The 272,502-nt window shown below is 53.0% G+C and overlaps 69 protein-coding genes across 69 annotated transcripts; 35 read left to right on the forward strand and 34 right to left on the reverse strand.

Moving 5' to 3' along the window:
* Positions 1-3,753: 3,753 nt before the first annotated feature.
* On the forward strand, positions 3,754-7,123 carry frc-0 (Formyl-CoA:oxalate CoA-transferase; the record flags this gene model as incomplete). The annotated part of the gene is made up of 2 exons (XM_036632669.1): positions 3,754-4,274; positions 4,327-7,123. The coding sequence occupies 2 exons, from the start codon at positions 3,754-3,756 to the stop codon at positions 7,121-7,123; spliced, it is 3,318 nt and encodes a 1,105-aa protein (XP_036502516.1).
* Positions 7,124-10,985: 3,862 nt separating this feature from the next.
* Positions 10,986-11,372, forward strand: CGCS363_v000821 (uncharacterized protein; the record flags this gene model as incomplete). The annotated part of the gene is made up of 1 exon (XM_036632670.1): positions 10,986-11,372. The coding sequence occupies one exon, from the start codon at positions 10,986-10,988 to the stop codon at positions 11,370-11,372; it is 387 nt and encodes a 128-aa protein (XP_036502517.1).
* A 1,687-nt stretch (positions 11,373-13,059) lies between these two features.
* CGCS363_v000822 (uncharacterized protein) lies at positions 13,060-13,934 on the reverse strand (the record flags this gene model as incomplete). Its single annotated transcript, XM_036632671.1, has 3 exons — positions 13,060-13,063; positions 13,205-13,624; positions 13,690-13,934. 3 exons carry the CDS (start codon positions 13,932-13,934, stop codon positions 13,060-13,062), a joined length of 669 nt encoding a protein of 222 aa, XP_036502518.1.
* Positions 13,935-15,864: 1,930 nt separating this feature from the next.
* CGCS363_v000823 (uncharacterized protein) lies at positions 15,865-16,303 on the forward strand (the record flags this gene model as incomplete). Its single annotated transcript, XM_036632672.1, has 2 exons — positions 15,865-16,044; positions 16,100-16,303. The coding sequence occupies 2 exons, from the start codon at positions 15,865-15,867 to the stop codon at positions 16,301-16,303; spliced, it is 384 nt and encodes a 127-aa protein (XP_036502519.1).
* Positions 16,304-16,485: 182 nt separating this feature from the next.
* Positions 16,486-17,061, reverse strand: CGCS363_v000824 (uncharacterized protein; the record flags this gene model as incomplete). The annotated part of the gene is made up of 1 exon (XM_036632673.1): positions 16,486-17,061. The coding sequence occupies one exon, from the start codon at positions 17,059-17,061 to the stop codon at positions 16,486-16,488; it is 576 nt and encodes a 191-aa protein (XP_036502512.1).
* Positions 17,062-18,068: 1,007 nt separating this feature from the next.
* CGCS363_v000825 (Zinc finger CCCH domain-containing protein) lies at positions 18,069-19,691 on the forward strand (the record flags this gene model as incomplete). Its single annotated transcript, XM_036632674.1, has 6 exons — positions 18,069-18,120; positions 18,184-18,258; positions 18,310-18,771; positions 18,823-18,934; positions 18,988-19,040; positions 19,159-19,691. 6 exons carry the CDS (start codon positions 18,069-18,071, stop codon positions 19,689-19,691), a joined length of 1,287 nt encoding a protein of 428 aa, XP_036502513.1.
* A 1,134-nt stretch (positions 19,692-20,825) lies between these two features.
* Positions 20,826-23,121, forward strand: DSF2-0 (Protein DSF2; the record flags this gene model as incomplete). The annotated part of the gene is made up of 6 exons (XM_036632675.1): positions 20,826-21,499; positions 21,698-21,911; positions 22,011-22,044; positions 22,134-22,192; positions 22,508-22,572; positions 23,073-23,121. The coding sequence occupies 6 exons, from the start codon at positions 20,826-20,828 to the stop codon at positions 23,119-23,121; spliced, it is 1,095 nt and encodes a 364-aa protein (XP_036502514.1).
* A 5,238-nt stretch (positions 23,122-28,359) lies between these two features.
* On the reverse strand, positions 28,360-30,270 carry CGCS363_v000827 (uncharacterized protein; the record flags this gene model as incomplete). Its single annotated transcript, XM_036632676.1, has 2 exons — positions 28,360-29,431; positions 29,483-30,270. 2 exons carry the CDS (start codon positions 30,268-30,270, stop codon positions 28,360-28,362), a joined length of 1,860 nt encoding a protein of 619 aa, XP_036502515.1.
* A 12,324-nt stretch (positions 30,271-42,594) lies between these two features.
* CGCS363_v000828 (uncharacterized protein) lies at positions 42,595-43,224 on the forward strand (the record flags this gene model as incomplete). Its single annotated transcript, XM_036632677.1, has 3 exons — positions 42,595-42,636; positions 42,706-43,033; positions 43,085-43,224. 3 exons carry the CDS (start codon positions 42,595-42,597, stop codon positions 43,222-43,224), a joined length of 510 nt encoding a protein of 169 aa, XP_036502520.1.
* A 3,986-nt stretch (positions 43,225-47,210) lies between these two features.
* On the forward strand, positions 47,211-48,471 carry Leo1 (RNA polymerase-associated protein LEO1; the record flags this gene model as incomplete). The annotated part of the gene is made up of 2 exons (XM_036632678.1): positions 47,211-47,462; positions 47,515-48,471. 2 exons carry the CDS (start codon positions 47,211-47,213, stop codon positions 48,469-48,471), a joined length of 1,209 nt encoding a protein of 402 aa, XP_036502521.1.
* A 1,728-nt stretch (positions 48,472-50,199) lies between these two features.
* Positions 50,200-52,217, forward strand: CGCS363_v000830 (putative triacylglycerol lipase; the record flags this gene model as incomplete). Its single annotated transcript, XM_036632679.1, has 4 exons — positions 50,200-50,259; positions 50,402-50,532; positions 50,600-51,416; positions 51,468-52,217. The coding sequence occupies 4 exons, from the start codon at positions 50,200-50,202 to the stop codon at positions 52,215-52,217; spliced, it is 1,758 nt and encodes a 585-aa protein (XP_036501489.1).
* A 4,867-nt stretch (positions 52,218-57,084) lies between these two features.
* CGCS363_v000831 (uncharacterized protein) lies at positions 57,085-57,702 on the forward strand (the record flags this gene model as incomplete). The annotated part of the gene is made up of 1 exon (XM_036632680.1): positions 57,085-57,702. One exon carries the CDS (start codon positions 57,085-57,087, stop codon positions 57,700-57,702), a length of 618 nt encoding a protein of 205 aa, XP_036501488.1.
* A 761-nt stretch (positions 57,703-58,463) lies between these two features.
* CGCS363_v000832 (uncharacterized protein) lies at positions 58,464-59,827 on the forward strand (the record flags this gene model as incomplete). Its single annotated transcript, XM_036632681.1, has 2 exons — positions 58,464-58,628; positions 58,676-59,827. 2 exons carry the CDS (start codon positions 58,464-58,466, stop codon positions 59,825-59,827), a joined length of 1,317 nt encoding a protein of 438 aa, XP_036501487.1.
* Positions 59,828-62,661: 2,834 nt separating this feature from the next.
* erb1 (Ribosome biogenesis protein erb1) lies at positions 62,662-65,005 on the reverse strand (the record flags this gene model as incomplete). The annotated part of the gene is made up of 2 exons (XM_036632682.1): positions 62,662-64,287; positions 64,340-65,005. The coding sequence occupies 2 exons, from the start codon at positions 65,003-65,005 to the stop codon at positions 62,662-62,664; spliced, it is 2,292 nt and encodes a 763-aa protein (XP_036501486.1).
* Positions 65,006-67,165: 2,160 nt separating this feature from the next.
* On the forward strand, positions 67,166-68,640 carry CGCS363_v000834 (uncharacterized protein; the record flags this gene model as incomplete). The annotated part of the gene is made up of 2 exons (XM_036632683.1): positions 67,166-67,220; positions 67,295-68,640. 2 exons carry the CDS (start codon positions 67,166-67,168, stop codon positions 68,638-68,640), a joined length of 1,401 nt encoding a protein of 466 aa, XP_036501485.1.
* A 2,439-nt stretch (positions 68,641-71,079) lies between these two features.
* Positions 71,080-72,295, forward strand: STIMATE (Store-operated calcium entry regulator STIMATE; the record flags this gene model as incomplete). Its single annotated transcript, XM_036632684.1, has 2 exons — positions 71,080-71,613; positions 71,669-72,295. 2 exons carry the CDS (start codon positions 71,080-71,082, stop codon positions 72,293-72,295), a joined length of 1,161 nt encoding a protein of 386 aa, XP_036501484.1.
* Positions 72,296-74,720: 2,425 nt separating this feature from the next.
* CGCS363_v000836 (uncharacterized protein) lies at positions 74,721-76,401 on the reverse strand (the record flags this gene model as incomplete). Its single annotated transcript, XM_036632685.1, has 2 exons — positions 74,721-76,161; positions 76,211-76,401. 2 exons carry the CDS (start codon positions 76,399-76,401, stop codon positions 74,721-74,723), a joined length of 1,632 nt encoding a protein of 543 aa, XP_036501483.1.
* A 3,613-nt stretch (positions 76,402-80,014) lies between these two features.
* Positions 80,015-80,760, reverse strand: CGCS363_v000837 (uncharacterized protein; the record flags this gene model as incomplete). The annotated part of the gene is made up of 3 exons (XM_036632686.1): positions 80,015-80,354; positions 80,430-80,546; positions 80,690-80,760. 3 exons carry the CDS (start codon positions 80,758-80,760, stop codon positions 80,015-80,017), a joined length of 528 nt encoding a protein of 175 aa, XP_036501482.1.
* A 3,121-nt stretch (positions 80,761-83,881) lies between these two features.
* On the reverse strand, positions 83,882-84,689 carry CGCS363_v000838 (uncharacterized protein; the record flags this gene model as incomplete). Its single annotated transcript, XM_036632687.1, has 2 exons — positions 83,882-84,436; positions 84,633-84,689. The coding sequence occupies 2 exons, from the start codon at positions 84,687-84,689 to the stop codon at positions 83,882-83,884; spliced, it is 612 nt and encodes a 203-aa protein (XP_036501491.1).
* Positions 84,690-86,668: 1,979 nt separating this feature from the next.
* On the forward strand, positions 86,669-87,511 carry CGCS363_v000839 (putative hydrolase; the record flags this gene model as incomplete). Its single annotated transcript, XM_036632688.1, has 3 exons — positions 86,669-86,754; positions 86,817-87,028; positions 87,084-87,511. 3 exons carry the CDS (start codon positions 86,669-86,671, stop codon positions 87,509-87,511), a joined length of 726 nt encoding a protein of 241 aa, XP_036501490.1.
* A 223-nt stretch (positions 87,512-87,734) lies between these two features.
* On the reverse strand, positions 87,735-88,400 carry bna1 (3-hydroxyanthranilate 3,4-dioxygenase; the record flags this gene model as incomplete). The annotated part of the gene is made up of 3 exons (XM_036632689.1): positions 87,735-88,169; positions 88,232-88,307; positions 88,369-88,400. 3 exons carry the CDS (start codon positions 88,398-88,400, stop codon positions 87,735-87,737), a joined length of 543 nt encoding a protein of 180 aa, XP_036502750.1.
* A 1,827-nt stretch (positions 88,401-90,227) lies between these two features.
* CTR2 (Copper transport protein CTR2) lies at positions 90,228-91,387 on the forward strand (the record flags this gene model as incomplete). Its single annotated transcript, XM_036632690.1, has 4 exons — positions 90,228-90,341; positions 90,487-90,670; positions 91,001-91,088; positions 91,270-91,387. 4 exons carry the CDS (start codon positions 90,228-90,230, stop codon positions 91,385-91,387), a joined length of 504 nt encoding a protein of 167 aa, XP_036502751.1.
* A 419-nt stretch (positions 91,388-91,806) lies between these two features.
* Positions 91,807-93,722, reverse strand: CGCS363_v000842 (Peroxisomal coenzyme A diphosphatase 1; the record flags this gene model as incomplete). The annotated part of the gene is made up of 3 exons (XM_036632691.1): positions 91,807-92,537; positions 92,637-92,853; positions 93,303-93,722. 3 exons carry the CDS (start codon positions 93,720-93,722, stop codon positions 91,807-91,809), a joined length of 1,368 nt encoding a protein of 455 aa, XP_036502748.1.
* Positions 93,723-95,212: 1,490 nt separating this feature from the next.
* Positions 95,213-96,760, reverse strand: CGCS363_v000843 (uncharacterized protein; the record flags this gene model as incomplete). Its single annotated transcript, XM_036632692.1, has 1 exon — positions 95,213-96,760. One exon carries the CDS (start codon positions 96,758-96,760, stop codon positions 95,213-95,215), a length of 1,548 nt encoding a protein of 515 aa, XP_036502749.1.
* Positions 96,761-100,020: 3,260 nt separating this feature from the next.
* CGCS363_v000844 (O-glycoside alpha-1,2-mannosyltransferase-like protein 4) lies at positions 100,021-101,570 on the forward strand (the record flags this gene model as incomplete). The annotated part of the gene is made up of 3 exons (XM_036632693.1): positions 100,021-100,544; positions 100,610-101,048; positions 101,265-101,570. The coding sequence occupies 3 exons, from the start codon at positions 100,021-100,023 to the stop codon at positions 101,568-101,570; spliced, it is 1,269 nt and encodes a 422-aa protein (XP_036502754.1).
* Positions 101,571-101,885: 315 nt separating this feature from the next.
* Positions 101,886-103,162, reverse strand: CGCS363_v000845 (Protein ERD1-like protein 1; the record flags this gene model as incomplete). Its single annotated transcript, XM_036632694.1, has 2 exons — positions 101,886-103,015; positions 103,072-103,162. The coding sequence occupies 2 exons, from the start codon at positions 103,160-103,162 to the stop codon at positions 101,886-101,888; spliced, it is 1,221 nt and encodes a 406-aa protein (XP_036502755.1).
* Positions 103,163-103,970: 808 nt separating this feature from the next.
* Positions 103,971-105,622, forward strand: MST8 (Sugar transport protein MST8; the record flags this gene model as incomplete). The annotated part of the gene is made up of 3 exons (XM_036632695.1): positions 103,971-104,795; positions 104,843-105,217; positions 105,275-105,622. 3 exons carry the CDS (start codon positions 103,971-103,973, stop codon positions 105,620-105,622), a joined length of 1,548 nt encoding a protein of 515 aa, XP_036502752.1.
* A 3,741-nt stretch (positions 105,623-109,363) lies between these two features.
* Positions 109,364-111,039, reverse strand: CGCS363_v000847 (Secondary metabolism regulator LAE1; the record flags this gene model as incomplete). Its single annotated transcript, XM_036632696.1, has 9 exons — positions 109,364-109,469; positions 109,530-109,949; positions 110,080-110,196; positions 110,276-110,313; positions 110,374-110,528; positions 110,633-110,674; positions 110,742-110,832; positions 110,894-110,923; positions 110,995-111,039. 9 exons carry the CDS (start codon positions 111,037-111,039, stop codon positions 109,364-109,366), a joined length of 1,044 nt encoding a protein of 347 aa, XP_036502753.1.
* A 5,471-nt stretch (positions 111,040-116,510) lies between these two features.
* Positions 116,511-117,341, reverse strand: CGCS363_v000848 (uncharacterized protein; the record flags this gene model as incomplete). Its single annotated transcript, XM_036632697.1, has 1 exon — positions 116,511-117,341. One exon carries the CDS (start codon positions 117,339-117,341, stop codon positions 116,511-116,513), a length of 831 nt encoding a protein of 276 aa, XP_036502756.1.
* Positions 117,342-120,394: 3,053 nt separating this feature from the next.
* Positions 120,395-124,694, reverse strand: rrn3 (RNA polymerase I-specific transcription initiation factor rrn3; the record flags this gene model as incomplete). The annotated part of the gene is made up of 5 exons (XM_036632698.1): positions 120,395-122,312; positions 123,633-123,838; positions 123,920-124,047; positions 124,125-124,235; positions 124,535-124,694. The coding sequence occupies 5 exons, from the start codon at positions 124,692-124,694 to the stop codon at positions 120,395-120,397; spliced, it is 2,523 nt and encodes an 840-aa protein (XP_036502757.1).
* Positions 124,695-125,225: 531 nt separating this feature from the next.
* On the reverse strand, positions 125,226-125,942 carry CGCS363_v000850 (uncharacterized protein; the record flags this gene model as incomplete). Its single annotated transcript, XM_036632699.1, has 2 exons — positions 125,226-125,461; positions 125,693-125,942. The coding sequence occupies 2 exons, from the start codon at positions 125,940-125,942 to the stop codon at positions 125,226-125,228; spliced, it is 486 nt and encodes a 161-aa protein (XP_036501710.1).
* A 3,100-nt stretch (positions 125,943-129,042) lies between these two features.
* On the reverse strand, positions 129,043-129,902 carry CGCS363_v000851 (putative prefoldin subunit 2; the record flags this gene model as incomplete). The annotated part of the gene is made up of 4 exons (XM_036632700.1): positions 129,043-129,075; positions 129,177-129,369; positions 129,652-129,742; positions 129,866-129,902. The coding sequence occupies 4 exons, from the start codon at positions 129,900-129,902 to the stop codon at positions 129,043-129,045; spliced, it is 354 nt and encodes a 117-aa protein (XP_036501709.1).
* Positions 129,903-130,323: 421 nt separating this feature from the next.
* On the forward strand, positions 130,324-130,698 carry CMC2 (COX assembly mitochondrial protein 2; the record flags this gene model as incomplete). Its single annotated transcript, XM_036632701.1, has 2 exons — positions 130,324-130,357; positions 130,481-130,698. The coding sequence occupies 2 exons, from the start codon at positions 130,324-130,326 to the stop codon at positions 130,696-130,698; spliced, it is 252 nt and encodes an 83-aa protein (XP_036501712.1).
* A 337-nt stretch (positions 130,699-131,035) lies between these two features.
* On the reverse strand, positions 131,036-131,493 carry CGCS363_v000853 (Transmembrane protein 14-like protein; the record flags this gene model as incomplete). The annotated part of the gene is made up of 3 exons (XM_036632702.1): positions 131,036-131,229; positions 131,313-131,436; positions 131,482-131,493. 3 exons carry the CDS (start codon positions 131,491-131,493, stop codon positions 131,036-131,038), a joined length of 330 nt encoding a protein of 109 aa, XP_036501711.1.
* Positions 131,494-132,029: 536 nt separating this feature from the next.
* dad1 (Dolichyl-diphosphooligosaccharide--protein glycosyltransferase subunit dad1) lies at positions 132,030-132,769 on the forward strand (the record flags this gene model as incomplete). The annotated part of the gene is made up of 4 exons (XM_036632703.1): positions 132,030-132,338; positions 132,474-132,531; positions 132,588-132,651; positions 132,703-132,769. 4 exons carry the CDS (start codon positions 132,030-132,032, stop codon positions 132,767-132,769), a joined length of 498 nt encoding a protein of 165 aa, XP_036501706.1.
* A 333-nt stretch (positions 132,770-133,102) lies between these two features.
* CGCS363_v000855 (Uncharacterized protein) lies at positions 133,103-134,277 on the reverse strand (the record flags this gene model as incomplete). The annotated part of the gene is made up of 2 exons (XM_036632704.1): positions 133,103-134,020; positions 134,110-134,277. The coding sequence occupies 2 exons, from the start codon at positions 134,275-134,277 to the stop codon at positions 133,103-133,105; spliced, it is 1,086 nt and encodes a 361-aa protein (XP_036501705.1).
* Positions 134,278-134,695: 418 nt separating this feature from the next.
* tgs1 (Trimethylguanosine synthase) lies at positions 134,696-135,513 on the forward strand (the record flags this gene model as incomplete). Its single annotated transcript, XM_036632705.1, has 2 exons — positions 134,696-134,778; positions 134,832-135,513. The coding sequence occupies 2 exons, from the start codon at positions 134,696-134,698 to the stop codon at positions 135,511-135,513; spliced, it is 765 nt and encodes a 254-aa protein (XP_036501708.1).
* A 65-nt stretch (positions 135,514-135,578) lies between these two features.
* Positions 135,579-141,488, reverse strand: dop1 (Protein dopey; the record flags this gene model as incomplete). The annotated part of the gene is made up of 6 exons (XM_036632706.1): positions 135,579-136,898; positions 136,952-138,408; positions 138,455-138,699; positions 138,749-141,138; positions 141,193-141,320; positions 141,389-141,488. 6 exons carry the CDS (start codon positions 141,486-141,488, stop codon positions 135,579-135,581), a joined length of 5,640 nt encoding a protein of 1,879 aa, XP_036501707.1.
* A 1,298-nt stretch (positions 141,489-142,786) lies between these two features.
* MON1 (Vacuolar fusion protein MON1) lies at positions 142,787-144,598 on the forward strand (the record flags this gene model as incomplete). Its single annotated transcript, XM_036632707.1, has 1 exon — positions 142,787-144,598. One exon carries the CDS (start codon positions 142,787-142,789, stop codon positions 144,596-144,598), a length of 1,812 nt encoding a protein of 603 aa, XP_036501714.1.
* A 242-nt stretch (positions 144,599-144,840) lies between these two features.
* Positions 144,841-145,752, reverse strand: CGCS363_v000859 (uncharacterized protein; the record flags this gene model as incomplete). The annotated part of the gene is made up of 1 exon (XM_036632708.1): positions 144,841-145,752. The coding sequence occupies one exon, from the start codon at positions 145,750-145,752 to the stop codon at positions 144,841-144,843; it is 912 nt and encodes a 303-aa protein (XP_036501713.1).
* A 1,030-nt stretch (positions 145,753-146,782) lies between these two features.
* On the reverse strand, positions 146,783-148,924 carry CGCS363_v000860 (uncharacterized protein; the record flags this gene model as incomplete). Its single annotated transcript, XM_036632709.1, has 1 exon — positions 146,783-148,924. One exon carries the CDS (start codon positions 148,922-148,924, stop codon positions 146,783-146,785), a length of 2,142 nt encoding a protein of 713 aa, XP_036502690.1.
* A 4,484-nt stretch (positions 148,925-153,408) lies between these two features.
* PDI-1 (Protein disulfide-isomerase) lies at positions 153,409-154,995 on the forward strand (the record flags this gene model as incomplete). The annotated part of the gene is made up of 2 exons (XM_036632710.1): positions 153,409-153,538; positions 153,599-154,995. 2 exons carry the CDS (start codon positions 153,409-153,411, stop codon positions 154,993-154,995), a joined length of 1,527 nt encoding a protein of 508 aa, XP_036502691.1.
* Positions 154,996-156,123: 1,128 nt separating this feature from the next.
* Positions 156,124-158,146, forward strand: CGCS363_v000862 (putative transcriptional regulatory protein; the record flags this gene model as incomplete). The annotated part of the gene is made up of 5 exons (XM_036632711.1): positions 156,124-156,397; positions 156,464-156,756; positions 156,808-157,245; positions 157,300-157,550; positions 157,621-158,146. The coding sequence occupies 5 exons, from the start codon at positions 156,124-156,126 to the stop codon at positions 158,144-158,146; spliced, it is 1,782 nt and encodes a 593-aa protein (XP_036502692.1).
* A 549-nt stretch (positions 158,147-158,695) lies between these two features.
* Positions 158,696-160,513, reverse strand: sol5-6 (Bifunctional solanapyrone synthase; the record flags this gene model as incomplete). The annotated part of the gene is made up of 5 exons (XM_036632712.1): positions 158,696-158,967; positions 159,023-159,225; positions 159,285-159,804; positions 159,917-160,251; positions 160,329-160,513. 5 exons carry the CDS (start codon positions 160,511-160,513, stop codon positions 158,696-158,698), a joined length of 1,515 nt encoding a protein of 504 aa, XP_036502693.1.
* Positions 160,514-164,098: 3,585 nt separating this feature from the next.
* Positions 164,099-165,238, reverse strand: CGCS363_v000864 (uncharacterized protein; the record flags this gene model as incomplete). The annotated part of the gene is made up of 1 exon (XM_036632713.1): positions 164,099-165,238. One exon carries the CDS (start codon positions 165,236-165,238, stop codon positions 164,099-164,101), a length of 1,140 nt encoding a protein of 379 aa, XP_036502694.1.
* Positions 165,239-166,430: 1,192 nt separating this feature from the next.
* QNS1 (Glutamine-dependent NAD(+) synthetase) lies at positions 166,431-169,252 on the reverse strand (the record flags this gene model as incomplete). Its single annotated transcript, XM_036632714.1, has 10 exons — positions 166,431-166,570; positions 166,640-166,687; positions 166,748-166,991; positions 167,089-167,216; positions 167,333-167,346; positions 167,401-167,899; positions 167,947-168,019; positions 168,067-168,969; positions 169,066-169,143; positions 169,199-169,252. 10 exons carry the CDS (start codon positions 169,250-169,252, stop codon positions 166,431-166,433), a joined length of 2,181 nt encoding a protein of 726 aa, XP_036502695.1.
* A 932-nt stretch (positions 169,253-170,184) lies between these two features.
* Positions 170,185-171,333, forward strand: PEX10 (Peroxisome biogenesis factor 10; the record flags this gene model as incomplete). The annotated part of the gene is made up of 1 exon (XM_036632715.1): positions 170,185-171,333. The coding sequence occupies one exon, from the start codon at positions 170,185-170,187 to the stop codon at positions 171,331-171,333; it is 1,149 nt and encodes a 382-aa protein (XP_036502696.1).
* An 826-nt stretch (positions 171,334-172,159) lies between these two features.
* CGCS363_v000867 (uncharacterized protein) lies at positions 172,160-173,423 on the reverse strand (the record flags this gene model as incomplete). The annotated part of the gene is made up of 2 exons (XM_036632716.1): positions 172,160-173,302; positions 173,385-173,423. The coding sequence occupies 2 exons, from the start codon at positions 173,421-173,423 to the stop codon at positions 172,160-172,162; spliced, it is 1,182 nt and encodes a 393-aa protein (XP_036502697.1).
* Positions 173,424-179,293: 5,870 nt separating this feature from the next.
* bem46 lies at positions 179,294-180,738 on the forward strand (the record flags this gene model as incomplete). The annotated part of the gene is made up of 4 exons (XM_036632717.1): positions 179,294-179,404; positions 179,566-179,609; positions 179,727-180,365; positions 180,561-180,738. 4 exons carry the CDS (start codon positions 179,294-179,296, stop codon positions 180,736-180,738), a joined length of 972 nt encoding a protein of 323 aa, XP_036502689.1.
* A 1,239-nt stretch (positions 180,739-181,977) lies between these two features.
* Positions 181,978-185,473, reverse strand: CGCS363_v000869 (FKBP12-associated protein 1-like protein; the record flags this gene model as incomplete). The annotated part of the gene is made up of 4 exons (XM_036632718.1): positions 181,978-183,044; positions 183,093-183,235; positions 184,829-184,936; positions 184,989-185,473. 4 exons carry the CDS (start codon positions 185,471-185,473, stop codon positions 181,978-181,980), a joined length of 1,803 nt encoding a protein of 600 aa, XP_036501413.1.
* Positions 185,474-190,203: 4,730 nt separating this feature from the next.
* Positions 190,204-190,543, reverse strand: CGCS363_v000870 (uncharacterized protein; the record flags this gene model as incomplete). Its single annotated transcript, XM_036632719.1, has 2 exons — positions 190,204-190,289; positions 190,375-190,543. 2 exons carry the CDS (start codon positions 190,541-190,543, stop codon positions 190,204-190,206), a joined length of 255 nt encoding a protein of 84 aa, XP_036501645.1.
* A 3,808-nt stretch (positions 190,544-194,351) lies between these two features.
* CGCS363_v000871 (WSC domain-containing protein) lies at positions 194,352-198,242 on the forward strand (the record flags this gene model as incomplete). The annotated part of the gene is made up of 4 exons (XM_036632720.1): positions 194,352-194,494; positions 194,544-194,855; positions 194,907-195,037; positions 195,091-198,242. 4 exons carry the CDS (start codon positions 194,352-194,354, stop codon positions 198,240-198,242), a joined length of 3,738 nt encoding a protein of 1,245 aa, XP_036501644.1.
* A 1,501-nt stretch (positions 198,243-199,743) lies between these two features.
* Positions 199,744-200,876, forward strand: RSB1-7 (Sphingoid long-chain base transporter RSB1; the record flags this gene model as incomplete). The annotated part of the gene is made up of 2 exons (XM_036632721.1): positions 199,744-200,069; positions 200,132-200,876. The coding sequence occupies 2 exons, from the start codon at positions 199,744-199,746 to the stop codon at positions 200,874-200,876; spliced, it is 1,071 nt and encodes a 356-aa protein (XP_036501643.1).
* A 2,794-nt stretch (positions 200,877-203,670) lies between these two features.
* On the reverse strand, positions 203,671-205,547 carry BOT1-2 (Cytochrome P450 monooxygenase BOT1; the record flags this gene model as incomplete). Its single annotated transcript, XM_036632722.1, has 8 exons — positions 203,671-203,830; positions 203,882-204,042; positions 204,094-204,188; positions 204,251-204,581; positions 204,633-204,839; positions 204,892-205,156; positions 205,209-205,269; positions 205,328-205,547. The coding sequence occupies 8 exons, from the start codon at positions 205,545-205,547 to the stop codon at positions 203,671-203,673; spliced, it is 1,500 nt and encodes a 499-aa protein (XP_036501642.1).
* A 1,769-nt stretch (positions 205,548-207,316) lies between these two features.
* Positions 207,317-208,965, forward strand: BOT2-3 (Presilphiperfolan-8-beta-ol synthase; the record flags this gene model as incomplete). Its single annotated transcript, XM_036632723.1, has 10 exons — positions 207,317-207,573; positions 207,630-207,756; positions 207,817-207,835; positions 207,885-208,039; positions 208,101-208,113; positions 208,170-208,332; positions 208,387-208,476; positions 208,523-208,556; positions 208,617-208,834; positions 208,890-208,965. 10 exons carry the CDS (start codon positions 207,317-207,319, stop codon positions 208,963-208,965), a joined length of 1,152 nt encoding a protein of 383 aa, XP_036501649.1.
* Positions 208,966-210,725: 1,760 nt separating this feature from the next.
* Positions 210,726-212,220, reverse strand: APN1 (DNA-(apurinic or apyrimidinic site) lyase 1; the record flags this gene model as incomplete). The annotated part of the gene is made up of 3 exons (XM_036632724.1): positions 210,726-211,147; positions 211,200-211,811; positions 211,872-212,220. 3 exons carry the CDS (start codon positions 212,218-212,220, stop codon positions 210,726-210,728), a joined length of 1,383 nt encoding a protein of 460 aa, XP_036501648.1.
* Positions 212,221-212,800: 580 nt separating this feature from the next.
* Positions 212,801-214,400, reverse strand: DGAT2A (Diacylglycerol O-acyltransferase 2A; the record flags this gene model as incomplete). Its single annotated transcript, XM_036632725.1, has 2 exons — positions 212,801-214,105; positions 214,161-214,400. 2 exons carry the CDS (start codon positions 214,398-214,400, stop codon positions 212,801-212,803), a joined length of 1,545 nt encoding a protein of 514 aa, XP_036501647.1.
* A 1,683-nt stretch (positions 214,401-216,083) lies between these two features.
* KEL3 (Kelch repeat-containing protein 3) lies at positions 216,084-218,302 on the forward strand (the record flags this gene model as incomplete). The annotated part of the gene is made up of 4 exons (XM_036632726.1): positions 216,084-216,134; positions 216,198-217,688; positions 217,739-217,978; positions 218,033-218,302. 4 exons carry the CDS (start codon positions 216,084-216,086, stop codon positions 218,300-218,302), a joined length of 2,052 nt encoding a protein of 683 aa, XP_036501646.1.
* Positions 218,303-218,615: 313 nt separating this feature from the next.
* On the forward strand, positions 218,616-220,197 carry CGCS363_v000878 (DNA-dependent metalloprotease WSS1-like protein; the record flags this gene model as incomplete). The annotated part of the gene is made up of 3 exons (XM_036632727.1): positions 218,616-218,748; positions 218,799-218,970; positions 219,021-220,197. The coding sequence occupies 3 exons, from the start codon at positions 218,616-218,618 to the stop codon at positions 220,195-220,197; spliced, it is 1,482 nt and encodes a 493-aa protein (XP_036501641.1).
* Positions 220,198-223,242: 3,045 nt separating this feature from the next.
* Positions 223,243-223,857, forward strand: CGCS363_v000879 (uncharacterized protein; the record flags this gene model as incomplete). Its single annotated transcript, XM_036632728.1, has 2 exons — positions 223,243-223,433; positions 223,551-223,857. The coding sequence occupies 2 exons, from the start codon at positions 223,243-223,245 to the stop codon at positions 223,855-223,857; spliced, it is 498 nt and encodes a 165-aa protein (XP_036501640.1).
* A 449-nt stretch (positions 223,858-224,306) lies between these two features.
* CGCS363_v000880 (uncharacterized protein) lies at positions 224,307-225,244 on the reverse strand (the record flags this gene model as incomplete). The annotated part of the gene is made up of 2 exons (XM_036632729.1): positions 224,307-224,917; positions 224,977-225,244. The coding sequence occupies 2 exons, from the start codon at positions 225,242-225,244 to the stop codon at positions 224,307-224,309; spliced, it is 879 nt and encodes a 292-aa protein (XP_036502284.1).
* An 838-nt stretch (positions 225,245-226,082) lies between these two features.
* Positions 226,083-226,911, forward strand: CGCS363_v000881 (uncharacterized protein; the record flags this gene model as incomplete). The annotated part of the gene is made up of 3 exons (XM_036632730.1): positions 226,083-226,231; positions 226,413-226,518; positions 226,825-226,911. The coding sequence occupies 3 exons, from the start codon at positions 226,083-226,085 to the stop codon at positions 226,909-226,911; spliced, it is 342 nt and encodes a 113-aa protein (XP_036502285.1).
* Positions 226,912-236,901: 9,990 nt separating this feature from the next.
* bub1 (Checkpoint serine/threonine-protein kinase bub1) lies at positions 236,902-239,454 on the reverse strand (the record flags this gene model as incomplete). Its single annotated transcript, XM_036632731.1, has 2 exons — positions 236,902-239,015; positions 239,067-239,454. 2 exons carry the CDS (start codon positions 239,452-239,454, stop codon positions 236,902-236,904), a joined length of 2,502 nt encoding a protein of 833 aa, XP_036502282.1.
* An 11,085-nt stretch (positions 239,455-250,539) lies between these two features.
* On the forward strand, positions 250,540-252,423 carry CGCS363_v000883 (uncharacterized protein; the record flags this gene model as incomplete). Its single annotated transcript, XM_036632732.1, has 1 exon — positions 250,540-252,423. The coding sequence occupies one exon, from the start codon at positions 250,540-250,542 to the stop codon at positions 252,421-252,423; it is 1,884 nt and encodes a 627-aa protein (XP_036502283.1).
* Positions 252,424-256,336: 3,913 nt separating this feature from the next.
* Positions 256,337-257,755, reverse strand: cpaO-0 (Beta-cyclopiazonate dehydrogenase; the record flags this gene model as incomplete). The annotated part of the gene is made up of 1 exon (XM_036632733.1): positions 256,337-257,755. The coding sequence occupies one exon, from the start codon at positions 257,753-257,755 to the stop codon at positions 256,337-256,339; it is 1,419 nt and encodes a 472-aa protein (XP_036502280.1).
* Positions 257,756-258,516: 761 nt separating this feature from the next.
* CGCS363_v000885 (uncharacterized protein) lies at positions 258,517-260,901 on the reverse strand (the record flags this gene model as incomplete). Its single annotated transcript, XM_036632734.1, has 1 exon — positions 258,517-260,901. The coding sequence occupies one exon, from the start codon at positions 260,899-260,901 to the stop codon at positions 258,517-258,519; it is 2,385 nt and encodes a 794-aa protein (XP_036502281.1).
* A 528-nt stretch (positions 260,902-261,429) lies between these two features.
* CGCS363_v000886 (uncharacterized protein) lies at positions 261,430-262,557 on the forward strand (the record flags this gene model as incomplete). Its single annotated transcript, XM_036632735.1, has 1 exon — positions 261,430-262,557. One exon carries the CDS (start codon positions 261,430-261,432, stop codon positions 262,555-262,557), a length of 1,128 nt encoding a protein of 375 aa, XP_036502278.1.
* Positions 262,558-263,247: 690 nt separating this feature from the next.
* On the forward strand, positions 263,248-263,745 carry CGCS363_v000887 (uncharacterized protein; the record flags this gene model as incomplete). Its single annotated transcript, XM_036632736.1, has 2 exons — positions 263,248-263,296; positions 263,357-263,745. The coding sequence occupies 2 exons, from the start codon at positions 263,248-263,250 to the stop codon at positions 263,743-263,745; spliced, it is 438 nt and encodes a 145-aa protein (XP_036502279.1).
* Positions 263,746-264,499: 754 nt separating this feature from the next.
* On the forward strand, positions 264,500-267,704 carry aclL-4 (Cytochrome P450 monooxygenase aclL; the record flags this gene model as incomplete). Its single annotated transcript, XM_036632737.1, has 4 exons — positions 264,500-264,968; positions 265,057-265,265; positions 266,179-267,279; positions 267,345-267,704. The coding sequence occupies 4 exons, from the start codon at positions 264,500-264,502 to the stop codon at positions 267,702-267,704; spliced, it is 2,139 nt and encodes a 712-aa protein (XP_036502286.1).
* Between the last annotated feature and the right edge of the window lie 4,798 nt (positions 267,705-272,502).

Below are 272,502 nucleotides of genomic sequence, written 5' to 3' on the forward strand. Positions count from 1 at the left end.
CAAGCCCCCGTCTTCGGGACTCCGACAGGTAACTGGAGCTCAGATGGTGTTGTCAATCAGCGAACATGCCATTTCGAAAGTTTCTCGCAACGTTAGATTCGCGAAAAGATTGGTGTAATCTTATAAATGAACCCAATCTTCATCATGACAGTGCGCCATTCTCATGCGACTTTCACGGCGCCACCTGCCAAACATGCATACCACGAACAATCTGAATTGTTGTCATTCTCTTCTTGGTTGCAGCCAAACTCATAAGGATGGCCATACTATTGGAAGGGAAGCTCTCAGTTCAACAACGTGAAGCCGCCATTAGATGTGCGTCAAGATTCATGTCACTGGGCCGGACAAGTTTGACCAAACAACAAAACCGAGAGATAGTTGTTGTTGTTTTCGTAGTCTTAGTGATCCCTACGCTACCTATGTTGTGATCACGTTCAATTTTCCTCCGTTGGAACGACTCTCCTGACTGTCGCCCCGTTTTCCCGGTCTACCTCTCAAAGCACATATCTGTACATGGGATGATCGTCGCCCTTGTCCGCAACTTCAGCCGGAACATAGTCCAAGTCACTCTTCCCATACTTCTCGTCCCGCTTCTTGTTCTGGAACCTCAAGCATAGGCTAAGAACAGTAGCCAAAGCAGCAGCAGCAAATAGGATACCGGCGCAAGTCCACATACCCTTCGCGTACCACGGCTGGTCCGTCTTGGGAAATAAGCGAGCACCCAAGATCGGACCGCATTGACCTACCATACCGAAGATCGCCAGTCCAGCACCACGCTTGGATGCCGAGCCTTGATTGTCAGTCACCCAAGTGAAGGTAAGGGCAACAGCTGGGAAGACTCCCGCGCACACGAGGAAGGTCGCAAAATAGCGAACCCCGGTGGTGTGGATGGTGGCCAGTAAAACATATCCAACAGCGCCGGTGCAGCAGAAGAGAACAATGAATACCCCACGAGTTCTGAACCGATCAGAAATGAAACTCGCCGTGACGCAGACCACGTATGCGGCCAGATAAGGACAGGCAGAGAAGCCTTGTGCGTGGAGCGAAGTATATCCCATAGCCTGAAGGATTGTGGGAAGATATGCTGGTAGCGAGCCGAAAGCGGTATTGAGACAGAAAATGATCAGTGCCTGCAAGTAGTTCTTGTAGTCGTAAAAAGCAGCAAAAGCCTGCTTGAAGTTGAGCTTTCCCTCTCTCTTCTCACCCCTGCCCTTGAAAGCGCGATGACTGATGATTTCATTTTGTCGAGGGGTGAGAAACCGGCACTCTGAAGGCGAAGGTGGGAGATAGAAATAGGCTACTATGGCCAGGAGAATCGTTGGGGAACCCTCTACGAGAAGATCGGTCAGCTTCACAGGAAAAGAAAAACAGTTGCAACGGCCTTGGCTTACCAACAAGAAACAAGAGCTCCCAATTAGGTATAGACGACTTTGCACTGACAAGACCATACGCCAGTGCAGATGCGAAGCAGCTGGCTAGGGGAGAGAACGATATGAAGAGACCGTATCGAAGCCCCATCTCCCCTCGGTGGTAAAAGAAGGTCATATACAAAGCAACAGCCGGTACAAAACCAGCCTCGAAAGCTCCAACGAGGCTTTCATCAATCGTCAGCTATATTGCCCAACAAAATAAGTTGAGATAACTCACAAGCGCAGTGACATGATTCCCGCAAAGTTATGGGTAGCGGCCTGAAGCATACTCATGGAGCCCCATCCAATCGCCATGAGTGCTGTCCAGAGTGGCAGCGGGACGAAAGTCCACACCAGAATGAGCTTTGGAACGTCAGCGGCTTCAGTGACCATTCAGAATGAGTGCGGACTCACCCAGTGAAACAAGATGTAACCAATGTACAGGATTGTGACGATCCAAGAATAGTCTTCAGATGTAATTCCCCATTCCTCGCCCATGCCGGCCGTGTAGGCATTTCCAACATTACCTCGATCTATGTAAGAAACAAGGTACAGAGCGCCCAGTCTATGTTCAATCAGTAAGTGATATGAGCAGAACCTGTTGGTGACTTACAAGGGAATCAGATTCCAGTCCAACTTCCTGAGAGCTTGTCCCTCTTCTTCTTTCGACCACGTGGGAGTAGATTGTTCCTCGATCTTTATGGTCTCATTGTAATCATCACCCTCCACGTGAACAGCATGATCGCCGTGCTCATTCTCGACCACTTCTCGCTTGTGGTCCCCGTGTGGCTGTGATGCTGCCATTACTGCTGACAAGGCGTATTGTCTGAAACGTACTCTGGCTTAATGATATGTGAAGTTCAAGGAGAACACCTCGACATGGAAGCCGGTGGGATGAACATGAGTGAAGCATGAACTTATACTCAAATGGTATTCTGCCAAAGCGACCGGCCCAACGGATAGTTGAGGCCTGTGAGACGACAACGCAAGAGCCAAGGACACAGATCGCACTATGGAGACGACCCCACGGGGAAAGGTCCCGTTCCCTTGTGGAGGCGAACGCGTGGATACGAATGGGCAAGTCAAGTCAACCTGGTCAAGGAAAAGTCGGTATCAATGCCGACGCCTCAGCTGCAATGTTGTGATTCAGGGATACCACTGATTCATGTACATGATTGCAGCATAGTATTCATCAGTTGTCTTCGAAGAGAGCCGTAAAATTAGCAGACATCTTCGCAAAAATCCAGCTATCTAGGTAGATCACTACATCTATTATCCGTATCACCGTTACTATTTTAACTAGTTTCTTCTTTAGTAGCCATCTAGCCTATCCCTATAGTAGGTACAATACTGCCTGGATAGGGCACTCACTGAGGTGCTTTTTATTGCTGCTTCCCTTGCTATAAATCCTCCTACTAGGCGGGCTTAAAACTTCTTTTAAATACATCTAGTCTATAGTTCTTGCTTTCACAAACTTTCCCACCTAATTATTATCTTTACCGCTATTATCGCCTTTATGTTATTCATATCCCCTTTCTAAATGTTAGGCCTCCTTTAAATAAGACTAAAATACTTATTCGCGTATTCTTAAGTCTTACTGTTAGTTGAAATAACTTAAACTCTGGCCTCTCTCTAGCCACATAGCTATATCCTTTATGTTGTTGTTATTGTCTCTGCACATCGAACTATGATTTTCAATGCCTTCTAAGGCTTTATATGTATGGTTCCTCATCTAATTATTATCTAATGGCCCGGCTGAGTAGCTCTTGTACCTTATAACCAGCATATCAAACCATTAAATATAATTTGATTTATAATACTACGTAGTTCCACATCCTTCTTGCGGAGGGGCACATCCGAGCCCTATTGCATTTGACCGTCGAACTTTTATTGAGGGGAAGTATGATGCTAAGTCGCTACACTGAGAGATGCCGAAGTATGTGGCGTTGGGGACAATGCCGAACTTCATTGAAGATGCCGACGTGGACCCCGCATTTCGGAAAGTGATACCGAGACCACCACCCGCACAACCGCGGGTTCACAGAGGCCAAAACGAAAGATTGCACCGACGTCGGAAACAATTGAACGATATGGACAGTGGAGAGAGTGTTAATCTCTCAAATTCGTCGTATCGTTGCCGATTACCGAGGGAAATACCCATGTGACTTCTCGCGGAGACCCGGAGGCGTGTATACAGCATTTTCACTTACTACTGACGTCTCAACACTGGTTTTATCGACCATAGAAGAGGCACTGTTATCCTCACACAGAAGCTTTGCGTCTTTGAAAAGCTTCACACCATCAGGCATCGTATTGACGCGTTTCACCTGCCAGCACAGCGAACATGCCAGCGACTATCAACGGCTCAGACGGGCATCAGCTCATCGATGAGTTCACCATTCTCACGCCGAATGCCATGCTCGGCTATGGATATGACTCAGATCACTTCTGGTATGGTATCGAGAAGTACAAGCCTGCAGCAATCATTGTCGATAGCGGCTCTACAGATGGCGGTCCCTACAAGCTCGGCATGGGCAAGATGACCTGTGGACGAGGCTCGTATGTTCGAGATTTGGAGCCAATACTCGAAGCATGCTTCCACCACAAGATCAAGGTCCTCATTGGATCCGCTGGCGGTGATGGCAGCAACAAGCATGTTGCTGAGATGCTCGACTTGGTGACGGAAATCGCGGAACGGAAAGGTTACTCATTTAAGGTCGCCACGATACAGGCCGGCATGGACCGTGAGTGGATTAAGTCGAGGATATCACAGAATCGCGTTGGTCCTTGTGGCCCGGTCGAGCCCCTTCTTCCCGAGGTGGTGGACGGTGCTGTAGACGTTGTTGCTCAAATGGGTTCTGAACCGTAAGTAAAGGCTTCAATAGGCAAAGGGCTGTCACTGACAAAACGAGCGAAGTTATCTGGAGGCTTTGAAAGAGAACCCTGACATCATCATTGGAGGGCGGTCTTATGACCCAGCCCCGTTTGCTGGTTTCTCGATCGCCAGAGGAGTACTCCCAGATGTGGCTTGGCACATGGGCAAGATCATGGAGTGCGGCGGCATCTGCGCTGTCCCGAAAGGGCGGTCGATGATCGCAACGATGAGAAGGGACTCCTTCGACCTTACTCCGCTGTCTCCGGCAGAGAGATGCACTCCTCTCTCGGTCGCTGCGCACACCTTGTACGAAAAGACTCGGCCTGATCGTCTCCCAGGACCTGGAGGCGTTCTCAACTTGGACGGGGCGAAGTACGAACAAATTACCCCGAAGACTTGTCGAGTGTCCGGCGCCAAGTTCGAAACAACGCCTTATCAGGTCAAACTAGAGGGTGTCAGTCATCTGGGATACCGTACGATCTTCATTGGAGGCATTAGAGACGCCATTCTCATCGACCAGATCGACAACTTCCTCGAACGCGTCCGAGTGTACTCGCAGAAGCTATTCCCGGAGCTGGACAAGTCTGAGCAATGTCAACTTCTGTACCACGTATACGGCAAAGACGGAGTGATGGGACCCCTGGAGCCTGTTCAGGCACGCCCGCACGAGATCGCCGTCCTCGGCGAAGTGGTCGCTCCGACCTCAGAGCTGTCTCACACCATCGCCAACAACGTTCGCGCTTCCATCTTGCACTTTGCGTACCCCGATCAAGTTGCGACGACGGGAAACTTTGCTAGCCCCCTTTCCCCACACGAACAAGATGCTGGAGCTGTCTTCAAGTTCAGTCTCTATCACTTGGTGGACTTGGATGACGGTGAAGAGGCCTCCATCTTCCCCATTCGCACTCAGACGATTCGATCGTCGCAAGCATCTCCTGAGCCAGTCACTCACCTCTCTTCTGATGTTTTCAGCAAGATCGACAACGGAGAGCTCACCCCCTTGACCTCGAAGTCTGTTCCTCAAGAAGAGGCGCCCTTGAGTCAAGTTGCACGAATCATCCGATCAAAAAACTCCGGTCCATTCGAGATGACTTTCGATGTCATGTTTGACGACGAATCAGTTTACAGGCGTGTCAGGGAGGCTAACGTCTTCACCAACGAGACCATTAAGAAGCTCTACCGTGTCACGGACGACGATATTCTGACTAATATGTACTTCGACCCTGCACTCGCCTGGAAATGTACCATCAAACGGCCATGGGCTCAAGGCAGCGTCGGCGAGCGTGACACTCTTGGAACACAGCAACACGCACCACTGCTTGGAATTCGCATACCTGCGGCGAAGGCTACCGCCCAACCAAAGACAAATGGCGTTGTGACGGCTGCCCGCAAATTCATACCACGTGAAGACTTTTCAGCTCAGGATGTTGTTCAGGAGATATGGAAGGGGCTTGAGCTCCCTGCTGAAGCTCTCAGCGCGATCCATCTTGAAAATGATGGAGGACCAACTCTGCCCTCGTCCTTCAAAATTGGTGTCCTCGCTCAGAGTTCCATTGCCTCGTCTGCACTCGCAGCAGCTCAGATCCACGCCTTGCGTAACGAATCTTCTGTGCCTGCCGTTGATGTTCCCATCGAACACGCAACCGTTGAGTTCAAGTCCGAAAGGCTCTACATACTCGATGGGAAGCCAACCCCTTCCCCTTGGGGCCCCATTGGAGGTCTGCACAAGACATCTGACGGGCATGTTCGAGTACACGACTCGTTTCCGAACCACCGAGATGGCATCCTCGATCTTGTTGGCTTACCTCATAGCTCAACCAGAGAACAATTGTCGGAGAAGCTGTCGGAATGGGCCAGTATTGATGTTGAAACTGCTGCAACGGTCGATGGCAAGCTAGCGACATATGCCCTGAGATCGTATCGACAATGGGATGCCCATCCTCAATCTAGAGCCATCAGCAATTTCCCCATCGACGTCACTCAACTATCTCCCGAAGGGCCCGCCGGCTTACCTGCAAGAATGAGAAGCGGCAACACGAAGTGTCTCCAAGGCCTCCGGGTGGTAGAGATGAGTCGCGTCATAGCCGCTCCCCTATGCGGAAAGACGCTCGCGGCGCATGGCGCGGACGTAATCTGGGTCACCTCACCAAACTTGCCTGATCTTCCGACCATGGATCGGGACTTTGGCCGTGGAAAGCGGACAGCTCAGCTCGATATCCACAACTCCTCTGACAAGGAGAGATTGATCGAGCTGATCAGGACAGCGGACGTCTTCATTCAGGGGTTCCGTCCTGGGAGTCTTGCCAGCCATGGCTTGTCACCTGAGGAGATCGTTAAGATAAATCCCTCCATCATCATCGCCAACATGTCGGCATTTGGGCCACAAGGACCTTGGTCCGGTAGGAGGGGTTACGATTCGCTTGTGCAGACCTGCTCGGGGATGAACGTCTCCGAGGCAGAGCACGCTGGAAAAGGGGAGCCAGCCCGTCCGACGCCGTGCCAGGCACTTGATCACGCCGGCGGATACTGGCTGGCGACTGGTGTCATTGCTGCTCTATACAATCGAGCAACTCAGGGGGGCTCTTGGCGCGTAGACGTCTCTCTCGCAGGTGTAATGAAATACTTGCGGAGCTTGGGACAATATCCTGGCGCGACAGGCTTCGAGGTCAAGGACTACGAAAAGCCAGAGGATGTTCGGAATGAACTTTTCGAGACGAGAGACACGGGCTTCGGCTCCATGACGGCCATCAGGCACAGCGCACGTGTTGACGGGGTCGAAGTCGGCTGGGACGTGATGCCGAAGCCCTTGGGTTCCGATTCCCCTGAATGGATTCATTAATTTCACTTCGTCTGGAAAATGCGGCACATTTACCGAAATCTAGTTTAGAATAAGATATCACTTCCATAAAGAATCATTCGAGAAGCTGTGTTGTACAACAGAGTTAGAAGAAAGCGGGAGTGTGATCTTCGTGTGGTGAGTCAGAACATTGACCCAACACGACCAACAAAGGGGAGAGAGAACTTTGATATCAGTCGCGCGTCTCAAGTTAGCGGTATTGAAGCTTATGGCAGTTGAAACTGACTTGAAGCCGCGAGGACTGAAATCTCCTTGTATCAAGATTCTACTGGAACAACTGGACCATGCCCTTGTCGCCCCTAGCGGAATAGGGCCCTGGCTGAGAGGAGAGAGGACACAAAAAGTTGTATTTTGGAACCAGAACTTTCTGTTCAACGGCCGTTACTACTATTCCACGATAATTAGAAACCCAAATCCCTGCTCATCTCTCGGAAGAGTCTGCCAAAGAATCAGGAAATAAGCCAATGGGTATTGATCACAGTTAACCTGACACTTGATGATGCGCTCTTACACCCAATATTTTAGATTTAGCCTAAGTCTTATGAATTACATGTCACTTGCCACCTTCGGCGCCTATGTTCCTAATTCGAACATCAAGCTACCGGAATCTTCCCCGTATTCGGTCCCAAGCGTGCTTCCTTGGCCCCTTTCTCCAGTCCCCGCCAACCCATCTGCTTCGTTTTGACAACTAAGCTTCTCCGCGCCTTCGTTTTAGGACCCCAAGCTTAACCGGCAAAGCGGCAAACACATTCCTGTTCTGTTATTGTGGACCTTTCTCTCCGCAAAGATGTCACAGAGATCTGGGCGCGCGGAAATGCTTCCATGAGCAAGTTTACGTGGCCGCCGCAGCACCGGCCATCCGCGCGGAAACGCCCACGAATCAGCATCATCGCCGACGGAGCTGCGGGATGAGTCGTTGCGGCTACACTGTGTCAGCCACGAGTCGACACGAACCCGAGCCCTTGGATGCGGCGGCGGCGATACCGAGCGAGTGGTGACTGATTCGCGCGGGCCACGTACATCTCCCGCTGCGGGGTCCAGCACACATTCAATGCGTGGACGCTAAGCTTTTGCCAGTTGAGACTATTGACGCATGCCATTTGTCATAACGGCGTCTTCATTATTATAGATGGAGGTGACAAGATGCCGAGGACTTGGCCGAAGAGAGTGGGGATGAACGATCGCCGGCGTCTACACCGACAAGGAACTCAAGAGATCATACATCGTACGGCGATCCCCCGGAGACTATTCTTGTCGCATAAATGCCACCTGAAAAGTGATACCCGGAGTACCCTGAGATCAACATACCTATTGAGAGTTGGTGAGTTGAGGTTTTCCATGGTTTTCCGAACCATTTCTACTAACAGAGTTTGGTTGTCGGGTTTCTACTATTATTTTTGAGACTTGGTATTGCTCTTATTCACATAGGCCGATGCGATAGGGCGTTGCCAAAACTACCTCAACCCGTGTCAACGCCCGTCTGCCTACGGCCGTCCTCGTCCGATCCCTTCGGTTTTAGCGTTTAACTCAAGCTTTCCAGTTTCTGTCGCGCGGCGGGCCCAAGAAGATGGGGACTCACATGGCAGTCCCTGGTTTAAACGGCACGGCGAGGCGCTTGTCCCATTAGTTCGGATTCCTCGCAACCCAGTCCTCGCTATCGCATGTCCTATACGATTCTTACCAGCCAGAACTCAACCCGGGGCAGCCGTACTTGCCCGTGCCGCTCCGACGGAGCTCCGATATCTCCTTGAGATTTTGCCGGCGACGGCGGCTGTCCCACCCGTTTCGTCTGAAGATTCATGCCGTTCGTAGGCAATGGTGATCCTCTCGTCCTGGTCATCCTCCGGTAACCTCCGCACGCCTCAGAATAACAAAACCTAATAAATCTGCTCAACAGCCACATGGGCTCACTTGGTCAAGTGCTCACGTCTAATTACTCGTGGCAGTCACGATACTGGTGGCGCAGAAAGGTGTGGCATAGCATGAGCAGTCAGAGACACCGCTTTTTACTTTCTGACTACTTTGTCGCCTATTGACTTTGCTCTAGAGCGGAACGAGTATCCGTCTGATACTCGTAAGCTTCTGCAGGTCGAGAGCATCTGTCCAATGTGCCCCTCGTTTATACTAGAATTCTGATTTAAGCTTGTTCACACATCTTTAATCATGTTCGGAGATCAGATCAGGAACCGCAACTTTGCCCCGAATGAACATTCTTGCCAATGCGATTCGCACGACATCAATTCTATGTCGAGCAGGGAGACGACAATCGAAGTTGTTCTCACAGCGTCTGCACGTAACACCTGACCTGCCATCAGCATCGTGTGTCGATGAAGAAAGAAGCTTTTCCGAAACACGCACTGCCGCCGTCAGCCTGGTAGAATCACACAGACCGCACTGGACACTTGCGGGTATCTCAGGCCAGCTCCTGCGCCGGACATGAGCACATTCTTCCTACAAGTAAATCTTTCCAACGAACATGACCCAGTCTGCCGCGTGTAGCAAGCTTCCAGTGCGCCGACAATACCAGCAGAGTTCCCTGACTCCAGGGTCCATGCCGATAGACAACTTTAGTAGGGCGCACGGAGTAGTGGCGGCGACCGAGACCGAAGCGGCCGCTCATGTCACAGTCCCAGTCTTCGTTGACGGGGGACGCTGCCCACGAATCAGGCACGATGCCGACTGGACCAAGACATTGGGTCAAGTGCCAGGGATGGGGTCTCTTATGCCCTGGAGCTGTCATTGATGAACGACGTTCGACGTGGACAGAGCCACTTCGGACTGAAGAGGGGTAAAACGTACTCACTTACGCGGCTATCAAGGCGCATTTGGAACACCGTCGGCTTCCTAGATCGGCATGTAAGTCGCTCATCTTTAAGCCGATTTCCCGTATTGTCCGCGTACATCGAAACTGCAACCAAATGTGCTGATGATTCATCAAGAATTACTTGCTTGTAACCATCGGTGCGTTTAGAGGAGGCCATATTGTAAGCTGGCTCTGGTCCGGGAAAGTCATCGGGAGGCATAGTTGAACCAACGCAGAAATTGGCCTTCTGTGCATCATAGTATTAGTTACAACACATGAAGCTATGATACAGGAGTTAAGTATGCCTCACTCCGAAGTTGAGATGAGTGGCTAGCAAGCTAGACTGTTCACTGTGAGAGTATAGAGTGAGGCGTACTAGGCGCTAGAACGTCCTACCTTCCCCCACGTTGGTCCGAAATAAGCATATTACCAAACGCGCTACTATAACAAACAGAACAAGTTTACTCTGCTGCCGAGGGGACTTCGGCCGACACTGAAAGCTTATTCGGCAAAGTGGCCGACCCTTAGTCAGGGAGCTCCTGGTCCAACGTCCCATCTAGACCTTACTCGGACCCTGTCCCCTACGGATCGACGATGCATGAACGTTGCCCTGCTCTACCAGATCTGCGGTCGTCCAACTCGGACTCGGTGATGGCCTTCTGACTTTGACTTCGTTGGTATGGGGTTGGAAGAAACTGGCCGTCCCAAAGCATAGCGGGCGCCTTTCCTGTTCCTGTCGAAATGGAGAAAAATAGCCGGCTGCATGATGCAGCCAGAAAACTTGCGCAAGACATCGCGGGAAGCGGCATTAGACTGGTCGACTAAGGCACAACGGCACCTTCTTTCTTTGTATAAAGACGTCCGTTCTCTCGCCCTAACCGGTAGGAGCTTCTCTTGTTCATCAGCTTACTTCCTCTATCAATTAACATCATCAATCTTATTCACTATCTTGAGTAATAGCTTCTAGCTACCACACTACCACACTACTACAACCAACTCAATACTCTATTGTCTCTAACACAGACCACAACAACCGCCAACATGCGCTTCTTCACTACCGTCGTCCTTGCTACCATCGCTGCCAGCGTCAGCGCACTTCCCGTTGCCCACGAGGCAGACATCACCCCCGCTCTTCCCCAGGGCATCGAGGAGGCCGCAGTTGAGCCCATTGAGGCCAGAGCCAACGGCAAGCCGAACACCCCTGCGGATGTCAAGAAGCACGACGACAACCACGAGAGACAGCGTGAGGGCAAGTGCGGCACGGGCTGCAAGGATTCCCTCGCTTCGTACCACTCTCAGGCATCCAAGGACTCGAAGAACTCTAAGGCCTCCAAGGCCTCTCAAGCTTCAAAGAACTCCCAGAAGTCTAAGGGTGGCCGTGATCTCAGCGCCGTTGAGGCGACCGAGGCGGAGGAGATGGAGCAGTAAATATGATTCGAGGTTACAAGAATATCAGGAGTTACATGGAGTATTAGATCGGGGAATAGCGCCGGGATATATAAGTCTTCTGGGTAGTAGCTGTGCTATATAAGACAATGAACGAAACGTTTTCCAATTGAATGAAGGTTCTCTCTTTGAATAGCCTATACGAAGTTGACAGCAGGTCGTTTCGCTGGCTGATGTTATCTCCGAGGAAACGACAACCCTCCAGGCCAAGGATAGGAGACGAAAGTTCGATATAAGTATGTTCAACTTTCTGCAAATTATTGTGGCGATGACCATCATAGCCAGAGAGTATCCTGGCGCGGGCTCGCTCCTTGACCAACCTGGGGCCTCGGACAACGTATTCCAGTAAGCAACCTGCCTCCAACACCCTGGTCAGAAGTACTTCATAGCCTCAGTTCTAACACAACTACCCATTCAATCAGGCAGGATGCTGGCTGTAATAACCCTGATATCCTTGTCACTAAATACGACACAAAAGCAACGAAGGCGCAGACAGGGAAGTGGCTCGACACAGAGCACAACCCAGATGTAAGCATTTCAGCCATCCTCCCCTAACCGATCCAAGTCAAAACATAGTCGAACCTTCAGCTAACAGGCGGAAAACAGCTACAATTCACGCCTGATTCAGTGAAATTTCTCTCATCCGGTATTCTGCCGAATGGAAAGCAGTCTGTCTTCTCGCGGATAAATGCCGATGACATCAAAAAATATTGGAAAAGGAAGTTTCCTAAAGGCACTTTTCCGAAGGCGGGCAAAAGCCAGACTCTCTATACACCAGAGGACTACTTCCAAGATCAGTTCGGCTGTATCGGAAACCGAGCGCCAATGGTTCTCTGCGAGAAGAAACTGAACAACATGAAGGGCAAAATATTCGGGTTCGATGGCCCGGTTGCCCGCAATACAATGCGAGACTTGCGCAGTGGGGCTTTGACTGGTGATATTTCTGATCAGGATGAATTCTTTAGAGGGATCGCCAGAGTAAGCTTTTACCGCTATCCAGAATCCACACGCCAGCGAAAGCTTAATACTGATGCATTCACTGTAGGCAATTTCGGTGTTCGTCTACCTGAACCACCCTGATGTTTTACCAACGGTCCAAGGCAACCGGCAGAATCTGTTTAATGCAGCTCGTCTTCTTGCCATGTTGATCATTGAGTTTGCGAACCTGGAGTATCTTGTCAGGGAATTTGATGACGCTTGGTACGAAGAAGCAGCCAGGCGAACCCGTGCTTGGGCGGGAGAGATGCTGGACGATATACAAAACGCCCTCGCTCCGCTTGTACTCTACGGCCGGGCACCGCCAAACATGGCTGCCATTAACGCCGCGATAGCAGCCCTGAGAGGTCGACTGGGTGACATAAAGGCGCCGCCACGTAAGTAGCAGGCGACATTATTGAATAGACCCGCATTGTGGCTTGAACCAGCCCGGCCAACTTTCGGCCTCCAAGTTAAATCGCGAACGTCTCGCGATATTTGGTTGGTTGGTTGTATGCTATTCTGCGGCAAGGGTCGGGGACTAGCAGACAGGTCAGCAAAAGACAGCCAGCAGAAGGGCTAGTAGTTGATGAATAACACGCTGATGAACAAGTCCAAAAATCTTAATCCAGTTCCAATATCGCTTTTTGCCCACCAATCAATCAGTCCTGCCAAAATCTCATCAGAGACCTCTTCAACTAGGCATCGATCTGCCCCTGCGAGGATAGATCCCGGGTGGGCGAAAATAGGAATCTTCGTCATCCAAGCCGTTTATCCCATGAAGCTGTTCGTACAGGCCCGCCACGTAAAGAGCGCTGCAATACATCCACCCAACATACCTGCGATCGCTGCCGTCAATAAGGGGATAGCCGCGATCGTACTGGTCCTCTTCGTCGTCCTCCTCGTCTTCATCCTCATCCTCATCCTCACTCTCTTCCTCGTCATCCTGCTCGTTATCACCATGCTCTTTGTCATTCTCTTCCTTTTCTTTCAAAGCCTTACGAATGTCGAACTCGTCCTGGGTGCCATTTGGTGTCCAGGTTCGATCAACGATAGCAAAAACCATTGGCGGCAGTTCCGATAAGAACAACGCTGTGCCGTCGTTTGCTTCCTGGAACTGGATGATAGTGTTGAGGCACTGCTTGTCGATATAAAGACAGTATCGGAAACAGGGCATCTGGATGGGATATATGTTCAGGTAGGCCTTGGTTGGGAACATGGGGACGTTCTGCTCAGACACCCATTGATTAAAGTGTTTCCTAACTTCAACCCGGGACGCGTTGTTAAGGGTGGGCGGTCCTCGATAACGACCCAATCCAAGTACTGCTCAAGTAGCTCAGCGCGTTGGTACTCAACGAGTTGGTTATGGCAGAAGCTCTTAAGCTGCGCGAAGTAGCTGTTCCAGAGTTCGTCGTCATCGTATGTACAGCGGTAGATAACGAAGCCCCACTTGTGGATTCCGGTGCTGAGCATGCTGAGGCAGGTGCGTAGGTAAGCGTCTCGTCCGTAAGCGGAGAGGTGAGTAGGGACCTCGTCGAGCGTGCGAGCCTTAAAAGGGTCTGGTTCCATGTTGTGTAGGAGCTGGTGGAAGAAAGGTTTATAAGTAGGAGAGAGAAGGGATTTAGAAGTTAGGTGCGGAGGTTATATATATACCTTGGGGCGTTAGTCAGCCTATGTAAGATGGCCGCAAACAAGCCTCCCTACGCTTCTCTTGCTCAAAAGAAATATTCAAAAGAGTCGACTCGAGGCAAGTATCTAAGACTAAGAGAATATTATGACAACAGCAACAAATATTCAATGCTGCCCTAGGTGGTGTTTATGGTCAGATTATGTGCGATATTTCTTACTGACAGTTCATGCCGCCTGGCTAGCAGCAAGACATGGCATTCCGCAGTTAGCCAATTGTGATAATTACCAGGATGAACGCCGGCTAAGTCGTAAGCATTGGTTGGCAGGCTGAATGGACTGTGATGGCTGTATGTTCGAGCGTCGCCTAGCCCGGCGCGAGTTAAGCAGTCATTACTGCCACTTCCATCTAGAAATCGCGTCCAACTCGCGTTCATTCATCGTCATCATGCTGACCCGGCGGAAGGCCAGGAAAATCCTCGGCACAGGCGCGAGTGTTCTGTTTATAGCATGCAATATAGTCTTCGTGGTAGTACGTATCAATTCCACAAAGGCGCTTCTTGACAATAGGGCTGAAATTACATACTGGCGACAACGTACGGCTACCGTTGCTACCGCTATTGAATGCGGGGGGCATGGCGTTGTGATGGACGTACGTTCAGTCGATGGAACCAGCGTAGACTGACCCGCGCCGGATACCGCAACGATGCACTTACAATCGAATGGTTCAGATATCCACCAGCTAGGACCCATCTGGTGAGTGTCTTCAACTTCAATCATGACCCCGCTTATGCCTGTTTCCGAAGTCTGGGATGTTGCCTGGAACCGTGAGCGACATGAAATTCAAAGGCAAATCTTATAAAAACCTCCATCTTGTCTGCCGGTTCTCATCACAACAGCCGGCAAAAATATCAGTTACATACAACAACAGGCATTCGCCGGTCGTCACCGACCCGACTACTACTCTGTCCCTCATTGGCTTATCTATGGGAGAGCGGACGGGATCCCGAGTTTTCCAATGGGTATGGTCGTATGTGTTGTGAAGGTATCGTGAGGTTGCTTATGTGCCAAGCCAGTGCGGTGGTGAAGTCGATGTCTAGGCAGCTGAGCATTGCATATGACGTTGCGAGTATATTCTCTCATTTAATTCAGACTTTAATTTGTAATCGTATGATCTCATATATATTCTAGAACTTTGGGCTTGAGTCGAGATTCAGGAAAAAATTGTGTGTTGTTCTCATCTAATGGGCAAGAGGCATTGCGTTTGAGGCTTCAAGTGAGCCTTCATGTCAACCTAGGTCGCCAGAAATGCCGAGACACACCTTCCCGTCTTGAACTGGTCTTTCATTTTTGAAAACCAGTGCCTGAGTCGAACTCATATGTACCCATTTCTGTAGATTTAACAATTCCACTTAGTGTTCTGATATATTCCAGTGTTAGCCGTTGTGTGTTGATGAAGAAGAGTTGACGTGATAGGAGGGATGCGCGCTGAGGTAAGATCGCCAGGGGTGTACCCCGCCAAAGCACCCCCACCACAGCGCATCCCCTTGACCTTCCAAGGCACCAGCCTGCGCACCTTGACGTAGCCAGCCAAGCAGACTCGAACAGCCGGGATTCCGTGTAAACAACAAAAAAGCAGGAATCAATCAGCCAAGCAACGCGCGCAAGGCAGACAGGTAAGCCGTCCTCAATTCTGTACAAAAGTCTCAGCCTTTCGAAGAACCATTGCAACCATTCCCCATCTACCCTTTCCCACCTCAACTCCGGACATCACCTTACCCAGGAAACTCAACTGAACCAACTCCAAGGAAAAAACAAGGCACCCCACTACCCACTTACTCACTCTCCGACTACAACCACAACTCCCGGCACAATGGCTCCCCCTTCCCAGCTCACCGTCGCGACTCTCTCTGTCACCCGTCTCCTTAAGGAGGAGATCTCCTACGAGAAGGAGCTTATCCAGCAGAAAGCTAAGGTCGCGACGCTGGAGGCCGAGATCAAGGAGGGCAAGCCCGATGAGGACGGCAACCGGGAGTACATGCTCAAGCAGTTGGTTCGTCCGCCTACTGTCCCCCATGCCCCAAGTGCTCTTACTGACGTTCGCATAGAAGCTCGCTGTGGAGGAGACGGAGAAGGTCTTCCCTGCTCTGCGCACGCGCGTCGAGGACGCGACCGTCAAGTTGGAGGAGCAGATTGCCCTGGCTGAGAGCGGCGGCGCCACTGAGGACGAGCTGGCCACGGCCAAGCTGGCCCTGTCGAAGGGCAAGGAGGAGAAGACATACACTGTCGACGTTCCCACGACCTCGGCGTAAGGTAGTTGGCCTCATGACTTGTGTGTATTAATGAATCCGGCTGGGGACCGCGTTGTGATCAAGGGCAGGCAGGCGTCATGAAATCCGCAGCTCGCGTTAATGGGTATCTCAATTGAGAAGAATCATTCCTCAAAGCTAAACTATGCCGTGCCGTCTTTTTGTCTAATTGTCAACCTCCATGTCTAATTGTCAACTTCCATGCTGTCCGGTGCATCCACTGTGATCTGAGGTGTGTCGCCTCCAGAAGTGACTTGGGTGTCTTGCCGGTCGTCCATCTCAACATCCTCTCCCTCCTCAATCTCGTCATCATCAGGCTGGGGACGAGGCGTGCCGCCTTGGCTTGGTACGGCGCTTCCAGACCGCGAGAAGCTTCCCAAACCACCAGGTCGCGGCTTCAAACCCTCTGACTGATCCTCCGACTGGCCGTCTTGACCCGGTGTCGCTCTTGATATGGCGCCACTATCGGGGTGCGGCGTGACGTTTCCACTAGAGACGTGTCGCGGTGTCTGTCCTCCTCTGGAGGCCTCGCCATCCTCCTCGTCCTCGTTCATGCCCTCGCGTCTCTCGACTTCCTCCTTCTCGTCACGAATCTGCCGGCGCAGCAACATGCCCTCGTCCATGATCTTGCTGAACTGCTCCTTCCGCTCGCGCCACGTCACACCGTATGTCTCGCTCTCGCGCTCGAGGTCCTTGATTTCCTCCTCCAGCTTCTTCAGGTTGGCTTCCTGTTCGACGCGCGGTCGCAGTCCCTTGGCCATCAACGCGTTGGCCAGCTTGTCATACTCCTTACGTTGAGCAAGCGTGGCCTTCGCACCGTCCAGCTGCTCGCGCAGCTTCGTGTTGTTCTCGCGTACGCTCTGCGACTCTGCGAGGATGCGCTTCTGGTCGGCCTCATAGCGTGCGCGCTCGCGGACGTTGGCGTCGAGGAGGAACTGCAGGCGGGCGATGCTGCTTTCGAAGGCGGCGAAGTCGAGGGTCAGGTCTTCTTTGATCTGGTTGATCTCGCGGGTCTTGCTGGCGGCGGATTCCTCCTTCATTTCGGTGTCGGCGTCCTTCTCGCCATTTGTGCCCTCGGGAGGCGGAGTGGGCTGTTGTTTCGTCTGAGCATTTGCGATGGCGGAGATCGAGGCGAGTCTCTTCGTGATGCGTTTGAAGGGCTTCTCCTCGATATTAACTAGACGCGTCTTGTGGAGTTCCGCCTCCTCCTTGTCGTCCAAAAGATCCCAAGATGACATTTTCTTCGGGTTTGGCCTGATGTCGTGCGAAGTGGAATACTCGGCTCGGATCGCGAAAACTGGAAGTAGTGTTTTGAAGATGCTTGGCTTTGGATGAAAACAGTAGAAGCCTGCTGAGAATAATACAAGCAGTTTTCAACTTCCAGTATATGACGTGTCTTTAAGGTGTTCCTGAATCCAAGCAGAAAGATCCGTTTGAGGTATGGCTGCAAGCAGGCGAGCGACAGTTCACTAAATTCCAAAGGCAAAGGTGCAATTAGAGTGCAGCTCTTCACGTTCTTTCCTCAGCCTTGCAGTAGCTTCTTTCCACAGTTGGGATTGGCCATCGGGACGGAAAGACCCACTTAATGTGTTTCTCCACTAGCCCCCCCAGATCGAGGGCAAAGTCAAAGCGTCTCCTTCCCACCACAGTGATCTCATCCGAATCTACCAACAACATCGTTAGGTTTCTCGTCGCAACTACTTCAAGACTGTCGCATTTAACAGCGCTCTCGATACGAAGTTCCACGACAAATATACTAACCGAGAAAATGACTTCGTCAGAGGAGCAGCAGTTGCTGGCGCGCATCAGCCAGCTTGCCGGTACGAGAACTCTGCAAACAAAACTACCTTAGGAAAGCGCTTAATCTGATATGGTGGCAATAGGCAAGATCAACCTCCACAAAGCACAGCAAGCTGGCGTCCAGTCCATTCCCAGTTCCCAGGCATCATACCATCGACGTACGTCCCATCATGCGTCCAGCGGCATCGCGCGACACTCACACGACCCAGACAACCCCCATCGACAAGGCGGCCATCCCCACAGGCATTCCCCGTACCCCTCCTCTCGAGGACCTTCGGGTTTCCGCAACAGATCTCTTGTGGTCAACAACAGTGGAACGCAAACACCGCCTTCCGACTCGCCTACTCCCGAGGCATCTGGCTCGACCGCTTCTTCGGGCTCTTGGATTTCGAAGAACACCCCCGGCCAGATGTCGCTAATCAATTCAGCGGTCTACGATAAGACCAACGAAGCCACCGCCAAGGCCATCGAGGCCACTCGACAAAAGAAGCTGCTTCAACGGGAAGCGCGCGAAAGATCCCAGCTCGCCAACCATTTCCAGCGATACGGCGGACACGCGAGTGCTCCGACAACCCCTACTAACACGACAGCTGTAGGGAACCACGAGATCGAGATTCAGGGATTGCGGTATCGCGTCGCCAACAACGGTAGCAAGCTCGTGAAGGTGTCCGGTCAGTCGCCAACGCCATTTGCCCCTTGGGCACTCGTTGATTATTACACAGGAGACCTTCACCCCGCCAGTGCAACTCCTAAGGTCACATACGTTGGAGGCGTCAAATTCCACCGAAGCAAGAGAGGCAATCTATACCGCGCTGGCGTGCTCAGAGCGCATCGGTATGTCGTCCATCCCACTATTATGCAGACGCTAATCCCGCTTAACATCGCAGCCACCATGGCGTAAAGAAGGTCGACGTGCCTTGCAGCATGTTTTCGCTGACTGGTATTTCATTCACATTCTCACCCGACAACTAGTCATTCATCCGGACAAACTTGGGATCATGTCGCTCAAGTGGGTATGATAGGTATTGGACAACACTAACCCCGCAACTTCTATCTAGGTTCATGCGCGAAAGGCCCTGCTTGCCGATACCAACACGACGCGTCGAAAGTTGCCGTCTGCCGGGAGTTGCTTCACAAGGGAACCTGCGCTCATGAGGAGTCTTGTGATCTTTCCCATGACTTGACCCCTCAGCGCACCCCTACATGTGTTCACTTCATCAAGGGCAACTGTGCGAACCCCAACTGCCCGTATGCTCACTCTAGTGTATCTCCAGGTGCTCTGGTCTGCCGCTCATTCGGCATGTACGGCTACTGCGACAAGGGGGATAACTGCGAAGAGCGACACGTTTTCGAGTGCCCCGACTTTAGCAACACGGGCAAGTGTAAAACCAAGGGCTGTAAGCTACTTCACCGCGAGAGGGCAAGCGTCCTTCGGAAGCGCACAGACGACAACGAGATGGAGGATCTGTCGAGCGAAGAAGAATCGGCCGACAGCGACGACGTGGACTCGGACGAGGTCGAGGAGTTTATCAACGATCCTGTTGGTGACGACTCTGACTTTAGAGTTCAAAAGGACTTTATCGCTTTCTGATCGTGACCTCGTGCCACTTGGTGAGAGCGGCCGCAATCGGTCCGCCTTCTTTACTGACATGCTTGCTATCTACTCCTGAGGGAGTCTAATCTTGGGGGAAACGGGAAGTGTACCCTTTGAGGAAGCGTGCCTCCTTGATGGAGGCAACTGGGAAAAGAATAGCGAACAAACGATACCCAAGAAGAGCGAAAGAATTGATACCTGGCACACAAAGAACAACATACATAGAAAGGATAGAGATAATCCAAGAAAGAATTGTGGAACTTGATGAACTCGAATCTTGGCGTGACAGGCGATCAATGATCAACAATCCCTTAATCATGGATGAGAAGTCGGATGAAATGATAGGGCAAGAGACTCCATTGATTGAAATCAAAGGTTACAATGACATACCCAGTGCTGGAGGCTCAAAGCCAAGGATTGCAACCTCGCTTGGGCCTCGGACGGGCATCATTTCCGCGTGCGGGCCGTCCCCAGCTGGCTTCGGATGTCTCAATTAAATCAATTAAAATTTCCATTAAAATTTACCCCGCCATCCTTTCGTACCCTGTGGGCTCCTGAAAACAACGCCATTCGATGACATTTCGTGCGCTGACACACTGGAAACTCTCCAACAAGTGCCCCCTCGGTCATCTCCTCCACTCGCGGCCCCCATTCTGCCCAGCGGCGCTCCTCCGAGTCCAGCGCCACCCGCCGCGTTCAGTGGTTCCTGAGCCTTTGTTCCTTCCGAGACTGCTACGTTCTCTAGACGCTGACGAGGCGCTAATGGAAGGGGGCGATGGGGGGAGGAGGGCCCCGTCAGGCCGATGGCTTAGGTATATCGTAAGGTAGGCGGTTGTGTGGTCGCGCAGAAAGCGCCCTGTTCAGTTTGGTCGCCTTTGAGCTGCACCGCCTTGAAGCTCAGCCCCTCGTCGCTGCACCACCTCCGTCCTGCCTGAAGCTGAGAATAGCACCAAATGTGACGACATTGCGCTCCCACATAAGCAGCTGCTCGTGGCCTCTTGATCCTCCAGCCTTGAGCTCGGTATATCTGATTTCTGCATTCTGTGCCTTCTATTTTCTATTCTTTCCGTTCCGAGACGTGACCCGGACTGCATCCATAGCAGTATACTAATCTTAGGCACTATCATCATCATGGGTATACGCGACATCCTCAAGAAAAAGGACAACCTCGACAATGGCGAGCCAAGCAGCCAGGACGCCATGGACAGGCTAGCAGCCCCCGAGTTCAAGTTCATCCGGTCAGACACACACTCGCAAGAGGTCATCCACCCGCCAACCGTGTCTGTGGAAAACGACCAGTACCTGAATCCCAAAGACGGCGGCGGCGGCCAGAAGCCGCGACGCAGCCTCGACGTCTTGTTCGGCAACCGCTCCCGCAGCCCTTCCGTGTCCTCTCAGGCGAGCTCGAACGGCAACCCGAAAGGGTCCAGACGGCTGTCGGAACGACTGCACCTCAGCCGGTCGCCCGCCTCCTCCGATAACGTCCCGCAGAACCTGCCCGACATCGTAACCACGGCCGAGGGCGACGAGGCGGCCTGGGAGAAGCGCGCGACAATCCTGGCGTCGTCAAACAAGAGCAGACCGGCGACGCCGTCGCATGATAACGGGCAGGGGGTCGGCGGGGCGAAGGACAGCTCGAATGGCGCTGCCGTGTCGTCGCCGGCCATTGATGAGGATATCCAGGAGGCCATCAGGCTGCATGAGGCAGGGGATTACGAGAACTCGACGGCCATGTTTGCCCGCCTGGCTGACCCAAAAGGGGCTAACAACACCCTCAGTCAGTTCCTGTACGGGCTTGCTTTGAGGTAAGTCTAGACGTCCAGACTGGTCTCGACCCCGCGGCAGGCTTGCCGTCGCCTCCCCGCTCCCATGGGGCGGTCCCATGCCGGCTCGTCGGCCGATCACACTGCATCGGGGTGTTTAGAGGGGGGCGACGGGTGCCACGATGCTTGGGGTGGTGGACGGATCGAGTGACGCGCTTGCTGACTCGGGAATGTTGATAGGCACGGCTGGGGATGCGAGCCCAATCCAGAGGGGGCGATCAAGTATCTGTCAGCGGCAGCATCGAACGCGGCTGCCGTTGAGCAAATGGCGTTGAAGGCTGGGCTCAAGAAGGGTGGCGCTGCCAAGGGAGAGCTCGTTCTGGCCATCTTCGAACTGGCGAACTCGTTCAGACACGGTTGGGGCACGAAAACGGACCCAATCGCGGCCAAGCAGGTTGGTTTCCCCGTCCGAATAGGGGCTCGAGGCGGGAGGAAGAAAACCTGCAGAGTCGCCATCATGACCGAAGGGGCGAGGGCTGACATCCAATTGCAGTACTACGAGACCGCAGCGAACCTTGGAGATACTGGTGAGTATGCCCTCATGATGTATCGCTGGGCGTCAAGACAGCGCCCAATGCTTCGTTTCGGGTACGCTAACCAGCCTTGCTTGACTCAGACGCCATGAATGAAGTCGCCTGGTGCTATTTGGAGGGCTTCGGCTGCAAAAAGGACAAGGTGAGTTTTGTCACATATCAGTTCTCGCTTGGAGATATTACGCATCTCGGCGTCGGCAAAACAGGGACGGGAGACGGCATCTCTGGGGAAACTTTGAACGAGCCTCACTCGTCTCGTAAAGTGTGTGTGTGGCTTGCGCCATGAACCGCATATGTCATGAGATGAGCTCAACTCCAGGGACGCCCAATTCAAGGGGCCGTCAGCAAAGTTGTTTTGGTCAGGTTGGGCATCAAGCGACCGTCTTTCGCGGCCGCGAATGACACCCGCCCGATACGCATGCTCGATTTCATCACATGAGGCTGACGACATGTCCAGTTCGCAGCAGCCCGTTACTACCGGTTGGCCGAGAAGAACGGCAACAAAACACTAGGCAATTCATGGTAAGTCGAGCCAGTCTCCTTTTACTTTGCTCCCATTTGGTTTGCTCGGTTTTCCCCAAGGGTCGGATCCGGTAGACGCATCGAGTCGTTCTGGGGGAGGGGGGCAGCCTGCAGCGCGTCGCGGATGACTTGCGAGCTGCGGCATTGATAGGCTGCCGGCCCTTCCTGCACCCCAAGATGCAGCAGCGGTAGCAATAGTAGCGGCAGCTCGCCCTGCTTTGGCAGCTTTGGCAGTCAGCAAGTCTCCCCGGGCATGCACGCAATTCTTACTTGTTGCATGCTCTGGCGTGCTGCGCTGAGCTGCACCGCCTCCGACAGGATTGCTCTGAGCCTTGATACTGGGGTTACTGGGAGCGTTGCGGTCGCTGTGCCCCCATGCATCGCGATCTCTGTTCCTACCGGTTTTCTGTGTCTTTCGTTCCTGACGACATTGCATTTCTCTGACACCACTATGATCCAATACTCTGGTGACACTAATACTGACGGTCGCAACCCAACAGGATCTGGAAGGATAAGTACGATCCAGACGGCGGCAAGGGCAAGAAGTAGAGAGGGGCAATGCTCCGTATCAGCGAGGGGATGCGAACGTGTGAGACGGCCGAACCAGTCATCGGTGACACGGGCGTAGCATACTCGAAACGGCTGTATGGACGGCAGCGCGTGCATGCTTTCCCCCCTGTTTGTCCGCCGGCGATTCCCTTTCCTCCTGCCGCTGTGTCACCGAGACGCAAGATCGTTGCACGGAGCGGGTGTCCATTCGCTCGATTGTGTTCCCGTCGTGAACCGGAACGTCGCGATAGGGGAGAACAGATAGAAAGCTGGCAGGCCCCCCTTCCCTGTAACGAATGCCCCCCGTGATGGAACGGGAAGCACGAAAGAGAATCGTCCCAGGTGGCGCAAGCGTACTGCGGCAAATAGATTCTCCCATGCAGTCTATTCACAGTGCGGTGCGTTTCCGCTAGGTGTATGCTGTACGCCGTTGGACGACAGACATGCAGGTCTCGTGAGCATGGGGAACAGGCCAATGCTCTTGGGAGAGGGGCGTAGAGGCCTCGCGGAATGGAACGAGGACCTGGGACTCAGCCGAGCTGAGCTGAAGTAGCCTACGGTCAGTTTTGGATAGAGTGGCGGTGTCTACTTGGACAGTGGGAGGCATTTTTTTATCATTACTTCATTTTCTTAGTTGTATCATACCCCCTGGGCGAAGAAGAGCCTCATACCCGATATCAGTACTGCAGAATATTACAAAGGACAACTTTGTTTACACAGCGGGGGCTCCTCAACGGGGGTTGTCGGCCCCAGAACCGGCGGCCGATTCTCCATCCACCCTCCGGCGATCCCGTCGTCCTCGTCCGGGCCGAAGCAAAGTTCCTCCCGACGTCGTTCGAGGACCATCCCCTTCCCGTTCCCGGGAGGGGTAGGGTGCCACAAGCCCATCATCCGTCGTCTAAAGGGCGGATAAAGGATAGCACAGCCTGGAAACACTGTTTGGCCTACCTGGGTTTCTTTTGTGTTGGACGCATGAACCTGCGTTGCGCTGTGCGTCGGCGCGCTGAGAGACATAGATGATTGCCACTTCCCATGCGGTTTCCCGCTGTTTCAGGGGAACGCCTGTCAGGAGTGAGGAATGAGGAGTCACTTGCGATTCGATCGCTGTACGAAGAGATCGCGAGATGTTTCTTGATGTGGTTGCAGAGCCAGGGGGAATACACTCCACTCCGAGCTTGGGGCTTCATGACATACACTGGATTTACTTCTAAGCTTTCCTCGTGTGTGCGGGTCAGGGGCCAAGAAGGGGGGAACTATCTCGTGTTTCTAGGAATCCCGTCTTCCGGTTGAGCAGTCGTGACTATTACTGCCCCCTGATGCGAAACCTGCGCGACGTCTCTTGAAGGGTTGGGGAGGAGCTTCCAGCCAACGTGTGCCTGGTCCTTTGATACCAAGGAAAAAGCTTGCAACTCAGCTGGACAGGTCGTACATTAGCCTCGCGTCTTCGCTCTGGGGAAGGGGGAAGACACCGAACCCTCTCTCGCAAGCCCACAAGTTCGCATCTTCGGGGCCTATGCAGGACATTCAGACTAAGAAGAGGATACGCGCATCATGGAACGACAGGTGAGTGTTCATCTGGTGTTTTCTTCCCTTCCCTCCTGGCCGTTTGTATCATCGCGAGATCAGATTGCATAAGCTAAGAAGAACGACCCAATGAAGCAGTGCAACGTCAGCAAAACTTGCAAAGATGCCCTGGCTTGAAACTTCCTTGACGCTCTGCAGTAAGGTAGGTCCGCGTCGTGATGGTATCGGCGACGGAAAACGGATGAACCCATCCGAAGGTGCACGCTTGGGTATATTCCTGCTCACCTGCTCACCTACATATGGCTGGTCCGCACCTTTCGCCACTCGTGGATGATTGAAGGCCGCGCGCCGCTTCTTCACCTAAGGTCAGGCTAGGTCGGGTTAGCTAGCTTGCAGTTCACCTTCTTCACCGTGGTAGTTAGGTCCCTTAGCCACATGGTCCTATCATCCTAGCTTCTTTAGCCGTTGAAGATGGGGGGCTTCTTACCTCATGGGCCTCAAATGCACCGTTTTTTTCGCACCGCGCGGCCGGAAGATATTCATCTCTCCGCGGGTGGACGGCGCAGAATTACGGAAAGGAGCATGACGATGCTGATTGCGATTCCGATTCCTCGCCGCAGACCTGGGCCTACACCGCGGCCGCTCACCGTCACCGCGCCGTTTGGCCCCCAGTTCCCCAGCTCCCGTGAGCGAGCACCCAAGCATGCGACCTCGAGAATGTCTCAGACGCACATCGAGTACGACCGCGCATCATCCATCATGCCCCCCCTCCTGTTGCGTCTGCCTGCCGTCTTACACCAAAGGCTTGGGCTGATACTACGTACCACCTTATCAATCTCAGCATCTTATCCGCCGCCACATCCTTCCCGTCTCACCACATTCTCTCCCATTTTCGTACAGCTCTCTATCTATCTCAGGACTTTGGTGAGCCAGGCAGGAGGGCAATGCAGGGTAAATGGAATAGGTGTAGACTGTCTGTCGTGACCCAATGGCCTGGAAGCGTTGCCTCATCTTCTGGCTTGATAGATGCCGGTATTCCCAAGGGTGCATCTAATCTGGGCCCTCCAGCTCCCCATCTGACCTCATCGGAACCCGAGCCGACGACTCACGCGAAAGAGACACACAAGTACATCATCATGCTGAAGCTCGCAGCACCTTGCAAGCTTCGCCTTTTCCTTCCACGAAGGCCGCGAATGGCACTATGTCTTAGCACCGAGGAAAGAGATGCGGGATCTCGTCCATGAGGGGGGAGCTAAGAGGTCTTTACCAGCCTCCGCACTTTTTATCCCCCTTCCGACCTAAGACGTAAGACCTCAAGCTACCCTTTAGCGGGCTGTGGCTTCTATTGTTCAACCGCGCGAGACAATAAGGTAGGGTCGTGGAAATCTTTAGTGTATTTCCAGAGGGAAGAAACAATCCCATTCATTACATTCAGCCGCTACGCCCGTTTGCCGCTATTGTGATCCCCCAACACCACCAACTGCGATGCCATCCATCTACATGCAACATCACCAGAAACAGATCCCCCAGAAAAAAAAAGAATTTCCCGTGTTTCCCGCGCCGCACTACCACAGGCTCACCCGCATGCCCCTTCCAGCCCCAGGTCTGCGCTGCGCTGCGCCCACCATCTCACGCGCCGCGCCGTCGACCACAGTGAAAAAGACCTTTGCCTCGCTCGCCCTCCCCATGCAATCAGAAAACCTCAAAAAACAACGCTAATGCGGCATCAAAGCCGCCGCTGCTGCTGCCCCCCAACCAACCCATTGGTCTCCTCAAAACCAAGAACCAAGGAAAGACCGCCTACTCCCTACCCGGGTGCCATTCCCGAGACGGCGGACGTGATCTCCAACAGAAACCGCAGGTCACACACACACTTACACTTACACACACCTTACACATTGCGCATGCGTAGGTACCGTTCCGTACCGTTCATCGCCCAAGACTAAGGCATGAAGGAAGGAAGGAAGGAATAAACGGTGATGCGTTCCGTTTAACACTGCCCCCCCGGAACTGTGGTGTTCGCCAATAGTGCGAGGGGAACTGACGACGACAATGGCGAAAACGGGGTTTTTGGTTGTCGCCCCCTCCTCTCGATAACACTGCTTTGGGGGATAGGCGAGTGACCAGCGGGCGCAGATCATACCCTTATCACGGCCCTCGATATACCCCCTCGAGACCTATGAGTGTTTGCGCTCAGCGCGGATCGGATCAACGATCAACATGGAAGGCAAGGTCATCCCGTACCATTTACGACTTTTTAGACTTTTCATAGCCAAGTTTTTTATCTAATTGAAGAAAGTCATCTGCTCGAAGCATTCACAAATCACGCCGAGGCAATCAAGGAGGGAACATTTAGTGGTAGTAGTAAAAAAAGAAAACACAAATGAGTTTCCATGGTATCTTTCAAGTGCTTTGGTAAGAAAGCTTCGCAAGTAGCTACATGAATAGAAAAAATAAAGGCCCGAGCCAAAACCCAACCCTCCCAAGAAGCCGCCTATCTTTCAAGAACCGGCCTTTCTGGGTTTGATGTAGATGGCTCCTACCACTGAAGTAGAAAATAAACAATAAGAATCCTGAGGGGGAATCAACATTCATCCGCCGCTGCTAGTAAACTCTTCAATGCTTTCCATTTCCCCTCCCGCGCTGTGCCCGCTTTCCTTCTGCTCGCTGTGCTGGAAGTGATTTCTTTCGCTGAGAACTGTTGTTTTCGTCGTCGTAAACGTTGACGGTCGTAAAAATGTTTGGTGTGTGTGTGGTGAACAAAGTAAATGGACGAAAAGATAGTGTGTGTATGTGTCGAAGTGAATAAATGGACGGTTAAAAAAAGCGATGTTATTTGCGCGCGTTTCGTGAGAGCGTTGAATGTGTGTGTGTTTGTGTGCGTGTGTCTCATTGATCATCAGATTCGTTTCGACTTTGTCATTTTTCTTCTTCTTTGGACGTCGTGAGATGTCCCCTTCCTTCCTTCCTCCTCTTCGTTTCTTTCGTCGCAATCTGTTGCGCGCAATGTTGTCGCTTGCCATCTCTCTCGAGACAAGATGAAAAAAGAATAAGGAAATGGAAAACAAATGAGAAGCACAAAGCAAAATATCAAAGGAAAACAAAGACAAAAACACAAAGCAACCGCTATCCATCCCTTCTCTGCCCTCCTAAATGTGATGAGACCTGCTCTCCAGGTTTTGTCTCCCGTTGTGACCGCCATCCCATCCCATTCCCGCCCATTGTACATCCATCCCTAAGACCCAACCGCCCGCCTCCGCTGCTCGCCCCGCACTGGGAATAAGCAGTAGATGGAAAATACCAAAAGGAAAAGCAGATAACAACAAACTGATACCAGGACTGTGCGACAGATATAAATCCAGAATGCTCGCTCGCTTGCTTGCTAAGATACCGAGAAAACACACAAGGAGATGTGAACACAAAAATGTAAAAACATCAGATAAAGTGAGGCCCGAAGGAGCTTCGATCATGTTTTTGTTTTTGGGGCGAAAAAAGAGGATCGTTTGGTGCGTGAGCAACAATGTCTGGGGGGTCCCGCGGTGGAGCGGTAAAGAAGTGTATGATGAGAGGCGCTTCGGGAGAAATAGAAAAGGAAACAATGTTTTGGTGTGAAGATATGTTTGGTTTCGTCTTGATCATGAGATCGTTGAGGTTCTCTTTTTTCTCGTGCTGCTTCGTTTCTTTTTTTGGTTCATTCATACGCGAAGACATTCGTTATTCGTCAGTGCCAATCTTGTTGGACTCGGACACCATTTTGGCGAAATTCCTGACCACCTCGCTGGGGATCTGGTCCCACAGTAGCGATCTGGTGTAGACCTCGGCGGCGGACTGCTTGTTGGAGTTGCGCATGGCGGCGAGGGCGTCGGCGAGGTTCCTGCGACCCTGGCTGGTGGCGCGCTCGGCGGGCGTGGGCCCGTTGCTGAGGAAGTCCTGGGAGCTGACGCCGTTGTACTGGGCGGCGGACAGGCCGAAGAGCTGCTCGTTGGCCTGCTCCTCGGTGGGCTGGGTGAGGGAATCGCCGAGCTGACCGAGCATGGAGGGGGCGACGCCGGACATGGTGGCATCGCCGCCGAGGCTGACGGAGGCCTGGTCGACAACCCATGAGCCGGAGGGCTGGGGAGCGACGGCGTTGAGGGTGTTAGAGGCCTCGTTGACGCCGGCGTCCTTGAAGACGTTCTCGAGCAGGGTGGCGGCCTCGGCGCGGACGTCCTCGGAGACGCGGGGGATGGCCGGGGTGGAGCGGCTGGAGAGGACGAAAGCGCCGACAAGGAAGAGCATGAAGAGGATGCCGCCCTGGGAGGAGGAGGGCTTGTCGGCGTCGACAGGGAAGGGGACCTCGGCCTTCTTGGCGGGGACGACCTGGAGCTCCTGCTTGACCTCGGGCTGCTGCTGCTGCTGCTCCATGGGGTACTCGCCGAGGAAGTTGACGTTGTCCCAGGTGCCGGGCATGGTCATGCCGTCCATGTCGTCGTAGCCGGAGACGAAGGCGTTGCTGGGAGGGGCGGCCATGGCGGCGTTCTCGAGGCGCTGGACGTGGTCGGTGAGGACGCTGACCTTTTTGCGGAGCTCGCCAGTCTCGATGGTGTGGGTGCGGATCATCTCCTCCTTCTCCATGGTGAGAGACTCGATGTACTCCTGTTGGAATTGCTTCTCCCTCAGGAGCTGCTCCATCTTTTGCCTCATCTCGGCCATCTCCTCCTCCATGTCGGTGAGGACGGCGGTGAACTGCTTCTTCTCATCCTCGAGGCGCTCAGTGTGCTGCTTCTTCCTCTGGCGAGAGTCGAGACTGTGGTCGGATGTTAGTATGTGCAGGTCATAGAAGGGATGGTTCACTCACGCTGCTTGACGATTCCTCAAGAGACGTTTTTGTTGCTTGAGCTCCTTGATCTCCTGCTCGTCGGTGGACTGGGCGATGAGCTGATCGATGTTGCTGAGGTTGCGCTCGGCGGGGATGTCGAAGCGGGCGTTCTTCTTCCGGATGCCGTCACCTCTCCTCATGTCGTTGTGCGAGCGGATGGTGGGGCTCCCCGGGCGCATCTTCTTCGCCATGGACTCTGACTGACCGATCCAGCCCTTCTGCGGTGAGGTGGGGATAGACTGGTTGCCTGAGCCGATGGAGGCGAACATGTTGATCTGGCCGGTGGGGTTGGTGAAGGGCGTTTGGCCCTGGACGGTAGGTCTTTGGAACAGAGCGCTGTTGTCGTATTCCGCGGGCATGCCGTCGAACTGTTGCAGGGGAGTGCAAGAGCCGGAGGTGTTGCTCAAGGACCAGGCGTTGCCTTGGGGGCCAAAGGGCGAGGGCTGGGCGTGGTCGAGGCGCATGAAGGGGTTGTTGCTGTGCTGCTCCATGTGGAAGGGGTTGTTGGACGGCACCGACTGCATCTCGACTGACTGCCAGTCTTCCGTCTTGGGGGAGAAGAGCGAGCCGCCGACGGCGAAAGATTCCCTGCGGCTGTCGGCCATGGGGGGCGACATTTCCAGGCCCGAGTCGAGTGCGCTGTGATCCAAGATGTTCTCGTCCAGAATGCTGTGGTCCTCCTCCTCGTAGTACTTTTGCGCTTGACTTGTGTCGACGGTCAAGGGATTCGGTCTGAAGTAGGTCGGCATCTGGTAGGTTGAGACCATTTCTGGTGAATGTGATGGGGCAGTCTAAAGATGACTGCGAGGTGCTTCTATGCGAGCAAAATGATGCCTATTTAATTTTTTCTCTTTGGAAAAAATCTTGGAAATAATTGTGTTAGTCGTGGGTGGCAGGCGGCGGTGAGAATGATCATCCAGGGTTTATTTTTGGGTTGAGTGAGATGTGGGGACGGTGCTGCGGATTCTCAGAGGGACTCGCAGGTGAGGGGAATGCACTCAGGCTGTGTGCAGAAGGATGATGATGGGTGTAAAGAGGATGCATGCAAAATCGCTGGAGAAAAATAGCGAGACGCGGGCTTTTGTGAAGGTCGCTGGACCACAGAGCAGCGCAAATGAGGTGAGGCAGGGAAGAGGACCAGGAAAAAAGCAAAGAAGGTGGTGGGAGCGGACGAGCGGCCGGAGTGAGTGAGAGAGCAGTGATAAGAGAGGTTGGTGGGGATCAGGAAGTCGAGCGGGTGGGAGGGAGGCCGGAAAGTTTTAAGGCAGTGCGTTGCAGCAGAGCGCAACAAGAAGAACAAGGCAAAGTAGTCTGAGGGAACTGAGGAAACAGAAACACACTCACAGGCTTGGTATCGTTTCTTCGTTCGAGTCGTACGGTGCTGCGATGCACTCCAGATCTTGTGGCAAGTTGAAGAGCAGGTCAGTCAGACACAGGGCGGGGAAAGCCTCAGTATGTATCGTGTGTGAGTGAGTGCGTGCGTGTGTGTTGTGTGTGTGCGAGAGTTGGTAAGGCCGCCGATATATGAGGCAGGTCGAGAGAAGGATGGACGATGGAACAATAATAAACAATTGTGTGTTGCAACAACGGGGGAGGGAATCGTCGAAAGATGGGGTGTCGGGAATATGTATATGTATGTACGTATGTACGGTTGTGTGAGTGTGGTGTGGGATGGATCTCGTTCTCTTGGTGGACTTGGGTCTTGGTGGCAGACAAGGTAGAGCCTGAGGAGGACGGCGGATGGTTTTGTACTTTTGGATCCAAAGGCGGCACTTCTGCGGGAGAACGGGGACGAGGTACTTGGTCGGAAACGGTGGCCGGGTTGAGGTACTTTGCTTGGCTTCCAGAAGAATACGGTGGGCATGGATGGGGAGGGGAGGAGGGGACTGGGGAGGGAAGAGCGTATGGGAGCAGCAGAGTTGCGGATGGTGCAGGTGCAGGTCAGGCTTGGTCCGGGTCCCAATCCCAGTGTGCCAGGATGCAGAGACTCAAGAGACAGAGAGAAAGCAGTGGGGAAAGACAAGAGGGACGAACGCGCGACCTAGGCCGGGATGGGCAATCGACGAGATGGAGGAGAGCTCTTTACGGCGAGAGCAGAGCAGCAGAACGGAGAGCCATGGTAGTGTACGGCGGGTTGGATGGGATGGGATGGGATGGGTGGGTTGGTCTGGTCACTCACTTCGTTTGTGGAGGGTGGCCGACAAACGACGGGGGTGGGTGACTAGTGAGAACGTGCCGAGGAGGAGCCCAGTCAGCAAGACTCTGAGTCTTCTCTCTCTCTCAAGAGAAACCGTATCTGTAGTATGTAGGAACAGAGACTGCTGGTCAGACAAGAGAGATCATGATGCCAAGGAGCCGGAACTTCCTTCGTTTCCCTGCTTCCCTGGATGCCGGGTCCGTCATGATGCCTCTGCTACATGGAGAATGTCTTGTCCATGTCTGGCCTTCATCCCTCGTGAGACCGCGGGATGTCCCCGGGAATCTTGCCAGTATCTTGTCATGATGGTTTGATCCAAGCATGGCGAGAACGAGAGCTTGGGATTGCGGCAGGCTGGGCTGCCGCGCTGACTACTACACTACACTACCTACTGACAAGCACAGACGGACGGCCGACGCAATACGGTTGCAAAGTATTCCTTGGAACAAGACACGGACAAGACAAGGGGAGCATTTGAGCAGGGGTTGTGTTTGGCTTTAGACCGCCTCGAACTCTCCTCACGGACTCTATCAACTCGATAGACTGTTGCCGCCGTCTTCCCTTGTTTTCTTCTTGGTACCCAAGGGGAGAGAGAGTGTGTACGAGAGAGGCCATGGGGGTAGGCTAAGGTACCGCTCGGCGGGCTAAAGCTAGGGCAAGGTACATGAGGCCCGGAAAGAGGCTTGGGGACGAGCTCTTTGGGGGGGGGGGGGGGGGGGGGGGGGTTGTAATCCCATCATCATGGCCGTATGGGAATAGAAACGGCAGCCGGGGCCTGACAGGGCAGGGTAAGGCCAGGCGAGACGGCAAGAAAGATACTTGGGGGGACCATGGGACGGAGGGCGGGATGGCATACGACGGGATGGGATGGGATGGGATGGGACGGTGCTCTGTGTGTACTTGCTGCAGTACTTGGTACAGAGTAGTAGCAAGCAGTATGGGCACAGAGAAAGCCAAAGCGAAACCCAACCCCATGCCCAGCCGATGTGCTCCGACTGGATTCTCTGTGCGCTCTCTCGGTCTTGTGGCTCTCAGTTGGGGGGAGCCTTGGCCGGGTATGCGTGTGTCAGTCAAGGGCCGCTGGGGGACGACAGATTCCGGCCGACGAATGAGGTCAGCGAAGAGGAGGATGACAAGAGATTCTGGGTTCTGGGCCTTTGGGTCCTGGCCGCGATGCGCCGGGTCTAGCTGGACGGGGATCTTGCCGGAAGACAGTCTGAGCGACGGGCGGGTCAGGCAAGGGAGGTTGAAGGCCGTGAATGGAGATGGGGAAGACGGCTCGGCCGTCAACCGGGACGGCCAATAGCGGGAAATAAAAAATAGAATTTTTTTCTATGACTTGGTTCTTTGCGCGCAAAAGAAAAAAAAGAAAATGAAGGAGACGGAAGGGGGAAACACACCCAGCCAGCCAGCTCGGCGCAAATGGGAATGGCGGTCACCGGTCACAGACGGTAGGGGTTGGGCGCTGCTTGGGCCACCGTCTGTTCGGCAAATGCGTGCGCAGAGGTTGGATCAAGGAAAGACGGATGAGCAAATGGTGAGGGAATTGGCCACCGTTACTCTGTACCGCAAGTTCCCGTGAGAGCCCAGCACTGTGAGGTGCAGTGCAACACCGTCGAAACGTGTGGTGCTGCCTGAGGTGAGCGTAGACGGTCTGGATGTTTGAACGGTGGACCAAGAATGACGTACGGCGCTAGGAAGGCAAGTAAGTACGGAGTACGATGTAAGGTGAGGTACATTGGCAAGGTACCTAGGTAGCTGGGTAGGTACGGTAGGTGGTGCCTGCCCCTCGGTGGGAGGGCGAAGCCGTTGTGATGACCAAAAACGGAAGGAAAGATGCAAAAATAAGAGGTGAGCTCTGAGTGGTGAGCTTCGAGTCCCTGGTGACCGAATCCACTGGACGAGAGACAACGGGGATTCGGAGAACCAGGCAGCTCCAGCAGGTTGGGCAGCGACGGCCGCTCTCTTCCGCGATAGGCCCGCCCGCACCACCCCGTTGATACCTAATCTTCTCCAGACTGCTGCAGAGCTGCTCATGTCACAGCAGCCCTCCTGCAACCCTCTTTGCCAGGCCCTACCCAATGCAAGTACCTACCTTACCTACTTACCTACTAGTAAGCCACTGTTTCTCGTCCAGCAGCTCCTATTGCTCGGCGCTGAAATGGGGTGACCACCCCTCGCCAGGCTCTCGTTACAGGGCGGACGAGGCACTGGTTCAGAGGTAAAGGGCTTACTTCAGCTCGGATTGGTATTGGTAGTGGGATCGAACCTCCCTCACCAGGCACCTTATCTTGGTAAGTCAGGCAAGGTATGACCTGAGATGACATTGATGCTCTGCCATTCACCTGTCATGCTGAGCATCCCGGTGTGATTGCAACCAGACAAAGCAACAGGCCAGGGCAAACAAGCAGAATACAGACACTTGCGCTATCAAAACATCCAAGTGGAAGTCGCCCGTCTTCCCAATCACGGCAAGCCATGCCGTGTGTACCTCGGGCAAGGTGCTCACTTCGCGATGGCCGACGCAGAGAACCTTGAGGGTATCCGTCTCTACAGAGATAGAGCATGACGAGTCCCCATCCAGAGTGGTATCGTCACTTATTCCCTAGATCATCTGGCTAGCCCAACATGCGAAAATCCCACACGGCGACAATGCAACCGATCCGATCGATCACCTCAACAGACTTGGCTGGTGTCCGTAAATCTCTGCAGTCTCTGCAGTCTCTGCTGTCCCAAAGCCCCGTTTTCCTTCTCGAAAACCAAAAGAACAAAGCGCAATTGGCCAACCTCGTCCGTTGTAGGATGGGATGATGCCCGTACCCTCAGACGACTTCTCAGCCACATCCCTGGAGGGAAACAGCCACCCTTCGCCTAATTCTCGGGCGCCTTGACCCCAGCGGGCAAAGTCAATTCCAACATCGAGAAACATGCGCAGGAGAGGGGCTGCGCGCTGCGCATGAGGGTCCTCCATCACGCAGTGCGACGACTGCGACGACGACAACGACGAAGAGAAAAGTCGGTGGCTGGGAAACAACATCCGGAAACCTTTTCAGCGGCGCCGGTGATGCCCAAGCCGGAGTGTCAACACCAAACCAGCCACTCAGCCTGGAGAGACGCGTGAGCCCCAGCTCCACTGTGCTTCATGGCCGCATACTGCGCGGCCCATCGTCAGCTGTGAAGACCCTCCCTCTCCCTCTCTGCTTTGTCGGTGTGCCATGCGCCATGGTGCTTGTTTGGGCCTCTCTGCTCGTTTCTGTCCGTCTCCGTTGGTAGAGGCTGAGTGAGGGGCAACTGAGAAAGAGGCCTCGATGTACCTCGACACCCCAAGATCGCGGGCCGGGTACCTCGCCTGCCTGTGGTCTCCCCTCATGCTGCCCCTCGGGATCGAGTCTCGAGATGTCGTGGTCTGCTGCCGCAGGGCCCGTGGTCGATTCATGGCAACGCGTTTCGCGTCCTGGAGCGCGCCAGACGATCCGGCCAAGCCCGCGACCGCTGCAGGATTCGCGACGTCACGAATGTTCATCGGAGACGTGATTCATGCGCGACTCCACCGAGGGGCCCGACCAACGCTCTCTGCGCATTCTGTGAGGTCGAAGGAGAGAAGATGCCCTGGCGATGGCTGCAGCATCGCCCCCAAGGTGCCTTAGGGCCTGAGGTTAGCAGCTCTTTCCTGCGCAGTAGCTTTGCAGTGCAGTGCAGAGTAGCGTTTCTGGGCCCAACCCAGCACACCTCACCCAGCTAGTACGAATACACACTATCCATGGATGGAGGCAGGTGGACCTGGAGACCGCACTTGCCTCACCTTGCGGTCCGCCGTAGCCCACGGGCCCTGTCTCCTCACCTTCTGGAAAAACTCGGCCGCCGCGAAAGCCGGAAGGTGGAAGGAAGGATGGAAGGTGGAAGCCGCCCGTGCACGGTGCCGCCCATCAATGGCGCCGTTTGAAAAGCGGGGCGCCCATAAATCGACCCGTTAATGGGCCGCCGCCGTCCCCGTCATTAGCCAATCGTCCAAGTGAGGCGAGCGATTTCTGCTACCGCACCAGAGTCGCAACCTCTGACATTCATGGATTCTGCCCACGACCGTACCTGACAGTCGACTAGCATCGACCTTCGAACCGCCCTTAGCCGCATCAATCCAATCCTCCTCCACCCATCGCCGAACCTTCCAGTGAGAATCTCACGCACTCGCTCTCCTCCATGTCGCCCTTGTCGCCAAGGTACTTCATCACCTCAACACGACAACGAGCCATCCGAGGTACCTTACTCAACTTGTTGGCTGCCGCATGGCCGATGGCCGAGGCCTTCGTTCGTGACAATCGCGCCTAGAGAGCTGTGTACAGCTACAGCTGCCAGCCTACGGCGACGGCTTTCGCATCCAATACGTCGATTCTCGCCGTTGTCTCCTGCGCGTTCCTGGCGACAGAGCCCAACCTGTTGGCTAGACCAGACCACCGGCCCACGACCCCTAATCTGAATGATTTGATATCTGAGCTACAGCCTCAGACCGCCAGAAGTCGTCATTATCATTGGGAGACGCCGCGTGCGACACATCTCGACTGCGATATCTCCCCCAGTTGCGCCCAACGCCCGCATTCGGCCTGTCACGTTGGCTCGGATTATCCACACGGAATTCTCCCCGCCCTCTTCAACACTGATCTCGTTGCCTCATCGTGCTTTCTCCTGCGCCTTGCATGAACGAGGGGCATCATCATTGCGTTCCTGGGCCTCTAACACGGCCGCTCTGCCATTTTCTCTCGCCTTGCCTTGCTCCGCCTGCCAAGTCCACAGTCTCGAAAGGCACGGCTGACCTCAACCTCGTACCCAAACGTACGTTGTTGCCCAACGACACGGCTCGATCGAGATCGGTTGGTAATCAGCCTCGGATGACTCCTTCAACCTTCCAACTCTTTCGTTATTTCTTATTCCCATATACCCTAAGGTACTTCGGGAACGGAGAAATAATCCATCGACTGACTCAAAGCCACATTCATGCCCGTCGCTCCATCGGCAGTTGGAATAGGCTTGGTGTTGCCGCGCAAGTTCGGTTCCTAGGGTTAGGTCGCTCAGCCCTCGCGATGCCCAGGAGCTAGCTGGTTTGAAGCAAGAACAAAAGTTCGCACAGTCCGGCCGTTCAGCAACCACTTGCTTCTCTACTCGTTCTCCCGAGGAAACCATCCAATTTCCAACAAGGTCAATGGCTGATGACGAGAAGAAATATCTCGTTCAGCCACTATTGAGATGGTCTACCGACAGGGCTGACCCCAGCGGGGCATCTGAACTTGAGACCACCCCTGTTCCCTGGATATTCGGTTTAGATCCAAGACTGTCTCTTCCGAATTAGCATCCCGGTGAGGATCCCCGGTCTCACCTCATCTCACGAGTGAAGGGTTCCCAGCTCAGGTTTACGGCCGATGTTTGCGAAATACCAATATGTCGGAGAGCAAAACCTCCCTACGCGGCCTCGTTGATGATGGAGGAGGCTGGACCGATTGATCACCATGTCAAGTTTCTTTCTTGACTCGATAAGATGACGGTCGTTCCAACTTCCAGTCCGTTTTGTCGGTGAGCCCCCCACCGGCAGCTTAAGCTTCTCATCCCCGGGATCCACTCCGGAGCTGCTCTCAGACATTTTTTCCCAGGTTTGAAGTCGGAGATTGAACTTCAAGCGATGGATCTGGGACCCCCCGTCGCGCGCGTGCTCATGATGCGATTCCGCGATCCACCGCCTCCGTTTCACTCTTCCGACGTCATCCAGAGTCCTGGGTCCGTCTGGGTCTCTTCCCCCTCATTCATCCCTCATTCATCAGCCTCCCTGTCAAAGGAGAAGCGCAACCGATGCGCGCACGGCGTCGCCTTCTCCTTGGAGGCTCGCGAGAGCTGGACAGAGCTGTATCCCCGATAATTGACCTGCTGGAGCTTGGGTCAATTCGGATCCAGATTCCATTCATGCACACGCCCAGGGTTCCCGCTCTGTTGCAAACAAGGTGACTGAGACTGGGCTCTCGGAACCGCTCCCCGTCCACAAAATTCTACGCCTCCATGGCGGTGAACGGACGCCGTGCATCACCCCAATCCACCTACGGCTATCATCCCGCCCGAATAGAAGTCTCGAGAGAAGGAGGGAAGTAAAAAATACTTCACCAGTCCCCAGAGCAAATGACTCCTTCAACGTGAAAACTCTGCTGCCTTCTGGGCGTCGGTGCCAGTCAGTGTGCGCGTCCTATCAGTCAAGGAGGATATCACGAAGGGAGTGGGAAGCGTGGGTACCCGCAACAGGATCTTGTCAGCCCGTCACTCGTCACTTCTCAGCATGCCTCTCCACAACACGCGAGCGGAAACTTTACGGCGCATCGCAGAAAACCCGCCTGCCTACGCATGCGTTATCGACGGCCCCCAAATGGGCCCTCCTTTTGGAGATCAAGATCCTGTAGCACGACAATCCGACAACCGTTGACACCTCGGCTCATGTGCATTTGCCACGGCGCAGATGCAGGACGCGGTTGGGGCGCGTTGCAGAAGTCGGCCAACATCATCACCGCTCATCGCGCGTCGTCCCGTCGAACAATTCTTTGCGAGCATCGACAGATTTTCATCAGGTGCCCAAGGTGCTCTTCCAGCTTTCAATTGTCGTCGTATCCTTGCCATAGTACAGGGAGCTGGGTTCTGGATTAGGGCAAACCTACCAATGCCTCTCATCGCCCATCAATTCCAGCTAGCCCGGGCAAACAACCTTTCGACCAGCCACTTCCATCGTCTTCCTTTCCGTCGCCCTGAGGGACGACGACGGCTTCTCTGGATGTTGGAACGTTGACTCATCGTACCCTGCCCAAAGGGTTGGGCATGGTTGCTTCTGCGTCTCCACTCTTTTCCCATCTTGTCGTGCCTGGCAGACGCCTCACAGCTCGATCCCAGGTTGGCGGTGAAGGATACCTACGCAGGCTGGCTCAGGGATTCCCTCCTTTCCCCCTCCTCCTGTCCCGCGTTTCCGAATCCGGACCCCTTGCACTGCACTTTGCCCGCCAACCCAACCCGCCCTGGAAAGGGAACTTCGAACGTCGTTGGTGGCTTGAGTTAAAAACAGAATTCGGGGCCTGGGCTGCTGCCAGCTGCGGAACCACTCGTCTGTACGTTTGACGGATATTCTGAAACGGAGCTTGTGTCTTGTTGCATACGCAAGCACCACCACGGCCGCCGCAACGCACCGCCGCGGGCACTAAGGCTATCCGGAATACCCTGATGATCAATTTTTTCCTCATCGACGGGCCTGCAGAGCGAGATGCAACGGGATGCGCATCCCCACTAGTCATACGACTGAGACTTCTCGACGTCACGGGCGCCACGACGCGGGAGAGAGAGCGAAGGGCACAGTATCGCTCGGGTAAGGCGGTCGACGAATTCTAAAATAAATTAGGCAAAGGTTGCTATACGGAGGCTTTTCGATAGCTCTCTTTCCGGCTTCTTGGCTCCGAACGCCGCCGCGATCGTGTTTGTGGGTTTGGGGTTTTAGTCATGTTCCCTCCCCCTTCACCGTAACAACTGGCATCGCGGGGAATGATAGAAGGTGATGGTGATCTTTGGAAATTGCAGGATGAATGTACGTCCAGTTGTCACCAATTACTGCCTGCACACATGGTATCACATTCTGGGAGGGGAAAAGATACCGAATGTTGATTCCAAATGCGGGTTTGGGTTTGATGGCCGGACTAGCCGCGATATTCCCAACCCGCGGCCCAAGTCTCTCTCCATTATCTCTCTCAAACAATGGCGCCATGGCCGGCCCCCCATCATACAGGCTTCTCACGTTTTCCCTTTCTCAATCAGAGGAAGGATGAATGAGCAGGATGGGCACGTGTTGGGAGCAAAACCCCAGCAAGGGCCAACATCGGATCGGCGCGCGCGTGTATCCTCTGTGCGGGCTATGTTTCGTGATGATTGAACTGCCTTTCTGTGTGTCGAGTGAGGGTAGAGAAGGGCGGGCGAACTACTTCGGTCCGGTTCGTCGGCGGGCATTGCGTGCTTTCTGTCAGTGTATCATGACATTTTCCCACGGGGATGCTTGTCCGTTTTGTCTGCCCATTGCTCCCTGTCAGTAAACATCCGAGGGCTCTCTCTCTGGGTGACGGTGAAGGAGTGTCCGCTGTCTGACTGTGATTCCTTCTTGATTGCGGGGGTTCTGGATTTGCTATGATCAATGGCTCTCGGACTTGAGATATACGATATTTGATCCAGGAGAGATACATGTCTCCACGGTGAGATGTGGTTCTCTCTTTGTGGCTTTGACATCCATCCGCTATTTTGTCTCCTTCGGTCCCAGGAATGTAGTGAATCCCGCCGGGAGAGTTGCCAATCGGCTCGGCTTGCCGTAAACTATTCCATGACCAGAGATCCATGACTCCAGGAGGACATCGTTTTCGCCAAAGTTCGGATGCAGCGTTCCCCTCGCAGCTATCCTTTTTCAGGCCAAAGTTTTGGCAAGGTTTTCGGATGTCAAATGGACATGGAATTTTCGTAGTATGGGATAATCGAGATTGATGCTGTTCTCTTTGTGTATGGTTTCTGTGAAGAGGCTTGGTTGAGGTTGCTCAGGTGTGTATTGAGACTCGAGAAAGGGGAAGTGCGTAACTCCCCGTGGGATCATGGTTCATAGAGGCAGGCTTTGCGTGTATAGACGTGATAAATCTACGCATGTTCTTCTTCATGGAAGGTTATCAAACGTTATTGAAAATTTGTGTTCTGGGTTCTCTGTTTCCCATATTGGTGGTTGGTGTCGTTGCTGACGTTGTTGCGGTGTGGGTGTCGGATGAGTCATATCTCGATGAACTTGGCTGAGACGGGAACTCATCGCCACGAGGAAGTCAGGACAGCTGAAATGAGGTAGACTGATTTTCAAAAGCGCTTTTATGAGAAACAAATGTTTCAAAAGTTCAGAAGATGAGTTGTGGGATGTAGCCTAGTTCACTCACGTCAAGGGGAGGCTCTGCTACGTCTGCTGTAATAAACGTGACCGCAACTGGACCTTTGCGCCCTCATATTTCCACCGTTACAACTCTCCTTGGCCAAAAGGAACCGCTGACTGCACACTTTAACTGTAAAGAATCACTGAAAGGTTCATAAAAAGTTGTTCGCAGTGGCGCCGGAATTTGAAGCCCGTCGTGGGACACCCGTCTGCCTGCTTTTCACCGTTCCCCACAAGGCAGAAGTCTTTGAAAACGCACCGTCCCGGTTGATACTATATCGTACAGTTCTCATACGCTCGATTTCCCAAACGGTCGAGGCCGTTTCCCTCTCAGCTTGGTCAATCCGCTGATTCCACAGTTGAGTTTCCCATACCCCAGAATCGTCCGTTCTCTGGGAAGCCTCGACATATATGCGCGCCCCGAGCGTTCGGCATGTGTCCAAACTCTGAAAATTGACATGAACGGGATCCTCGGGAGTGCGATATCCTGACTCAGACGAGAACGGACCTTTCCCCAACGACAGGTCATGGCTCTCCGTCCGTCTCTCGCTAGATAATTCGGATCGTTCGCGGAGGAGTAGTCGTCAGCATATGGAACTCCCTCAGTGATATGTACGAAGTCAAAAGGAAACGAAGATAGACTTCTTCCCGACAGGTTTATCACGCGTGGCTTTCCCCGCGTGGTGTAAAAAGCATGTCGCCCTCCACAACTCTTTTCTTTCCAATTTCGATCCTTTGGGATATCGATATCGATATCTTACGGCCAGATACGCGGTTAGAGTATCGGATATAGACTTTGAAGAAAGCGATCTCTTGTATGATGCGCCGGTATCGAATACCATCCCAAAGCGACTCCGTCAATGTCCTTGCAGTCTCTACACTACAGCTCCGTCTTACATCAGCCCAGTTCCCCATTCCATCAAACCTCCGGTCCGCGCTGGACCAGAGACTTTGCGTCCTCTTCAGATCGCGTGGGGAACAGCTCTGCGGTAGGAGCTCTGGGTATTGGAAACACGGAACCCGTCCAATATCAACCTTTTTGTCGGCGGCCAGTCCGGATCCCAATTGAACCAATGAAGCCACAGTTCCCATCAGATCTCTCATCTCAGATCGCCCTCCCTCACTTCAAGCTTCCCCGAAACTCAATGTCACGCGTGCCCCTAAGGCGGCATTCTAGAATGGGGCAAGATTTAGCAATGTAACCAGAAAGTAAGCAATCAAAAAAGCTAGACGTCGCAACGGAAAACGCCCAACTTCACATATTCGATGTCAACCATTGCGCAAATCGTCCCAAACATGACAGACCTCTTAGAGGTTGCTTACACACGCGACGAACGGACGTTGAACAGACCACATGTGGCCACACCCCCAAGACCTTCGGTTCGTGATTACCGTAGTGAGAAAAACGTTTGCGCCATGAACCCCGCCACGTGAAAAAGACGTCTCGTGAAGTTGAAATCTTCCATCCCCTCAAAGAAAGAATACTATGCAGATACACGACCGAGGCTTTGCGGGAGCTTACACCTGCATCCATCCTGCAGCTGATCGGTTGGGGGAGAAGACGCAGACGCATGGCGCCTATAAGCTAACGCTGCACCACGCAAGCAATACATGACCCCTCACTTGTGGCTGATTGACGCAAATCAGATACAGTCTCGGGTCACAGAAGGAGCGCGCAAGATGAGGGGGTGGATTGGAGGAAGGATGGATGACGGAAAGGAGGAGGGGGAAAGAGGAGCGCAACCGGTCGGCACGAGGGGAAACTCTCGCGATGGCATCATTCCCATCCTTCTAGAACACTCATGCCCACTGCCCCCGATAGAAGCAGACTTTTCCATCATTGAGAAAATCCGATATCTTTTCTGAAAGTCTAACTTCCCCAACTTCCAATTCGTCCTCCCCGACCAAACGCCCCGGAGCTCATCTCCCACCTCGAAAATGTCAAACTTCCCCAAGCTAGTCCCAGCCTTCACCGTCCAGGTAAGAGACATCTCCAAACTCAATTGCAAGCATCAAAGCTCCGAACTACCCGTTGACAAAAACCACTAGATTCACCTCGGCACCCCCTCCCCAATCGGCACCCTCGCCCACGGGCCCTCCCAGCTCCACGCCCCCTTCCTCCCGGACGCGGGCACCCTCGTCTCCGAGCCGGACTACCCGCTCCGTATCGACGCCGTCTTCCTCCACGGCTCCGACTTCCTCCGCTTCGACCCGGACGGCAACACCGCGCGCCTCGAGGTCGCCAGCGCGCTGCGCGACAGGGCCACCGGCGCGGTGATCCGCTTCGACTACACGGGCACGATCGACATCTCGGGACCCGCGGGGAGGGTGTTGAAGGATCTCCCGGGGGCGGCGACGACGGAGTTCGGGGATGCTTGTGGGTTTCGCTGCTCGGTGTGTGACGAGTTGAGCTAACCGGGTCGCGCAGTCACTTCCGCAAAGTTCGAGTCCGGGCACGAGGCGTTGAGGGAGTTGCAGAACAAGATCTACGTCGGGTCCGGACGGTTCGTGCTCGAGGAGGGCAAGCCAGTTGTAGTGGAGTACAAGATCAGCGAGGTCGTAGCCTGAGCACCTACGAGAGACATCACGGGCGCCAATGTTACGGGAATAGGTCTTGTCAACTTGTGTATGTGGATTTGCCTGAAGGGGAAATCTTTCGTCTACGTTCTTTCAACCGCCCAAGAAAGCCCTCTCCCTTCCTCCCTCCAAAAACAAGAACCATGTCATGCGAGACGAAAGCACCGTCCTCTTCCTCCTGTGCTGCGTTTTCTGGGAACTCTTTGAGACTGTGAGTGTGACGACGTTGCCTGCCTGGCCGTGTAGCAAAATCCGAAACTCCCAACATACAGCCCTCTGCTGCAGCAAATGCAATGCGTGTTTGTGTAAAATGTGTTTGTCTGTGTAGTCGTAGTAGTCCTGAACTTTCGTTCTATCCACTCTGTGGGAATCGGGGGGGCTGGCGGCTGGCGCGCGTTGGAATCGAAAAAGGATAAGAAAAGGCCGCCGAGCAGTCGATTGAGTTGACCAAAAATGATGCGTACTCAGAATGCTCAAGCCCAGGCCGTCATAAATGCCGTTCCAACGTCAACGTTCCCTGGCCACGTGTGCCCGTTCCAGTCGTTTCGCCCGCACATATTTAGACGCCAGCCAGCTGCATGAGGCGCTCGCCGGCTCTGAGGTTGGCATACTCGTAGGCCTTGGACTCAGCAGGGAAGGTACCGTTCGCGGCCCAGAGGTCGATCAGGGGCTGCATGGGCTCGAGCTCGTGGGGCTTGAGCATATCCAGGGCGGTGGCGGTAAGGATGAAGTGGCTGAAGCAACTGTTCAGGGACTTCTCCAGGTTCAGGTGGTAGAAGGGCTCGGTGAAGTGAGCCCAGTAAAGGTGAGCGTAGACGCGGAACATCTGGCGGAAGATGGTCTGGCAAACGTCGATGAAGTTCTGGGGAAAGCCGGAGCGTTTGCCGATCCAATCGGGCTCACCCGGGTTGGTGAGCTGGGAGAGGGGTGTCGTTGTGATGCTGGGGTTGTGCGCGTAGGAGACGCCCGAGGGGTCTGTGGGGAAGATGTTGGTGTCGTCGATCTTGCCCGAGATCCATCTCTGCATAAGAGTCATGTATTCAGCGGCGGGAAGTTCAACGGGCTCTCTGCGGCTGTTGAGCCAGGTGAAGGAGTGGTTACTGTGATATGTCAGAAGGTGAGTGAGCAGTGAGATTTGAATCTGACTTACGTTCCAGCAGACATCCTCGGGCAAGTTGAGGCGTTGCAGATGGTGGTTCCATCCTCCTCCTTCTCGTGAAGGACACGAACAAAGTTCCAGAGGTTTCTGTAGTGCTCGACAACTAGACTTTGGTAAGCTTCAACAAAGCGAGACACTGGCAGCAAAATCTACGCACCCTGATGCGCGATCCACTCGCCCTGCTCGACCGTCTTTGGCCTTGCACTCAGGGTCATGAAGTTGCCCTTGACAATGTGCTTACCATAGTTGGAGTTGAGCCAGATCGGCATGGGCCGAGGCAGGTGGTATGAACCGAGGATGTCGTCGCCGTTGGCCATGCCGCCCTGAGCATCCATGCCAATAGTCTGAGCAAGAGAAGGGGAGTTGGGCAAAGGCGGGACACTGGGCGCCCTGACAGAAGCTTGGCTTTGAGGTGCCTGCGCAACGGTAGGTGATGAAGGCTGGCCGGCGGTTGAAGACGTGGGGGACTTGTTCTGTCCAGGAGGTTTAGCGGCGGCACCCCGGAAGCGGGCGTTGCTGTTTATCGATGCCAGGTCAGCGGGCGAAAGGTGAGGATTAGGATAAGCAACGCAAGGCATAGAAAGGAATCGAGCATGATGGTAACGTCGACCACTAGGCCGATGACAAGGGGGTACCAAGGCCCAAGAGCCTGCTCCAGCCATGCTGAGAGTATCTGACTGAGACAAGGCATAGCATGGAGTGGGGCTGTTGACAAGCTAGGGATGTCTGAGACCGTTGCTGACCAGGGCTGCCGGGTAAGGCCGATGCCTGAGCGGGGCCAAACGGTATTGCGTTGATAGAATTCGATGAATAGACAGCCAGCCGCAAAGATATCGCGGTGGTGTATCTTGAGAGTAGACCAGGAGCTGCCTCAGTCTCGTCATTGAAGCTCCCAAGGGATACTTCAACAGTTCCTTTGTTGCTGTTGACTGAAATTGGTGATGTCGCCAGGCTAAAGGTATCGAGGAGCGGGGTCGAGGACGCGTTGGTCTCCGCAAGAGTAGAAAGGCGGTAAAGGTATATGAAACGATCTTGACAAGGGCGGGTATTGGCGAAGACGTCTAGGCTCGAAACCCATGGAAATAATTTCCAGTGTGATGTCGAAGCCCAGCCCATTGAAAGCACAGACAAAGCTTGCACAGGGCAGGCAGCCTCCTGTCGCCTTCCTCCTCCGTAGGTCTGGTGATAGGCTTGTGGAGGATCCAAACTCTGTACTTCAAGTCCTGCTGTTGGGTCTGGCCTCGCTTGATACCCAAGGCTAGTTGTGACAGTAGTTGTTGCCTCAATGGATGGCAGTATTGATGCCAGCTTGGTCCTTTGGTTCCACTTCCTCCTCCCCTCCCCGACGTTGATGTGATGGATGCTGATATCGGGGAGCAATGGTGAGATGGAGCAGCCATTGCATCCACATCATCTCAAAACACCAGACCTGGGACTTGGTGACACAGGTCCTTTGGCAGTGCAATATTGCATCTGAAGCATGGGAGCGATTCACCCCGCATGAACAGAACAAGGGACAGATTGCCTTTTGTTCCAATGACGTACTGACGTGCGGCAGCAACCACAAGCCAACCGATGAACACCACACATGACAGCAACAATCAGATGAGTTCGTCATGTTGAAGTCCTGTCTGTTCTCAAGTGAAGAAGATGCACCCCATGTCTCGGGGTCGGGCCGGTTGCATGTACCAAGTAACGGCTGCGGGCTGCGGCACTAGCCGGGGAACCAACTTCACAGCTGTCTGCTGTGCAGCCGCCATGACACCTTCCAGTCCCATCCCTAGCAGCCCAATATTGGAGATGGATAAGGAGAAAAGCAGACAGGGATGGGGGAGAAGACAAGGAAGGGTAAAAAGCAAAAGCAAAAAGCAAAAGGACAAACGAAAAGGTGGAAGTAACTCACATTCCTGAGAAGAGGTTCGACATGGCAAGAGAGACGTCCCGCGGTGAGGGGGAGGCGGAGGGGGGGTTATATGGCTGGGTCGACCGGCACACCTCCTGGGAGGGTTGTACTCTGTAGGGGCTGGGGAAATAGGTTCTCAGGGCTGATGATTCAAAATTCAGACCGTTTGACAATGGAAAAGTGGTCGGATATCAAGCAAGGAGAGAGGGTTAAGCTGAAAAGGGGCGGTTGAAGGTGAGCTTCTTCGGACTACGTTCGCTCCTGCATCCAAACAGGAGTAGCAGCATGAGGGACGCTAGACTTGAAATGTTACATTAAGCGAGCGCACGGGCCGTCTCCTCCACAGCCTTGGGTCTCCATGCTGCTTGACTCTGTCGCCATTGGACTGCCGCTAGGCGGAAATAAGGGTCCTCTTCAGCCTCGTGTGGCGTCTGGGAGGTTGGGGCGAACAGACGGTGTAGCTTTTGATCATCTAAAAGCTCCTCTAAAGTCAGGGGAAATCGCCCAGATCATCTGCAATTACAAATTGCCTCCACTGACGCCAAGTACCCTCTGCCACTGCCGTATCCTGTCGGCATAAATCTGCCAAAGCATAAACCTGCCAGACCGGGACTCGGTGCCGAGACGGGGATCTCCCATCAAATCGGTTGTTCTTGCCTCCGGCATCCGGAGTAGGTGTCCTGAGGTCGGGTGTGGCGGTGCTTCTTCACCAGCCTCACATACATTCACCACACGCGCTGGCCTGGCAGTCACCAAGAAGCTCAATTGAGTGGGTCAAATTTTCGAGCAGGGATCCCGCAAGCCTCGCCGTAGCGTCTGCTTCCAGCAAAGGAGCTACACGTCTATTCGCAACAACCTCAATTTTTGCCATCACGCCCACATCCATAACCAACCTAGTCGAAATCACCCGTCAACATGTCTGACTCTGAGGAATTGGTCGAGCTCCCCGAGGAGGAGGAGGAGGACCTCTTTGGCGACGAGGCGGCCGACGAGCTTCCCGAGGACCGCAGTCGCGCTGGCAGCGAACGCGCCGCATCGGATGGACTCGCGGCAGACGAGGACGAGGAGAGGTATGATGCAGGCCCGACATCAACGGACTATGAGACGAAAGTTATCGAGGCTGTGGAGATGCAGCGCCATCGCATTCCCAAGGCGAAGGAGCAGAGAGTGAGTTGACGCGACGATCCTGCTCTTTGCGACATGCGCTTACCCCGTCCAGCTGGGATCTCTTCGCGTTCCCAAGTTTTTCAGATTCATCCCCACGATCTACGACCCCGACACCTTCGAGCCCACCGAGGAGGATATCGAGAACGCCAAGGCCGACACGCCGAAGCACGATATCCGCGTGCGCAGACACGGCAACAAGCTGCAGAGCAACGCCATGATTCACAGATGGAGCGACGGTTCAGTGACCATAACCGTCGGCGACGAGCACTTGGAGGTCACCACGAAGGCCCTGGCACCGGGCCCCGAGCAGCCGTACTCGGACCTCCAGGACGGTCACTACTACGCGGCCGCAGCTGAATACTCCAGCAACTTCCTCATGTTCGTTGGCCACGTTACAGACCAGTTCATAGTACGTCCTGGAAAGGAGGTCCAGGACGACGCACTTGCTGCCCTCGCGGAGCGCATGGCCACAGTCACGCAGAAGCCCCAGGAGAAGGACATGATCATCAACACCATCCAGGACCCCGAGCTCAGGAAACGACAGGCCGAACAGGCGGAGAAGGAGCGCATGAAGGCGCAACGTCGTCGCGAGACGGCGGCTGCCAAGTTGACAGACTCCAGCAGGGGTTACGGCCGCGGGGGCGGTCTTTCCATTGGAGACCTGGAAGGACGCCGCGGTGCCGGCCGTAAGAGGCCTGGCGCACCGAAGCAGAAGAGGAGACGTCCCGAATACGACTCCGATGATGATCTTCCCTCGGGCGCGCGCAGGCAGGATGACTATGACATGGAGGACGACTTCATTGTTGGTAGCGACGACGAAATCAGCGAGGGTCCGGATGACGATAACGAAGAAATCCTGGACGACGACGATGAGGACGAGAGGCCGCGATCCAAGAAGCGACAGAAGATGTCTGACGACGAAGATGCCGATGGCGACGAGGACGATATGATGGAGCCGAGCGGCAGAGGCAGACGTCGTCATGTCGTGGACGACGATGATTCGGAGTAAGGGGGTTTCAACTGGACAGCCACATCACCAAAAGAAGACGGCGCATTTGCCATTTGTATAATATCAGAAGTTTCTTACAAGCATGATGGGCGAGACGGGCAGCCCATAGACACTGAAAACAAAATGCACGATATCCCACGTTTTGTCCCTCAATCCCTCATGCAACGCCAACTTCAAGTGCCGTGAGGTCTAAATGATGAGCTCACCAGCCGCTGTTTGAAAAGGGACACGCTGCTAGATGCGGCTAGTCTTGGTTCTGGCGTCGCCAACGGTGGAACACGTGCTGCAATGGGCGAAATTCTTTGTCATGGGCGGAAATAGGCCGTTATCGGTGCGATTGACTTTGTTGGGGGCTCACCAGCATTGGCACTCTAGAACGGTGGCTCGCAGCGACTCAGTCCAACACATGAAGAGAGTTTCGTGGAACGGAACGGCGGATAAGGCGTTGCTGTGGAATAAGGTGCGACGGAATGGTCTTGCAGCGGGCGAAGTTGACGACGGGAAAAAGGCATTGTCACATGTCGACAGCTAGCGCCAAGCACCACCAGCGAAGACAGTGATTGACTACGTACTGGGCGGGCAGTTGGCCAGCAGTGGTGGGCATGCTGCAAAATGGATGGATGGATGGCATGGGACGGCATAACCAAGCACCACAGCCAAGCACTGGACTGGACACAGGTCGCTGAGGGAGCTGCTCGTCCGGCCCCCAACCCTCCACCAGCAGCTCGGGATGCTACACGACCTGACGCTGTGTGTAGGTGGTTGTGTGGGGTTGGGGGTCTCGTGGTCTGCTGCAAAGAAGCAATGGGCAAGAGCACCTGATGCTATCCGCTACAGTCCGCCCCCCGGGCAATCCAATGCGCTCCAATGGAGCCTGACGTCTGCTTCCCCAGAGTCTCCAGACCACAGACATTGGCTGGGATGCGCACTGCGGATGCGGGAGCCACGGCAAACCCGGGCTTTGCATGCGCTTGCTGCTGCCGCCCTTGTCCATTTCGTACCTTGAGTAAGGTAACCTCCGGTACTGTTCCAGTGTTTCTTCAATTTTTTTGAGCCGAGCCAAACCACTCTTACACGCCACGGACTTGACAGACGGGTAGCTCGCGAGGAAGGTCGAGGTAGGTTAGCACCGAACAAATGACCCAACGTACCTACCTGGCCTGAGCTGGCCTGGTCTGACTTGCCTGACCTGACTCTCTTTTTGTTTCCAGCCTTGGGAAGGAACCAGGGAGAAGAGAGCAAAAAATAAAAAAGAACACACGGGCTTCAAGTAGCACCAGGGATCGTACAAGGCTCCCAGTGCCTCCAGTCCGTCTACCTACTTCATCTACCTAGCGCCCATCGTACGCCCGCTCGCTCGTCCTCCACGCTCCTTGATTACCTTTTAGTCTTCCTATTCCCTTTTCAAGACTTCTCTGCAGACGGTCCAAGACATTCTGTTATCTTCATCTCTCCCCCTATCACGGTGTCCTCTGTCGCTCGACGAATACTGCCTGCCATCCCACCTGTCTCTCCCGTTCAACGCACCATCCTGACCCGACCTCGGTATTGGAATGCAATCACCCGCCTAGTCGAGACACGACGCTCGCCACGCTCCACCCGACCATTATGCCATAATGCCATGACCACCTCTCATAACTTATCACTATCCTCATTAGCATTGCTTTCCCCCGCCAGTTTGGGATTCTCCATGGTCTACACCGTTCGAGTCGCCGCCGTCGCGCAACCATGGGGGTAGTCGTCGCGCTCTGGCAAGTAGCCGTAGACGTCACGCAGTTCTGGAATAAGGTACGTGGCATACTCAACAACTCTTCCTGACGCTGGTCGTTGCTACCGCCGCAGCAGCAGCTTCTGCGGCTGCCTGTCGGCCGAACGCCGAAACCTGGGACGAGCCGCGGCTGACCTTTGATGCGTCGTTGCGCACATGCAGAAGCTCCGCGATTGGTACACCCGCAAGACCCCCGTCGAACTATGGCTGGAGCTCCTCCGCCATGCCGAAGCATTCGAGGATTGGGAAGAGGCCGCCCTGCACCTCGACAACCTGCTTGGATTGGACTTGTGGTAAGGAGCTGTAGCTTCCAGCTTTCGTGTCTCAGATGCACATGCTAAAGCTGTTCCGGCGCAACAGGAGAAATAACCCAACGTCAAAATACTACGATTACCGTCTGATCAACGAGCGTCTCAACTCTCTAATCACTGCCAGGGAGGATGGCAACCTTAATGCGCTGGTCAACCTCCTTCGCTCCGGCCTGGTGCGGAATCTGGGCAACATCACCTCGCCCACCCTGTATAACCGATCCTTCGCCGGCACCAAGTACCTGATCGAAGAGTACATCACCCAAATCGCCGAGGCGGTCGAAGATATCACTCATTTGCCGACCACCCCGCCCTCCGACGGCAATGGCGCCCCCATCGGGTTGACAAACCAGATGAAGTTGGATTTCATCCACGATACTAGACAAGCTTTTGGCAGGAGCACCCTCGTCCTGCAAGGCGGTGCGATATTCGGAGTTTGTCATTTGGGAGTTGTGAAAGCGCTGTTTCTTCGCGGTTTGTTGCCGCGCATTATTACTGGTACTGCTACGGGCGCCCTGATCGCAGCTCTGGTCGCCATTCACACCGAAGAGGAACTTCCCCACGTGCTCAAAGGAGAGGGCATCGACTTGTCCGCCTTTTCTGGAAAGGCAAAGTCTGAGAAGGGGCCGCCAAAGGAACAGTCTTATGCAACGAGGTGGAACACCCTGTTAAGACGGATTAGGAGGTTCTCTCGGGAGGGTTACTTCCTCGACGTTAAAGTTCTTGAGGAGTGTGTGCGAGCTAACGTCGGCGACTTGACGTTCGAGGAGGCGTATAACCGGAGCAAGAGAGTACTCAATATTACAGTTGCAACGGCTGGACAGGGCGGCGTGCCAACGCTGCTCAACTACCTGACAGCACCGAATGTGGTCAGTAGACATTGCTGCTCAGACACTGAATCAGGACTAACACTTGTGCAGCTTATCTGGACCGCGGCAGTGGCATCCAATGCCTCCTCGGCTAGCCTGTACGGCCACAGAGAGACAACAGTTCTCTGCAAAGACGCACACGGAGACATTGTGCCATGGGCACCCGCAAATACGATCGACTTCCGACATTGGACCCATGTATCATATTCCGATCGAGAGTCGCCGCTTCTTCGAATTGCCGAACTGTTCAACGTAAATCACTTTATCGTCAGCCAAGCCAGGCCTTATCTCATTCCCTTTTTGCAAAGCGACATGCATGGTCCGTCGCTCATGGAAACACGTAACAGCACGACCTCGATAACGGCCTTTATGGTCCGTATGGTCGGCCTAGAACTCAGACATCGCTTACGACAGCTCGACACACTGCACCTGCTGCCCGCAGGTATCCGCCGCTTCCTCGTCGACGAGAGGGTGCCAGGAGCGTCCATGACGTTGGTGCCAGAGGTGACCGCTGGGGACTTTGTACGCCTGCTCGAGACACCCACGCGAGAGACGCTAGATTATTGGATTTCGCGGGGCGAGCGAAGTGTTTGGCCCGCGGTCGCTGCGCTGCGTATTCGTTGCGCAGTCGAAAACGAATTAGACAGGTCATACCAGACTGTCCGAAGATTCAAGGCTGGCGGTCTGCGGAGGAAAGGTTCAACAGCGGCGGCGGCGGCGGTGGCAGCAGCAACGGTGGTAGGAGGGGCGTCCACGCTTGAGAAGGATAGGAGATCAAGCAGCGTCGGGGCCGCATACTGATGGTGTCAAAGAGTGAAAGAATGTAAGAAACCGTCATCCAGCCAAGCACAGCAAGGGTGATACGCAGCCCAGGTTTCGGATGCCGTCCTGGCGCATGCGACGGATGGCTGAGGCGCATCCTCACCTCATGGACGCGGCGTTTGGGGGCGGCACATGTACAGATACAAATCATCGTGGCTGACCAGGGGCATAATGGGTATGCATGGAACACTGAAAGAACGGCGCGGCGTTGGAGGCGTGGAGGCGTGGAGGCCACAGGGGTGGACATGCACAAGACATGTCAGCAGACGAAGGAAACAAGATATTCTCGAAGACTACCTCTTTCGAACGGTCGGTCAGGGAAGAGTCGATCAGGCTGAGAGGGACGGTGTGCTGCAGCAGGATGTTCAGCTGTGCTGGGTCGTGTTGGGTCTCAAGCCTCTCTTCCAGAAAGCTGCATGTAAGCGGCGGGATGAACTATCCGTAGGAAGCATGTACGTTCCAAAAGACGCGTCTCCAATGACGAGGCGGATGACCATTGCAAAAAATGAAGAAGCCTTGGCGTCAAACCCAACTTGGATACCGATCGGTGAAGGGGAGGTGTGCTCTGTGTTGTTGTTTTGCTTCTAGAAGAATGCCTTGCCGCTAGAACACACCTTGCCGCGCACCCGCGCGCGCACAACAAGCTTCGACATGCCTGCATGCTCATTTATCCCTCATACTCAAACAATCTACCTGCCCATCTCTTGACGCCTCCGTACGCCTCGTCAAGCGGCCCGGATTGCTCCCCAAGACTTCCCCGGGGCGAACCCTGCGTCAGGAAGGCTGGCTTCACACCACCTTCGTCGGCGAGAAAGGAGGCACGGGCAGTGAATGATGTGAGAGGACGGGGAAGAGAGGAAGACATGCATGTTCTGTCTGGGGTGCCCGCACAGATGCAAGGGGATCTACGACGTGACGGCGCTAGAACACTTCTCGAAGGCCACGGGATCGCTTCCATTGGGACGGGGGGAGGGGCTCAGCGTCCTTGCCCGCTCACAAAGTGGGGGCTTTGGCTTGCGAAGGATTCACACTGGAACTGCGGTGCTGCGTGAATACATCATCGTTCGTATTATCTGGGCCTGTGGATGTTGTTTCCGCAGCTTCGAGAAGGCAGTATTTCCCGCATATTGTTCGGCCACGAGAAGGGATGGTTCGATGATGGATCTTGGAGATTGCGATGAGGGGGTTGCCTGGTTCGATTGCCTCGAGGCGATTCGCGACTTTGCGATATGTGATGCGTTGTTTTCTTTCGGAGGTCCATCGCCGGGGAAGAGTTCCGGGGCTGGGCAAGATCATGTGTCTCAATTGCGACCTCGATGGCCAGGGGGCTGCGGTGTTTTAACGGCATGCGTTTCCTACCAGGGTCGTGTCCTGGTTGGACCGTTGTTCGAGTTTCCTCGTTGGATTGTTTGGAGGGTGACATGCGCCCGTCCTCTTGCTTCCTTGGTTGACATGATCTAAGACCTGCGTCGGGATAGGACGATGGTAGGACTGTAGTCGCACTTGGGGCCCTACTGGATGGTTGGGGAGCATGGCGAAAATGCCCGCCCCGGATGGCTCCCCAACCCCAGTTCCTAGGACGTGTTGTTGCCCGAGAATTGTGGTGCTCGGAGCAGCGTCCGCTAGTGTTTTCGGTGCAAGCCGGGCGTTTTATTGAATCAGATGACAGGAGAGCGGTATCGAAGATCTTTCCCTCGGTTGCCAATATGTCGAACCCGTGCTTCTTCCTCATCAGGCTGTGGTGCTACTTGACGAAATCTGTACAATGATGCACCATTGGGGAACAGAGGATTCGGGGGTATATTTCCCTGTGATAACGGTTCTTGGGTTCGTAAGCATGCAGGACGCCGCTGTGCGGAGCTCGGGGTCGCCGCTGCAGTGTAGGGCTGCGGGGAAGCAAGACCGGCGCCGGTATGATGCATTGAGGCCATGGGGAGCGTCCAGCCTATCAGTCGACGTTGAACTGATTTGAATTTAATGCTCGAGATTGAAGACGTGAAGACGTCGTGATTATGTTGTCCGCGTCACATAGGCCAGGGTCTGATCTGCGGCAGTTGGAAGATCAGTGCCGTTCAATTGGGCTGTTCTCTGAACCCTGGCCTGTCATCATCCAGATGACTTGACAACTTGCCCAATGGACAGCTTTTCTGCGGTGCACCTTACTGCGTATGGTTGAATGACAAATATCCTAGGCTCTTGTAACAACCAGATCGGGGTCCGAATATTGGGAGTTGAACATGCTCATGTGGACCGCTCAAGTTGGCTGAAGCCACCGACTGTATTTGTTTCGGGCACCGTTGGCTATCCGATCGGCGTGGACCTCCGATATGGGGAGGACTTGAAGCCAAACGTTGGTGAGTACGCGCGTGGTCGTCAAGCCATCGCATGGCATTGGCAACAACGTGGAATAAGGTGAGTGAGTCACTGGTGACCCCAGATGAAGACGGCAATGCCAGGCGCGACGGTGGTCAAGTCGATGAGCTGGCCGCCGGCGTGTTTCATGCCGACAAGCAGCGATTCCGGATTCGTCGTTGAAACAGCTAGGATGGTAGAGATAGGAGAGCGCCGGTGTTGAAGATAGGTGCGATAAAGCATGCCTTCGGTGTAGGAGACAACCGATAGTAGCCGTTGACTCCGCAGGGCCAACCTCGTCGATCACCTCGGCCGTCCAACTCGAACAGGAGAATCCCAATGGCATCGAGAGTCTCCGAAGACGGCGTGCTGGGAGCTTGAAAATGCACAACATGAAATCAAATAAGCAGCGGGATGGCGTCAAGTGAGCATGTGCCGTGGTTGTGTGGGTTGCACAGCCGAAGGGAGCTCAGGGCCTCGAGGAAGCTGATTCGAGAGACCTCTAGTTTCAAGGCTTGTATTGCTGTCCAAAATTTTGGAATGGAGGGTAGTTAGTGGTCAATGTTTGTTGGTGTGTTCAGCAACTCGGTGAACGAGCCCGAGAAGAGGACCATCGCGATGACGGTGATGATGATCATGAACGCAATGTGACCAAAGCATTGGGCCGGCATCAAGTGCATGCTTGCTCAGAAGCCGAGCTTGTCAATGGTTGGCGGTGCTGGAGGTATTAGAGCAGTGGGGGCAGTGACATACCGCACCCGTCGTAGAATTTGGTACACACAGTACTTTTTAGCTGCAGATTTGCAGGGGGCGCAGCGCATCGATGTAAATAAGTTGACTTGGGATGATGTACCGTTAGACTTCAGAACACGATGCTCTACAGACGCAGCTGTCGCCTCGAAGTCTAACTGAAGTCTAACAGACGGCTGGTAAATGCGAATGCTATTGCGTCAATGGAATCCCTGTAAGGCCAATGGCGCGAATTGGAACTTGGGCTATGAATCGTCCGCGGTTTCCTTGACAGTTGTAGCGTTGTCTTAGCAGCTGAGACACTGCGAAGTTGATCGTTGGGTGGATGTGACCTTGATTTCGGAGGAAACAAAACGAGTCGACGCGATGGCATTAGCCAGGAGTACGAACACCAGAGAAGGAGGGCCCGGTCGAGATACTCGGGGAAACATGGCAAGACGAAAAGTGAGGCTTGTGTGAGGGACCTGGGGGAAGAAAGGGGTGGTGAAAGTGGACGAAGGGAGGGGGAAAAGAACGCGGTGCGAAGAGACTGGACGGCGCGCCGACCTGGGGCCAAAAGCCGGAGCAGTAGCTGGCAAGGGGATCAAAATGCCTTGCCGTGAGCCAAGCCAAGTCGGCGGACATCTTGTGTCCGCGCGGATTAGCGAGCGGAAGTTTTGGCAGCTGCATTCTGGTCATGGGCGAAGGTGGACGAATATGCGACTTCATCGAGGCGAGTGTGTGTATTCGTACTGCCGAGGCAGGTACAGACCCGGGAAGGGAAACAGACAGAACTAAGTGCACAGTCAGGACCATTGGGATTCGTGTACCTGCTGCTGAAGTACCGGAGGTATTCCCTCCCAAACTTCAGGGGGAGGGAAAGAGCTGAGCAATAGTTAAGGTGAGGTACGTTATTTGAAAAAGAGAAAGGGAAGATAGACACTCGAAAGGACTTCGCAGAGGATCCCCACACGCCTCACCTCAATTGCTGTGCTGTCTCGGCGGTTACTCCGCACAGCCGACCCACCTGGAAGCCGCGCAGTAAGTGCAGTGGACAGGTACAGGTACCTGCCCATGCCCAGTCACCATCCCTGCTCGCAGTGCAGCAGCTGCTCTGCATGCCACTGCCGCCCATCTCTGCAGCACCTTCTACTACCGCAGACGCGCACAGCCATGCAAGTTCCTGAACCAATCTTTGCGAGGAACGTACCTACCTAAGGTGTGTGGTCGAAAAGAGACGACAGCAGATGGTAAACGTCCGGGATGGCTGGCTCCCCTTCCGTCACCACACACCCTACACGCCGATGCATCTTCAGCCAACATACATATAGAGAACTGCTTTCCTCGTCGTTCACTCCTCCTCGATTCCTCTTCCCCCAAGATACAAATTTACTATTATATTAAACTGATACCCCTTCCCATTAGTCTTATAGACGTTTGTAAAAGGCCATCCTGGAACGGATAGCACCCTCTGGCCTTCCTCAAAAGAGAGCCATCTCCCTCGAGCAACTGTTGTCCTCGAACCACTTGCTTGTCCGACCCGTCACCACTCATCTCACTCTTTCCCTCTCAAGAAAGCATATTGCCCACTTGGGACACTCCGCAGAGACTCTGGTAAGTCGACACCGTTACCTCTTGCCCTTGACCGGAACTAACATTCTACCCTTCAGCAGCAACCCTCATCCAGCATCACTCGACGGCTGGACTCTAGACCATCCCGATAATACGTCCTTCTCCTCAAGACACACAACACACAAAGTTCAATATGGATCGCCGAGAAGGTCACAAGCACACGCACATTCCCTTCCACGTCGCCATCGACGAGTTCAAGAACGAAAGCCGCTTCGAGGAGGCCCGCAGTCCGCAAAGACTTGACTCGAACGAGTCATCCTCCACCATTGCCCATGGCCGTGTTGCTCCAGATTCCCGGCCTCAGACTCCAGGGTATCACTCCAGTGACAGCGACGAGGACATTGTCCTCATCGACCGTTCTGAGACCATCTCCGGTCCCCCTTCTGTTGTCACCGACAATACTGTAGTCGGTCGAACGCGGTCCACCGCATCCCAGCCTTCGATAGTACTTGGCACTGACCTGACTTCGGGCAACATGGTCCTCCACAATCTGATCCAGCCTCTCGGCACCATGACCACTTACGAATGGGTTCATGGTCGAAGGTGCCCCGGAGACTTGGACGTCAAGGACATCTCGTCCAAGGAGAGCATCAAAGTCCGCTGCCACTCCCGCGTCAGTCACTCGACCGCCGCCATCGAGGATGAGTACGGCATGGTCAACCACCCCTCCGAGTCGTTCGTCGCATGCGCCGGTGACTGGGCTGACGTTGCCGCTCTGCCCGCTTCGTTCGACAAGACCCTGCGCATCTGAGATGTCGTGCTTCGCACCCCTACGGTAGAACCTCCTTACCGAACGCACTCCAGGCTGTTTGGGTCATCAGCCCGTCCTACCTCGACTTGCTGCTGCTCCAAGTGGCTGGTTTGGTATCGATGTTCTTTCTTTTCGTTTCCCTCCTTTTCAGTCCTTGTCTGAAGTTTGTAGTGTGTAATGGATGATGTTGTTTGGAGAAAGCAATCACAGTCGTTTCTTGGAGAAGCCGGTCCCCGTCCTCTTGTACGCTAGCATGCGCTTTAGTGTAGCATTGGAATGTCAATCCCTGATCGTCACCCCAATCTTCGTCAGCGTTTCCTTTTCTCCCGTCACCGAGCCCATTTAATCTCGGCCGTCACCGTCCCCCAGATCGCCCCCCAGATCGCCCCCCAGTCTCTCCAATGACTCTTTGTCATGCGGGGGAAAGCATCCACCAGAGCGGGCCGGACTTGGAGACGGCGTAGTATTCGCATGGGACGAACTCATCTCCCCAAATTTCCCCACGAGCAGTTGAATTTAGCCTGAACTTCAACCGGGTTCAACCCCCCATTATCCATCACCCATCAATTCCGTATTGCCGGAACATCGCGTGTGCCCACATGGCGAGCGCAACAATACTCCCAATTGGAAAGCTTGTTATATTGAGGGGCAACCAGGCACAATGAGATCAAAAGTAGCATGCCTTAAATACCACTCCCGGCCCCCGTAGCTGGAGCTTTTGTAGAGCTTGTCATCCGCTGGGTGACTTTGAGGCTCTCACGATGTTGTTCTCGCTCAAGACGGCCCTCGCGGCCTTGCTCATCGCATCGCCATTGACCGAGGCAGCGCGCTTGCGCTATCCCACTCGGGATGAGAAGGAATGGGTGACTGTCTGGGGCACTATGCCTCAGCTCGTTGAGCCGGCCAACCTGCCTCCGGCGCCGTTTGTAAGTGCACCTCTCCACGACTTCCTTCATCTTCTGACACTTTGCAGAACGAAACAGGCCGCGTCTTCAACGACGCAACCCTCCGCCAGACAGTCAAGCTCTCCCTGCCCTCGTCCACCCTACGCCTCCAGATAAGCAACGTCTTCGGGGGCTCCGACCTCCCCATCACGGCCGTCACAATCGCCCGCACCGCGAACAACACGGCCGGCACGAGCGCCATCGACGCCGCCTCCCTCCAGATCGTCACCTTCTCCGGCAGCGGCACCTTCGCCGTCCCAAACGGCGCCGTCGTCTTCTCGGACCCCATCGACCTCCCCGTCGACGCCAACGCCGTGGTCTCCGTCACAATCTACCTCGCCGACGGCCAGTCCACCAACAGCATCACCGGCCACCCCGGCTCCCGCACCACCTCCTTCCTCGCCGCCGGCAACCGCGTCGCCGACCAGGACCTCGGCGGCAACGCCACCGCGACGGACCACTGGTACCTCATCAGCGCCATCGAGGCCCAGGTCCCCAAGGGCTCCTCCGCCGCCGTCGCCATCGTCGGCGACTCCATCAGCGACGGCCGCGGCTCGACCACCAACGCTAACAACCGCTGGCCCGACCGCCTCCTCGCGCGCCTGCAGACCTCCAACTCCTCCTCTGCCATCACGCGGAACATCGCCGTCGTCAACCAGGCCGCCGGCGGCAACCGCGTCCTCGCCGACGGCCTCGGCCCCAACGCCCTGGGCCGCCTCGACCGCGACGTCGTCGCCCACACTGGCGTGCGCTACGCCATCATCTTCGAGGGCGTCAACGACATCGGCGTCGCGGCCAACGACACCGCCTCCCAAACGGCCATCGGCGACCGCCTCCTCCTCGCCTTCGACCAGATCGCCACGCGCCTGCACCGCTTCGGCATCCCCGTCTTCGGCGCGACCATCACGCCCTTCACTGGCGCCGACCAGCCGTACTCGGACCCCGAGCGGGAGAAGACGCGGCAGCGCGTGAACGAGTGGATCCGCACCTCGGGGCGGTACGACGCCGTGATCGACTTTGACGCGGCGGTGAGGGATCCCGCGGCGCCGGAGAGGTTGAGGGCGGAGTTTGATACGGGGGATCATTTGCATTTGAACCCGGCTGGGTATGAGGCCATGGCTGCGGCGGTTGATTTGAGCATCTTTGAGAAGTTTAAGGGTGGGGTGTCGAGGTTGACGTGAGAGTTTTGAGGTGTAGGTGGAGGGCGACGTTGTATGTAGGGATAGAAATAGAAACCATGCGCCCTTGATGTGTGGATTTGACTTTTGAAAGTGGTGACTGGAAATGAGTGAGCTTTGCCCTTCTACCGATAATGCTCGTGTAATCGAGCGTGAGGACGATGTCATGTCGTGAAACCGCAAAGAAGTTCGTGATCGAGGATTCGGTTCCGCATGGCCAGTATATCTGGGTCAGAGGAGCAAGTTCTTGTAGAAACCACGTTGCCAAAGTGATGAACTGATAGCACTGCCCGCCTTTAGGCACCCACGCTGACATATCCAGCCAAGCCTCGAAAGTCCCCGGATCTCCTCAGGTTTCAAAGCGGGGAATGTTTACATATGCACCGCCGGTGTGAGTGATTGGACTCTGGTGTAAGCCTCATGTGATTTTGCTGTTTCGTGAGGCGTTCCGGTTCCATTTACACCTTGCACCAATAGTCGTTGATAGCAGGAACGAGATACTATTCGCGGACATCCACTATCCGTAGATTGGCAATTTGATCTCGGGATCCTCGGTGCCACCGTTCCTTCATTGCATTTTCAACCCTCAACGCGCAGGTGAACGACAACCCCTGCCGCTACTGTTCCACCAGGGTCGTGAAATCTACAGAAAGCTCAAGACGATTGTCACATGTGGACGAACTTTTAGCGGCGACGACAACTCCCAAACGGATATCAGTTAGCTTCTTTAAGGTGCTCAGTGTCCAGGTACATATGAACCATGCTATTAAGAAGATCAATAGCTAGTTTCGCCCACATCTATTTAGGCCTTCACACTAACATCAAAGGCAAGCTCCTGTATCACCAGGATTCACCCCCTCAAGGTCGAAGGTGAAGGAGTTATTTGCTTATGCAACGCATGGTTTCGCGGCGTTGAGTGTAGCCAATTGGAATAGCCGTTTGCCTGCCTTGTCGGCCTCCCTTCACTGCATTTTTAACCCCTGACGAGTGAGTAAATGACGCCGCCTGCCGCCACCGAGTCAACGAGGTCATGCAAATCTGAGAGAGTTGGCAATCAAATATCCTAAAAGTCTTGCAGATCTAGCACGTTCGAGGTCGTCACACGGCTTGCAACGTACAATGTAGATACCTAGGTATTAGCAATGCCTTTCTGACTGGAAGTTATTTTGGCTAAGTTTCTAGTGTGGAGTTCATATATAATCATCCTATCAAGAAAAAACAGCAGCTCCTTTCACTGCCAACAATTGTTCAGACCTCTGCTTATATATCTAGCTAAGCTCCTAAGGTCCCCGGATTCATCCCCCAGATTCCACGGCGTAGTGCGTTTACATGCATGCAACGCCACCGAACGACTGGCGTAGGCCTCAAGTGGAACTTTTGCTTCGTGAGGGCCCTTACCACAACTTTGGTCAACGACCCTTGTTTCTTCACTGCATTTTAGACCTCTGACGCGGAGGTAAAATACATTCTCCCGTCCAGGACGAGTGGTCATCATTGATTTATACAAGCGCACAGGAACGCGATTTGTTGCATCGTGGACCCGCAAAGGAGATTCGCGATCAAGGATTATAAATTTACATACTGAGCTACGTCTAAGTCTGTAGATCTCAGGGCCATCACAGCACATGCAATAAATACCATTGATAAGTGTCGACAGGGGGCTTTCCTCACAATTGGCTACTGTTTTGATAAATACATGCAAGATAGCTCACGTACAAACTACATTACCAAAATAAACGACAACACTGTCCGCTTCCAGGCATCCACGCTTACATCCATGTATATCCAGCCGCCTGGTCTCCTGCAGTTCCCGGATCCCGCGCTCGGATTCAAATGCGGAGACATTTACTAACCTTCATGATATGCAGCTCGTCTCGTGACTGGGTTGCGTGGTTGGCTCGGTTAGCCTGCCTTCACTGCGTTTTTAACCTCCCACGCGTGATCATACGAACGCCCACTTACCCGGCGCTGATATCAGTCTAAGCCATGTGGCCATCGATAGTTCATCCAAACAATTAAAAAGACAACTGTTGTATGTGCAAAGGTAACTACCATTATCATATATGTTCAAACAACCACGGCGGTACAAGATCCCTCATGTAGAGATGATGTTACCTGATACACAATAATTGGATCTCCCTGCCCATGTTCAGACATCTTATCCTGACATATCTAGCAAAGCTGCCTCTGAAATCTTCATGTTCACCCTCAGGTTTCAAGGCGGGGTGGTGTTGTGTTTACAAGGATACGCAACCTGCATGTGAGTTGCGTAGCGTAAGTGTACTAGGTGACCAATTACCGTACAAAAATTGGGGTAAGACAACTGCTTCACTACATTTTTAACCCCGGACGTGCGGGTGAATGACCCCTCTTCATTACTGCCGGTTCAAGGAATATGTGATCGTCCAAGGTTTCAAGGCGGAGATGTTTACAAATATGTCCAATCTGGGGTTGGGTGGTTAAGTATAACCAATCACGGTGTACCTCACGACTTATTCACTGCATTTTTAGCCCCAACGTGTGGATGAATGGCCCATTCCTGGTTTAAGCAATGGATAATGATCACTGTTCGCGAACTCATCGATGCTGTATGTGCAAAGTTGACGTCCATTATGATACCTCTTCAAAAATCCACAAGGTACTATCTAACACAACACAGATCGAAAACAACAAGTAAAAAAAGCAAATGATGGGGTTGTGTTTCTTTTGGTTTCTTTTTGGTGGTTCCCAACGCCTCGCTGTCTTTTTTGGTGTAAAAACATACAAGTATCCTCTCCCATATACCCAGAGAGACGGATAGATTGCCACTTTTTCTTTTCCTTCTCCTGTACTTTTGTTTAGGTCCAGAGGATGCAGGTGCCGTCGGCGCCGGCGCTGACACACCACGGCTCCGAGGGGTGCCAGTCGACGTCGAGGACGCCGAGCTTGTTGACGACCTTGTGGCCCTTGAGCATCTTGACGGGCACGATGGTTGGGTTCTCCATGAGGTCGCTGACGACCTTGCCGTGGAAGATCTGTAGGGTGCCGTCGTCGGAGGCGTCGGCGAAGAGGGGCAGGCCGCGGTGGAACTTGACGGCGCGGATGGCCTCGGCGTGGAAACGCATCGTCTTGAAGGGGCGGGTGGAGAGGTCGAGGTCGTGCCAGAGGAGGCGGCGGTCGTAGGAGCCGACGACGATGTTGTCGCCGCCCGAGTGGACGTCGAAGGAGGAGATCCAGCGGGCGCCGGGCTGGATGACCTTGATGAGCTCCTGGCGCTGCAGGTCGTAGCAGCGGATCATGCGCTGGGTCGCGACGAAGAAGAGGGGGCGCGAGGGGTGGAACTGGGCCGTCTGGGCCAGTCCGGGGAGCTTCCTGAAGGGGATCTGAGTCAGATGCTTCGAGAGGGTGTGGATGGCGACGGCGCTGCGCTGTCCTGTGGGGGAGACGGTGCAGAGGAAGTCGCCACGTCGGTGCCAGTTGATGACCTTGACGGTTGATCTGACGGTGGCCTTGAGCAGGACGCCGAGGGCCTCGAGTTTGGAACCAGGACGGGCCCACTTGCCGGGCTGCTCCTTGGTGACGGTGGCTGTAGGTTGGGGGTTTTGCGTCGCGTAACCGAAGCCGGCATCGAGAATGTCGCGGCTGGCCTTGTCGACGCCGTCGGCTCCGCGAGGGGGCACGGCGAAGAAGATCTCCTCCCCGGCGGCCGCCGCCAGGATGAAGGTGTCCTTGGTCGGGCGCCAGCGGACGACGTTAACGGCTTCGTCCAGGCTGATCTTGGCGGACCACTCCTGACGACCAGTGCGAAGGTGCCACAGACGCATAGTACCGTCATCACCACCACTGGCAAGCCATTCTCCGTCAGGGCTGATGGCGGCCGACCGCACACGACCCTCGTGACCGCGGAAGACGGTCTGACTGGACGTGGGGAAGGGTCTGAGTTCCTCGGGGCGGGGAAGCTTGGGAAGGAGCGACGCAGGATCGATGTTGAGCCTGTTCTTGCGCACGCGGGGCGCCAGGTAGAGATCGAGACAGCGCTCGAAGCGCTCCTTGACAAACTCGCCGTAGGCGGGGACCTTGCGCAGCGAATCGAACTTGGCGGGGAGGTATTCCTTTTCCCTGTCCTCAGCGTCCGCCTTCTCCCACTCCTCCTTCTCGGCCTCGGTCGGGAGGTACTCAGGGGGCGGGTTGTAGCTGAGGTCGTAGCCGGGCGGCGGGAGCTTGGGTGCGGGAATGTTCATAATGTGCGGCGGGCGCTCCTCCTCGTTCGCCCAGATGTCGTAGTAGGTCTCTTCCTTCTCGGCCTCCTCCTTCTCCCTCTCTTCAGGCGGCTTGTACGGCAGGATGCGGCCCTCCTTGATGGCCCTGACGAGCTTTGCGATCCTCTTGGCCTCGTGCTTGGAGGGGACGAAGCGGCGTTTCGGTTCGGGGGCGGCGCTCAGGGGCATCTTCTCCTCGTGGGCAGTAAACCAGTGGACCATTTCCTGTGTCCTGTCAGTATGCGCGTCGGTAGCGTGAGGTGCAATTGAAACTTACGGGGTACGGGTCGTAGCCCTCCTCCGGAACCTCGTTCATCTGGACGCGGCGCAAAAGCTCAAGCTCGTCCTGGCTCAGGTTGAGAGGCTTGCCGGTCGCGGGGTCCGTCAAGCCGGTCCATCCCTTGGGGATCTCAATGGTCTCCAGAAGAGCGTCCAATGCCTCGCCGGTGGCCGGGCGCATAATCTTCTTGCCATTGATGTCGTAACCGATGTGAGGGTAGGAGTCGTAGAAGGACAGAGGGATGTTGCCAATGGTGTTGGCAGCCTCCTGCGCGTCAGAGTCATCGGAGTCGTAGACGGGATCGATCTCGTCGTACTCGTAGCGCTCGTTGCCATTGGCGTCGGTAACGACCCTGTAGTTGGGCTCGTCGTCGTCGTCGCCATTGGCAGCGGAGAGCTTTGTTGCTTTGAGTTTCGCAGAGACGTCTTGGTCATCGGCATCGGAGGGAATGTCGTCGCTCAGGATGTCCTCCTCGTCCTCGTCCTCATCCTCAGACAAGTCGCCGTTCAGCTCTGCCTCGTCGCCAGATGACTCGGCGTAGTCGGAATCATCCTCGCTCTGAGACAGGATGCCCTCCAACGTTGCATTGCCGAATTCCTCCTCGACAGGAGCAGCAGCCGCCTGCGGTTCCTTCCGCTTGCCTAACGCTTGTCGTGGAGCCATTGTGGTGGTTTCAAAGCCAAAAAGTTGCCTTGGTGGAGGGCTATTTTTGGAGCTTCGCGATGCAGGTGCAGCCAGCGCCCATTCCCAAATTTTTTTTTCTGCGATCACTTTTCTGCCGTCGTTGGTGCTAGCGCATTCCACACCGCCCAGCGGGGTTGACCGAAATCGAAAAGTGGGTCATTCGAAGCGTGCCGGGGGGGGCTGGTTTGTGTTCTGTCAAACACTGTTAATCGCTATGAAATCTGCCCTACGAAGAGACATCGCAGGGGGCCACGGGCGACTCTCAGTGGTTGGCAAACGCTCAAACTTGAGACCGTCGCATATATCACCAGCTGCACCGTCGCAGATGACAGTTTCTCGAAGAAGTGGAGCGACTGGACGATGTGAGGATGACATATTCTAAGCCAGCTTGACCGCTGCTGGTCAAGTCACGTTACGAAATGCAAAGCCAACCGGCATCATGAAGACTTCCCTTTCTCTCCCGTCCGGCGAATTCCCATCATCAACGCACCTCAGAGCGCTGTAGGCTTGGGCCGGGTAGCCCGTGCAGGGCCTTACAAGGCGTCCTTCAGCTGTAGCTTAGCTAACCCCAAAGCAACCGTCCAGTGCTCAAAGTGCTACAACGTAGCATGAGACTAACCGGCGTCAGGTCCCATATGATTATTCTTGGCACAAATGGCAGGACGAAAAGGCCCGTTAAGGTTGAATAACACAATCTCCAGATCCCGTAAGGTTGCTGATGGCGCCGCCCTACGGCAGATGCAGCATGCTTCCATGCCTGAAGGGGCTTGAAGCCGAAAAGGAGGCTTTGGGGCTTTGCCGTGTCAGTTGCAAGATGGCTATTCAAATGTCCCTTCGTCAGCCCACTCATGCCATCGGCGGCGTAGAAGCTCCGGCACGCAGCGAACATACCGTATGGAACGGTTTTCAAAGGGAGAACCTTGTCATCCATGTGTTATACGTTAGTGATGCTATTTTCCATGCCGATGAGTCAAATGGCTTCAATTGCCATGCTCTCGGCCAATCACGGCGCCACATATGCTGCGTAGAATTGTGCCAAGAGAGACTCTGTCCCGCGGTCCATCGGGTGTTAGCTCGCCCTCGTAGCTGTCACCTATCGTGAGAGAGAGTACTGTTTCGTGGCTTCTGCGAGGTTGAGCAGAACTGAGACCCGACAGCCTGGAAACTTCGGCGTGTGCTCAGTCGGGCATCTTTACTCAAAGAAGAGGGTTTGCCCGTGATTCGAATTGGGTATCTAGGTGCATGTTGATGATAGTATGAATGCGTGTACAAGAGTGAATAATGATGAGCAGATATCTGGTTGCCTGGCTCAAAGTACCGAAGATGGGAGCCCACACCCCGCCTACGGCTCCAACGTTGAACCTCCAACAACGACCTAGCGAAAGTACTTCGGATTCGCCTTGGGCTCCAGTATATGCATGGTCGAGGTGGTGCTTACGCCGCGTGGAATCCTTCTCCCTACAACCAGTCAACGAGAGCTCTCCTCTCTGTCGAGGACGTGGTTAGGTAGAGGGGCTGTACTTCTCCCAGGTACCTGGACTGAGTTGGTCTTAGTCGTACTTACCAACCCTGGTCTAGGTGGTCTTGAGCGGCCTGACTGGGCTAAGGTAAGCTGTGCTGCGTGGCTGCCACCAACCTTAGACATCAACCGGGACTTTGTCACTTAGGTACGACTCGACCGCGCCGCAGACAAGCTTTCCCCTCTGCTTGCATTTGCTCGTGTTTGCACCCGTGTCTTGCTCGCCCCCGGTCACTCTCTTGCTCGAGTGCACATTGCTTCTGCATCACACCCTTCGGCGTCACCACCCGCATGCTTCCACCATCCCGTGGATACCGTGGCCCAAAAATACCAAAGAAACACCCCGAGATCCAGCTGAGGGCAAGCCACGAATTACTAGCCAGGGCATCATCGTGGTCGCCCTCGCCGTTGACGCTGCCCGTCCCGCCCAAGAGTCACAGTCGCACGTCGTCGTCACCTTACACACATTTCCCTCCATTCACATATAAACCCTCACGGACGCCGCACTCCGACAGTGTGGAAAGTTCTGAGTAATCAGAATAGTTCGTCCAACGCACATTGTCAGGCAGATCACGACAAAAAAGCCTCTCAGTCCCCTTGATACCCTTGTCATATCAGTCATGCCCCAAAGTAGCAGTAGTCAGTCCAAGTCCGCGGACGGTGTCGTCAAGCATCGTGCGTGTGATGAATGTCGTGAGTAGCTCCATCACGCCTCGAATTATGGGTTGGTGACTAACATTACTCGACAGGATCGCGAAAGCTTGCTTGCACCAAGGAGCCAGACGGCTGCTCACGGTGTAAGAGAGAGGGCCTGAGATGTGTCTACTCGCCGCAGAAGCAGATGGGGCGGCCGAGGAAGCGTAGACACGTCGAAGAGTCACCGGAAGCACAACCTTCTTCCATCAAGCCTCAAGACCAAGCACAGCAGTCGCAAGCGCCGCTCATCACACAACCGACGCTAGACACCGACTTTTCCGCGTTCTTGACCCAGGACTTCAACGTCAACTACCTCGACCTGCTATCCCCCCTGGACGGCCCGCCGTCGACGTTGCCGCCCGAGCTGGCGAGCCTCAGCACGATGGCTTACACCGAGTCACGGTACCCGGCTGGAGACTTCCAGTTTGGGGTCGGGGGTGTTGACCTGTTAGGTGGCATCAACTTTGACGAAAGTGACTCTGCTGACGAGGGACTGCCTCAAGATATTAATAAAAGCTTCACTGACCTCCTGTCGGCGCAAGTGCCCGACAAGGTCTCCAGCGTGTCCCCTGCCGCCTCATCATCAGACGCATCCAACACCGTTGCCAACGACACGCCCGAATCATCCACCTCTGCCCAGACACACGACACTCATCATGACCCTGATGCTACTACTGTCAAGGCGTACGACAATACCACATGTTCCTGTCTCTCCCAGATCTTCCTGTCCCTCGACGCCCTGTCGAGGCTCTCGAACGACGTCAAGATTGCCATGGCAATGGCCCGCCAAGCTACCCGAACAGCCCACGACGTGATCAACTGCCCGGCATGCAGCGGTATCGACATCACGAAGCCGCCCCCGATGCAGTCCTTCCAGAACATGATGATGCTTGGCACCATCCTGCCCGCGACGGCCAACGCCTACGCCAAGATCCTCGAGCTCGTCGACGCCGAGACGGCCCGGGCCAAGAAGGAGAGTCGCATGATCACCTTCCGGTTCGCAGAGTACGGCGGCCTCTGGGGGGAGATGAACAAGAGAGACAAGGGCTGCGGCGTCATCGAGACGTTTGATAACCGCGAGATGGACCCCGACAGCTGGAGGCTCACGGTGCGGGGGCTGCTGAAGGTTGACATTTACGGCTACGATTTCGAGACGACGAACGGCACAGGATATCACCACCTGGGTCTCAAGGATGTTATCAAGGAGATGGAGGACAGATCGAACCACCGGCATGACGCACTAGACGCGCACGTCGCGGCGGGAAATCCGCACCCGATGCTGCATACGCAACACAACCTGATGGTGCCGGAGGGCAAGGACGACAGCCCAGAGAATCGGAACTGCTTGAAGATTATAGAGATGGCGAGGGTTGCTTTGGATAAGCTGGTTATTGCATGAGGCGCATAGTTCCTTTGGGTATTTCTCGTTCATCTTTTGAATTTGGGCTACAAGAAAGAGATGTGGACGGGAAAGTACACGCAGTTGCCCGGAAACGACGAGATGTATGGCGTAAGGAGGAAAAGCGAGCCTGCAGCGAGTTTTGATTTTTGCCATTGTTAGATTTGACATCACTTTAGACGGCGGGGGTTTTTGATATCCAGTGGCCAGCGAGCAGGCCGCGCAAATTTAAGAAACATTCCACTCCTTCCGACCTCTGAAATTGTCCACAATATCGCTTCATTCCGGCATCCGAATGGGTTTTGTCCGTCGGGTGAGATCTAGAAGGGTTACACACATGACAAAAGAACAAGATTGGGTTTGGTCGAAAGCCTCGAACATCCTGTAGCACCGAGTCAACGTTCCATGCAGCTTCCATGCATATCGAGATTTGAGACACGGTGAGTAATGAATGGCGAGGCAACACGGTTTTTTCGGGACGTAGAGAGAAGGGCAGTGTATGGGTGTGTCTCTCGTCAGCGGCGCCCCGGGGAGATGAAGAGACGGCTGACAAAAGGTTCGGTCGAGGCCGGGTACGACAAAGGGGATTATGCTGCGGGTTTTGCCTATTGATAGGTGAGTCGTGTGAGACAAAGACGGGATGTCTTGTCTCGTCTGACTTGAAGAAAAACAAGAATGAATTAGTATCAAGTAAGAGGGCTTGCGATGCGATGCGTGACGGTTTGCGCGGTCTTGGGCAAAACCTGCTTATTACCTAAGTGTTGCAGTCATTTGGTAATTTGAAGCAGACATCGACTCACCACCGGCGCGGCGCGGCGAGCCGAGTGTGGTAACGATGTCGCGAACGGGCACGGGGGTGGTCCATTAGTACGGGGCAAGGTTAGGTACCTAGGTTGGGATCATTAGTAATATGGCCAATGCGATTCCTAGGGAAAACGATGAGAGCAGGCGGAGATCTGTGCCCCTCGTAAATCTGGAATTTTTTGGTTTTAGTGCAGGACTGTCAGATAAACCTTCGTGTTCGCGATGGGGAGAAGAGATTGGACGGGACGGGGACGATGGGAACGGATATTGATAATTGGCCAGGAACCTGCCTCAACTGCGCTTCATCAGTTGGGGGTCGATAGGTGGACAGCGGACTGGAGATGGACCTGGATGGGGGGGCTCGGCGGCCTTGGTGCGCGCCGTCCGTCGCCCGCGGGTCCCCCTTTCGGCGCTGTCCTGGCCATTTCCTCCGGTTTGCCTTGATCAATTCCATTCCCGCCAGGTGCAATTGCCAGTAAGATATGCCCCGGCTGCTAAAATCTTAGGCGGTGATCCACCTGCAGATTAAGGTAACCTCCAAAAAAGCTCCTAACCATGAGGGCCAACAAGCCTTCGTTAGCGCCGTGGAAATGGTCCCGTTGTCCGCTGTCCGCTGGCTGTGCTCACCGGGCTACGGATAACACCCAACACCTAATCGCGCTCGCTTGGGGCCGAATGTTCGCGCGGCAGGTCTGGTCCGTTAAAGGCGGGGACGCTAAGCCGCATCGGAAGTAAGCTTGTGTCAGAACCTGGAGCCAACTGCTAGGCGGCAGAGGGGCTCAAACGGGGGGCGGAGGGTCCCAAGGTCCTTTTTCCCCAGGGCCCTGGTGCGCTGATGTGCTGATGACCCGACTGTGTTTTTCTCTGCCGTTGCTACCAGGTATGCTGCTGGAAGGAAGTGATGATGCCCAGACCACCCAACAGGTAGAACATTGGCAGCGGCGAATAGAGTTCCAGTTAGCCAGGTGCCTGGTCTGCCTACCGCAATCCTAACAACTGCCTGCGGTGGTAGAACGGGTTCGTGTATTTGTAACTCGACCGCCTAATTGTCCGTGCTTGCATGTCACTTTCTGGCTCCGCCTCGTGACAGCAGCCTCCGTCCATGTCCCATCCTGTGTCCATCATCACCTTTTTGGCGTCCTGTAGTCCTCGTTTTTCTCATCTCTTCTGCCTACCGTTTCTCGCCTTACCCTTTTCTTTCTTGCTTCGCACACTTGTTTCTCCCTCTTTCTTCTTTAAACAGCCTCCTCCCCCGGATTCTGCTTTCCCCTCCCCTCAACGCCCTGCAAGCGCGTTTACCTGTCTCTTCCTTGCTTTTCTGAACCCCGTCGCCGGTCTTCACGTCGGAGCTCCAACTATCGACCTGCATACATATTTGCCCGTGTCTCGAAGCTAGTCAGGTAGAACCGTTTCGCCTGCCCACACGACCAACCACCACCACCACCACCACTACTACCGTCAACCCCAGAAAGACGGGAAGAAAGAGAGCGCGCGCCCACCCCCGATCTCCCAAAACGTCATCCACATTCCGACGCCGCACCTCGCCCCCCCTCCCGACCTAGGCGTCACCAGGTCACAAAGACACCGCGTCTTTGCCTCCCTTAGCCGTACATAATCGCTAGACCGGCCAGGCCAATGGCCCCCCCGCCGCCCTACGCAATAGCGACTGGCGCCCAAGATGCGCTTCCCACATCAACCCTCGCCGCCGCCCTCGCTGCCGCTGCAACAACAACCATGATCCCCCTCACGAACCCAGCAGCAGAGACCATGGCCGACGTCGTCGCCACCGCTGTCACATCGGCCGCCGCCGCGACTGCGACCGCTGCCATGAAGGAGGGAGGCGGCAACGGCGAGTGCAGCCTGCTCGGCTCCTTTGCCCTCATCGTCCAGGCTGCCCTCGGCGGCCTGGCGCTTCTGTCATTGGTGTACAAGCGCTGGAGGGAACGACCGCAAAGGCCCGTCAAGATCTGGTTCTTTGATGTGTCGAAGCAGGTCTTTGGTTCGGTGTTGGTGCACATCGCCAACGTCTTCATGTCCATGTTAACGTCTGGACGCTTCTCTGTTACGTTGGACCCCGCGACGACGGCCAACGTGCGGAGGTTAGTGACGCGCGAGGAGGACTACACGCCAAACCCTTGCTCGTTTTACCTGCTCAACCTCGCCATCGACGTAAGTTTCTTGTGCTCCCTGCGTTCTGTCTGTCCCCGGCTAACGTGTGTCCCAGACAACGATCGGCATCCCCATCCTTATCGTGCTCCTCCGAGTCCTCACCGGCCTTGTGGCCTACACGCCAATGGGCAAGCCCGCCGAGTCGATAAAGTCCGGCAACTATGGCAACCCGCCAAATGCCTGGTGGTGGCTGAAGCAGTCCGTCATCTACTTCTGCGGCCTCTTTGGCATGAAGCTCTGCGTGCTCATCATCTTCCTGCTGCTCCCCTGGATCTCACGTGTCGGCGACTGGGCCCTGCGCTGGACCGAGGGCAACGAGCAGCTGCAAATCTTCTTCGTCATGATGTTCTTCCCCCTCATCATGAACGCGCTGCAGTACTACATCATCGACTCCTTCATCAAGCAGCCGCAGACCGAGCACGAGCGCCTGCCGGATGAAGACCCCGAGTGGAGCTCGCGGCACGCGGCCGTCAGCCCGTATGACGACGCCGACGAGGCGAGCGACAACGACACCGACTCGGACGACAGCGGCAGTCTGAGGTTAAAGAAGGCGAAGCACGCGGACGATGCCGAGTATGACCCCGACAAGGACGGCGATGCGCCCACGGTGATTGGCAGCAGCTCGAGCAGGACGAACCACCAAAGGAAGGACATATCGGCGGAGCTCTTCCCCAAGGAGTGATGTTCGTAACCCTTGCGAGAGGACGGAAACCTAGAACATGTACGGGTGCAGGGCCTAGATGGTCTCTTAGGGTTGTAACAATATCGATATGGTTTATATACGTTATCACATATCTTGCTGCGCAGCGTATTTATGGAGAATAGCAAGCTCGGGTAATTCAATGCATTAGCTGGTCACGTCCGTTTCTTAAGACTCCCATTGTGAATGACTTCTTTCCTCTGGGGCTTTTGTTACGACACGGCCTCTAACAAAGCAGCATGGTGGGTCAAAAGAACGATGGATCTCCGCAGGCGTATATTTTGAAGGCCGGCGCCCCTGTTCGAATTTCGGGCAACCGAGGCGTCAGCAAAGCCTCCCAGCACAAGTTCGAGTTTCTGGTCGATGTGTGGAATAAGTGGATGAGATGGAAGAGGATGACAGGACACCAAGACGATGGTATACCAAGCAACAGCCTGGCGTAAAGCTGCCACGACACATTGGGGAATACGAGGACTGAGGAGCGGCCCCGTCTCGGATGAACGGGGTGGACGATTGGGGGAGTCAGAATAGAGGATCAGTTGAAAGTATGCCCTTTTGGACTTGCTTTCCGGGTGGGAGGATCAGGTGTCCAGCGCACAGGTATTGGCAGGATGACGGTTCGGGTTGCTTGTTTGATGCCTTCACATTTCCCGATCAACAGGGACGTTTGGCAGAGTGCATGGCAGCCGTACAGTTGCAGTTCCTCCGGTCCTTGGAAGATGTGCAAAGCATTGGACGTCGGGAATGGCCAACGACCCGGCCAATCCAGCAGAGACGTCGGCCGCCTCTCTGTACATCTTTCAAAAGGGAGACTGCTCTGCCACGCCATCGCGCCGGCGTTTGGACAGAGGGAGACGTTATCGCGGTCCTGGCCCCTCAAACGCCTTCATGTAAGTCGCCACTGGAAGTGCCTCAGCCAAAGTCAATACTGTTTCCAACCATTGCACTGACGAATTGCCATTGATGGCACAAGAGATTGCAGAGGAGACATAGAAAAAAAGAAAGAGACACAATTCTTGTTTTCAAACTTGACGCCTCGTTAAAGGGGGAGGGAAATAGGTTGTTCAACAGCAGATCGAACCAAGCCTCACAATCTTAATAAAATCCCGGATACACGCTTGTTAGGCTTCATGAGTCGCTCGTACGCCCAGCATTTCGGACACAATCACATGCTCCGTTGGCCTTATCCACGGTGACAAAGATTAATGCTCTCACTTCTCTCTTTTGGTATACTCTCCCAACTACGCCATCACCATCACCAGAGACCCCTATCGCCGTTCACTGCCTTAACTACATCACCCGTTTTCCTTGTGAATCCTGCAACCGTGTGATGGCGACAACGATCTGGCAAAGCCGGACTTGAGACGTCTGTGTGTCTTGATGGACGACAAGAAAACGCAGTCAAAGATGCGAAAGACAAGATGCTTCAGGTAATCTTGTTTAGGTACTTACGGAGAAGAAAATTCATCGTCACGTCCTCTTCTCTCATCAGATATATACTCGCGCCTCTGCATCTTCTCTTCCGAAAAGGACGAAAAGAGATAATCCATACACGGCTTGCGGAACTACAACAGCGGCTGACCCGCAATTCAGATTACCACGAATCTCATCATCACGTCGCACGATTAACAAGTCACAAGTCTTTGGTATGATCTTTTCAATTCAATCCTCTGATATCTCCTCTCGCGAAGCGGGTATCTCTCCCACACCATCATCGCAACAACCTCTTTACCCCTGTCCATCTCCCGCACCCCCTACCCTAGACGCAACGTCCGAGTAACCCCCTCTTGAACCTTCCTGCTCCCCAAAACTCAAATCCATCCCAAGTCTGCGGATGGACAACGTAGCAAACGATCAATGACGGAAGAAGACGACGCCAGCCTGCGGCTCGTTCAGCGTCAAGACGTGTGAGGTGAAGAAGTGCTGTGTGGACGGCCAAACCCACGCGAATGCAAAAAAAGAACAAAAGGCCCCGCAAGAAATGAAGATCCGCCATGACGCAAGGGAAACCCGTACAAAAAACAGTAAAACATAGAAACAGAAACTTTGACCTGGGTCATTTCATTATACACCCTCCATTGCTCCCTCATCAAGATTCGAAAAAAGGCTCTTTCTGTATGCCCGAAACTCCGTGTGGGAAACCAACCCCAGTTCTCTCTTTTTGATGTTCCAAACAGACGACCAGTGGTTTCTGCGAAAGGGTGCGGTCGATTCAGGGATGACCCCCTCACGAAACCACTTTAATCAAAACTCAAAGTAACGCCGCCTCGGATGTATGAATTTCGGACTGCATTAGTCTTTAAATAGACTGCCGTGACGAAGACAGCATTCCACTTTGTCGCCACGCATGCGAAAACAGTGCTTTCCATGTCAAAATGTCGTGATAAATGCTTTTCTTTCATTTCGCTCAAACGCCGCTCCAGCCTTCCTTGGTCGGCTGGTAGGCCTTGTATCCTGGGTACGTGCCGCCGCTGCTTTGCGGGGGGCGCTGTTCTTCCTCCTCCGGCTCGGCGTGCATTGGCTGGCCGGTGGCGGGGCCGCGGTTGTAGTTGTACTGCTGCGGACGGCTGTAGCCTGACTGGAAGTCAAAGCCGCCAGAGTTTTGGAGATCGGGGGACTGGGGAGCGTGGTCTCCGGTGTAGCTACGCTGAGGCGCGGCCAAAGGTCGGGTCGACTCGGACGAGTACTGACGCGCACCACCACCGTATTGTTGGCGGTTGTAGTTGTCGTTGCCATACTGGTCTTGCTGGTCAAAACCGTAATCGTTTTGAGGCGCAGGGGAGCGGCGGTAGGGATCCTGAGGAGCGGGGGACCTGCGGTAGTCGGCAGGAGGAGGGGCGGGGGAACCGCGGTAATCGGGAGCCGGCGAGCGGCGGTAGCCAGCAGGCGCAGGGCTGGGGCCGTTGCGAGGGGGGGCAGTGAAGGCTCTGCTGGGGGCCGGGCTAGGTCCGTTCCGCGGGGGGCGACCCATGCCGTATCCTCCTTGCTCAAAGCCGCCGAAGCCTCCGTCGAGCTCGTGCTGGGGCGGTGGGAAAGTCTGTCCTCTTTGCGGGCCGTAGCCGTTGTTGTTGAACTCACGGGCGGGAGTCCGTCTGCCTTGATTCATCGCCATGCCTCCAGCTGCTCCAGCCGCAGCTGCGGCTCCGTACTGGTCGACGCCGAAAGATGAGTTGGATTGTCCGTATCCGTTGTCGTAGTTGTTGTTGAATCCTTGGTTGTTCATGGCATAAGGATCCGCAGACTGGTTGGGGAAGTAGCTGCTAGCTCCGGCCTGTCCATTTTGTCCGTAAGGGCTCCTGTCGCCAGGCATCGGGCTGTTCGGGTGGGACATGGCGTTGGGTGCCATGAGAGGCATGTTCGGGTTTGGCGACGCTGCAGGCTTGTTCATCTGCTCCAGCTCCACCTCTTCCTCAATCGCGACCTTCTTGGATCCAGCACCTTCCCAGCTGGGCATGGCAGGAAGAGCGTCTCCGTCCTCCTTGCCTCCGGACTTGCTAACATCGAATTCGGCGTACTGAGGGGGCGCCGAGGCTCCGGATGCCACGGGCGCTGGTGCTGTGGAGTGTGCGGTGTGCGTAGGCTGGTTTTGAAGGAATGGCGGTACGTTCGAATTCGCGTTCATGGGCGCTTGTGACTTGTATCCTTGATTCGAAGAGTACGGCTCGTCGAGGTACTTGTGAGGCGTTCCTTTCGGGGTGTCGCAGCAGCCGCAGCAGTTACCGCAGCACTTGAGGCAGTAGCAGCACTGGCAGCAGCACGACAGACCGCAGCAAGCGCATCGAATGATGCACCATACAATTGAAAAGATGATCAAGCCTCCAACAATCATGACTCCGATGACCGGCCACCTGCGCATGTCAGCATCCATCGATCCTAACTTAAGCCGTGTAAACCTACTTGCAATAGTTGACGGACATGCAGTTGTCCCAACTTGAAAATGCCGTCTTCACATCATTAACCTGGTTTCCCACGTTCTCCACCGTGGACATGATCTGGCGCTTCTCGATAGTCGCAGCCATGCTAGACATTACTGAGCCCCAAACTCCTCCACGGAGGCTCCTCGCCATGGCGACGTCGATCGAAGGCATCTTGAAAGCTGAGATGCCGTGTTTCTCTCCAACGAACGTGATTCTCGGTATGATACCCTCGAAAAAGCCGGGGTATGTGTCGGGGTCGGGATTGTCGAATGAGAGAGGGATTAAGTTGCGGAATAGTAACAAGACTATAGGTCCATCATCTCATGAAAAAAGACGGATTGCTCGGTGTTTCGTTTGATCGGCTGAACGCACGTTGATCTTCCGTGCAGTCAAGGGAATGGAAGGCGAGCCGCTTGTGTACTGAAGGTCCGGGTGACGCAGGTGTAACAGAGCGATCTCAGGCGAGAAACGGGCGAAGAGGCAAAAGCGCAGCAAGCGAAAGCGGCAGGCGTGAACGAAAGTAGATGTCCCCTCTCACAGACCGGTTCTGGAAGGGACGAAATTGAAATGCCTGTGTGTTGCCGTTAGAAGAGGGAGAGTTGATGGTGGTTCGTCACTGTGGGAGGTGCAGTGTAAAGCGTAGTCGCCCCCTTGCGTAGTGGTAGGGGAAGGCGCAGCGAATGACAGCGTAGGACCGAGGGAAGCCCAGAGGTTTTCGTCTCAAAATGGCGCTGAAACTGGGCGGTGCAGTCAGTAAGCACCGCAGGGTTGACAGGATGACCCCGAGAATAGGCGATCGGTGGCCAACAGATTGCGGTTGGGAGCTGGCGGTTTATTGGGCGAATGACGCTGTTTGTTTGGTGTAGAAAAGGGGTGGTGGTTCCCGATATTTCGTATGGTATACGCGGGCCTTGTCGAGAGAAACACGGATATCCCAGGTAGGTAGTGGGCTGTAGCTGAGGAGGGTCTCTTCGTGAGACGTAAATTGTGTGTGTGGTGACGAAAAATGCAATAAATCCTCGTGTGGCGGCGGGCTGAGTCGAGAAAGGAATGAGTGGATTATTTATCCAAACTTTGCTGATGCTGTGTATATGTCTATCGTTCCTTAAAGGGAGTGAATCAGGCGCAGAGAGAGACACGGGGAGCCGGCATCAAACAGCCTCGGGAAGGCGGGCGGGACTTGGGACGAAAGACAACTGATAAAGGAGCGAACGGAACAGGACGCAGCCTGCCGGGTCGGGTTGTCGAGGATAATGCACCTCCAAAGAGTGTCGAGAGAAATAAAAAAGAGGATGTGAGAGGCCGCCGTGCCGTGGATGGGATGGCCTTGGAGGTGTACCTTTTCCCGGAGCGTCAGTGAGGGGACGGAAGGGAGGAGGATGAGGAGTGACGAGGGAGAAAAATAACGAGGAGCGTTGAGAGAAGAAAGGAACGGGAAAGGATTGACGTGACGCACGCGCTACTTTCCCAGAAAGCTAACGGTTTCCACGAGGGTTGCGGGCGATCAAGACGACAAAACACACAGTGGATGAACCCCGTCCAGTGAGAGCGGAGAGGTAGGGAAACGGCCCGAGGGGAGGAGAGCCTACCTCAGAAAGAGAGAAAGACAGGGAGATCAACAAATCACACTGCGCAATGACAAAATCGTCAGTGTGTCGTGCCTACCTAAGAGAGAGCGACTTGAGCGATCAAGGGCGATGCGATAGAGAGAACGAGAGAGCAGAGATGGAAGGCAGAGAGAAGGCACACGCACGCGCACCACTGTCCACAGCCCACACACACATGAGGGAAGCCAAGGGAGATTTCAGATTGTGAGCGGGAAATTTGAATTGCGATCGAGCGCCATGCCGCTCTAGCGGCATCCCCCTGCCTAGTGTACCAAGCCGCGCTGCTGCTGGCTGCTGTATGCTCACCAAAGTGGATGCAGATTGGACCTGAAGCTCCACGAGCGTCCTCGCTCTCACAGGCGTTCCTGGCCGTAGCGTGCAGCGTGCCGTGCGGCGTGCATCGTGCCTGGCTCAGACGAACTCTGGTGGGGTGAGCAGTTCGCTCCTCGCTCGCATTCTCTCCCGCAGAGTCTCCCTCTCTCCCGGCCTCACCCTCGCTGAGAAATGCGAACTCTGCCAGCGGGCAGGCAATGGAATCAGAATCAACTCGCGGCAGAAGCATGCACTGCAAAATTCTGTGCCAGCAAGGCCCCTGTAATCGCGCAAGTGCCGCGGCGCAGCCGTTCCCTTTCCCACCTATTCCAGTGTCGCGTTGGCCGTTGGTCGAAGCATTCCCTCCTCCCCAAGTCCCGGTCCCTTAGCGGCAACCTCTTTAGCCGGCCAGGGGGTACGTATTTCCATACCCTCCCGCTTTTCCTTCTGAGAAGCTTGTCAGGGGTCGGAGATGATTTGGATTCGTCGACCACAATTTTGAGCTTGCTCGCCCGCTGACGGGTTACCGAAGTTTCGCAGCGCACAAGCCCAAACCCACACGCCGGCCGAAATCTGCTCGCAACATGCAGAGACAGAGACAGAGTGGCTTGCAATCTGCAGGGTCACAAGGTGAAACCTGCACTTTGAGTGGACTCTATCTGTCGCTCGCCTGAGGATTCAGGCACCCATGCTGACTTGGCAGTGGTCCGGGCGTCTGGGGCTTTCCCACATGATTCGGATGCCACGGCCGATGGTTATTTCCATGAACGCCACCCGGGTCAGCCACACAACTCTGCTTCAATCCTAACCTCACTCGCCACAATCGGAACTCCGTGTCGTTCGTCGTGTCTTCTCGTCAGGCGGGCTGAGCAGGCGGGTCGGATACGGCAATGGGGGCCGCCGAGAATAGCGTTGCGAAACCGAGGGTTGTTCTCCTTGTCTCGAACTTTTCGGTCGACGGTGGGCGCTGAAGGGGTTCGGTCGTTTTATATGCGAACATGGCCCTTACTGTTTCAAGCAGCGTCGGTGAGACTTTCTCGTCGCATTCCAGGCGGTCCTGAGGGGGAAAGGAGGCGCCGTGTCCATCCGGACAACCGCCGATGAAGAAAGAGGGCACTCGTTCTTGTGCTCCGATATGTTTTCAGTGCTGCTGAGTCAAGTAGTGTATTTTACTTACTCGCTAAGGCTCCTGGGCTATTACTATTCGGCTTGCCGTGGTTTCTCGACTTCATCTCCATCTGAGAGGATCGTGGGATCAAGAACCATGAACGCCACGAGATTTCGAGAAATGGGCGTTTTAGGCATCCGTCCTCGTTTTCTAGCTCCCGGCTCCGGGGCACCGAGATTGTCACCGCCAGAGAGCGCCCCGTGTTTTCTGGAACCTCATTCTAGAAGCTCAGATGTCAGCTACCGCAAATTCAGGAACCATCTGATGTTGAAGCCGGCGTTTAAAAGTGCTCACGGCCTGAGCTTAGCGCGTCACCATAGATCGGCCAACGACATGAGTTTCTCACGTCAGAGCATCGAGAGAGGTCGACGTCGTTAGAAAAAAACTAGTCTTTTTACTAAAAAAAGAGATATCATACAGTCAGAAGGGGAAAAGCCCGTTTCCTGACCATCGTAGGCCGTGAAAAGGAGGAGAATGAACTCCAGCCGACGTTTCGTTCCTCCACATGGTTCATCTTCATAGGTCCCCCAATTCCCATCGAAAAGGAAACCCTTCAAAAACGCCGCTGGATCAATTTTGGTCCGCAATCAAGGTATCATTTGGTGTTCGCATATCCCTTCCCATTCCCTTCCATCGTGCTGTCTTTCTCGCATGGCAACTCATCCTCTCCCAAAATCACACACACGCAAGCACCCTCTTACTTTCCGGGAGGCGGGCCGGCGGGAGGCGCGTAGGTCCCCTGGGGCTGGTGGTACGCGTTCTGCGGCTGCTGGAGGTTGATGCCCTCGTTGTGATTGCCGTAGTAGCCGTCGTTGGGGTTGAAGGTGGTGCCGGTGTACTGGGGCTGCTGCTGGCCGTAGGCCGGGGGCGGGTTCTGGTACTGCCCGGGCTGGCCCTGGCCGTAGCCCTGCTGCGGGTACTGCTGGTTGTAGGCGTAGGTGGTGTTCTGGGGGTAGTACTTCTGGTTGTTGCTCATCCAGCCGGTGCCGTAGAAGGGCGACATGCCGCGCTTTCTGCGACGGCGGGAGCTCACGCATCTGTTTTGAGAGAGTCAGTTCAGCTTCTTTTTGGGGGCTTTGTTCGGGGAAGGCGATGTGCTGGATGTAACGTACCCTAGTGCGACGAGGATGAGGATGGCGATACCCAGGACGACGGCAGCGAGGACCCAGCGGCCCCAGTAGTACCACGAACTGCGTTCGTAGCACCCGTATGCGTTACAGTACGTGGCTCTGGACGTTGGTGTTAGTTTTCCGTGGACGAATCGTCGCAGCGATGGGATGGGGAGGGGGAACGGGCCATCGCAATCTGCCGTCGTTGTTGATCGGCGGAAGATCGCGATGTGCCCGACGGGGAAGTATGACGAAAGACTTACCTCTTCGTAATCGCATCGTGAGTTGCCTGAGGGAGAGGGTAGGGAAGGATGTGAAAATCTGCGGGCGCCATGTTGATGATTTTGGCGATGCGCTGGATGGAGACGGCGCAGTCGATGTTTGCTGTCGGTTGTAGGTGACGGAAGTTGCCAACCGAACTTATTTACTGGCCGACAAACAGGGAATGTGGCCGTAAAAGTAAAGACGCGGTGTTAGGAAGTCTCTCGATCTAGATTCGTCTTCGCAGTGATGCCAAAGCAAAAGAAAGCTCGTGGCGTTGTGTCGTGAGATGTGTTGCTATTCAATGACGTGATGGCTGTTGGCCTGACGTCGCGGTTGCTGGAACGTTCACCCCCTCGTACGAGTGAATGGGGCAAAGGTTGGATGAAATAAGGCCCGCCCGGGTTAGGTTCTCTGCTTCAGGGACCTCGTAGGTGGGTTTAGGTGCAATAAGGCTTAGGTCGTTTGGGGTGTTATGCAGGGCGGAGCGTACGCTGCAAGAGTCGAGTCGGGTTTGATTAGGCTGAGCGCGAGCTTGGCGAAAAAGGTCTAAATAAATGGGATGGGCGAAAGAGGGAGGGGGGGGGAAGGACGAGGGATGGATCAATTATATTCGTTGGTAGGTCATGAAAGTTAGGTGAGGAAGAAAAGGCCAAGAAGACCGTCACCCGTCTCTGGACAAAGCGACGTCTTGGAGGCTGGGCAGAGTCACCGGCCCCGAATGAATTGCGTGGCCTGCCTCCTCTGCCCAGACTTTTGGTTGCTTGTTCGGAGCTTGGAACCTTCGCGCATTCCCACACACACAGTGACTGACTCCAACGCACACAAAGTACCCTTACTCTCCGGCCGCCGTATCCTAACACCGGGCTGCCTCACGAAACTGGTTCCGATTTTGCCGTTCTTGTACCTCCGTCCCTCCGTTCCATCGAGACGGTACCTACCTATCCGAATCTTGACCACCTGGACCATGCCTCCCTCAGAAACATCTCAGCAGCACCAGCATCATCAGCAATCAGCATCACCGCTGCGCCGGTATCAGCACTACTTGCCATTACAATTCCCCCAACAACCAAAGTCATGACAAAACACTTCTATTCTGCAGGGTCCATTTCGCCCGACCAGCCAGTCAGTCAACCGCTCTCCAGCGACCCGTCAGTGGCTGTGTACTCCAATAGTGAGCCAACCGCAGCTGTCCTCTCCTCGCAGCACGCCGAGGAGCGAATCACAGCGAGCGCAGGCCGGCCGGGGATATCGCTCCCAGCGCCTGACATCACCAGCCGAAAAGGCAAACGAGGGAGGCTTGGCCAAACACTTCTGGTGGCCCAATATTCCCCGCCGGGATTCCTCACCAACCGTGGCGCTGTCGCGGTAGCGTGACCCTACCTTCCTACTGACGACCAGTCACCACCGCCGGAATCTGGAATCATCGAGAGGAAACTTTTGCGCCGTCGCCCATCTTCTGCAGCATTTCTCGTCGTCAGGTACATGGCCTGCCAATGCGCGAGCCAAGTGGACTAGGCGATGCAGAGCTGCGCAGCTCACCAGATCCGCCCGTCCCTTATTCCCGTTCCATTTGTCACCTCTTCCGCATCGCCGCCAGTGATGGTGTAATCCCCAATTGCCTATTCCGGAATTCATCAGAGCTAAACGATCGATATACCGACCGGCGGCGACATTCCACAACTTCCCTCGTCCGTCAGGGTAACTCACCACTTTCGCCCGGGAGAGACGGCCGCCCACGTGAGCTACCTACCCAGGCATCGCAAGCATAATATCTCCGGCTGGTCTCGTTTCTCTGCAGCTTCATCTCATCTCATCCCCCTCCACTAAGAATCCTTCTTCGACTAAGGTACTCATAACTTCAGCCTAATAAGCCCTCACTTGTTTATAACAGCAATCCAATGTTTCCTTCCACGTTAACCCCTTTCTTCCGCGGGCGTTTCTAGGGATTCAGGACAGGAATACCCACCATCCTGGGTTCCAGCTCCATTTCTTCGACGCGAGTGCGACTGCCAAAACCAACCTTAAAAGACGCCCGGCGACCCGCGTGTCCCGGGCTGCCGGGGGCACTGCTGCTGCTGACGGCGGCCCCGTCCAGCGCTGCCTGGCGTCGAAGACCACCCCACTAGGAGTGGAAGGTCCTGGCCAAGGATCCCCGCGCATTCATCCAAATATCTATCCAGAGCAAACCGTACGCGACGTGCGAAGGTACAGAAAATCCTCCATAGCACCAACAACGGCAAGACGCTCATCAAAGAGGACGTTGGAGGCTCCGATTACTTAACATAGCACAGCCCGGCCGAGGCTTCAGGCCGGCTTGTTACAATCTAACCCATCCCACCTCTATTCAACCCACGAAATCGGGAATCCCAGCTGAACTTCCACGAGCGCGGCCCCTCCAACAGAGATTAGATTTACCGCCTCCATGGCGCCTCCGCCAAGGCTGTTTCCAGCTTTTCCTTCGCGACCAACTCTGTTTTTGCTTGCCTTGCCGCGCTTCCTGGCCAATCCCCGAGCTAGGCGCCGGACGGTTGGTTCGGTCTCAAAACCCTCACCTGCCGCCGCACACCCGTCGGCCGGGACCTCCGTGGTATGCCCGGTGCACCGCCGGGCTTGGCGGCAGGTTGACTTTTTACCGCTTGCATCCCTTTTTCGGTATCCGTCAAATCTAAGCTGATCCAACACGTCGGTCCGCGAAAGCCATTTCAAATCGTAGTTGTACTGCTCTTGGTATTAGAAGAAAAGTGTAGTCTACGACGGAACTTCCCCCAGCAAGCGCTGCGATGTACTCAGCCTCTCAACCGCTTTATTACAGAGCATCAAAAGAGGCTGCGTCCTCAAAGGATAACAGACCCTCGCAATCTTTTGTCAACCCGCACCGAAATTTTCCCAAGGTCCTTCATTAACCGGATGAAGGACCGAAACCGAGAGCCAGCGAGCGACCTCGATCAAAGGTTGCCTCTCTGTCCTTCCAAACCTGTAGCACATGCCCAGCCATCCAAGTGACAACCGCTCGTGGAACCCGTAACACCAAATTCGTCGTGACTTTTAATAAAGCAACCATGCCGAGTACCTGTTCCCCCTTGCTGAAAAATGGAGAAAGAATTTCGCCCGTAAAACGCCATACCGCCGCTGCTCAAAAGGTAACAAAACCGTTTGCATCCGTCCGTGTTGTCGATGTGTCGTCGTTGTCGTCACTTGGGAAACGTAAACCTGGAGGTAATCTTCTCGGGCTCCTTTTTGCCCGCACCGCCTTGTTGCTGTTGCTGCTGCCTCTGCGCGAGGTCCGCAATCTTCTCTCTCGCCTTCATCAAGCTGCTATTGTCCTGTTGCTTCAGCTTCGCGCGGATCTCGTACAAAGCCATCAGCGTCGAAGCCCTGTCCAAATCGTCTTCGCCCTGTTGCGTAATCGTGTGAGCTCTCGTCTCCTGTCCCGGGACCTCCAGGAAGTGATGGGGGTAAGGGTGATGAAGGGGGTGATGTACGTCAGAAACCCCCTTGGGCGTGCCGGGAACGGAACCCTGGGCTGAGTTGGACCGCGAGAGCATGGGCGGGCTCATCATGTTGCGGCGCCCGAACTTGTCGACGCGAGCGGGCGTCGCGGTGCCTGTGCCTGGGCGTGATGTCTGGGAAGAGTGTGCGCGGCGGAGTTCGTCGGTTGGTCGCTTGGGGACGACGCCGCCGCTGGTCTTTTCAACCGTCTCGATCGCCTTGTTCGCCGTCACGAGAGCTGCTGCTGCATTGGGTTCCTGACGGAAATATCGTCAGCTTCTTGGGTTATTCTCGAGAGGCAGCATCGGTTGCGAAGGCAGAGAAAAGTTTGTTGCGGATCTGCCTCCCATCCTACCCCCTGCGAGATGCGCACCGCGAGGGGCAGATTTCGATGGGTGACATGGGCGAGTAATGGGGGGCCAGGGGATGAGGAAGACGAGGAGGAAAACGTACCGCCGCGTTGAGGCTGCTCAGGTCGGCGAGCATCTGCGCCAGCTGGAGACTCTCCATGGCGTCGGGCGTCCTTTGCTGCGTTTGCGTTGCGAAAGGGCTCCTGGGGATTTTCGGTCGCGTGCGTGTAAAGGGACGGATGGAGGTGGTCAATTAAAGTCCAAGGAATGTTAAAGGCGTTGCTGGGAAGTGGATATCGATGGTGGGATTTAGCGGGCGGCCGAAGGGTAAAGACAGCCTGGGAGGTGGGAGGTTGTTGGTGGGACGGGCCATGGAAACCCACCGACGCCGTCATTCAAGGCTTCCGCGTTGTCTTAGCTTTTTCTTCTTTCCCACAGAGCGTCAGGTACAACAGCAGTAGCGGTGTGATGGTGCGCTTGTCAAGTACCTCTAGCTTGCTGCAGGCGGCTTAAAGTTGATTGTGTCTGAGAAGCGTGTGGGGGAAGGACAGAGCGCCGGGTGCGGGTGCTGGTGCTCCTTTGCTGCTGCAGCTGCCGTTGTGGTGACTTCCAGCGTGTGCTTGATTCCTGCCGCACGCCGCCGTGGCACATTCACTACTGCGTTTAATACTGCTGATGAACAGGCACACCACCAATGGACAGCACCTCCCAGAGTACCAGACGGCGGCAGATCAGAAGTTGCAGAAGCGCAACCCCAGGGCGCCCAGTTACCCCGCCGGAGACAAGGCAAAGTGTCCTCTTCGATCTCCCATTGGATCTGATGCTGTCGCCATCTTCGCGGAAGCGGGGAGGAGGAAACCCCCCACACCGAGCACTTCAGCCACAATGCGCGGATCCCCGGGCTCTTCCCTGTCGATTGTCACCGTCACTGTCCACTGGACGTGCCTGGCCTGCTTTCCCCGCGACCAATCTTCTCCACCGCTTGGAGTTTGGGCAGATCTCAGTACGTATCAAACCTGGGGAAACCGTCCCGTTATGCTGCCTTTGTCTGGGCATCCATCCGTACTGCACAGTAGTATGCCGAGGGAACTTAGCTGCAGCCCTTTTGAATTGACAAAGGCCATGCTCAACACTCGGGTATGCTGTAAATGGTCCGCGTACTTTGGATGACAATCTTCCATAACTCGCCATGCTGTGGTCTCTTCGAGAACGAGAAGCGTTTTATTGCTGGAGTCTGACATGTACTTATACTTTGTATTACACATACTAGTATACGCATTAGCAGTTTTCTTTGCGCAAATGATCTTGAAGCTGGAAACAAATGGCAGGAATACAGCTGTTGAGCATGGCCCTGGCAACCCGCTATCCCCTAGCACTCACAGAAAAGCCGATGAAAAGTCAAACCTGCACGTCTGTTCGTCTTTCGTTGTCCTACCTTGCCTCAGGAGCGATTGCATTTCATAGCGATGCGAGTAGCACTTTCGAAATGCCACAACGTGCCCGCGGACGTTGCCTCACGGGGGAATGCTATCTGTACTACACTAGCGCCAACATAGAACAATCAGAATTGCCATGGTCTGGTATGATACACTTATAAAGGAGATATAATATGGCAACGAGCTGGAATAATTATTAATGACTTGCCGTTCTATTCGACTGTTCCTCATCCTGTTGCTGAGTGGTGGGGGTGGCGTGCTGGAACCGATAACTGTGGCTCACTGTGGCTCAAATGGCGTTATCGATGTTCGTTTCTGACCACTCAGGCCTCGGGCTTTCCTGCTTTCCCCGAGGGGAAGTTCCCCACTGGAGCTTCAGACACCTCTCTCCCGCAGAGCAAGCCATTGTCCAGTCAGAGTAAGTGAACCATCTGGGAGTGCAGTTACGAAGAAAAGTAAAGCCCTCATTGAATAAGAATTCAGGGTTGACAATTGCGCCTTTATCTGCAGTTATCAAAGTTCTTGTACGTTAGCAAATCTCCCTTTCACCGGGTATCCTCCCGAGGTTATCGGGCTCGTGAGCCGAGACTCCGATGAAGCTCCGGTGACCACCTCCGACGTCGCCTACCCTCACTCACTCTAAAGAGCCCCCGAAGCGCTGACAGAACCTCATCTCAGACCTCAATTCATATATATCGTCAAGATGTCGATGATTTTCAAGCGCTCAATGGCTACCGCCGCCTCGTTCAAGAAGGCCGGCAAGGTCGTGTGCATCGGCCGCAACTATGCGTGAGCAAACCCCCCACCCCAGCCATTGCCTGTGACCCAGACGGCTAACATGCAGCATCCAGCGACCACGTCAAGGAGCTCAACAACACCCGCCCCAAGCAGCCCTTCTTCTTCCTGAAGCCCACCTCCTCCATCCTGCTCCCCGGCGCCGGCCCCGTCCTGAGGCCCAAGGGCGTCGACATGCACTTTGAGGTCGAGCTGGCCCTCATCCTCGGCAAGCAGGTCAAGGACCTCAAGCCTGACGACTACAAGGGCGCGCTGGCCGCCATCGAGGGTGCGTCACTCCCCTACCTCACACAATCTCTCCTCATAGGCTAACCACTTCACAGCCTACGCCGTCTCCATCGACATGACGGCGCGCAACGCCCAGAACGAGGCCAAGAAGAAGGGCCTGCCCTGGGACATCGCCAAGGGCTTCGACACCTTCCTGCCCATGAGCGACGTCATCGCCAAGTCCGCCATCGCGGACCCGCACGACGTCGAGCTCTTCCTCAAGGTCAACAACGAGACCAAGCAGGACGCCTCGACCAACCTGATGCTCTTCCAGATCCCGCGCATCCTGAGCGACATCTCCAAGGTCATGACCCTCGAGCAGGGCGACATCGTGCTCACGGGCACCCCCGCGGGCGTCGGCCCGGCCGTGCCTGGGGACGTCATCCGCGCCGGTATTCGCGTCGGCGGCAAGGAACTCGCCGAGGGCAAGATTGAGGTCGCGGTGGAGGAGTCGCCTAGCTCGTACGTCTTTGCGGAGACATGAGGCGGAGGATTTCGTGAAGTTAGGTTAATGCAGTATCATGAGGGGGTTTATGTGATGGAGGAGGCACGGCGGTCACCGGTCTAGGATATAAAGTCTCGAAACATCCAGTAGCAAGATCACATGTACTTTTATAGATGGTTTGATCTGCATCGCCTACAATATACCAAACATCCCGTAAACCACACCCGCCAAACTCCATTTTCAATCTCAGAGTCCCACAGCATCACTCCAGGTTAGGGTCCTTGATCGACCCAGGCTTCGGCGCCGACTCCGCAACAACACCGCACTTCTTACACGTGCGGCCCGCCTCGTCCGCCTTGAACGCCTCAACAGCGGCCTTGATCTGCGTGCCGAGGTCGGTGCAGTGGAAGGCCGCCTCGTGGACGACCTCGCGGCAGGCCTCGCAGTACCAGCGCATGCGGTCGAGCGAGCCCTCGGGGCGGCGCTGCTCGAGGACGACGCCGACGGTGTTCGCAAAGCGCACGGGGTTGTGCGGGGTGTTGCCGGGCAGCAAGAACATGTCGCCCTCGCGGATGATGACGTCCTTGAAGACGCCGTCGTCGACGACCTTGAGCATCATGGCGCCCTTGTACTGGTAGAACCACTCTGGGGTCTGGTTGATGTGGTAGTCCGTCCTGGCGTTGGGACCGCCGACGATCTGAGGAGGGGATGTGAGTAAGTTGCATAGGCCTGGGTGAGAGGGGGAGGGGCTGGGTTTACCATGACGGTGAAGTCTTCATTGTAGACGCAGTAGTTGTTGATTGGCGGTTTGAGGAGGTGGGAGTTCTCCTCCAGCCTTGTGTTGGTGTGAGTTGGTATTGCGCGAATAGCTTCAAGTGCATCACGAGCGGACTTACCACTTGGGGAGGTTGACAGGGGTGGAGAGCATTGTGAGAAGTTTGTCGGAGTCACTTGAGTCGCGGGCCACTACTCCAATTCAATAAGTTGCCAATAGTATCAGAGTTGACTTTTTTCCTCCTGTGATGGAGAATTATATGTGGGTTGATGACTCGGCAGGATGTTTATGGACAGGTCAAGATGAGGTCAGGTCAGAGTCGAGGGGCGGATAGGATGGGATGTCGTTGTGTAGATAATGCCTCTCTTTGCTCTAACGTGGCGAATGAGAAGTCAGCATTTAATGAGATTTTAGGCTTTTGTCGACTTTCTGTCGGATTTCCAACAAAAGAGCAGTCGCATTTATCAGCCTCCATCCGCTAAAAGCCGTGCCTCATCCGGAGCGGCTCTTCGGCCTGGGGATTCGGAGCAAATTGAACGGCCCGCCACGAGCTTTTTCCACAACCGACCTTCTTACTAATTGAGATCTTCAACTCGTCAAAAGACTCCATTTCGAGATGGGAAACATCCCAGTGAACGGTCTCATCAGCGCATCATCGGCAACTCGAGCCGTAGCATCCTCAATCGCGCGCAGGCAAAACCCACAGCCGGTCCCTAACCGCTCAGCGGAAACAACCCCGCCGTATCTGCCGAGCGATCCTTGAACACATCACTGTCCAGTGACGGAAGAGCAGTGTGAAGAGAGAGGTGCAAGACAAAAAGAGCCACCCATGTGACGCATGGCATCACACATGTCTGGGAGCCGGGCCCCCCTCGCCCCGCCCTACCCGTCTGGCGCTGTCTCGCCCACTTCGCATTCCCTGCCCTCGCTCGCTGTACGAGGCCGTCTGTAAGAGAAGATGGGACAGTGGACTCGGTAGCAGCCCGCCCTCGTCTGCATCAGCAATGCAGTCCCCAGGCCGCTGCCATCTCACTGGAGAAGAAAGCACGCTGGCTGGCCACCTGATGCCGGCGAGCGAGACTTGCATCCGAGGATGGGAGAGGCCCGGGCGGAACCACCCTCTTAAAACAATTCAGACGAGTCAACAACGCCTTAGCCGCCGCGAATGCACTGCCAGGTCCTTCCCTCCCGCCACGTCCCGCATCCAGCTCGCCCCAAACTCACTCACTGCGAAGTTGCTTACGGCGTAGAGGTTAGAGGGCAGCACACGGCACAGCGCACTCAGCGGCACTGCTCCAGCCCCTCCTCCATCCAACCAGACCAGAGCTATTCCGCATCGACCTTAACTCTCCTGCCACGCACCAGAAGAAAGGCTGACACCCTTTGAACAGTGCCCGTCTGAGTTGTTAGCTAGTCGAGCAGCCCGTTAGTTACCTGCTCCTTCCCTACACCGACAGTGACAACCAAACAAAAGGAACGAGGGAACATCCCGTCGCAACCTGCGCACATATGAGCAAGTTTCCTCAAGCCACGGGCCCGCCACCGACTTCTCTGCGCAGTGCCCTGAGTGATATTTTTCTGCATGACCATGTACGGCACAAGGCTGGATCCGCATACCTTGCCGTAATAAATCCCAAGAATCCCATATTCTTCAACAGGCGTGCTCTGCCCATTCATTCTAGATCGTCTCTCTGATACCCGCCCGCATATCTTCCCCTTAGCTCCCGCTCTAACCGACCACGACGTACCCTCCCTCCCCCCGCGTAAACCTCTTATCTTATCAGACACCACCCCCAGCTGATGTGACACCATCCGACCCCCGACCGCAGTATCACATCCCGAGCCTTTGGGCCCCCTTAACCCTTCTTTCTCAAACATCAACAACCGCAATCCGAACCTCGACGACCGCTTCTCAATCGCCTCCTCGAATCCTCGACGATTAGCATCCATTAAAGAATACCCAGAAATTTCCGCGTCAAAATGGACCACGCACACATGGATCACTCCCACATGGACCACGCGGCCATGGACCACAGCAACATGGGCGGCCACGGCGGTATGGGCGGCGGCATGGGCGACCGCTGCAGCATGAGCGTATGTCCTTTTCTTTCCTCTCTCCTCGCCTTCTTCGCAGCGGCCCCGGAGGCGGCGATGGCGCGGAGCTGTTGCCAATAGTTTGGCTTCTCACCCGTCCCCCCGAACAAGCGCAAGCAATGCTAACCTCCCATGTTCCTCTTAGATGCTCTTCACCTGGGACACAAACAACCTCTGCATCGTCTTCCGCCAATGGCACATCCGCTCGACTGGCGGCCTCATCATCTCCCTCCTCCTCGTTGTCGCCCTCGCTGCCGGCTACGAGGCCCTCCGCGCCGCATCCCGCCGCTACGAGCAGTCCGTCAACAAGCGCGTCGACTCCCTCCCGAGTAAGCTCCTCCTCCTCCTGCCCCCGGCCGAGCCATCTACATGCGCATATATCACACACACATGTCCCGATAATCTCCCTAAACCATACAATCCTCCCCTTCATAAAACACAACCCCCACAAGACTCTTTGCTTTACACATAAAACACAAACATGCGCAAAACACCTCTTAAAAAGAGCCGCCTCCTCTACGAAGGAGGTCGGCCCCCGGTGAGCGCAGATATTACAAAACCCCCCTCCCCCCCTAGAACCATGTGAAAAAGCTAAGAGTCTTGTCTTCCTTGAGGCATCGCTGGCACCGTTACTGAGACAACCCCCTTCCTATGGACAGGACGCGAACAAGCAGAGGCCAGCAGGACCGCCCACATCATCAAGGCTGCCCTGTACGCCGCGCAGAACTTTTACGCCTTTATGATTATGTGAGTTCCCCCTCGTCTTCCCTCCAGCCGCCACGATTGGGCTACATGCGCGGGTGCGAGCAAATTCGGCCGCCATGCCATGCGCTGCGCTGCGCTGCGCTGCGCTGCATGGAATCCACCCGCGCGCGCATAATACTATTTTACAACCGCATTCGTCGAAACTGACCTCAACCTCCCCCAGGCTTATCTTTATGACTTACAACGGCTGGGTGATGGTTGCAGTCGCCGTCGGCGCCTTCGTCGGCTACGTCATCTTTGGGAACTCGACCTCCTCCACAAAGGACAACGCCTGCCATTGAAAGAGCTCCCCCATTCTCACTTAAAACCAACACGGACACGTCCCACAGTTTCAGGGGGCCCGACTTTTGTTTGCAACTGGCATATATCCTTTCTTTCCAGGGAACCGTGGACGCTGCTTCAGAATCATTATTCGCGGGGGAGCAGGGAAGGAGGGTGGGGCGCATTGTTTGCTTTTCTGGATGTTGCAAGTCGCAGGCGTTGGACACATTCCCGTACGTTTATTTCCCTCGGTAGCAAAAAGGACGAGGGGCAGGGTAAAGCAGATCTTCGTTCCGTCATGGCAGCTGCGGCTTCTTCTAGCCGGCAGGCTCTATATAGTTATTTCTACAAAGTGGAAGGGAAAACGGCCCTTCTTCCAAAGAATCATACCCAATGCAAGCATATTTCCCAAATTCTCTCACGTTTTTGCTTCTCACAATCACATCTTGGCCGGCTCCGTCTTCTCCTTGTCCTTATCACCCGCCCCCTCGTCCCGCTTCCTCTTCTTGTCAACGAGGCTGCCCTCCCGCTCCGCCTGCAGGATGATCTCCTCGTCGCCAAAGTGCGGGTTGCACTCGAACTCGGGCTCTTTCCCGTACGCGATGCGCGCCGCGTCGACGAGCATGTGCGCCGTGAGCCCCCACACCTTGAACCTCCGTTGCTGGTCCTGCTCCTCCTCGAGCTTCTCGGCGAGGTTGCCCTGCGGGTGGTCCGCGTCCATGGCGTTCCCGGGCGTCGTGACGCGCTGGTCGTCGACGGGGACGTAGAAGTTGTGCACGCGCCAGGGGTGGTCCTTCCACTGGATCCAGTTGCCTTCGTACCAGCTCCCCGGGGGCAGCGGCCTCTGCTTCTTTTGGACTGCTGATGATGATGACGATTCCTGGTCCGTGGCGCGGAGGAAGTTGTGGAAGGGGGCGGAGAAGACGGCGGCGACCTCCTTGGCGTCGAGGCGGGGGATCATGCGCTCCTCGACGAGCGGGGAGGGGTGCTCTGGGTCGTCGGGCTCCTCGTCGGCGTGGAGGAAGGCGACGCAGGGGCGGACGACGAGCTCGGTGCGCGCGAGGTTGTAGGGGAGGTAGCAGAGGGGCTCGATCTTGAAGGGCTTGGGGATGCGGGCGTCGTCCATGGGCAGGCCGATTTCTTCCCAGGCTTCGCGGCGGGCGATTTCGTCTTGGGGGTTGGTTAGATGTGCTTCTTCTACATTTTGTGTCTCTGGATCTCTTCTCTCTTTGTGTATTGTGGAGAGGACAGAGGCAGGGATTGACTTACACGGCGTTTCTTGCAGGGTGTCCGCCTTGCCGCCCGGGAAGGCGGCGTGGCCGGAGAAGCTCCGCAGGCTGGCGGCGCGCATGGTGATGACGACGCGGAGGTCGCCCCTGCGGTCGGCGTAGAGCAGGATGAGAACGGCGGCGCGGCGGCTGACGGGGAGGCGGTCCCAGAGGGGGAACGGGGGTGGGACGTAGCGGCGCAGCCGCGCGATGGCCGCCTTTGAGCGCATCAGCATGCGGTTCGCGCACAAGTACATGGTTGCTTCTTCCTCTGGCGGCGGCGCGACATGTGCGTCGGCGCCACACGCAGACAAGAGCAGAGAAAGGAAAGGAAAGGGGAGAAAGAGAAAGAAGGAAAAGAGAAGGGTGAAGGTTGAGATGTGAGATGTATGGGATGTATATACTGTATACGCTGTGTGTGTATAAGATGGTGAAGGGTGGAAGAGGGGTGTGAGGATATGGCGGCGATGATACATAAAACTGAAGATGGGCTGGATGCCGCATAAGTCGAGATGTAGAACTAACTACTACTACGACTACTGCGAACGACGCCTTGGATGATGCTACTATGGCTGCGAACTACTGCAAGGTTCTACATCGCGCAAGGAGGCAAAACATAAGAAAGGGTGACAACTAGAGCTCAAGAGCAGGCGGAAGAAAGACTAACCGCAGAGACGGCGTTCAAGGGAGCCATGGCCTCAGCATCCCAGTAGCTCGTAACCTCCTGGAAGTCGTCGTCGCCGTCGAGGATGAGGATCTTTGGTTCGTCGGTAGTGGCGGTGGTGGTGGTGGTGTTGGATGCTGCTGCTGACGTTGCAGCGGTAGCGGCGGCCGGGTCCTTGGCGAGCGCAGCAGGAGCTGCGACGGCGGGTGCGGTTGCGGCTGCGGCGAGGTGGGTTTTGATCTCGTGGACTTCGGCGTCTGTCGGGGGTGTGGTGGCGTCGTCGCCGTTGGGTTTCTGCTGCTGCAGGGCTGGAGTGGTGTCGTTGGTGGTGGTGGATGGAGTTGCTGTGGTTGTTGTTGATGTTGTTGCGTCTTCGGAGAAGGACGGGGGAGAGGTTGGGTCCGGCGCGGAGAGCTGGGTCATGTTCTCCCTGCCTCGGATGGACCTACTTAAAGTTTGTGCGGGGGAGTTGGAGTTGGAGACAGAGGGGGGGAGGGGATGGGAGGGTGCTTTGCGCTGGGAGGAGGCACAAGTGGTGGATGGCTGGTGTAAGGTAGATGAGGGAGGGGGGTGTAAGAGGTGTCGGAGACGGAGGTGGATGGATGTGGTAGTTGATGGGTAGGGTGAACTCCCCGGAGCTAGAAAGCCTGAAAGTCTAATGGTATGTAATGCAGTGTTTGTGCATGCCCGTTTGTCTTCTATCTCTCTCTGTATGTGCTGTCAGGCTAGACTGTGACACGGATGTTTGCCGCTGCGTACGTCCCGCGCGGGATGTGGTTGGCCGGTGGAGAAGTGAAAGAGTGGTGTGCGGGTTTAGGTTTCCTGTCTGGGAATTCCGTGTCGTTGGAGAAAGGAGGGGGGCAAAAGAGAAAGGGAAAGATGATCAGAGAGCCAAGATGCTTGCTGATGGAGTAATGTCTGCTGGGAAGACGAACGTGTTTGGGGGAAGATGGAAAAAAGGCCGAGCCGAATTGCGGGGGTGGGGTTAGTTGAGTGAGATACCCGAGCTTACACGGCACACTGCACCACGACTGCCCCACCATTCCCATCTCACCTACGGACAAGGGGCCGATGACCGCAACTACTTTGGTACCTACACAGATCATGGTCACATATCATCACCATCAAGATGGCAAAATGATGTTCCTGGATGATGGCAGTAATCACCTAGGCACTCATTGGCTCGCCAATAACTTGATTTGTCGCCGGAGGGGTGTGAAGCCTAAGATATGGTGGCCTGCCTGAAGCTCGGTAGGCGGCGGCCGGAGGACGGAGGGGCCGCGGGGCTGGAGGCCGAGGCGTGTGAGCTGTGCTTGTGATAGGCCCCGGCGCGGGCGCTGCATGCTCTACGTCCAGCAGGACCCCTAAAATGCCTGCTATTACTTATCAATTACCTTATCGGTGCGTCTTAGGCACCTCGAGACAAGGAACCGCACGCCTCACGCGGTACCGGAGCTTTCATACTTTCAGTGTGCATCAACGGCTTCATTTGTTCTCATGTCTTCTATTTCATTAGATCAGTCGTCTGGATTACATCTCCAAACCCGCGTCTTTGGCCATACGCCAACCATCGCTAATACGGCTAAGAATAAATGTGTTGACACAAACACTGGCTTCCGTGGCATGCGGCCACGCTTGCCTCAACAAAAATAGACCCTGTCTAGATGGCGCCGTCGATATCCCGCCCATGACGGGGCCGGACAAACATGCAACGCTAAACGCGAACACCGAGACAGGACACCATCTCAAACTTTTCCCTGTCATCCCAAGAGTCTCTGGCCAAACCTGGCCGCTTTCTCGTCCCAAACACGGCGGGCGTGCTGCGTCCCTCCCGTGACGCCAAACAAGCATACAGCAGCCAACCAAAGCCGCCCCGAACGCCACCCCGACGCCGTCGCATATTGAACCCCTCCTTATGTTGCGCTGCCCTCCGGAATCACCCGGATGCTCTGCCTAAGATTCTCCCTCCGTCGCTCATCCTTGGACTGCACCATCACGCTTGCCGTCCTCCTGACGTGGGCCGCGAGGTTCTGCACCGAACGCCTGGCCATCCTGTTCGGTGAGTTGGCCGCCGTCACGGGCGACCCGGTACCGGAGGACGACATAGATGACACCGTCTTTGCGGTGGTGGGCGTCGCCACGGTTCGGGGTTCCGCGCCCGGCCCATCGACCGGTGATGTGCCCTCTGAGACCGCCCTCCGGTGCTCGCCGCTCCACCTGAAGACACGGGAAATGGCGTCCGAGTACTTCACCCGGAGACGGTCATCGTCCAGCGAGTGCGCGTGCATGTCTGGACGCGAGCCCGCCGTCAGTCTTCCCGAGCCCGTCATGGGACCCGGTGGGGATGGGGACTGCGATTGCGTCGTGGTGTTGATGCCCGTCGGGGGGCGCTTCCTACCCGACTGAAGCACCTTGGTCGCGAAGCTCAGTCGGTTCTTGGGAGGCACAATGGAGTCGCGACCCGACTCGGTGCTGGCCCTGGACGATGCCGCAGCCTTCTTGCGCTCGGAGTTCGCAATCGACGTAGCTGTCGCGTGGTAAAGGTCCTTGGCTCCTACGTAGCTAACCTCCATATGATTGTTTCGCCGTGCCGGCAACGTCTCAAAGTGATGCATGCCGGGCGACCTGAGCGGTCCAATCTCCGAGTCGCGACGGCGTGGGCTCGCCTCGTCAAAGTCGAGAATCTCAACACGGGGCGGGACCGGCGATGCAGGAATCCAAGATGCGTAGTTTCGCTTCGAACTGGGACTGAAGTCCCAATCACTGTCAAAATCTGATTCGTCGTCATAATCATCAGTAATAAGGCCTAGTGTCCGCGTCGGTTCTGATGATGATGGCGGCGGGGGTTTGCTCGGGTTGTCCGGTGTTGACGGTGGGAATGCGAGCTTGCCTGGTGGCAGGGGAGAGCGGGGTGGACGCGGTGGCGGGATAGCTTTATACGCGACATCGAGGCCTGTGATCTGCTTGATCTTGGCGGAAGAACGATGTAGTGTGCAAGGTGTAGTTATCGGGTTCAAAAGTAACGGCGACGACGGTAGATTCGGTGTTGAAAGGCGCCGTGGAGCCAAAGCTCTCGTCACCTCTTCATCGCGTGGAAGTCGCCGAGGCGTTGGCGAGCAGCTTCGGTGTTCTGATGATCTCCTGGATACGGGTGTCGGGCTGTGCTGGATCAGAATTGTACTGATCTCGTTTTCGAGTCTCTCGATCGCCCCCCGCCCTGATGGTGCCGGTGACGGCGTATTCCTCCGTCTGCTTCGCGATCTCGTACTATTGATTGTCGTCCTCGATGCAACAGAGAAAGCCGAGACCTGACGTGAAAGACCGGGTCTCAAAGGAGGAAGTGGTGGCAGGGGCTTTCTTTGGTATGTGCTCGACGGTTGTTGAGGAGGCAGATCGTGTCCAGGCGGAATTGCAATCTCTAAGCCAGGCGGCAACTGGCTGGGGATGATTCGAGGTTCCATCTTGGATGATTCCTCGTCGGGACAGTGGGATGGGATTTCGGTGCGGAAGAGGGAAAAAGTCCAGCAAGAATGATGTCTAGGACGAAATCCGGGAGTCTGGCGCAATATGTTCCATACCACTGGTAGCAGCCCGTCGATGACCAAGCTGATGAGCGAGACACCCAACCGAATGCGGCGAAATGATTTTCTAGAACTGAGCACGAAGTCTTTGTCGGTGGTGATGACTGGATCGGGAATGGCTAGCTCAAAGCGAATGACTCTCTGAACAAAGAGTTGTCGTGTGGAAAGTAAAGGCCAAGCCGCGGTAGCAAGCCCTCGTCAGTTGAGGACCCCTTCGATGAACTTCAAGAATTTGACTGAATGGCGGATGTGTGGAATCTCAACGTGCGTTAGAAGAGGGAACAAACAGGTGCCCTCTCAAACGCCTGAGTTAGAGGGGGGTTGGCTGCCGTTATCTACGTCGTGAGAAACCAAAGCATCAGCTGGCATCATGTGTGCCGAACCATCCACCAAGACGTCTGATGGTGTCAAGCTTGTCACTGTTTGACAGTTTGGCTGAGCCACGTTCATTCGTCCAATGAAGCAACTTGCTGCTCACATCCATTGAGATGATTGCTTGATCAGGCCACTTGTTTGCCCGTACTGGTTGCAAGAGGATGTATGCCAAGGTTGCTTAGAGCAGCTGTCCCTGCATGTTGATCTGCAGGGCTGACGCTGTGATGCTCCTGCTCCCTGTGCCACCCCTGATCTTCCTACCTTGACATCCCGTCCACTCCGGGGCCGAGGCGGAACGGCAGGAGCATGAACCTAATCGACATTTACACGCGTAAAGGCGTGGGGTCTTCGGCAAGCAAGGTTAGAGCATCTTCGAGGCTTCGCGCCGAATACTTGGCCAGAGTCCGAGACTCAAAGCAGTCTTAGCTTCTACAACCGCCGGTTGACCAGACGTCGTAGTATGAATGTCCGTCAGCGCGGACAAAGAAGCTAAGAAAATTGTTGCGCCTCGCACTGAACGCTGAAAGATGGCTCTTGGCTACAATTCGCCCAAGAACGACTATCCAGGAGAGCTCTGTTTGTGCTCGGGAAGACGACAGCCCGCGGCGGCCGCGTGCTTTGGCATCATGAGGAGAAACGGCGGCCTGATGTTACTGTCGCGGGGCTGCGCAGGCAGCCTATGGCTCACGCCCCCTTTGCACTCACGTAACGAACGAACAATGCTGCAAACTTGGATGGGTGAAGACACCCAAAATCTGCTTGAATGCCTCCTCGATGAGCTCTGAGACATTGCCCTTGTCGACCCGTCAGCTTGGGTCGAGCGGGGTGCTTCCCGGGAGAGTGGAACATGAGGTCGGCCACCTCGAAAGGGAAGCTTCGCCTTTCCCCGCCGAATCGCCGCACAGAATTGGTCGATGACGGACATCATGATGGATGCTACCAGGGACAGTCTTTGTCTAGACAGGCCGCTCTAACCGAGTCCCAGCTCTCACAGATCTGGCGCCAAATCCGAGACACGGGGATGAATCGTGATTCTGCTTCAGGGCCTCGCAACCTGACTTAGGATCTCGCCTTCGCATCTGAAATTCGTAGGGGACCGGAGAGATGGAAGTAATAGGCCGTTGAAGGTCGGAATAGCCGTTTGAAATCTCTGTGTAATCGGATTGGGTATCGAGCGTAGTTCATGACCTGACGGGCCCCTTTGGAGTTGTTGCCAAACCCACGTCATTCTGTCCGCAAACGGCGATAGACAGCAGTTCCCTCGCTTTACAGAGTCTGGCGGCCCGATGGTAGCCAATCGCGATGCTTTTCCACACCAGCCCCGGGGCCAGGCCTGCTCTGATGAACCATGCGCCCCTGCCTGAGTTCTCGACCAGTCTTTTTCCAGGGCCTCCCGTGTTCACGGCTGAGGAGCTCCCTCATCGTATGGGATTTCTGGGAGGGTCGCCAGGCGCAATCATCGAAACCGATGCCTTTTCTTGTGGCGATTGTAGTTTAGAAGCTCCCGCTTGTGGTCTTCTCCGCCGCTGGACACGTGCTGCGATCTGTGGATGCTGCATAGCCTCACCCTGCCTCAGCCATTCTCCTATATGCCGTACGCTATCACCACAAAAGTATTGTGATCCTCCAAGGCGAAGGTCCAAAAGCGTGTTCCTTGGGGCTGATTTTGAGGCTTATCACAGACGCATGGCCCTGTGTGGCGTACTGCATCCTTGAGGTCTCTGGGACGGGAATGCCTCATGACGATTGCGAGGGACTCGTATTACACGTGTCATGCAAGCTGGCAAGTTACTGCAAGCCCGTGGCTGACAGGAAAGATCCAGGCGAACAGGTCAAATACTGACGTTGAAAGGAGTATCTTCTGGTGTTGCCGAGCCTGAGCACAGTGAATTGTCAAGCCGTGGGGGAAGCTGAAGAAAGGCTGAAGTCGAAGGGATCTGCATGATGGTGCAGCGATCTGAAGATCTCAAGGCCATTCCGACGGCCCAGGAACATCCTCAATCGTAGAACATGAGGTTGCGATTGGCAACGAGTCTGGATTGATGGGTGGTGACCAGAGCTCCTTTTGGCCATCTCTAGCCTTCCAGCGGAACTGGCCTTGGACGAGACAACTCTCAGCCTCAATGCTTCCACGGATGCGGAAAAGAAATTGCGAGCAATAGTAGACAAGAGGTCTCCTTTTCTCATGGCGGCTCATTAACTGTCCGTCCCGCGTTGGGTACGTGGTTACCCGTGCGGGGGGCAGATATCCTGCAGCTAGCTCGAGCACTGGGCAGACTGGAAAGGGATGAGCCAATGCCGTCCCATCTTTTGACTGATGGCTTGCAGACGATCTTCAGGCTAGCCAGGGGGGATCCTCCCGCTTTCTCCCTCTCTTCGTAACTCCCGTGGTCCAGACAGCGCCAGCACAGGTTCAATTTCCTGGCTGGTGTCAGTATGCGTCTGGCGTGCGTCAGCTCGGGCTTCTTCGAGTCAAGCTGGCGTCAGCTACGCCATGTGTCTATGTACAGACGGGCTTGCGACTGCGGTCGCGGTCAATCGCGTTCGCAGCCAAACATTCCGCGCGCGCCAACTGGGTCGTAGTTTACCCGTGTGTCTTGGATCTGTTCCAGAGGTAGCGCTTGGGGTGCCTAGGGAGCTTAGCATTCCTCTTGACCTGAGATTCTCCTTGCTTGTGAGCCGAATAGGAAATAGGAAGTTCATGCAACAATCAACAAAGCCGGAGAGGAAGTAGCAAGTCCTTCCAAGATCGCATTGTGCAGGCCATGATTCGCCGATACGTGAGTCCGCGACGACGACCGACGTCCTTCCGTCTGCCCATCTGGGTCTGGGTACTCCTTGCCATTGGGCTGCTCGAGTCTGCGTACCACTGTAGCAGATTCAGGGTACCAGTGCCGGTCGAAGAGCAAGATGAGCCGTTCTACACGTCGTGTCGTGAGCCAGACGTGACTGGCAACCGCGAGAACGGAGTAATTGTCATGCTGGCGAGAAACTCGGAGCTCGAAGCCGCAAACCATACCGTCGCATCTTTCGAGAGGCACTTCAATCGATGGTTCCATTACCCAATCGTGTTCCTCAACGACGAGCCGTTCGACGACAGGTTCATGGAGGTGCTGGGGAGTACATCCAGCGGAGATGTGACATTCGAGACAATACAACGGGAGGATTGGACGTTTCCGACGTGGCTCAACCAAACAGCAGCAAAGGAGAGCATCGCCAAGCAGGGAGCACGTGGAACGATACATGCTGGGCAAGAAGGCTACCACCACATGTGCCGGTTCTATTCAGGGTGAGTAAGAAAGGCTGGGCAGGTACCGTGTACTTGAGAACAGAGACTCACCGAAAGCAACGCAGGAAATTCTACCACCTCGAAGTACTCCAAAAGTACAAGTGGTACTGGCGACTCGAACCGGACGTCGATTTCTACTGCTCGATAACATACGATCCGTTCGTCGAAATGGCCCGGCGCAAGAAGGTGTACGGCTTCACATTGTCTCTCTGGGAGGAATGGGCCACGGTCCCGTCGCTGTTCCGACACACGGCCGAGTTCAAGGAGGCCTTCGACATCGCGTCATCGTCGCTTTGGACGGCGATGATGGAGCCGTCCTGGTTGCCGTATCCACTGAGATCGTTGATGAGCTTTCTACCGCATCGCGATCGATTCGGCGACGCCTGGAGCGGCTGCCACTACTGGAGTAATTTCGAGATTGCAGACCTCGACTTCTTCAGGGGCAGACAATACCAGTCATTCTTCAGGGTGCTCGAAAGCACGGGCGGCTTCTATTTCGAAAGGGTGAGTCGATAGCTGTACATTGAAGAATACGTCAAGGTACATGATGGTGTTGGGGAGTGTAAGAAGGAAGAAGCCGGCCGGGGTGAATTGGGAAAGAAGAAGTCACTTCCTTTTCAAGACTGCCGAGCCGCTTCCCGGAATACCTCCCCTACGCCGCTGCCTTGGCGACTTTCGGGTTGCACAAGATCGCTAACAGGGATTTGTTGTTGCATTTAGTGGGGAGATGCCGCTGTACATTCACTGGCTGTGGGCATGCTCCTTGACCCCAGCCAGGTTCACCACTTTGAAGACTTTGGGTACAGACATGACGACGTCTTCCAATGTCCCGCGAATGCCCCTGGAGGGCAACTAGAAGGCTCTCAAAGGCTTGGCAACGAAACATTCTCGCCACCAATCGAAGGCGGCATCGGGTGCCGGTGCGAATGCGACGGCCGGAGGAGGAGCAATTACAACGGATACTGCTTGAATAAGTTGAAGGCGCCGAACACAGCGAAAAGGCCTTGGCTGTCTTGGTCACTGTGAACAAACGCCCTTGCATTGGATTGTTAGCGTTGGAGGAAATAATGGGCGATAAATTCCTGTGTAAGTTGCCTACCTGACCAGGATACTTGGAGGATAAACGAAGGAGATACCCATGTCATAATCGCATATACAGCTTTACATAGAACAGATTCGTTTGAAGAAAATCTATAGACTCGATGAAAGTTGTCGAACTCCTGCGGGCCCCCAAGCAGATCGCTGATTTTGACCGCTCTTACGTCTAGGCCGATAACTCCAGAGATTCCCAATCGCACACTACATTACAGTATCTTTCTCATCAGGGGGCTTGCTGGGCCCCTAATCTTCGTCAGAATCATACTTGCCCTGGTAGTCTCCCAGCAAGATATCGTCAACTCCCAATCCCGACGTGTTGTTCCTAAGCCACTCCGTCTCGACTCGGAAGAAAATCCAAACCCAACGTCGAAATACCTCAAGAGATTGCAAAAGGAAAATGGAGCTCTCAAAGTCGGTGAACTTGTCCAAGGTCGCGCTCAGCTTAATGGACCAAGTGCAACGCAGCATCAAATCCATCCCGATAACGCAGTAGTAAATGACCGGCTGCTGGAAGACGAGTCGCCGTCGGAGGCCGAATGAATGTTCCGGGTTGTTGCGCTCCCTGGCTGAGGAGAAGAGAGTCAGGTCCCAATCCTTGGCCACATCCCAATACCAAGAGTAAAGCGAGTTGACCAGTGCTGCCACCAACCACGCCCTGTTCAGCCCGGGCGCAGACGTGCCGGCCGGCAAGCTGCGCTGCATTGCGCCGAATATAATGACCGGAAACGCTGTCGCATACTTGGTTGCGTTGGCAAGATGTTGACCGCCCCAGCCGACAGACTCTTTATACGGCGCCCTCTTTACTCGCAGATATTCAATGATACACTGTCGGAACCGGATCGCGAAAGGCACGGCCATGATGAGCGGTACCATGACAGTTCCGCCACAGTTGCGGTCAGGACGAGCGGTCGAGGAGCCAGACGGCGTGAAGAACATGCAGAGGACAACATAGAGGTCCCCCAAGATTTTCGAGTAGCTCGTCAACACATCGGCGAGCAGGATATCTCCGAACTTGCCGTCCTGAGCCTGCGCAATCCCTCCGATGCTCACGCGCTTCAGCGTCGCAAGGAACCGCGAGCGACCACTGTGTGAGAAGCTGCGGATCGGGACGAAGAAGATGGCCGCGAGGGCGACGAAATATGTCATCGGCAGCCAGTCATATTCGATAACGAGGGAGGGTGTGCGACGGGTGAAGATCCAGAACGTTGAGATCGAGAGGAAGAAGACGGTGGACAGAACAGTCGCGAGGCGGTACGTCGAGAGGTGATGCGCCGGCTCCGTCGGAGAGGATCGTGTAGGGTATCGGATCAAGGTGGGCACGTCGATTTTGAACTTGTGAAGGCAGTGGAGGTTCACTCCCCAACCCCAAACAGCTATCTTGCAGTCAGTTTCAGTTCCGTTTTCTAAGCGTCAGTTATTGGCGACTTACCCAGTATGATAATAAACCCTATGCGATAGGGCAGGGGAAAGGTCAGGCTGAATGAGTCGAGCTCCGACTCAACCTTCGGATCACCGTCCATGGCGCTGGGTGAGAAGGGAACAAGGCATCGAGAACGGAAAGGAGGGGCGGGCTCTACGGAGCCAGAACTGTGTCCAAAGGAGTGACTAGAACTCAAAGAAACTTCATGCGAATTAAAATCCTGGTCGACCGCAACTGGAAGTGTATCACGAGGAATCGACTTCAAGCGGAGGGAGGGATGCGTAGAATGCGCCGTGTCCAGTTCAGGAGTAGATTGAATTAATTGTCCGCCGGCTTATCGTTATCGACATGGCCCGTGCTCTGAGATCTTACGTACCTCCGCTGGATGACGTCCACTCCCCTTGATTGGCAATGGGTAATCATTTGCTAACTTTTTAACTCTGATTGCATTTGAATATGTTAAGCGACCGGTGAATTGCTTCTCGAAAGGACCACATCTCGTTCAAGCCCGAGAAAGTTTCGTCATTTCCCACAAGTGTCACAGTGCCCATGTCCGACCTTGGCTTCTTCACCGAGGCTCACCGAGGTGTCTGGTCACATCTCGATCCGAGTTCGTGAGGGTGGGATCGTCAGCGCCATGCACACAAACAATGGTCTTTCTGACCACCAATTTCAGGCGAGTTAGAACTTTTGGCTGCATTAAAGCGCCCGTTTGACGGGCGGGGTACGTTTCTGCAACGTCACTCAAAGAACATCAACCGTAACCCCTCCGGCCGGCCATCGGCGCGGGAAACAAATGACTAACCGCATGACTGAGCTACCTATTTGAAGTTGTCCTCTGTAGACAACTTTCCATATTCATTCCATCTTTGAACTTCGTAGACAAATTTGATTTCTACTTATTCATCATGTCTCCCAAACGAGTTCCCAAGTACGTCCTCGCTTCCTTGGCCATCTCACTTGGAGGGCTTGCGAATGGCCTCGACACAGGCTCTATCGGAGCGATAACAGCCATGTCTCAATTCAAGGAGTCGATAGGGAACTTGAGCCCCTTCCTCGTTGGTTTCACAGTCTCACTCATAATGCTTACGGGTGCTGTTCCGTCCGTCTTGACCGGGTACCTCGCAGACAGGTTCGGACGCCTGAAATTGAACGTCGCGGGTGCCATTTTGTTCGGAATCGGAGCGTTGCTCCAGGGAACAGCATACACGCTGCCGCACTTCATGTTCGGCAGGGCTTTGGCTGGCCTCGGAGAGGGAGTTTTTCTGGCCAACTTGAGCGTCTATATCTGCGAAATCTCCCCCGCCAGATCCAGGGGTATGTTGGCTGCACTCCCTCAGTTCATGTCGACCGCGGGCGTATGTGTTGGGTACTTTGCCGCCTACGGGACTGTCAATATCGATTCGAGCTTGTCCTGGCGGCTGCCCTATGTAATTCAAGGTGTTTGCGCCGTCTTGTTCGGTGCCGGCAGCCTCGTCCTTCCCGAATCACCGAGGTGGTTACTCCTTCACGGCCGTCGAGCTGACGCTATGCGCGCCCTCGAACGACTCGACTTTTCCAGAGCCGAAGCTGAACGGGACTTTCTCTCTACTTCGCAATCAGAGCAAAAGCCTAGTCTTTCTCCATGGCAGAGCTTTATCCTGCTGTTCAAGAAAGGATACCGTACTAGAACAACCCTGGCCATCTTCATTCTCGGCATGATTCAGCTCTCTGGCATCGACGGCGTGGTCTACGTGAGTCTGCTCAACGATTGCTTCTATGCTCCACTGACGCAAACAAGTACGCACCGCTTCTATTCGCGCGAGCTGGCCTCCCAGGAGAAACCGCCGCCTTCTTAGCCTCAGGTCTATCAGCGATTCTGATGCTAGCCATCTCTGTTCCAGCGTTCTTGCTCGCCGATAAATGGGGTCGGCGGACCTCAGCCATCTCAGGAGGCGTCGGCCTTACATGCTGCATGCTGTTAATGGGCATACTGTACGCTGCTGGGGTCGTCCATCCATACGGGGCCGCCCGATGGGTCGTCATCATATGTGTGTTTGCTTTCGGCCTCACGTACTCCGCGACATGGAACATTGTCGGCAAAGTCTACGCCAGCGAGATCCAGCCAGGGAACACCCGCGCAGCAGCGAATTGTGTGGGAACGGGGGTCAACTTTGTAAGTGCCGCATGCTCTAAAGATTCTCCGTTAGTTGCTGCTCACACAGTCACGTAGCTCTGCAACTGGATCGTCGCCATGATCACCCCGATTCTCCTCGACAAGTCCGCCTTTGGGGCTTATTTCCTCTTCGCCGGTCTGGCCTTTGGTACAACGGCAGTCCTTGTAGCTTACATGCCTGAGACGCGCGGCCGGTCACTGGAAAGCATCCAAGAAGCCTTCCATCGACCCCCGTTCAAGGGCCTGGATCACTACTTGGGACGTATGAAGCCCCGCCACCGGAGGGCCATCCGGGAGGAAGACCCCACCGGCTCCGGTGTGGAGCTCGGTCCGTCCGACCGGTCGGCCGCTAGTAGCGTTGTCGATGCCGCTTCAAGCGGACTACGGCTTGACGTTTCAACGTAGGTATGTTGAATCCCGTCAAGTTCCTTTGGTCTAGAAGGTGAGTCCTTTGTCTCTGGTAGACAATTGTCTACATACTCTACCCTTTCGTGTTATCTACCGAAGACATCGGGCTGACAAGTTTCAAGACTAGGTTGATCGGATATGAGGAGGTAAAGCATATCTTTGCTGTCTTAGGAACGACACATGCATGATACTCGGGACACGGAACTCGACTGTTCGAGACCCAGTTCTGGAATTTTGATGTTATTTGACCGTCAAATTCACGGCTGATATGGGAAATTTGAATAGAATAGAAATATCCTGGATTGAAATGCCATTGTCTAGTCTTGCTATGTGATTTTGCCAATCGATTCATTGGCCTACTGAATGTTGTCTGACAATTCTTGCTCGTACGCCTGCGCTCCTCGTATCATTGATTATTGATTCGCATCATTGTTCGAACCCTTCAATGACATACAATTACGGGCAATTGCTAGAATGAACCGGTCACGAGTTTACAGACAGGCTCAGTAACAAGGCCGAAGTAACCGCCAGCGATGCCACTAAGAGCTCCCGCCACAGCTGCTGCAGCATCTTTAAACTTTTGGCATGCAGCTAACGATCAGTTAGTTAAGTGATTTGATATTAAACAGAAAAAGAAAAATAAGGTTAGAAGAAAGCCAAGGAGATTGCTGAGAGTGTTGAATGCGGAGAAGGAATTAGAAGATAGAAGTAGGCTTACCATCTTCACCGTCACCTAGGCTAACCGTGATTTTCATTTCGCTCATGAGTACACCGCCTTTGTATCTTTGGACAGCAATAAAATTGGGAAATTGAGTCATCTTGCATTTGCCGTTCAATGGTTGGATGCTGCCAGGAGTCAGGAAAATATATTTCCTGTCCACGAAGTCGATTGTAGCTGGTGATTCCGTCCTAGCAGTCTTCATGATGGCCTCGATCAAATAATCTCGCTCAAAGTCCTCTGCCCATTGTCCTTCGGCCTTTATTTTGATATCGGTGAGTTCTGGACCGGTGGAGCCTCCCGTCCACCTGACCTTACGGGACCATGTCGTGCCTTCGTCACAAGCACCAGCGCCCTTGGAGCAGAGCTCCTCGAGGCCCTTGAAAGTGTAGTGAACCGATGCGTCACAGCCGTAGTCAATCTTGGTTTTCCCGTAAGTGATCCTGGTTTCGTTATCCTCGCGTTTGGCGAAGAGGCTTTGGGGCTCAACTCGTGGTTTCAAGCTGCCTAGACCCCAACGGCTGTCGACAATGGCATGGCCGCTGTCAACCAATGGAGACGGTTGAGCGGTAGGTGCTGACAACAGAAGAGCAAAAATGATGTTTTTGAGGCAATGCATAGTGGTAAAGTAAGAAGTTGTTCTTTTCCGAGGCCAGCAATTCGTCTCTGTTAAAAATGGTTCGTCGGATTGAGGTAGCAAAGAAGAGGTGTAGTAGAGAAGCTTGCAAAGCACGTCAAGAACACAGAAGCTGAGCCGGCTCTTATACCTCGAGTAGCTGTGATTCTTATCAATGAATGGTGCAGAGCCGGCAAGTGTCCATCCTCATCCGTGTCGCACATCTCCCAGTCAGCCTCGCCTGTCTTCTGTGATACTTTCAAGGGTTATTAAGATGTAGACGTCATTTGTATCACTTTCTTCTCTGTCCTAGGCAGTAAAATTACAAAAGCCTTGATTTTGACGAAAGGTTCAGGGAACATTTTGATCATCCGCGGACGGCTGGGTTGTGCAAACACTGCCTCTGCAGCAGGACATAATGGTTGCCTGCGAGGCGTCAGAGTCAAACGACGGAAGCCAAGGAAAGATCTCCCCTACGATGTGTCTTGAACTCCCTCCGCTTTAAATCAAACCAAGAATAAACCATCAGTCTGATCCAAACCGGACACTAGATCTGTTCATGTCATCAGCCGCGCCGTCAGAGTCGTTCATTCTCTCCGGACCCAACGTAAGAGATCAGGAGCATTTTTGGCGAGAGGAACTTCCGTCAATAATTACGTCAAATTGGCGAGAAAGCATACTCGTGCTTGATAAGCGGGCTCGCTATTTAATGAGCTGATCACTGCAACGAGTTCTGCCCAAAGGGGTAATAACATGTACAACTTTCCGTCAAAAAAGCCGGCGTTTTACAGACGTCACTTCTCTCCGCTTCGCCTGGAATTGTCTTAAGCGCAGACCTTGCCAAGTCGGGTTTGAAGCTGCGTGGGAAAACTGTTCTTATTGGCGCTGCGTCAATCATCCACAATCTTTATCTTCTTTTTGCTCTGACAAAATACCAGAGTGCTGTCATTGTAGTAACAGAAAGTGTCGGATAGCTGCTGCTTCTGCCCTTATGGAAGTAGACTTTTACGCAATCTGCGATGGGATGCAAGAATATTCGCGGCTGGAGACCATAAAATACCTTGAAACATACATAGACAGTAATTGTTGTTACCAGACATGAAATTTGACTTAAACATACGAAGATGCAATCAAGAAAGGCTTCAATTTTCTGAGCAAGATAATTCTTTACCTAAGTAGTAGTCGCTGTTATGGGTTTATTTAGTAAAAAACGTAAAACATGACCAGGTACCGCCCTCTCAACGAGATAAGCCATGTGCTGCAAGTCAAATCAAGACTTCTGAGGCTATCTCTGGTGCTACTCTGGTGCTATACAGAAATACTTAGAAGGGAGGCAATATGCCTGTCGGTCCATTTGGGTGTTCCAAGACCATTCAAGTTCTCATGCAGATACTGATATTTCACTGCAATGCTTCCAACGGCATAGGACTCGGCCTGTTGAAAGCAAGGTATGCGCACCAAGGAGTTTCACAAATTAAAACATCAACTCCTTACCATTCGGGCTTTGTAGCAACCAATGCAGTGGTTTTCATTCACGCGCAGTCCCTCGTCCATATGGACAACCCTTGCAACCCGCAGTAATCCAAAACAACCGACGAGACCAAGCTCCCTCCGCCGACTCATAGTCCATGCACTCCATCTCACACTTTTTCAGAACCACAATTCCTCCAAAAAATGGCCAAGACACCAAGAAGCTTCAAGCATAATATGAAGTCCCTGAAAAGAAGCAGAAAACCCTTGTTCGATGGAAGGTCGTGTCTTTCGAAAACACCGCCAGCAAGGACCTCGAAACTCAGTAATCAGATAATTTCTCGTAGAATCAATGAGAGGACCTCAACTGGAAACTAAAAGGAAAACAAACATAATAATAGCATCGTCAGACATCGTCTACATCATGTTTGATACACCTGCTTCACAAAAGGTAACCAAGCAATCAACTATATGCATAATCGACAGAACCCGCCATACAGCACTTTTCCTTTCCATAGCTCATAGCGGGTTCACGTCCGATTGCATCCCAAGATTCACTGACGCTGCATAAGCTAAACACTCCCACTGCCGTTCCTTCATTCGGAACCACCCACCTCGCTCTTTCATACTGCTGAGCGAGCTGGAACATAGCAACTAGACTATAATGGTGTTGCGGTCCGTATTTCTCGATGGACGTAGGTGCGTATGTCAGGAGCTTACCTCTACATAATGAAAAGCCCTGTCAGGAGCTAAATCATCGTATTTGATGTTAGATACATGACCCATGACAGCTAAGTCATCTAGGAGTGAAGAGGATATGTAAGGCTTCTTCTATCAGCTGCGGCAAAGCTCGAGTCTCTCAAAATAACCATCTAGACAGTTGATGAATGTCCTCGCCACTAGACACCTATCAAGACTGGGCTGGAGCTGGGCTCTACGTGGTAGTCTTTTCCGACGCTTGAGCAGCAGCCGGGGTCGCAGCCGGCGCAGGACTATGCTCCTTATCTGCTGTCATTGGCTTGCGTCCTACCAAAAAGTACCTAAGATGACCCATTAGCACCAGCCCCTATGAACTCAAAAGATCGCGGATTGAAACTTACATGGGCACATAGGCATGATACGCCCTGTTCTTGAGATCCTTCCGCACATCGACCAGGAAAACCTCAACCTCATCGCGCGTCCATTCGTACGCCCGGGTCAAGGGCGCCATAGCCAGCCCATCCGCAGCCATCATTGCGTTCTCGTGACTGAACATACCAATCTCCTTGAAATGGGGATCCTTAGGCCACGTCCCGAGAGGCCACTTGTACTTGCTCAGTGTGACATCCTCAAAGCCCACATCGACCATGAGGTCCTTCAGTTCGCTGGCCACCACAAAGTTACGTCCGAACTTGGCACCCGCGCCTCTGAGAAGCTCACCGAACCGCACTAGTGCGGAATCGGCCGGCAATGTGTCGTCGTCGGACAGGAATGCCATTTCGGCTTCTTGGAGCTCGAGGTAACCGCCGGGTGTGATGTTGCTACAAACGTCTTAGTGAAGAGCTCTCCAATCGACGACATTGAGTTTGTGTCAGAGTGTTAGAAGTAGAAGGATCAAAGAACCAAAGGCTAAAAAGGCGGAAATATTACTTGTAGCAATTAGTTATGTACGCTTTCCAATCGGCGAGACTCGACGTCATGTGACGGCTGTGAATGTATTCGAATGGCTGGGTGTAAGTCCACTCGTCTTCGATGTCGTCGACCTCGAACTTGACGTTTGGGGCCACGCTGGATGTAAATGTAAGAATATTGATTTGTATATTTCAAGTAGTCGCGCCACTTGAGGTCGAATGCAAGAAGCACTTACAAGTCAGGTTGCGTAGGAGACAAGTCGACACCGAGAACCTGAACCCATTCAATTAAAGTTCATTCTTATGAGGCCATACTGCTGTCTTCTGAACTGACCTCAGTCTCAGGGTGGTCATCCGCGAACTGGATAGCCCAGATACCGGTGCCGGTGCCGATGTCAAGAGCTCTCTGGACCTTGTACTCTGGCTCACACGGTGGTGCGAGGCCGAGCTTGCCGCCCAGAGTCAGGAGAGCCAGGTGATGTTGCAGGTCTGCCAAAAGGTCAGGAAACTGAATGTTTGAGGGAACGCCAACCGTAGAAGCTGGAGAGAGCGGGCTAGTGGTATGTGAAGATAGCATCATAAAGCGTGCGTACCCAGTCTGTCATTCTCCTTTTCGTCGTTCGGAAAATGGTATTCTTGTTCAAGTCAGTGGCGGTACACATCGTCGTAGCAGCCTGCTAACAGCGGCGGCGGGAGACTCACTGCCCTCCTTGTACCGGTGATAAGTTCTGCCATTCTCGAAGTGGTAGTCGCGAAGAGACTCAGAAAGGCTGGTGCTCGAGGAAGCGATGCTCTATGCGCGTACGCCATGTATCAGTTCCAGGACGACATCAGATGCGCGACCTAGAACCCACCTGGACCTCAGCACCGTCATCGACCGGGTTCTGTGCGAAAAGTCAGCAACGATTGGGAAGAAAGACGCCATGGTTACATGATAGCCTTGGTGAAGACTCACGTTGTCCTCGGCTCCAATTGGGATTTCGTGGTCGACCTGAGCCATCGCTTGTTCCGTGGATGACGACTATGATGAGTACGCGATACTGCGACGACGGATCAGAATGAGATCGAATTCCGATGCAGGTTTGAAATGGCAAAGTTCAGAAAAGAGTCGTGATGTTGGAAAGAAAGTGGAAGACTCGCGGAGGGAGGTTGTGCGACAACAGGCCGGCGCAGAACAGACGACCCCTCCCTCCTTCCTGACCCAAGGAGAGGGGCGAGAGATCCAAGATCCCTATCCAGAAAAGCACCAGGACCAAACATGCATATGCAGTCCAACGGCGAGGTTGCCCCTTACGTTCTGATGTGGAGTCCGAGGAAACAACATGGCGAATGGGAGATCAACGTTGGTTGAACAAGACAGACGAGGCTGGGCGACATAGCTGCCAATTGCAGAATGTCCCTCGGCCTGCATGCCCGTCCCCGAACGAATGGTTCCCTGAAATCCTGACCCCGGGGAACTGGTTCAGATTGTCTGTCATGTTGTGATTCTTTTCCAATCTATCTCTCCATGCTATCCTTCCTCTCCGCATGCATAGTGGTTTTTTCTGCCGTAGATGCTTTCTCTTTATGATATTGTCGTAACTGTCGTGAAAATCGTCGCCTCCTCATCCTTGACCAACCATAGATCCATGCCAAACATCTCTTGTATAAATCCGATAGCAACATCCCATCAACCGGCCTGCTTTTCCCGTGGATGCACCAAAATCATACCTTCAACCCCATTCTGCCTCTTTTAAGCAGCAATCTGCGGAACTCCAACAACCATCCCCAGCCCGCCGGCGCCACCAACATCGACATCCATCCCCTCCCACGGCAGCTCAGGCACCCCAACCTCAGCCATGACTCTCGCCACAACGCTCTCAAAGGCATCCCGCTCGATGATGGCCCCGAAGTGGATGCAGTCCACCACGCCGCAGAACTCCCTCTTGAGCGCCTCGATGACCGGCTCCTGCATCAGCGCCTGCGCGCCGTACCGCGCCGCGAGCTCGAACCACGCCTGCACCGGCGTCAGCTCGATGTCGCCCGGGTTCAGCGTCTTGGCCAGCGACAGCAGGGACCGCAACGTCAGCGAGCTTCCGGCGCCCGAGGCATGCCATGTGTGCTGCGTCTCGACCTCACGCCGGCGGATGGAGCGGTACACGCGCTCCGGCGCGGAAGACATGCACAGCGTCGAGGCCATCATCGTGTGGCCGGACGCTGCCTTGGTTGCGTCGGCGTGGCGCGGGTACTGGCGCGGGTGGAAGTGGTCCCAGCAGATGTGTTCCATCCTGTTGGGTCGACGTTAGCATATGGCGGGTCTTCAGAGCTTTTGTAGGTCTGTTTAAGGGGGTACTGAGGGGACTTACGCAAGGATGAGGTTAATGGCGATAATCTCCTGCTCAGGAGACAGCTGATCCGGCGTAGCAGGCCGCACCGGTGTTGAGAGACTGCTAGTGGACGAGGAGCTGATCTGGAAGCACGGCGTGCCAAGAGTAGCGTCCTTGCTCATCGTGACGGTGATGTCGCCCATGTTGACGTCCCCGAACAAATCGGCAGGCGGATACGGGTCGTAATCCAACGGCTGCGCCATCGACACGTCCTCCGGCAACATCTGCTGCTCTTCCGCGCTGAACACCTGCGTATCCGTCTGCTCCTGCTGGAACTGTTGTTGCTGCGGCGGCGGCGCGGGGACGTGGGAGTGCTGCGGCTGGCACGGATGAACCTCCACCGGCTGCTGCATCACCTCCTCGTACGACGGCTCCTCCACCGGCGTCTCCTCCGCGGCGGCGATCCTGACCTCGCCGACGAGGACGTCCTTCTCCTTGCCCTTCAGCTCCTCGGGCACCCTCAGCCCCCGGGCCCTCAACGCGCTCTTCATGCCCTCGTTGTCCCGGCGGTAGGCGAGCACCTCCTTCTCTGCGGCGGCGATCATGTCCCGGAACTTGCACACGTCGAGCTCGAGCTGCTTGATGTAGTTTGCCTTGCGCGTGCGGTGCTGGATCTGCGCCTTGCGGACTTGCTGCCGTCGAAGTTTCGCCTTTTCTTTTGCGTGGTCCGCGGTGGCAGACTCAGCTGGTTTGCAAATGGCGAGGTTAGCTTGCTTGCTCGTTCTCTCTTTCTTCTAATGTCGTCGTCGTCGTCTTATATGATGATGATTCGACGAGAATATCAAGGGCTCCGAAATTATCAAGGAGGATTTAATGAAACGAAGCAACATCTCCAGAACGTAAAACAAAGGTAATGAGACATGGGGGTTCGCGGCTCGTGGTTCGATGGAATCTTTGGTGTAAGTGCCAAAGTGGGTGTGTGCCCACACATACACTCCGTTGCGTTGACAGCGTCCGCCCCCCCTTTTTGCCGAAATTACGCACGCATAATCCCTGTATATACATGAAAATTTGCCCAACGCCACGTAGATATTCGTAGTACGGCAATTGACCTATTCTGATGGCTTCAATTGATCTATTTCTATTGAATCTCATTATCTGAGGGCATCGTGATGCCTCCTAAACGCCGCCGCGCGGCTCGGCAGGCGGATGATGACCCTTCTGGGCATCGTCCGTCACCCATCGCCAACGGTACGCGGAAACAACGACGTATACAACAACTGGCACAGGACGCCGCCAGAGATCCTCCTCAACGCTCTGCCTCGCCGTCGATCAGGATCGTTACGCCCGCCGAGAGGGCTCGCCGGGCTGCCGCCGCCGAAGAGGCCGCCGAGGAGGCCGCCGAGGAGGTTATCGTCGCCGAGGCTGGACCCGAGACTAATGATTTGGTGGCGGCTGAGTCTACATCGCGAAGAAAGCGTGTACTTATAGCCCCTCCGTCATCACGAAGAGCTCCAAAAGCGTCCTCTCGCCAAAAAGCAACGACAACGCAGAGGAAGCGAAAGAAGGATCCGCCGCATACGATCCGGCTCCGAAGTACTCTGCCTTCGTCGATGCCACCGTTTCGACCAGACTCGACCCCAGTTAACCCAACCCCTCGTCAAACCACTCGATTTGCGGACGATACGCCTACGGCCCCTCGCCATAGCGCTGATGATACGTTTATGTCGTTCCACGATGTATTTGAAGAGGAGGACGATATGGGTAACGAGGAACCAACTCTGCTACAAATCCAGGTTACCCGTGGCCCAGCGCTCAAGGGTAACGGTTTACCTGTTCTCGATCTAACCATCGAGAGCATCGCGTATAACAGATTCAGTATTGCTCCTGTATTAGATGCGAATAGTAGAGACTGGGAGGCAGACAGCGGCGCCCAACTTGAGGCAGAAGTGGCTCACTCGTATATTGTGAAGAAGGCCAATATCGCTGTTGTCGTTGCTTGGAGGAAGCCCACCAACGCATCTAAACCAACACCAATCTTCACTCGGGTCTATCCGTCTACTGGAGGGGTCACTTGGCCAAGTATTCCATGGGTTGATATTGTCCCCTCTCTTGAACAAGCTGAAGAGAGGGGTGAAGTCCACCTCACCGTCAAGTGGCAATACAGCGCCGTACCAATCTCTGGTGGTATAGTGACTGGCGTACGAACGCCTCGAAAAGGTGGCCGAGCAGGCGTTTCAGCCGGCATGCAAGAGGCGATCGATCGTGAGGCTAACGATCCTGCAAACGTCGAGCGTCGGAAGGAGGGTATGCACAGACAACTTCTCCGTACGCACATCTGCCCAGAGTACCAGAGATGTAAGAATAGTTCGGGCGACGAGAAGTTCAACTGGTGCTATATACTAGGCCAGAAGCACTACAAGATCAAATCTCACCATATAGAGAAGTGGGCGAAGGCTATTATGACTGGACAGGCTGGCGTTGACAATATGGAACCACCTAAAGAACTGCTTGGTGAGATTCTTCACGACCAGTTTATAGAGGATCAGAAACGCCAGGGCAAGAGAAGTAAGAATATCGTGGAGGTTGATGATAACCAGGAGACGACAGTGATGACGGAAGAGAAGGCTGAAAATGCCGCACTTCCATCATCAGGGTCAAGATCTGGCCTAACCAACGCCAACAGCAACGCCATCGTCAATATATACGGCAACGCGGGGGCGCCAGATCGTCATCTTCAATATCCTAACCCATACGTACAGCTGCCGCCGCCGGCGCCGCCGCCGCCGGCATATTGGCCATATGCGAACATCTCACAGTATTCGTTGCCAACTCTTCCGCCATTGAACCTTCCAAGCACTCGTCAACCAAGTATCGCACTCCCGATTCGTTCGTCCTCGCCAGTGGTACCGGATTCGCCTCGAAAAGCTCTAGATCAAGTGGCCAGCTTCATCAAGTGGTTTATATCCGTCCGCGGCAAGCGATATAACGTCGACGAAGGGTTCAGAAAGAAGCTACAGAAACTGCGATCAGTAGACAGTAGCTTGCGGGCAATTCGCAAGTTACCAGATATTTGGTTTACTGAACAGGGTTTTACTCAAGATCTTACCGAAGATGTCAGGAACTCGATCAAATCCTTCATAGACAACAGCGCCTACTACGGAGGGCAGTCTGACGCCCTCTCCGACGTGGTATCTCACTCTGAACTTCATTCAAACCATCGAGAGTCAGAAGGAGATGTTTATACAAGAATATACGCTGGATTGCCAGGAGGGACGGCGGCGGCGCCAGTTGAAAACTCTGCGGCGCTAGTTTCAGGCGAGTTGGGGTCATCCCGACATATCGACGCCCTAGTGCCACGTCAATCCATCGAGCAAGAGATCCGTGGTACGCCAGTTGAAGTTGGTCGACGTGGTGAGTGTATATAGAGCTGTTTACTGTCGAATATGGCTAACTTTGTAGGCGTTTCGGAACTCTTTGGTTTCGTTTCGTCACCACTGCTGTCAGCGTCGCAGATGCTGCCCACGCAGTTACAGATCGAACAAGACGAAATCGAGCAAGGCGATGAGGACAATCAGATTGAAATCTCGAGTGATACGTCGTCAACAGAGACGTATTACTCGGAGGAGGATAACGAAGAAGAGTGATACAGCAAGAGTGGTGTGAAGTTTGACTGTATGCGCGATTTTTTTGCATGACGTGTTCAACCACGGAAAAGTCTACCCATAGCCGTAGATTCAACACTGCCGCTCTATACGTATAAAAGCAATAGAATTACTGTTATTTTGGATCTGCAAACAATACACTTCGGTCCATCCCGATACTGGTTAGGGGCAGTTGAAGTCTCTGACTATGGTTGAAGTCTCTGATCGTGATGACGTGTCATCATCACAAATCATCGTCACAAGCATCAACAACGCGTTTCAGCCGTTATACAGGCAAAATTGATATGTATACGTAGCTACCGACGAAAACAATGGACGACGGTATATTTTTTGTGTTCTGGTGCGCTTGTGGCTAACCTTTTGGCAATCTTGTTGGCTACAATCATGGATTTGATGATTGACCATCATATGACGACACGATTAAGATCTATTGCGCGCGAACGCACGATGAAAATTTGGATTGCTTGCTGATGTTCAATATTGGCAGCAAATCCTCCCTTTTATAGTTCGATATCGTCAAATATATGCTCTGTCCCATCAAAGTTGACGAACGAATGGCGGAAATGGCCCTCGATCTGGGGTAGACGATACCCAATCTCCATAGCGCAGTCACGTAGATATTCCATGAAATCCCGAGTGTCATTCTCATCGTTGTTCCACTTCGAATACGTCTTCCTGATGTATCGCTTTAGATCGCCGAAGTACTCTTCGATGGGGTTGAAGTCTGGTGAATACGGAGGCAGAAACTCGAGATGGACACCTGATACCCGGCATAAACCCTCGATTTCAGGTATACGATGGCAGGAGAGGTTATCCATAACGATGACAGAGTTTGGCTCTGGAAAACGCCCACATTTCGGGATAAGGCACTCCTGTAGCCAACGAAAGAACCCATCGCCGTCAGTCGTACCATAATACGTAGTCAAGTGTAGGATACCGCTCAACGTGAGGGCTGGCAGGATCTGTACGCGAGAGTTCTGAAACCGATCAATCTCTGCAGTTCGAAACGCAGCAAGCCCTTTCGGCGCCCATCCAGTCCTCCGTATCCCAGTATCCTTATTGACGCCGGATTCGTCGACGAATACCAGCTGGTCGGGGCGATATCGTCGTATACGGTACAAGTACTCGTATCGTAGTTCGTCACTTCGCTGAGCAGCAATAATCTTGGACTTCTTGTTCGTCCAGCCAGCTGAGTTTAACTGTCGACTGATTGCAGAACGACTGATCTGGATCTCGAAGGCTTCAAATAGGAAATCTTGCATCTCTTCAAGAGATAGATCGCTGCGGTACTGCAGTAGTTCAAGAAGCTCTGTACGATGCCATATTTCCATCTTTTGTCGACTCTGGCGGCACCTCTTATATCTCTGCACTTCGCCAGTGATATTACGTCGTGATCTATGTCGTCGAATCGTTCGTTCGGTACAGCCAACGATACTTGCCAGCTCGTGGGTCTTTTGGTCTTCGAATGGCAGTATCATCGCGATCGTCGATAGCTGTAGATTCGATATTCTGGGCGCCATTGTATCGTCGTCGTCGCCCGGCGTCTTTCTCGATGTATCTGATATAATAAACCACGGACATGTACTGACCAGCGGCAAACTGTAAGTAACAGGGCACAATCTATACAGCAGTAGACTCTTGCTCAATATCGTGAACAAGCTGAGCTATCAGGAGAGTCATTAATCCTGTTGACTGCCAAAGCATTTGCTCTGAAGAACCGTATCAAGCCCCTTGGTATGCTTATATATTACTCAGAGCCATACAAACCGTATGCTGAGTAGATATATAAAGTCATACAGCAGGTCTCTTCTTCTGTTCCTCAGCAAATGTCATCTTGATCTCTCATGACGAAAATAGACCTTTTGTTGGTCGAATGGTATGGGGATGAGGTGACTAGCTGGGTTGGCAATGCCTCGATGGGTAGATTGACTGCTACGGAAGCATGAAATACACACCTTATGTCTCTATCGTGTAGTTATACGTTTGAATACTACTGGGACTATAGTGATTGACGGCAATTGAGGTGTTGGTGATGACTTTGACGCGTTTTGCGTGCGATGCAGAGAAATGCGCGTCACAGCGTAAAATTGGCTTTTTTTCATGTTTTTGCATAAGCGGGGAAAAAAAAGGGGGGCGGACGCTGTCAACGCAACGGAGTGTAATGCGGGAAGCAGAGCCAGCAGACTTCCGAATCCAGCAAGATTGATTCCAGAAGCCAAGGAAGGGGTTCAGACCGAGATCTTCGCAAACCCGGTAGCGGTGTACGCATCGGGGTGCAGGAAAACGGTCGTCTGGTGGTGGGGGACCACACCTTGGAATCAAAAGCCGGGCTCGGGATGCAGGGACACACAGCACACAACAGACACAGACACACACGCACACTGGTGCGCTTCATCGTTCGCGACGTCCGCTGGGGGAGGGGAAAAGCGCACACACATGCGCGCCTCCAAAAGATTCCCAACGCAACCACGCCATCTCGCCTCTTAGCGGCGGGAAAGACGCCACCCGTGCTGGCTGCGATGAGGAATCATTGCAACAGCCAGACCCAGAAGGCAAGACGATCGAATAAAAAAAGCAAAGACCCCTGCTTGCCCACTCTCGACCGCTCGCCCGTGACAAATCAATTACTGTATTCCAGCGCAGTAAGACATAAAAAAGGTCGAGATGCAGCGCCGTGGAAAAAGTGAGGTGATCGCCAGAGAATCCCAGCAACGCAGCATCAGGCAAAAATCCCGTCGAACCAGGGAAGAGCCGCGAATGAGAATGGATGATGGAATCTTGATATCCGAAAAGGGGGACAGCATCTGCACGAAATAAATCGGAACTCACATGAACCCTGCCGCCGCTGTTCCAGCGGTTGCGGAGAAGCACTGCTCGTGCTGGTCGCCGTCACCGCCGCCGCCGACGAAGAGGGACCCGACGTGCCCGGCGGCGGCCCCTCAGTCACGAACTGCACCCGTCCCGCCCTCTCACTCTCCTTCTCGCCCTGCCAGTAATCCGAGAAGCTGGGCCTGTTGAAGTTGTTGTTGTCGACGTTGCTGCCGCCCCTGTCTTGCCGCTGCCCCTCCCCCGCCGCCGATGCCGCCGCAGCAGCCTCATTCGACAGCCGCACCTGCTGATGATCCGCCATAACCGCTCACCGAAATGTCTGATGAGGAATCAAACAGCTCCAAAAGAGAAGGTCGGTCCGGGCGTAGGAGTGCGAGAGATGGCGCCCACAGAAAAAGACGGTGAGAGGACTCGTTTGTTTTAAGAGCCGGCGATTGGACCCGAAGATATGGAAACGAATGATAAGAGCAGCAAGTGGTCCGTCTAGATATGCTGTTCCGCTTGAATCCGTCCTCTTGTCTAGACGAAGAAAAATCTCCACGCGGGGCGGGACGAAAAAGGCAGAAGAAGCGTTGGAATGGGGAGATCGCAAAGACTTAAGAGAAATGGGCGATTCCAAATTCCCATCCTCTTTCTGCACGCCACTGGGGAGGAGGACCCTCACTCGCCTTTTTTTGTTTTTCTCTGCTACTGCTGCCGCTGCCGCCGTCGCTGCGTGGGATGGCAAGAGGAGTTAGTAGTACCTAGGAGCCCACCCAATGTACCCTCAGTCAAAACGATCCGACGGGAGAGGGGGGAGGGGGGAAAGTGGTGCCTGTCGGCGCTTGCTAGACATCAGGGTTTGGGCTTGACGTCCGGGGGCTGGCTGTGTCCTGCTTCAAAGGGCGGAAAGAGTAGAGACCAGACCAGGGGAGGAAGGGCTGCCAAAAGGCGCTTATCCAGTTGTAGAGAAGCGTCGTGCAAGACACTCCAAAGCACCTCCCCGAAAAGAAGGGCGCTGGGGCTGATCTCACGTGCCTTGGGCGGCAGAGCTGCAGTGTTGCGGTTGCAGTGCAGTGTAGTGTGTAGCGTATAGCGTATGTGTGTTACCTCAGCTTTGGAGATTTGTATTTGATGGACCGGACACTTTATCCCTTTTCCGCCTCAAATGCCCGTGGATGACAATTTCTTCGATTTGTCAATGAACACGGGGGAAGGAGTTCCAGCAATATCACTACCTCAGCCAAGGTTCGCTAGAGGAGACACTGCTGAATATTGGCACCCGGTAAGATGGATTGTTTTTGAAATGACTCTTCATTTTTCAAATACGAGATGGCCTCGTGTACATCGACTGCTACTCTGACTCTCCTTGCGGATCTCCGATGAGAGAGAGAGGCTGAAATGCTCATTTGACATCTCCCTTCATCTGTCTTCTCGTCAAACGACATGACCTAAACACACGCCCAACGCCTTGCGGGAATCATATCTCCACTGCCAAATTGGCCCGAAATCGCTTTTTGTTTTGCCGCCCAACGCCGTATTTGATGCATCCTTCGAGTGTCCCCATTATGAGTCCTCAATCGTCGTCTTCGTCCTCGCTGGCCGTAGCTGTGTCTTCCTCCACATCTGTCTCGGGAACATCGTCCTCCTCCTCATCACTATCATCGTCGCCAGCCTCCATATTAAGACCCGGGATAGCTTGGTATTGTACGTAGTCTCCCTGGATCCAGCGCTTGCTTACAGGCAGCTGGTAAGGGTCAAAGGGAAAGTAAGGGTCGAGCTGGTACGACTCCTCGTCCTGCGCTCCGGAGCCTGTGTCCCGGAGAGCGCCTCCTGTGCCGTACGTGTCCGACACAAACTGCGACAGCCTGATGCGCTTGTTCTCCTCCACACGCGGGAAGATATACATCAGGCCGAGCTTGTGGGCCAGTGTCGCGAATTCTTCGACGATCGCGGGCGCGCAGATCTTCAGCGGGTTCATCTTGCAGTACACACTCGCCGAAAGCTCCTCCCTCATCCCTTGCATCCACTCCAGCTCGTTGCCAAGGTATGATGCGGGGTCGTCGCGGTCGACAAACTCGGGCGTATCCACGATCAGGTCGCGCCAGCGGAAGCAGAACATGTAGAGCGCAGCTTGGACTTGCGCATAATAAATTTGGTGTCGTCGCAGATCAGGTCCTCTCGCGTCAGGGTCGTGCTTCACGCGGTAGATTTGCATCTGCTTAAGCAGGAGGGCGAAGACGGTGCGGACCAGGTCAGGCGGGACGTGAGCGCCTCTTGCCATGAAACCCGCCAGGTATGTAGCCGCTGCCTGTCGTACGAAGCTCGGTCGGTTTTGGGAGCCAAAGATGTGCATCAAGCTGCCAACGAAGGTATCGCGCAGACGTGCCGACATCTGGCCGAAGTGGAAGAGGAGGAATTGTGTGTGGCGAGATTTGTATGTTGGCAGAACAATCTTTCCGAAAGACTGCACCAACAGGGCGTAGCGGCCCCATGCCTCGTCCGAGTCGGGGTTCTCGAAGAGAGGTGTGTAGTGATCGAATAGCGTATCAAGGATAGCGTCCAGCTTCTCGACGTTGCCCTTAACAACGCGGACCTTTTCTTCCTTATCGTCAAAATCCGAATCATCGCTGTCGACGGACTCGTCGTCGCTGTCCTCCTCCTCGGCTTCTTCATCGCCTTCCCATGACCCAGTGTTTAGTGACTTTCCAAGCGCGTATGCAACCGATGCCGTGAGGTCGTCGTCGAGGTCGTCAAGATCCGTCTGCATCTGGACATCGATCTTGACTAGACGCGAGAGGAGCACGTCGATAATGTCAAGATCCAGCTCTCCGGCGTAGTCAGAGAGCTTCAGTAGGTTGATGACGTAGGAGACGAACATCCTCTTCGGGTCGTCATCGAAGGGAAACTTGGTGTCGAGCAAGTTGCGGAGAACGGGGGTGGCGGCCGGGAACATCTGAAGGAGGTACTGCAGACCGGTGTGCAGACGTTCGCGCATGGTGGAGCGGCTGACAGGAGGAAAGTCGGCAACGCCCCATTCAGACTGCCTGGAGTGGCAGAATTTCTCGACAATCATGGACAACACATGCGTCAGATAGGATCCCTGAGCGCTAATGAGGGCAGCCAGGAACTGGATGTAGACCTTGAAGAAGTCTTCGTCTCGGCCGAGCCAAGAGACTTGGAGAACGGTTCTCACGAGACCATTGCAGGCCTTGTTCTTCAAGAGAGGGACGCAGCTAGTCAGCGCCAGAACGTAGCACTTGAGCTCCTGGGGCTTGAGGGTATCCTCGTCTTCCCCAGCGACAGGCGGCAAGTATCGCTGCTTATCGTTGGCAAAGATCTCCTTCAGATTGTCGTATTCCTCGTCCTCCCCCATGAGGTGCTCCTCGAGAGCTTTCCGGACTTCCGCGTTTACCTCGTCCATCGACCGACCGCCGAACTCGAAAACGCGATTGTTCATCTCGTTGATGAAGACCTTTCTCCGCTTGGTCGGACTGGAGGGAGGGTCAGCTGCGACCGAATCGAGCCCCGCCTCGTCTGCTTTCCGGCGGCCCAGCACGGAAGGACGCAAAATACTCTTAATAGGCGTCGCTGTTCTCGGTGGCGGGCCAGACCGATGTCTGGAAATGGGGGTGAAGGGTCGCATGGAGATAGTCGTGCGTGGTGGTCAAGGCTCGTTTTCAGGCGCTTGGAAGGGAAGCTCGCAGAGTGGCGGCACGGTGTCGGGCTATTCTCATAGACTGGTAGATGTGTTGCGCAAGGATTCGCAGAAACACGTCATGCATATCTGATTCTTTTGTGAAAGCAGCGTCGGGGCGTCTATTGTCCTCGAGGTGTTGCTGGATTGAGGTGGCGGCCGACCGAGAGATCCTTTCGGCGGTTTGTTGCCTGGAAAGTTTGGTGATAGGTCAAAGGCTGCCCATCACTTTTTTTTTGCTAGGTAGGCGGCGGCACGGATTTGTTTGGGCCTTGCATCCACTGGCTGGATAAAATTTTGAGACTGGAGGGGCTGCGCACGTGCCCAATGCCGCACTCAAGACCCCTGGAGTGGTTCTTGGACCGTGCACCTTTCGTCACAGGCGCCTTACACTTTTAAGTGGCTGATGAGAAGCTGGGGAATTATTGACATAGTCTTCTCTTATTGGACATGTTGCAACAGTTGCCTGCTAAGCCGTTGTGTAAGTCGAATAAAGCATATGGATCGTTCGATCCGCAAATCATGAAACTCGTCGGTATGTGTCATTCATGGGTGAGAGTCATAATGAGTCCCCATTCCAAAGTGGCAAGAATCAACGCCAAAGAAGTGATTGCGCGACAGAATGGGACTGGAATTAGAAGCTATCTAGAGTGCTGTAGCTATCTGCTAAGGAAACACGGCCCGGGTCCGTTCCGTTAGCTCGAATGCTTGCTGAACTGCTCTCTGCCAATGCCGTAAGACCACTCCTGGGTCTGACATGGCTGACTGAATCGCAACGCGAAAAGGGGGAATCTATCAACAGCCAATTGTTCAAAGGAAAGAAGAAATTCCTGTCCAGTCGACGCCCTTTTGGGTAAACCTTGCTGCTCTCCGACCTTGACGTGACTCCTGGGGCCCCTCATATACACCTGTATGCCCCGCCGTACCTTTTTCGAAGATAATAGAACACTTCCCGGCCCTGTACTTATACACACTTGCACGTATGTCCAGGTATCGTCTTTGGCCGGGCTTGTACGTTCTCAAGTCGCGACCTGTACATATATGTCGAGAGTAAAAAGGTGTCTGCAATCCTAACACAATACACTACCACAACCGCAAGAGTTCACGCAGAACAGACTAGTAGCCGTCCGCGCCACCCGTGCCGTTGTGTCCGGTCTGAGCGCCGTACATGTAGTTCGGGTCGGCACTGCCGTCACCCTGCTGAGCTCCGAGAACGTTATTCTGAGGCTCAGCCTGGAAGCTTCCGGCGCCGGCTGGCGGGTTGGCGCCGTATCCGCTGCTACCGGGGCGGTGGGAGCTCTCTCCTCTGTTGGACTGGGATTGCTGCTGATTCCGTCAGTCAGGCTCCAATTGCAAATTTGACGCACACAACGTGTGGCAGTGTCATATCATGGCTATACGTACTTCCCGATACTTCGAAAGGTAGATCTTAAGTGCCTCGGCGTAGTTCTCAAAGCCCAGAGATGTCATGGCGAACAGGATGTCTTCACCGTTGACCGTCTTGCGCTTCTCTTGGTGGCACTTCTCCGATGCTGTGATAGGTCAGGTTTCTCTTCTGCGAAAATCCTTGCTGGCTAAGGGAGAGCAACTGTGGAGCAAACAAGCTTACCTTCACTGGTGATGAATGAGATGAACTCGCTGACGCATTCTTGCATGCATTCCTTCGCTTCTTTCGCAATCTTTGCATTCTCGGGAAGAGCATTCTTCATAATGCGGGCGACTGGAGCAAAGTTTCGTATGTTAGCGTCAAGCTCATCATATTTTTCGCCACTGGAAGCGCCTGTTGCTTCGGGGGACTTTGGCGACGAATCGTGAGACATGACGACTCGAGAGCGCAAAACGACCGTCTGAACCTTCGCGCCTCAAACACGAACAGCAACGAGAACCAGACAAGCGAATAGCACGCAGACAATCCAATCCAGTCGAAAGACAGCGTTCACGGAGTTTGCTGGCGCGTACGAACCAAAAGTCCAAACATCGTCGTCGTCGTCGTCGGTGAGAAAGGGGAATATGGCTTACCATTGGCTATGGGCAACCAGCGGTCCTGTTCCTTGACCTCGAACTCGGCGTAGGCCAGGCCACCGGACTGTGGGTCTTGAGGCTCGTTCATTTGTTCCTCTTCCGGTGATTGTACACCTTGCTCGACATCCTTGGGAGGAGATTGGGGGGAGTCCGACATATTTGGCTACCTGCAGCGGCTGCTGGCGTTCTTGTAATTTGCTTGGGTTCTTGCAGCTCGCACACACGGGCTTGGGATGATGTGTCCCCTGACACGTTGCAGGACCGTAGGGCTTGCAAGTCTCGCGGCTTAGCTGCAGAAGCGTGCGTCAATCCTGCCCTGGACCCCTCGGCTTGTCCTTGAGATGGATTATTTTTACTCGCGATCCCCTGGCAGGCCCTGTCTTGACTTCAGGCTATGACGGATCGTCCTGGGGTTGGCCTGTCTGCTGCCTTGACCTGGCAGACTTGGGAACAGAGACTGGGAAAAAAGCGGGAAGAGGGTGGCTGCGTCTGCGGGTCCCACAGGAACGGCCGTCCTATTGAGTCCGAAAGAGGGTAGCGTTGATGCTTCGTGATCGCCCTGCTGCAGCTGTGGGTATACGCGCTCCTCCGGGTTGGTGCTCGAAACTCGGCGCGCGGATTTGACCCGTTGGGTTGGTGTAGAGAGAAGAGGAGACTGGGTTCGCGAGTCGCAAATGGGGGGGTGAGGTCAGGTCGAATCAGCAGCCCCGAGGCGAGAATACGGTACTTTGTTCCTGGTAGAAGGCGATGCGGAGTGCTGCGTCGAGGAGGCGCGTGGGCAGCCGGTCTGGTACCAGTAGAGATGCTTGTAGTCCGTAGTCGTCGTGACTTTGGCGGAGCTTTGGGCGCGCAAGAGTCGACCTGTGGTTACACACCGGGCTATCGGACGGGACAGCCGTAGGTAGCGGGCTCGAGAAGTAACAGCTGCAAAGTCGCGTCAGAGAAAGCTTCGCTTGGCCCGAACAGGATAGGGAGTGACGGGAGTGGGAGTGCGACAGCGACTGGTGGGAGAGGAACAAGCAGAGAAGGGCGACGGCGCGTGGCTGCTGGTGTGTATGGAGATGGGGCAACGTGAGGGCACTGGACTGGAGGAGGGGGGGGCCCAGGTCAAGTGCCGTTCGACAGGGTCTGGAAAGTTTTTGGTTTGTTCCTTACAAGATTCAGGGTGTATGAGTTGTTCGATCGAGGTCGCAATAGAGCCTAACAATGCGCCTGGTTTCTGGCGGATGCACCTGTACGTGTTGATGGCTGCAAGAACGTGGGGTTCGCAGTTGGTGCAGAAGGGAGAAATGGAGGAGAGTGGGCAAGAAGGTGCGGTCAACAAGACCTCCAGCGCATTAAACACAATAACAACGTCCATGTCCTCCCAGGTCGCGAAGCCCACCACCCGTTTTATCGATAACATGGGCGGTACTTGTCCGGGCTGAGCCCTACCACCAAAGATCGAGGTACCTGTCAGCGCCACTGTCCCGTCCAAGGATTAGCGCGGTACCTCCAGCCCCCCATCATCCGATCCTCCTCCCTAACAACGCGGCTGAGAAGATGCGCTGCTGCTGCGACTGCTCTTCGCATTCTCCATTTCTCTTGCGCGCTCGGATGTCCCTCGGCCGTCGGGTGTCTGACGACATACTTGGATCTGAGCCCTGCTGTTGCTGTCAGACGAAAGCTCAAGCAAAGATGAACCACCACACTGGCGCCTTGACGATGCGCGAGGGGATTCCCAAGAGACGACCAAGAAGAGACTGCCACTGCCCGCCGTCTTCTACCGACACTCCCGCCTAGCAAAGTTTGATGTGTCATTGCATGCATTTAATGCTGTATCAACACGGACTCTTTCTATCCTGCCCATGCTCTGGTATATGAGCGGTGTAGGCGGCACGAAGCCACTAAGCTCGGAGGAGGGTAGCAAACACGGCTACCTTGCCTTACACCGGCGGGCGGATGCCAAGCAGGACATGCAAAGCAGTACGACGGGCAAGACGGGGACGTCGACGCAAGTTCCTGCTTCCTGCAGACTTGCTGACGGGATTGAAGGTGGAATTTGATGCCCCGTCCTTTGGTCCTCACCCGCGACGGGCGTCGTCGACGCAGCAAAGCGATGCAGCTCTCATCGCAAGCAGAAGCTGTTCCGTCGACGCGCCTCTTCCTCTTCGGCCGTGCGACGTTTTAGCAGATTGGGCTATCCATCCGCCGTCGCGATGAGATCGAAATGGAGGGCGACGGCGCCGCTTGATTTGACAATGGCACCGTCCAGAGTAAACAAGCCATCGAGCCTGTCACCTGTCTTCCTCAAGTCCGCCCCCAACCTAACCGGCACAGTCAGGCACGGGGGAGGCTGACAGCAGCCTAAGCAAGCGCCCCGAATGACGACGGCCGACCGTTTGGGCCGAAACCTGCGCCTTGGTTGGCGGCAGCCTGCCTGCGAAGTACCTGCCACCCATCATGGCCAAGGTACGGCAGTCAAAACCGCTCCTCCAACGGGCAAAGGAGGGAGCTTGAAGCTTGGAGCTTGGGCGCGAGGCTGCGTGACACAAGCTCGATTCGAGCATTCTCGGCCAATGAAAAAATACCGATAGCTTCCTGTTTTCTTGATTGGCACAAAATCCCCCAGATACGTCAGAAGCCCTTCAGTCTGTGGTCGTTTGTGCCAACGACAACGCGGAGAAATTCTTCCAATGCCCGCGGCGAAGCGCCGGTCACCTATCGGCGGCCCATCGCCTTACGTCTGACCCTGCATGCAGTAATGGACAGACAGACAACCCGCCTGGCCCAGCCAGTCGTCCACCGCAGTCACTAGGCACTGCGACCAGTATGGTTGGGCTTCTTTAATTCTGTCGGGAGCCAATAGCCCTCTAATTGGGTTGGGCTGGGATTGGACGACTTTTGCAGCATCATCTGCGTCTGCTTCTGCGTCTGCGTTCCGCATCTATCTAAAAAGACCACCATATCCGATGCACTGATTTCTTCTCTAGTTTTCCACAACCCTTGTCCGGATGATGCGGTTTCCACCCCTCCTCCAACGGCTTTTTTGTCGCTCTCGAGAGGGGTACCACATTCGGTCTTCCCTCGCCTCTGCGGGTGAATTCGACTCTGTCACAGCCGTAATGGTTGCATGAGTTGGCTGCGCTTCTCTCATCCTGGAGACATTGACAACTCAGAGCCACATTTCTACAACCCCCGGTCGTCCACAACGTCGCCGAGATGCAACCGGTGTGCCTCGCCCTGCCTGTTCTCAAACGATGACTGCCTGACGGCATCATCGTCATGACATGCGAGAAAATGGAACAATTCCTATTGCATCTTGGAGCATCTCGCTAGGCATGACACACATCTACCATCACAGGCGATGCCGGGCGCGCCATGGAGGTGGGATCTTGCCAGCCGGACGAGCAGTCTTCGATGCGGTCCATCCGCGACTTTGGCCATAACAGGCAATCCAAAAATACGGACAGCCCACTCTCTAACACGGTTGCTATTTTACTTGCAGGATGCATCTCACTAAATCGTACCGTGAATAGGCGGGGTGAATGTAGCCCACGGGATGCCTCCCTCATCTAGCCCCCCTCACGCAGACATCAAGCTGCGTACTATCTGTTGGGCACCGGCAACGGAACTCAGCCGCGGCTTCCAGAATACGCATGATATCACGCCCGGGGAGCATCCAGGATGAAATCAGTTCATCATCGCAGCCGTCACGTTTCATCTCTCGGCAATTACGAATCGGATGCCTCTGCCATTCTGTGGCTAAGTCTTGATCGGCGCCTGACCTACCGACGGGCAAAAGCAGCCTCGGCCGGATGGGCCGGTCCGTCGCCTCCACCCCCGCCCGCTCCTCCGACGAGAACACGGCAGCGTCGCAGTCCTTTCATGACCCGGCCCTCACGTGCGGAAGGGGAGGTCTGGATGACCTAGTAGCCCGAGCTGACGAACTGCCGTTCCAGAAGACCTGACCACACCACCATCACTGGGCCGCATGGGACGCAGCCAGTCAGCACGCCTCGTCAATCGGGGTATTCTCAGCCAGCCATAGCAACCACCACCTGTATGTCACCTTCGAGTAGGGTGGTGTGTTCGTCTGACGACCTTTGGGACATAATACTGTTGGGCACTGAAACGCCCTTGCCGCCGGGCTGTATTTGTTGCGTCTGTGTGCCTATGGCGCTGTACAACGCATTGCTATCACTACACCACCAACACGGCCTCCATCGCGATGACCTCTCCCGAGAATTGTCGTGTTTTCATCGGAATCTTGCTCGCAACAAGCGTAGTGCAGCCTCATTCTTTCATCTTGCAAACGTATCGAGACAGCTCACATCTCATGGTCTCTTGTAGCATGCAACGACAGCTCAGCATCGGAAGCTCAGACGTGAAGAGCTAATGCCCCGAGCCGCTGTGAGACAACCAGTCCTTCCTGGGCACAACTTTGGCAAAGAACGGTCGTCAGGCCTCCGAGACAGAGTGCCAACCTACAGAGCCCGCCGGTCGGCTAGCATATTCTCAGGGTCTCAGTTCTGGACAACCTGGACATTGTTCTTCTTCTGCAACCCCAAAGCCGTCAGCAAACAGCCCCTCAATGACGTCGCCCACCCGAAGGAAACCAAAGTGGGCTGATGGCTCCATGCCAGGCAAAAAAACATACCTTCCACTTCTCCAGCTCATCCTGCTTCGTCTTGTACTGCTTGACCAAGTCCTCCAGAACCTTCTTCAGGCCCTCCGAGTTGGTTGTCAACGCCGGCAGGACGTCCTTGACCGTCTGCTCCATCAACACTCCATTGATCAGGCGGAAGGCCTTGCGATCCCCGGATAGCGGCTGCAGCGTCTCTAGTACGAGCCTGTTTTTCTCCCCCGTCAGCATGACTCTTTTGCCCATCTTTCTCTCTCATATCTGTCCCATGATGTAACAAGCGGTGTGATATGTGAAGATGTCATGTTGCTCTCAAGGGGGGTCTTGATGAGGAGCGGTGTGCGTGGCGACCAGGACCCGGCTCCAAGGAGAGTTCATGACACCCCCGGACGACGTAGTTGCCTTGCCCCGCGATCCTGCCGTCATGAAGAACACCAGGGGGAACCATCGCATCAAGACGGCGGGTGAGTGAAATGAGGAAAAGACGCACTTATGCTCTTCAGCTTCTTGCTCGACATCACCGATCTTCTGCGCAATCTGCTGCAGCGTGTTCTTGTAAATGCCATATTGCGTTTGCAAATCTGTAGTAGTTTCAGTACGTGGACGGCCGATGGCGGGGTGAGATTTGCTTCACACAACACCCTGGGAGCCATGCATTGGCCTTTGCCTCAGGGCACCCTCTGCGTCGTGGAAATGGAACTGACCTTGCTGCTTCCGCTGGCTAGCTGCTGGCGCCGACATCTTGACGTAGACTTCCGATCAGCGCGACGGCCGATGTATACGTGTATGAATAAGGTGAGAGTCGTCGACGGGAGACAACGAGAGTGAGGGCCTGAAATGAGCCTGTCACCCTACCACCAACTGCGGTGGAAGTTCTAGAAGGCAGTGGTCCGAGCTTTTACCGCAGTGCCCACCGCCCCCCCTGGTCACGGCGCGGTGCCCGTAAAATCAATCAAAGCCCGGCGCGGCGAACCAACCGCTTCTCGCCCCCCACTAGACGGTGGTCTCATCCAATCCCTCGCCGTCCATTTAGCACTTTTCCATATCGAATTTCTTTTGCGCCATTCGCATCACGACTTGCAGTGCCAGAAACCACGAAATCCTCTTCACGGCCGAACGTCCCGCACTCTCGTGTCACCAAATCTCCATACAGTCGCCCGCCATGCATCCCCATCTGCACACCAAGGACAACTTCGGTCAGTAGAACCCCTCCTGCACCGGGACTCATCCCCCACGCCACCCTTCGAAAGCGAACCATTGCGCAGCAGCAACATTGCAGGATTTTGAATTCGCTGACAGAAGTCTCTTGGAACACACAGAGTGCGAAGACGTCATGGTCGCCCTCGAAGAATGCCACGCAAGGGGCTTCCTGCACAAGGCCACCGGCGGCTGCAACGACGCAAAGGACAAGCTCACCCAGTGCCTCAAGGGCGCGCGCGCGAGGCGCACCGAGGCCAACCGCGCGGCGGCGCGGGCCAAGAGGGAGGAGCGCGAGAACAGGATCAAGGAGCTGAACAAGTCCCTCGGTCTCGATTAAGTTGATTGAAACCAAACCCCGAACGAAACGAGCGAGCCGAACGAAAGGAGACGAGAGGACGGAGGCGGCGTTGTACGATACAGGGCGAAAATCACAACTTCATTGCGGGCTCGGCGTCATGGAACAGGTTGCATATTCACAAAAAGAGCGCGGGACAACTGGGTTCAGAGGTACATCCTGTCAGGGAGTAATGTTGTACAATACGATTGGGGCCGCCGGACTGCCCGGTGGAAAGAGATGGTTTTCTATCCCTCTTCTCTGCCCGATTACGGCTGGCCATGTGTGAACGAAAAGCAAAGAGTGTACCATTTCATTCCTCTCCCACCGCCGCAAGACTTTACAAGCTACGACTGAACTCCCTGCCGAAGGTCAACAGACCGAACAGGGACAACACGCTCAATCCGATCGGCACGGGCTTGCGGAGGCGGATGGCGCGGGGGATTGCGGAGCCACCGAGGACTGCCGAGGCGAGCAGACTCAGCTCGACGCCGTAGGATTCGCGGTTCTGAATGCGGTAGCCACCAAGGGCGTCTGTTGCTGAGTTAGTCGGGGGGTGTTTCTCGGTTGCCCGGGGGCATTGCAAAACAGCAGAGGGAGGGAGAGAGATGTCGTACAGAGGAATCCAACGGCGCATCCGGCGATGATGGATGGGAGGGACTTTGTGCGGGCGTAGCCGGCGATGCCGCCGCCAGCAGTCAGAACGGCGAGGACGTACGAGGGGGTCTGGAGGTCGGAAGCCTGTGCGCCTTGTCAGCTATTATGCCACTTTGTGCTCTGACATACCCAACGGACCATTTTGACTATTATTTGATTTACTGTCGGAATACTTTGCAACGAAAAAGATCGTCAGCCGTAGAGGGCAATTGATATAAAATGGCTTGCGAATTATCGTTCGTCGCGGTGCTGCAGAAGATGGGGGAAACTTCGAACGTTGTTCGGTGCCTCGGGAGTCCAAGCTTTCGGCCGCCCACCCACCAGCTGCAGCTCAGGGGATGATCTCATCCATTCCGCACACCACGATCTGACTAATCCAGCTCAAGGGACCAGCTCCTACCCCAGATTCGTGGCTTGACTCCCTTGCCCGCAGACCGCCCACCAGCCACGATCACCTGATAACGTGGCTTCAAGCTGTCGTGTCCTCGAAAGGACAGCTCCCCCAGCACAGCTCCCAGGCCACTTTACTCGTAGCGGCCGCGCATTTGTAGACCTCGAAACTCGCCGCGACTCAAAATTCCCACGACGAACCCTCCCACCCCCGAAACCGAATCCCAGTCCCTACCGACGACCTCTTCTCGACTTCAACGACAAACACGAGAGAACACCAAAAAACAATGGCGCCCAAGAAGAACGCCAACAAGGCCGCTGCCGCCGCCGAGCCCGCCCCGGCTCCCCCCTCGGCGCCCGCTGGACCGACCGCCGCCGCCGCGATCCCGGGCACCATGACCTCTCAGCCCAAGGCCGTCCCCAACACCAAGATCTCGAGCGGCGGCGCCCAGAACTGGGACAAGGTCCTCGCCAACATCTACAACCACTACGTCAACAACACCCCGCAGCGCACCAAGCTCATCGACGTCTTCATGGTCTTCCTCGTCGCCGTCGGCGCCCTGCAGTTCCTGTACTGCGTCCTCGCTGGCAACTACGTACGTCTAGGTCCCCTTTGTGGCTTCAGAGGGCTGGGTTTTGTGCTTCTGGAGAGGCATTGGGGCCTTTATTGCAGACCAATGGACTTGGAAGGACCGGAGACAAGGAACGCTAGCTAACATCTGTGTGAACAGCCCTTCAATGCTTTCCTCTCCGGCTTTTCTGCCACCGTTGGACAATTCGTCCTCACTGGTTCGTCAATTGCATGTTTCCCGCTCTCGAGACAATGGTCTAACAAACCCTCTCAGCTTCCCTCCGCATCCAGACCACCGAGGCCAACAAGGCCGACTTCCCCTCTGTATCACCCGAGAGGTAAGCCAGCTCAGCTCGCAACAACCCTTGACATGACTAACAGCAATCCAGAGCATTCGCCGATTACGTCGCATGCAGCTTGATCCTCCACTTCTTCTGCGTCAACTTCATAAACTAAGCGTCGATAACGACTTGCTATTAACAAACACCATGGGTATCCAAAAGGGGGTTACTCAGGGGTGACAAAACGTGTGTGGGAGATAGAAGAGAGAATCTGAAGCAGGCCTGAACAGCCTAGCCGAGCCGCCGTATGGTCATTAAAATGCGGGAAACGAACGAATACAAACTGTACATTACAGAAGCAAGGCGTTGCATCACAGCACGGGGGGTTAGACCGTCGTATAACAAAAGCACAAAGAAATGCAATTCTGGGAATCATCATGCCAAATACCTGCGTGACTTCTAATTTCTATGCAACCACTCTCCCTCCGACCTTTTTGTCCCTGAAACGTCACTCCTCACCGCCCTCTTCCTTCTCCTTTGGCGACGACGTCGTCCCGGCCCTAGGCGGCCCCCCCGGCGGTCCCCCCGTCTTCGGAGGCGGCGCGACAGGCGTCCCACGTCCACCGCTCGAAACCCCGTCGAGCTCCCTGCTCTTCTTTTCCTGCTCCTTGAAGTAATCATCCATCATCGCGTTGCCTCCGTGATGCCTCTCCTTCTTTTTCCTCGTCGTCGCCGTGCCCGCAGGCGGAGGTGGCGGCGCGCTGCCCGCGGCGACCATCTGCGCTGGGACGAGGAACTCCCCTCCTCCCGCGACAGGGTCAGCCGGCGGAGGCGCCCCGAGACCAGCCGCAGCCGGAGTGAACAAGGCCTGCCCCGCGTCCGCACCGTACGCCGCACCACCGCTTGGGTCCTTCTCCCCGTCAAACATCATCTCCCCGGGGGCGCTCACGGGCTCGTTCAGCGGCGGCGGCAAGCGGTGCAGGGCGCCATATCCCAAAACACACCCGAGCGCGCCCTCGCCGCCCCACTCGCGACTCGGCTGGATCGTGACCTCGCGCGTGACGTCGTACTCGTTGTTGTAGACGTACAGGCGCAGGGGGCGACCGATGTGGTCCTCGACGAGCTCGCTGAGGCCGCCCTCGCCGTGTAGGGCGCCTTCGGGGCTGCCGAGGATGTAGTCGCCGTAGGGCAGCAGGCCGGCGGCGTCTGCGGGCGAGTTTGCGGCGACATCGAGGACATGCCAGATGTTGGCGGCGACGGAGAGCGGGGTGAACTGCAGGGAGAGGCCGAGGGAGGCGGTGTCGTGCGGGACGGGGGCGTGGAGCTCGCGCGTGCGCTGGCCCTTTGCGGACCAGAGGCCGAGGAGGACGGTACCGCCGGCGCAGTTGCGGACTTCTTGGGCGAAGAGGCGGGGGTCGGGGTTGTCCTGTTGGTTCGTCGTCTTAGTGGTCTTGTTTTCGGAGTTGAAGGGAGATATTGGCGCAGGAGGTGGAGGGGAGGGGCGTTTCGACTTACAATTGGGCGGCCGTTGATTCCAATGATGAAGTCAAACCAAGGCTCCACGTTCAGCTCGAGATTCGTGTTCCTCAAGACCTGGAAGCCGAAAGAGCCCTGCTGGTTGTTCTGCTGGGTTGGTTGCTGCCCGTCCAAGCGGGACATGAAGCGGTTCAGCGCATTGAACATGGTGTTGCGCCCAGCACTCGAGCTGAGCTATCCCGTCTGCGTTGATTCGGTGGTATTGGCGATTGTGATTCGCAAAGTTGGGGAAAGTTATCGCGCGAAGGTGTTTGAAGCTCTGAACCATGTGTTATTTCCCCTTGGAGCAAGCTGTCATCCAAGGAATGTGAGCCAATCGTCAGCCTTGCATATGGTCCAAGCTCTTCCCGCTTTAGTGGGGCGCTCCAAGTGGGGTCTTTTATTCTGGATTGCAGTTTCCTGCAGCCTCGCTCATTCATCTTCAACGGCCTCAGTGGCCAAAAGGTACTTTTAAACGACCATGTTTGGCCTCAACACTTGATAGTCTCCATCAAAAGCTTTGTTTCAAAGTTTCTTTGTATACTGCGTGCTTCCAAAGACTCGTGCTTCATGAATCACCATCAAAATGAAAGCAGCCGCCAGACTTCCCCTGACGGATGAGTGCCACCACTATGAATCCAAGGCCGAAGTGCCCTGGGACCTCCAAAAGTATTCAACCCCCATTCTTCTGTCCAACGATAAAAACTAACGCAGTCCCCTAGATACTTCTCCCAACGCCGCTCCATCTTCTCCTGGTACGACGACGGCGTCTACCTCACCAACGATGCCTGGTTCGGCGTAACCCCGGAACCCGTCGCCAACGCCGTCGCAAACGACATGTCCTACACGGACCCCTCCAAGCGCTTCCTCGTCGACATCTTCGGCGGCGCTGGCGGCAACACCATCGCCTTCGCCGCCTCCGGCCGCTGGGACCGCGTCATCTCCATCGAGCGCGACGCCGCCACCCTCGCCTGCGCCCAGCACAACGCAGAGCTCTACGAGGTCGCAGACTACATCACCTGGGTCCACGGCGACTGCTTCGAGTTCCTCGAAAAATTGAAAACGGATCCAGCAGGCGCGTTGGCTGAGGAGCTGCGCGTGCCCCTCGAGGAGACGGTCGTCTTCGCGAGCCCGCCGTGGGGCGGGCCGGGGTACCGCAGCGCAGAGGTGTTTGACCTGAGCAAGATGGAGCCGTATAACCTGGAGCAGCTGCACGAGGCGTGCATGCCGATGGACCATGCGCTGTTCCTCCCGCGGACGAGTGACTTGAGGCAGATTGCGAAGCTGACTCCGGACGGGGAAAAGCTGGAGGTAGTGCAGTATTGTATGGAGGGCGCAAGCAAAGCGATGGTGGCGTACATACCAGGGGCGTTCAAGCCGCCAAGTCAATCGTGGAAAATTTGAAATTCATTCAGGGCTAAGCTCTTTCTCTCTCTTTCATGGGATGATTAAAAACATGATACCTACTTTTACAACGCCTTTACCACGCTACGTTCGTCAAACAAATCCTTCAGTAGCCCCTGAATGCAGAATTCCCGGTCCAGCGGCGCCATCGCGTACGTCGACTCGAACGCGAAGATGCTCAGCTGGCCGAAGAATGGTCGTAAAATCTTGCCTACCAGCTCGTCTTTTCTGTCGATACTGACCTCGTCGTTGATGCCGCCCGGTCCAAGAAGAGGGCGCCTGTGTGAGCTGCTCGCGGCCAGGTGGGCTGCCGGTGTGCTCTGCAGAGACAGACTAATGCCCATCGTCCCGAGCTCCTCTGAAAGTTCATCCACCAGGGCAACAGGCTGGTAGTTCGTTGATCGATACACCGCATCGATGGTGTCCGTGACGAAGAGCCACTCGTGGAGTTGGAAATCATCAGGCGCGACGCAGATGAGCAAGTCAAGCAACTTGCATGCCTGCAAAATCGATAGGTTATTGTACATGTCGGATGCTGTGCTGTGGTCGGCAGCGACCACAGACGCGATCGCGGCGTGGAGCTCGGCGTTGATGACTGGCCAGATCATAGCCAGGTGCACCGCACTCGTCTTCAGGACCAGAGCGCGAATGAGCATGTAAATCTCTGCACGTGTTGTAGAAGATGGCGAGGACGTTGCCGTGGCACCAAGAAGCTCCACAAGCTTGTCTACGATGAGAGGAAGCTCCGTAACGTAGGCATCTTCGTTGGCGGCGAGCACCAACGTGGCAGTTCGGCGCAGGTTCAGTTGCGTTTTCCGGTCTGCCTCGAGACGTGCAGAAGTGGCTCCGACACCAAAAACGATACCAGCAGTCGTGGGAGGACTCATGCGACTCAGGAGTTCGGGCATGCGCTCTTTGTCACTGACAGTCCACTGCCTCAGCAGTGGCAACCAGTCGCTTCGCACCAAGTCGATGCTTGAGTTGAAGAACCTGGCATCGTTGAAAGCATCGCCAACGTCTTTTTTCCACGTCTTCTGATTACTTGGCAGCCTGGACAGTTCCTGAAGCAAATCTAGGGTGTTCTTCGAGACGGTCTCGGGGAATGCCTTTGCCCTGAAAGCTGGGCCAATGACGTTCGTCGAGATGGTGCTCGCCGCGGACAAGACACGGTCAGTCTCGACCAAGATCTTGGGAAGGTTCGGGACGATTGAGGCGAGGATAGCCACCACATCCTCGGCTCTATCGAGGACGCTGACCAGCGAGATCGTCGTGGTCCGACGAATCCCATCACGATTCTTGTCGGACTTCTCGTATGATGGGGCTGTGTCAGCAAAGGTCAAGGGCTTGGTGGTGAAGATGGCGGTAAGAAGCCGGAGGAAAAGGTCCTAGTCCAAATCAGTAAGACGAACGTGCTTATACATTGTCGCACATGACTTACCCCAAGTTCACGCCTCATCTTTCGTTGTTCGCCAAAGTTGGTGTTGTCCACCTTTTCGCCGAGAATTGCTGCGAATTCTAGAAGGCTCGGTAACGTCTGTCGGTGCGGGAACGGGTTCGTCAACAAGTCGCGCAAGAAGGCCATGCAGTCGAGCCAGATCTCATCCATTGCGTCATCTTCCAGGGTGCGGGCGTACTCGACCAAGAAGGTGACGAGGTCGATGTCTTGTAAGGATGTTGTTAATGTTGACTTTCGAGACGCATCCAGGGCACCAGGGTTGGTTCTGCTGTAAATTGCATTAAAGATGGCAGGGATTGTGTGTTTGGGTCGAGAACCATCCAGAGCCGGCAACAAGTTGAACACTTCCGACAGGGGCACTGGTGTTGTGATATTGATGGAGCTTCTCCAGATGTCAATAACGGTCTCAAGACATTCCAGGGTCTCAGCTGCGAAGAGATGCTCAAGCAGCCGTCTTGCACGGTTTCTCATCCTGAGGGATGTGTAACTGAAGGAGGCAACTGAGGTTGTGTCCTGCGCATTCGCGTCGTTCCCTTGACCCCACGACCAGATGGTGAAGCAAATACGGACGGCGTCCTGGAAAGCCAAATGCACCGTGAGTCTATCATTTGCAGTAGCGCTCCTTGTTTGGGGGGTGTCCGAGTTGAAAACACCCGAGACCATGTTGCCGAAGAATCCTGGCTGCTGGTCTGGCCCCTTGACAACCTGCGTTCTGGCTTCCTCGACCAGAAGTCGCTCGTGCGCTCGTGCCAGGACATGTTCAATGGCGTTCAGCAGAGAGATCAGAGTCGACTCGGGAGCGTTCCATTCATCCTGTTTTGAGCCGCCATTCTCCCTGAATATGGACTGGAGATCTTGGAATGTATTGGAAATTTGCCGACAAAGTGTTTCGACGAGGGGAATCAAAACTTGGAAAATCGTGTCGGAGTAGAAAGGGAGGCATTCCGTTAGGAAACTGACCCAGCTGTCGAGGACGCTGCGGCTGCTAGGAGAACTCAGTCCAGCCTGAAGGCACTTGAGTAGGTTAGGTGGTGGTGCTGTTGGCTTTGTCTCTGATTGTGTTGACACTCTGATGCTCTTGGAGGGCTCCAGACTCAGCTTCCTCTTTTCAGATGTTGGGGAACCCGGGACATCAGCGATCATCACGTCCCGAAGCTTGAGCGAATCAAATACGACATCCAGAAGAAGAACCTGGACGTATGGATCTGTTCCGCTCAGTGATTGGAGGAGGCGTTCAATGAGGACGTTCTCCAAGTGAAGGCTGGCAAGGGGCTCGGCGTAGGGGTTGAGGAGAATTTGGTGCATAACAGTCAGAGCGTAGCGGTGGAGCTGAGTAGATCGTATCTTGAGTTGCTCTTCCGGCTCGTTGTTTCCAGCGATGCATCGCAGGCAAACATGAATGAAGACCTCTTGCATGGAAATCTCGCCCTCATGCCCAGCTGCTCTCGATTAGCACACATCTTCATATAGGGCCAGTTTACATACTCATCTGTGAGATTTCTGGGTGCTCTGCATCGACTGTGAGCGAGGTCGACGCCAATACAGCCCAAATCACGTCCGGGGCCCAGCGTAGAACGTTTGACAATGTTCTCAGGTAGTAAAGACAAACATCCAGGTCGTCATCAGCAGTAAAAGTTGTGGAGGCTGCTGACGCCGCAGGCGAGCCGATGGCATGGCTGGCCCTGAGGAAAGGAAGGGATGCGAATTTTCGAACGAATATTAAGAACAACCTGCTTCCGTATTAGTCTCCTGATTCATACATCTACAGGTATTACTCACTTGTCGGTGCCAACTAAACTATTCAGCCATCCTTTGACAGTCATGAACAGTTGAGTTCTCTCGTCTAGGAGGGCATCCAGCATCAAAAACAAAGGCCGAGTCAACATTACGTCGTAGTATTCCGATCCAGCCAAGCGAATCTGCGGCGGCTTCTCAATCATTGGTGTTTTTGACCCGCGTCTGTCGGCGTGAGAATCTTGTAGTGAGTGAGACCATAGCACACTAAAGCGACGGCCCGCGTCAGCAGGACGGGACGCAAACGAGCCCTGAACATCATTCTCAATTATGAGACTTGCCAGGGCTGCTTCGATGTCTCGGTTCTGGACAGTTAAAGCAGTCTGAAGCTGCCATAGAGATCTGACTGTTTCGACGTGGTACTTGGGTTCTGAGGCTGACAGAAACTCCCAAGCATGTTGGACTAGCGGAGTGACAAGTTCGGAAAGGTCAGGCAGCTCGATACGCTCGGCGGAGTAGAGATGAGCAGATAAGTAAAGGATGGAGTTGAAAGAGACAAATGACAGCCTGTCGGGGTGTTTGAGACGGTCGTGGAGACATTTCATGAGGAAGCTCGCGTCTAGATGGTACGCCGATGGAACCTTCAACAGAAGAGCTGTAAGAATCCTTCCCTTCGCACCCAAGTCTGAATCCGAATCGGTGCTCTTCAAGCCATCGCAGACGAGCTGACCTGACTTGCGCAGAAGAAGCTCGCCGACTTCGATCGGCGTGAACGGAATATTGGCATCGAGGTTGCCCTGCTCATCAACATAAAACGACTTGATCCTCTTCAAGACTTCGACTGCCGACAGTGACGCCAGGACACCGGCTTCTACAGTCCTCTTGGACTTATCGCCAGCTGCGGGAAAGGCTCGGTCTGGCACGAGATCCAACAGAGCGAGCGAGATGCTAAGCGCCTCTTCGGCGATTTTGCCAGAGCCTTTCGTTGGCGAAACGGTGGACGACTTCTGTCTCTCTCTCGTGTCCTCCAGCATCGAGAAGATGGACAAAGCAGTGAGCGGCGCGTGGATGGTGATCATCTCTTCCTCACGTACATTGAAATTAGCCAAGATGAAGTTCACCAAGTCAAGCTTATCCAGGCGCTCCTTGTCGGACACGTTTCCTGGGCCGATTGCCTGAGCAAGCAGGCTAACGATCTCGCCGTAGATGAGCCCACTTTCGACGCCATCAAAGAATACGCTCGCACTACGGAAAACTTCGTTGAAGTCGGCTTTGCTTGGTGACTGGCCCCGATATTGTCGGACACTGTTGATGATGGGGAGGAAAAGTTCGGGGACGACGAGTCCACCAATCTCCCAGCGATCCATCAACGATAGGCATATCCTGTAAGGCCGTGCCCTCTCTGCAGGGCTTGATTCTCGATCGACATGAATCATGCTCAGCAGTGCCCGTGTCAACGGGCGAAGACCATGGTCCTCGAAGTAGCTGGTCTTGGACGCAAAATAGGCGTTGTGGGGTTCAGTCGATGAGGGTGACTCCATGCCGCTCTCGCTCTCCGTTGGCGCTGGTTCAGGACCCAGAAACCATGCCCACAACCTTCGGTTGAGACTCATATCCCTTCTTATAACGACACCGGCGGCCGCACGTAGCAGAAGCTCCAAGTCGCCCGGCTTTACGCTGTTCTGGAGCACCTTCGAGTGCAATGGGAGATGCGTGACCAGCAGGTCCAGAAACCCGCGCTGGATCAGCAACTGCTCATCGGCAAGACCAGCTGCGAAAGAGCGTAAAAGCAGTCCCGGCTCAGGTGAGGTAACCATTTGTGCCAGTTGGGTAGAGTGCTCCTCCTCCGAGATTCCATTCTTGACAGGCTTCCCCTGAGCCAGGGAGTCGCCCAGTTTGGGCAGATTCCTCACGAGGTATGCCAAAGCTCCCGCTCTGCGACTAGAACCTGTGATGGAGGCCAGAAAGAAGCATTGCCAGAAGAAATCATCACCAGTCGAGTGTAGACCCTCCAGTTCCTCGCTCCCTGCCGGCCGTATCGACTTCTTGAAGCTCTCCATCAACCGCAGTGTCCGATCAAAGTCCTCGCTGGTCTCATCTTCCAGACCTGGCAGGAGAGCTAGAACGACGGACTTCATGGCTGGTCGCAGGGATCGAGGATCGAGACTGAGGAAGTGGGTTTCCAGAAGGTCAAGGAAGGGAGTCCTGACGGACAGGGAGGCGAAGGAGAGCGTCGATGCCAGGCCGGGGAGGTAGAGCGGCAGATCTTTGGACAGTCCATCTTGTCCTATCGTCGCGAAGATGTAATTGTAGACTTCGAGGGCCTTTTGGTGGACGCCCGATGGCAGGGAGGGGTTGAGGCATTGGGAGAGTCGCTTCGCAACGGTCGATTTCGCAGGGATGGTGGTGGTCGAGGGATGTCGAGCTTGTAATGCCTTGAATAAGGTCAGTCTCTCCAGTGTTTTGAGCGCGCGAAGCATCGAACTTACCTTAAGCAGGCGGTTGAGGAAGGAAATGTAGTCTGCCCACTCCTGTAGGGCTGTCTCGAAGAGGGTCAGGGCCCTCTCAACGCCGGATGCGTACTTGCGGTAGTGCTTATCCTTTGACGGAGCCTCCTCTGACGACACAGTTAGCTTCAGTCTCGCACGACCTTACATCAGTCCCGTTTGTTTCGAAGCTCCTCACCGGCACCGAGTTGGTTTCTCCATTGGCGCGGCAGGGGGGAGTCCCGCCCTGAGCTCTCCGGGGAGACGGAGCGCCGGCCAGAGCCCGGCTCAAGAGCCATGATTGCGGTCTTTGATGGATCGTTTGGCGGGTTTGAACATCAGGGTATTCTTGTTCATTTGAGATGGCGGTCTCGAGGGCTCATCGCAGCTGGGCTCTTTCACGTCGTCTTGTCGATTCGCCCTGGCATGACTTGGGATCGCAAGGGCCGCGACTGCTGAGCTCGAAAGGCTACCATGTCTCCTTCGCAGGCCAGGTGTACAGTGGGGTACCCCCTGTAAGCTTCCCAAGCTTCCCATTGGACGAACTAAATTAGTTACCGTTCCCGCCTGGCGAGGCTGCCCTGCGACCCTCCTCCCAAGCACCAGGTCACTGCCGACCGCCGAGATAGGACAAACCACAACGTCATCAGGCCTCCATTCGCTTCAGTTGGTCCCATACCTCTACAGTACGAGCATCCACCCATTGTGCCATCGCATTACCTGCCACAGATACCTTGCGTTCTGTCCCTTTCGTTTGATTTGGTTCTGTCGTCTGTTTATTGACCCAAATAGCGCATGAGAAGCGTTCAAAATACCAAAACCTTCACGGGTGTCACTGCTCATTGGCTATCTCAGTTCACCTCCTTTCTTATGCGACGATCGGCATCCCTTTCGTCTTGTCCAATCTGGTCGCATCAAGGGAATCCGAGGTCTTGGACGCGCGCGCGCATGCACATGAGGTGACAGACGGTCGCCCCCAGCCAAGGTACCTCTTAAGGCAGACATGGCATTCTTGGGGCCTGATCGATTTCACAATACCGATATGTGTTAGCGCACGTGTTCACCTAATGCATCCAAGCGACTCCCCGCGACTGTCTCGTGAGGTGAACCCGCAGCTGCATCTGTCCTGGCCAGGATGCGCCGGGACAGCTCTCAATGTTTTACCTACATATTCCATTTATCTAGGCGATAAGAGGGCTCCATGGCATTTGCTGAATTCCCATCCTGCCAGAGTTGGGCCCCCACGACCGAGCACACCAGCTAGGTACCTAAAACTCAGGTGAGGGGGTGGACCTGAGTCGTTCGTCCTTAGCGGAACGTTCCCACTAATCAGGGCCGCCGCACCGCTAAAGGTCGGCGCCCCTCCTACCAGCGCATCATCAGCTGCCACTTCTCAGACCGCACCTCTCTGCCTTTTCTCGGGCTTTTCTGCCCTCCGCCCAACCACTTCACGGACATACAGACCTAACGACCATCATGGCACCATGATTTCCTATTCTTGACCTGCGATTTCACGACCGACCTACACACCCGCTGCGCGGCGACGCGCCAACAGTTCTATACAGCATCGAGCGGAAATGCTCCCTAAAGCACCATCATGGGCGACGACAATGGCAACGACAACAGTCCTGGCGAGGAACAGCCTCCTCCTCTGCCTCCGCGCCCCTCCCGGCCCTCCCTCGACTCGAATCACTCGATAGACGCGAGAATGGCAATGGCAGCGGCCACAACTGCCGTCACACCCCTCGACATCCAGACCCTGTCCTTCCCAGATGGCTCGCGCGGCACTTTCTCGACACCAGGCCCGAGGACGTCCGTCGCCTCCTCCAAGAACGGAAGCGGCTCGGCGACTCCCACCACAGGCATGAACGAAATGGAAGACTCGATGAGCATCATGAGCTTCGCCCCGACCATGCGCCCCGCCGGCGACATTGCGAGTCTGCTCGTTGGAGAGTTCAGTAGAAAGAGCCCCGCGTGGAACCTACTAAGGTCACAGTCGGCCACGGTTCAGCCGTTTGAGAGTCTTAGGATGGACGACACCACGCGCAACCTGGCGGGATTTGAGAACGAGTTCGACGAATTGCCCGACGAGGCGGACACGGACTTCAAGGACGAGGACCGCGTGGCGATTTGGAAGTCCAAGTTGAAGCATTACATGATCCTCTCTTCGGCAGGGAAGCCCATTTACAGTCGGCATGGCGATCTAGGGCTCATCAACTCGTCCATGGGTGTCATCCAGACTATTATATCCTTCTACGAGGGTGCTAAGAACCCTTTGCAGGCTTTCACGGCTGGCCAGACGCGCTTTGTCATATCCATCCAGGGCCCCCTATACTTCGTCGCCATCAGCCGTCTCGGTGAAAGCGACTCTCAGCTCAGAGCACAGCTCGAAGCTCTATACATGCAGATCCTCTCAACACTTACCCTCCCCGTTCTCAAGAACATTTTTGTCCACCGCCCGTCAACGGACCTGCGCAAACCGCTCGAGGGCACCGAGCCTCTCATCTCGTCGCTCGCCGACAACTTCACCAAAGGCTCACCTTCCGCTCTCCTCGGGGCTCTAGAATGCCTCAAGCTCCGTAAATCCCAACGCCACGCCATCAACAACGCCTTCCTCAAACAGCGCACAGAAAAGCTCCTGTACGGCCTCATCGTCGCCGGCGGCAAGCTTGTCAGCGTCATCCGCCCTCGCCGGCACTCTCTCCACCCCTCCGACCTCCAGCTCATCTTCAACATGCTCTTTGAATCAGGCGGTATCAAAGCCGGCGGCGGCGAGAATTGGGTTCCTCTCTGCCTCCCCGCCTTCAACAACCGCGGCTACCTGTACATGTATGTCTCCTTCTTTGACGGCGTTGAGGGCGACCATACAACAACCACCTCGGAATCCGGCGCGAACAAGGAGGAAGAGCTCGCCATCATCCTCATCAGCCCCGACAAGGAATCCTTTTTCGAGTTAAAACAGATGCGCGACAACGTCGCAGCCTCCCTGGCACAGTCAGGGCATCTCGCGACTATCCAGGCGGCAGCACGCCTCGGACGGCCCAAGACGATCGACATCGCACCTGGCGGCCAAATCTCCCATTTTCTGTACAAATCCCGCGCAAACGTGCAGTTCTCCATGTCCGCCCTCGACCCTGTCTTCTCCTCCCTCATAGCCCGCCGCCGCCTCATGACACTATACCACCAACTCCACGCCGCCGTCCACGCAAAACACTCACATATGCGCGTCCTCCACTCCGTCTCCGAGGATGCCACCTCTCTAGCATGGATCACGCCCATTTTCGAATTCTACTGCGTCGCCGGCCCCAACGTAAGCCGGGCCGTCGTCACCCAGGGCGCGAACAAGGTCATTCAATGGGCCCGTCGCGAGGAGGAACGGATCTTCATTATAGGCGGCGGTGTATTCTGAATACCTGCTCAAATAAAAGAAAGCAAAAGATATCCACCATTTCATCCCTGAAAATCCCAGCCACAGACATTACTTGCGTACGCCATATCAAACATTATACCCGCAGTGTGACATCCCATGCTCCAACTCCAGCCAAAAGTCCGGCTCACTACAAAACAAACCTATCCCTAAGCACAAATGAAAACTTTGAAGAAGCAAAAAAAGAAGGAAGCTACCCATAACAGATGAAATCTCCAGCCGCCTCACTTCTTCAACCACCCAGCCCTCCACCACGCCTCGGGAAACTTCACCTTGTTCTTCACCACCTCCCACGACTTCTTCTGCCTCAAACAGCAGCCCAAAGCACTGCCCTTGCCCTTGTCCTTCTTGAACAGCAACGCCCTGCCCACCCTCTCCAACGCACTCTTCAACATACACCGCTTCGTATGGCTCGGCGGCGGTGGTGACAATGACGCCGGCCTATCCTCCGCCTCCTCTGCGCCTTTCGTCCGCGTCTCATCCTGGCCCTGCTTCTGCTTCTGCTGCCCCTCACCATAATTCCACTTCTTCTTGCCCTTCCCTCCTACTTCCAGGACCGAGCCCTGGTCATTAAACGACCCAGCCAGCGTCGTCGCCCCACTCAGCTCGCCGCCCTCGTCGCTCCCCTCAAGCGTGCCCTGGCTCGACCGCAACCGCGAGGTCCTCCGCCTGCCCCTCGGCGATCCCTGCTGCTGCTGCGGTGGCGGTGGTGGTGGTGGTGTCAGGGCTGCTGCTCGTGCCGACGACGGGCCCCCCTCCTCGTCCGAGAACACAAGCGGCGGCAGCCCAGCCCTCGCGCGCTCCTTCTGCACGCGCTCAGCCGCCATGCGACTACTCTCGCCCTTCTCATACCAGGGGAAGCTGCCACGCCGCGAGTCCTCAGGGGACACGTTCTCGTCGTCCTTTCGAGGCCCATCCCCAGCGGCCTTGACTCCTCTCCCAGAGCGAGGAGACACTCTCCCAGAGGTCGGCCTGGTAGACTTGTTCCCCGTGAGCGCAGAGCGTCGTCGGGGTGGCGACGATGATGGAGATGAATTGTTGGCGGCAATCTCCTCCCCTTGTTCCTCCGAAGCGCCCCGTCTAGTCTGGTGGGTGCTTCCCGTAAAGGGGTTCTTGAAGGTTATTCTAGGAGCCATTATCTTTTTCAGATCAAGAAATGAAACGAATGTAAAATCTTTCATGTATTTGTTGGTAGCAGCGTGCTGATGAAGTGTGTTTGTCGATGCAGTGTAAGTGAAGTTTTCAGGGGAACGAACGTGATGTGATACCTTCCACCGTTTTGTTTATACCTAATTTAACCCCGACCCTTTTCTTGTCCGTATATAGAAAGACGCCAGACCTCTCTCTCTATCTGTGTGTGTGTGTGTGTGTGGTGTTCCCTTGATGGCCAGGAGGTATCCACAGCAACCAAAGGTATAAGTGAAGGTAGGTAGAGGTAGGTACGTCACAGAGAAGACAAAAGAAGCCCGATGATGTCGAGGTGGTTCCTATAGAGCCCGTATGTAAGCGAGTGTAAAAACGAAAGGACGCGACTTGACCAATCGCAATATGATGAGAGTGGTGCTGAACGAAACGAATGTAGCCGCGTGATGACGATTGTGATGACGGTGAAAACGCGAGAGGACCCGGAGCGAAGGAGACTCGATGGGAATCTAAGCCTTTAAAGGCACGTTCCCATATGGACCATTTCCTCCTTATTCTTGACGACGTTTCCCTAAAAGAGAGTCCCTGTGGGAAGTAAATCTCGAGGCTGCACAAGCCAAGGTGCCATCTGCCCTCACCGGGAGAGCCCACAGGTATGCCTCATGCCCCGACAAGTACCTTCCACATGCATAGCCCTATTTGAAGGCGTATGTCTTGTTGTATTCACTACAAAATCTGTCAGGCGTCGTAGTCTCGTTCCTGCACTTTCCCCAGACCCAAACCCACACCTTTTCCGCCTACAACGCCCTCGATCCGGAGCTACAGCCATAACCAGACTCAATCGCCAACAATCAGGCCTCGCAAATCACACCCCCTTCCTCTCCATGCATCATCAAGTCTCTTTTCAAGAAGCCCAAGTTCTTGAAAGCCAATCAAAAGAACGCACCCAACAGTGGTAAAGATGACGGCACAAAATTCTGCTGGTTCGCTTCTTGTCTGCCATTGCATAAGTGATATTGGTTCTCACCGCCTCCTGATGACGATGTGGACAGCTCGTCTGAACCACCCTTTCATTTTGTTGCCCACTTTCTTGGACTGGCCAGGCGCTGATACACCCCGTTGAACTTGCAATCGAATGGTGGCGTCAGAATCCGTTGAACCAATGTTCCTGCCCCTCAAGTTGAGACGTGATCTGGCCATGCGAACCTTCAGGTGCGAAAGCTTCTTGCGAATAATCTTTGGGCGAATGAAGCTCAGGTCAGAGCTGGAGCTGCGTGTATCGCTCAAATCGTAACCCTCGATCGAGCTGCTTGGCCTCAGGTTCTCGTCGACCGGGTGAGCCAGAGGTATGTAACGCTCATGTAAGTATCCATCACTAGAGTTGGTATCTGCAGGAGAGTAAGGCGGACGGTTTACTCTTCTGGCGCCTCGCCCGTTGGGCGTGACAAGGCGAAACTGTCTCCCCTTACGCTGGTATACTCGGCCATCCCGAGGTTTTCTGTACTGTACCTGAGCCTGGATGCCTTCCGACGGGTCCTCCACCACGTCGCTGAGAGGCCTCTCTTTGGAGAAGCTCAGGTATCGTCTGACAGTGCCGCTTGGATTCTCTTCCACAAACATGCCCAGTGGATCACGCGATGTCCTCAGTCGAACACTTTGTGTCGGTCCTCGTAGTCCGGCTGTGCACCCGACATCCACGAAATTTTGCTCAGAGGGTACACAAGAAACAGGCACCTCTCTGATCATGTTGACTTCGTTCGAGATTGACTTGTTACTCAAGACTGATTTCTGATCTGTAGATCGGTCCAAAGGCTCTGTCTCAACCTTGATGCTCGCCCTGAAAGACTCATGATCCTCGACGGTTGACTTGAGAGTAATCCTAGGACTTGATCCAGGAGTCGGAAGAATTTCAAGCTTGAAAGGGGTGAACTCAACCGGGAAGCTTATGTCGTCTGTAGACTTGATTGACGCTTGTGGTGACATGTATGGCGACTCGTTGGGGATAGAAGGCAACGCCTTCATGAGCTGGGGGATACTATTTCTGACTCTGAGCTGGCGAGCTGGAGAAATGGGTTCGGGGCAGATGATGGTTGCATTCGCACTTTTGATTGATTTTGGCGTTTCGGATCGAAGGCTGTTTGTGCCAATGCACGCAACCGCTTGATTCCTCCGATGACCTCTGAAGAAGGGCTTCAAAGTCTTGGTCTTGCTGTTGGCGTCAATTTGATCAGTACTCTGCTGGTTTGCACTGATGGTTCCTTCTGCATTCGCCTTGGGTTCATCAGAATACTCTGAATCGCCGTAGTTAGCATCGTCAATCATTCCCGAGCGCCCTGTTTCTTTCCTCAGGAAAGGGGACTTGGCAATGCGCTCAAAAGATGAAACCAGTGCCGCCAAGTCAGAAAGGCCAGGGTCAACAGAGTGTCGAACACTCTGTCGGAGCAACGCCGCGAGCCCACCTTGAGACGATGATTGTCGCGATGTCGACATGACGGCTGCTGGAGCGCTTGGAGACTTACGTAGCTTGCCTTGACCTGATAATCTTTTGGCGACATTGTCTTCGGGAGGAATACTGTCGACACGATCCCTTGTCGTTGGAACATCTGCACGTGTCTGGTCCCTTTCATCAGCACTCAGACTCTTCCACGCCCCATCGATGATTCTGTAATCATGGGCATCATCTTCGAGTCCATGCCTTGCTGAATCGCGCGCACGCTCGCTTTGGCTAGCATTCGAATCATCTGCGAAAAGGGACATCATGTTGAAATATCCTTTTCCAAGGTCAGCGTCATTCGGATGGGAAACTGAGCTGCCATCCTTTTCGAAAGAGAAAGGGGCCAGAGAGGGAGAAATATCCTTGGGGTCAGCGTCGCCCTGGGCTGCACCTCGACCGTCATCTCCAGACGAATCGCTTGAATCCTTCACGGAAAAGTCTACCACCGCGTCGAGACGGGCCTTGTTCTCGTCGCGGAGTACCAAAGCTTTGACAAAACTCGAAGCATGCTTGGGTATGGGTGCTAACGGAGTGTTGGCCTCGGTGGAAGGAGCAGCATCAGCCGTTTCTGGAGTCTCAAACCCTTCGGTGTAGTCATAATAGAATGAACCCGCCGGACGGAGTGTGTGAATGTGAGCCGACCCTGAGTTTGGCGTCTGCTTGCAGTACATGTCGATAACTGACGTCAGGCTCGATGACCGCAAGCTTTGGTCTGTGAAGTTTTGCCGCCGGATGGTGCCTGATCGTTCACTGCTCCATTGGCTGCTCAAGAGTGCCCTATGACTTTGACTGCGGCCATCTGGGCAGGGCGGTGCCATTTTAGAGTTGCCATACGGCAAAGACGGCATCGAATGATTTACATCGGAGCGCAACGAAAGAGAAGGTGCAAGACGCGTTTTAGGGTAAGTTGGCATGTACGATCCGTGGACAGTCCTCTGAAGTTGGTCAGCATGACTGGTGGCACCAGTGCTGTCGTTCAAACTTACAAACGAAGTTCGATCAAGTCCGACCATCCTACTGTAGTCGACACGCCCGTTCTCGGTTACAGCAGGCGAAGACGGCCTCACGCCAGGGCGCTTCAATCTCGTTGGGTAGGGAAAAGGAGAGCGTGGACGTTGCAGGTTGCCGCTGCCCGGGGGACTTTGCAAAGTCCGTGATGATACCTTGCGTGACAACTGTCGAGGAGCCGTTGTAGTAAGAGAGTACGAGCGCCGAAATTGGTTAACTCTGAGAGACCGCGGGCCGAAACCAGATGATGGATTGCTCTCGGAGCCATACATTGAGATGATCTCTGAGTTGGTATCTCGATCAGAACCGTACCTCCTACGGCTGATCCTACTCTCGGTCCTGATGCTGCTGAGCGACTCTGACCTGAAGATGGAGCTAGCGTCAATGCTTGGTCTAGACCTGGCGCAGTGATGGATGGTGGCTGCCGGAGCAATTGGTTTGATGGTGAATATGCCGATGTCTCCCGTTTCGGTGGTGGTCTTGAGCATGCTTTCGAGGGGACCTGGGGATGGCAGTAGGCCTGCACTCTCAGTGACACTTCTCAGAGGTCGATGAGGCAGCGAGTGACCGGCGGGAGGCCGAGAATGAGACCGGTAATTGCTGCGCAGCGAGCCATGGCTGGCGGAGCGTTGGACATAGTTCCCTTCCATAGGAGTTGGAATTGGTATTAGATCGGACAGAAACAAATGGCAATATGGGTATGATTGATGGGCAACAGAGGGAGGTGAGGCACAGCGGAGACACCGCAACGGTCGATATGAAGCTATTTCGAACGTCGTCGGATTGTCAAGACATCCCCATGCGTGTTGGATGTTGCTGGGAAAAGCAGTCTGATATTTGCCAATGTCTACGGAGATTATTGTCCGGCAAACACCAGCTGAAGCCGTCCGTGGAAAGAATGGTCCGTCAGAAGCAGCTTCCTACGAATTGCTATATTTGAACGTGCTTTCTCGCAAGGTCTGACCAGAAGAAGGCACGATGTGCTCATGTTGGAAGGCACCTAGCTTCAAGCCTTGCGTCATTCTTGCGAGCCTGCTCTCCTAGACAAGTCCTGTCTGCCACGTGCCCAGCTCTTTTCATCTCATCAAAAAAAAACTAAAAAAACTCTCTCTTCATGAGTGGCAGTCACCCTGTTAACATCTGTAAACCAGAAGGCAGGCGTGGCTCGTGGTGCAGCTGCCGGAGGGTGCAGTGGCTATCCGGGGGTTCATAAAATCAAAGTATTAACCCGATGATACATTTTTCGACGATATTCGTTGCACTGAAGGGGCACCAGACATGGCAGCGTCAGGAGAGACGTTCATGATGTAAAGTATCGCAAGATTTCAGACGACGGTGCTGTGGCCTCATCTCAGATGGGACGGTCTACAGCGGTACAACGGGGCAGCAAAAGAGAGGCAAACTGCCTGATTGGATGCATACCGCAGGCAATTGCCTACTCTGGCCAAAACTAAGGTGCCGTCAGCGTCGCTGCATGGGATGCGGATCTGCCCGCCAAAATAGTTGCAGCTTAGAGACAACTGTCCTTTCGCAACTCCTTCTGACAAACGACTCAGTGACACTATTTGGAACCACAAGGGCAATTTCGGGAGATTGAATGTGATACCAGCAACGTCTAGCTCTGACAGGCATGCTCTGTGCAGATGATATACATAGCACAGGATCCGAGACGGAAGTTGAAAGCTTCCAGACCCTACAGGTAATCGGATTCTTCGGGTCGGAGGGAACAAAGTTTAGAGGGTTTGGGGCGACACGGAGCACCTTAGCCGCTGCGCCGTTCTGGTTACCGCGTAAGGCCACAAACGGAGTGAGGACACAGTTCCACTTTGCAGGCAGCTAGCAACCAGCACCCAGCGTTGGTTCCTGAATATGATCTTTTGGCTGCTATTGATGGGGCCGAGATGGCAAACGAGCCCTTTGTCTGTTTGGCGCAAGAGCACCTTGAGCACTCCGTATTGGACGTGTGTGTGATCAGTGATCGCGGAGGGGAGGGTGCCTTGCATCGGTCCGCAGCTAATCTTGGAATAATATTCCGTACAGCACCACTCGACCACACACCTGCCCAAGAAACGGGCGGTGGGCGCAGCTCCGGCGATGGCAAAAGTCCACAAGTGAGATTGCAGAATGCAGAACATTACATGCGGGCATCGCGAACGCGAACGAGGCAAGGCCGGTCGGTGACTTTCCCTCTGTCGCGGGACCCTTGCCCCATCATGAGGTGAGTGAGGCTGGGAGGTTTTACCACGGTATCCAGTACAGGGTCGCGCAGCCCGTTGGGTGGCTGGAGCTTCGCAAAGTGCATGCAGCAGGCAGTTTGACAGTAGCCTGGAGCTGGACGTCGACGAGGGCCACCTCCACCTCTTGTGCCAGGGTCCCATCGGACAGTGAGCGAAGCGCCAAAAAAGATGCTACCGACAGAGACCAGATCTGGTTAGTGATCAGCCTCCACGGTAGCATTGCCGCTGGATCGCGAACCGGCAGGGCAGCTTGGCGGGTGGTGGGGACAGGATCCTAAGGCGAGAGAATGGGTCCATGGGTACACCTTGTGGTGGCAGGATGGAACCGTGAAGGAAGCACGGAGCGGCGACCGCAGACCTTTGCAGCCGGTGAGAACATGGAACTGTGTCCTCACCTCAGGAAGCGAAAACCTTACCCCCAAGAGCCTCTGGGCAGGTCAGCCATTGTTGGCCACATCTGGATATGGATGACCAATTCAGTTACCACCAGGCGCGGAACGCGAAAAGGCGCAGACAGAGGAGAAAGCATGAGACCAATTATTGATATCAGAATGGCCGCCACCCACCGTTGACAAAGCACGCGCGCGTTGGACCACGGTTGGCCTGGGCTGGGGGCAGAAAGACATGGAAAAGATGGGACGGGCTGAGGGGAAGCTGTGCCATCCAACGATGATTGTCTCAGAGGACCGCCCAGACGCAAGTCGGAATGTGCAGAATAGGGGTGCAACTACCAACAGTCAATGGCATGGCAATCGCAATGGCCGCCCGCATAGTACAGGTTCGAGCGTTTGCCTCTGGGTCAAGCAAGCAATCATTTTGACTCGACTTGAATATGATTGGCAATCAATTTGAACTTGGACTTCTCCCCACCGACACCTCGTAAGGCAGACGGACCGGAGACAGACAAGGCGAGCAAGGGACAGGCACGGAAGACTGAAAATGATAATATGCCGAGCTTACCTGGTTCAGCAACGGCCGTGGTCTTGGTCTTCACAGCCCAGGCCAGGCACTCGCCTCCAACGCAGCTACCTTAGGCAGGTGTCCAGCCGTAGCCTGTTTGAAGCATTGGGTAGGTTGGATCTTTCCTTCCTCACCTTGCCGTGTACGTTACGCCTGGGTCAGAGTGGTTGATTGCATTATCAATTCACCGTAAGTTGCTTCCAGGCGGCCGAACGGTGGGGGAGTACCTGCCTTACCTGAACGGCGTGCAGAAAGAGGAAGGGAGTGGAGGGGTGAGTGGCCGATTTGCCCCTCACGACGGAGGGAGAAGCACCACGAGAGCACGGGCTGCCTGTGGATTGGGGTAAGTAGCTGCCCGCCCCCAATTTGTATCTCAACGCAAAAATGACTCGTGTCGGTACTTCCGGATACATGCGCCCACCGCCAGAGGGGTGTCAAGTCAAGGTGTCCCCCAATCCGCTAACCCACACAGACAACCGCCGCCGCCTTAGTGAACGCATGAGCTGACGGCGGTTCCTGGAAAAAGGGACACCTGTTCTCAATTGCCCTTTGGAAATCCATGGTCCGAAATCTTGACCAGAAAACCTCCAGCTGGCTCTTCCCTCCACTTCCTACTTAAGACAGAACCTCTTCCCATTCACACCCTTCTGGAGCCCGACTTGTTCGCCTCCCTCTCAAGCGTGAATTTTTCCTTCCTCACTGTTCATTTTCTTCAGGTCAAGAAAGGTAAGCAGCTCTCCCAATCCCATCTCACTCTCCATATCGAGCTCGACGTTTGAAGCTCCCCACTACCTCCACCTTCACCAAACGGTCGCAAAGGACAGCTATCGTGAAAGCTGCCGCCGACCGCCTTCTCCCTTCCGCCACGCCACACAAAATCTTCACCAGCGACCTTTTGAGCTTCGTCATTCCACTTTACGGAATACTAACAATCCTGCTTCAGGGTCAAAATGTTTTGCAAGCGTGTTGCCTTCGGCCTCTTGGCCGCCGCCGCCGCGGTTTCCGCCAGCGATGTCACCCAGTTGAAGAAGGATGACTTCAACGACTTCATCAAGACCAACGACCTGGTTCTTGCTGAGTGTGAGTAACCCGCGATCCAAAACGCTTGCGATCCAGCACGAACTGACTCTCATCTTTCAGTCTTCGCTCCCTGGTGCGGTCACTGCAAGGCCCTCGCCCCCGAGTACGAGGAGGCTGCCACCTCCCTCAAGGAGAAGAACATCAAGCTCGTCAAGGTCGACTGCACTGAGGAGGCCGACCTCTGCCAGGAGTACGGCGTTGAGGGCTACCCCACCCTCAAGGTCTTCCGTGGCCCCGAGAGCATCTCTCCCTACTCCGGCCAGCGCAAGGCTGCTGCCATTACCTCCTACATGGTCAAGCAGTCCCTGCCTGCCGTCTCCATCCTGACCAAGGACACCCTCGACGAGTTCAAGACCGCCGACAAGGTTGTCCTCGTCGCCTACATCGACGCCTCCGACAAGGCCTCCAACGAGACCTTCACCAAGGTCGCTGAGAAGCACCGTGACACCTACCTCTTCGGTGGCGTCAACGACGCTGCTGTTGCCGAGGCTGAGGGCGTCAAGGCCCCCGCCATTGTCCTCTACAAGTCTTTCGACGAGGGCAAGGCTACCTTCACTGAGAAGTTCGACGCCGAGGCCATTGAGAGCTTCGCCCAGACCGCCGCCACTCCCCTCATCGGCGAGGTCGGCCCTGAGACCTACTCCGGCTACATGTCCGCCGGCATCCCCCTCGCCTACATCTTCGCCGAGACCCCCGAGGAGCGTGAGGAGCTTGGCAAGGAGCTGAAGCCCATCGCCGAGAAGTACCGCGGCAAGATCAACTTCGCCACCATTGACGCTAAGGCTTTCGGTGCCCACGCCGGCAACCTGAACCTCAAGACCGACAAGTTCCCCTCTTTCGCCATCCAGGAGACCGTCAAGAACCAGAAGTTCCCCTTCGACCAGGACAAGAAGATCACCCACGACGACATCGCCAAGTTCGTCGAGGAGTTCTCCAGCGGCAAGGTCGAGCCCAGCATCAAGTCTGAGCCCGTCCCTGAGTCCCAGGACGGCCCCGTCACCATTGTTGTCGCCAAGAACTACGAGGATGTTGTCCTTGATGACAAGAAGGATGTCCTGATCGAGTTCTACGCCCCCTGGTGCGGTCACTGCAAGGCTCTGGCCCCTAAGTACGACCAGCTTGGTGAGCTCTACGCCAAGTCTGAGTACAAGGACAAGGTTGTCATCGCCAAGGTTGACGCTACCGCCAACGACGTCCCTGATGAGATCCAGGGCTTCCCCACCATCAAGCTCTACCCCGCCGGTGCCAAGAAGGACGCCGTTACCTACTCTGGCTCCCGCTCTGTTGAGGACCTCATTGAGTTCATCAAGGAGAACGGCAAGTACAAGGCCGAGGTCTCCATCAAGGAGGAGGGTGCCGAGGAGAGCCAGGCCGCCCCTGCCGCCACTGAGTCCGAGAAGGCCGAGAAGGCTAAGGAGACCAAGGAGGCTAAGGAGGACGGTCACGACGAGTTGTAAAAGGTTTTTCTGGGTTCACAATGAAATGAAACTTTGGGACATCCCTCGGGTTGGGATTTATATACCTCTTGCGCGTTAGGCCCTCCACTTTGCATTACGGTTTGCGGGTAAATTGATGTTCAGTTATGAAGAAAAAGTTTTTTAAGTGCTGTGATTAATGTTGACGCCATGCTGTGATTGCTTCTTTGTGTGACCAGACGCCATCTCACTTCTCCCATCCTGCCAGTGTCTACAAGTATGGATTCTTTGTACGTTCTTGTACCCTTGGTAGATCAAGAACTGTTCGCGCACAGATGTGTTAACCTCATTCATAAAGCTCAAGGCGCCCAAACGAAGTTGTCCGCATCAAGCGGATGTTGCTTTAGCGTACATGTATGTTGCCTTGAGTGCAGTTTGAGTATTTCCTGCCCTGGAAGACATGGCGTCCTGCTTTGACAAGGTTTTTGGTAGCTACATCCTTTCACGCGGTTAGATGACTTCGTGTGAATGAGCGCGGGATAGACTACGCAGGCCAGGGGTGGACGATGAATGAGCAGATGCTGAACATCACTCTCCTGATAATTCTGCTTGCTCAGCTGGGTGCCTGGCTTTTGCTTCGTCTTGACGCGACCCAAAAATGCCCCCGATGATGCATTTGTTCCGGTGTTGGGAGATGGCAGGACGGATGGTGGCTTTTATCGATGGTGTTTCGCATCAGTGTTGGCCTCGGAAACTATTTAAAAGGTGAGGAAGTAGTCATTTCTAATCGAAAACATAATGCCAGATATCTGATCCATTGTTGAGCAGCTCACATATCCACAGTGCTAAGCTGGCTCACAGAAATTGTGGAAATGGAAGTTACTCGTCAGCGTCGATCAGATCACCGCCCATTTCCTCTCCTGTTGTTTATGGATTATACGAATGGCATAATCAACTTGCTTATAGCATCGTGAGCGTGCTGACACGGTCGTCATTGCCTTCTCTAGCGAGAAGAAGATTGACCAAATTGACCGTCGACTAGAACAAGTCGTGGGTCTGCTACAGACACTCCCACTCAATGCGGAGCAGACTTCTCACGCATCCCTTTCATCTACAGGTGGTAGCCCGGGAACTCTTCCAGCCGACGCTGGACTTGAAGCCTCGTCGGTGATGGAGGGAGAGTCATCATTAGCTGCTCAGTTTACCTTCGCAGACGACTTTATGCAGAAGGTCGCTCGCGGAGAATCCCCATCGTGTACGAATCCTGGTGGAGAGTTGCAAGAAAACCTCAAAGTGCTCTCCCAGATTGTCTCCTCCTTCAAACGACATGCTGTTACAGACGAAATAGTGTACCCCCACGCCAGGCCCGTTCACCGGCCAAGTTTTCAAGGCAGCGAGCTGCCACCCATTCAAGAAACCGTCAAGGTTATTCGCATTGCTGAATGTGAGTTTTACCTCGAGATGCCCTATGAATTCTGATCTACGTCGAGACTTATGTTGCGTTGAATAGCCCAACGTCTCGCTGGCACCGGCTGGATATACGAGTATCTTCCACTGCACCAGTTTTCAAAAACATGCCTAGAGGTCTACTTCTCAGAGCAATATTCAGAGGCTGACTTCATCATTGTCACTGCCGGCCTCCATTCAATTTTTAAGGACTACAGCATTATCGTCTCGGAGGAGGAGAGGGAGAGAAGCCTCAAGTATTCTAATCTATGTCGCGCACACCTCGAAACGGCGCTCACTGGTCTACCGCTACACTTGCCTGCAAACTCGAAGACAATCGTCGCCCTTATATTTGGTGTAGGCCTATCTTGCATGAGCCCTAAAAGCTTTTTGTTAACCATTGCGCAGGCTTGCCACTCTATCGAGCTCTCGAAGCCGTTTTTGGCTTGGTCCCTGTCATCAAAGGCATCGGAGCTGTGCCAATCACTCGGCTATCACCGAGCTGTATCCGTTCACCATGAAAACGAAGAAGAGGCTCAGTTGAAGAGATTCCTTTTCTGGAGCACCTATTTCATTGACAAAAGCCTGTCATTACGTTTGGGCCGCGCGTCGACGATTCCGGAATGGACCATCACGACAAGCAGACCGTCCGTGAATGATCCTCATCAGCAGCCAGTGCAGGCTTACTTCGTCTTGTGGGTCGAGATGGCGCGGTGCCAGGGGAATATATACGAGTTGCTGTACAGCCCGGAGTCGGTAACCCAACCTGATGACGTGCGACAAGCTCGCGTCCAGCGTCTTGTGTCCGATCTCCAAGAGCTGGACGAAGCGACCCAGGAGACCAACGTAGGTTAAAGGCTCAACATCACGCCAGAGCTGTGTTCGCTGACGTTACCGCAGAGAAGGTGGTTACAAGAATCAAAGGACAAGTCGGGAGAAGATCTGATTGACTTTTATGCCATATCGGACGAGACGTTGCGTCTGTCGCTTCTCACTCTTGTCCATCGAGCAGCGCCGCGACAGGTTGGCACTGCCACAACATTCAGCCCGGAATGTGTCATTGCTGCGCGAGATTCTCTAGAAAGACATAGAGACTGTGTGAGCATCATCAAGAAAAGCGGCAACTCTTATTTCCCAATGTACTTCCAGTGGTGGGTCACTACCCCTTCATGTGCTTGTCCATGACCTTGTCTTCAAACATCAGAATGCTAAGCATCCCAGGTCTCTCTTATTCGCCCCGTTCGTGCCGTATATTGTCATGTTTTGTCACGTCATTGAGACGCAGGACAAAGCGGATCTTGCCCGTCTTGGAGACTTTTCCGCCTCCATCCAAATTGCTGCCCAAATTTCCGAGGCGGCGTTCAAGGCCTATCACCTGTTTCACACGCTTCACGATATTGCTGTCCGCTATCTCGAGCTCTACGCCGCACATCCTCAGAACGGCCAAGGCAAGGCTGGTCCCGAGATGGATTGGTTCTTGGAGGCCTTGGGCATCGCGCCGCCGGGGCAGGAGAATGATGGCCAATGGCATCTGGCCAGCGATGCGCCTTGGTTTGGCACTGACTTGATTGACAGTATGGGAGCTGAAGGAGCGACGGTCAATGACGCCACGCAACGGAGACCGTCCGCAACACAGCCTTTGGCCCGTGTGGGAAACGAGCTTGAGTTGGAGTCTTGGCTTCAGAATAACGAGGCTGTGATGGAATTTCTCCGAGAAACAGAGTTCAGTTTTGGAGGTGACCCTTAGAAGATTCAAATGATGGTTCTAGTTTCAAATTCCAACATACCAATATGGGCCTCTTTAATCGAGACATACATACTCACATTCATGACTGCGTAGAAGTCATGGGTCAGAAATTGTTCAGATGTCGTCTGAGAATGGCTGTTGATGTTTTATCTCTGACTGCGGAGACAACTGAGAAGATAGCTCAGTGAAGACAGACATGTACTTTTTCTCTGAGAGCGCTCTGAGTTCCAGTTGCAGGAAAAAAGTTTGGTTCTATGATGAACAGGTCTTTCACTGCGAATCATACTTGCAGTCACGAGAACACAAGATCCACTCATTGTGTCTGCACCTGCGCTCAACAGCGTCATTAGGGATCCATATACTTTGTTGTTCGATATCATCGAGATTTTGATAGTGAACAGGATCGATCCACAAGATAGGATAAGCTCTTTTCCAAATGTTAGAAAAGGGGGCCATCTTATGTGAAAATCAGATAGTATAGGTGTCTGATGGAACACGGGGAACGAAAACCCAGCTTCCACGCTGAAGGGAAGGACACCAGCCGATCACTCAGGCCCCAAGCTTATAGCCCCCAGGGCAGAGCCGCTGGAACGTCTTCTCCGCATCATACTTGTCCGACACAGCTCTCAATCTCTGATAATTGTCCTCCCCGTAGCTTCTCATGACATCGACATTTTGCGCAGCATTGTTCATCCACAAATTCGGAATTAGAGCATCTCTCTTGCGGGCCATCTCTGCGACCTTACTCATGAACTCTTCATCCATCTGCAAAGCTGTCGCATCGTCGGCAGGATTGTCCCAGTTCGATCTGAAATTGAGGGCTGGGTGCGGCCAAATAGTCAGTCTTCAAGTTTTAGTGTGAATGGATAAACTTACAATTCTGGTTGATCTCTTGCCAGCCGCCCGGGTTGCCACCCTTCCTGTTCGATTCGCAGATGGTGTAAGGAGTGATGGGATTCCAAGACATGGCGATGGTGTGTCCCTCCAATGCGGAGGATTCATAGTAGGTGAAAAGTAGGGCGGAGATCTCCTGATACAATTCCTTATCTGCCTTAATGTTGATGTTTGAACGATTGATGCTGTGACGTAGCGACTGGTTAGCACACGTTGCTTTCGAAGTCTGAACGAATTTGCTAACCGTGCTGTGTAGACACCCAAGAACTCAGGGGTGATGTTCTGCGATGCCAAAGCGGTGAGGGTTATGCGGGACATGTTTGTAGCTACCGGCTCAATGTCCAGAAGAGGCTTGATCGCGGACGGGTAGTCACCAGTGAAGTCGAGCTTGTCCGTGAACGGGATGAGATCGATAATGGCGAGGTTGATGGTAGGTATGATCATCTCCATGCAAGTGACCATGAGGTGTGGATCCTCCAGGAGAGGCCCGGTCTGCATGTCATAGAAAGCTCCAAGGGCAGCGTCCCCCTGACTCGGGTTGTATGAAAGCGGCCCGTGAAAGACACCGTTCGGAAGAGGGAAAGTGTTCATGTCAAAACGCGTGACGATGCCAAAGTTGTTAGAGCCCCCCTTGAGAGCCCACCAGAGATCCGCATTCTCTGTGGCGTTGGCGTTGACGATTTTTCCACCTGCGAGGACGACCTCAAAATTGGTTACGTCGGCGCTGGACCAACCACGGCTGCCGAGGAAGTAGGACAGACCATCTGGAAAATGTGGTCAGAGATCTTCTCCTCTTGATTCTTAAAATCTCATTCGAAGCAAGCAGACAAAACGAAAAGAGGAAGACTTCAGGCAAGGGGGCAGGGGGATACGTACTTCCAGTTAGGAGACCAGCTATGCCAACGACGGCTATCTCTCCTCCAGTGACTGCGAGGCCTTGACTCTCGAGAGTTTCATAGACTCGGCCCCAGTGGTTGCCAGGACCCAGACTGACGACTTCACCTGACGAGCTGAGTGACAAGTCATTCATCTTCTCCAAGGCAATGAGCACGCCGTCCTCAATACCAGCCATTCCAGGGTGAGTGGTGAATCCGAGACCACGAATAGCAAATTTCCTCTGGAAGAACTCCAAGATCTTCACGCAGGAGGCTACTTGCTCCGTGCTCTCCGGGGTGAAGACTGCGGATGCGTTCAGGCGCGGCCGGGAACCACTGTTGAAAGTCAGCAAGGCAATGGGAGATGTTTGGAGACCGAGTGATGGTAATTATAATGACCGCGTGAGACTAACAAATACTTGTTGATCCAGGAAGAGTAACCGGCAGTCTCAGGCAAAAAGACGTTCGCCGGGTACAAGGCACTCAGCAGCTCTTCCGCGTAATTCTGGCTTGCCTGGGCACGCTGATGGATCTCTGATATCTGATCTTGCATCAGCCCCAGGATGAGCATGAAGTTCGTGACCTTCTCTTTGTCCATGTTTACTGCAATTTAGAGTTCAGAACGGGAACACTTGAGGTGAAGGATTGAGTGATACGTTGCAATTGGCAGGTGAGTTGACAGCGGCAAAACCAAGTCGTGTAGCCAGGCAGACGAGAAAAGATGGAAACTTAATATTATCAACAAGCGGCTTATATGTATTCAACTTAGCGACTGTTTATTGATCTCGACAAAGTATGTCTGATGCTTTCTTCCGCTCCGGGGTTCCGTGAAATCCGGGCCCCGAGTCTTGCACCGTGCTTCGGGCCCGGGCGCTCGGTTAACCGGGGGCGCCGCCGTGGGGCCGGACGGTTAATCATGAGTCACTCGGCGAGTCCTGTCAAAAAGATTTCCACTCTATGACAAGTCAGGGGTACTGGTATACTTGGTGATAGTGTGAAAGAGGTAGGGGAAAAAAAAGGCCCTCACTTTCATGAATTTCTGCAAGTATGAGAAAAGAAAACTCAGTTACGCAAATATCTTTAGATTATTAATGCCCATGTGGTACGAAAATCAGCTGGACCTTCCAAAATTATTGTGAAACAGGCCAAAGATGGACAATAGCAATAATGTGAGGGTGCCAGGAGTCTCTTACATACTTTCACAAGGGTCCAATTTGGTTCATAGTAATTCAGAAGAATTATGAGAATGGACTGAAGTCTGCAAAGAGTCCTATATAAGGATCCTTCGATACAAACCGCGAGACAAAATCTGCAATGCTGACTTTAGATCGTATTTTTTTGTTTAAATATAATGACGGGACGATGGTCTGTGTGAATTTGCGTGAAAGCGTTTGCTCAAGAGTCATGGAAACCCGAAGATTGGGCTAAGCGCATAGTAGCCAGGCACTGTACCTATCTAATAGCCGCCTGTTTAGCATGACTGAGCTCTCTTACCAGAGTTGTAAGGTTGTGGGTTCGGCAAATCTGGCATCCTCAACTCCACCATCTCCGTTCCCACACATTCACACGCTGGCGTGGCCCAAATCATCCTCCCCAGAACACGGCCATCCTTCTCAAGCACGGCCATCCCGTTTTTAAGTGCCATCTGGTACTGCAGCCCAGGGATCCTCCACGCTCGCGCGAGCCGAACCTCGTTAGCGGGCGCGAAGAGTCCCGCACGGAATAGAGATGTCTTATGACAACGTGTGCAAGTCACGGATACAATCTTCGAGTGTGGCTTGTTGTGGACCGTGCCGGCATGCGCGAACATGAGTCCGAGCCGGTTCTGTACCACTCCGTCTACGATGCCAGTGAGGTGTAGAGCCTCGGCGAGCCACATGATTGCGTCTGTCCCTCCGAGGCCGAGGGTTTCCACCCGCCAGTCTGGACGCCATTCGCTGCGGGTATATTGGCTCATGAGCATACTCTCAAGGTCTCGAGCGGTGCCATGATTCTCAATGTGCTGCATGATGCTGTTCGTGTCTTCTCCGAACAATCTGGTTCCGAGGGTGGCCACGAAGTCGTTCAGGTCGGGGCCCGTCTGCGCCAAGGTCATTTCAGCGCAAGCGGCGAACTGGTCGAGCGGAGAGTACCACGACGATTCGGAAAGCATACTAACGATGCCAATAGGCTGGAGCCTGGCGCGAATAGCATCCTCGTGGGAACTGTCGATGGAAATCTCGGGTATATGGTCCGGAGGTGAGACGACCTCACCCATCCCCCACGTCCACACATCATTGTAGCACGTAAACATGTTTGCCTCTTGAGGTGGCTCGGGCATGGGGAGATTTGGCGTCATGAAAAGGGGGCTGTAGTCTCCCGCAAGGAGGCAAAGCCAAGCGACATGAAGATACCCCCGCCGGAAGTTTGGCCCCGGAGGCTCCTCGTAGTCGCTCTGTGTAATACCGCGAAGTCCATGCAAGAAGTCCATCTCGTCACGGCAGCCCCGTTTCGACAACAGGGCAAACGCCATTGCGAAATTTGTTCGATGGAGAGATCTGACTTGCTGCAACGGCCCCAGGTTCCACGGTACCAGGTTTTCCGACGTTCGCATCCCGACGCTGTCCTCCAAGCCCCATACGTCGCCACCGTGAGCCTCAACCTCCCTCCCCCAGACTTGCTGAAGTTTTCCGAGAAACGCTGGGTCAGTCCCGTCGTCGCCTTGCACAAGCTGGAAGTCGCTCGTCATCATCCGGACTGACCGGCTCCGCACGAACTCCATGGCGGTCCACATACGCGTGAACCACTTCTCGTTGCAAACTCCAGTCAGACCGCTCAGACGTTCATGAGAGGTCCTTCCACGATGTAGCTTGTCGACGACTGCCAGAGTGAGACCGTCAAAGTGGATGATGGTTGTATGGGCCTCTTCAAAGATCCTGTGAATGGTCAGGAGGATTCGACTTTTCAGCTGGTCCGTCCATTGAGGAACGCTGAAATAGTCGTGCCAGAGCTCTGAGTCTGGCGGGAACTGGGGATCTTTCTCAATGTTGGTAAAGATTCGGACCGGGTTCTCGATTGCGAGGTGCCTGACTTGTAGAGTCTGGGGTGAGAAGCGGTGTTGCTGCTGAATGGCCGAGATCTGGGGGTCCCAGACGTGAGACACCGTGATCATGGGTACACCTGCGTTCAGGAGACAGTGAAGGTGCCTATCGAACAGCAATATTTCCACTCCGAGATGTGATTCGACGACTCTGCTACATCGCTGAGATACGTCTCGGTCACTGGTGATTGCCGACACTTTGAAGGTCCGTACAAGGGCATCTTGGAGGAAAGACTCGCCACACACGAGGCATCGCAGCTTTTCCGGTTCCCCCTCGTACCAAAATGTTTGTAAGTCCGGAGCTTCACCCATGTTGCGTGCTTTGTTTCTCGTCTGCAATCCGTATTCCCGAGCGACTCTCCGCACAACTTGAGCCAAAGAAGGCTGCGACATTGTGGGCCCAATGGTGGAGGTGAGATACTGTTTCCGAAGTTAGCCCCGGACGACTATTAGAGATTTCTGTTTTCTTTAGTACAATTGGGTTAATGAGGAGTAGAACTCCAAGCCAAGAATTCAAAATACGAAACTTCCAAAGAGGGAATGGATGATGTCAGACTGCTGCTCATAATGTCTGCTTACTTGATGTTGATACGTTGATCCTACCCTCCATACCTTAGCCCCCATCTAAATGTCAACGAAGTCAGCATGGTTTCCCCTTCAATTGAGATTCCCCGAGCCCTCAGCCAGAAGCTTTCGCGATTAAACTGTAATGGCAACAGTGATATTCCTCGCACTTGGACAGAATCAAACATTTGAAGGCAAGAAAGATTACAGACACACATTCAAGGCCAGCAGTTTGTGGAAAATTCCCTAGCAGGATTTTGTATTGAAATATCTCTATACATAGGAAAAAGGAGTAAGGAAACGCTTGAAAATAACAGGGTATGGGTATCTTGATCATCATGGAGCCAAATACGTCCGCGCCGACGCATAATGGCTTTTTCAATCCTGTAAAATATGCAACCGAAAGCACGTCCGAAGCCGACGCGCGGTGGTTGATAAGTCCTCATATCTCATGCACATACGTCTGTATCACCGACGCATTCGTGCTGAGCTCCATCACCGGAGCACCCCTACACACTCACACTCACACGAAGCCCCTTTTTAAGCAGAGGTGGAGGTAGCAGCAGGGGGAGCTCCGGAGCCGCTAGGGAAACCGGTGCCGCTGGGGGCGCCGCTGGGGGCATCGCCGCCAACACCGCCGGAGCCGGAGTTCTCGACGGCGACGCCGCCGGAGGAGGTGTACTCGAAGCTGTAGCTGGTGTCGTAGCTGGCGGTGCGGTTGATGCCGATGGTGATCCAGCCGAAGATGCCCTCGGCGACGTCATCGCCGAGGTAGGCGTACTGGAAGAAGGGGTCGGAATCAGCGTTGCTGCCGAGCTCGTCGCCGACGACGTGGTCGTCGCTGTTGAGGGTGATCTCGACGGTGTTGGTGTTGTAGGGGGCGAGGGCCTCGACGGCCTCGACGAGGTCCTGGTCCCAGAAGAGCTGGCCGATGTGGGCGGCGTGGGTGGAGGAGAGGGTGTTGTTGGGCAGGACGGTGGCGTCGAGGAAGGCGACCATGTGGTGGTGGGTGGCGCGGCCGGAGTAGTGGCCCGGGAAGATGGTGGTGAACTGGACGACGCCGTCGTTGTCGGTCTTCTGGACGCCGCGGAGGGCCGTCTTGTTGAGGTTGGAGGCGTCGTCGCCGTTGCCGTTGGAGCTCTCCTGGACGCCCGAGTAGATACCCGTGGCGTTGCAGTTCCACAGGTCCCAGTAGAGGTCGGTGATGGGCTCGCAGGTCTCGACGTCGATGAACTGGCCGTCGAGGACGACGTCGACGCCGGGCTCGCCGTCGCGGAGGTCGGAGCGGATGTGCTCGCCCTTGACCCAGAAGGGGCCGATCTCGCCCTCCGGGTTGAGGATGCAGGTGTGGTTGGAGCCGAAGATGTCGGCGGACGGGGTGGACGTGTCGATGCCGACGTGGAGCGAGGTCTGGTTGTGGCCGGTGCCGGCAGAGTCGACGTCGCGCTTGGCCTTGCGGATGGCGCGGTGGTAGTCGATCGTCTGGGCGCGGCGGACCATGGCGCGGGCCTGGAGGTCGCGGTAGGCCTTGGTGTTGACGCAGTTCTCGAGGCCGCGGCGGGCGAGGCCGTGGTGCTCGTGGCGGGCGGCGAGGAGCGCCGGGTGGGACTCCTCGTGGTGGCCCGGGTGGGCGGCGCCGAGCATGACCGAAGTCAGGAGAAGGAGGACGGAGGAATGCATCTTGTTGGAAAGAGTGGTGAAGATGTTGTTTCTTGGTGTTTTTGTAAAGATTGTGAGAGAGTGATCTGTTGAATGAGAGTGTTTGCTAGGCTGAAGTCTTGTTGATCCAGGCTGGCTTGGTGATCTCTCCTTTCAAGATTCCTTTCGAGGCTGGAATCATCATCTTCTTATAAGTGATTCTTTTGGCCCTTTCCAACTTCATCATCGGAGCCTCCGCTCCCCTATCCATTCACCCCTTTCCTCCTCCATCACGAAAGGGAAAGAAAAAAACTGCAGCGCCCCTTCGCTTGACGTCTTCATCCCGCTATGCGTCACCCGTCGTCGTCACTGACTGCGTCCCTTCATGCTCTAGAATCCCAGAGGTTCATCCATTCTTTCTCGTCAAGTGGATTGCCCATCCGGACGAACGCCACATCGAGAAACAAGCAAACTCCTTCCCGTGGATCTTAAAAGTCTTGGCAGTCGAGGCTAAAGCTTTTGACATCCTATGAATATCGTCAAAAGAAGCATTCACGTCGTCAACAATGTCCCGAAAACGTCAAACGAGTCGGTTGTGGTTGGTTCGCATTTGCCCCAGATTACACTGCCACGAAGCGAATCTGGGGCAAATGCGAGCCAACCACCACGCCGCAAATTCTCATCAGATCGTGGGTTTTTTCTGGTGTTTAATATCAATCCTGGCCACCCCGCGGAATCCGTGGCATTACAGGCTTACATTGTGCGCAAGTTGATTGGTTCACGGGGAGTTTTTTTTCTGCTCATCCTTAGATCGACGTTGGATCTGAAGTCGTAAGCTTTTTTACACCCCTTACTTCCCGCGCCCTACATCCCGGTCACTTTTACATACACTACACGACAGCACACTACAGCCTCAAAACTGGGGTAAATTGACGACAAGGAATGGTTGGGTTAGGCGGAATGTGGGAGCGTAAAGTTGAGATCAACGTCGACTTAGACTAATTGCAGCCTCCCCTTACGCGCGTTCTAGAAAAAGACAATTGAAAGAAGCGAGCTCCATCACTGAGGCACTGTGCCGCGGTTCGGGGCCGAACTCTTTTCGGTATTCGGGTCTTATTAGAGTACCGATCTACTACAACCTCTACGGAGCAATCACAGAGTTGAGAGAGTTCCACTCTATGTACAGTCCGAACTTCTATGCGGGAAGTGGGACCCGCGGGCTTAGTCTATACACTTACGCCGTCGCCGCCGCCTTCTTCTTGGCCTGCCTCTTCTCAATCTTCTCCAGCTCCATGTCAATCTTCTTGAAACTCCAGCTCTTCCAGAAGGGAGGGTAGAGGAACGGGCGGAGGTCAAATCTGTTGTCGTCGGGGGCTATTTTTGGGGTTTGGGAAGTCAGCGGAAATGCTCTTGACCCGATTGGACGGTACAAAGAGGACTTACAGTAGTCGTTGCAGTGTAAGGATGGTGTGAGCGTCGTCATCTTGTGTCCTGTTCCCGTCGTCGTTAGTCACTTCTCTTGTCTTTATGAAATGTGCGGACTAGACTCACGGTTGATTGCGTAAAAGTGGAAGAACTTCTTGACCTTCTCGGCCGTCTGTCTCGGGTTGTAAAGCGGTGCCTCATCATCCGGTGCACGCTCACGGTGTTCGTCCCAGTCGTGGACGAGGCGCTGGAACATGCCGTAGGGGCCCAGCTTGTTGACCTTGCGGAGGCGGCCCATGATGGTGAGCTCCGGGTATGTCATGCCCATGTCGACCTCGTCGCTCTGGACGTACGTCTCCGAGATGGGTTCCTATGGGGGTGCGTGTGAGTGGGAACTGCTCCTCTGTACAGGTATGGGGGGAGGCAGCCTCGGTGTGAGGGAAGTGGGAGGAAAGATTGGGACTCACAAGTTCCGCAGTCGGGACCGCCGTGAGGAAGTCGTGGAGACACGGGATGCCAAAGTCCTTCTCGGCCCAGGCGATGAAGCGCTTGAGGTCGGACTTGTCGATGGACCCGATGGGGTTGATGTCGGCGCCTGTAAGGGTGTGTGTCAGTGTGTGTCCTTGTCAGGGGCGGGACCCGCGTATTCAGCAATTTGCGCGGGTTAGTGCCCAAAGCCTCCTTGAGAGGCTCAATGATGGGCGTTCTTACTGGAGCAATCATATCTATGCTAATGTCAGTACATCAACGTCAGTGCTTACGTTGTCCGAGTCGCTTACTTGGTGAAGTATCCTCTCAAAGACTCGCCGACGTTGGCACTGCCCAAAACGAGCAAGCCACCACCACCAGGGCGGCCTCTGGCTGTGGGAAGAATCTGTCCGTACTCGTACGCCGTCACCATACGAATTCTCGCCTGAAGACACTGCAGCATCAGGTTCTCCTGGACTGTGCCGCCCTCGACCTTGAACTTGGGCTCAAAGTTGTTTGTGGCCTTGAGGAGGTTCTTCTGCGCCTGGTAGATCTCGTCGATGTCGAGGTTGATGTGGTAGCTGCCAATGGCCTCGGCGAGGTCCTTTGCACGTCCGCGGGTCTCGGCAGAGCTCTGTTCCCTCATGCCCATGTAGATGGTTGAAAAGACCTGGTTGCAGAGGGCCTGTGGCGTCTTGGGGAGAACACCGTCGCCTTCGTACTTGGCGATGCGCTTTACGTCTTTGATTACCTGGGCGTTGCCCTCTTCGACAGCCTTCATCACGATGCGGCACATGGAAAATACGATTGCTACGATGGGTTAGTTGGTGTTGGAATAAGGGGCGAAGGAGACGTACTTGCGGTTGCGCAGGAGTCGATGCCACCACTGAGTGGAACGAGATATCCTGCTGTTCCAGACCGACGGAGATACTGGGAGCTGTCAGCTTCGCACAGGCAAGAGATGCTGGTGACCTTACATCCCAAAGATAGCATCCAGCACACTGCGCAATCTCCTCCTCGACAGAGTAGAACTTGGGCTTGATAGGAGGCGAAGGGCGCTTTTCGACGTCCGCATCGTCGTCCTCAGAGCTGAGCTCGAAAGAAGTCTGGATCCTCTCGTACTTGGCATCAGACCGCGCAGCCTGCAGACCGCGAGAGATCGCAGAGCGGTAGGCCCGCACCTCCTCCAAGTCCACCGTCGCAGTGATGACCTCGACATCGTTCAAGCTGAACTGCGACCCCTGCGCCACAACATCGCCGTTGACTAGAATCATGGCGGAGCCGTCGTAGTACAGCCTGTCGCCGTCGCAGCCCTGCTGGTTGGCGTACAGGTAGATGCCGCCGTTCTTGCGCGTGGCCTCCATGATGAGCTGCAGGCGGGTGTCGAGCTTCTGCAGGGTGAAGTGGGAGCCGCTGGAGTTGGTGATGATCTCGACGCCGTCGAGGGACATGGCGATGTGCGGGGCGTTGGGGGTGAAGAGCTCCTCGCAGGTCTCGGCGCCGAAGCAGGTGTCCGGGGTCGAGACGACGGCGTCGCCGAAGACGACGTGCGTGGCGCCCTGGATGTCCTGCAGGATGCGCGGCAGGTGGTACTGCTCGGTGGTGCGCGGGTGCATCCACGGGGTGAAGTGGCGCATCTCGCGGTAGTTGCCGTCGTTGGCGAGCCACATCTTGGGGCGGATCATGAGGATCTTGCCGTTGAGGCAGAGGACGCGGCAGTTGAAGCGCTGGTTGCGGTGCTGGACGGGCATGCCGATGTCGAGGAGGATGTCGTGGCAGGACTCGTCGAGCAGGATGCGGCGGAGCATCTCGAAGCAGTGCAGGTAGAGGTCCTGCTCGAGGAGGTGGTCGAGGCAGCCATAGCCGCAAATTTCGAGTTCCTGGGTTGGAATTAGTTGACTGAAAACTTCCTTCGCAAATAATTTCCGAAGACTGAAGGAGCCGGTTGGGTAAGCTGAGAGATATGAGTGACTCACAGGACCGACACGAAGTCGGGCTCCGGCGGCCTTGGCCTTTTGGATACTCTCAATAATGCGAGCAGTGTTGCCTTCCCACTAGAGTTGCAGAGTTAGCATCGTCGACAACTCGTGATGAGGGGTAGAGACTCACGTCCAGAGCCCACTGGTTGAGCGAACATGTCGCTACCGTGACGAGGTGGCCCATGTTGATGATTGTTCAAGTCTATGTTTCAATTAGTTGTCTGATATTCGAAAGTGTCTGTGGAATGACTTGCCTCAAGAGTTGCAGTCTCGTCCCGGATGCTCCTCAACATATGTTGAAGTGAGGAAGTTACGTACGCTGCCTTGAGAGCAGATGACTCATCCAAAACCAGAAAGTCGAGCGCTTCTGTGAGTTGAAGGAAAACTTGAGAGTCGGCTGCGCCGTTTAAACGGAGAGAGAAATCGGATTTGTTCTCTCAAGCTCAAACACAAAACGTTCTGAACCGGAGAGCTTGACGGAGCAGTTTCGGCATTACGGGTCAGTTGGCTTCAGAGACTCAGCGGCGCATCTTATCAAACCCCTCACCCCGGTATCGCATGTTAGTGCGTATGCGCGTTCCTCCGCCCAAACACTAACATCCTCACCCATCACCCGTATGAACTGCTGCCTCCGGCGAAGTCAGAAGGGCATGCGCGATTTTGGCAATTGCGAGCAGGAGTCATGAATCTAATTCTTCAATGACGCACATTGGACCGCGTGTTCATCCCACCGTCAAACAAACATTTCGGGTGACATTCCACGGCTTGTAAGTGGTAGTCCTGATCCCTGTCAGGATCAATCCCCGCCATCAAGGCTGCTCGGCGCCGGGCCATGCACCACACATGCTGACAATTGCCGGCCGAGCTCCAGCGAGCCCCGGCAGCTGTCGCAGCGCCTCGGCTCAATCTCCAACCACCAAAAACGGCGCTGCGCATCTCAACACCATCACGTCCACGATACTCCATCACGACCTTACTCTCAATACAATCTCCCGACGTCGCGCCATACCTCCCTACCATTTCAACTAGGTCATCGAGGACAAAAACACCACAACTTGACAAACAACAAACCCGCGCCCTGCCTCGCGCGCGCGCAATGCGCAATCACCATTCATAATGTCGTCCTCCCCCGAACAACCACAACACCCGACGCTCCCCTCCTCGCCATACCCCTACGCCTCCGCGCCCGACATCATCCGCGCCCACCAGAAAGACGCCTACTACAAAGGCCACCTCTCCAACACCCTCACCTCCCTCCACCGCCTGCTCCTCGGCGCCCGCTCCGCCCACTCCGCAACCTCCCTCCACCGCCTCCTCGCCGACACCCTCTACCTCGCCCTCACCACCCTGCCCGGCAACCGCACCCTCGGCGAAGAGTACTGCGACCTCGTCCAGCTCCACGTGCCCCCCAGCAACCCCTCCGCCGCCGAGCTGCCCGCCCTCCCCCGCCGCGCCTCCTACATCGCCACCTCCGTCCTCCTCCCCTACGCCCTCGGCCGCCTCCTCCCCTCCGTGCGCGCCCGCATCCGCACCGTCCTGCAATCCTCCCTCCCCAAGGGCCAGCACCAAACACCCGGCACGACCCGCCAAAAGCTCGCCGCCTACATCCTCGCCAACCTCCCCAGCCTCACCTCCGCCGCGCCCCTCCACGCCGCCACCCTCGCCGTCTTCTACTTCACCGGCACCTACTACGAGCTCGCCAAGCGCCTCCTCGGCTTCCGCTACGTCTTCACCCGCAAGGTCCCCGACTCCCCCGACCGCGCCGGCTACGAGGTCCTCGGCGTGCTGCTCGTCGCCCAGCTCGCCGTGCAGTCCTACCTGCACATCCGCGCCACGATCTCCGACTTCTCCACCTCCCGCGCCGCCCGCGAGCGCGCCCTGGCAGCAGGACACGTCGACGTGTCGCTCGATTCGAACGCGTACGCCGCGAACACGGCCGTGCTGCTCTCCGAGACTGGCACGCCCGGCGGGAACGGGGCCGGCGGGGCGAAGGTTGATATCGCCGCGGTGACGCACACGCCTGTGGTGGCAGCGGAAGAGGCGAGGTATGATTTGAGCGATGAGAAGGTGATGGGGTACATCGCGGGCGCGGCGCAGCGGAAGTGCACGCTGTGTCTGGAGGAGCTGAAGGACCCGTCTGCGACGCAGTGTGGGCATGTGTTTTGCTGGACGTGTATCGGGGACTGGGTGAGGGAGAAGCCTGAGTGTCCCCTCTGTAGGCGGGAGGCGATGGTGCAGCATATCCTGCCTCTGAGGCTTGCGTGATGGGAAAGGGGGTTTAATGTTTAGCTGCCCGGTGAGGCGATGCGGAGTTTACATTTGTACATTTACACTTTTATTGTTTATAAAGAGCGGAGAGCTAGGTGGGTAAGACCAGTGGTGGTATTTCATCCTGGGTGTATGCAGGACTGAAGTTTGCATGAACAATCAAAGGACATCCGAAGCCAAGAGTTTGTACGAAATGAATTATATACCACAGAATAGAGGTAAACTTATGAGATGATACAAAAGGTATTAGCACACTCCCTTCACAATTGTCAAAATCAACAAGATGCTCAGAGAAATGTAACGAGAGACAGAAAACGTGTTGGTCGACCTTCCTACTCAATACACAGAAGAGTTTGAAAAAGTGTGAAGAAACATCCCCCCTAGACACTGTGTCACTCCCGCGCTTCATATCAATGGGTCAGTTGGCTCGTCAGTTGTAAGCTTTGAAGACCAGCTTCCTGGGAGCGATGCCGACCATAGGATACAATGAACGGGGGACCAGTATCAAAAAAGAGGAGAGAGAAATAAAAGTGATACTGTTTGTCGACCAAGACAAGTGATCCGAACACCTTTCCCCCACCCCCACCCAACGGTCCGCCCTCTCTCCCCTTGAAGAGAGGGCCCGTTTGCCCATTCCAGGGCTCGATGGCTCTCTATTCCATCGTGTAGGTATCATGTGCCATTGTGCGTTCCAATAAAAACAGTGAAAAAAGACATCAAACGCTTAAACTCCGTATCCTTTATGAGTTCCCCAGCCCGGTTATCCGTTGGTTACAAAAAGGTGTTTGGGGGTTGGAGATTTAACTCAAGCAGCCAAGACTGCTCAGGCAGTGAAGAGTACAATCTCTCCACGCTCGTTGCGCCTCATGCGCAGAGAGCGCCACAGCTCCTTCTCCTCCATCAGCTTGCTGAGGCTGTCACCGGAGGAGGAGCGCTCGCGGTGGAAGCGCTTCAGGGCCTTGTTCATGCTGCAGCCGCGCTCGCTCTCGGGGCCCTTGTTGACGAGAGACAGGAAGACGTCGGCGCGGGGGCGGAAGACGACCATCTGGTTGTCGTCGCCGTCGCCATCCTTCTTGCTATCGCGGGAGCCGGGGCGGTACTCGATGAGCTTGGGGGCCTTCTCGCCGTCGCGGTGGCGGTGCGAGGAGTGCTTCTTGGAGGAGGACGAGACTTTGCGCTTCTTGGCCTTGGTCTTGCTGCTGGTGTTCATGTTGAGGAGGCCGAGGATGTTGTTGCCGATGCCTCCCTCGGAGGACTTCTTGTGCTTGGAGTGCTTCGTCTTCTTCAGCGGGCTGAGAGGGGACGGGTCGGCGTCGCCGCCGGAGAAGTCGGGCGACGGGGGGAAGACGGGACGCATCATGGTCTTGATGCCGCCGGTGAGGCCGGAGTGCTGGAGCTGGGGCGGGGCGTCGATCATCATCTGGTCAGTGTCGACGTGAAGACGCTTGCGCTTCTTGTCCTTTTTCTCGCTGCCGTCCTTCCTCCTCCTCTCGTGCTTGGGGGCGGGTGTCTCGTAAGGGTCGAGGGGAATGGAGCCGGCGCCGTATTGGACCATGGCCTGGGGGTCCTCGTCGACCATGGCGCCGTCCTCGTCCAGGAAGGTGCTCGCTTCATAGCGAACCAGTTGTGTCTCTTCGTTGACTTCCTTCTGGCCGAGCTGGAGCGTTGAGGCAGTGGGTGTTGCTGCTTCGAGGAAGTCAAAGACATTGGGGGCGGAGGGAGGTGTAGGTGCTTCGGGCAGGTTGGCCGGGGAGGCACCGTCGTCGCTGCCGCCGCCCTGGTATTCGTAGGTTTCGAAGACGTCCTCGGGGACGTCCTCAACGTATGCTACATGAGCCATGTTGTCGTCGGGAAGGGGTACGTTTTGCGGCTGGATGTTGTTTCTATTGTTCTGCTTCTTATTGTTGTTGTTGTTCTTCTCCTTGTAGAGGGCGCCTTGGTACTTTTGGGCTTCGCTCATGCAACTCTGGCGTTGGGTTAGCACATGACTACCTTAGCCTTGGAGACGGCGCCCGTTGGCGGCTCGAGGAGGAACTGGTGGGACTTACGGTATGAGAACGATATTCGGTGCCAGGGAAGTAGACCATGCAATCGATGCAAGTGTAAGTGGCGCCTCGACAACGGTTTCTGTGCGGGTCGAGCTTCTTCTTCGTCAAGACATCACCACAGTTCTGTGGTTGAGCAAAGCGACAGGTCAGTGATGTTGCGCAGGAGTTGCTAGAGCAAGATAATTGGATTCTTGGGGGATGAAGAGGGGGGTGTATGGTCGGGGAGGCGAAGGAGGGACGGGACGAGACAGTGACTATTAAAGAGCATCCAAGTGGAAGTGGAGGGGTGTTTGTTTCCGTTGCTGGAGGGGTGTGTGTCTGGTGTCTTGCTTGTGTGGAAGGTGTGTGGTGTGAGGATGTGATGTCAGGTCAAGAGGTTATAATAAGACGACATGGGGATCCTCGGGGGGGTTACCGACGGGGGTGTCGTACGGAGAAGTAAAGGGACCCTTGGGATTGAGGGGGAAGAGGACGAAGAGGAAGAAAAGAGGGCGACGGGCGGGCTTACCTCACAAGAGAAGGACACCATGATGAAGGGAGCGACGCTGTACGATGATGTGTTGTCCTTACAATGGGCTTCTATTGGGCGCGGGACGTTGGGCTGAGAACGGTTTTGACTGGGTCGCGGTATTTAACGGAAGAGAATGAAAGGCGGTTTGGGGAGGCGACGGAATGGCCGTGGTGTATCTGTCGGCAGGCGGATTTGCAGAGTGCAGATTCAGGGCGGCGCCTGACTGGCCGGGCTGGCGGGCTTGGGGGATCGTCAAGAAGTGGACTGCAATGCAAGCCGGGACGTGCCTTGTACGAGACGAACAAGGGCAGACTTGGGGACGACACTGAGTGTTTTGGAGCTTTGGGAAGCGTAGCTGAGACTTTGGCAGTCGGTAGCGGGTGTGTGTGTGTGTGTGTGTGAACTAGCGGGATGGATGTTGGAGACAGGCCCGGGCGTGGAGCGAGGGGAATGTTGTTGCTGTTGGATGTTGATTGTGTGTTATGAGAGTAAGTGTGTGTTTGTCGGCGGCAGCGGACAGAAGGATGGCGAGAGGATGAGAGAAATGGCGAGACGGCGGGTGGCTCGGGGGAAGCAGGCGCAAAGGAACTCAGAGTTCAATCCAACTCGAGATGTCAGGGGCTTCCTCCGTGTTGGTTTCGCGTCTCAAAGACGTAGCTGTGCCGGCGATCTCCAAAGTTGGAATCCCTTATTTGGAGGGGTCCAAGGGGGCGACGTCCGCAGGGGGGGGAGGGGAATGGAGGGGTGAGAATTTGTTTCGCGCTTCAGGTGTGTTGGATGTGGTAGAGAGAGAGACGCAGCTGAGGAACGCGCGCAATCTCTGCCCCCAGAAAAAAGGTGACCAGCTGCAGGTGACGACGGGTAAAAGACTGGAGACTGAGATTCCTGGACTGCAGAGCGGGAATCCAAGCTGGGCGATGTTGTATTTTGAGCGAGGTGAGCTCAGCACTGAAAGTTTGCGGTTGCGACGAGTGAGCGAGAGTACGAACAGCTGGAGGAGCTGGTGGCGTGGTGAATCGAGGGGCAATGGCGTCAAAACCGGCCTAAAGCTGTCCAAGATTGGCCGTGCTGATGATGTTTGGACTGGGCGGATGAGATTGCGCTCGTCTGGAGAATGCGCGACGAATTATCGGTTGCCAAAGACACGCCTAGCGACGAGGTTGAGTTGCGAAAAGTCGTGAAGCTGCGCGGGCTGCACTGCAAAAAAGTCTATGCAAACAAAGTGGGAATCGAACGAAACTTTTCGCAGTGGGATTTTTTTTTTTCTCTGGTCCGTCTCTGTCGTGGAGACGTTGGAGTGCATCGCAGTTGGGCAGCTCGACATGTTGTTGCTAGGCGCACCCCGGCTCCTTCCCAGTGACAGGCGGTATCCCAGGGGAACGACGGTCATTCAGCAGCAATCGGTGGTGTCGAGTGGCCCAATGAATCCAAAACCCAGACGAACGACGCGTCTGATTGGCTGTACTTCGGATGATAGCCAATTCGCGGCCGGCCAATCGTTGGAGACAGGGCGACAACGGTGGGGGTGGTTGCATCTTGTCCGCCTCACTCGGGCGGGAACACTGAAGACGGTGGACGATATGGAGACTCTGCGCAGCACCGTCCTTGCGTCCGTCCAGCCTCCAGCGGGCGACCATTGAGCATCTTCTCCCACTTACTCGCAGCACGAGATCCCACCTCGAGCTGCAACGGAATGCATCCGTGGTGGGCTTCTGGCCTCCTGGCACCGCAGACCGCCCCCGCGCTTCGCCCGTTTCTTCACAGGGCGAGCTGTTGTGGAAATGCGAAATGCAGGCCAGTGGATTCTGTACCTTATGCCCTTACCTTGGGGGTCTCCGCTAGTGATCGATGTCTAAAGAAAGGTGGTAGCTGTAGCTGCCATGAGTCCCTGACCTAGCTAGACATGCCGTTCGACATCGATCCACAATCAAGCACATCACGACGACGCCGTCTTTTGCATAGACAAGCTCGGGGCGTTGCCAGCATGAGAAGCGCAATTGCACCCGGTGGGGCAACATTCCGGACGGACCGTTGACTGGAATGCAGTGTCTTGTCGTCGTCCCCGTCCCGTTTGCCGCGGTTTCACGGAAGGAGACGAGAAACCCATGTTCGAGTGACGAGAGAGAACGGAACTCAGGGGTAAACCGAATAGCAGCAGAAGCTTCCGCTCTGCTTCTATTCTGGGGACGACTCGGCTTCCACGACAAGGGCAGGGCCAGGCCACGCACTCTGATCTTCTGAGTAAGGTATCCGCATCCGAATCCGTAGTAGCTGAGTTCAGGTCAGATTATGCTATGCCTTGCCAGTAGTATCCGTAGACCACCGACTGCCAAAAGAGACCGGACAAGGAGCGGCCACATGAGACGGACCAAGCGAGGGCCCTGTCCCTATCCGCCGGCTGGCGCTGCGAATCAAAGGGATGACGACGACGTCCCAGAGGGATGGAACGGCTGCTGCCGCCGCGTTGGGCGTCCAGGTCGACGTCTCGGGGGGCCGTCACATCGCTTTCTGGCACGCTGATTAGCGGGCTGCATGAGATGGCCCAGCTGGCGGGCAGCCCCCATTTGCAGTGCATCGCCGCCCTTCAGTGTTGGCCTGTTGGGGCATGTCTTCAGCGCCGCCCCCATAGCGCGCGTCTAAAATCGACGGACGGCCGAACGAACGACTTGTCGTTGGGGGCTTGCAAGTGGAAAGACATATAAATTTGGTTGTTGGTTGCCGGCTGCAGGGACGCAATTAGAACGGACGAAAGTCGTTCCTTTTCCTGTTCCTGGCTTTGCCCTGGACTCCTTCCTTGCGTTAGGTCGGTGGCTTTGCCCGCGTGCCGTGCCTGGGATTGCTTAAGAGGATGCAGCTGTTGGAAATCCTCCCATGTCCACTTTCCTTTCGGCCTTGCGTTTGGGCTGCTGCACACGCCCTCCCTACCTTGCCTCAGGGCGCGGCCCACGTCGTTTCCATCGAGCAAACGGAAGCATAGAATCTGGAGTCGGATCGACGATGGCAGCTTAGCTGTATCCGTAGGAGAGCCCATCGCGTGGATTTCCCATGACTTGCAGGCCACGTTGGCAGTGGATGCGAGATCATCTCACCTGGACCGAGGAGCTTCAATGATTGACGGCGCCGTTGTAACTTGCAATTCGTTAGTACTGAGCCACATTGTTCACGCAAGCCAGCCCGCAAGCGCAAGGATGAAGTATCAAGCCCCAAGCTCGGCGCCAGTCGCACCTCGTTCCAGCCAAGACAGCGCCATTGATCTCCGCGGTTGAGATTGAGATGGTTCAGGTGTCTTGCCCTGGATAGCTAGATCCGGACGGTGGAAGTGCGCGGCAGCGAGCAGCGAAAGGAGAGCTTCGGGGACCATTCGAATGAGCTCCCCGCCATGGTGGATGGATGGCGCGCCGCGGTTGTGCTAAGGTGACCTTAAAGTCAGCCCGGCGCAGAACCAGCTTAGGTAATGTGGAAGCTCCCGACAATCCGTCCGATGCGCTTCCGCGTCTCCCGTCATTCAGAGCTCCAGCTTCAGCGTCCAAATCGCCCGAGCTGCCCCCTATTGTCGGCCTCTGCCAATCACCGCAACCCGCTATGTCAGCCCACGGCGCACTTGGGGGCCCGAGATTGCATTTTGAGAGGCAAGAATCCCCCACCAGGTCACGCCTTGCCCTTTCCTTCCCTGTCAGACGCCGTCTTCCACCTCTAGTTTCAGTGGGAGATCCTCCTATTGAAGCAACGAGACGGCGGACACAAGTTGATCGATGTTGCGGCTTTGGATGCGTTCCCCTGAATTCGAGGGAGCTGGCTACCCATTCCGGCGATTATGATCCGTCCCTCCATCAAGCAGACTTCTGTCACTGTCTCGTGTGGCATTTGGTGTGTATGCTGACTTGCCGCGGCCACCAAAGCTTACATGCGATGAATCGTCGACGTGCTCGAATAGGAACAGTGAATATATCCACGGAATTGCCGCAAGATATAAATGATTCATGTCAAGTTGCTTCCTCGCGATAGAGTCTCTATCTCGTTGAAGGACTGCAAAAAAGCTCACATCTTGAACATGGCAAAGCGGTCATCCCGTGCTCGTTTAGTACACAAGGTAAGCTCAGCAAGCATTCCATCTCCAATATCAAGGACGGACCGCCGGCAATGCGATGGCTGTTTATTGCTTCATGCTAGGCGCGTTTAGCAACAAACGCAATGAAACCACACAAGACTATCAACGCGTCTGTCCGCGTCGCAGCGGGACAGTGTCAGCCAACCAACACCTTAAACACCGTCTAGTGCCTCCTTTGACTTTTTTATGATATCCCCTCGCTTCATGCTGGTTGTCGTATTTCGGAAACTAGTTCGCAGGACATCTCGCCTCCAACATCCCCCTCCCTATCATCATTACCGATCACATCGTATCATCGCTTCTCGCAACTCGACTCTTTCCTCACGCACCCTCTCAAATTGATTGCCTCCGCCTCCAAGGCCCGTCCAACAAGCCTTGGCAGCCCTGCACCTCCGAAAAGAACCTGCCGGCAACCCCCAAATCAGGTCACCTGCCGCATCGACAAGCCTCTCAGACCCGCCTCGTTGCTGGCCCCCGACCTCATCCACCGATTCGAATTTCGATGCACATTGAAAAAGGCCGCCCAGGACACCCACTGCGCTGAACGCTGCAACCCCCCCGACAGCCATCGCTGCACCCCAAAACTCCCGGCCGGCGGCACGGCTGTGAGATCCCGCCTCACACGGTTTCCCTCCTGACCTGCATCATGCGGCCCTGCTAAAGAAAACCACACCACTATCTCCCGTCGCCCGTGTCCTCCCGCGCCTTCAATGCCAGCCGTCGTTGCTGCTCGCAACCCGAAACACGGAACATTCACGACTCAAGAACCAAAAAAAAGAGGTCCAGTGCCAGTGAGCTTTGGCTCCTCAACAAACTGACACCGCTCTCCGATCTTCGGTTTCGTTCCGATCAGGGAACGCTGCCAGCCTTTCCGGTTCCAGGGTCGACGGTCAATCACCAGGCTTAGCACTCCGCTCCGTGCGCGACCCTGTCTGTTCGTCCTGTTGCGAGCCTGCGCTGCGGTTGGCTGCCCACCGCAGTTGACCTGGACCTGGCTCGCGTCTCCAATCGCCTCATACCGACTTGCGCTCTAACATCAAACCCGTCACCTTGCCCGCCAATCTCCGCGTGGGCTGTACTTGCTGCCCGCTAGCGTCGGCCTCCACCGCCTCCGCGAGGCTCCGCTCTCTCCTGGACTCTGCCTCCTCGCTTCGGGCCTTACCTTCCCCATCAATTCTGGTCAGGTCCCTTCCTAATCCTATTGAGGGCTCGCCGACTGGTCCAGCATTGAGGAAATATAATCTTTCCTCCGCCTTTCCTCCCGCCAGGAAAAAGACAGACCCTTTCGAGATGTCTTCCTCCAATTCAGCGTCGTCGCCCTCCAACAGTTATCTTGAGCAGGGTGTCTCTATGCTCAGTACTGTTGGCGCGTACATGCGGCTACCAGCCATAGCCTCGACGGTATGGCCATTCCCGCCTCCTCGTCCTACGGACTACCCATCTTTTCTCACCGAGCCTTCAACCTTCCTGTCTGCTACCCCTCCTCTTGGGCCCTCACCCCGAGATGGTGCCTCTACCGCTATGCTAGTCCCCAAAGCTAATCCGTCTCTTTTGCCTCGCAGGGTATCGCAGCAGTCTTGACGACCCTCCTCTACTTCAAGCAGAAGTAGGTGTTCCCTTCGCCCCCAACCCAAGCGGTTCGCGTGTGTGTCCATGTGACGCCACCTTCTTCCGATGCGACCCCACAATGAAAGCAAGCTAACCAGACCATGTGTGGCTCCAGGGCTTTGATTTACCCTTCGCACATGCCCCCGAATTCCCGCACCGAAGTTCCACGACCTTCACAATACGGAATTAAAGATTTCGAAGAGCTGGTCATCCCGACAAACGATGGCGAAAAGCTCTCGGCCTTCTACATTCGCGGCCCTCGCGGCGGCAACAACTCGAATGTCACCATCCTGATGTTCCACGGCAACGCCGGCAATATCGGTCACCGCCTGCCCATTGCCCGCATGCTTATTAACTTTATCGGCTGCAATGTTTTCATGCTCGAGTACCGCGGCTACGGCCTCTCCACCGGCGAGCCTGACGAGTCCGGCCTTTTCCTCGACGCGCAAACGGCGCTTGACTACCTCCGCGCCCGCGCAGAGACGAGCAGCCATAAGCTGGTTGTCTACGGCCAGAGCTTGGGCGGGGCTGTCGCCATCAAGCTTGTCGCCAAGAACCAAAAAGATGGCGATATTGCGGGTTTGATCTTGGAGAACACCTTCCTCTCCATGCGCAAGCTTATCCCATCCGTTCTTCCTCCGGCCAAGTACTTGACCCTTTTGTGTCACCAAGTATGGCCGAGCGAGTCGGTGATTCCCAACATCACCTCGGTGCCCATGCTTTTTCTCTCTGGCCTGCAGGACGAGATCGTACCGTAAGTCAACTTCCCTCCAATTTTTGCTACCTGTTTTTTTCCCAGCGGATATGATGATCTGAAGTCACCACCCACAAAATATGAGTCTTTCGAGACGCTTGATTTAACCCTACGACGAGAGTCTGATACCGCTTCTCCAACCTGTTTTTTGTGTTGTCTTGGATGTCACCGCTCTTAGACTAACACATGTCTCAGACCTCGTCACATGCGCCAGCTTTACGAGCTATCCCAGGCACCCTCCAAAATCTGGAAACCCCTGCCAGCGGGCGACCACAACTCTAGCGTCCTCGAGGAGGGTTACTTTGAAGCGATAGCCGACTTCTTGGCGAATGTAACCGGCGGGGCTAGCAAGGAAGAGAAGCAGCGCTTGTAGAGAAAGCACTTCGAGGACGAGGAACGGTTCAACAGGCATGTGGCCGAGATCCTAGCGAAGGGGTCGGACCGGGAATCCCTCTTCTCTGTCTTTTCGGAGACTTTCTGCTGTCGGAGGCAAAGTCGGTACACGGGCATGCGCGCGAAGGTGACCTCTTGAGTTCCTGAGATGGATCAAGACGGCCTGCGCGAGACGACAAGAGGCGGAAGACATTTTCATGGAGGCTCGTGGCGGCAGCGTCTCTCTCCTACCACCTAATAACCATCTCGATGGTCCCTAGAATGATACCCCCACCCGGCGCCCACAGAACGGGCCGGGGTGCTACGTTCGACTTCCTAGAAGTAGCATATAATTAATGAAGCAACGATTTTGGTATTCACATCTGCTGTACTGTGTTGTCGTCAGGTGAGATGTGATATTTCTACACCCACGGCTCGGGTGCGGGGTGGTTCAAGGGACAGGGGAAGCCAGGCCAGGCCGCGTGGACCACTCAACCACAGACCGCGGTTGAGTCCATGGGAGGTCGTAATGCCTGTTTATAAGCTGAGCAAACCGTTTTTCTCCCTTTCTTCCATGAAATCGTTGGACTTCACAGAAACGGAAATACGTTTTCGTCAACCTTGCAGATCGTTCACGATGGGTGGTGATGGCTGGGACAACCCTGCCTAGAGAAAACGGGGGTTCCGTGGAGGGCAGGGTTTATAGCTCGGACTCCCGTGATCGTATTCTGACGTGGCATGCTTTGACGTAGCCGACGTGGTGATAAGTAGATTGCGCGATATCGCGGGGTTTAAGGGTTGACGATGACGACGATGCGACTTTGCTTTGCGTTGCGGTCAGAGTATGCATCAATATCATTGTCGGATGAATGGGGATAGAATAGCAATTATGAAGGATTAAGAAATGGTGTTGCATAAGTTTAACTCGTTTTTTTTTTGTTTGTTATTCTCTCTTCTTGTTTTGTGTAATGTCTATTTCAATATTCTGAACATGTCCCCTTTTGATGGGTAGTTGCTCGTGAAAGCACATTGCCCTTCGTGGGGCATCTATCTAAGCATCCCCAGTGACAAGTCTAAAGCTTATCTCTCCGCCATCATGGAGATGTATGGATATTCGCAAGGCGGGAAACCAAGGCGATAAAACACCAAGCACCTTCCTTGTCCAACGATCTCAAAATGATAACTTCCTTGGCCGAACAACGTCGCTTCTGGTCTCCCATCCTGATCCCTGCAAACCGCCTCACTCGTCATCCGCAGCAGCCTCCCAATCGTCCGCCACGGAGTCCTCGACGATCTTCTTCCTCGCGAGCTTGGAGAAGCTGACGAACCCGCTGCTGGGCCGCGTCGTCTCGGGCTTGGCGGGGCCGAACACCCTACGCTGGGCCGCGGCGCGTCCGACGACGGCGTTCCAGCCCCCGGCACCTGCGGCGGCGGCGCCCTCGCGGCGGAGGACGTTGAGGTTGGCGTCGGCGGTGACGAGGAGGGCTGCGGCGGCGAGGCCTTCCTTTGTGACCGTGCGGGCGACGAGGGGCTTGAGGGAAGAGAGGGTCGATTCGACGGCGGAGGGGCTGGTGCCCCAGGAGGTGACAGGTACAGCGCGGATGAGGATCTCGTCGGACGGGAGGAAGGAGGTTGTGAAGGAGAGGGAGTTGTGGGACTTCAGGTGAGTGGCAAGGGCGGAGTCGATCTCGTCAATCGTGAGGCCGAAGCGCGGTGCCGTGAGGAGGAGGGCGTTGAAGGGCTCCGGTGCCGCGGAGGCGTTCGCGGAGGAGGATGCGGCCGGGGCGGCGGTGAGTTTGGCGGCGTCGGCGCGGATCTTGGCGCACTGGGAGAGTGTCTTCTTCGGGGCGGACACAAAGCGCGGGGTCTTGAAGACTGAGACGTGGCGGTGAGGTTCCGGGTCCTGGCTCTCTGAGTCGAAGCCAAAGTCCGCAGCGAGGTTGTGTATGAAGGCGCGCTGAGCTTTGGGCATGGGTTTGAAGCGGAGACGCTTCTCGGAGGGCTCGGAGGCAAAGACTCTGAACTCGCGTTCCTGATTTTGAGCCCACGTAAGGGAAAGCTCGCGGAAGAGCTTGAGGGTCGTGTCGGAGTAGGGGATGTGGTCGTCGGTGTGATCCGGATCAACATTGAGAGCCGCGGCAAGGCGCTGATTACGTTGAAGTCGGAGGCATTCATCGTCGCATTTGAGGGTGTCGCGGTCCGGTGTCGGGTTCGTCTTCGTGGCGAGACACTTGACCTCTTTCTTGCGGTTTTGGCATTCGCAGGTAATGAAGGTCTTGCTTTGGCATGGCCGGTCTTCCTTGCATTCTGGTGATCGTTAGACAGAAGTCAGGAAGTTGAGCAGGGATCACGTACGGTAAGGGGCGTGGCACGAATCCTGGCAAGCATGCTCGCAGGACTTGCGTGTCTTGCCGCAGGGCTGGGCGCAATGAGAGCCAGGAATTTCAGCATCTTCACACTCGCCCGGGCGATGACACTCCTTTCTGCAGGTGTGCGTGCTGATAACTTGTCAGTGTATGTCCAATCGGGTAGTCGTGTGCTTAACCTACCCGCACTTGAGCTTCTTGCCGCAAGGAAGTCCACAGCGAGCTTCCTCAAGCCAGCATGGTCTATTCTTCATTCTCTGTTTGCCGCAGATGCAGGCCTTCTCCACGAGGAAAGGGCACTTCGGGCAAGGAACATCGTCGGGATGGCAGTTGTGTTTGACCGAAGGGTGACCGCATGGTGGAGCTCTGGTACAGTCGAAGCGGCACTCAGGGGGCGGGGTGCCGCAGGGCTGAGGCGGCTGAAGGACAGTCCTGCCGCATGCACAACTGATTTCCTCGAAAACAGCCTCTAAGCAGCTCGGGCAAGGCCCAGAATGGCAAATTTGATAACACTCATGAGTTCCGCACTTCAGCGTTCTCCCGCACACGCGAACACAGATGTGCTCTGCCTCCACCTCCTCCGCAATCTGCGGGCGGTGTTTCCGTCTGGCGGCGGCTCTCTCGATGGCCCGCTTCTCTCCAGGGCAGCAGCGCTCACCACACTTGTGACGGGCGCAATTCAGTTGACCCTGGCAGACCCTCATGCACATCGGCGGCGCGATTTCGCCTTGGTGACAGAGCGAAGTGCAACTGGTGCGGCCGCACCGACAGGTTATGTCCATCTTCTGGAAGCACGGGTTGCAAGGGCCGATATGGCAGGTGTCGACGCACTGGTGGCCGCAAGACAATGTCTTTCCACAGGTCTTCTTGCAGTGAGGAATCTCGTCCTGGCAAGACTGTCTCGGCTGGTCGAGAAGCTCCTCCAACGGCGTCTTGCCGCAAGGGCAGTTTGCCACGACGTCGGGAGAGAGTGGGCAGTGAGCCGAAACTTCATCTTGCGGATGACAGGTCTTTTCACACCCATGGAAGCCGCAGTCGTATTTTCTCCCGCAAGTCGCACCGCAATCGAATGAGCCGTCGAACCAGCTGTCCTCGGAAGAATCCTCCGACTCAGAAGAAATCTGACCATACTTGAAGGACATCTCCAAATCGCCTCGTCGATCGCAGGGGATTTCCTTATGCTCCTTTCCACAGTAGCATCTCGCCTGCATTGGGATCTCGCAGCTACCACACAAGCCTGGATGGCATGGTGTCGCGCAAAAGTGCTCGCCGCACGGTAGCAAGTCTCCGCAAATCTCCTTGCAACTCCATCCATTGCCATAGTCCGTCTCGGTACATCGCTTCGTAACTTCATGCTTCCCGCAGAAGCATGCCTGAGTCGGCCCCATTAACGTACAAGGTGGACACGGCCCGGCGTGGCATTCGAGGGGGCACGGATGTGGACATGTCGACCTGGGCTTCGAGCAGGTTTGTCCGCAGGAGTGAGGAGGCAGACCAGGAACGTTTCTCGGGTTGATGTCTTTGCCACACCAGCAGTGGTACGAGGTGGGCTCCTCGGTAAGGTTGGAGTTGCAACCTGGGCATCTCCAAGAGTGCGTGTCATCGTCCTTCTTGAGCTGGCTCGTGTACCACTTCTTGACGCAAGAAAAGTGCAACACAGTCCAGCACAAGCCACACGACCATACTCGAGATGACCGCAGCACTTCGCTTGAACAAATGACGCACTCGTACTGGCCGTGGCTAATGTCCTCATGGATCCTCGTAGGCAAATCTGCTGCTGTAGACTTTGGTGCCAGAGGATATTGAGGCTTCTTCTGCTTGGGCGCAGGTGCACTTTGACGGCATTAGTCTCAGAAACATAATAAGTGGCGAATATTAAACTCACGATCTCTGAGGAACGGGCTGCCCAGGCACGAAATCTGGAGCAGCTGCACTCAAACCAGCTGCCGCATTTTCGTCGGGGACAGCATTCGTCGTGAGACGGCCACCAAACGTCCGCTGAGTTCCAGGGACGGGCGCCGCAACTCCGGAGCCGCCACGACCGCCACCTCTTCGGCCACCTCGAGAACCACCACGGCCTCTCCCTCTCCTTCCTGAGCCAGAAGCTGACGCATCTGGTGCGCTCTCACGAGGTGCTGCCGTCACAATCGGCTCAGACGCCGGTGCTGGGCCCGCCTGATTCTGGCCCTGGTTCTGGTTCTGCGGTTGCGACTGGGCAGCGGCATTCCGGCCGCCGCCTCGACGACCGCCATCACCCTGACCTCGACCCCCTCTTCCACGTCCGGACCTGCCTCTCCTTCCTCCCCTGCCTGACGAACTCGCTTGAGTCTGCGTCTGCGTCTGAGTCTGCGCTCCTCCGGCCTCAGACATGACTGATCCGCTTGCTGTCGTCGACGTTTGCTGTGATGATGAAATGGTGATTGCGCTTTTTGAAATACAGCGTCTTCGTACGGGTGGTGCCAGGCTGGGCGGCAAAGCTTGGGCGACAAAAGGCAGCCTCACAAAGAGTGAATGGGAAAGAAAGAAGGTGAATTGACTTTGATGTCAGGCTTCCTTTCCCTCTGAGGGCCCAGGAGGCGACTTTTAAGATTATGGAAGCAGCCTCTAGGTGAATCGAAGTTCCCTTTGGTGGCGGTTGTCTACGGGCCGGACTTAATCGCAGAACAGTTCATTGGGTGGGGCTCCGCTAAAATTTTGGTCCCCGGGCTTCCTTTGGTGGCAGGAGTGTGGCAAGTGTTCGCTGTGGCCGCTGTAAGGCTGACAAAACAAGCAGGAGGAGCCGTAAACGCCCAGGCCAGTCACTATGAGTCACCATGGAACTTGCATGGACCCTCGGCCGTTTCTGCTACGCTTCTTTGCCGCTAATTCCAATTGAACGACATGTTTGACTCAAATGCTGCGATGCAGTCATATCGTCATGCAGAACCAAGCCACATTGGGGGGAAATTGAGAGGATTGCTCGTTGCATCATTAAATTATTGCATGGGCTATGTTTCGCTGTAGAACGGTTGTAGTTGGTGGGGTTGTCGCGGAGTTTGGCCTCAGTGGATGTCACTTTACGCTTGCGGCTTGCAGATGCAGAGACCAGGGCATTCCCCTTGTCCGTGTTGCAAGAAAAATTAGCTAATTGCATCACATTCGGAAGTTTGCTCATAATCACTTAGTGGCCAGCCCAATTGTGCTTCTTGTGCATCTAGAAAACAACAAATGAGGCTCCGTGAAGCGCTGGGAGTGCAGTTAGCTCTGAGCCGTGCTACATGTGCGTTCGTTTCGCCCTCCCAAACATCTACAAGCGCCGATGGTTTAGTGGTAAAATTCTCCGTTGCCATCCAGCAGCGTCGGGGAGCCGGGGGTTCGATTCCCCCTCGGCGCAATCTTTTGCTTCTTTAGATATTAGTCCAAGGACATATTTCACTTTTTAGTTTTGGCTTCGCAGGAACGAAGTATTGAGGCGAGACCTCTGAAGAGTGAGTGTTCTTAAATATTATCCTAGATAAGGTGTTCACTTAAAAAGACGCCGTCCGCAGATGACCCGCAAAGGGGCAAATACCTGTAGTTACGTCGCTGCAACTATTGAATCGAACAGTTTCGGGAACGTTCTTGCTGAGGGTGCAACCCACTGTTAGCTGCAGATCTAATTCATCCACATTTCTTGTAACTGGCATATGCAGGCGCCTACATGTTCAATATAAAACTTACATCTATGACGGCGCTGCTTAGTTTTCTAAATTTGTGCTTGGAAGTTTAGATCCCGCTCATTCACTAAGTATAAAATAACACAACATCAGGGGGCTGTGTTCAACAGGGCGCCAATGGACGTTGAGCCGATACACTAATCCTATATCTCATTCAGTTATTCTCGCTTGCACATGTGAGAAATTCACCTGGCCTGTCTTCTGTGGGGAAAAAGAGTAGATGAACACAGCTTCCCTGTTGCTATTCTTCCCTCCTGCAGTATTCCGAACGTATGATGCAAATTTTATGCCTCTTCGTCGAGGAAGTTTCTCAGCGTAACATAAACATATGTCACAGGCGCCGGACTTGCAGAGGACCGTGTCGAGTGAGGCTCAACTTCCACAAAGCAAGACAAAGTTCAGCCTTTGAAAAGGTAGCATGAATTGCGTTGTTTGGCAAAAGATAAACGAGAGTCTCCTGTTTATACTTCATTTTCTGCCTCAAAGTCTTGATATTTAGCCCCCCTGTTCCGTTAGACTCAAGTTTGTTAGCTCTAAACCCTTGCTACTCACACTGCGCCATGTTAGTATACGAAATCAGTGTCAGTGGCACGATGTTCATATCTCATGGGAAAATGCGTCTCTCTTAGCTTGGTGCAGAATGTCTTGTCCGTGGTAATTACAGACGAGTCTCACGTATTAAACCTCGAAATATTCATCCTGTCGAGAGAGACCGGATGATCGGGGTTGTATGATCCCCTGGTATGACAGTATTCTGACCGAATAGCTCTACAGAAGCACAGCAATCTAGAGCCACGTTGTATCAATACGACTCAGAAAGAATGGAACAGAGGACTTCGGCAGTGTAGGGGCGCCATTATGCTAAGGACAATTCGCCACTCAGAACTCTAGCATTTCCAAACTACGCATTACCGGGGAGAAGGAGTCAGGTAGATTGCTCTCATATGCTGGCTCAGGCACAAAGAGCGTCTTTTATGCACCACAGAGACCGAGGAGTTGGAAGTCATAGTGAGATGGAGAGTGTGGATAGGTGTTGAAAAACGACAAACCGTTACTACTTAAGTTGTAGAACTCACTACTCGTGAAAAAGATTTGATACGCCAATGTTCCCGTTCCGGGAGCCTTCATGCCTCTTCCTGCGATGTTCTAGCCAAGTACGCTTGGTGCCCAGACAAACTCAAGTAAAGACGGTGGCTGGCTCTATGTCCGGTTTCCACGCCGGGGATATGTCGTGTGCTAAGTAATACTCAGCCGACAACGGACCTGCGCAAGGGAGATGAATGTTTCAACGCCTGTATTCATCATATCAACGAGATTCAGTTCACCTGCAAATTTCGCTGGGTAATTGAGATCATGGCCTTTGAGTGAGGCAACACAACAGGTACATATCCTGAACCTCATGTCAACCATGCAAGAGGCTGACTTCTTGAAAAAGATAGGGCGATTTCTCGTATACACCATTTCCCGAACAATCATTCACCTTGACGTAGTCAGCGGCCAGATTCATTCTGAACTCCCTGGCGATCTAGAGGCCATCCTACAACGAAGAGAAACGAATAGCTCCCTCTACTCTTCACGAGAATCGCGCAAAAACAAGTTGAATTTAACATTGAGATCGCTCCCGCTATCTGATCCATACCGCTAAACCGACGCAGGGATCAACGACTCACGGGCGTTGTCGCACGACGTTCAGAGCCTCGCCGTCTCATCCCTCACATTTACCAGACGCAAGGGATATGAGCAGACGTAGATCACCAAAGCTCAGATCTCATAACCTTCTGATCTTCCTGAAGCTATTGAGAGAAATCCACTTCGGGTACTTTGTGTCGAGTGCGAGGAATCTTTAGGTCAGAAACCAGGAGTTGGTTGACCGGTGGGTTTGGCCGAGACACGGGGGCCGATACGAGCAGCTCGTTGGTCAGGCCTGGTGGCACATCCGAGCCAGAAATATCGAGGTCTGAATGGAAATGTGACATCACACCTCTGGGGCCCGAAGTAATGCGAACGCCATCTGCTTCTATGAAGTGACCCGTCTATCCGGCGCTGCCTCCTTTCCGATCATGATTCCTGCCTGGCTGAAGATAAACCGACCAACAGGCAGTCGTCGCAAGGATGTCGTCCGTTTGACTTCCGTCGTCGTACAACTATCACCGGCCGATGAACCCTGTGACCGCAAAATTGACTCGATATTGACTCTCGGAACTTCAACATGAGACAAGTCGTATCCCATTGACTCAGCTGGACTCTTCTCCGAGGTAACACCAGCTGACCATCCAACCACAGGTCGGCGGGCATCGCACCCTTTAAGCTCGACGCGCTGCCAAGCTGCGTACAGCTCCCCTCACCGTGGCGGGTGACATGCACACCAACCTAAACCCTGTATTGTAAAGTCTGACGTAAATATTCTCGTGGGCTGAAAAGCTAATGTCTGCCTTCTGGGCGGTGGTGGTGCAGCTGCCACAAAGCTTGGTATCACCAGAACCTCACGTGTTGAGAGCCAAGAACGACACTGATCGAGTCACTTGGCAGAGGCCGCATGGCCAAGAGGTTCCTGCGCGACGACGTGAATGCCAAGCGGCTTGCGCAACGTGCGTAATCCTCATCTATGGATGTGGCTGTGAACTCAGCCCAATGAAGTTGGAAAGCCATCTCCGAGAGATTGGGAATGTGGAGATGAGATGAGCGGCCACTAAGGGGCGCCATTGGCAAGAAGAAGAGGTGTGTGAACGGGATGGGCCAGATTGAGAATCGCTAGACGGCAGGCTGTCTATGGTCTGCCTGCCCTCGGCAGTCACATAGATGTGCACAAACCAGCAGCCCAGGAGCAATGGTAGAGTGTACGCGCCAGCTTTCCAGTCTGTGCTTCTGAAGATAGTGACTCGGAGTGGAGCAAACCCGTCTATTTGCCAAGGCGGCTGTCAGGCTGCTTACCCATATGGCATCTAGCATTGAGCCGTTCACTGCTGTCAAAGTCTTGGTCTTTGCCTCAAGAGCCGTGAAAGTCGGAGCGTCCGATCCAGAGGTGCAGGGCCCCGACCAAAGGATACGAATAGAAGCAAAGAGACTATGGTTTGGGCTAACGTTGTTTCCTGCGGCAAACGAGAACTGTTTCTCATCTAGAAGCCGAGCTCGAACGGCAGGATCACATTCCCGTTGCCTACAGCTCCGATCAGTTAAGATAAGAGGCCTTTCCGAGCCCTAGACATAGCAGAAGCCAAATGGCTGCAGAATCCTGCGTATCCCAAAAAGGAAAAGCAACGTAACTGAAGACCGCCGTCTTGGAAACGAGTGCTTCAGGGTTTCTGTGGGATGCGTTGGACGTGCCGTGCTCTTCAGGGTACTTTAGTGTCGGACACTAGGCGCTAACCCCTGACAAGATAAGTACGCTGCTTAGAGAATATGAGTCTACGGCTCGGCAAGCAGCGGCTGCAGCCTAGAACCCAAGAAATAGAACGTTGGCTTGCGAAGAGCTCGCCCCTTGCTAATGGGCGCTGGTGAGGGCTATATTAGTCCTTAATTTGAACCGCGCAGTGGCGTTGGCCACTTAGGTTGGCCGGCGCCATGTGCTTTCCATACCATTGGGATGCGGCAAAAAGTTGAGAGCTGGAAGACTAGGTAGACCGATGGTGCTTAAGCTGTCGTTGTGAACTCGGCCTTGACCAAGAGCTAGGAAGAAACAATCACGACAGTTGCGGGGTCGGGGATCGAATGTGAAGGACCCCGGACTGATCCGTGTGGTCATCATTGTGTGCTAAGAACGTAGCTGAAAGGTGCTGTAAGTGATAAGGTGGATCGATAGGCAGCACCTAGGTACGGCTGATTCTGGATATGCCCCTGGTTTGACGCCCGCGGTTGCATGATGTCAGCGTACTACAGCAGGAGCAGTGATGGTGTGTCTCGCAGTCAGCAAGAGAGCGTGAGATTCGGCAGATCTCATGCTGCCGGAAGGCGTCATGAGACAAGATGCTGGATGGAGTTTGGTAGCCAAATGACTGGTCGCGGCTTCGAGAGTTCGACTAATGCGCGTCTGACAGTATCCTGGCACAACGTTGGCCGACTTGGCGACAAGTCCACATCGTTACCCCCAAGACAGCCCAAGGATAGGCGGGGACAATTAGTAGGGGTGGCGATGGTTAGCCGAAGGGCAGGGCACGCGCTTGTATCGTGAAGGCAACGCAGAACGCAACTTCCGACTGGCCAGAGTTTGCCGTGGGCAAGCAGCGATGTTTGCTCCAGGTTGGCAGAATGGCTGCGCTATTGAGGGAGCTGGACTGCTAGTCGGTTCAAATAGAGTTAACGTCTGTTTTAGACAAGCCACGATGGCTTGGCCGTTTGACTAATAAAGTGGCTGCTGAGGCTTCGCGGCCATGAGAGGGGCAACCAAGTTGTTGGTCTCCTTTGCAACCCCTTATCGATATGGGCACCACAGCGAGATCCATCCGGCACAGTTGCTTGTGAGGCGCTCTCCTTCGAGAAAGGCGACGCAGGGGGGTAGCCCCTCCTGGCTTGTTCGCGATGGTTGTTTCCATTATCGGGAGGAAGTGGCGGAGCATCAAGAAGCGACCCGTCGGTCGATTCTGAGATGAAAATAGACCGTGCGATAAGGTTGTATCGGTGAGGATTTTATCTGACAAGGAATATCCAGAGGATGCCGAGTCGTCAACATTTGATGTCCCGACTTGCCGGGAGATGGCCAGGCAAGGAAAGCGGAAATGGAAGCCCAGTTCCGGCCGAGTGAACGCTCAGATGAGGCCCAGTTAGTGTGGAGGCCAGACCTGGATGCCTGGCAGGTTGTTCTGCAGCATCGCAGGTTCAGATCGGTAGCTCCATGCTCAGCTGTAGCTGGGATCAGGGGTTTTCGGGTCCCAAAGGGGGGGAAAGTATTGGCGATTCCGCCGAAGAGAGCAGACCACTTGTTCGTCCTTGTGATAGACGGAGAATAAGCAATTCCATGTGTAGCCGTGTGCAGCATCGTACAACAGATCGGTGGTGATCAAGAACGAGGGCTTTCCCTAAGGCTGACTAGGATGACACGACACGTTGCGCTGCCACGATGCCTGTCATCTTTGAATGGGCTGAAGCGTTGACAGAGAGACAGAAAGTTTTCTGAAGCCATAATCAATGGATTGAAACCGTGAGATTCTTGGGACTCGGTTACGCCATCTTCTTGTCAATGGTAAGGCGTGGGAGGGAGCTGAGTGACGAAGCCTGCGAAGGAGAAAAATGGTGAGCTCTCCAGAGAGAAGCCGACTGGGAGGATGCGCTAGTCGTTTGAGTGTCAGGTGGAGCCTTCCTACCTCGATTGAGATAAGTCAGGTCCGAGAAGGCAACTGAGGCGGAAGGAAGTCATTTGGTGAGCTGACGAATGCGAGAAGAGGAAAGAGAAAGAGCATGAACACACGACCCGAGTTTGCTGCCCCTGTTATGATTCCCGATTGGGACTAGTCTGGAGCTGTACGTGCTGACTGCAGAGTGGGGCCATGCAGGGGAACGCGGAGCACACGGATCACCAGTGATCTTGTGCGTCGGCCCCTGCCGCCTGCAGGTCTCCTGTCAAAGAAACGCAAGATGGAGTCGACTCCTCTTGACTCGTCCCATCTCTCCAGTGTCACTTTCTCGTATCCTTCCTCACTGGCAGCAGCTGACAAACAGCATTGGCCTTGCGCGATACTGCAACTGGACGATGGCTCGCCGGGTATCGGCTCTTAGCACAGCACGGCTGCACTCTGCCTCTTTCTCATTCCCGGGGGAACGAGAAGAGGTTGACGTTTCTTGGCAGGTACGATTCCGTACTCCCAAGACCTTAGCCAAGACCTGGGGTTGTCATGGTATTTCGTGAAGTCTCTATGATTCTAGCTGACGGCCTCGCTGTCCACAGTATCGAATGCCAAGAGACGGACTGACGGGCAGAAACGCCATCCTTCCGAGGTGCTTGAGACAGCGACAGCAATACATTGTCGGAAGAGAATCGATATACTCGCCACCAACATATGGTGATGTGGGTGTACTGCAAGACTATTTTCGGCACCTCAGGATGTCGTCTTCGGTGGCATGGATGTGACCCAGCACCTCGATCTAGCCATCGATAGACGGTGATCACGAAAGAACGCGGCCTGGGTGTGCACGCCGTCGTCAATACCGAAGAACTGGAACCGGATTACCCGGTCTGGAGGGAACACCTAGGCGCCCAAAACACCTATGTTTACCGCAGATCTTCTCCGAAGCCCAAGCCTCGTGCTCATGGGCCTTCTCGCAGAGCATCCAGGGTTTCTTGTCGGCATTACTCGGCAAGATGGCAACTTTACCCCAGAGCGCTTAGCAGAGAGAATAACCAAGAATGGCAACGACAATGGCAATTTGGGAAGAGAAGGTCGAGTCGTCCCTTGACCCCCTGCTCCCTGACCCTGGGCCAAAACTAAGCTTACCAGATAGAGAAATGGATAAGCTATTGGGTACGTACATATGCACCCCTGTAGGGAACGCCCCACTTATGCACGACCCTGATCCCCAGAGGGCGATGGCATTGGATCTTGGAGAAAACACGCAAAGGAGAAGAGAGACGTGCACACCACCAAATTCTGACCTCCTTTCCCATCTCTCACTGCCGCTTCCTACTTTGTTTGCCAATTTCCACATGCGCGTGGCAATCATTCGAATGATGAACTGGGCCGAAGCCCGGCGGTTCTTCGCCTCTTCGCGCTCGCCTGCGGAACCCGGCCTCCCGGTTGGGCCTTGATCTCTCAAGTGGTGTGGCTTCTCGTGTTGCTGGGCAGCTTCACGATACGCTTCACTTGAGCTGAGTGAAAGAGACATACTATGCTGATGGTCAAGTTCAGGCTGAGGGCGACAACGGCACAACGGCACCCCTAACAACGCTCAACGGCGGCTGACGGGGCCTTGGGGCAGGGCTCTGGCACAAAGAGATGGGGTGCTATTAATGGTTTAGCGCCCAGACATGTTCGTTTTCTGTCCGGAGAACCATCTTCCAACTTCAGCTCACCCCAGGCCGTTGGCCAGCATCGGTTCTTGTCTCGCTCTCAGCCCAAGCCTCGCCGTCTCACCCATCTATCCCGCCCCAAGCCCTTCCCACACCACGGAAGCCATGCGAGGGACGAAGTACCCGCGTCTCGCCCATTGATTTGCTTTACACACCACGCCTTGCAAGCGCAATTCGTGGTCGCCTAGCTCGCCCGGCTAGCCTTGCTGGTTTCTTAGCAAGCCCCATGCGAGCATGGCATCCTCTAGTCCCGCCCATGGCCCCTCTCCCAATGGACTTCTCTCGTTGCCCCCTAGTGTACGATGGAGGAGATCACATCTCCCAAGTGAGAGGTCACGGCCGGAGCCTAGTTAGGTCTATCCGCGTCTAATGCTTCTCTATGTTCGCTTTGGCCTCCCGTCACTTCAGGTTCGCCTGCGCTTTGAGTCGAGAGAATATATAGCTTCATGGTTCCCGGACCATCACGAATTGTTCTCTTCCACCTCACCACCCACTCCTTTACACTCTTTTACTTGCTTTTGTGTTGGTTTCTGCCTCTTGGCACACACTCGTTACCATGAGGGCCTCACAGTTGACATTCGTTATTGCTTCCACGTTCTCTCTTGCAAATGCTGCGGCTTATTCCCCGGGCCTGCACAAGCGAGCCCTCCAAGCTCCCCCAACCACGTCAAATGGATACCAACTTCAGGGTTGCTACGTGTACGGGACCTGTCTGTTGAACCAGAGCGACTTACTGACTGGGATCTAGCGATGTTGGCCGAACTATCAGCGATGCCACTACCAACGGCAACACGATGACGAACGAGCTATGCACGCAATTCTGCTTCAGCAAGGGCTTCGCCTACGCCGGAACCGAGTACTATGGCGAATGTTACTGCGGCAATGCTCTGGCCAAGAACGGCATTCAGGCCGCCGACGCCGACTGCACTACCCCTTGCAATGGAAACGCAACCCAGCCTTGCGGTGGTCCCAATCGTCTCACTCTTTACCATACCTCCCTCATTGTTGGGCCTTCGGTCAACCCTGGCCCTGGTGATTGGTCTTCCATCGGATGCTATTCGTGAGTCAACATTGCTTTGCCCACCACAACTTGAGGCTAACATCGTAACAGCGAGGGTACAGGGGGCCGCGCGCTCACGAATGGTGTTGGCGTCACTGGCGCCATGACTGTTGCCAAGTGCACTGCTGCTTGCCAGAACCTCGGTTTCATCCTTGCAGGTGTTGAGTACGCCGGCGAGTGCTGTAAGTTCTTGTCATGTTTGTCGTCATGCCATGTTCCTAATAATGCGTCTTAGACTGCGGTAACAGCCCTGCAAATGGCGGTGCTTCCGTTGTTGATGGCTGCAACATGGTTTGTAACGGTAACTCTTCTGAGTACTGCGGTGGCCCCAACCGCTTGAACGTCTATGACTACAAGCATTCGTACCTGCCTTTGCCATCTTCCACATCGAGCGCGGCGCCGACTAGCTCCTCGACGTCTAGCTCGAGTTCGATCGCTTCCTCCAGCAGCTCCACTGTTAGGCTCAGCTCGAGCTCCAGCTCCAGCTTTGTCTTCTCTTCCAGCAGCACCATACTTCCTACTAGCAGCAGCTCTGCTGTGTTCAGCACTTTGGCCAGTAGCAGTTTGACCGCCGCTGCGGCCATCAGCAGCTCTAGTACTTCAAGTAGCGCCTTCGTCAGCCCAAGCAGGTCCGCCAGCAGCAGTTTGACTGCCGCTGCCGTCAGCAGCAGCTCTAGCTCCTCATTTCTGAGCTCCCTCACCAGCGCGACCTCAGTGATCAGCTCCTCGAGCAGCAGCATCAGCTCTGCTACCCCTACACCCACCGGCCCTAGCCAGCCGGCGACCGTCGGCAACTGGAACTACTACGGATGCCAGACCGAGGCCACCAACGCTCGCGCCCTCCCTTCAACCAACTTCGGCGACGATGCCATGACCATAGAGAAGTGTGTAGCATTCTGTGGTGGTGCTGGTTACACTTTTGCGGGCTTGGAGTGGTCCCGTGAGTGCTGGTGTGGAAACACCTTCTCTGCTGGATCCGCAATCGCCCCTTCGAGCGATTGCTCCATGACCTGCTCCGGCAACAAGTTTCAGTACTGTGGTAATGGCAACCGCCTTTCCGTGTACACCATCGGCACCGCCAAGCAGTCTGTCTCTTCCTCATCGACTGTCGGATTGTCGACTTCGTCCGCTAGTGGATCGGCGACCGCCGCAACATCATCTACGGCGTCTCCGTCATCTACCGGCTTCCCTGCTGGGTGGACGAGCCAGGGCTGCTGGGTGGATAACGCCAATGGCCGTATCCTTCCTGTCCAAGCTCCTGATGACCCAAAAATGACTGTTCAGTCCTGCGTCAACTACTGCGCTGCCAACGGCTATACGGTTTCTGGCTCCGAGTATCACACTCAATGCTTCTGCGGTAACGCCATCTATGGTGGCGGTGTTGTTGCCTCTGACCAGACCAGTTGCAACACTCCCTGTGGTGGCAACTCTGCCCAGATGTGTGGAGGCGGCAACCGCATGACGATTTACTCAAAGGGCACTCCCCAGACGTACGCACCTCCGGCTCCCCAGCGCAGCGGACTTAACGGTTCTTGGACCTACGAAGGATGCGTCACGGACAACGTCAACAACAAGCGTACCTTTGCCACGCAGACCATCTTTGCTGGTACCATGACAGCTGGCATGTGCTTGGACGCATGCGCCAAATTCGGCTACATGGCAGCTGGTCTTGAATACGGCGAGGAGTGCTACTGTGGTGATCCTGCCAACATTGTCACAGCCGGTGCCACCTTCGTCGATGAATCTCGTTGCAGTATTAGCTGCGCCGGCAACGCTACTGGCATTTGCGGTGGTCTCGCTGTCATGTCGACGTACTTCTGGACGGGCCCGGCTCTATACAACTGGACCTATGCCACAGGCAATGATGCTGGAAGCTACGATCTGTTCATCGGCGGCAAGTGCATTCCTTTGATGACCATGGAGACTATCAAAGGCAAGGTCACCTTCCTTGAGAAGTGGGGAACTGGCCCGCCAAACTCGACTGGCGCATACGAGTTGGACCCCGTTCTGGCTCCCGATCTGAACAAGGCCTGGAGAGAAATGCACGTCAAGACGGATATCTTCTGCTCTGCCGGGCTCACGCTCCCTGACAAGAACGGTCGCCAGATGAATATTGGAGGTTGGTCCGGTGATTCTACCTATGGTGTTCGTCTCTACAACCCCAGTGGATCTCCCGGCGTGAACGGTACCACGGACTGGCAGGAGGACCCCTCTCTCAAGCTTCAGCAAGGTCGCTGGTACCCGTCCGCTCTCATCATGGCCAACGGCTCCATCATGGTCATTGGTGGCGAGGAAGGATCCAATGGCGCAGCTGTTCCTACGATTGAGGTCTTGCCCTACACGGGCACTGCTCCTCTCTACATGGACTGGCTTCAGAAGAGCGACCCCAACAACTTGTACCCATTCGTCGCCGTTCTGCCCAGTCAGGACATCTTTGTCGCCTACTGGAACGAGGCCAGAATCTTGGACAGAAACACCTTCGCCACCAAGACTCTGTTGCCGAAGATTCCAGGCTCGGTCAACAATCCTCTGGGAGGACGTTCCTATCCTCTTGAGGGCACGGCTGTCCTCCTGCCTCAGAAGGCTCCCTACACTGATCCGCTCGGCATTCTCATCTGCGGTGGCTCTGGAGCTGGCGCCAACATTGTCCTGGACAACTGTGTCACCATCCAGCCCGAGGCCACCAACCCAACGTGGACAATTGAGCGCATGCCCACCCGCCGTGTCATGTCTTGCATCGCGCCTCTTCCTGACGGCACTTACCTGATCAACAACGGTGCCATGCAGGGTGTCGCCGGCTTCGGCCTGGCTGCTTTCCCCAACCACATGGCCCTCCTGTACGACCCCGAGAAGCCTGTCGGATCGCGCATTACGGTCATGGCGAACACCACGATCTCTCGTCTCTACCACTCCGAGTCCATTACCCTGCTCGACGGCAGCGTCCTGGTCAGTGGTTCCGACCCTGAAGATGGCGTCAACCCTCAGGAGTACCGCGTCGAGAAGTTCAGCCCTCCGTACCTCCTCAGCGGCAAGCCGCGCCCAACGTTCAATGTCACCAACACCGACTGGACGTACGGTCAAACTGTCACTTTCTCCCTTGGAAGCAAGCCCAACGGCGTGATCAAGGTCTCCCTTCTCGGTGCCGTGTCCTCGACCCACGGTAACTCCATGGGCGCCCGCACAATCTTCCCTGCCGTCTCGTGCGGCGCCTTGAGCTGCACTGTCACCGCGCCGCCCAACGCCGGTGTCGCGCCTCCGGGTTGGTACCAGTTCTTCGTCATCGACAACGGCATGCCAGGCATCGGTATCTACGTCCGCATCGGCGGTGACCCCGCCGGTCTGGGCAACTGGCCCCAAGGCTCCATGTTCACCCGCCCCGGCGTGTAAACCCGTCATGACACCGGGCAGTTCTGTCCGTTCCTTCTCTTCTTAAGACTTTAGATTAGTGCCAGATACCTCTTTTTTTGATTTCAAGCGAACTATGCTTCGGAGTAGAGATTTATTGGATGGCGCTTTTGCGCCTTGGATGAACACCTTCGTTTATGAAAAGGAATTTGGGGAGGAATACAGATACTCATGACTATGCAAAACCGAGGATGGGTAAATCTCCTCCACGACATTAGCCGGACTTGGCAATCTTCAATAGTACATAATTATAATGTTTTCAGAGATATGCTCCTATCTTACCGCCATTACCTGTGAACTTGGTCTTCTCGCAAGCGACGAGACTGAATGCCCGCGTGGTAGAAGAGGCTTGAACAACGACGATGACTGCGCACTTGGGCGATAGCAAGGCAGCGAGTGACGGAAGCGGCTCACCATATGAGCGAACCAACAAGGATGACGTCGGGCCCTCTCGATCAAGCATCCCTCAAGCTGATAGACCGAAAACCAAGCAACCGACACACCGCAGATGAGAACAAAAAGAGAAGTGCAGTTTTGCCGCCGTTAGCGGGAACACAGAAGCAGGCAGTGCTGCGCGTGAGAAAGACCAACCAACTAACATTTTTCTTCTCCCCGGGGCTGGTCAAGCGAATGAGAGGTTTGGGAATCCGGCTGGGAGGCTGAGCACGACAGGCGGTAAGCAGCGTTGGCGCGGGGAAGAGGAAGAGAGAGACAGACAGACAGACGCCAAGGTGATTGTGCCGCGCCGCAGCAAGCTCCAATGTGTTGTTGGTGCTTGTCCCTACTCCGCTGTAGGCAGCCGCTATTTGCAACGAACAGGGGGCAACGTGTTGGGAAAACACCCGAATAAGCTTAATTGCTGGGGCTAGTCCAGGCTGCCATTATGATCCAGAAAGACGTTCATTTCAAGCTTCGTGAAAGGGGAGACTGGCTCCGGGTCTCAAATTGCGAACATCTCGATACAAGGGCTGCAGAGAAATGCTCCATTAATACTTAGGTCCGATTGCCGGGTGCCTAAAGCCAGAGACGACGCCCCGGCGAGCATGCCCGGCCGAGTCCCCACTTCTTTTGCGCAGCACGCCCGGCGCCGGGGGTGTGGGGATCTGCTGCCACTGCCACTTCCTTCCAGTGTGTTTTCCCCCGCAGGAATCTGTCTCTTTTTGCTCACTGCATGCCCGCTGTTTCTAACAATAGCACACAACCAACGTACCGCGGGATCGGGTCGGCGACGGTCAGGGAGACACGGCCACGATGATTTTCCCAACGGTCTGGTACGGGCATTCGGTCGAAGCCTCGATGTCGCGAGCGTATAAAGAGTACTAGGCATCCAATATAGAGATGGCACGAGTGCAACCCTTCTCCAGTCTTTTGTCTGACCACCGAGCCGACTCTTCGAATGCCATCTCACTACCATCTTGATCACGCTTCCTCGTTGTGTCATATCACAACATCCCAGTAGACGACAAACTGCAAGGTCGCAAACATGTCACAACCCTGCACTCTAACAACATGTTCCGTCTCAACATCTCCCTACGGCTACCGGCCCAGCCAAGAGGCCCCCGCCATCTTCATCGCCATCTCCTCAATCTGCCTCATCGCCAACGCGGCCATCACAGTCCGAGCCTCACAAAAACAACAACAGAAACACTCGGCGACGGTGCCGTTCGCCATGTTAGTCACACTGGCATGCGCGCTTGAGGTCATCGGCTGGGCGGATCGTCTCGCGGGCTGGAGCGATCCCTGGGCGATGTACCCCTTTATGCAAGGCAAAGCACTTCTCACCATCGCCCCTGTCTTCCTCACATCAAGGTATGTTTCTCCCTCTTTCCCATAATTCAAACTTAGAACGGCTACTGACAAACTCCATCCAGCATCTACGTCTCCCTCGGCCCCATGGTCCACACCCTCGGCACAGAACACTCCATCCTCCCAGTACACCTCTACGCCGCGCTCCTCCTCCCCGCAGACCTCCTCGCCCTCACACTCCAGCTCGCCGGCCTCGCGCTCAGCTTCAGCAGCGCCCCCTCCGCCATCCTCACCGACACAAAAACGCCCTCTTACACCCCCACCCCCGCCGGCGCCAAGCTCGTCACAGCAGGCCTGGCCCTCCAGCTCGCGATCCTCATCGCCGCCGCGCTCCTCCTCGCCTCCGTCCTCGTCCGCGCGGCGCTCTCATACCGCCGGTACGGGTACACCACGTTCCACCGCGACGCGGGCTACGTCCCGCTCCCGCGGCGCTTCCGCATCTTTACGATGGCCGTGCCGTCGGCGATGGCGGTCCTCTTCGGGCGGCTGTGCTTCCGGGTGGCGGAGTACGCCGGGGGCATCTCCGCGAAGGACGGGGAGGGGCTGTTCGTCGGGCTGGAGGGGCTGCTGGTTGCGTACGCGCTCGTGGCGCTGGTGGGGTGCCACCCGGGGCTGTTCCTGCGCGACGGGCGGTTCGTGTCGCGGATCGAGGGGGAGGCGTTGGTTGGGATCGATGCGGTAGGCGGGCCGGCGGCGGCGAGGATGAGGGAGCGGGAGAGGGAGAACGAGGCGGGGCTGGAGGAGTTGAGGAAGGTGTATCGGGCGCATGTTGAGGAGGAGCAGGAGCGTTTTGGGAGGTTTGAGAGGTGATTTTTGCGTTTTGTTCTTGGAGTTGGGATTTGGAAATGATACCCCCCCTTGGAAGCGACTTGTTTGTTTGCAAGATATACCCTCGCTTGTTTGGATAAAGTTAAGCATTATGCTTCTTTTAAGTTTCAGGATAAGCTCAATATGCCCATTTCTTATGATGCTTTGACTTTCTCTTTGAAGACATTCAGGCAGTGCCCTGATTGTACATCGCTGATGCTGGAGTTCTGACGACAAGGAATGGCGCATGTGCATGTTGGTCAAGCGTCTTTCATATAATCTCACGGAGTTTGGAATGTTTTGACGGCGGAACCTCACGTCATTGTTATTAGACATTGCTAGGCCGCCTATTTAAAGAATCGAGGTTGACAGCCAGTCTCTAATCTGCAGCAATCCTTTCTCTGCTGGCCACTTACCCCCAAAGTCTCAGTAGTATACCATCAAGGGATGCACGACGTTCGATCGTTACTCTTTGAATTGTCCCTTGACTCACTTCACTGCAGTGCTATCGTCCGCGCGGCATTCAGAATAATACTCAAGGAGGACTACACGTTTCCAGTGCTGCACACCCTTGAACCCCCTTGATGAAGAAATTTGACTTTGACTACCTTAAGCGAGGATTGTGGTCTCACAACGGTTAAAGCACCTCGCGAGAAAGCCAGAAGGTCCAAGGACAGAAGCTGGACTCATTGTGGTCGAAAATAACAAGAAGCATGATCTCCATGGATTCATATACCGTCTTGTCAGTTAATTCCACGACCGAGGGTGCGCAGGCTTAGACAAGAGGTGTATAAAAGATAATTAGCGATTTACTTTGAAGTCTGACCACAAACAATCTGCTTTTATCCACTGCCTCTGGATTCAATTCCAGGGAATATTGCGCTTGCTCGTTGGCTATTCTCAATCCATATTGGAAACAAATCTTTCGAAGGACCCATATTGAATACAACTGCATCAATAGACGGGAGATAGCGCTGAGGGGCGATGACCATGATGGCTGGGACAGTGGCAATCAAGATCTTCAACAGCCAGGCGTGGAGAGACACACTCTTGTGCGTATCCCGACAGAGGAAGAAAATACGCGAGTCTTTCTGAGAAAGCAACAAATGCGAGACAAGCAAGGAATTTGTTTCGAACGGAATGCGTGAAGTGGAGAAGTCGTCTAAGTTCTTGTAGAAAGTGAGAAGTACATACATGCAGATATGTATGTAGGCCTTCACAGTTACATCGCCTTTTGCTCGTTCAATATGGCCCAGAGAGCTCTCAGAGTGAACATACCTTTAGGACGATATTAAAATGCAGTGAAGTTAACGGCAACCTGCATGATTAGGACTCTTTCCGTCGGATCCTACTCGCTCAATTCTAGTGGCTTGCATTAGTGGTGTGCAGTGAAGGGGTTCGGATTCTTTGCGAGCGAGGTTTCTACATCCTTCGCCTTTACTCGTAGCAGGCTTTCATACAAACATACAATCGTGGGCAACAAAGGGATCCAGTGCACAAAAGAGTCAGCTGGGTTGGAGACAGATCTACGCCGTACACCTGAAGACAATGCAAATTAGCTCCTTGAAAAAGTATGATTTAGGATTATTCATCGGTGTAAAATACCTCGGCCTCGGGATGATCTTCTGCATATTGGATGGCCCAAATGCCGGTGCCAGTGCCTACGTCGAGAGCACGTTGAATGTGCGCGCCTGGCTGACAAGGCGGAGAGATACCCAGACGCCCGCCGAGCGTCATGAGGAATATGTGATGTTGCATGTCTGTAGAAGACTCTCTTGTTAAGTCACGAAACCGTGGCAAAAAGAAGAACTAGCTGAAGGTTCTTACCCATTCTATCGTTCTCACGTTCGTCGTTTGGCATGTTGTATTCTAGTTGCTTTTGTCAGTAGTGTCGCCGGGGAAATGGAAACGAGCAGGAGTCTCTTACTCCCTTCCTTGTAGCGATGGTATGTTCTGCCATTTTCGAAAACATAGTCGCGGATTGAATCGGCTAAGCTAGTGGTTGACGAGGCAAGACTCTATTTGGAAACGACGTTAGCAGCACATGGCGTGAAGAAGGCATTGGGAAGTAAAACATACCTGGGTATCCACCCCATTTTCGTCTGAAATCTGCAAACAGAATCAGCCATACTCCTCTCGTCGTCGCAAATCACAATCTCTTCATCATTACCTCGTCCTCAGGCACAAGTTCGACTTCGTGATCGACCTGTTCTTGATCTGTTGCTAGCTGATTCATGATGGGTTCTATACCAAGATACCACTACTGACTTGAAGACAACATTAGTGGCTGTGTGACTTTTTCTTATTGAAAAGAAAGATTAGGCCATCTAGATGGCAAAGTTCGCGGGCGACTCGACCGTCTTGTAGTGGGCACTCCCAACACGTGAGACTAGAACCCATCTCTCTTGGCCGGAATGATGCAGCATACAATTGCTAGAAGAACCAACAGAAAGAGAGGATTTTATGCACGTCTACGGCGAAAATGTCTCTTTACGTCTAAAGTGGAGTGCTCATGGCTTGAGCATGTACATTGCAGAAGCAAACGGATGTTTGCACGATCTCTACCGCTGAATTCCAGATATTACTGGTCGCTGAGAATTCGACTGCGTAGCTGTATGCACGCTGCCAAGAGAAGAGGTGTGAGCAGCACAGAATCTGGCACAAGATGTTCGACAGGCGATTGAACACCGAAGAACGTCCTCGCCGCTTTCCATCCCCGTGCAGCTTATGGGTTTCTTCGACCGCAACTCAGCAACTAATAGCCTAAAGATATACCAGTGGTACAGTTTTCAAGCAACTACATTTTGACCGCATCAATGTTGACTTTGACACTTTCGCGAATTCTAGCCGCAGGACCATCCGCCCACTGTGTCGTGTTATCGTCTGTCTTGTACAGACTCATATTGAAGCGGGTGAACAAGTTGGCAAGACAGAGATACATCTCCATGTAAGCGACGCTTTGAAGTGTCAGTTTCTCCACACGAACTTAGCCAACGATGAGCACTCACTTCAGTCCTATGCAAGCGCGTGTTCCTTTACTGAAGGGAACGAACCACTTCTCCAGCTCCCACCCATTCTCTCCGAGCCAACGCTCTGGGATGAATCTTTCTGGTTCCGGAAAGATGTCCGGGTTGTCATGGATGGTTCTGATCGCCTGGGATACAGTCGACTGTTTCAAAGTTGAGCAATGGGACAATTAAGTAGCAGCCTGTAAACTCACCCCTCCAGGAAGGAAATGACCAGCGACGTATACACCTCCAGCAGGAACTCTGCGGGGAGTGATTCCGGGCACTGGTGAAGACAAGCGAAGAATCTCTTTGCACACAGCGGTCAAGGGGGAGGTCAGCATGGGGTTATGTGCGACTGGGCCGAGTTACTGACCAGGTAAGGGAGATTGCAAAGTTCGCGGTACTCGAAAAGTCCCTCGGCATTTGTCTTCACCGTCTTCAACTCGTCGAGCATCTTGTTCAGCTTCTCAGGGTTCTTCAGAAGATAGTAGGTCCCGAGACTGAGACCAATACCTGTAGTGTCGGTACCAGCAAAGCAAAGTACAAAAGCCTCGTCTACAAGCGCCTCTCTGTTCAGCCCATTGGGCATTTTAGCATTGGAGCGGAGCAGCAGGTCAAAGTAAGTGGGCCGTCCATCAGACGCTGTTGTCAAGCCTTTAGCTTGCTTATCTTCGATTTCTCCAATCCATTCAGAGCATTGCTGATATCTAAAGTCAGTGGAAAACCAACCTCTGGAGTTTTGGGGGTTTACCTTGCGGAAAGCGGCGAACCCTGGTATTATCATCCCAGCTATGCTCATTGGCAAGCCAACAGCGAGGCGGTTCATCAGGGGGAAATGTTTCGTGAGAAGAAAGTTGTCTGCAAATTTCGTCATGGCATCCAGAAAAGGGGGCATCTCCTCGTCTGAGTCCACGAAGTTCATTTGTCGATCAAATAAAACAGACATGATCGTGTCAACCTTTATACAACTTAGCGAAGCTCTTTCCTCCACTCGTTACGTGAAGACCTACTGTGACGGATGACCACAAGGCCTGGATGTTCAGCGGGGCCCCTCTGTCGTAAGATCTCTGTGCCCTATTCATAGCTCTCCTGACAACATCCAAAATCGAAGGAGCCAGCTGATCCATCTGTCTGGTCGAGAAAAGGGATTTGACGGTGTTTCTTCGCTGCTTATGGTCTTCCGGGTCGATAAGCATAACGATGGAGTATTTTAATGTGCCGAAAGCCTGGTAGAAACCGGAGTCTTTGAGATATCGGCTGTTATTCGCATAAACCCTGTTCACGAAATGAGTCGCTTCTTTGGTAGTTCCGCAGGAACAGAACTCACTCCCTGAAAAAGCTGGGATCGCTAACGTGTATGCGGTCGGGAGAGATGCGGATTACAGGCCCTGCACGAATTGCAATGTAAGCACTGTATTTCTTTAGCCCGGTGTCCGCATCACTCACCATATTTCTCGTGCAGAATCGGGTATTGCCTGACAAGCTGACCGTCCAGAACAACGTCGTAGTAAATTTCGTACCAGCTCGTCGCCGCGGCGTACCAAGGTCCGGGGATCTTTCTAAGAGGATGAAAGAAGAGCCTGTAGAACAGTAGCCCGATGGAATATAGCAAACCCCCCACCAAAAGCATCTGTATGCTGCCCAACACAGAATATGTCAGGGCCATGGTCAAGGGCTAAGACAGGAGCTCTTGCATGCAAAACTAAAATCAACAGAACTGTAATTCAACTTGTCTAAAGCAACCAAGATAGTTCAAACAAAATCAAAGACCGGGTAAAATTCTCAAAAAGAAGACATGGGAATGGCACTGACGACCTTATAAACTGTCTGTCGCAGGCTCTTCAACCCCTCACGTGTATTTCCAAGACATCTTCTCTGCAATATTCATGCGGTATGAATGCAATGTGACACTTCTTGTATGACATCCCCCGCATCTCTGCATTGGTTTCGGGCTGTTCTGGCGACTAACACTGCCAATCACAATATATTTGCTTCACTTCCCCCGACGAATACAACTGGTAATGCGGCCTGTTTGGTTGGTTCGGACAGCGTCGATGCATTAGGCAATCGTTCCGCAGCATCAACTCCACCTCTCAATGCAGGATCGTTTTATCCCCAGAAGAAAGAACAGACTTTGATCCGCCGCCCCAGAGACCCCAGCAGACGTCTATCTTCAGGCTTCAGCTATCGCACGCTGACAGTAGTTTTCTCTCAACCAACAGCCAGACTTCTGCCCCCATGGCCGCAACGGGGCTGCGCCTTCAGTAGCAAGGCAATATTGTACCAACACAGAACACATGTAGATGCTCTCATTGGCTCGTTAGAAAACTCTCGGCGTAAGGGAGCCGAAGCATTTTCCCTTTCCGTACGTATCTGACCGGGGTTTATTCCAATGCCCCATATGCGGCAGAGTCTGTTCCGGTTTCTAGGCACCCTCTGCGAATTGCTCCATTACAATCATTTTCAAATGCCCGAATCTAGAATGTTGGGAATCAGTTAATTATCAAACGCCTTACAGCAAATCTGACTCATCGAGCATGCGGACAAGTTCTCGTGCCATGCTTCAGCTTTGCGATGTCCATGGGAGATATCTCACCTGAAGCCTTGCTTATCATGGCTTCATACTTTGCCTGAATATTATCGCACGTAACTTGGAATCGCATACGTTTCTTGGTTTAGCGGAAAAGTGTACCTTAAAACATTCTGTCATGGTATTTGCCGGGCCACTGACCAGTTTTCATCCTGTCTCATCCATCCATAAGTGCAACTTCAGCCTTATGGCAAATCTAACTGATCCTGCAGGATTCTGGGTGCCGTTCAATATGTGGCTTGTATTGCAGCCACTTGCCACTCAAATCAGCTGAACAAAGTTACACATTCGTTCCATTTAGCTCTTTTCGGTCCACAGTTGCAATCATCCGTCAGAATCCAAGAAACTTACGAGTCATGAGGATAAGATAAGCCTCTTTGAGGGCAACGAACTCCTGCGGCACAAGAGGTTGAGATGACGTGAGGTCTGTGGTTCGGGCGTTCCGGGTCAAAAGAGGCTCCATTCTGACGCCCCCGGAGGAAGGCGTTGGGGGCCGTATTGCCCCGACTGCTGAAGAAAGATGTATGTGGGGATCCCAGCAGTGGGGGGCTCAACAGCCTTGGTGAGATATCGTGTTGGTGCTATTGTGATTTCTGAGTATTTCTGAGCGTCCAAGAAAATGACAGAAAGTTGTAAATGGGGTCACGGAGGCGCTGTTAGGCAGACAGACCAAGAAAAATGATGAAGCCCCCAGCCTTTCGCTCTTATCTCAACTATATAATGGTCTCGAGTTTCCTGCCTCATTTGTGCTTTCCCAAGACCATCGAAAACTGGACATTCACATCTTTATGAGCTACGCGAGTGTATCTCAAACATTCAAAATCTCTCAATATTCTCATGACAACATGCCTTCGAATGCGAGCGAGTATGGGGTTTCTTCCCCCCTTGAGTACGTTCCTGGGTCTCCGGATACCTCGAGTACACCCCCTGAATCAGATGATGAAACTATCTCTCCCAACCTTTCCTTCAAGAAGGGGCGTTTCAATTCAGCACGCAAATCCGTGCGCATTCCGGATTTATGTTCCTCGATTCTCTCAACTGAACCTGTTGTCAACGCCAACTATGAGAAGGTCAAGCTTGAGGCAGACAATTGGATCAAGGAGTGAGCCAGTACCTACCTACCCTCCTACAAACATCTCGAACTAAGACGTCGTCTAGGGTGTTCCAATTTGATGAGACCGCAGCCAAGAAGAACGTCAAAGCTGATTTTGCCTTGATGTGCGCGCTTTCGGCTCCATATGCTGACGCAGAGGCCCTTCGCATGATGATCGACTGGCACAATTGGGTAAGTAACAGTGCTATCACACTTCTCTTCATGCGTGACTGACCTTGATTGTTAACATAGGTATTCATCTTTGATGACCGTATGTACTCTTCATGTATCTACTTCTCAGCGCGACTGACACCATGCAGAATTTGATGAGGGTCACCTGAAAAACGACCCAGTCAAAGCCAAGGAAGAGTTGGATGCTCACTGGGCCATCCTGGAGGACCGGAACCCACCGGTGCAGCTTCATGAGAACTCAATCAGGTATGTCTTTCAGACGACCTGGGATCGTGTGAAGAAGGTATGTCATTTACCGAGGTAAATCGTCCACGCATGTTTTCACTCGGCTAACAAATCGACAGAGATCATCAGAAGGTATGATGAGACAATAACAAGTGCGGCTTCGTCTTCTTACTGAATCATTTCTCTAGATTTGCAAGAGCATTGGAAGGTTTCCCACAAGATGTACTTTGATGGACTTCTCGGCCAAGTGAAGGTGGCACATTCGCAGTCCGCCTTCACACTCACTGTTGATGAGTACATGAACTTCCGACGTGCTACGATTGGAACAGAGCCATCCTTTGCCCTTGTTGAGTAAGAGCAACTCTCATCTTGTCGTCATAAGCCTGCTAACCAGTTGCTATGAAGGTACGCTCATGGCATCAACATCTCACAAAAGTACCTTGGCCATCCGTCCGTGCGAGAATGTGAACGCGTCTCAGCTGATCTTGTCATCTTGTGAGTAAAGTTGCCTTATATATTGTATCTCACTAACACATTTCAGTGTCAACGACATTCTGTCATATCGCAAAGACTTGGTGAGTTGTCTGGTCTGGCCAGACGTTACGCGGAGCCCATACTGACGAGAAATCACATAGGAACAAGGAGGTGAGCATAACCTCATCTTGCTGCTCAGGGCCCAAGGCTTTAGCGAACAGGAAGCCATTGATCAGATTGGTGATATGATACTGGAGTGCTACCGATCATGGTACAGGGCCTTAGCGAAACTGCCAGTTTGGGGTGAAAGTGTGGACAAGGAAGTGCTCAGATACATTGAGGCTTGCCGCACTATTGCTCTCGGCAACCTTCATTTCACGTAAGTGGCCCTCGCAAAATGCTCTTTTTGGGGGCTTCGCTAACATTGCGGCTAGGTACACGAGTGAGCGATACCTTGGCCATGAGGGAGCTCAGATTCGTGAGACTCGCATCATGTCGCTTCCTGCCTAGGCTTGTGTAGTTTAAAGAGATAATGGAAGGGTCGATCCTCGAATTGGATTTGTAGATCAATTAATCAAGAGGAGGGAGTCAAGAATAGACTGGCTTTTTTATTTCGAGAAATAGACTTGCAACACTGATACATTTGTTCTTACGGTTCTGGCTGAAACTTGAAAGTGAGCTGTTGCGTAGACCCCTAAACATGTTCCTCATTTCAGCAGACAGAACGGGTATATAGAACGAAGCCACAACGGCTTGGTAGACTCATATGTACTGACCTAACTTATTGACGAGAATCCGTGACCAGTATCTCGACATGATTCCCCCGAAACTCTTTGGTCTTGGATCAAGTATTAGACAGTCGACAAGCCGTTCAATATTATTACATCTGCTTTAACGATGATTCTACCTCCCGCCATCGTTCTCTGCAAGCGTTCTCTTATTCTACTGTCTCCCTCTTACGCCATAATACCGAAGCAAGACATACGGCATACATCGAATACGGTAATATAAATGCTTCCAGGGGCAAAATGAGCCAGGCCTCAATGAGCCCGTTCAACCTATTCCTGAGTCTGATTTGTGTTTGCTAAGATTTTAGCACCCCAGTGTTGCCGCACACACATCGTCATTGGCATGAACGCTTCTCCAAATCTTCAGACTTGTTGGAATTGGAGCGGACGATTGTGCATAGCAACTATGCTCTTGCTGCGGAGAATGGAGTGCGTTACAACCCACTCAGTTTCACACATGGTTCTCTGCACGATCGACGTAGATTTCCGCATCAGATCTTGAATACTCGCAGAATGACTCACAGTGGAGAGGAGAAACACGGAAGACCTCACCCACCTGGGCACTGCTCTCTGTGATTGTCGTTCACAAATTTGAGGTCCGGCATGCCAGGGTTTATATTTAAGCTTTTCAGTATCTGTTCGTGAGAATTGACCATCAAGTGGCTTGGTTGACTTTGATAAAGGCCTGAACAATGATGCCCGACTTTTACTTCTAGTCATACAGGGAAGAATGATGACCTATTCCCCTATGTGTGTCCATGTGATGTACATACCAACCTGCTCGATATCGTCGAGGCCCGCTACTTATGACCACACAGCACCTGTGCTACGACTTCTCTTCCAGAATAATGTTTGCCTTGAATTAGTCTATGTCTAGCTTCATGGATCAGTATGCTGGTATCCTGCCCGAAGGTCAAAGGTTTAATCTCGATGGCCCAAGTGGAACATGTCCAAGGCGGTGTCCAATGTTTTTTTTGATCTTGAATACACAACCGACAGGGCCGATCGGAAATAAAGACGGAATTTGGTTGAAGTATTATGCAATGTGAGAGCCTAGCCCTTGTATGTGTTGTTGGGAGGGTCATTTATGATACAAGGTCCGTTTACGCGTCCATTGACACCACCACCATTGGCCTTGCGAGAGAGCGATGTCTGGGTAAGCGCAAGCTACTTATATAGATCTCGCCAGAATGGATGACTCAAAAGGTTCTATGTCCAGGCCCTTTCAGCGATTAACATCATCCTATTTTCATTATGCAGAGTGATCACTGCCTGGACCGCTGCCAGGTTGTCAGCAGGTACCCTTTCACGGCATTTCAACCTCGACGGGGTTCTGCTGTCTGCACTATCATGTTATGCCTCAGGGGAGGATCATCATTGAGTAGATTCCATATCCTGCAGTCCTTCCGCGAACACTGGCAGTCCTGTACACACGCCACGCGCCCTAACAATACATATTGATACACTGACACAGCAAAACCATTACTCGCTGTCCTCATCACTCTCGACCTTCTTCTTCCTTCCCTTGGCAGGCGCCTTTTTCGCGCCCTTCGTCCCCTTCTTCGAATCCTTGGCAGCCTTTCGGTCTACCTGATCCTGGATCTTGCTCCTCTCGCTGGCTCCTTGCTTTTGCAACTTCTCCTCGAGCTCCTTAAACTCGTCGCTCTCCGCGTCCATGCCAATCAAGCTCTCCAGCAGCTTGATCTCATCCGCCCACACCTTCTTGTCCTCGACACTCTTCCCATTCTCGTCCTTACGATCGATGGGTGTCTCGAGGACCATCGGCATGTCTTTGAATGCGTCATTGTTGACCAATGTGTGGAACGCCCGCAAACCGAGAAAGCCGGTGCCAATGTTGGCATGGAGATCGCGATGCGAGGCAAAGGGTGCCTTGCTGTCGTTGACTATCCCTTGTCAGTGTCTTGTTCCTGACCGTCACCTGTAAACATAACTTACGATGGAAAGCTCTGAGATACTTGTTCCCAACAACCTCATCGAACTCCTTCATCGTCTCCCTAAATACCTCCGGCGTCCGCAAGTCGTAGCCCGCTGCAAAGGCATGGCACGTATCAATGCACACGCCGACCCTCTTCTTATCTTCAACCTTGTCGATAATCTCCTTCAAATCCTCAAATTTAGTGCCAATGACATTGCCCGCGCCCGCCATGTTCTCCAAAACTGTGACAACACTCTTCGTCGCCTTATGCGCCGCGTTCAACTGCGCCGCAATCCGCCCGCACGCCTCCTCTCTCGCCTCGCCTCCGGTATTGCCAGGGTGGAAGTTGTACAGCTTGATGCCCAGCTGCTCGCAGCGCTGAAGGTCGTCTATGAAACTGGTATACGCCTGCTTCGCCTTGGCGGCGTCTGCCTGCGCGAGGTTGACGAGGTAGGAGCCGTGCGGGAGAACGTGGGCGCCGGCGTCGTAGTCGCTTGCCTTTGCCTGCTCGAGGAACTTCTTCTTGGCGTCGGCCGCGAGAGGCGGGCTCTCCCATTTGCGTTGGGATTTGAGGAAGAGGGCGAAGGCGTTGGCGCCGATGTTGACGGCGTTCTGAATCGAGTTATCCACACCTGCGAAGGCGACCGTCAGTTATAAGGTATCGTCATAGGAGAGCCGAGGACTGTCCGTACCCCCTGCAGCGCTCACATGAGCACCGATGTACATCGCCTTTTTCAACGAAAAAACAGCTGTCCTGTCCGCGAGAGGCATGTCGTCTTCCTTCTTTGCTTTGCCCTTGGCGGCGGTCTTTCTCTTCTTCGCGGGCTTCTCCTCTTCTTCAGCACAGCTGCCACACTCCTCGTGCTCGTCTTCCGACTCGACCTTGCGCTTTGGGGCGGCCTTGGGGGCTGCAGCCGTCTTGACCTTGGCGGCAGTGGCAGCCGCGCTCTTGGATCCGTTGGCCTTGGTGGTGGTCTTCTCCTCAACCTTGGTCTCAACGACAGCTTGCGCCTTCCTGCGAGCCGACGTACGAGGAGGCATTTTCTCCTCTGTTGTGAATCTGATAAAAAAGCCGAGACTGATACAAAAGGTAGAGTCAGTTTGACAGCTGAGTGTGGTTGGCGAGATCGGGAGGTTTGGTCGAGTTCGCAATTGAAGAAGCTGGTTGTCAGCTCAAAAAGCCCGAGGTCAAGTCGACGCGTCAGACGCGATTGAGTTTCCACGTGGTCATGTGACGTCAATTAAACAGCCCCCTGCTCCTGAGCTCGAGCTGCCGCTCAGCGCCGCACCCCACGTTCCTCTTGCAAGCCGCAGCTACGTTGTGATCGCGACCAGACGAAGGCGCGACGGTGCAGAGTCGTTTCACTACTTCAGATGTTCATCGGCTTCGTTTCGCAATGTATATCGGTTATTGATAGTGATGAAAACTACCTCTATCCAGGCTTACAAATTTCCTATTCTTATTGCCCCCCTTTTTCCCAATTGACCTCCGGGCGCCAAAACACAAGCAAAATTGAGTCTCTCCTCTGACCAACTCCTGGCCAGCAGCATTCGACTAAAGTAGTAAGTTTGTATACAGGGTGAAAAGGATGTTCCGTCCAATGTTCGAGAGTGTAGCGACTTAAGCAATGAACTGAAGTTCGGCCTTGCGCTCAGGCGCGAACTGATCCTTGTACGTGTCCCAGATCTTCTGCAGCTCGGCAATGTACAGCTCGTGCAAGCGGTCAATCTCTTCCTGTGATGGCTGAGCGGAGGGGGGCGTGGTGACCTTGATAGGCTTTCCGACGACGATGTTCAGAGGTCTACGGTAAGGCATCATGCCCACATCGTAGTTGAGGATACCACGTCCGTGAAGCGCGGGCAAGGTAAACTTGAAAACGCGGAGGACGAACATCTGGAAGTTGTGCACCCAGGGGTGAGTCTTCGGGCTCAGCTGATCGTAGAGGTCGTTCTCGCCGAAGCCCAAGACAGGAACCAGATCGGCTCCAGTTCGCAGGGCCATCTTGATGAAACCCTTGCGGCCCTTCAAGATCAGTCTCAGAGTTCCGGGCTGAGCCTCGAGGGACTCTCTGGCTCCGCCAACGACGATGGTAACGGCGCGGCCCATACCCTCGCCATTGCGGCCGCCTTTGCTCAAGGTGTTCCAGATCGACTCCTTAGAAACAGATCGGACACCCATCGCCAGAATGTAGTCTCGGTACAAGGGGATGCGGAAGTTGTTGTCAAGAGTCAGCAATGAGTTGGTGATTCCCGGGAACTGCTCATCAAAACCAAGAGCGTTGGTCGCAAAAGCGGCGAAAGCGCCATGCGAAATGATTCCATGGGGGTGGTAGCCAAAGATGTACTTCCTGGTAGGTGGTAGATCGTGAGTCTTGTGCAGCTCAGCCGGGTAGTAGTCTGCAAAGAGCCTCCAGATGTAGCGCGAACGCAGCCATTCCGAGCGGTACTTGAGGTTGCCGTCGGATGCGACGCTGGAGAGTGAGAGATGAATCAGGTAAGGAACCAGGAGCGGCCATGTGAAAGGGATGGCGGCGAGGAAGAAGAAGATGGAGACAAATGTCAAGATGGAGAGACCGTGGAACAGAACGGCTCCCGTCTGCAGCCGGCGACTGAAGGGGACCTGAAGAGGTGCAAATCTAATGCCACCAGCTTTCCAGCCGTATCGATGGCTGTTCCTCCTGCCGAATGCAGCCAGGGAGAGACGCGGATATTCGTCATCATCCATGCTCTTCACCGTAGTTGACTCCGGTTTATCTACGTCGAAGCCGTCGACCAATGTCTCGTCGGCGGTGCCCTCGCTTCCAAAGCTTCTCTCTGCGTCAGGGGAGTGTCCGTTGCTATCATCGTCGACGTTGCCCTTCGCCACATCTGCGAATGTCGCTTTTCGTTCATCTCGGTTTTCCTTCTTTGGAGTTTCATGAAGGTTCTGAATGTGAATGTCAGTCGGGCTTACAGCTTGACCGTTTCACACTGTATCTTACTGTAGGCTTCTCCTGTTTCTCGGGGGCAGATTTCTCCTGTTTCTCTTGTTTCTCGGGGGTAGGTTTCGGGGCTTCGGTGGTTGCTGGCTGTGATGGCCCAAGCTCTGGAGCTTCTGCAACGACGTTAATCTTGCGATTCCCTGCCTCAGCCGATTGTGCTGCCAGTTGAGGGTTGCTTGGCTTCCGCTCAGCCCTCTTGGACGGCGACTTGGAACGAGCCGACTTCTTGTTCTTAGGCATGGCTGCTTGTAATTTCGTGATGACAGGTGCCTGCTCCGTTCAAAGACAAGCAATGGCCAACCGTGTAACAAAGCGTGTGTTGCGGAGGAAGAATGGTATTTATGTGGGTGATCCCTTACCTGGACTGACAGCCACTTTCCCCGTGTCCCCAATGCTAGACATGGCTGAGTCGGCGTCGGATGGCGGTAGGGCCGAAGCTTAGACGGCGACAGACGTGCGTTCGACGGCGCAAGCTAGGCCGGGTTGCCCAGGAACGAGGAGCGAGGGACGAAAGACGCGCAGGGCGATGGCGTCTGTGAACGGAGTCGGTCGACTTCTAGCGGCAGACCCACGGCCTGTTCTCAGTAAGGGGCGAGGGTTTGACCAGCAGTGATCGGAAACTTTGGGCGCACAGGGTCCGAAGTCTAAGAGGGAGCGGTTCGAGGAATGCACACAGAGCAAGGGCGGAAGGTTGTGGCGCTGGTCGTGTTGGTAGTGGTGGTGGTGGAAGTGGCAGACGGAGAAGAGTTGCGAAATGAAGTTCAGGTTGGCTGCTGGTGCCGACAGCGGGTGAGACGAGTGAGCCAGCTCTGCTGCCCTGGTCGCGGTACCCCCGAAGCTCCCGCCAATGGCGATGACGTGAGGCTCCACATGCCGGCTTGCGGCTGCGCTGCATGCAGGGTTACCTGCATAAATCGTGCATAACATGCACAAATCCCACATTGCTTTTCGTATGTTTATCAACAACCCCAGTAACTGGGTACGATGAGCTTCCCATTGACATGTGATTGTGGCTTTTGGCTTCCATCGTGTGTCCTTGCGAGTCTTCCAGATCCTGGCCATGAAACGTTCTGGCGCCTGCCGGCAGGCTTCTGTGCATATCCAGCCAGCAGCTTAGTCGAATGGAAGTTCAGCAACACCATCGAACACGTCTCCTACCACATTCACCTCCAGGTTGCAATTGGCCCTTGCAGCAGATCCCCAGACCGATCATCACGGTTGTCTTGGACTAATGTTGTTGAGCTGTTGGTCTGAAACTTGCCTAATCCGCAACAGCACGGCGCTGGCCCAATTCATTGGCTGCTGGTAGCGTGCCGCGTTGCCCGTTTATCTTTGCAAAATCAAGAACAGCCACGTTTCCATGTTCAAGTACCTGTAGAGAGCATGCGGAGGGGATGAACTCTGGCATGTGACAAGACAGTTTAAAACGCCTCTTTCAGAGCTCTGGGATCCATCTTGTCAGCATCCGGTCCGTGCCAAGGCGTCCTGTTATCTAAGGGATCGCTTGGACGGCAAGACACGCGACGCTGAAGCTTCTTCAGAGCCTATTTGCGTCCAACTTATTGCCTTTGTTTGAAGGTGTTCTTCAAATATCTGAAAATGACGGTAATCGTTGAATTTCACCAGCGGATGCTAGTCATATTTGACGGGCTGGTTGCTTCTGAATACCCAATATCTTTCGCAATTACCTATGGCTTATTTTCGCACTGTACATAAACCGCATCAATGCGAGGAAAATACAGTGATTGCGGGGACATTTGAACTGTACGCTCGATCTGATTTGCCCCTCACTCACTCGACATGAAAATTTCCAGCGTGATGAACCCCACCATCATCTCATCCCACCATTCACCCCGCCGACGTCACAAAAGTCAACAATAATTTGCCCGCACTTTATCACTGCACTTTCTAAGACCACCCAAAATGGCCAAGGCTAAGAAGGGCGGCAAGAGCGACGAGAAGGCGGCCAAGGCAGTACGTCCCTCACCAACATGATTAAGCTTCTATTCCACCTTGCCTAACTTGGACATGGAGTAGGCCGCAAAGAAGGCAAAGCAAGCCAACAAGGGTGAAAAGAAGGCCAAGACCAAGGCTGCGAAGCTCGAGGGCAGCGATGCTGAGGACGTGGATCTCGAGCAAGTGCTTGAGGAGTACAAGAGGCAGCAAGAGCAGTTCCTCAAGATCACCGAGACTGTGGCTGAGGCGCCCCCTAAAGCTCGTTCTGCCTCCACACTCATGGCCTCGCCCTGTGATCGCAACAATTTGCTGCTCTTTGGTGGCGAGTACTTCAATGGTGCATTGGCGCAGTTCTTCAATGACTTGCACATCTACTATATTGACCGCGATGAGTGGAGGACGGTGACGTCGCCGAACGCGCCGCTGCCGCGCTCCGGACATGCGTGGACTCGGGCTTCCAACCCGAACCACATTTATCTGTTTGGCGGAGAGTTCTCCTCGCCGAAGCAGGGTACTTTCCACCACTACTCGGACTTCTGGCGCCTGGAGCCTGCCACGAGAGAATGGACAAAGATTGAATGCAAGGGCAAGACACCTCCGGCGAGAAGTGGTCACCGCATGACATACTGGAAGCAGTACATCATTCTGTTCGGTGGTTTCCAAGATACGTCAAACCAGACCAAGTATCTCGCCGACTTGTGGATCTTTGATACCCAGAACTTCTCATGGTTCAGCCCAACGTTGCCTCCGGCTCAGTTGAAGCCTGACCCCAGATCATCCTTCACACTGCTCCCCCACGAGCAAGGAGCGGTCCTCTACGGAGGCTACTCCAGAGTCAAGGCCACGGTTGCGGCCAACAAGCAAGCCAAGGGCTCTGCTCAGGGGCAGAGGAACATCCTGAAACCCATGGTTCACGATGACTGCTTCTTCCTCAGAATGTCTCTGCCCGCTGAAGGCTCACCGGCCACCGCCCCTCCCGTTGTCCGCTGGGAACGACGCAAGAAGCCTGCCAATGCTCCTAACCCCAAGCGAGCGGGTTCCACCATGACATGGCACAAGGGACGTGGCATTCTGTTTGGAGGTGTGCATGACGTGGAGCAGAGTGAAGAGGGAATAGACAGCGAGTTCTTCAGGGAGTTGTTTGCATGGAACATTGAGCGTAATCGCTTCTTCCCGCTGGTTCTCCGCAAGGCCCGTCAACAAAAGAAGCAAGTCGTTGAACAGCGCGGTGGCCGTCGTAACAGAGCCCAGGATCGAGAGGAAGAGCTTCTCAGACAGCTGGCCGCTCTGGAGACGGGCAAGTCTTTGGAGGACGCCGAGGACATGGAGCTTGACAAGAAGGAGGAGTCCGAGGAGGAAGTTAAGCCTTTGAGGGAGATGCCCATCACCATGGAGCTACCTCATCAGCGATTCAACGCTCAGCTTGCCGTCCAGGACGATGTGCTTTACATCTATGGTGGCACGTTCGAGCAGAAGGATCGCGAGTTTACATTCGATGATTTGTATGCTGTGGATCTTGGAAAGATGGATGGATGCAAGGAGATCTTCAACAGGCCCGTCGAGGACTGGATCGTGAGCGCATTCGAGTACCTTCTCTCCGTTGCCATACTGACATTGCATAGGATTCCGAGGATGAAGACGAGGACGACGAGGACGACGAAGATGATGAAGACTACGACGAGGATGAAGATGAGGAAATGGAAGAAGAGGAGAAGCCGAGACTGCACACGGAAAGCAAGCGCAAGAAGAAGGTCGACGAAGCGTCTGTTGCCGGTTCTGAAACCACCGCGGCGGCATCCACGGAGGATGACGATACAGAGGCGACAGAGGAGACGGTCGATGACGGCCTTCCTCATCCTAGAGTGAGTGAAACCCCGCAAACATTGGAATCGCATCTTTTTCTAACGACGGCACAGCCCTTCGAGTCCCGTCGTGACTTCTTTGTTCGTACCACCGCGGAGTGGCAGGAGATTCTTATGACCAACTTGCGGTGGAAGAACATCCAACCAGAGACACTCGCCATCAAGGAAATCAAGGCGAAGGCTTTCGGGCTCAGTGAGGAGAAGTGGTGGGATTGCCGAGAGGAGATCACGGCTCTGGAAGAGGAGCAGGAGGCTGCTGGCATCCAGGAGGTTGTGTCGCTTGCCGAGAGAGGCGATGCGTCTGGTGGTGCAAAGAGACGATGATTCATCAAATATCCAGCCGGATAGAAATGATGAAAATATTCGTTGACAGTATAGCAAAACGGAGGTGTTGTAGGGTTGACCTTTCGATTCGATGCACCTACCTGACCACTGAAGTGTCGCACGTGACCTCGCGTCTTTGCACTATCGCCCCTCCGCAGGCAGCTGCGTCCTCTGCCGCAAAAGCCACTTCAAGCAAACGCGTGAAACCAGAAAACTAGCTAAGCAATCCGCGATTTGGATTCCATGATTTCCGGATTTCGCACATTTACGGTTTGGAGATTAAGCTGTCGTTTGTGTTCATCTTCAGCCCACCATGCCGATCGGCATCCAGCGGCTCAACGCGAAGCGCTCGCACCCAAATGATCGCATCATCTTCATCAAACCGCTGAAGGGCCCAGGCGAGAAAATCGCCCAGGACTATCTGGAGAGAATTGCGGCGCAATGCTGTCAGTCTCCCGCATGATGCAGACCGAGGAACCTGGCTGACTGAAAAAAGTACCCATCATGAAAGAAAACCACCTATCGGTGATGTCATTGGAAGAGTATGAGCCAAACCCTGAGTTTGTCGGAAGAAACTTCAACGCCGGCGAAATCGTGCAGCTGGTTCTCAAGTCGCGCTCTGGGAGATGGCTTCCGTTTGAGTATGTTCAGATGGTCATGATGCACGAGTATGTACGCACTGTTCGAAGACGGCATCCCGTATCTCACCCTCTCCTAGGTTGGCGCACTGCAAACAAATGAATCACTCCAGAGCATTTTGGGCCGTCAGGAATCAGTACGCAGAGCAGATGAGAGGCTTGTGGCAGCGAGGCTACACCGGCGAGGGCATTTGGGGTCGTGGCACCTTGCTGCAGACGGGCGAGTTCCAGAACAATGTGGCACTACCCAGCGAGCCACTGCCTGAGCATCTCTGCGGCGGAACATATCGCTCGCGTGGTCGCAAGAGAAAGGCCAAGCCCAAGCTCTCCTACAAAGAACAGAAGGAACGTCGGATTCTCAAGAAGTTTGGCGCAAACGGCGTTGCGCTCGGTGCGGATGAGGAGACGAAGGTCAAGCTGGAGGGCGGCAAACGCACTCAGGCAAAACCTCGCGTGGCTGGGAGTGCCAGAGGTCGCGAATTACGAGCAGCGGCAGCATTGGCGCGCTTCGACCAGCAGAAGAAGGAACCCCAGGAGGACTTCACAGTCAAAAACGAGGAGGACAGCACGGAGAGCGAGTACGAGGATGACCCGGTGGATGTCAAGTCCGAGGATGCCGTTGATATTGATGGCAAGAAGATGCTTGACGGCAAGGGTCGCGGGATGATAAAGGTCTGCGAGGACGAGAACCCTGACGATCTGGATGCGCAGAATGAGCTCCAGGAGCTGCGCGCGTCCGTCAAACAGTGGCGACAAACACATCTCAGTTTCAAACGCGAAGACGAGCCCTCGGCATCGGCATCTCAAGCTAAAGCAAATAAGCCAAAGCAAGAGAAGCGAAAGACCACGACGGATCAAGCCTCAAAGCAAGAAACCCCGCCGATAGTCAAAAAGGAAGAAGGCGTTGAAGACGAGCCAGTGCCGATCTCGGACATTGAGAGCGCACCACCGCCGGTCAAGAGAGAAGCAGATGACGATTCGCGGCCATTGTCAACCGGCCGTCCGAGCTCGCCGACGCGCCCGTTATCAGTTACCGATCACACAAGAGCAGCGCCTTCGTATATCCGCTGTGGAGTGTGCTCTTTTGAGAACCCGCTCCTCTCGATAACCTGCGAGATTTGCTCCCACGTGTTCGACCCGGCAAGCGTGCCGAACTCCTGGCGGTGCGACCGTGAGATGTGCCATAGCACTCAACATGTTAACCCCGGCGACTTCGGGGTCTGCGGATTATGCGGCCAAAGAAAGAAGCAAAACTGATTCAAGCTAGCAACTGGTCGCCTCCGAAGATTCATGACAAATGTTTTCGGGTGCTTTGCCAATAGAGCATCACGTTGATTTCTCGATGAACAACATGCAGGAAAACTGATTGCCAGGATGGCGGAAAGGAAAAAGTCATGAGCTATGAGGCTATGAACGCATGTTAATATCAATCACTATCCGCCCCCTGCAGGACTGACTAAGGGGACGGGCCATAAGGCTCATTTTCTTGGCAGGGCAGCGGGTCCTTCACTTTCGCGATAGATTATCAACCTGTTATTCTGGGAAACGATATCCTCCTCCGTCCCCAAAGTTCGTACTCAATTTACGAGAAAAAAGCTTCAGCCCAAGACAGTATTTGAGGCTCACTTGTCAAGTCTTCAAGTAAAGTTCGGCTGGGCTGGTCCCTGTGGAACCCGGACCGTCCGCAGCGTCCGCAGTGCGCTGAAGAGCGGTTCGCCTAAGTTCTAACCGACACCCTGGGCTGGTTCAAGAGAGGGGCGTCCAGCGGCTTAATCTGTGCGAAACATGGAGAAGGAAAAAAGGAACCACCAGACCAGAGCCGATCGATGGAGCAGGGCCTTTTGAAGTGGGCTGTTGCGAAATACCGACCGGCGCTGCGTTGCCGGATTGACGTTCTTCTCGCAAGGTCTTACGAAAAATGACTTGCTTGCGGGCCTTTCACAACACACAATCACCTAAAAGCCAAGAGGACACATTTTCAAGTTTTCTACCGCAGCCAAGGGCAATGAAACAAGAAATATCAAAAGGAGGAGTTGTTCGGGATTGTCAGGGCCAAGAGCTCCTCCTGTAAGGGCTTCTCGGTACTTTGTTTGCACACACGCACACGTTTGCGCCGCCTCCTCGATGACAATTGAATACAACCCAGAATGCCGGGAGCTATGGACGGCGCGTGCGGGACTTTGGGTTTTTCAAGGTTCGCTAAGGTGTCTGATAAACAAAAGATCAGCAAGCTTGGACAGACGTGACTTCAGCATGGTTGTCACAGATGGATTGCACTCTGTGCCTATTCTCGGGGATCTGCTCTATATCGCGGCGCATCCTATTGACAAGCTACAGCGAATCAGCCACCACAAATCAGCCAACCAACCCAGGCACGCAATAACCAGAGCAAAGCAGAACGGGATAGCCAAGCTATCTTAAGCCTCAGCCAAGGGTTTCGCTATCCCCTTCGTCACATCATCGCGCACCCCGCGGCACTTGTGGTTGGTGATAGCTCCAACGTTCGAGGTCGCGAAACTAGTTAGCCCAAAAGAGGGAGGTCGAGGCCCGATTCCTCTTCCCCTCTGCGCATCCCCGGAGCACACGCACGACTGCGGTAGGTGGTAGTCGCTACCGCGCTGGAGGGACCCAAGTGCGAGCCTGCAGTGTTCTTGTCAGACGGTGGAGATTCGCGGGAATACCGGGATGGCCCCACCGCTCGAGTTTCAGAAGCCTTAAAATGGCACCTCGTCGTCTGAACCGAACGGCATGGGGGGCCCATGTTTCACTTTGCGACTCCGGATGGGCGCCGCCGAAGACAACTGGCCCGCCTGTGAGTAACGCCTGTGGCCGCCTGCTGGCCTTGCGAGTGATCACCGAAACTTGTTCCTGTGTTCCTCCCCTTCCCCCTTTCCGCTTCCCGACCTTCCGCAACTCTCAGTGTCGTGCTCGACGTCGGTTGCGCTCATCACCGTCCCCTTGCCCCCGTCTGAATTCCTGCCCATGACATGACGTCCAGAGAGGAAGACCCCTGCACGCGCACCGCCCGGTATCGAACCTATCGAACCTATCGAACCTCATGCGCCGAGAGCACCAGCCCAGCGCCAACCGTCGATCCGGGATAGCGACTAAAGAGCCCCCCTGACCTTGGGCTCCAGGCCCAATGAGGTGGTGACTCGAGGTTTAGCCTAACGGTACTAAGGTTAATGGGGACAACCTGCCAAAAAAGACAGGTCGTGAACCTGCGACTTTCGAAGCTGCCGGCCCCAAGCCACCATCGCGCAACGACCTCTCTCAGTCCACGCCAAGTGTCAAGTCAAACCTGGCTCCCCTTCTCCACAGCCGCGATGCGTGTCGTCAGAAGCTTGACGTCCGCGCGGTTCGAATTCTCCATTGGTGATCTTGTGCTTGCGCTTGCGTATCGCAGGTACGCCAGCGCCATCTGTGCAGTTACAACAGGTACAACATGACTGATGAACAATATCCGTCTGACTTACCTTCCCGACAGGGGAGGCAGGTGGTGGACTCCATCCCATATCGGCGTGGCCCCATCAGTCCGATTGCCAGTGGCCACCCTTTTCATTGCGCAAACATGGAGAAGCCCGGTCCAAAAAAAACCTGGGAACCGGGGTCTGGCGTGATTTGATTTGGGAACCTGAACAGCCAAACGGGTTCAACTGCAAGAAAATAACCATCGGCTGAGCCAAGGCCACACCCCCCTCCCCTCCCCAGATCCCAGACTTTAGTGTGAGCGGGAAGGAAAGGGCCAAGGGACGGAAGGAAGGAAGGAAGGAGAAATTTTGAAGATTGTGTTACAAGCTAACCACTACTTAGTGGCTTGCCCTTCCTCCTTCATCGTGCGTCCTTTCCTAGGCTCCCTTTCCTTCTTCTCTCCTTCCATCTTTGAATTGTTTCGTGAACTTTCCCACATTCTTTTCCAGCCAAACACGCAAACAAGACAGTCTATTGACCGTCACTTCCTTTCTTTCTTTCCCAACCGACGATCTGTGATCCGTTTTTCCATTCTTTCCCTCCCGAGAGGTTGACCTTGTTCTTTTTTTTCGACAAGCATCCAAACGAGTCAAAACGTCCCAGCAACTTTCAGTCATTCTCGAAATACCATCGCAAGTGAAGTCAAGCCACCTGAACGAAGAAAAAGAAAAGAGACATTCCGAGTTTGCAACCGAAACGAAACGAAACGATCTCGCAGAGAAGGACTCGAGAATCAGTGGCTTGTTCGAGAACGATTCAGAACCTCAACCTCACTTACACCCAAACCCGAAACACTTCGAGACCACCACACATCAACGACAGCAAACAACAATGTTCACCATGCTCGTTCACACCTTCGTCCTCCTCCTCACCGCGACGGCCGCCCTCGCCGCCCCGGCTCAGCACCGTCACTGGCCGCGCTTCACCGTGCCCCAGCAGCACTTTGAGGTCCTCGGCATGCGCGCCCAGACGGAGGTCAACCCGGCCGCCGTGTTGGAGGCGACGTGCATCGACCGCAACGCGTATGTCTTTCACTTACACCACTTCCTCCCATCATCACGCCCGAACCCCACCTTCCAACTTAACACCGATACCCGCTACACCTTTACATTGGTCAATCACGTACTAACACATCCCAGCCATATCGTCTCCCACGACGCAAACTCAGCCGAGCTCGCCATCTGCGGCGGCATCTCTGGCTCCGCGACCGCCTGCAAGGGCAACCCGTCCACCACCATCGGCCAGTCCGGCTCCGCCCGCTTCACCATCAAGCCCACGACTGCCGGCGCCACCATCAACATCTCCAAGAACAAGTGGGAGCAGTGCGTCCGCGCCGCCCGCGACAAGTGCCCCACCGGCAGCGTCCGCGCTACCTGCTCCGGCGGCGCCACCTCCGGCGACGTCGAGTTCATCCTCGAGGCCATGCCTCCGTCTGGCGAGCTGTAATACAGCTTCAAGCCTAAATGTTCTGGCGGCGGGTGAGGGGACGTTGAGCAAGGCGTGTGTATCTTTTTCATTTTTCTCTGTTCGACACATTTTTATATTCTCGAGGAGGGGTTTTCTTTGGTTAGGAACTCTTGCTCTGGCTGTGCCGTGGCTCGGCTCTTCGGACGGTAGAAGATCTGAACACCTGTTGGAGGATTCGAGCCGTGGTCGGCTTGGTTGAAGCTTCGGCTGTATATATCACGGTGGCCAGAAGGTCGTCTTTACATGTACAAAAGCATTCCGTTAGGAACTGATGAATCAATCCACGGGCTCAAGTCAAAACAATTCGTTCCATTCTCAAAACAATTTGATGTGGGGTATCATGAACGCCATCTCGAAGCTCCCAGAACCTCCTTGCGTGAAAAACATAAAAAATACCAGATCTTATAACACAATCCGTGGATCCCTCCTCAATACCCATACCTCGTAGCGCACTCCTCACGGTGCGTCTCCAAACAGTCCAGCGCGCACACCCGCGTCCCGCACTTCATACACTTCACCCGCCCCCAGTAACCGCAGACCTCGCAGAACGTCCGTTCGGGGTACCGCGTGTCCTCGTCAGCCCACTCGGCCCGCGCGTCCCAGAAGCTCAGCATCGGCTGCGCGAGGAGCCAGCGCAGCTCCTCGTCCGTCGGGGGCTCGGGCACGCGGGAGACGAGCAGCGGGTCTTCGTCGCCCGGGTGCGCTGGCGGGAGCGGCTTGTCGTAGGGCGCGAGGACCGGCCCGCCGCCTGAAGAATCCCCGAGGGCAGGCGGCGCGGGCGCCATTTCGACGTCTTCTGGCTCGGGTGCGGGTGCGGGTTTTGGGGTGGATGTCTTTGAGCGCTTGGCGGCATTGCGCTTTGTGTGTTGGTTCGGGTGGGGTGGTTTATTCGCGGGCTTCGCGGTGTGCTGGTTCGGGTGCGGCGCGGGGGTGTTTTCTGCGTGGGAGATGTGTGCGAGGTGGTCGTCGAGGTGGTTTGAGAATGTCTTTTGGGACTGGAGGATTTTGCGGACGTTCGGTGTGCTTTTCGTCTGGGCTGCTTTTGGTCGTTTGTGGTAAGCCGGGGGTGTCTATGTACTAGGAAAGGAAGAAGCTCACCTCTGCTACCCCCTTTGGCGGGGATGGGAATCGTCGCGTCCCGGCCCCAGTCCTTGTCCAAGGCCTCGAGCTCCTTGCGGATCTTGGCCTCCTGGCGGACGTTGAGGTCGGAGGCGGAAGGGTTCGCCTTGGTGCGCGCGGCGCGTTTGCGGTTCGCGGGCTGGAGGGCGGCGGCGGCGGGGTTGACGCCCGTGTCGGGAACGTAGGCCCATCCCGGGGCGGATGTCGTCTTTGCGCTTGCGAGCTCGTAGACGCCGAAGTTGTTCATCTTTTGGTTTCGGGGGTGGGTGTGTAGATGTTAAAGTTGAGCGTTGGTGCAGGACGTCTGGGTAGGTGGTCAAGAAGCTCGACTTTTTTTGTGACCAATCAGAGTAGAGGAAATTGGCGATGTGGTAATTTTGGCCAATGAGGCGTGGCTGGCGACAGCAATTGAGAGCTCCTTATGAGTGCGTAGTAAGAATAGCTACGAGATATTTTGTGAAAAGTCAAATAATGCCCCAATTTCGACACTTATGCAACTGCCATTCGATTCTTCACCTACAAGACGTCATCATGGTCTTTCCCAGGTCGCAAAACGCCGACCAAGTGCCGGAGCTTTGTAAGAGACGCACCCCTTCCGAACCCCCCTTCAGTGGGCCATGAAGCCACCACCCCCAGACAGCAAATCCCCCAGACACCGAAAAACCTCGAAATTTCTGACCAATGGGCTGTGCCCAATGGCTTCCCGGCTAATCCCGCCGTGGCCGGCGCTGACGGAGGACAACGGTACCTGAGGTAATGGGCGGCGCAGCGGCAGAGCCAAGCCAGAGGGACGAGCAGCACCGACTACCTACCTGCGCAACAAGCATTAGCCGAACCATAGCTTCCCTCCCGCCCAATTTACGACCGACCCGAACCTGCAATTCCAACCTCCATTGCATACACCACACCCCCCCATCCCATCTTGCCTCCACCACCGGGTTGCGAGCTCTTATTTTTTTTCTTCCTCCTCACCACGACACACAGAACCGAGCAAACCTCGTGAGCGACCAGAACTCACCTCTCGCCCCGGTCGCACGCACACGAAACCTACCCGAATCGAACGCCCGACGACACACGACGCAACAATGTCCTCCCGCATCCTCTCCCGCGCGCTCCCCCGCGCCTCCGGCCTGCCCATCCGCGCCGCCCGCTCCTTCCAGACCTCCTCCGCCCTGCGCGACGCCGCCGCCGCTCCTCTGCCTGCCCGGAAACCCGTCGGTGCCTTCCGTGGAGGGTGAGTGTCCTCCCTCCCCCCGTCTGGCCGAGCTTCGTCGAGTTCGCCTCCAGCTGCCCTACGTCATGCCCGCTAGGGGGGATCAATTGGCCTCACGTGCCGTGCGCAGTCGCAGACGCCGCCATACGGCTCTGATGCTCACAGGAGATGGATGCAGTGCTGACCTCAATGCTTTTCGCAGTCTCTTCGGCTTCTTCCTCGGCAGCTCCCTCGCCGGCGCCGGCGTCTACTCGTACCTCCTCCAAGAATACAAGACCTCGAACGAGCTCCTGACGGAGGATATCTACGTGCGTCTTTGCATCTGATATTGTCTCTCTCTGACTCCCGATGTGCCCCCGCGCCGGCTCTCTGCATGTCTCTTCTTTGTCTTTCTCTTTCCTCTATCCGAGGGTTTCAGAGGAGCCGGTTGAACATCCTTTTCTTGCACGCTGCAGAAGGGGGCATTTTCCCATATTTCTTTAGTAGACTCTGCCCTTCCAGTGTGGCGCATCTTGTGTTTCTTTATTTTCGAGAACTCCCTTCTCGTCTTCAATATTCTGGCTTCCAGCGCTTTGAAGGGTCAAGTAAAGCTAACCGGTAGTTCTGTGCCACAGTCACTCCAGGCCGCCGTCCAGCGCGTGACCAACTACGTCCAGGCATTGGAGGAGAAGATGGATGCCCTCGAGCGCAAGAGAAAATAAAAAAACACAACAGCCGGTTTTCTTCGAGGAAGCGACAGGATGGAGAGTGAGGGATACATTGTGGTAATTGCGGCGACAGGAGGCGGGGGGCATGGATGGATTGGGTTTGAGGGTGGACAGCACACACACAAAAAGCACCAAATACAACAAAGCAGCAGCACAATGGTTCACGAATCGACGTCCCGAAACAAGCAAACAAACAGGTTCTTTCATCCCCTCTCTTCTGCCGAGGTCACTGTGAGTGAGTGGGCTGGATGGGGGTTGTGTATGTTTGGATTAGTGAGGTGAGGCGAGGTGTGTATGTGTATACCAAGGATGTAGCAACATGCAGCGAGATGATGGCACGACGAATTTCATACTGGTTGTACTCATCTACTAGGCGTGCGTTTGTTGTTGGTGTTGAATGATGTGCCGGTATTTAAGGTCCAAGAGACTAGGCTATGTCCAGAACCTGGCAATCAATACTCTTGGAGCAATTTAGGTCTAGCAGGCCCAAGATTTATTCTCGACCCCAGGCAAAAGCAACATCTGTAACCCTTCAGGCCGGGAGGACCGGGTGACGACTGTTCGTCCGCCAACCTTGCTACCCTGCGGCACTCGTCGGTTATTCATTCTCATTCATTCTCTATGGGTGCTGCTGGTGTTGGCTTCCCATATCAGGTAGCCGTCCATCATGGACCCCACGACTGTTACCGCGGCGGTTGATCCTGAGTCACGGATCGGGGACAATCTTATTTGCTCTGCAACTTAATGAGAGGAACTTAGGCTTTATTTATGTACGCTCTTGACACTCACTGGCCTGCTTTTCAAATATACTGCGGTCCGATGTTAGGTATTTCGTCTACAATGTTGTGAAGACTAAGCTGGCAAGACGTTCCCAGGTTATCGGCATGAATGGAAAGCTTCGTCGTTTCCCCTACTGCTTCTGATTTCACTACAGGAGCTTACGGCGGCCTTACCTTGATGGTACGATTTTGAAGTCTGTTAGTTTGTCACTGGAGACTCAGGAAGTTGAGCCTAGGGTAATTTCGAAAGCTTCTTTGAACTGGGCTGCAGGAACGGCGCCGCTGGAGCTGGAACATCATAAGATCAATACGAGAGAGTCTCTGGGGCTACGATCAAGTCGTCGACGATGAACAAGACATACATTTAAGTGCTCCACTGCAAAGATTATTTTGCTCACTCCAATCAGATGGTGGTAGTGTTCCTTATCCGATGTGAAATTCCCCGGAACACTTTGTTTCTAGCCCAGGAGGAAGTGTTCTCTCAGTTAGTGTGTGGCGCTGTCTGCTTTCTGGACTCTGGGCACCAGTCTCCAGCATTGTTCTTGTGTTATTGGGATCCCACTGCGCAGAGGTGTCAAGGCACACCGCCAACAAGCAATATGTGAGAAAGTCCTGGGGCCGGGGAGGTGACCGCTTGCATTATCATGTTGTTTGAGCTATGATAACAAAGAATTGTGGAATGATAACTCAATTACCAACCAAACGGTATGATTGTGCCTCCATGATGAGATGTTGATGGGTGAAACGGGCGGCTTCTTTTTATACTCCCCTGCATCGGTGGCATGATAGGCTACCTAGCTTCAGAACCAGCGTTCCTGCTCTTTAGCAGCCTTCGCTCAGATGCTGTTAACCGTCTCTTCTTAGGAGGAGAGACTTATATAAAGACTGTGCGTTTATCGCCAGAGAAGACATCCAAACAGACAATGTATTGGTTGCGACGTCTTTGTGTAAAATATTAGAATTCGCAGCCCATTCCAAGATGTAATTCGACAACCTACACACAGAGATTCTTATAGACTTGAGAACTGTTGAGCGTGATGTAAAGGGTGTCAGGCGCTGCTTTCCGTCACCTTTTCAACTATATGTGACGATGTATCCGGGATGGTTAAGCGGTTCACTCTTCTGGGACCTCAGACCTGTGGACATTTGAACGCACCTAGCTGTGTAAACTGCCATTGCAGACACCAAACGCTACATTCAGCTAATAACCCAACGGGGATTCGAATACTCATTGTGCCTTGCTTGGTTCTCATGCAAATTTTGATTTTGCGCCGGCTTATATTCGCTGCCAGGAAAGTAACACGTGGGTGGAGATGAGTGCATGGACACAGTCCCTTGTGTTAGAAGCATGGAGCGCTGTTATGCTGGATGTACCTCTCTGGATTACAAGAGACGATATTCACATCAGAGGGTTTCTAAACATGCGGACCACAAAGCAAGTTTCATTGACGATAAGTTAAACGATGAGAGACAAAACCAGAAGCATGTAATGAAGCTTTGTTTGAATCTTTCAACGTAGGCCACTCCCGTTATCCAGTATTTCATCTTTTACATATTTGGCCTGCCCTTTTTGTGATTATCTAGCATCCAAGAACTTATGAAGATAGCAACTACACTATCAGCTAAAGGCATGGGTACACCCTCACCAGTGAGAACTCCATGAGACTGAGCGTATCTAGATGAAATGGTGGCAATGAGAGACCGAGACTCCGTTCCATTTTGCCAAGGAAAACAAAGAGACCAAATCTAACTCCTGAATTTATCTAGTCTTCCGCCTTTTAGACCTGCTTTTCCCAAATGAAGTTAGCTGATCAAGTGGTGCAATCTTTATAAATTCATGCAGCCGTTCATTCAGTGTTTGTACAAGTAGCAATGCGGCAAAGAGGCTCTCATGTGGTGCTGGCCACCTTTCTCACAAGGGGCAGTGCTTTTAAGAGGGGCTTTTGAGTATGACGAGCCATGTACCGTCCCTCCGCTATCGACTTTTGTTGTTGCTTTCTCGGCTTTGCCTGGGTATTTGAGCACTCAAATCTAACAGATCATCATATTCAAAAAGCAAGATTCGCCCAACGTATCATGTCAGTCTAACGAAGCGGATACGCTTCGTTTTTCAAAAGAATACGTGGAAAAAAGACCGATCGGTTGCGCGGCAATGCGACCTATCTTTCGATCGAGCTCTGCTTCAAACATGATATGCGAAATATTCGCGGAAGCATGGGTTACTAACATGTTTGCCCTACGGATTGGTCACTTGGGTCTACGCTTATAAATTGGCAAACAAGGCGCCACCACCAGGTGACAGTATAAACCGAGTACACACTCAAGGAAAGAGCTCAGATCATACATTGAAAGGCATCCGTTTGCCAGTGAATCGAGACGTCTGTTCACGCAATCAGATCAGCACCTGTTTGATCAGTAAAGCACGTCGGATGCAGCCTGCACACTCCAGAAAGTAGAGATCTCGTTGGCGCTTTAGGATCTTGTGCTTCCTATGTCCATTGATTATACTTCGTGTCATAAGCGGGGAAGAGCGGAAATGCCCTGATTTGAAAAGCACAAAATGCATTACAGGTCACATCCGGGGACTGTGCCCCAAGTTATCATTATTTGGGTGGCAGCTGGGTAGCGCAAACAAACACATGGACACAAAGACATAATTTGGGGGTTCAAACAAGAACGAATAAAACCATTGAAGTTATATTCGAGAGATTGAGACTGTACGATGGATATTGGTAGCCTCAGCTGCGGGTGCCTGAAAATGAATCTTATCCTGGTACCTTACTTTCTCACATCAGCAAGAAGCTATTGGGGTGCTTGTCGGCACCAAAAGGAGAGCTTTTCTATGAAATGTTCAGCGGTAGAGTACTTTCAAACGCCATTTCTCTTCCCATACTGTTTCTTCTTGGAGAACCCCAAAGCATTCGTGTGCCCAACGTCGATACCAAAACATGCGCTCTCTGAAACCTCCTGCTGATCTCCAGCATCCAAGTCACTGCTATCTTCCCTAGAAGGGCTCGCCGGACTGCTGTTATTGCTGTCCTTCGAACGATCCCACCAGCCCAAGCTGAAAACAAATCCATGCAGACTTTGACTTAGCTCACGCTCAGTCATAAGGCTAGCATCTTTGGGTAAGATGCCAATTTTGGGATCGCAGAGTTGCGAGTCGGCAAGGAACCCCATAGTGCTGGCTATGCTGCAGGGGTTTCGGGGTAAAGTACCCCGTATCTTGACTAGTCTGTATCCCATGAAGCTGAGAATTGTTGCCGCTGCTAGTAAAAGCTGGAGTATTATTTTGGAACCCCTATGGATTGTAAGGCGGGTTGTTGTCCGCAACGAAGTGCCCTGTATCGACGTCCCAGAGTCTTTTGACCGGAAGTTCAGGTCTATGACGTGCGCGAAGTACTCCTTGAAAAGGCGAGTAACAACCTCGGTGAGCGCACCAGCGTTGGATGAACCCAACATGTCCCAGGGCGACGTTCCACGTGAGCCAAAAATGATGTGTAGAAAAAAGATGTCGAGGTCATTAGTATATTGGACAGTATGATTCGACGCTATCGGAAACCCGGTCAGACCGGACTTAAGGAACCCTTTCGTTCTGAAAGCCAAATCCGCCGATTTCGTTGTCCCGTTGACCCAATATTTGGCGTTTTCTGGATGTAGCTGGATATCACCAACGTTGATATTGCGGGGATTGCCTATGTAGGTGATTGTCGCTGGAATCTCTTCAATCTTCTGGGAACAGAACAGGGCGGTAAGGTTGTTGTTTTTCATTTCAGGTCCATTGCCTTCGATGTCGCCCAACTTGCCGAACAAGAAAGCAGTCGAGGGACATGCTGTCTTAGACTCTCCGGGTGTAGCTTCCAGTTCCATTTGTTGCCCAATCCAGAAGTCTCTAGTGGATAATTCGCTGGTTTCAACCCCAAACATTGTGTATCTTGCGACCAAGTTCTCCGTGTCTCCGCGCCCACTAGAATTAACAGAACAACCAGCTGGCACGGTCTTGTTAAGTGTAATCAGTACGTTCATGAATTGTGTGGGTGCTGATATGCCAATTTTCCCCAAGTCTACCGTAAAAACATCTGGCTCAACGAGGATTTCTGACTGGGGTACAGTCTCACAGTTCAAGATTGGCCGAAGTACGGCGGTATCATACGTATGCTTTGTTGTGTCGAGATATTTTGTGGTACCGAGAGATACTTTGGGAAGCACGTCGTAGCCCTGTATGTAGCTGGTGGTATTGGCTCCTCCATGACGGATGATATTGAGTGTAACTGAAGCTCCTTGATCGTCATGATTATTGGTAAACCAACTCGTGTCCCAGCTTTGGATCGTTGCTGAGGACACTGATGATATCTGGACGGGATCGCCCATAACCCACAGTCCAGAGACAATTATCGTCAGGAAGCTGGCAAAGAGTGTGGAAAGATTGCTTGCTGCTGACCCGAATTGGCGTAGACGGAAAGTGTCGACTAGGACGAGAAAAGGTGACACCCCCAGTACATGAGACAATAGACTTCTATGGGCTGGCACGCTCCCCGAGCGAAGAATGCTGTAAGGAGTGAAGATTGCTATCTCAAAATCCAAGTTGTTGAACAAGGTAGCGATGACAAAAGCAAGCAGGGTTGACGCCAGTCGGATGGCGTAGGATGGGGTAGCTGAGCTGCTACTATCGAAGTCAAATAAGCCGTGTTGTCCATCTGAGATACGCTGAAGAATCTCGAGAAGAGAGATAGTGAACAGGGGCAGGCCGAAACATAGAACCACGACGGGCAAACTGGCGGGTAGTGGACGCCATGGTCGCTTTTCTGAATGTCTGCCTCGAGGAAGTGCTTTGCGGGTGCTGCCAAAGGCCTCAATTCGTGGTCCATTCCTGGAGGGATTGATAATAAAATGCATATTCTCTAGTTTTCTCTTGAGCTGGTTGCTTCTACAGTGGCCAATGTCTTTCAAAACGGCAAGCAATGTAGGGCTATTTGCAAGTATAGAGGCAAATGAGGCGATGGATCCGGTAACATCAAGCTGATGTTCGCTGTTGGTAATAAGAAAGCTTAGAAAAATGCAGAATAATGATAAAAGAAAAAACCCGGACACGATAGGCCAGAGCGTGTAATGTCGAAGGTGTAATCGGTTTTCGCTAAAATGTGCGACTGCTTCGGAAGTTTTCTCATCAGGATCTTCCACGAGCAATGCCTTTTGTGCAAACTCAACGAATACGCCTTCGAAAACGATAGTGGATAGGTTGCTTAAGCGGGAGGGCTGTAGTAGAGCGTCCACGCCTTCCCCTGTCAACTTCGATCGAGCCGCTAGTAATTGAAAAAAAGAAAAAGCCTCGTATGACGAGGCATTGATTTTGGTAATACTTGGATCCACAAGTAATGTTGTTGAGGCAACATTGAGTTTAGCCATCAATACGTCTGCAAGATCCTGGTTTGTCAGGTTTGGTAGATGCTTCGGGGAGCTGTCGAGCATCGGGATTTTATTGAAAGTGGTCTCCCCGCTCAGGATGTTTTGTGTTAGATTCGCTGAAACCATGCCGTAGCCAACCTCACAGATTGTCGCGCGAGCCTTCTTTATATTGACACGACTGTAACGTTGACCATCTATCTCAGTTGAGAGGTCTGCTACTGCGATTGCGTATCGAATGTCAGATTCAGATGACTCTGACAAACGCATGTTGTCCAGGCTATCATGAGATGCACAGTCTACCTTGTCAACTGAGTAGATCCTAGGGTCGTTGCGGCACCCAGATACGCAAGAAAGCCGTAAATTATACAATATATCGGATGAACAGGAAGATGAGTTGAATCTGTAGTAAAGAACATCCCTTTCGGTAAAATGGGTTTTTGGAAGCGACAGAGACGCCTCTTGGCAACTGATGCTAGGTATAAAGACATCGACGACGGCGGTAACTGATGTAATGTTTGACGAAAGTTTAAGTGGACTCAATGACTGGTAAACGATGTTTCCTGGTCTTATATCCACAAGGGTTGGTTTTGTAGCATTATTGAGCGTTGCTAAGTACGACCAGGGAAGGATATCTCCCCTAATGTCCCACATGTGCTCAGCGTTGAAGATATTTTGATACCTGATGGATGCTGGTTCCAACTGCCACGTCAATTCGACCACAAATAATGTAGTGGAAAGGAGAATGATCAACTTGAGAACGAAAAAGCTCATGGTTGATATAAAAACGGCGTAGTGACCGTTCTTAAGAGCGCTGACGCAGACCATTGGTTGGAATGGAGAGATGTAGTCGAGCAGAACCGACCGGGCAGCTGTCGAGGGCCCTTGGGACATTTCCCACCATGGTTGCATAGCTCTGCAGTTGTAGTCGACTTGTCGCCAAAGTGCAAGTATAAGGACGAGCACTCCAGTGGGGCCGTATGTCCACGAGTAGCTGCTCGAAGACAATGAAAGTGGGAGACCATTCTGTGCTGTTATGTGTCGAGAGACGCCAATCAGTGCCAGTGCACAGGCTATGAACAAGAAAGAGAAGGCCATCAAAATGGTTCTCCGGAGCCAAAAGTTTTGTTGCTGTTGTCGAACTTGCCCGTCAGGGGCGGGAAGCAGGCTGCTTTGAGGCCGGCTTTCGTCAGCGTCGCCATCTTGGTCGGGAGAAGCCCCCGGGCCGTTTGATGGACGGAGTAGCTTCATGTTATCTTTGGCGAGTCGAACGTCTACTTCGGAGGGAAGAATAATCTTTCGTATAGCGCGCAGAAGATGATCTGGGTTCGACCGAGGTCACCCTAAGCCGCTCCGTGTCGCGTTTTGTATCAGGTTAGGGAGGTTGATGGACAATCATAACGTACAGCGCGAGCAGGCAGTAAACGAGACGTACAGACGAAGAGCGATGATCGTTCTTTTGTGACATTAAACAATGGGACAAGCTCTGTACCACAAGCCTGTCCACACCACTTGGCTCTGGGCCTGATGCAATGCTGGGAGAAGGGGCTGAATGTAGGAACTTTTGAGGGCTTGGCGTTGGGTTTCGCCACCGACGTGCTGCGTTGCTTATCAGAAGATCCTGCCTTGAGCCTCTCACATGGAACCAAAGCCTGCGTTGTCAGCCTCAATCCCACGTTACAAACGGTACCAGCTCCAAAGAATGCCCACAGCCTGCTGCATTAGCTGCAGGTTGCATCCGCTGTCACGCAATTTTCCTTCCAATCATGACATACATGGACGCAGCCTGATCTATTTTGGTTTAGGGTATGGCACGCGTAGTCAAACAGTAGATAAGATCAAACGTCATGAATTTCAATGATGTTATCTCGCCAAGAGATTCTACGCAAGCTATCAAATTACGATTCCTGTGACATCCAGGATCCTCATTGACTGAAAGTGAGTTGAAGCGTGGACAGCTTGGATTTGCTGATGTACATGTACTCAGCTCGATAGAACTGTGAAATGGATTTCCAATCTGTCATTACACGTTCGACCAGTTTGTATTCTGCAAAAGGCTATATTTTTATTGAAGTCTTCCATTACAGAGGGAATGGACGTTGAGTCTCAATAATGGCCCCTCAGCATTATTGACTAAATATGAAAGCCGCCTATGTTTCGCTTAGGATGAGTAAAGGAACTCGAACGTATGACGTGTAATAAGGCCCAGGTCTGGAGGCACTATGATATCACGGGGAGCTCGCTTGCCTTCGCAGTCATTCCAAAGAGAAAGCACAGATAAGGTCTCTATGCTGCATTGTCGTATGATGTGGGGTATAAGGTGTGAAAAGCAAGGAAAGTTCAAAATCAGTAGAAGAAGGATGATAGTTATCCTGCATCCCATTCGTCATGGCTCTGGCCCTCAGTGTTGTGTCGAGTGTAGTTATGTACGTATTCGCCTGACGGAAGCGGACGATTTTAAACGGATTCACCCCTTCTATCATTACTTTCTCCAAGAGAGGTAAATAAAACAGCTAGAGAACCTACCGACCACCAAAGTTGACCCGTTCGACCCTGATCTGATTGTGGAGAGAGTAACAGATTGGACACCACATGGACTTTTACACACAACAATATCGACGTCATGTTCGTGTGACGCATAAGCGAAGCAAGAACTTCCTAAGAAAGAATGTCTATAAAATGGATTTGACTGCAGACACATCATTTCTTCCATTACAAAATCGGACGATGGCAAGGGAAGACCAAAACGTACAGAATAGCATCAAACACGCCTTCTTAGCGTACTTCCCAGATCATACGAACATTCAGACAATAGACACACAAACAACACTCGAAGACTCCAGCCAAACGGTACTTCTACCTTTAGTCATCCCGGTCATCCGTCACAGTCGCTCACGTATTCAGAATCCCGCTATGCCCAAGCATATACGTCAAGCCCAGTTCTCAAGTCATGCGAGATGATCTAGATGGTCTTGATGGTTGAGACGACCGTGGCCTCTATCTTCATGAGACAACCCTGCGCTAGCCATTCGATTGCGGTTCTCGCCATCTCTACAAACCCACCATCAATCTGTGGGTTGATACGGACGTATCGATTGACCATATTCAAAATCTCCTCTCGACACGAAAACTCTCAAGTATGAAGACAAAGGTTGCAAGGACTGGAGATTGTTTGCGGAAAGAAATGAAAATGGGGTAATCACTGAGCTCTCCGTATGACCAGTGACCAGTAGCTCAAAGCTTGAGAATTGGCGCTTGTCACTCAAACCCATCAACAGTTTTTCCTCGCAGGAAGACACATCATCCTTGGTTCTCATCGTCCATCATGCCCCTGTTCCAAAGTACTCTCAACTTATACAAGTGTACACGACTTCAACTTGCATACAACGAACAGGCCTGCGGCAAAGCACCAATAGGAGTGGGGAAACCCCTTGAAGCAGGCCTTGAGGGATGACCACAATTGAGTTCTTGCGTTGATTTGATTTGTGGCCTATGACTGCCTCTCCAACCTTAGTGGGTCGTTAAATACTTCACTCATCCCTGAACGCATTCCAAGGGCCTGTCATACGTCCCTTAACCGCCGTCATCGTATATGGGACATGCGTACTAGTACAAGCTACCGAAGAAATGACACTTCAAGGACAGTCTAACATACCAGTAGATTTTTGCATATCGAAGAAAATAATATTAATGTCATAACAAAACAAAGCGCACAGTGGTATAGTTCAAAAAGACAATATTCAACCCTCTCCAACCCTCTAAGAAACGCCAGCACGTCCATCATCAAACATCATGATAAAACTCATCGCCGCCCCTTGGCAAAGGCCTCAACCTTGCCTACGAGACTTTTGAGCCCGACGCCTCTCTCACAGTTACCCTCGAGCCAGGCCTCCATCTTCTCTCTGACACCACGCATGCTCTTCAACACCGGCATCTTTGCATTCTCCTCCGTGGTAACGAAGGACCCGGGATTCAACAGGACGTCGAAACACTCGCCCCAAATGTCCGTCTGCCAGTACCTCTTGAGACTCTCGCGCACGCGGTACTTGCGCCCAGAGCCGATGCCGCCCTGATCGCAGCGGACGGCATCGATGTACTTTCCAAAGAGGAGGCAGTGGACAATGCCAGCGAGGCCGTGGTAGTCGATCTGCCACGTCCAGGGCCGGCCCTCGCGCATCTCTGCACAGTCCTGGGCGCTAGTCTTCCAGTCAGCAATGAAGCCGACATCGGGCTCGAAGTTGCGCATGTCGATGCCGCGGCCGAAGTCGATGAGGGTCACACCGCGAGCGTCCCAGCCGCCGGTGCCGTCGGCATGGTATTGGGTGTCGAGGGTGCTGTTGGTGCTGGTGCCGTCGAGGCGGAGGAGGCAGTTGTCGGCTTTGAGGTCGCCGTGGAGGACGCCGCGAGCGTGGAGCGCCTCAACAGTGCGGAAGAGTTCAATGGTGAAGAACATGGCGAGCTGCTCGTCCATAACAGCTGATGGCTCCGCACGGAAGAAGTTCACCACATCGAGGAGGCTGCCGTGAGGGTGGAAGGGAAGGAACAGGAAGCCCTCATCTTGGTAAAGATGGAACTCGTGGGCGTATGAGAGGGAGGCGGCTGCACGGTGCTGGGGACCGAGGCGGGTGTGAGCGAGGCGCATCATGTGGAATTCCCAAGGTGACGGGGGAAGTTCCATCTTGAGCGCCTCCAAGGCGGTGCGGTGGTTGACGGCGAATGCCCCCTTGCCCATGGCGACGACGCCGTCTTCGTCTTCTTCGTCGGCAGAGGAGTTTTCAACGAGGTAAACAGGGGCGAATGCGCCTGCCCCCAGTTCCTTTCTAATGGTGTACTGGGTTGAGACGTCAGGGAAATCGACGGTGACCAGTGCGCAGGCATTGCTCATACGCTCTCCCCTGGCTGCCTTGGACATGGCCTTGGCGAATTTGCGAATGTCGTTGCCCTTCTCGTACCTTTCATTACGATGGTCGTAAAACCCAGGGTATGAGCTTAGAGGAGGCTGCATGTTCTCAAGGATCTCGTTTCTGACTGCATCGTCGACTGGGTTGCATTGAAGCTCCTTGATGATGGGGCCCTTCTGAGGCACCGGTTTCGCGGAGGTCTTTGGCTTTCCAAGAAGAGGCTGTGGGATCTTGACGGGGCTGAAAGTGCTCACTTCTTGCAAGGGACTGCTGGGAGGGTCGTGCATGTCATCGTCCTCCTCTTCGTCGATGGTCGAGGCGGCGTCGTCTCGACTAGGGGTCTCATATCTTGCTTTGCGTTCGGTGAACGCTAGCGAAGATTCTGTTCTCTCAGTAATGGGGGTCATGAAGGGAAGTCGATTGTTAGCCACCTCCGCCGCATCTCTAAACGGTCGTGTCCTTGGCTCATAATCCTCAGGCGGTATCGGGACGAACATAGTCTTCGTCCTGGGCGGATAGTTTTCATCGTCTTCCTCTTCTTCCTCAGCGTCCGACTCTCCTGCCTCACGAGAACTCGTGTGAACATCGGCCAATGGTTCAGACGGCTCGACATAGTTGGGGTCCATGAGATCAGAGACTTGCGTGTTGTCTCCGTCGGCCTCCGTGACGTCGCCATTGAGGTCTGGCACATGCTTCCGCGTCGAGAAGTCGGACCATTCACTGATACTCTTCGCATCCGAAGCGTCGTCATCTTCCTCTCCATCGTCGTCCATATCGACTTGGCGGGTGGTAATGGTGCTTTCTGCTTCGGTGTAATCGCCGTCTGTTTCGTAGTCGTCATCATCGCTCTCCTCTTCCTCTTCCTCCTCTTCTTGCTGAGGCGCAGACTGAATGGGCTGGTTGAAGATCTCGTAAATCTCGTCTGTCGCAGCCCTGGTATGGATGGTCATTGTTGGTTCAGAAGTGTTCCTCTTCTTGAGCTTCGGCCTGGAGGGTGAGTCCAGGTTCGCCTTGACTGATGAGGCGTTAGCAATTAGGTGCAATTCATGTCTCAAAGCCGACTTACTAATTTGTGTCTCATTAACCTCCATCACCTTCTTCTTCTTGCTCTTCCCCTTCGGCTTGATGATGGCGCCGTTCTCGTCCATCATCACAGACTCTGTGTGGACTGCCAACTTCTCCTGCATCATATGACCTAGGTTATCAACTGCCGAAGTCTCGGCACTCATCATTTCAGGAATGGCGCTCTCATCCAGAGGCTCTTCATCCCAGTTGCGGCCCAGCCAGCCTCTGTTCATTGCCCAAATCTCCTCAAAAGCCAGCTCAGAGCCAGGCTCCTCTGGAGTAGGGTAAACAGCCTCCAAGTTGATGAAGATGCGCTCCTTCTTGCCACTAACAGGATTCACTACTATCTGATTCTTGGCAGGCACAAGAGTAATATGAGACTTTGACATCTGTGCTCGTGATTGTGATCGTGATTGAGGTTGCGCTCTCGGCTGCAACTTAGACTGAAATACATAAAACGCCAAAGCCACCCATTAGTCCTATAATCATCAACATCTGGGCATTGGGAGGTAAAAGTGAACGTAGGACATACCGTATCCCTGAAAATCGCCATCTTGGGAGCAGTGCTCTTCTTTCCACCCGCCTTCAACGTCTCACCCGCCCACGGCTTGGGCTCCATCACGTTCTCCTTCTTGCGGTCGGCCAACGAGCCGATGGAATCCCAGCCCTTGGATCCAGATTCACGCGCAGACAGTGCCGGTGGGGCGGCATCGGCGTCTGAGAAAATGGCCATCTTCGCCTTGCCAGGCTTGGAGGCAGGGCCGCCGACGCCCTGGTTCGGGCGGGGTGCCTGGGGGTCTGCAGCAGCTGCGCGGGCAGCAGCGAATGGGTCGATCTTGGCGGCCAGAGCCGGTCGCATGGTGGGCAGTGCTGGCGAGGAGGGTCTGACGGCTTCCTCTGGTTGTTGGGCGAGTCTCTCCTCGAACTCCTTGAACTTGCGCATCAAGCGCTGGACAGGTCTTGCTTCGCGCTCAATGCCCAGCTTGTAGACCTCCTCAGCTTGGTTCCATCTGCCCGCTCCCTCCAGCCAGGCAGCGTATTCTTCGTAGAACAAGGCCAGTGTCTCGCCAATGTTGTGTCGCGAGAGGAACAGGAATGTTTCGCGGGGCGAGTCGCTGAAGAACTGAATGTAAAGAACCCAGAGCTTGAGATACCTGGGGTCGTTCTTGTACTGTGCTGAGTTGACGAAGGCCTTGGTGGCGCGCTCGAGGATTGTGTGAAGCTGCGACGCTGGTGTGGCTTGCGCGGAGGGGTATGCGTCGAGGGTCCAACGGACGTAGCGGTCGAAGATATCGAGGGGGTCGTCTGACTCGGAGATGTTCTCAATCTCTGCCTCATACTCGGCACGGATGCAGTCATTCACGTTCTGGGTGTCTGACGGCGTAGGGGTGTCGAGCTTGTGCAGGGGAGAAGGGGAGAACAGCTCGGCCAACTTTTTGGCGGAGCGTCCGCTCGGCAGCGCTTGAATGTTTTCTTTTTGCGCTTCGATGATGTCGAAGTTGATGAGGTCGTCGGAGGCTGCCATGGTTAGTATCGTCGCGGCAGGTGGCCCGCGAGTCTCCAGATTAGTTGGGTGCTGAGGAGTTGCAGTCGGGAGATTGTTTTCGGCAGTGGAGGAGGAGGGATTGAAATGGATGTTTAGTGTTGTGATGTTGATCCCGATAACGATAACAGAAGGAGTCAGGGGGCTTTTGTGGCGCGTTGTTGGGGCAACAGCCACTAAGCACCGCCCCAGGCCCGTGAAGCAGCTGCGACCAGCCACATCCTTTGCCGTGTAGCGCCCTAAATAGTGGGGCTTCTAAGCTACCCCCCTAAGTAACTAATACCTACCCTAAACTAATAGAGAAAACTATAATTTTTACTTACTTTAACCTTTTATATCTATAGATCTATTAAATATATAAATATATAAAAGGTATATATTATATTATAAGTATTAAAATAAGTAAATATTTACTTATTTTATATTTTAGTTAATTATATAAATTATAATTAATACTTTAATATATAGTATTTAATATTATAGAAATTTTATTAATATTTCTTTTAATCTTTTTTTAAAATAATAATATTATTTAAAAATTTTTAATTTTAAGTAAAATATAACTTATATAATAATATTTTAATATAGTAGAATATTATAGTTAGTTATTATAATATTAATTAATAGTTATAAAAGTTTATATAGTAGTAATATAGAGATATTCTATTAATATATAATATAATATTAATAGTTAAAAAACTAATTTTTTTTAATTAAAGTTTAATTTAATATTTATATAAAATTATATTAACTAATTAATTAATATAGACTTTTAAGTAATATTAAGAATTTTTTAATATTTAGTAAGAGAATATTAATTAACTTATTTTTTTAAGTAATTAATACTTCTAAATAACTAATAACTAGTTTTATATATAAACTTTAAAAGTATATTATTTTTAAAACTTTATAACTTAATAAAATTTTAATATAAAATAATAAAAGTTTCTATATAGTTAGTTTAGTAATATCTATAATTAAATAAAATATTATATAAATTATTACTAAGTTATTTATTAATAATAATATAAAGGTATTTAGGGGCTATAGGCTATAGTTAAGTTAAACTAATAGAAGAAGTACCTAAAAGGTAGGTATAGTATTACTATATTACTTTTACTTATTTCTTCTAAGATCTTTTTTTCTAACTTTTTAGTAAGTACTTATTAAGTCCTTACTATAGAAGGTTCTATACCTTATCTCTATAAAGTTCTCTATTCTTTTAGCTTAATTTAGCTAAACTATTTTTAAGCCTTTCTAGTCTAAGTAGCTAAACTTTTATAATTATCCCCCTTCTAATTATAGTAGTCTTTACTATAAAATAAAGCTAGTAATAAGTAAGAACCCCTATTATCTATAGGAGCTCTTATAGTTACTATTATTATTATAAGTTATCTCTACTATCTATATAGTAGTTATTTACTATATATTTACTAAAGCTTTATTATCCCTTAGTACTATTATTATCTCTATAAGTCCTATAATCCTATCCCTAAAGTTATATTATCTCTTAACTAAAGTTCCTTTAAAGATCTCTCTTATTCCTTAAAGAAAGAAATTATTTTTAATAAGTTTTATATTTTTTATTTATAAACTCTTTATTCTTTACTTAGTAAACCTTCTCTAAATAATAGCTTTATAATAACTTTATTTTTTATCCTATTTATCCCCCTTCTAAAATAAGCATATTATAAGGCTATTTAAAATATTAAATAGTAACTACTATTATTAATTTACTATACTTACCTTTTCACCTTTAGTAGCACCTATTATAATAAATAACTATTATTCCTATTATTTAAAGTTATAGCTACCTCTTTAACTACTTAATAATACTTTATATCTATTTATAAAGTAATATCTTTTTTCCTACTTAGGGTTAATTTTTCTTCCTCCTTATTATATTACATTATAATATAATAGCTTTTATATTTTATAAGCTTTTATTAAGCTTTTATAAAGCTTTCCCCTTCTAACTCTACTTTTATATCTAATATTATAAATACTAAGACCTTAATTACTTATATCCTAGCGCTATATAAGCTTAATACCTTAGCAAAGAATAATAGTACTTATTAGCGCAACTAATTAAGTAGTAATAAACTTTATATCTCTTATACCTTATAGCTCTATTAGACTACTAAAGTAGTATATACTTATACTAATATAAGTAATACTACCTACTAGATATATTATTTATATAGTATTAAGTATTATAAAGTAAGTATTTAGTAACTTTTCACTAAAATATTAGACTAACTATTAGTATAATTAGATCCCTAAATACCTTATTAATAGTACTTAAATCTTCTAGAACTAAGTAAAGTACTATACTACTTAGATTAAGGCTAATAAGTATTATTAGTATAAGATCTACTATATATATACTATAATTACTAATAGTTAGGTGCTTCTCTTATTACTCTATAAGTAATTAGTAAACTTTACTAAGCTTTAGCTTAATTTAAAGTAGTATAATAACTAGCTATTATAAATAAATACTAAAGAGATTATTACTAATTATACCTAAATATATCTTAAGATTTAGCTTAAGATATATAATCCCCTATATTATAACTTCCTTTAATAGCTAATAGTTTTCCTTATAAAATACTTACTAAAAGAAGGATAAAAACCTTATTAAGTAGATTTATCTTTAGCTTAAAAATACCTTACCCTAATACTTTTAAGATAAGAGCTATATCTTTAACTAAGCTTAGTTCCTCAATAAGCTTAATAAAGTTATAGAGAAGTATCTCTTAAGTAATAACCCTTATATATCTAGCCTACTTATTTAAGATCCTTCTAAGGTTTAAGCTTCTCAAATACTTTATAATTCTTATAAGCACACCTTAATTATAATCCTTAAACGTATTAGCTCTAGCCTTACTCTTTAACCTAATACCTATAAAGATATTAGCACTTCTTCTATAAATATTTATAAGAATTTAGTTAGCTCTAAAGATAAGAATAAGTTATTAGAAGGTAAGAGTAGTAATAATAAGAATAATATAGATATTAGTTTTAATAGTAATAGTATTAATAAGGAGTTAAGTAACTTAGAAGATAATTCTTAGTAGTTTTTAGTAGATCTTTAGTAAATATATAGTAGCTTTTCTTTAGAGTTCTTAATTAGATACTTTTAAGTTTATATATTACTTTTAAGAAGTAGTTTTTTAGAATCTTCCTATAGTTGATTAACTTTTCCTATTTCTCTATACTACTTATTATCCTATTTATAATATAACTTATACTATTACTTCTTAAATCCTATAAGGATTTATAAAATATTTACTAAATACTCTTTAAGTTCTTAGGTATTATATTCTACTAACTAACCTTTCTACTTAACTAAATATAGGAGGCTTACTAGTACTTCCCTCTATAACATAATATCTTCTACTTCCTATTCTTTAAGATCCTCTTCTAGGTCTAAAAGCTATCCTTTAGTAAGCTTTTAGCTATACTATAGCTCTAATAAAGTAACTAAAAAGACGTTATACGCCTTATTATATTTTTCTAGAAACTATACTCTATAAGCGTTAAAGCTTATAACCTTTATAATTAATATAGGAATAAATTATAAAGTAAGTTTTTACTAACCTTTCATAAAGCAGAAGTTCTTTATTAAAAGCCTTATAATATCTCTAACCTTATATAATTACGCCTTCTTTTTAGTGTTTATATTTTTAGCTTATACTTCTATTATATATCGCTAATTTTTAGCTATTCTTTAGTAAACCTCTATTAGCTTCTTAAGCTTTTTATTAACCCCTTAAGTTCTAATTTCTACGCTTAGTAGGTAGTAATTAATTATTTAAAGGTAGTAACCTATTAGAGCCTTAAATAGCGATATACTAATAGTAGTATATTTACTATTATTATATAAGAATTCAGCTTTAACTAGCTATATTACCTACTAGTTATATAAACTTTTACTAAATTTTAAGAGATATATTATTAAGGTTTAGTGCGTTCTTTTAATCTACTTATCTATCTATAAATATTATATAGTAGAGATGTACCTTTCTATATCCTAAGCTTTAATCTAATCTTACTAAAACTAGCTAGTAATTAACTTATCTTAATTACTAATAATAGCTTTAAGCATATTATATTAGTATTTAATCTCTTAGTATAAGATCCTCGCTAAGTTTATAGTATCTAGTTGCTTAGTTATTACTAGAAATTAGGCTACTTTAGTTATTTAATATATAACTACTAAGATTATATTATATATAATCCTATTATCTTAGTAACTCTCTAGTAAGCTAGTTAAGAAGTCTAAAGAAATCTATTAAAATAGGTATACTAGTAATTCTAATATTTATAGTAGTCTATATAGTTTATACTATAATATATATACTCCTTAGTAATATAAGTACTTAGCGATATATTACTATATATCCTCTATTAGGTATAGCTAATAAAATTTTCATAAAATTAGCTCTACTATCTTATTTACCTCTATATACCTTAATCTAAGCGTATTATAGTAGTTTTTTAGGATTTTATAGTAGAGAGATCCCTCTTCTAGGATAATAAGTCTTCTTCTAAACTAAAGGATATTATTCTTATTAAGTTAGTACCCTTAGTATTCCTTAGTATCTCAGTAAACCTTAGATATAAGCTTTCTATAGAAGTAGTTTTTAGCCTATAGTCTTCTAACTATCTATTTAAGATTTATACCTAGTTATAATATATATACTATTTTATCTTAAATAAGCTCCCTTATTATAGTATATAAGATATACTACTCTAATATAGTAATTCTAGCTCCCCTTAAGTCCTTTAGTATATTACTATCTTCTTATAGAGTAGTTAGCATAATATCTATATATAATTTTAAGTAGGTAATAGTATTAATATATATACTTAGATATAGTAGATTATTAGTACCCTTTATAAAGTAGTGCTAACCTAAAGGTAAGGATCCCTTAACTTTAGAGCTAGCCCTCTAATAAAGTTCTTATATACTTTACTAAATAGCCTAAATATAAGTTCTCATAATAGCTATAGTTCCTTTAAGCTTAGCGATATATTAGTAAGTTATTACTAATAGCTAACTAATAAGTCTTAGTTTCTTCCTAAAAATAGGGATTATATTATCTACTTTAAAGTCTTTTACTATATAGTTAAAGTATTATAATAATCTATCTACTAGATTAATAACTCCTAATCTATATTAGATTTCAAAATTAAATGCTAATAAGTAGTAGACCTATTATATAAGCCTTCTATAAATATTGCGCATAGGTATAGTAAGCACCCCCTTTAGTGCTATATAGTCTATAAGTACTAGGAATTTCTTAGGGAGCCCTTAGAGGTATTACGCCTAGTAATCTAAGCTTTCTATAATAATAAAGAGCTTTTATTACCTTATAGCTTAATATCTTTCTATATCTAAAAGCTTCCTTAACTAAAAAGCTATTAAGTACTAGATAATATTATACTTCTATAAAAGTATACTAGATACTACCTAAGTAGATATATTAATCTCAACCTTAGTTTCTAGCGCTAAGTTATAATATCTTAATATTAAGGCTTTAGTAAATACTCTCTAAAGTATCTTAAATATAGTCTATATCTCCCCTATCTAAATAAAAGCTCCTAACTTTATACTATTTTAACTTCCTTTTAGCATACTATTTATAAGAACTATAATATAAGAGTATCTAGTAATAAATTTATAGTAAAAGTTATAAAAGCTAAAGAAAACTTAGATATCTTTAAAGGATTTTAGTACTAGTTATTTAGTAACTACTTAAACTCTATTTAGGTCTATTTTAATACTATCTTAAGTAATATAAAACTTAAGGAAATCTACTTCTATCTAATAGAAGTTATACTTCTTTAGTTTTATAAATAGCTTAGTAGCCCTTAGGCGATATAAGACTATATAAAGGTTTTTTATATACTATTCCCTAATATCTAAATAGATTAAGATATTATCTAGATATATAATATAGTAAGTATTTAGAAGGTTAGTAAGTATTTAGTAAATATATACCTAAAAGGTTACTAAAGTATTAGTAAACCTAAATAGTATTACTATATACTTAAAATACCTATATTAGGTCTTAAACGTAGTCTTCTATCTATCTACTTTATTAATTATAATTCTATAATATACTTTATTTAAATTAATCTTAAAAATAAACTTTATACTAGTAAGCCTATCTAGAAGCTTACTAATTAGTAGTAGAAGGTAGTAGTTTTTCACTATAATTTTATTTAACCCTCTATAATCTATATATAACTATAGGCTGCTATCCTTTTTAGGTATAAATAGGACTAGCGCTTTAGTAGAACTAGTTAAGTAGTAGATATATTTAGCTACTTCTATTTCCTAAATATATTTAGTAAGGGTTTATAGCTACTCTACTAATATAAAGTATATAAGCCTATATAGAGGCTCTTTACTAGGTTTTAACTTAATATAATATATTACTCCCTTTAGTTTAAGGACTTTTTTTATATTTTCCTTATTAAAAACGTTAGTAAAAGGTTTAAGTTCTTTAGGGATCTTCTTCTTAAGCCCCTTATCTAGTAAGCCTTTACTTAAGGTATTAATATCTTTTTTATCTAAAGCTAAGGCTTCTATTAAGTATATTATATAAGCTTTCTAGCTATTTTCTATAATCTCTTATACTATTACCTCTAGCTTAGTAAGTAAGATATAATTATATAACTAAGTATAAGTATAGGTATCTATATAAATACCTTCTCTACCTATTAAGTTATTAGATAAAAGGATATCTCTTATTCTTTTAGGATATAAGCTAGCTATAAACGCTTAGTAAATCTTCTATAGATAGCTTTAGCTCTTAATTAAGAAGATAGTAAGCTAATAAACCTTATTAGTAGGTATTAGTTTTCTTTAAAAGTCTACTAGCTCTAAAGCTATAATACTAATAGCTTCTTTTAGTAAGAGTTTCTCTATAAGGTCTTCTTATATAAGGTTTATTATAGTATAAATATCTATATTAACTAATAGTTTAACCTTATTATATACTTAAAGTATAATTACTTAACTTTTAATAGTTTACTTTATAGAAACTAAGGTGATTTCTAGTATAATACCCCTTAAGGTTACCTCTATACCTACTTATTTCTTAAGTCTTTAATATTAATTATATAAGAGATTATAATAGCATTAATCTTACCCTATCTTAAGTTTAGGTTTTAGTTACTACTTATAGGCTATATATATAGTTTAGTGTAATTAGAGGAGATATATTTATACTTTTTATAATTATAGTACTAAGTTCCCTAAAGATTAAGAGGTTTACTATTAGAGCTAAGCCCTATATAGGGGTTTACTAAGCAGTTATTCTAAGATAAGGTCTTTAGATAGTACTCCCTTAGGTCTATTAACTAAGAGGGTTATAAGCTATTTTTATAAAGGTAGTCTAGAGATCCTAAGTATAGTTATTTATATAACTTAGAATAGCTAGTAAGCCTTCCTATATATCTCCCTTCTAAAATCTCCTATAGTCTTTATATATATAAGGCTATAGTATATATATTAATACGATTAATATCTTATTTAAAAAGCTTATCTTTTAAGGTCTTAATAAAGCCTTAAAAGAATATATAAGCCTTTATATTACTTATATTTAGCTTACTAAAGGCTTAGTTAATAAACTCTTAATAAGCTTAATATATAATAGGTTTCTTATTATTCTTCTAGTAGTACTACTTTAAGGTATTATAGTAGTTCTATTCTTAGAGTTTAAGCGCTATATACTACTTTTTTATAAAAACTCTAAAGTCTTTCTATATAAGGTTAACCTATTTCCCTAATATATCTATAAGTATTTACTAATAAGTTTGCTATTTTATTTATAAAGTATATTTTATTATACTTAAAGCTTATTAGATATATTAGCTATTAGAGTAGCTAGGGTAGTACTTATAAGCCTCTTCTACTATAATAAGCTAATCTTCCCTTTTTATATTAATAAATTTATTAATAAAGTAAGCTATATTATAGTTTAAAAGTTTCTTATAAACCTTTAGTAACTATTTAGTAAGCGCTTAGTTATTTAACGTAGTAGCAATTAGTTTATACTAATTAGCTATTATAGTTATAATTTACTATATTAGTACTTAGCTAATAGCTTTATTTAGCCTTCTAGCTTAAGCTAACCTATTAGTAGTAGCTATAAACATCTAGCCTTATAGTTTATCTAATCTATAAAGAGGAGTCTTATATTCCCTATTTTCCTATATATACTTATTATCTATTTAATAAGTATTTAGTATAAGTAGCCTATCCTCTTTAAAGCTTTTAGCTTTACTTAAAGTATAGCTTCTTACCTCCTCTTATTAACTTATATTATCCTCTAATTATTTACTAAGGTTATCTTCCCTATATAAGCTTATATAAGCTATCTCACTTAGCACTTAGTAAATACTAAGTATAAGTTCCTTAGTTTAATTAATAAGTATTACTTAGGTATATAGCGCTATTATTATTACTAACTTTCCTAAAGTAAAGTAGAAGTAAAAGAATTATAAAGATATTTAGAGGCTATAAGCTATAGTTAAGTTAAACTAATAGAAAAAGTACTTAAAAGGTAGGTATAGTATTATTACGCTACTTTTACTTATTTCTTCTAAGATCTTCTTTTCTAACCTTTTAGTAAGTACTTACTAAGTCCTCGCTATAGAGGGTTCTATACCCTATCTCTATAGGGTTCTCTATCCTTTCAGCTTAGTCTAGCTGAACTATCCCTAAGCTTTTCTAGTCTAAGCGGCTAGACCCTTACAAATAAATTAAATATAAAATAAAAGAGATTTAATTAATATTTTCTTATTAAATATTAAAAAATCCTTAATATTACTTAAAAATCTATATTAAATTAATTAGTTAATATAATTTTATATAAATATTAAATTAAACTTTAATTAAATAAAGTTAGTTTTTTAATTATTAATATTATATTATATATTACTTAAAATTAAGAAATCTTAAATAATATTATTATCTTAAAAAATAATAAAATAAATATTAATAAAGTTTCTATAATATTAAATACTATATATTAAAATATTAATTATAGTTTATATAATTAACTAAAATATAAAATAAGTAGATATTTATTTATTTTAATATTTATAGTATAATATATACTTTTTATATATTTATATATTTAATAGATTTATAGATATAAAAGGTTAAAGTAAGTGAAAATTATAGTTTTCTCTATTAGTTTAAAGCAGGTATATATTAGTTACTTAGGGGGGTAGCTTAAATCTCTTCTACTTTATATTAGGTTATTATTAATAAATAACTTAGTAATAATTTATATAATATTTTATTTAGTTATAAATACTACTAAACTAGCTATATAGAAACCTTTATTATTTTATATTATAATTTTGCTAAGTTATAGGGTTTTAAAAATAGTGTGTTTTTGAAGTTTATATGTAGAACTGGCTATTGGTTACCTGGGGGTATTGGTTACTTGGGGGGGTGACTTAGGAGACAAGCAGTGTGAGGTGGTGCAGACATCATCACCACCTCATTGTGTGCACGACCAAGAAGATGAGAAGGTGCTATGTACTATTGAGACTTCAGTGATTAGAGCAACGATGTATTGTTTATCGGAATTTCGCTCGCGCTCAGCGCAGACTCTGGTGTCAGGAAGCTGCAAACGGGGGTAGGCACAGCGGCTACCCGTCCTTCCTTCCTATCTAGACGCTGTTTGCTCTTGCCTTTGATGGCGTTTGGTGTCCTTGGGGCTGGGAGAAGCAGAATTTTTCACCCCTTCCATCGAGAAGAGCGAGAGGTGCCCTTATTATGAGAGCTACCGTCCACCGTACTTTTCTTTTCCCTTCTCTCGCTTTCAACCACACCACATCGTCCATACTTCCTCAGAGGCGAACCACGGCAAGGTGCGAGCACTGAATACCCTTCATCAAGATGGCGGAGTCCCCCACATCACCGCAAGCGCCTCCCGGTGACATCGGCAGCAATGATGCCCACGGTGATGACACCCCGAACGACCATGTCCACCGCGGTGGTTCCTCACACACCGACATCCCCGACAGCGACTCCTCAACAAGAAAGGTTACGGACCACCGCATCACTCAGGTCGAAAAGCCGGCTTGCAGCACTCTTTCAAACATGGGGACTTCCGACAGCACCGTTGATCAATCATCGCGATCTTTTCTCCTCGGCCTCCCCGGCGAAATCATCTTGGAGATTCTGAGAGCATTCCCCCCCGACCACAGATTGCCGACTTTCAATATTCAACCTTCGAAACCAAAGTCCATTGCCCACTTCCGGAGCACCACCAGGCTGGCTATCATGGCACTCTCCCGTACCTGTCGAGCCCTTCGACACTCCAGCCAGAGACAGCTGTTCTCCGACATATACTTGACCAAGGGCAAGCAAATGGGATTACTCTTGCGATCATTCATCGAGGAACCCCGATTCTGTACCCACGTTAGAGGTCTTTGTCTCGGGTTTGCTCTGAATCGTGAGAGAGAGGCCTACGATGGCGTTCACACCATCTACGAGAAGATCGACCTCAACAAGATACCCACATCCCTCCTCGGCGCTCTCGAGCACTGCGGTGTTAAGGAGCAGCAGACCGGCGCATTCACTGACGATGACGTTGAGGAATCTTTCGAGATTTTCGCTGGCCTCATGTTGTCTTTGACTACCCGGCTTGAGCATCTGACGATAGGGTTCGATGATCGCGATCGCACTCATCCTGTCGACGAGAGACGTGCGGACCTCTATTCTCCTCCCCGAATCAATCGCGAAAGCCCCAGTGGTATCGATCGCTTCATCTCAGCTTTCCATTCTACTTACGGTGGAAAAGACGCTGGCAGTCCCGACCGAAACGAGAACTTCAAGCACAAAGTCCTCACTCACTTGCAACGGTTGGAAATCCACGGAAATGTCTACCGTTTCTTTGAATGGCCGCCTATCCTCACCAGGTTTTCCAGGTTCCCTGTACCCGGATTGCTCGCATTGCCGACCCTTACATCATTCACTTCCTACTCTGACTCCAGTCAGTGGGCATCACTCAGCGAAACTGGCCGGGCTGTGCCTCTGGCTTTCCAGGAACTCTCTCTCTACCAGGAGACCAAGACTGGCTCCGCTTTATGCTCCCTGTTAGAGCGTTGTCCTGACCTCAAGAAGCTCGAGATAGTGATGGATTGCCCAAACCCTCATGACGAGCGTGGAATCAGCTATGGAACGGAAACAGCTCGCATTTCGACAGCAATCGCGACGTCATGTCCACAACTCGGCACTCTCACCTTGCGGACAAAGGGCAATCGGTTGCTTTTCTTCGAAGACGAACCAGAATGTTCCTGGCTTTCCAAGATGCACAACTTGGTCAATTTGCAAGCAGACGTCCCTTGTCTGTTCAAGAGTCTGGAAGACATGGCTTTGGCAGACGTTTCCGGTCGCCTCCCTCCGAATATTGAGAACCTGACGATCTACGACATGTGGTACAGAGACCCGAGGTTTCTATATTGCATGCGTTATGAAGTACGGGCACCGGACGACTATGTTCTCCACTCCCAAGACAATACTGATGCCGTTGCCGAGCCGTTTGCCGAGATGCTCCTTCGCCTACGATCATCCCTCCTGGCAGGCAGGCTTCCCAATCTTCGCAAGGTGGCTGTCAAATCCCCAATCTTCGAATTTGATACTGGCAATGCGTCAAGTGACTTGACGAAAGCCTTTGAGGCAGCTGAAGTAGAATTCAAGGTCATCCCATATGAATTCCATTTGCCATACGAGGAAGGCATCAGCTTCTCTGAACGCGGAAGAAACAAAATTTGCTGATGGTAACGGCGGGGCACCTCAGCAATCTTGTACCTCGAGCACTGCAGGTCGCAATGTTCAAAGCTTTCGTAGATTTTAGCGGGGCAACAGAGACAGTGTGTATGATAGAGAGTGCAACAGAGTTGAAACCCATGAATTGATTCATTTCCCAATAATATTAAAGAGGAGAGGCCCTGTCGAAGCTGAGAATGCTATTGCCACGCAATGTTCGATTCTGATTCCCGGTCTCAAAGTCAAGACCATCAAGTAAGTCCCCAAAATTTTGTCCACCATTGACATCATGAAGCTCTGCAACTAGGGCAAGCTCAAGTTTTCCCCTTCGTGTCTTCGACTTCTACGCTCGACACTGACCACTGCGTCAACCTCTCTGGTCAGGATTCCGCTACTGGTCGTGGAGCAGCGGCAACAGCGGTGCCTCCAAAACCGACGGCTTCCTGATGAAACTCTAAAAGTTTGCGTCCAAATCCCACGCAAATGTCTAAAGTTCTTGTGTATATATTCTAAACTCTCGCCTAGACTCCTGTATCAATACCAACGGCGTCATCGTAACGATTTGTCTTTGCCCAGTCAAACAACTTGTCCCAATCATTGCATACATGTGTCACATTCCATCCTGGCTCTTTGTCTACGGGCGACTCTTCCAAGGTAGGGTCCGCGAAGCACATCAGAGACTGTCGCAAGTAGTCGAAGCAATGGTCCAGATGGCCGTCCTGTGTGTGGTTCCATGCGCGGCTTTCTGGTGTCGCGTCGGCTCCCATGAGGGTCCCGTTTGAGGCCAGGGCGTAATAGCCTTCTCTTATCATGTACTGCAGCACGTTAGAACTCTGTTTGCACCATTGAAACGCAAGGGTATGGGAGGATTGGAGATTACCAGGCAATGGAGCTGGTGAAAGGCAGATATTCCGGAATCGTTTGGGTTGACAAAGCCGCGGCCGACTAAAATCAGTTTTCTTCTTGTCAGTCTTGCCTTCCCAGTTGGACCTGTATGTAGGCCCAAGATATTAAGAGCATCAAATGCATACCAGGTATCAGGCTGTCCCAAGCTGCGGCGCTCTTCTCCGAAGGCGGTCCATCAAATTTATCATCGCGGGCGAACGTCGTGGCAACCAGAGGCCCTTTAGGAACAGGTCAGGACTTGAAGTTGTATTGTTCCTTTTTTGGAAGGGACTGGAAAGACTTGCATTTTCCCAGTTGAGCTTCTGAGACTGTCTGTGATTCTCCAAGAGCACCTGGCCGTCCGCCACCGCGGTGAATGTCCCGATGCAAGTGAATAGCCTCAAAGACGATTACCGTGACTAGAATGAAGACCGTGACCCATAGAGTTGTTTTCAAGTGGGCTACTCTTGCTTCTAGACGGGTCACGTAGACAGCTTGACGGCTTGCGTCAAATTCGTTGTCCGCTTGATGCTCCTCCTCGGGCAAAGCGTTGTAAGTGGTCGACAAAGTCATTTTTGTCAAAACTAGTGAGTTCGGCCCCTTTTCGTTCAATTTAAGGTCGGCACTTGGTCTTGGTGCACCGTAACTCAAGAATTGACGAATCCCGCCGAGATTGTAGAGTCGGCGGTGTCGGCGATGTCGGCGGCGTCGGCGATGACAAGAAAGAAGATGCTGCTTGGACTTAGATAGAAGAAACGCAGCATGTGAACCTTAAAACACGAGTCTCCCGTCAATGATGCCGACAAACTTATCGAGACTGTCTTCAGGCTGAATGATGACGTGTCTAGTACACGTCTGCAATTTCGTAAATTGACCGAGCTGAGATGTTCGATTGCAAGTGCCCGTAATATGAGAGTAGATGAGTATTAGAACTGCCGTTCGGGTCCACACGTGCCCCGGCTTCACGGAACACTCCGGCTTTTCACTGCTGACCGGCAATATACGAAAAAGAACAGGGAATGGTTGTATACGAGGATTCTGGCACCATGGGCTTGCCGTGCCGGCACTCCTGATGCTGTACATGGTACGACGAAAGTTGCATCTCGGAAGCTCATGTCTTAGTCGTTTGACTGTACCCGCAACACACCGCGCCGGAGATGCAAAATTCAAGTCTCGAACATGCTTTTTCAAAAATACCCGGCAAAGGGTCGTGTTCGTCTTTTGGTCAAAAGTAAAATTGACCCCTGTGCTAGCGTACCGTGCCCGCGGAAATATTGAGAACTTTGACATGGGGTAAGTCGTTCTATCCCCCACTTTGAATCCACAAGTCGAAGCCTTGCCTATGCAAGGTTTATACTATCTTCTATTTCCCCACAAGAATCTCAACTCTCGCCTCCACTGTAGTCAAGCAGAAGGACAACCAAAGCCATGATCCACGACTCGTGATACTCTCCCACATCGATGTAGAGTTGAGGCATTGAATGGCGCAGATAGATTGGTTTCCCGTGAAGTTGCCGAGGACTCTGGTCAAGACGCCGTGAGAGTCTACGACAAAAAAACTATTAAAGTGCCAAATGTCGCCTTTGACCATAGGACTTCTCTCATCATCAAGCCTCTTGTCTTACACTTGCAACTTGACTATCAAGTTACATCTCATCCATCTCACCAACCAGTCCCAAAACGCTGACATCAACTCCTCAGACTCTCCAAATCCATCTCAGCCTCTCTTCATTCGCCAAAGACGCTACTTCACATGTAAGAATCCTATTCATCCGAATGACGCCGCTCTCAGAAGTTAACCAACCCTCAAAGTCCACAATGAAGGTCTCCGCCGTTCTCGCCGCTATTACCCTCTTCGCCGGTGTCTCCATGGCATCTCCCAAGGGAATCGACACATCCGTTGACGTTGATGAAGCTGTCGCCGGTGGCCTCGAGTCTCGCGGCACTTGCTGCACCTGCCCTGATGGTCGCAAGGGATGTGGTGGATTCTGCTACTCCAACTGCCCTCAGTGCATCTGGAAGAGCTGCTAGATGCACTGAATAGTATGTTGACCGGTCGTTTGACAACCAACGTTGCTAGATGTGGGACGTCAGATAGTTGGAGAATTGGCTTCGGAAGATAGACCGGTAGATGAAAGAGTGGAGAAATAGTGTCGATCAGCTCCGGTTTGACTAGAGTACGCGCAAACACTCGAGACTCAATAGACTTATCGACCCTTAGAGTCAGTGCCCAAGATGTGATAATGAGATGTTGCGACTAAGAATGTGACCAAGGGAGTGCCTGGCTAAAACTCGTTGATGAGCCGTTGTGAGTTGACGTGGAGCTTTCCGATTTCCTTAGACTTTAGGATTCAGGAAACGTCCTAAAACTGTATGTTGACCTAACCCATGCAAGCAAGAACTCAGAACCTTAAAGCACGTCATGAGATAGATAGTCTTCTGAGTTTGCAGATGGGCCCGCGCTCTCAGAGTGCAGTTTGTGTCAACAAGTCGGCGCAGAATTGAAGCAGTCTCATTGTTGGCCGACTGGAAGTTATAGGTCCAGATGTGAGCTGAGATCGAATGCGTATTTCTATAGTGATTCATAGTCATTCCAAAATTTGAATTCAAGATGACCCTTAGCAAGCCTTCCTAAATAGATATTTCTATTATAAAAAAGCTATGTACTTTACTTTGGCTCTGCTTTCATGTCCATGGCAGTTGCCAGATGCTCCTGAGTTGTAAACTATGGGGTTGTTTTCGTCTGTCTCTAGAGTTTGCGTTGCTGATTTATGAGCTCTGTACGAATGGTACCAGTTACCAGCAGGTCCAGGTGGAAAAGGACGGAAACCCAAAAGCCAAATCGGCAACTATAATGTTGGGAATCTCTGACACAAGGACTCTGGAACAATTCAGAGGAATACTCTCTCTATCAGTGACACACGACATCATATGATGCACTGTGGTGAACAAAGGGCACTCGGCGCATGTTACTAAGCGTGTAAGTCTGTATGATTTTATGAGCTGTCATCTACAGACTACTGGTCTGTCCAAGCCCCTACAGGCCCAGGTCCTTCTTCAGCCCTGGCAGCACAGTTCCCTCGTTGAACGACCAAACCAATGCGCTGTTGTGTCCCGAGAATGCCGCGCCAGCCCAGTACGTGTTCCTCGCGCCCTCCAACGCCAGGAGCTTCGCGTAGAAACCTTGCTTGATCTGGTCCGCGGAGACGCGCACGTTGTACGGCGCGTGGTTGGAGTAGTACGGGAAGGTCACCGTCTCGGCCGCGTCCTTGGGCACGGCGCCGACGGCGGCCAGGGTCGCCAGGTTCTTGCGGATGACATTCTTGCCGTCCTCGTCGGAGTAGTTGGTGTCGTTGAAGCCGACGGCGACGAGGAAGTCGCCGGGGGAACCGGCGGTGTAGAGGCCGTTAGTTCCAGGGATGGCGGGCTGGTTGAAGGGCGTGGTGGCGCCGACGTTTTGCAGGCTGTTGTTGAGGCCCTGGATCGTGGCGACGCCGGCCCAGTAACCCAGGGCGGAGAACTTGGAGAAGAGGTTCCTCTCGTGGGAGGAGAGGTCGAACTGGCCGACGTTGTCCAGGGTTGGGGGAGCAGCGATGAGGAGTTTGCGAGCGCGGATGAGCTTGGGGGGCTGATCCGGTTGGTGGACAAGCACAGAGACGCCGGAGGCTCCGCGCTTCACCTTCACGATGGTCGAGTCGAGCAGGACATCGTCGCCGAGCACCTTGGCCGCGGCATCGTAGAGGCTACGCGTGTTGCCGGTGCCGGAGACGATAAACTCGCCAAAGAGGCTGGCAAGCAGGCCCGGGCCGAGGCCCTTGATGCCGTAAAGGGACGGGATGGCGGAGATATCGCCGGTCCACCAGTTGAACTGCGCGATGACGGGCAGGAGGGCGGAGAACCCGTACTTCTGCGCCAGCTCGCCGAAGGGGACGGTGAGCTCCTCGGGCACGGGGTCCGGAACGAGGAAGCCCTGGTCGATCCAGGGGTACTTTGACAGGATGTTCGTCGAATACGCCTGCGCGGCGGCCTGGAGCGCCTGCTGCTGCGCCGCGGTCGCCGATGCGTTTTGCGCGGGGATCGGGATGCCGAGGGAGAAGTCGTAGCTATGGGTGGTGCCGGACTGCGCGGTGAGGGGGTTTGTGTTGACGGTGGAGACATTGAGGCGGGAGAAGTAGTTGCTCACGACCTCGCGGTTCTCAAAGACGACGACGCCGATGTTGGCGGGGACCTTGGTCTGCGGGTTAATGTAGGTCTCGGCGTGGCCGCCGATCTGGGACTTCTTTTCGATCACGACGACTTTTGCGCCGGCGTCCTTGAGGTTGATCGCGGCATGGATACCAGCGGAACCGCCTCCGATGATGGCGAGATCAACTTCAGTTGCGTCCACGGCGTAGGGGGTTGCCAGGGCGGAGGGTAGGAGTAGCGCCCAGGGCGAGGCGATGCGGGAGATCCTCATCGTGAGACTTGGTGTAAAGTATAGTAAATTGAGAGAGTGACTATTGATTGGGAATGAGTGGACTGTCAGAGAGACTGGATTAGGTATTATTATGTTTGAAGGGATATGTTAACGTATGATGCCTCAGAGACATCTACAGAGGAATCCTAAAAAATGAAGCTTCACTCAGGGAAGCGCATCTTCTTATAATCATTCCCGGTGACCTACGGGCCCGACGGATCCGTGCCGGGGTTGATTAAATTTTGCAAACATATCGAATGCGGGAATACTCGCCCCGAGACTCGTAGGCCGCGCCTTGACGTGATGTTGACGCTTCGAGTGCAAATGTTGCCGACGTTGCCTTCGCCGTTCCGGCCATACCGGGCGCCTGGTGCTATAAGATTGGTTTAATTAACACGGAAACCTTGACAACTCGAGAAAGCCGGCGTTTGCGGTGTCGGTGGAGCCCCGACGTTGTTTAAGCTTTGATTAGTCCCGTTCGCCGGTTGAACCTCCGGGTTGGCCTGGTCACGGAATCCTGGTCTAGGCTAAGAGACCCCAGACCCAATGGAACGGAATCTGGGGTTGGCGGTGCCGCGCGGGTCACTTGGAAAGACAGCCTGATAGGAGCTATTTAGTCCTGAAGCTGGGGCCTTTCGCCTTACGAAGTTGCGTTCGGAAGAGTTAAATTTATTGGTTTGATCTCAGTTGTTGAACTTGATTTTGAAATGGCTAATGATTGCCTGAGCCTGCAAACCCAGTACTCATACGATGCAATTCAATCAGTAAAAACAGCACTCCTTCTCAAACACTCCTAAGACCTGGTGAATGTAGACCTCTTCCAATTTCAGTCGGTAGCACGGAATCTTCCCATCCATCAACCACGCCGGATGCATAATGTTCCGAGCAACAGGGCATTCTCCAAATGATTTGGAGTTAGAAACAACGTTGTAAGATATCCAGGAGCGCGCGGAGAGAAATACCAATCCAATGCCCCATTCTGCGAGTATTTTGATTGGTATCAAACCCCCCTCAACAGCTGTTGTCATCTTGATCGGAACGTCGATGGAAAACCCGCCCAGAACATCGGAGCTTCGTCGCAGAAACATGACATTGAAGGGGCCTCGAGTTTGCAAATGGAGTTGGCTGTCGGATCTGAGTAGGATTGCAATGAGGAGTTGGTCATCAACGCCGCTGACTGCCACTACCTCCTCAATTGAGCGGCAGGTGACCTGTCCTCTGAGGAAATGACTCCAGGACCAGTCTGCAACGCGAACCGCCTTTGCAACAAGAAGGATGAATCCGGCAAGAACCCAGCAAAAAACACTAATGTTGAATGGATCAACAGCGTGGATTCTGTCGCCCACAGTAAAGCCAACTCCAAGACCACCAAGAACCAGAAGGGCGCAAGCCATCAAAGAACCCCACGCATACCATTTGCAGGAAATTATGATGGCATTATCGTCAATGATCCATTTCAAGTATTCGCTCTTTACTGCTTCAAGAGATGTCTTGGCTTGCTCTCGGTCGCTCAGTGTAGTCGTCTTGTTCCGGTTCAACGGAGCCCAGCTTGTAGTGCGAGCATGTGAATGAGTTTGAAAGGAGTTACCTACATTGCCGACTGCTCTCTTCTGGAGTAAGGAAGTTTCAGAGACGGGACACGCATCGTCGTTATCTCTGGCAGTTGGGCGCCGAGATTGGTGCCGACTGGTTCGTAGAATAGCAGTGCATATTATTTTAGGTTGCTCAACGAGATTCAATGCGAATCGGGTGTCCTGGCCAAATCTGAAGAGAATTTCGTCGATGAGTGTGTGGAGGGAAGCGCAAAAAGTGCCTGATATCATAGAATAAGGAACGGTTGCTGTGATGACTCTTGCCATCGACCCCAATTTGACCGCACCCCGTCGGTCATGAAGCTGCACTTTGTCTCCATCATCCACGAAAGAGCATGTCCACTTGACAGATGTCCAGTTGGTATCGGTATGAGATGTGGACTGTTTTTCAAGAGTCTCCCAAACTCGACGACAGACCTGAAAACCCGCGGTGAATGCACGGGTAACACCTGTTTCGCTTGCCGCACCAATGCCACCGTCTCGCTGTTGGCAGATTAAAATCTGCTCTGGAGTGACGAAAGACTCATACAGTGCGGTACTGCTTTCGAAATCGTCTACACCTGGCGCCAAGGGGTTGTTGACAGCAAATGCAGTAAGAGAATCGATAAGCATGTCGATGACGGCGTTGTGAATGAGGTCCATCTCCAAGAAGTACTTGCTGGCGTACCCTACGCGGTTCGGGGTATGTCGCGGGACATGTGTATCCTTCTCAACTTCGTACCCTTGATTGTCTGCCAAGTATTGATCATTCTTTACTTCTCGCCTATGGATTCGCGATCGAGCTTCGCTGCCATTTTGCAGTGTCTGCTCCGTGGCTGCAGAAAGATCATGTCCTACCACTTTTAACTTTGCCGAGATTCGTGCAATCACCGCGATGATGTTGTTAACCCAGTGATTGCCTCGGAAGCTCTGAAGAATGACCCTCACAAGTACTGCTGTGAGATAATTGACCATCGCATGGTGACAGCGTTCGTAATTTTCTCCTTTGAGGAGTGGGGATCCAGAAAACCGTTCATCCCCAGTAGCAGGGTCAAAGTACGAAAGCAGACGTGCCTGTATATTCGCATACGATGACATTCGACTGGATGTCCAGTCAACATATTCCATCTTGACCAGTATTGTATCGTGCTCGCAAATCTGCAAAGCTTGAACCAAACGTTGGCCCAACCAATGGAGCCGGAAGTAACCATTCTCGTCGGCTGGTCCGAGCATGTCCTCATTGCCTTGTAGGCTGATTGGACTGTCTGAATTTGCGATTCCAACCAACCGGTGGGCCTCCAGCTTACAGAGTTCATCCTCTGCCTCTTCCGTGATACCTCCATATGGAGTAAGGTCGCTGAACTTAGGGAGATCTCGAATAGTGTAACCTGATTGCAGTTCGAAAGCTTTATGCAGAGTCACTGCGCGACAAACAGCCTCGACATCAATCTCTGGAATGCTGTAATTATTCCAACGATCTTGGCTGATGGTCACTGCCGGCAACCGCTTCGAATTTGAGGGTCGTGAACTGGGTAGGGCAGAGAGAATTGATGCGCGCTTTCGAAGAGCTGTCATGGTAACTCGGTGATCCAAGATATTGGACGCAAGGTTGAGAGGGTTAGAGAACGGGGTAGAGTTGGAGTATTTGACTGTAAAGAGTGATCCTGGAGTGACGTTTACAAATTCAGTCTAGGTCGGAGCTGGCTTGAGAAGCGCCTGTCCTCAATATGCAGTGAGACCAAGGGTGGCTACCTACACGTGTCACGAGGCGTGCAAGGAGCATGTAGCATGTTTTACTGGACGGTCGCTTGTTGTTTACGGTCTCTCGGCAAGTTTCTCTCTGCATGCCAAGGTAGCCTGCTTCGACCAGCGGCCGGAAAAGATCAGGCTGTGAAGTGGTATTACCTTTCCTATTGTAAGTGCTAACGTCATGTTCTCATGGAGACTTGCGCTAATTAGTCGATTGATCTTACGCGAGATGAGCAGGTCCCTCAAATACCTTTGCGTTCCCTCAAACATTGTCTGAAATACATTCCAGTCTTCAAATACCAACGTTCAAGCTTGGAGCTTCTATTGATACAGCTCGTCTGACTATACAACGTCATGGACAATGATTTCGACCGCCTCTTTGCTACTTACAAGTCTAAACTTGAGCCCAATCAACATTCAGACCAGGTTGACTCAAGTCTGGGAATTGAAGATGATAATGAACGACCATATCGAATCCAACTAGAGGATGTCACTCAAGAGAATCACCCATGGGGAGATATCGCAGCAGTTTATCGGACTGGCGAAAACGTCAAGCAGCAGAGGCGCAGAGAGTCTCGTTTCGGCGATGCTGCATTGGTTTTGCGGCACATAGTCGTAAAAAAGCAAATGGAAGAACGTTTGATATCGCAGCTCGAGATCCAGTCCAGTACTCTGCGGAGTGCTTTCATCGAAATTGCTACAGGGCTCGTCAATATCAACCTACATCAAGATCCCATCATCATTCCTGATCCCTACGTGGAGATCTATCATTGCCAAAGGCGGATTCAAGATGCAATTGATGCGTCCAAGGATAAATCTCTGCGAGATCAGCTGCAGCTTCTGCAGAAGTTCCGGGAGGATTACATGGCCCGTACCATCACTGATCTACAAGCTTTGGAGCCCAATGGGTTGATTACATTCGACCTGCTGTCATTCATCTTTGCTCCCGGTCACTCAGTTGTTCTGACCAACCGCTATCTTTCACATTTACCAACGCACTGGATTGCCCTGCTTCACAGCTGTCATTTTATCAAAGATCCTAATAAGGAGGAGAAGAATCTGGAACTCGAGCTCAGACTGAAGTATACCGGGTTTAACGGCACTGTTTTTGGTTCTGTGAACACAACCATTAAACTAAGTCACTTCATCGGCACGAAGAACATCACGGAACTTCCTGTATACCCTATCAAGTATCACTCAGATCCTCACATTCTGCTCGATTCTTTGAAGGTCAGGGGATCGGAATACTCCAGGCTGTGTTTAGGCGGTTCCGGGGCTCCTTTGACCCAAAAGATCTTTGGCTCTCATATCTACTACCGCGGGCCTGTTTGGGAGGTTCGCGGCAATGATACCAGGGGTCGCTCCGGCGCCACCCACGAGAACAGTTCTTCGGCGCTTCTAGACATGTTTCTTGGTCCCCCCACGTCTGAGGCAAGCATAAATCTACCATCAGGGCGATTCCCCGTCGTCAAACAAGTCTAATTATCTTTAGTCTGCCGGCAGGGTACTGATCGATTCACCTCAATTTTTGGAAGAATTTCCTGGGTACCGAGATGAGACTCGACGTCAGCGACCGGTATCCTGGTCAAGGTCACCACCGGGCCACCCAAATCTTCCGTCATTGTGCAATGTGACCCAAGAAGTGGAGGAATTCACAGGAATGCCTTTTGAAAAATTGACTGAAATGGATCTTGCTTCCCTCCCTTCAATTATTCCGGGGTTCTCACTGGCACATCGGTCCTGGGGGTTCTTTCTCATTAGTCATATTGGGCAAATTCGTTGGAATGAACAGGCCTTTGACAGTCTGCACCTGGAACCCCGGCGTAAAGATGCCGTATGGAGGCTGGTGCGAGAGCATCGGCTGGGAACAAGCTTGTTTGACGACATTGTAGCTGGGAAGGGAAGAGGTCTTGTTTTACTCCTACACGGGCCTCCAGGAAGTGGGAAAACCATGACAGCGGGTAAGCTTACCGACCTAGCTTCGTTGTCCAGACGTCGCAAGCTGAATAATTGGCAGAAGTCATAGCAGAAAGTTTGCAGTGCCCAGTCTATTATACATCCGGTGGAGATCTTGGACTCAGGATGTGGGATATTGAGTCTAACTTGAGTCGCGTATTCAAACGCATGCAGCGGTGGGGTGCTATTTTGCTTTTTGATGAAGCGGACACATTCATGGCGCAGCGCAGCGAAGACAACATCGAGCGGAATGCTCTCGTGTCTAGTTCGTCCAACCTTGGTCTGGCCTTTCAGCCGAGAAGAAATGACTGACTTGATTTCATAGTTCTTCTTCGAATGTTGGAGTATCAATCTGGAATTATGTTTCTTACAACCAACAGAATTGAAGATTTCGACACTGCCTTCTTCTCTAGAATCCACGTTCGTCTCGAGTTCGACAAGCCTGGCGCTCCCCAGAGGACTCTGATTTGGTCTTATCTTGCCGAGAAAGATGGTCATGCTATCTCTCAAGAAGAGTTTGCAAAGCTTGGAAGCCTCCCAATGGATGGACGACGCATCAAGAACGTTCTACGGGTTGCAACGCTTTTATGTCGCTCGCGGGACGCGGCTGGGAAGACGACTATAGAGGATGTGAAAAATTCGCTCAGAATTTCTGCTGGAGATCCGAATGATGAGGGAGTCGAGGACGCAATTCAGGATTTTTGCGGGCGATGAGTGCATTGGGTTTGTGCGGACAAAAAGCATTCCTTTCCTCGTTATGTATGTCTTTCCCCCTGGTGAATACTGAATCCTGTATGTTTCTGGGTTGAATCATCAAGAACGTGGACACTTTTCTTAAATCCACTTGATTAGAGCCGTTTCATTAGGCTCAAAATAGAGACCTGCGATTGAATAACCGCCGACAATCGATCATGAGGCACAGGAGCACAGCCGGTCCTGCGCAAGTTCGCCAAGTCTTGGCATAAGACAATGGCACCATACTGCTGCCTGGCATCAGGACTTGTTTTCCGAGCTGAGCTAAGCCGCAGCATGATGAAGACCACGAGAATTGCTTGCGTCCCCAAAATCCAAGATCAAACGCTATTTTATGTGTCCCTTACATAGTAGCCAAGAACCTCAGCCCTGTGGCTCATTAGGCGAGCCAGCGGGAGCGCCCGAATGACGACCCAGTTTCAACTGCCTAAATCAAACTTCAGCACTCGCCAGGCCTACCTGTTCCTCTAAGAGATGAAAGATGCTGAAAATAGAGACACGAGTGAGAAAGGAGGAACAGTATGAATGTTAGGCAGTTGAGAGCTTTGGAAAGACTTTTTGCGTATAAAATGAGGGCGGTATGCCGCGTATAATACGGTTCTCTCTCTCATCCTCATCACAAACGCCATCGTTTTCTTAATCATCAACACTTCCTACTTATCTCATCCAGTTTCTCATCTGCTTCCCAAACCCTCTTGCACACCCCTTCATCACTATGAAAACCTCCGCTGCTACCATTGCCATCGCGCTTGCGACCGCGGCCGTCCCCGCTATCGCCTATCCTGCGACTCTGCAAACTCGCGACGGCGAGACTTGGAAGAGTGACAAGGGCGGTAACGTCAAGGTTGAGGTCGGCAACGAGTTGATTCTCTATGGGACCGCCTTGCCCTCAGCTACTCTCAACGCTATTCTCGAGCAGTGTGGGGAGTTGAGTTGCAAGCCAGGAGAGCCTGTCAAGGCTAAGACTATGCGCATCGGCGCTGGTAATATGGGCCAAGAGACGGAGATGGTTCTCACTGTTGAAGGGAGCTTCGCTAGCGCCGGAGAACCTGGCGATAAAGCTCATCTTGTCGAGATGGCGAAAACAGTAATGAGAAAGATGTTTGACGAGGGAAAGCACAAGCTGGAACAGGACGTTCCTTACTATACCAAGCCCTGCCAGCAGACTAAAAACGGCTGTATCCGTAAGTTCATCCCCACTCGGACTTCAATCTTCTCTACCCCTGCTATGGTAATCTAGAGCCGTGACTGATCAATTTACGAGAGGAGTAGACAAGGACAAATTCTACGCTGAGCAATGGCAAGCCACCGACCATGTCAATGTTCGGTATGAAGACGAGAAGACGGGCTTCAAATCCTTCCTCAATGTCGGATTCTCTCACCCCGAGACGGACAGCCTTGACGGCGACATCTGTGCCGGTATCGCTGGTATCGGTGGCGCCATGGCCGGTGCTATTTCCGCAATTCATCCGGTAGCAGGTGTCGGTTTCTCACTTGCGTCTTTTGGCTGCGCTTTTATCTGAGGCAAGCAGCGTACTCGAACGTGACTGGGCTTTAGCTACGACGAAGATGTACAGATGAACGCGTAGATTGTGCGCGGCCTAGGCATAGCGGGATGTATTTCGAGAAGACATTCACAAGTTAATCAATAAAGCAACCATAACTTGACATGCTTCTCGGGGCGTTTCCCCCGACTCACTAGCTTTGCATTCCAAAGGTGCAAGATCATTCTGCACACAACATGCGTCTCCAGCTAATGCTGAGCATGTTGTAAGGGCTCGACTCCGAACTCCGTACCTGCAGCACACGAGTCAACGCCCCCCATCACCTCCGTGTTCGTATCCAGTCGGAGCCTAGACGCATGCCGTTGCGTCGTGCCCCGGTGAAAGCAACCCGGCCCCGGCAGGTGGAGGTGGGGCTTGAAAAGCCGAAAAGCCGATCAACGCTCTATATCCAGCGGATTCAAAGTCCGATGCATAAACCTTTGCGGACTTGTTGCGGAGCTATTGCGGAGTGGTACCTGAGGTTGTATCAAAGCTGCAGCTACGTTCGGACACGGGCATTTGGCTATCGTCCGGCACGGCAGTCGTCGACGGCTCGGGCCATTGCATGGCGGGAGTTCGTCTAGCAGGGGTTGAGGAGATCGATAGATCTTGCTTGTGACGAGACTCTTTAAGTCCAAGGGAGAACTGCTGGCTTTCCAGGCTCTGTGTTCGTCCTGTCATTCAATCTTCTGACGAACTCATACACGAGTCTGTCAACCGCCACAATGCCAGCTTTGAAAGATGCAGTCACGTCAAATTTGACTCTTGGGTCGGCCATCTTATTCCTCGTCACTGCTGCAAGTCTGATGTCGTACAACTAGTTTCCAAACACTAACCCCAACTTCAACAGGGCGTGGTCTACAGAGTCGGCATCGTCATCTATAGGCTCTTCTTCCACCCCCTCGCCAGCTTCCCCGGCCCCAAACTCTACGCCGCATCCCACCTCCCCTTCCTCACGCAGAACATGCTCTTGGGCACCTTCACAAAAGACACCGTCAAACTCCACGAAAAGTACGGCCCCATCGTCCGCATCTCTCCCAACCGTCTCGCCGTCGACGGCTCCCTCGCCTGGTCCGAGGTCTTCTCCAGACGGCCCCATCAACCCGAGTACGAAAAGACGATCGAGGCCTACGGCCTGCCCGGCCGCATCGGCATCTTCCCAGCCTACCGCGATGACCACCGCCGCCAGCGCCGCCTCATGGCGCACGCCTTCTCCGAGGGCGCCCTGACCGAGCAGGAGGGCTTCATCAAGCACTACGTCGACCTGCTCATCGCCCGCCTCGGCGAGCAGGCGCGCGGGGGCAACGTCCTCGACATGACGCGCTGGTTCAACTACTTCACCTTCGACGTCATCGGCGAACTCGCCTTCGGCGACCCCTTCTACTCCCTCGAGAAGAGCAACTACCACCCCTGGGTCGCGATGCTGTTCCAGACCATCAAGGCCGGCGCCAAGCTCAACTTCCTCTCGCAGTACCCCGTCCTGCGCCCGCTGCTCTTCTTCATGATCGACAAGAAGGACATCGAGAAGAAGATCGAGTCGGACAACCTGGCGCGCGAGAAGACGGACAAGAGGCTCGCCCTTGGCTCCGACACGCGCAAGGACTTCATGACGTACATCCTCCGCAACAACAAGGACGGGAAGGGCATGAACCATGAGGAGATCCACGTCAACGCGCGGGCGCTTATTATCGCTGGCAGCGAGACGACGGCCACCGCGCTCTGCGGCCTTACTTTCCATCTGACGCGCACGCCTGAGGTGTACCGTTTCCTGACGGAAGAAATCCGCAACGCGTTTACCAGCGAGGACGAGATCGACATGAAGTCCACGGCACGTCTGCAGTACCTACATGCCTGCCTCGAGGAGACTCTGCGAATCTACCCCCCGGCCGCCGAGACGCCTCCCCGTATTTCGCCCGGCGACTACATCGACGGCCGCTTCGTGCCCAAGGGCGTAAGTTCCCACTGGATTATCTCCCAGAAACAACGAACAATCCCTCGCTGACTCTACTTTCACAGACATACATCTCCGTCTACCAATGGGCAACCCACCACTCCCCCCGCAACTTCACCGACCCGGACGCCTTCAAGCCGCAGCGCTTCCTGCCCGAGGCGCACCCCCTCCACGAGGCCCGCTACGCCAGCGACAACAAGGCCTCCTTCCGCCCCTTCGCGGCCGGCCCGCGCGACTGCATCGGCAAGAATCTCGCCTACGCGGAGATGCGGCTCGTCGTGGCGCGCTTCCTCTGGAACTTCGACGTCGCGCTCGAGCCCGGCCAGGACGACTGGGTCGCGGGCCAGCGGGCGTTCAATGTGTATGATAAGGGGCCGCTTTTGGTGAGGTTGAGGCCTAGAGAGCATAAATTGGTTGAGGCTTGAGAACGTGCAGAGGTTAGAGGAATCGTTGGGGGAAGTGAGAGATGATGTTATAAGTCAGCGCATATACTGGAACAAGCACGAAGACGTGTGTTGTTGAACGGGTTTTCAGCAGATGGAGATTTGGTTCTGCTGCTCGTCTAATGAGCCTGGCGCGAAGCTTGAGTCATTTCATGAATGACATGCCACAGCTATTTGCTTAGCTATAACTAAGGACAAACCAGACGTTGTGCAAAGTCTTGATTCAGACTAGAGATAAGAATAAACAACTCCCGAAATCAATCCGTTCTTTAGGATCCAAAATAAATATCATACTGCCATCCATGGATCTCACGCAAACTCTTCCACTGAGAAGCAAACATCTAGATTCTGCCCCTCAAGTTTCAGCACGTCAACACAAAGCACCATAAAGAATACCCAACCACTCAGGAGCAGACCTGTGTGGCCAACCCCATCACCCTCACAAGCAACATCCCGCAAGCCAAACTCCACAACCCACAGCGGGCCCGCCTCCCACGCCCATCGAGTCATATGCAACTTCCCCTGCTCGTTCCTCCATCAACATCCGATATGGTGTAGTGGCCAACATGATGCCCTCTCATCCCTGGTGCGAGGTTAGGCATAGCCCCGAGTTCGATTCTCGGTTTCGGAACATTTTTGCGTTTTTGCCATTTTCTGCCCGCGCTTTTTGCATCATGTCACGCTGCATCGACACAGGAAAGCCGTCATTCATTCAGCTCTTGCTTCTGTTTGATCCCCGCTACCCCTTTTGGGTTGGAAATCTCGACACGAGAGAAAGTGATGTTTTCGAGGGCGGTGGAGCGAAGTCGCGTCTCGCACCAACACCAGATCACATGAGAACACCCACCAACGAAAGGAAACCTCACACATCAAACCAGAATGGATCCCGTGACCGAAACATCATGCATCTTCCCCCCTCCCACCCTCTCAAAAATGCTAAAACCCACCGCAAGCGCTGACGCCGTTCACCCAAACACGGCCCAACGATAGGTTTCCCGAGAATAGACGGCGCGCGGGCGGCGGGCGCGGGCTGCGCCGCCGCCGCCGTCACTGAATCCTTCCCGCGGAGGGGCGGAGGGGGTCGTGATGACAGGCTGACAGGACTAACTAACTTCACCACCAATGAACAACAATAGGATTGTCGACGGCGGCCGCGCGCATGGTTCTACTAAGCGCCAGGAACATCCAGGGATCGGACGACCATGTTTTGCATCATTGACGAGGCATCTCGAAATACTGAGCATCTACTTTGTCTGTTTGTGCAGCTCGTGGGTCCGGACGAGGTGGCGCATTGCCCTTGAAATGACGAGAGTCAGAACAAGACGCGTTAGACACGTTCTATCCGCTGTGACGACCGGTGGTAATTCATCATCCAGGGACTCAAATGCCAATCACCAAACCTAGCATCGCGTGCAGCGCCTCGCAAAGAAACCCTGCGATATTGTCAATATTCTGCGCGGTCTCCGGAGACCGGCTCGCCTCGACAGTCGCCGTGCTCCGAATGCGACTGTGAAAAGGCAGGTTTGCGACGATGATCCAACAAGCTTCGAGCAGTGTGGCCGAATAGGAAACCAGAAGTACAGCACCGCCCTCTCATTCGTCGCGACAAAGCTGCAACCTAGGTTAACCCCCTCCTCTGCGATTCGCGAACGACAGGGGACGGCAGTCGTCGAGGAGCAAGCAACTCTACGCGACTCCATGCTCGGCCGTTCCCTGGAAAGTGGAATTATCTCTTCCACGGGTGATTGAAGTCGTCCCTGAAGACGACGATCTCAAAATAAAGACGCATGCCGCGTCTCGCGAACTGTACGTCTCATTATCGTTAGGTTCCCCACCCAAAAAGGCAAGAACGCGGGAATGAAGGACGAGGATCAAGTCACACGGCTTGTGGGAGCGACGGGGGGCGCGCACGCGCGCGACCGATGCGAGAAAATAGCTCTGGCGGGACATGTCCATGCCTCCTCCTCAGTGCGGGACAGGCTCTGTGGCGTGCGCCTCTGCGGGAGCTTGTGAAGGCAACGGCTGGGACGGGCGTTCGCTGGGCTACAAAATTGGCATTTGAGGCCCAGAGGTGCATCGACTTGTCTGCCCTGCATGCGTGTCTTTTCGTCTGATGACTCTGGCGATCAAAACGCGTCCTGCCGGGAGGCTCACACTGGCTTGGGCGTCCAGCTTCATGTGCCGTAGATCGCTCTTCCCTTCCCGCGTTGTCAGATCAGGCAGACTTGGCAGGCGCGCTGGCTGACGGGATTCTGGCCGACGAAGGATTGGGCATTCGGGCAGATATCCAAAAGTAAACACAACAAATCTCCATGCGGAAAATGCTGCTCTGGATAATCAAAACGACAGGTGATATTTCTGCTCGCATTAACCGCCGCCCGGGTGATTTGATGATGAGGGCGACATGAGAAGTGAGCCGCGTCAAAGCCCGTGTTCCAGAGTATCGACCGCTGTGACGTCTGTCTGGTTCCCGGAAGGGCCTGGAACAGCACTGGAGATGAGGGATGACATGGGTGGTGTTGGAGCAACACGCGGAGTGTAAAGAAGTCGACGCTCAAGGAGGCTCGGCATCTCGTAAAGGCTGACTGAATGGCTATCAGCCCGTCTCATCACACCAGGCGTTGTTGATTTGGCGATCCGCAGCAACAATAACTTCCAATGGTCAGATGCCGGGCAATCTCCCTCTTTACCTCGTCCTCAGACGGGCCCAGTGCATGCGTCCGTGTGGCTCCCCTCAGAGAGGCGTGACGCCCTCCCACCCACTCGAATCAGGGAAAAAGCAGGCAGCTGACCACTAGGCAGCGGCAGAAATGCCGCGTCTCCAACCACTCAGATAATTCATACGAGGCGAATTCTCATCCAATCGTTTGTGTGTCGCGTCCACCGCCGCATATTCGTGTCAGGGTGTGAGGTGAGCCAGGCAGAGGCTCCTTCTGTGGCTATCAGCAACCCGAGAGATATGGACGCTCGTGACTGCAACTCTCAAGACTCAAACCGGGTTTCTCTCGGTCCCCGTGCTCACCTGACTTCTTCAGAGTCAAGTGCAAGCACGGCAAGAGACCTGCAGTGAGCAGATGTCTCCCCACGCGCTGCGCTGCGCGGGTGCGACGACCGACGAACCCGGCAAACCCCACCACGATTGTCAGCTCGTGAGACAGCCCAAGCCTCTGATACACCAACTGCATGTACGGCGGTACTTTCCTGCAGTCATATTTCTGTAAGTAGCTATCTCCGAGCGGCCGGATGCAGGTTTTGCGACTCCGAGACCTCGGAGGGACACGGTCGAACGGCTGCAGTACGAACAAAACCACGGCGGACGCGCCCGTCTTGTCTGCTGGGTCCCTTTGCCATCATCCATCCCGTCACACCGACTCTCTGGGAGACAGAGTCAGTGTCCAGCTTGCTTGGGGCTCTTGGTCTGCCTTGCTTTGCTGGATAGAATACCTCGTTTGGCGTGTAATGCCGTGGACTGTCGAGGAGTCATCCATAGTGGTCTGTGCAGAGCGCGATCCAGCGTCATTGTGCTTGGTGCCTTGGGTACGGTACCAAGGATCAAATGCCCTACAGAAACCGAAAGAGTACGTATTGCTGGCGATGCCAATGTACGAGGAGATGAGCAGCCCAACCGAGCCAACCTGCTCCCTCGAGAGTGTCACTCCCATGTTCCCCGCCTGGCTGGCGGCGGGAAGACTGAAGAGTTCTCATGCCAAAGGCACATGTACATGTACCTGGATTTCAGCCCAGGGTAATGCTGCCTCAGAAGTCGAAAGAATTTCGTCAGAGAATTAATGCGGTGTGTGTCACGTGGGGCCGAGTGGCTGAGAGTGGGCCTTCAATGGAAGAAGAAAAGCGTGGTGCGGCGCGGACGGAGCTGGGCCAGAAAAAGCCCGGAGATTCAAGACTGTGACTCTTGCAGGGGAGGCCTAGCCGCACAGGCGGGAGCCGGGGGAACTTTGCCAGTGGCAGTCCAGAGATCGACAGTGCGTGCCCTGAGCGATTGGGACATTGGGGAGTGAATTGTGAGAAGCGAGCCAACAGAGCCAAATATTGGCGTTGGATAGGCTTGATTCCCCAGTCGAAGCATCGCGCTCGCTTTGCCCTCTCACAGGAGCTGGCCTATTGACGGCCGTTGGGTCCATGGTTTGTTTTCAGAGGCCTCTTATATCCAGAGTGCGTTCTTCTGCGTCCCTTGCGGGCAGAGTGACAAACAAATGTCCATCGGAACAGCTCGTCGTATTCCCATCCCCAGCCTCTCGTGAACTTGACTTTTGCCCCTCACCGTTCCAGAGCCAACAGCCGAGGGAGGCTAGCACGACCGGCCGGCGAAAAGAGGAGTGGTCACCGCCTCTTCTTTTTTCCCATGGCTTCTCCGCACTGTCCGTGTGTCCCACTTCCGTCACGGCGATAGATGGCAAAAACGAGGCAGAGTCGAAAGCAGTCGGTAGCTTGGAGTGAGTCGGTCGCTAAAATTAGCCCTTGCTGAAGTGCCAGCTCACGAATCTGTCGATCGACCTCATTCCTCGGGCAGTTGGAAGTCGGATCAGGTCTTCGCTTGTGTGCCGAAGCTGACCGACTTATTTGTGGCGTCACCAGCTCGCATACAGCAGACAGGCCATGAAACCAGATGCTAGGCGTTGAGAAACAGGAGGGACGGAGAAAGTCTGAGGCAGCCTGAGGGCTAGGTGCTGTGCTGTAAAGGATAGACACGAGCTCAGGCAGCTCAGGGGAGCTCTTCGATCCAGCTTGCTTGCGCGTGTGTTGGAGCTTGGGTCAGGCCAGG

This window comes from Colletotrichum siamense, assembly GCF_013390195.1.
Source record: "Colletotrichum siamense strain Cg363 chromosome Unknown KSG_Cg363_contig01, whole genome shotgun sequence".
Taxonomy (NCBI): domain Eukaryota; kingdom Fungi; phylum Ascomycota; class Sordariomycetes; order Glomerellales; family Glomerellaceae; genus Colletotrichum; species Colletotrichum siamense.